This window comes from Marmota monax, unplaced genomic scaffold (assembly GCF_021218885.2).
Source record: "Marmota monax isolate L192 unplaced genomic scaffold, Marmota_monax_Labrador192_F-V1.1 WCK01_AAM20220418_F8-fsc00203, whole genome shotgun sequence".
In the NCBI taxonomy this organism is placed as follows: Eukaryota; Metazoa; Chordata; class Mammalia; order Rodentia; family Sciuridae; genus Marmota; species Marmota monax.
In genome coordinates, this window is record NW_026694787.1 from 2,762,626 (window position 1) to 3,050,983 (window position 288,358).

Consider the following 288,358-nt stretch of genomic DNA (forward strand, 5'->3'; position numbering starts at 1 on the left):
CCTGTTTGTGACATTCCTTCCTTCTGGGAATAGGACAGAACACCTGTCAAATGATGGTGTCTAGTAGAGAAGGTCAGAGAGTGGCCTTCCTAGGTTTTATAGCTTGTTTCAGAGGAGGAGGAGCAAGGGAAATTTTAGTTTCTATGGCCCACTTCAGGGGAGAAAGAAGTGAGGAGAATTTATGTGACTCATTTCAGGAGCAAAGGGGCAGAAGAAGATCAATGGGACCTTCCTGCTTCTGTAGTTTTCTCAATTTCCTTCAGCTTAAATACTCAATCTACCAAGGGACTGTATTTGGGGGTAGCATTTCCTGAGCCCTTTCTGAGCTTTAAACCAGCACTCTCCAATGGAACTTTCTGTGATGATGGAAATGTTCTGCATCTGTGCTGTCCATTACAGTAGCCCATGTGGCTATTAGTCACTTGAAATATGGGTTAGTTCAATTAAGGAATTGAACTTTTAAATTTTTTTTGAATTGTAGACAGACACAATACCTTTATTTTATTTATTTGATGTGGTGCTGAGGATCGAACCCAGTGCCTCACATGTGCTAGGCAAGTGCTCTACCACTGAGCTACAGCTACAGCCCCAGCCCATTAACTTTAATGACTTTTTTTTTTTCCCTATGGGGATTGAACCCAGGGATGCTTTCCCACTGAGCCATCCTTTTAGTTTTTTAAATTTTGAGACAGGGGCTGGGGTTGTGGTTTAGCAGTAGAGCGCTTGCCTAGCATGCGTGAGGCACTGGGTTTGATCCTCAGCACTACATAAAATAAAGATATTGTGTCCACCTATAACTAAAAAATTAAAAAAAAATTTAAGACAGGATCTCACACTAAATTGCTGAGGCTGGCCTCAAACTTGCAATCCTCCTGCTTCAGCCTCCAGAGTCTCTGGGATTACAGGTATGTGCTACCTCACCCTGGCAATTTTGACTACTTTAAATTCCAATGACCACATGGAAATTGTTGCTATTGCACCGGACAGTGAAGCTTTAATCAGTTTATACTAATATACACAAACTCTTTTCCTACTTATTATGTACTCATCCTCTTTATTTGTACTCCAGAGATGATAGTTTATGTCAGTTTTGTGTTAAATTTTGTATGCTTTCACTTTTCCCATATTTATATATAGTATTTACACTTTAATTGTGGTTTGGCATTCCCTATAAATTATAGAAAAACCTACAAAGGAATTTCTAAACAATGTCCCAATCCTAAATAATCTAACTATGACATGGTAAGGGAACTGGGTATCAACTCCTGAGTAGTACATTAGATAGACACCAGGAATGAGGAAGAGGAGGAGGAGGAGGATGAAAAAGTAATAAGAGAAAACCTAACACTGTTACTGTTAAATAGAAAAGGAAAGCAAGATACAACATTATTTATAGAGTAGCTTGTCAAATATGTTTTTTAAATATTTATTTTTTGTAATGGGACACAATACCTTTATTTACTTGTTTTTATGTGGTGCTGAGGATCCAACCCAGGGCCTCACATGTGCTAGGTGAGTGCTCTACCGCTGAGCCACAACCCCAGCCCTCAAATATGTTTAAAAAATACACATGAGGGCTGGGGATATAGCTCAATGGGTAGAGTGCTTGCCTTGCATGCACAAGGCCCTGGGTTCAATCCCCAGCACCACCAAAAAAAAAAAAAAAACACACACACACATGAAAGGGCTGAGGATAGAGCTCAGTGGTAGAGTGCCTGCTTAGCATGCATGAAGCCCTGGGTTCAATCCCCAGCACAGAAGAAAAAAGAAAAATGGGAAAATTTACACTAAACATTGTTGCCTTTGGTGAAGAAAAATATAAATGGTCTCTCCTCCCCTGCTTGGCTACATTAATATATTTTCCAAAATTCCATAATGAACAAAAATAGTAATTAGCATCCTGTTCTGTTTCACTTTACTGTCCCTAGTTTCTCAGCATCTGTGGATGTTTTTCCTGGAAGATAGGTGCTTAGCTTGACTTCTTTCAGAAGGAGCTTTGTTAACTTTCACATGATTATTTTCCTTTTGCTTCTGTGTAATGAATAATATTGTCAAATTGCTTTTTTCTTAATTTCATTTTTCCTGTCTTATTCTTTTGCTCAGCCACACTGGGATTATCATCTACAGAGGTATGTCACAGTTAGAAGGCTGGAATGTACATGGGCACAGCTTTTGAAGCCCCTGCGTCCCATTACTAGAGATTGAACCTAGGAGAACTTACCACTGAGCTGCTACATCCCCAGCCCTTTTTATTTTTTATTTTGAGACATCTCCCTAATTACTGAGGCTGACTTCAAACTTGAGTTCCTCCTGCCTTGGCCTCCCGGGATGCTGGGGTTATAGGCATGTGCCACTGAACCCAGCTTGCTTTTTAAATTTTCTTAGACAAGATTAATATATAGGACTATCACCCCACCCCACCCCTACCCCCATGCTGGGGATTGAACCCAGGGTCATGCTAATGCAAGAGCTCCACCACTGAGCAACACCCCCAGCAAGATTGGTGCTTTAATGAGAGAATAACAGTAAACCAGATCTTAACTCAGAATGCTCAGTTTTGAATCCAGTGCCTTTATGTATTCTAATTGTGGGGCTGGGGGTTGATCCCAGGGTCTCCCACATGCTAAGCAAGCATTGTACCACTGAGCTACATTCCATCCCAAATCCAGTACCTTTAAAAATTGGATCCCTGGATAGGAACCTACAGGACATGTAAAAAAGTCCAACCTTGCATTGGGTTGAAACACAGCCATGCTCATACATTTACATATTGTCTATGGCTGCTTCCAAACTACAATGGCAGAATCGAGTACTTCAGAAAGAGATCATTTGGTCCACAAAAACCACAAACATTTACTGCTTGGTCCTTTGTGGACAAAGTATACGGACCCCTGTCTTAGAGAAAGGCATTCATATTAATCAGAATTAATATATAGGACTATCACCAAGCCCTCAGAGGGTGAACACCGCCCTCTACATGGATATATCTGAGAGATTATTAGCTGGTCACCCATGGCCACAGATATTTGTTTATTTAGAATCAAAGATGAGTGGCAACAGTAGGTGTTCAGGCTGGTAACAATTTTGCCACTGTAACAAAACACTCAGACAATATGTAAGGAAAGAACATGATCTTTGAAAATAAGCTTTCCATAGGCACTGACCACAGTTGCCTTTGCCTGCAAGTTTTCTGACTTCCTGTTCCTCTGGCTGCCTGCAGGATGAGGGCGAGGACCCCTGGTACCAAAAAACATGCAAGTGTGATTGCCAAGGAGGAACAAATGCTCTGTGGAATGCAGGCGCTACCTTAGACTGCATACCAGGTGAGTGTCACTCTTCTTGGTTCACCAGATTGGAACAGTCCTCAAAAACACCCTATTCCTCCTCCTTTCAATCTGGCTGAATTACCTCTGCTCCCAGCAACACTTTGCTCTGCGTTCTCTCCAGAGCTTCACACTGGCTGCTGCTTCCACAGACTGCACTGATGTCATTGTTCAAAAACAGCTTCCTAGATCTCTACCTGGTCTGACTGAAATGGGATCCAACTTTCAATGAAATTGATTAATGGAACTGACTGAAAATAAATGAATGGCAGGCAGCATGGGATTTCGAGAAGAGTACAGGCTTTAGGACTAGAAAGGCCAGAATTGGAATCCTGACCACATCATTTCAGAACTCTGGAACTGCCACTTGGTTCTTTATCTGTCCAATGGAGGGGACAGCAGTGTGTGGATATTCACTGCTCACCAAAACAACCATGTGCCTCTTCCCTCACATTTTCCAGCCTCCTTGCAGTCAGGTGGTACCATCTGATTAGTGGCAGCCAAGGTGAGCAGGCCACTTTCCAAATGAGGCATCACAAAGCTAGCATGCAACTCTCCACCACTAACTACATGCCCACCTCATTGTCCATTTTAGAAATAAACTTTTATTGAAACACAGCCATGTTCATACATTTACATATTATCTATGGCTCTCCCTTTCCCTGCCATGAAAACAACTGTTGACATAGTGGTTTTCTTTCTTTTTTTTTCCCCAGCCTGGTCCCTGGATTACTAAGTAGAGCAGAACCCGCTGCTTACCCACAATAGATGTCACCTAAGTGAAAAATACACCTGTTATGTGAAGCCTCTGAAATTTCCGGGACAATTTGCTCTGCAGCTAATGTAGCTTATCCTGATTAATATGAATGCCTTTCTCTAAGACAGGGTTCCGCATACTTTGTCTACAAAGGACCAAACAGTAAATGTTTGTGGCTTTGTGAACCAAATGGTCTCTTTCTGAAGTACTTGATTCTGCCATTGCAGTTTGAAAGCAGCCATAGACAATATGTAAATGTATGAGCATGGCTGTGTTTCAGTAAAAGTTAATTTGTAAAATAGACAATGAGGTGGGCATGTAGTTCAGTGGTGGAACACTTGCCTGACCTGTGCAAGGCCCTGGGTTCTGTCCCCAGCTCCACAGAAAAACTAAACAGAGATGGTGAACCAGATTTGGTTTAAGGGACATAGTTTGCTGACCCTTGCTTTTTTGTTGTTGTTATAGATGGACACAATACCTTTATTTATTTATTTTTATGTGGTGCTGAGGATTAAACCAGGTGCCTTACACGTGCCAGGCGAGCGCTCTACCGCCCCAGCCCCAGCCCCTGACCCTTGCTCTTAAGGGTTGTTATGAAGAATAAATAAAATAAAATGAGCCATCTTAGTATCCCGTGTTGGACTTGGGAACCTGTGTGTTGGGGGCTGGGACAAGGGGGCTGAATGCAAGGACCTTTGTTCTGTTTTTCTTGGTGCTAGGAACCTGGGGTTTCAGAACCCAGGGGGCTGAACGCAAGGACCTTTCTTATGTTTTTTGGTGCTGGGGATTGAACCCAGGACCTTATGTATGCAAGGCAAACACTCTACCAACTGAGCTATATTCTGACCCCTGAACATAAGGATTTGTGTATGCTAGACAAGTGCTCTACCACTGGGACATATCCCTCCACCAAGCTATAGCCAAAAGAATAGCTAAAAGTCTGGCTTTCCTTTCTCTTTCACCCTCTTACCCCAACTTCTGCCTCCAAGGAAGGGCACTCATGCTCTGGGAAAGAATTGAGCAGACTTTCAGAGGCAGTCCCAGCAAATATGTCCATGGCTGGGGGTCTATTTTGTATGAAACTGGTCTTGCCACCATCCCTGCAGTTAGGACACTGCTCTCCAACCTCATTCACTTTACATAATTGCCTGAGTAGCTGCACGCATTGTCTGTGAGCCTCTTCTCATTATTTCATTAAAATTTGCATTAAAATAGTAAATTGCAGAGCTGGGGGGATAAGGTACAATGGCTTCTATTGCCCCCTTTTTCCTATTTACTTAAAAGGAATAGGAAGTCAATTTGAAACTCAGTTTGTTCCCCAGGAGAACAGTGGGGCCCATGAGGAAAGCAGGAAGGCTATTTTGTTCACAGGCTTTTCTGACAGGAGGTCCCATTGTGCTCCCTGGCAGGAACTACTGCAGCCAGTAAATGTTGGTGTAATTGAAGGGCCCTCCTTAATAATCCATTTATAAATCAATTTAAACCTCTCATCGAGTGCCTATTAGGTGCAAGGCACTATTAGGAAGACAGAAATGAAGGTCTTGACTCCACCTTGGAGAGATTTACTAGTTAGTGGAAATAAATTTTTTCACTAGAGACATGAGACCTCCTGAAATTCCACTTCAAGAAAGTTCTAAGAAGAAACTGGAAAGAGATAATTTATGTGGGTTGGCTGCACTGACTCCATCAACTGTAAAACTGAGAAGGGCCTAGTGTTAGAGGAATATAAAGAGAACCCTGGTCCCTAAGGTATCTCCCCTACACAGTTGACATGAACTTGAAGTTCTAAAATGAGAAACATTTTAGTTTAAGTATTCCCCTCTCCCACTGTTTTTTTTTTCTTTTCTTTTCTTTTCTTTTCTTTCTTTGCCTTGCTGGGGATGGGAGCCAGGGCTTCATGCATGCTAGGCAATTGCCCTACCACTGAGACATCCCCAGCCCTTATTTTTGTTTTTCGAACAACAAAGATATTTTCGGGAAGGAAAAACAAAAACACAATCTCAAGTGTTCAGTGGTTGATCCTTTGTGTTAATTGGTTCCTTCATGAATTAGATGATTCAGGGCATCAGGACTAGCCACAGCTTCCAGAAGTCACTTGCCCATCCATGCCTCAGATTATCATCGGAATGTCAAGAATCCTGTTTGGTCTCTCTGGATCCTGAGATTGAGTGCTTCCACCGCAGATGGCCTTGAGAGAGAAGAACCTAGAAAGCACAGAAGAACAGGGGGTCACTCAGACCTTTGGGGGGGGGCAATGCAGAGGCCACAGGTGCACAAGGGTTGTTGATGCCTGGGGGCCCCACACATGGAGCAGAAGGCCAGGTGCATTATGGCCGCCTAAGCTTCAGCTAAAGCTATTAAAAAGACTAACACTGCCTTTTCCACAATTGAACCAAGATTACCCTGGCCCTCTGAGAGTGGGGTTTAGGGTAGGGAAGGTATTCAAAAGCATAAGAGTTCTAGTGGTTTGCTAACACTTTAATTCTAGATTTTACATTCTATAACATATTCAAGCATATACTCTATTCTATAAATATTCTGTATATTTTATCATTCTATATTCTACTATATTGTCACATATATTCATGTCTAACATCTAGGCACAGTAATATTCACAGCCCTCTAGAATCTCTTCCCAAGAATATCCTTGAACTATGTTTGTTTGTTTTGTTTCCATTTTGTTTTTCTTTTCTGGTACTGGGCATGGAACCCTGGGGTGCTGATTGAACTTGCAATCTTCTTGCCTCAGACTCCAAAGTAGCTGGGATCACAGATGTGTACCACAACCACCTGGCCTCTGCATTTCTTTTCTTTTATTTATTTATTTATTTAGTGTGTGTGTGTGTGTGTATATGTGTATGTGTATATGTATGTATATATATATATATGTATGTATATTAGTTGTAGTTGGACACAATACCTTTATTTTTATTTGTTTTTATTTTTATGTGGTGCTGAGGATCAAACCCAGTGCTTCACACGTGCTAGGTGAGCACTTTACCACTGAGCCACAACCTCAGCCCCCTCTGCAATTCTTTAGGTTAACTCCCATGCCCCGCCCCCATGCCCAGATGCTAAGGATGGAATCCAGGGCCTCCTAATGCTAGGCCACTGCTCTACCACCAAGTACATCCCCAGCCCTAACCTTTCTTTTTTTGGTATGGGGGGATTGAACCCAGGAGTGCTTAACCACTGAGCCACATCCCTAGCCCTTTTAATATTTTATTTAGAGACAAGGTCTCAATGAGTTGCTTAGGGCCTTACTAAGTTGCCAATTCTGGCTTTGAACATTCTGACCCTAAACATTCTTTTTAAGCATGCCTGGCCATCATGCCTACAAACCCAGAAAGCAGTGACTGAATAAAACAGCCCAATACATTAAGTAGACATAGCCTGGATTACCAACACATTACAAATATACATTTTTCATCTAATTATCAAGAGCCACTGGAGCCACAAAAGATGCAGGTTTTTCCTTACGAGTAAAATGAATATAGAAACAGTTTAATAACTGCAACAACAAGGTTCCATTGGGTGAAAAATTTGGCAAGTCACTTTCACTGTGTCTGATAAGGATCTCCTTAATGCCTTTGGCAACATTTATGCTGCTTTCTAGCTTTTACTCAATTTACAGTTGCTTTTTGATTAGGCCAGAGGGAATTCTCAAGGCTGCAATTCATTTCTACTTCCTCCTCGAGTTCTGTGCTTCCTGCATCTGCCATTTCTCTGCTTGTCCCCGGCTGTCACCCAAGATGGGATGACTGTATCTGTTTATCCCTTCATCCATCCATCCAATCAGATTATGTTAAGTGCCTAGTGCATTCAGGCATTCTGCTTGGCTCAGAGGATAGGATGTTGAGAAAGACAGACATGGGGAGCTGACAAAATCACAAGAGGAAGCAATATATGACAGGTATTACAGTTAGGCAGCATCATGGAGCCCCTTACTCAGCTCAGGGTGGGCAGGGGAAGTGGGTGGCGATCTGAAGGAGGTGAAGGCGGCAGGAAGGGGACAGAAAGCCTCAAGGGAAGGTGCCAGACTCCTCAGGCATACCTAAAGGAAGGCAGAGAAGGAAGAAAGGGGGAAAGAGGAATCAGGAAGCACCACAATCATAACTGATGTGCAGTTTATTTCATAGCACACAGATCATGAGAAATGTCACACTTTGTTTTTCCAAGTGAAAAGAAATCCAGTTTCAGTCCTCCCTTGTTATGGCCTGTGAGGAGTCTAAACACAGGTCTTTTACCACTGAGCCACATCCTTAGCCCTTTTTATTTTTTATTTAGAGACAGGGTCTTCCTAATTTGCTAAGGCTGGCTTTGAACTTGTGATCCTCCTGCCTCAGCCTCCCGAGTTGCTGGGATTACAGGCATGTGCCCCTACAGTTAGCTAAAGACAGGTCTTTTGAAGGTCCTTTTTCTTCCCTTTGAACTACTTGAAACCCCACAAGATTGTGAGGGCTTCCTGGGGGCAGGGCATGTGTTCAGGCTGGGTGGCAGGATCCTGGCCTGGCCCTAGGCCCCATTGGGGAGCAGTGGTGGCTCCTTTTCCTCCTGAGCCAAGCTTTCTAAGAAACCCCACATGGTATTCTGAGGCTTCCCGTAGCACAGGGCTCCCAGACCCCCTCCCTGCTCCTGTTTCTCAGGGGAACTACATCCCCACTGAGTCCACCACCATGCCACTGCTACCTTAACTGGGGGCTCTCACCTTCTCCTCTGGGAGGATCAGCTAATTCCTGTTCAGGCCTAGATTGTCCAATTCCATAAGCCTGAGGGATGCTGTCTACAAGGTGGGGGAATGAAGTGGGTCAGTGTAGGGTAGAATGGTGTTGGATTTCCTCCCTTGCCAGAAGGGCCCCCAACTCACGAATGTACCCTATCACACTAATATTACCTGCTACTTGTTTTTGTTCATTTGTTTTGAGTGCTTGGGATTGAACCCGGGGCCTCATGCATGCTAGACAAATACTCTACCATTGGGTCACATTCCTAGCCCCTAATCTGTTACTTTTTGGCCAGGCATGGTACTCTACAAACTCTATAGTCTCTAAACATTATTTCACCTTAATCTTTTCTTTCTTTTTTTTTTTAATGTGGTGCTGAGGATTGAACCCAGTACCTCACACATGCAAGGCAAGTGCTCTACCACTGAGATATGACTCCAGCCCCTCACTTAATCTTTTAGCAGCTTTATAAAGGTGATACTACTACAGTGGCATTTCACAGATGAGCAAACTGAGACCCAGAGGGGATTAAGCACTGTACTCACACTGAGGAAGAGTGGGAACCAATCCTGGTCCTCACTGGCTCTAAACAGACCTTCTTGACCTTGAATGCCTATTACAATCACCTGTAGCTTTGTCCTGATTGCCTCCCCACCTCCAGCTGCTCAGATGATTCCAAGGTGCAGCCCAGGCCAAGCCCCACTGGTCTAGAGTCTTTGCCTTGTACTCTGGAGGTATCAAGGAATGAGACTTGGAGCACCACACAGGAGGTTGGACACTGAAGGGCTGTTTTGGATGTACAACACAACAAACTTCTTTGAGTTGCCCGGATGGAAATAATTCCCTGGAAAATCTTCAGGGATCAGTGGGCTGAGACTTGGGATCTGGCAGTAAGGTATAGATTCACAGAGGCCACCTGCAGCCATGATATAAAACTATCACCTGTTGGGCTGGGGTTGTAGCTCAGCGATAGAGCACTTGTCTTGCAAGCAGAAGGGTTTAATCCTTGGCACCATAAACAAAAATAAAGATATTATGTCCATCTACAACTAAAAACATTTTTTTAAGAAAAAACAATTGTCACATGCCCTGGAGAGTGAGTGCAGGGTCCACAACTGGATAAACAGCTTTTTTTTTTTTTTAACTTTATTTTATTTATTTTTATGTGGTGCTGAGGATCAAACCCTAGGCGTTGCACATGTGAGGCGAGTACTCTATTGCTGAACCATAACCCCGGCCTCGATAAACAGGTTTTTAGATCGAAAAGCTAGAAAAGCCCTTCCCAGGCCTTTAAGGACACTGCCCCACTGAGTCTGGAGTCCACTCCTAATCATTAGATGTGGGAAATATGGCAGACAAAAGAGTTGTAAGGGAGTTGCTGGGTCCATGGCTCAGTGGTAGAGCTCTTGCCTAGCATCTGTGAAGTACTGGGTTTGATCCTCAGCACCACATATAAATAAACAAAATAAAGGTCTTTCAACATCTAAAAAATAAAGAATTGTGAGGGGCAAATAGAGAAAGAGCAAAGTGCCAGGCACAAGGTGGTGATTGGGAGGGGCGGTGACAAGGGGTCTTGTTCTGTTACACCTCCTCTCTCTCAGCTGGTGGCCCTGAGCAAAATAAATAAATAAATAAAAGTTCAGTCATCAAATGCTACAAATGTTAAAGATGAAGGGACCTTAGCGATATCTACAGTTAGAATTTTACAGATTCGAAAGGCTGAGAGCTGAGGTTAAGTAACAGCCAAGAGCCCTACTGAGACCCTGCTCTCTGATGCTTTGGACTCACCCCTCCTTCAGGTGGCTCAAGCCTGTCTTCCAGGCTGGAGGGAAGTTGAGGGAACTAGAAGAGCGTGGGAGCCCAAGGGCACTCAGTCCTCTGAAGCTCCAGCCCACAAAACGCCTTCCCTGGCAGGCTAAGGTTTTTCAAAGTGCACTTTGAAAGTGTGCTTGTTAAAAATGCGAAACTCTGGGGATGGAATCCTAGAAACTGCATTCTTAACAAGCTCCCCTGATGATTCTACCATGCAAGGCATGATTGAGTGACCCATAAAAGCACTGCTCTTCTCTCTCCCAGGAATTGACATTATTTTAATAGACTCCCAAAGTCTTGGAGACTTGATAAACTACAAATACTGTCCCCTCTCCCCCAGCCCCTCTGAGTTGTAGATGCTGGTAGAATTCCAGCCTATTCCTTTGGTGCGTTACGGCAGAAAAGTTGAGGAGGCTAGTGCTGTCCTGTCTTCAGCTGCTGGAGGCAGGACATGACCCTCTTGGCAGGTACTCTGGAGCCTTAGGATGGCACTCAAGCTTTTGCATGCTCCATTCAGTTTTATTGACTGTTGAAAATTATCTAGAAAGACTTCAGTTCTCCATTTTACTATTACAGATGATGATACCCCAGTAAATATGTCAACTTTTTTATTCCCCCAGGTATTAAGGACTGAACCTAGAGATTCTGTACCACTGAGCTACACCCCCATTCCCATTTTACTTTTTATTTTGAGACAGGACCTCACTAAGTTGCTGAAGCTGGCCTCAAACTTGTGATCCTTTTGCCTCAGCCTCCTGAGTCACTGGGATTACACGTGTGCACCACTGCACCTGGCTACCTCTTCAGCTTGAACTCAAATATACACATGTACACATGGAGGAAATAATTTTTTTTCTTTGCCTTATTTGGAGTTTACCATTCACAATCAGAAAATTAGTCAAATGTATTTATATGTTTATACTTTGTTTTCTATAGCAATTCAGTTAAAAATTGGGTTTTGTTAGAGATGTCCAAAAGAGTGGCTATTGAATTAGTTTTTGACTCAGAAGGCAAAAAGACTATGGGATAGAGAGTTGCTTAGCTGGGCATGGTGGTACACGCCTGTAATCCCAGTGGCTTGGGATGCTGAGACAGGAGGATCGTGAGTTCAAAGCCAGCCTCAGCAATGGCAAGGTGCTATGCAACTCAGTGAGATACTGTCTCTAAATAAAATGCAAAATAGGGCTGGGGATGTGGCTCAGTGGTTGAGTGCCCCTGAGTTCGATTCCTGGTACAAAAAAAGAAAAAGAAAAAAGAATATCAGGGCTGAGGGCTCTATAGTTCTTCTTACCCCATGGTACAAGATGGCTACAGTTACACCAGCTATCAGGTCCTTCAATCTAGACAACTGGAAGAAAGAAGGGGCAAGCAAAACTTGACCACAAATCCCTAGCACACATCTTCTTACATCTCACTGGTGAGAAATTATGTCATGTGGTTACTTCTAACTGCAAGAAAGCCTGCAAATGATTGCCTCTTTAGCTGGCCACATTGCTGTCACCAATAAAATTAAGCCTTTTTAGTCTAAGAGAAGGGGGAAATGGTGGTTGGGTTGGCAATTGGCAGTCTCTGATCAGGTAACCCAATACTGTTGTCAATACGAGGAAACAGCATATAGCCCAATTTGGGCTATTTCCATTTGGAAAAAGCAGTGTCTTTCAGCTGATCCGTATTCAATAGTCACTCAGGTATACTTCACCTATTTTTATTTATTTATTTATTTTGCATTAGACTGGTGAGAAAACAGCAATTTACAAGTGGGAAGTCAATATATAATTGCCTTTCTTGCTGGCTCACCATTGTTTTATTCCTATAATTGGCATCATCTGCTGCCCAAGAACAATTAGAGACCCGGATGTCATCATGCAGCATGGCTAAACCTGCTCGCTAATGAGGGAACTGAAGATGTCTGACATTTAAATATGCTATTTTACCGAGTACCTCTTAGTGTTTAGGTCTCAAAGTTGGTGGAGGAGGAGAAGTATTTCTCAAATCCCCCTCCCCCTATGAGGTTGCCATAGAACCATTTCCCTCTGCTTTTCTGAACGTTGAGTCTCTATGGCAATCCCTTCACTTCATCCTTCATGCTCCTTCCGCATGAGCAGTAAATAGTTGAAGGCTTTTGTGAACCTCCTTGCTGACAAGTAAAACATTCTCCATTTCCACAGTGCAAACAAGATAGGGTTGCTTTGTTACTTCAGTCATCTGAGTACTGAGATGTGGTGGTGGAAAGGCTTGTTTTTAATTTTTCTTTTTGAGATGGGAGTCTTGTTCTGTTACCAGTCTGGCCTTGTACTTTTGGCTTACATGCCACTACAGTTTCCAAGCAGCTGGGGCTACAGGTGTGTACTACTGTGCCCGGCTAGAGGTATGGATGTTTGAATTGAATGTGCGTTGTTTTTCCTTTCCAGAATGCCCATATCACAAGCCCCTGGGTTTTGAGTCAGGGGAGGTCACACCAGACCAGATCACCTGCTCCAATCCGGAGCAGTATGTGGGCTGGTATTCCTCATGGACTGCAAACAAGGCTCGGCTCAACAGTCAAGGCTTTGGGTAAGTAGTGCAGTCCCAGGTGGTTTTCTGTTTTGTTTTTCCCATATACTTTAAAAAAATAGGTTTCTCTAATAAACAAATGGCACAGAATGCACTTATTTATTCAATACTGAGTACCTTCCATGTGCCAAGGACTGTGGGTATAGCAGTGGACAGGATGGATAAGGTCCTGGCCTTCAGGAGGTGCACAGTTTAGAGGAACAGACAGACTGTAAGCACATCAGCACACAACCGATTATTCAGTAAGTGTGATGAGCCTTGTGAGGAAAATGAAGAAGGAAATAAGATCTCATCCATTGCAAGTACCAGGGAAGGCTTTTTTTTTTGTATCAGGTACCAGGGCACTTAACCATTGAGCCACATCCCGACATCCCTGGCTCCTTTTTAATTTAGAGACAGGGTCTCACTGAGTTACTTAGGGCCTCACTAAGTTGCTGAGGCCAGCTTTGAACTTGCAATTCTCCTGCCTCAGCCTCCCAAGTTCCTGGGATTACAGGCATGCACCACTGCTCCTGGAACCAGGGAAGGTTTTCTTTGTTTCTTTCTTTTCTCTTGTACTGGGGATTGAATTCAGGAGCACTCAACCACTGAGCCACATCCCCAGCCCTATTTTGTATTTTATTTAGAGACAGGGTCTCACTGAGTTGCTTAGCGCCTCACCGTTGCTGATGCTGGCTTTGAACTCATGACCCTCCTGTCTCAGGTTCCCAAGCCACTTGGATTACAGGGGTGCAACACCGTACCTGGCCCAGGGAAGAGTTTCTAAGCAAAAGATATTTCATCTGAGACTTGAAGATTGTGTTTTAGTCAGCTTTTTCACTGCTGTGACTAAAAGACCCAGCCAGAACAACTGTAAACGATGAAAAGTTAATTTGGAGGCTCACAGTTTCAGAGGTTGTAATCCCTTGGGGCTGAAGGTGAGGCAGAGCAACATGCTGGAAGTATGGTAGAAGGAAGCAGCTCACACGATGATCAGAAAGCAGAGAGAGTCGCCCCTTGCCAAATACAAATATGTTCCCAAAGTCATGCCCATAATGCCCCACCTCCTTCAGCCACACCCCACCTGCCTTCAATTACCATCAGTTAATCTAGTAGGGGATTAATTCACTGATTGGGTAAAGGCTCTCCTAACCCAATCATTTATCCTCTAAACCTTCTTGCATTGTCTCACCCATGAGCTTTTGGGAGCCACCTCACGTCCAAACCATAACAGATGGTCAGGTGAGGGAGGATAAGAAGCATGGGTTACGGCAGGTACAAAGACTTGAACTGGGGGATGGTATCTTCTGGTGCTTGCTGGCTATTTGCAGGCACTCACAGGGGAAGGTTCCTGGTGACTTGATGTGTTTCTGGCAGGTGTGCGTGGCTCTCCAAGTTCCAAGACAGCAGCCAGTGGTTACAAATAGATCTGAAGGAGATCAAGGTGATTTCAGGGATCCTTACCCAGGGGCGCTGTGACATCGACGAGTGGATGACCAAGTATAGTGTGCAGTACAGGAGTGATGAGAGCCTGAACTGGATTTACTATAAGGACCAAACTGGAAACAACCGGGTAAGTGGAGCTTACCCAAAACCCATCTTCGGCACACACCCTCTCTGGGACGCCTCTCTTATCCCTGTGTTGCATTCGTCACCTTCTGTCAGAGCACTAATCCCATGGCAGAGTGGGTCATCTGTGCTTCTTTCCTGCAGTTCAGTTTGATCTTTCCTGGTTGTCGCATTAGTGCCTGGCAGTTTGTGAATGAATGTTGCTCTTTTATGCAAAGAAAATATTTGTCTGATTTCTATCAGTGCATAGTTGCCTAAAGACCCAAGACTGGCCATAGGGAGTATTGCAAACTCACTGGATCATTGAACACACTTTGCTTCATGGGTTTGGCTTGATCCATTACAGACACGGGTAGATAATCATGCATTTGTATAGATATGGCCTCTCCTTACTATTGATCTGAGATTGAATGCTGGAAACCTTTTGACAACCTAGCAAGTTAGCTGCCTAATCACACTAGTGTTTATTAAAAGGATTCCACCAGTGCAAGAACAGACACTTTTGGGCAACCCTATATCCTATTAATCTTTGAAAACTGAGACCAAAGTCATCTTCATCATAAACTAAACACATTAGATTCCTGACTATAAATATTTGAAATGAACAAAAATGAGTTAAAAATTCACTACCTGTTTGGAAATGTTAAGTATTTTTTGCCTAAGAGTAAGGAATTACCCGGGCTCATTTTGACATTTGACTAGGTTAAGCAGACCTGTATGGCTGACAATGAGAAGGCTTTGTGGTCAGTCTGATGACAATCTGCAAAGTATGACATTCATGGATGAGGTTGAGGAGTTCGGACACAATGGGAAAAAACCATCTTGATACTTGGACATCTAAATTCATTTTTGTTCTTATTAGTTGGCTTTTCCAAAAGATATTAGGATTCTGTTTCAAGCCCCGTGCCTTTTTGTTGTTGCTGTTCTTTTTTAGTTATACATGACAGTAGAATGTATTTTATATTGGAATAACTCCAGGACAAACATATTATACATACACGGAGTATAACTTATTCTAATTTTTGTGGTTGTACATGATGTAGAATTACCGTGATCATGTATTCCAATACAAGGCTAGGAAAGTTATATCCAATTAATTCTACTGTCCTTCCTCTTCCCCTCCCATTCCCTTTCCTTCATTCCCCTTTGTCTATAATCCACTGGATTTCTATTCTTGCCCTAGCCACACTCCCTTGTTTTGGGTTAGCATCCACATATTAAAGCCCTGTGCTTCTTGCACAGGTCTTGATAGTCATTGTTCTTTGAAAGAGGCACTCACTTCTGGTATTTGCATAAACTAGTGGAGCCTGTTCCATAGTCCCCTCTATATCTGGTTCCTGATTGGAATAACTCCAGGACAAACAGCTGAGAGAGGATAACATTAGGTGTTACTACTGGGAAGAAAAGCAAGATCATGGCAGACAAGGCCTGTCCTGTTCTTTTTTAGTACATATTAGTTTCGTTATATTATAGTCATACATCAGATAACACATTTTGATCATTTACCCCTTCATTTCTAGCCTTTCTCTCCCCTACCCCAATATCCTTCTTGCTAATGAATAGTCTCCCTTCTCATGTTATCTTTTTTTCTCTTCCTAGATTTCACATGAGAAAACATGTCATTTATTTATTTGTTTGTTTATTGATACCAGGGATTGAACCCAGGGGAGCTTAACCACTGAGCCACATTCCTAGACCTTTTTTGTATTTTATTTAGAGACAGGGTCTCACTAAGTTACTTAGGGCCTAGCTAAATTGCTGAGGCTGGCTTTGAACTTTTGATCCTCCTGCCTCAGCCTCCTGAACTGCTGAGATTACAGGCATGTGCCACCATGCCTGACATCCATTCGTTTATTTATTTATTTTGGTGGTGCTGGGGATGGAACCCAGGGCCTTATGCATATTAGGCAGGCACTTGGCCACAAAGCTATATCTCCAGCCCAATACTTATCTTTTCAAGTACGGCTTATTTTACTCAAAATGATGTCCTCCAGCTCCACCCATTTTCCTGCAAATTACGTAATTTCGTTCTTTATGGATGAATCATACTCCATTGTATATATAGATCACATTTTCTTTATACATTTATCTGTTGATGGGCACCAATACTTGTCTATGGTAAATTGTACCTCAATAAACTTGGGTATGCAGTTACCTCTATAAGTATGCTGACTTCAGTTCTTTCAGATATATCCAGTAGTGCTATAGCTGAATTCTATGGTAGTTCTCTTTTTAGCTTTTGACCTCTATACTGACTCCCTTAGTGGCTGTGCTAATTTAACATCCCCACCAGCAGTGTATGAGGGTTCCTCTTCCCCTGCATCCATACCAGTATTATTATTATTAGGTACTGGGGATTAAACTCAGGAGCACTCAACCACTAAGCCACATCCCCAGACCTATTTTGTATTTTATTTGGAAGCAGGGTCTCACTGAGTTGCTTAGCACCTTGCCATTGCTGAGGTTGGCTTTGAACTTGCAATCCTCCTGTCTCAGCCTCCCGAGCTGCTGGGATTACAGGTGTGTACCACCATGCCTAGCTCAAGCATTTATTATTATTTTTATTTTTGAGGATAGACATTCTGACTGGGGTGAGATGAATTCTCAATGTAGTTTTGATTTGCATTTCTCTGACAAAGATATTCAACATTTTTTTTTCATACAATTGTTGGTCATTTGTCTTCTTTTCAGAAGGGTCTGTCTGTTCAGTTCATTTGCCCATTTATTGATTGGGTTATTTTTTTATTTTTTGGTGTTTTTTGAGTTCTTTATATATTCTGGATATTATTCCTCTGTGGGAAGAGTAGTTGCCAAGGATTTTCTCCCATTCTGTAGGTTGTCTCTTCACTCTGTTGTTTTCTTTACTGTGTAGGAGCTTTTTAATATGATGCAATCCAACTTGTCAATTCTTGCTATTATTTCTTGAGCTATTAGAGCTATTCAGGAAATCTTTGCCTATGCCTATGTCTTGAAGTGTTTCCCTTGTGTTTTCTAGCAGTTGCATAGTCTCTGGTCTAATTCCTAAGTCTTTGATACCATTTTTTTTTTGGTCCTGGGGATTGAACTCAGGGCACTCAACCACTGAGCTACATCCCCAGCCCTATTTTATATTTTATTTAGAGTCAGGGTCTCACTGAATTGCTTATCGCCTCGCCATTGCTGAAGCTGGCTTTGAACTTGTGATCCTCCTGCCTCAGCCTCCCAAACTGCTGAGATTACAGGCATGCGCCACCATGTCCAGCTCTTTGATCCATTTTGAGTTGACTTTTGCACAGGATGGGAGATAGGGATCTAGTTTCAGTCTTTTACATAATGGATATCCAGTTTTCCCAGCACCGTTTGTTAAAAGGCTGTCTTTCCTCCAGTGTATGTTGTTGACACCTTTGTCAATGAGATAAGGCCAGCCTTGGTTAGTGGATGTTTAAGGCCAAATTCAGGAGATTATCTCAGAAGGAAATGAAGTGTTCCCTTGTCGTGGGAGAGAACACTATGACTCTGGGAATAGTGCAAAGAATGATTTCTTTGGAAATACTGTCAAATATCCATTGCATCTTTTTGCATGCTACTTCCTGAAAAACACTATGCATCAAACCCTTTTTTTCTCTATGATACCACCCTCCAGTTTTTATCTGTTTAAAAAAATATTTTTCCAAGTCTAAAAGGTACTTGTCACTAGTATCAAAGTAGGAACACACATTTCAGCTCTGGTTCACAGCTTCAGAGCCAGGCACAAGTTTCTATTTGAGTCCATTTGGGATACCTTTGAAACATGGGAACATTCTTCTTGTAAGTATGATATGGGCTTTTTAAACTGTCTTGTCAAAATGCAGACAACAAAAACACAAAATTGACAGTAAGAGTCAAAAAGCTCTTTTTTTTTTTTTTTGGTACTGGGGATTGAATCCAGGGGTGCTATACCACTGAACTAAATTTCCAGACCTTTTCATTTTCTGAGATAGAGGATAGGGTCTCACTAAGTTGCTGAGGCTGGGCTCAAATTTGTGATCCTTCTGCCTTATCCTCCTAAGTAATTGGGATTACAGATGTGTGCCATCATACCTGGCAAGAGGTATTTTCTATCAGTGCTACCCAATAGGACTTTCTGCAATAATGGAAATATTCATATCTGTGTTGTCCAATGATATACATTGAAAGGTAGCTAATGTGGGCTGGGGGTGCAGCTCAGTGGTAGAGCATTTGCCTAGCATGGATGAGACCCTGGGATTGATCCCTGGTGCTACAAAAAGAAAAAAAAAGAAAAAAAAAAAAGTGACTGAGAAACTGAATTTTCATCTAATGTTAATTCATATAAATTTAAATTTAAATAGATGCTACTGGCTACCACATTGGATGGTGTAGTTCCAAAAGTCTTCATATATTCAGAAATGCCTCAAGTATATAGGTGCTGACAATTATTAAAGGTCAGATTTTACAGGGTACTTATAAATTCTTTGCACTATAACTACTTTCTAGGATTGTCCATGGTTCAAAGTTGGAGTTGACTCCAGATAGTAGTTGGTTGTCTTTTTCTCTCCCCTGATGTAATGGTAACAGGATTTCTTTTCTCTCTTTAGGTCTTCTATGGAAACTCAGATAGAAGTTCCACAGTCCAGAACCTGCTGCGGCCCCCCATCATTTCCCGTTTTATCCGCCTGATCCCACTGGGCTGGCACATCCGCATTGCCATCCGCATGGAGCTGCTGGAGTGCGTCAGCAAGTGTGCCTGATGCCTGCCTCAGTTTGGCCCTGCCACAGGGTGGAGGGGTATGGGAGGGACCTTTTTTTTTTTTTTTGGTACCCGGGATTGAACTCAGGGGCACTCAACCACTGAGCCACATCCCCAGCTCTATTTTGTGTTTTATTTAGAGACAGGGTCTCTGACTTCCCTGAGTTGCTTAGCACCTCACTTTTGCTGAGGCTGGCTTTGAACTTGTGATCTTCCTGTCTCAGCCTCCCAGGGTGCTGGGATTACAGGTGTGGCCCTGCTACAAGCACTTTTAAATGCAGAGCTTGGTAGAGAATATTTCATTTTTTAAAAAGCAATATAGTTTCCAATGAAAGAAAATGAACTTTCCCCCCACTGAGGGCCAAAGAAAATAAGAACAAAGAAAATATCCCCCAAACCAATTTTCTTATGAAAGCTTAAGTAGCAGGGGTAATTTGCTGCACTCCCTCTTGCTTGCTCTCTCTGTCTTGGCCACACTGTGAAAGGTGCAGTCCCAGGGGAATACAATGCAGCCCTGATAATTTGAAAAATCTTTTTTGCTCAACCACATTCAAAACAGGAATGTACAGTTTTGTAAAGCTTTGCTTGAATGCTGAAGGGAAGCAGGCTTGTAGTTACATTTTCATTCAGCCATGGCCTTGAAGACTTGAGAGGTACCTGAAGTTATGGGGGAGACTGGGTGGCAGTACAAATGAGGTAGATGGGAGCCTGTGGCATGCCCCACAATGGTCCTGGTCAACAGATCCTGTACATGACAAAGGACTAAATGTTCAAGGTAGGAAAGCTTCCCTGCTCAGTTTTCACCTTGTGGGGGTGGGGTGGGGTAGAGTATTAGCTTCAAGAACACAGGGAACTTGGCCTGGTGGCACATGCCTGTAATCCCAGCAGTTTGGGAGGTTGACACAGGAGGATTGGGAGTTCAAAGCCAGCCTGAGCAACAGTGAGGAGCTAAGCAACTCAGTGAGACCCTGTCTCTAAATAAAATATAAAATAGGGCTGGGGATGTGGCTCAGTGGTTGAGTGCCCCTGAGTTCAATCCCCAGTACCAAAAATTTAAAAAGAACACAGGGACTGGGGAAGGGTCCAGAGCTCCCATTACATACGGCTCCATTCTGCAACTCATTCAGGCAAACTACTCCAGTCTGTGATGAATGCATGGGGCAGGCTGATCATTTAAGTAGCAGGTCTCCTATGTTTAGGAACCCCAGATAACTCCAACACAACAGAATTTCCTTATCTCAGACTACCTACCAGTTTTTAAGAAACATTTTGACAACAGCTGGCCCAGGAGCTATCACTGGTCACTTGGAGGTGACCTGTTAACTGCATGCTTCATAGGAAGTGGCCAGGGCTCCCAATATAAAAAGAACCATGTAGCTTCTACCCTGGAAGCCTCTCACCCTCCAACCTATGCCTTGTACCATCCAAAAACACCTGCCCCTGACATTTGACACCTCTTTGGAAAGGAGCAGGCCTGAACCTGGCTTTCTCTTGCTGGAGCTCATTTGGCAGACAGTGTAGCTCAGCCTGAGTTCTAGGTCCTTCCCTGGAAGAGGCTAGTAACATGGAGGTCAGGGGTGGGTAGAGCTATATGGAAAGTAAGAGCTGAGAGGGTTTGGAACCCTCCAAAGAGTTTGGGGAAGCAGAGAATGTCCTGGAGCTGTGTAACCCCTGTTAGCAGGTCATTTCTCACTTATTTTTCAATTTCAAACAACAAGGGAAGTGAATGGACTCATTCTAACATGATCCTGGACATCACATTCAGTTCTGTGAACAGGCAGGTTCCTAAAAGCCCCATATCTCTCCCCTGGTGTTCTAGGGCTCAGAATAGCTTTATATTCAAGCCAACATCTTTTTAATCTCCATGCCATATACCTGGAAAAATGCTTTCTCTTGCTAAGTTTTCTCCCAAATATAAACAGACCACTGGTGGAGTAGGGTGGGGTCATTCTTTATTCAGCCATTCTTTTGGACAGAGCGGCTGAATAAAGACCCTTATTATTGGCGGGGGAGGGGGGGGTGGGGGGGGCGGGGGGGAGTTACTTGGCATTGAACCCAGGGGCCCTTTACCATTGAGCTACATCCCAGGCTTTTCGTTTTTTTGAGACAAGTTTTCATTAAGTTGCTTAGGGCCTCACTAAGTTGCTGAGGCTGGCCTCACCTGTGATCCTCCTGCCTCAGTCTCCCAAGCTGCTGGGATTATAGGTGTGTGCCATTGTGCCTGGCAAAAACCATTATTTGAAAAACTGAACTAATGAAGTTATAAGAAAATTATAAACAGATTGTCAAAGAAAATTGCAGTAGCTTAAGAGTTAAGGGCTTCTACAACTGGCATCATCAGACTCATAAGGCAAGCAAGAATATACTTTAGGAAAAAAAATAAAGACCAAAATAGTGTGACAAATGGGTAAACGTTCTTCAAATAATTGCTCATGTTGGAAATTTTTGTTTTGTAATAGTTTTATTGAGATAACATATCATCCAATCCTCACCCATTTAAAGTGTGTAATTCAAAGATTTTTAGTATACTCAGAGTTGTACAACCATCACAAGCAACTTTAGGTAACTACTAACCCATTTTCTGTATCTTTTATTTTTTTTTTCTTTTTCTTTTTGTACCAGGGATTGAACTCAGGGGCACTTAACCACTGAGCCACATCCCCAGCCCCCCTCCCACTTTTTTTGAGATAGAGTCTTGCTAAATTGCTAAGGCTGATCTTGAACTTGCACTCCTGCCTCAGCCTCCCAAGTTGCTGGAATTACAGGTGTGTGCCACTGCACCTGGCCCCATTTTCTATTTCTATATAGATTTCCCTATACTAGATATTTTTCCCTAGAGATGGAATCATATGACATGTGATAGTTTGTGACTGGCTTCTTTCACTTAGCAGTACTTTGAAAGCTCATCCTTGTAGTATGTATCAGTACTTCACTCCTTTTTATTGCAGAATAGCATTCCATTGTATGGATATACTACATTGTTATTTATTCATCATCCCTCAATGGACCTTTGGGTTGTTTCCATTTTTTTGGCTATTCGGAATAATGCTGCTATGAACATATGCATGTGAATTTTTGTGTGGATGTATGCTTTCATTTATCTTGGGTATGAACCTGGGAGTGGAACTGCTGAGTCATAGTCTGCGTTCAACTTTTTGAGGAGCTACTTTCCCAAGTGTCTGCACTGTTTGCGGTTTCCACTAGCAATGTCGGAGGGGTCCAATTTCTCCACATCCTCACAACGCTTATTGTCTGTTTTTCATTATAGCCATCCCAGTATACATGGTGTGTTTTGTTGTAGTTTTGATTTGTTTTTCCCTAGTGATATGATGTTGAGCATCTTTTCACATTTACTGGCCATTTGTACATCTTTGGAGAAATATCTATTCAGATTCTTTGCTCATTTTACAATCATCTTACAATTGAGTTATAAGGACTTCCAACTATTTCTCCCACTCTAGGTTTTTTTCTTCCTCTCTTGATGGAATCCTTGGAAGCACATAAATTTTTAAATTTTAATGAAGTCCAACTTATTTTTTTGCTTGCTGGTTCTTTTGGTGTTATTGAGAAACCATTGCCAAATGCAAGGTTATGAAACAGTACTCCTATAATTCTACCTTTTACATTCAAGTCTCTGATCCATTTTGAGCTAATTTTTGTGCATGGTATCAAGTAGGGGTCTAACTCCATTCTTCTGAATGTAGATATCCAGTTGTTCCAGTCCCATTTGTTGAAAAGACTGTCCTTTCCCCTTTGAATGGTCTTGGCATCCTTGTCAATCAATGGATCTTAAATGGGATGGTTTATTTCACAGTCCTATTACCTCACTGTCTTCATCACTATAGCTTCTGGTAAGTTTTAAAATTGGAACATGTGAGTGAGTCCTCCAAGTTTGTTCTTCTTCAAGATTGTTTTGGCTATTCTGGGTTCTTTGAATTTCAATATGAATTTTAATTTCTGCAAAGAAGCCAGATGGGATTTCACACTGGACACTGCTCAGTACTTCAGAATTTAATAAACAATGAATCACTGAGATCTATAAAACATTTACCTGAAGTTAATTTGCTCCCAACAGCCATACTAATTATTTACTTCATTAAATTAATGACAAAATGTATAAAAAAATAAAACTATTATTGAGAGAAATGTGAAGCTTAACAGAAACTTGTTATTAAACATGTGAAATATGTTTGTAGTATCATTTCTTTTGTGGGGGGAAACTTTCAATTAAAAATACATAATGCAGTAAAAACGCACTCTTACTTTATTTTAACATGTTTATTTTTATTTTTAGAAATGCTAGAGTGTGGTCTACACTTGGGGACTTTTAAAAAATGTGGTAAAATATACACAACATTTTTGCAGATTTTAAATAATTAAATGAAATGTTATGAACAGAGAAGTAGCATTAAGTGTTGCCAATATTAAGAAAAAAAAATCTGAGCTGATTCTAGTACTCGGTGTGGGAGGAGGTTACTTGGACAAAGCAAAGGTATTTCAAGATAGAGGTACTGGTATGAATCTATTCTCAGAGCCAAGAAGACTGCACCCCTAAAAGTGAGCCTTTGAACAAATGCCGACAGAAGCCTGCCTCTGTTCACTGATGTGGTTGCTGAAGCCTGCTGACAACAGCTTACAAGGGCTGCTGCTTTCCCTGTGATCCCAAGAATGGCTCCAAGCTGGCCTTTCTTGGCTACCACCACCTTTGAGGGCTGATAGGAAGATCAAATAAGATACATGTATCGAAAGTGCTTGGCAGCCATCCAGTGACATTCTTTCTCAGTTCACCAACTGGGACACAAATAATAGCAATAATGTTACAATAGCTAGCATTTATTGAAATTCTATAGAGTGCTTTGTAGTATCTCATTAGATGCTCACAACAACCCTCTGAAGTAGGTACCATGATTGTCTCCATTTAAAGGTAAGGAAACCAAAGCATAGGGAAGCTACATTTATCTTGCCTCAAGTCATGGGAAATTTAGTTCATGAAGCCAGGACTCCACTCAGGCAAACTGATTGTAGATCCTGGGCTTTGAACCACTTCAATGAAAAGTTCCATTCCCAAATCAAATCACTTGCGACCTGCTGCAAGACATGGGATGGAAGGTGGTACATAAATTGTTGGGGCTACAGTTAGAGCTCAGTGGCAGAGCGCTTTCCCAGCATATGTGAGGCACTGGGTTCGATCCTCAGCACCCATAAAAATAAATAGTACTGTGTACATCTACAATTAAAAAAAAAAAACATTGTTAAATTGGGTGTGGTGGTACACCCTTATAAGCCCAGAGATTCAGGAGGCTGAGACAGGAAGATGGCAAGTTTGAGGATAGCCTCAACAAGGCTATCCTTAAGGCTAGCCTTAGCAAGGGCCTAAGCAACTTAGAGAAAACCTGTCTCAAAATAAAAAATAAGAGAGAGTTGTGAATGTAGTTCAGTGGTAAAAGGCCCTTGGGTTCAATCCCCAGTACAGGAAAAAAAAAAAAAATTAGACATGAGGATTCATTATTACCTGCTCCAATTAGTATACTTACGTATCAATATAAATAGCTTTTTCTAAATGTGTTAGTCCCCCCCCCCCGCATTTTCATTTTGGGGGTGCTGGGAATTGAACCCAGGGCCTCATACGCACCAGGTAAGTGCTCTACCACTGAGCTACATCCCCAGCTCCCAAATGTGTTACCCTTTTCCTTCATTTAACTAAGTTGTATTTATTTTTGCACCTGAAATTCCTCCAGGCAAATATTTTTACATGATCTATGTTGGAAATTGTTTTTGAAAATCTGGACTTTGGAGTTAATTGAATAAACCAGAATTACTAAAGGGAAAACGATATCTGAATGGGACCACCATTAAACTTGATGTCAGTGCTATACATGGAGATGCAGTGGCTGCACCATTTACTAGTGGTTAAGGGTACAGGCCTTATGGTTAACATATTCAGCCTCAAATCCTAGGCGCGCCACTTCCAAACTGGGTGACCTTGAGCAAGATAACACAAAGTATGAAAACCTACAAAATGGAGATAATAATAGTATCTGCTCCACTGGGTTGTTATTTAAAGCAAATGTAACAATATAACACACGGCACTGTGCTATGAACAAAAAAAAATGCCCAGATACTTGATACAGTGTTAGTATAGCTGAAACCACAGGCCACAGTTTCCATGCCACTTAAGGACACAGAGTAAAGAACTGGTTGACACAGTGCCTTTTTTCGCTTGTTTTGACAGTGCTTTCTAAGAATACAAAGCACTTAGTATTAGCTCCTACTCTTTGTTTACAAAGATAAAACTGGAGAATATTTTATACATAAGTTACCACAAAATTTAAGTTCTTGCTTCTCTGACTGAGCATGACTCAGTAGGTCTTCTTTCCCTAAACCACAAAAGTGTCAATAAACTCTGGCCTGTTTTTTTTTTTTTTTTAAATAAAGTTCTATCTGAACACAGCCATGCTCACTCATTTACATATCCTATAGCTGCTTTTGCACTACAAGGGCAGAGTTGAGTATGAGTAGAGGCAAAACCAAAAGAATGTTCAAGGCCAATATTTACCATCTGGCCCTTAACATTAAAAGTTTGCTGACCCCTGCTCTACCACAAGAAGAAACCTCATGGAGCTGTTCATCTTTGCTTTCTCCACAGCACTGAGCACGAGGTTGGCATCTCTTCCCATCCTCCTCAAACCACCGAGTGAGCTTCTAGCAATGCATTACAAGTGACAACACTCAAGTGTAAAAGAAACCAAAGTTTTCAAAATGCCATAGGGGGAAAGAACTTTATAAATAGAAAAGAAAAAAAAAATCAACATCATTAAATAATAGGATTTGCCTTGCTTTACATTAATTTCTCTCCCTTAAACTGATTACAACTTCAAAGGCCCATTATCCCTCATTTGAATTCAAATGCTTTTTAAAAAACATTTTTTTTATATATATATACAAAGAAGGAACTAAAACCGAGCTGCTCGCTGTTCAAATGCAAGAAGGACCATAGTGCTCAAGATTGGGACGGCCTGGCAGTCACATCAGTCAGTGCAAAATCTGCATTTTATTAAAGACATTTGGGAAGATCCATTCAAAAATACATTGTGCTCAGTAAAAATTAACCATTTCATGCTGATAATGTAGGTTACCACGGAGTAGATATTTGTATAATTATTTACAGCAACAATAGAAATTTTACAGAAGTTTAGAATGGAATACATGCCAGAAAAAACTTGATAAGATGTACCAACACATGATACAAAGAGTTATAGAAACACTTTACAAATGGTTCATAATTAGCTTGTGAGGAATTTAAGTATTCAACACTTTAAATTCAGTTTGGATTCAAAAATTAAAAAGATTTAACAACCACATCACACCCTTGCCACAGTAAAAAGTATGGAATTACAATTTATATAATGAATTATAAAGTCTGTGCAATTAAGAATTTCCACTGATTCTTCATCTACCACAAATTGGATATCACATCCCTCTGGCTTATCCCTATTTTTAAGAATGAACAGGGTCTCAACATCACCCTGCCCTGTGTCTTCCCAGATACTCCCTTCAAACTTACTAGAGATTGAAGAAGCTCTGAATAGTTGTCTAAGTATATACAGAATAACTACCTGAATTCAGAATGGCACAAAGCAATTCTTGGAGATAGGAATCTGGGGCAACTATTTTGTTTGGCTTCATTGTTTCTGTTAATCAATGCAAGTTTACAGTAAGAATTCACTTCTTTCCATCACCCCTCTGGCCTGACTCAATCGGTGACCAAAGAGTAACAAAGGAGAGGGACCGAGACTGGCGACTAGAAACCGATTATTGATCCCTAGGGAAAATGGGTTTTCTGCAAGCTTTGCTTTCCATTTTGGAAAAGCGAAGCTATTATGGAGAACTTACACATTCTCCAGGAGGAAAAGCATCATTTTTCTCATGAAACTGTACAGAATTTAACCAGAGCTTTTGATAACTCTGGCAATAAACACTTTAATCCCCCAACAGGGACAAAAGTCAAGGCATCTACCTTTTCTATTCCTGGGTTTCCTCTGATTAGACCTGAAGCAGAGTATTAGGACAAACTTGTCTACGTCTGAAATGAATCACATCAGCCTTCTGGGAAGTGAAATCCCCAACCAAAGGAAGTCCTGAGGGATTCTCAGCAGTCTGTCAAAACAGAGGGGGGGATGGAGGGACAGATAAGGCCTCTTTCTCCCTGATACTCTGCATGGGAAGAGCAGCGAACAAGGCAACTTCTATTCTGCATACAACACGGAGACCGATTTCAGATTCCCAAGGAGGATCAAATATGACCAAGGATCAAAGGGGGTGTAAAGAGCTTACCCTTGTGGGACATGAAGGGCCTCGGAAGTGACACCAGTTTCACTGCCGCAGTTCTGCTGGCCCTACAAATCTAGCGTGCAGACTGTGACAAATTTTTTCTGGCAATACAAGAGACAACACTCCCTTAAATTTGGGAGTGAACAGTTGAAGAATGAAAATGCAAGGCAGGTCAAGATCATATTTAATAGCCTACAGTAAATACGCAGAAAGGTGGGTCAGTGCCTGGAGAAGAGAAAGGTGGAGTGGGACCAGGCCTAACGCTGATGAATTACCAAAGCACTGTGGGAAATGAAGACTCCTGTAGTAACTGGCTCGCACAAAAGTCTACCATCTTGTATAGTACATTCAATTAAGAAGAAAAAAGAAGAAGAAAAGAAAGAAAGAAAAAAGAATCGCACGGGGCAATAGGCCCAGAGTTTCCTAGACACCTGACTTCTCCCCCATTCTGTGATGCAGACAGATGAGAGACGGTCATTTTCTTTCATGGCTTCTTACTCATGGTTTTCAAGAAGAATTTTTTACTCAGCTGAACCAGACCTCAAGATATTCTATATCTCAGCTGATCATGAGGCAAAAAGAAGAAACCATAACCATTGAAAGGTTTGTTTGTTTGCCTGTTTCTGGTAAGCTGACCTCTTGTTTATTTTTTATTTGAAAAAATTTTTTGAGTGCTAAGGATCAAATCCAGGGCCTCACACATACTAGAAAAGTGCTCTACCACTGAGATACAGCCCAACCCTAAGCTGGCCTTTTAAATCTCTGCAAAGACCTCTTGTGAGATTCTGGTCCTGGTTATTAGTGATAGGACATTTTCAACATTGATACTGTTTTTCTGCAGTCTCTTTCAAAGAAACCAGAATTGTTATTTCTTAAACCATAAATAAGTTTTCTCTGTCTACATACTTTATTAGTGAGGAATTGAAGGAGGCAAGGAAATAGCCCACTGTTTTCTGGCTTGTTAGTTCAACAAAACCACGATCCTGGTTCACACAAGTATGAGCCTGTGGATCTTTGTACCTGCATAGAGTTCAGTATCCCACTTGGGCAGGAGACAATGAACTTCCAGATAGAAAAGCAATGCTCTCCAGCAAACAGGTTGGCGCTTGAGAGATAATGCAGGTTTTTTGAGTCCCAACTGGGCTCCAGTGGTGACTCAGGATGAGCTTCTTATTGCCCTTGCCAAAAAGAGTTCTGTCACCACTGGGATCCAGAGATACAGAAGTGGACAGAGCCTTCTACACACATGAAAAGTAATCCTCTGGCCTTTGAAAAAAAAGTTGTACACTTAATGAGTCATTCTCAATACATGGCTAGAATAAAATAAATGGCTTTTTTCCTTATTTACTCTAAAAACTAGTTTAAGAAGTGAGGATACTATGATATCAACTAAGAGGTGCTGGGAAGGGAAAAATGGGACAGCATTTCCTAGTGTAGTCCACTAATTTTCAGATTAGGAACATGCTAAACTGGCTAACTCTACAACCACAACATACTTTATAATACACAACGTGACTAGAGACTGACCAGCATAGCTCTGAGCTTAGAGTTAAAGTATACAACTGCATATGGTGAGTCTTAAAGCATGTTTTAAAACAGATTCAACCAAAGCATACACAGCACAAATACTTCTATAATAGCCACATCACAACCACCAATAAAGAGTTTTTTTTTGTTTTTTTTTTTTGCTTTTAATCGGTCTGTCATATGCTAATATTTGTAAAGAGCTATTAAATAACTTGATTAAAAAACAAAGACATTTTCTTTCGGTAGACACAGCTAAAAGCCATGGGTGCCTTTGAGCAGTTGGTAAAAATCATGCCAATCTGCCAGGCTGTTGCTTGCTTCTAAATATAAGCCTCATGGCTCTATGAAAGATTTTCTAAGGATGCTAACCTAGAATTTAATTTCTCAAACACATATAAAGTAACTCTGGCTTCCTCCCAAAGTGTGCACCTTTTAGCAGGCCCAAGACAATGGAAACAAACAACAGGATTCCAAGGACTCAAGAATTGTGGTAGAAGATTCATTCCTGCAGTTCTGTAGCCTGGAAAGAACAAGGCCAGAGCCAAGCTCTACAGACAGGGCTGGAATGGTGTTGGGCAGGGTTTCTCAACCTCACCACCAGTGACAGCTGAGGCTGGATTGTTCTTTATTTGGGGGACTGTCCTGTGCACTGCAGGATGGTTACAAGTATTTCTGGCCTCTACTCACTAGATGCCAGTAGTAACCCCCACAGAGGAGTGATACCCAAATGTCTCCAGACATCGCCAAGTGTGCCCTGTGGGGGCAAAATTGCCCCTGGTTGAGAAGCACTTGCTCTGGAGATAGCTCACTTGAGCCCCTTGGCGCGGAGAACTCCCTTTTAGTCTTGGGTTATGGAGAGAGGCTAAACTTCAGTCAAGACTGAACAAGGCTCAGTTCAAGTTCACTTAGAACTTTAGAGAAGAAAAAGAAGAATGGCAGAGAAGTCAAAGTAGAAAAAGAGAAGCTAAGTTTGTTTTTTTTTTTTTTTTCCAAAAGGAGATTAGTGATACTTCCAAAACACAAAAGTAATTCACAAACCTTCATTCAACCTATGTATTCTTTAGGAAGTTAGGGCAGATAACAGAACGTGGATGTCATAAATTCCCCTTCCTAAAGAAAATGCAAATTTTTGTGACTTAAGTCAAGTCCTTCCCACTATGGATGGCAATCTTTGTGAGGTTAGTAATTTCTCATCAACCAGAGGTGAAAGCAACAGTTAGAAGCTGAGAGAGGACCCATTAGATCCAAAAGAAGACTTTACTCCCACCCACCCCCCAAACAGGAAAAGAATGACATGCTAGAAATGCAATGTAGGTTCACTTACAGCTTATTAAGGATCGATGAAAAGTGGGAAAGGACAAAAGCTGAGAAGAGGATAAAAGAGCTACCTCAAAAACACTAGTTGAAAACATTGTAGCTATTTTCTGGCTCAAATCTGGGAATGTACGAAAAAGTACATATTGACTCTTCATCATTTAGGTTTAGTTTGTTCTAGGTAGAAGGCAATTATTCTAGCCCTTCTTTGAAGAACCATCGAGAATATAAATGTTCTGCAAACATCTGAGATCCCAGTGTTAGCAAGGATGACAACATGGGAAACCAGCCCCTAGGTGACGACGAGCCTCGAATGCCATAGTATGGCAACGGGACTGCGCAGTTCCTAAGCGCACAGCACAGTGAGAAGTCTTTCCAGAAGAAAAAACGTAGTTTCTGGTTTGCAAGGGGGGATACAAGGTACAGATCTAGTACGAAAAGAAGTGTTAAATATACACCTTTGTAGAGTCATTGTATCCAGGCATAAACTGCTGAGGGTCTACCCCACATGTATAACCAAGCAGCTGCCTGGGGAAAGCCAGAATTCAGAGCTACCCAACCAGTATTGAACTGGTCATAGAAAGGAGATAGAAAAGGAACTTGAGAACATGCAAAAACTATTTATTTGAATCAAATTGTTTCAATGATAGTACCCAGTTGAGTTTCATTTTAGTGCCTATTACACTTACTACAATTAAATAAAAAGCACCTTAAAATGACCTCTCTCTATATATAATCAATACACATCATTATAATATTTATATAAAAATGCAATATGCACACATTTTAAGCTTCAGAGATTCTAAGACCTTTCTCTTTATAATCTTCATAATCATCAGAGCTAGGATTCTAAAAATCTTGGGGGAGGGTTAACGGGAATTCAGCATATTTCAAAGAGAGCTGACTTGATTCAAGGGCTGACACTCTCATAATCCTGGAGCGAGTAATAAATACTGAGAAGTTACCTCTTTGAGGGGTGGGAGGGACCTCTAAAAGTCTTATTGCTAAGAGACTACTTCCAAAAGTCTACTACTACTGATAGATGATGGTGTTGAGGTGATTTCTGTCAAGGATGGCCTGGAGATACGGGGGATTAACACTTGCTGGCCAAAGGCCTTAATGGTACTTGCGAGTAACTTGGGAATTGAAGTGATCAAATGAGAGCAAGATAGGTCCTGTTCTGATGGAGGGAAGGGTGTATATACAGGTGTGCATGATGACCTTGTTATAAATGGACAGTCCCAGGAAGAAAAAATGGATATAGCATCCATTTATAGAGAGATTTTCTCTACAACTGGAATTGCTTCAGGAGCCTTTTAAATACATCGGGAAAAGCAATAATGAAAAAAGAGGTTAGAAGGAGAAATGCCACACACGCATCTCACACCGCAGCTAGAGCCAAGAGTCTCCAGGAGGGCGGGCGGTATTCAGGAGCATAGAGCTGGTTTGCAAGATCTGCAGACAGGTGCCTCTTACAACCTCACAACAAGGAATGTTTGCTGGCGAATCTTTGGTCTACGCTCTACACTAATGCTTAGTGGAAGAGCACATTCTCTCTACAAAGACCCATGAGCAACACCTCTGTCTGGTTCCCCCCCTTGTGTCCAAGTAACATCCCTGGACACAAATGGGAGCCAAGTGTGTGAGGGCGGAAACGAGGCCTGCTGGAATCTTCACTGGCCTAGCTGACCTTCTTCCCTTGTGGGTCTGGAAAGAGATGCTGCATTATCTGCTACCAAGGATCACATCTAGAGGCTACTGCTGGGGCCGAAAAGTTGAGCAAGGTTCATACTGTTACAGTCACATGTAGCCACAATTCAACTCCCTTTATTAGAAGTATAATACTCACTTCATATCACAAATGTATAAAAATATGGCAGATAGTGTCATAACGATACTTTCTTTAAATGAATATATTTATAAAACAGACAGATATTTACCATATATATATTTATATATATATAGAATAAAATACTCCTGATGCAATATATAAATGTTACTGTTTAGTTTTTATAGAAACTACTGTAGCTGTCCCACTGCTTCACAATGTTCCAAACAGCTCAAAATAACTTTACATTAGAACATAAAAGTATGATAATTATAACAGTACAATATTAATTATAAATAAATGTTACAAATCCTATCAAATATGGAAGCTTAGAAAACAATTTAAGACATACAGTTCATCTTCTAACCCTTCAAAGGGATACTCTTGGATTACAACAAACCCCACATTTAGTCTAGGCAGAAAAAAATACGTGGTAAGGGCATCGGTCAACACGAATTTTTCTATCCCTTGCAGTGCCAGGACATGTCCTGGCTTTCCCAAGTTCAACAGAGATTGCACTAAAGCTGGAATGTAAGGGGGAGACACTGGCAAGAATTTCTTCTTCCTCAATGGCACACTCTATCCATTCTCACACAAGACCTGTGGGGAGTGGCGATCCCTAAGGAACTCCCGTGGCTCTAAGATCCCTGACTAGCATTTGTGGCTGTGAGGAGCCAGATGGCCCTACACATACAATATTGCACACACCTTCATAAAGCTGAAAATACTGGCTTACCACCCTGGCCCAGCCCATTCCCCAGCCCACCCCGCGCCCTCCCTTCCCAACTGGCTCGTCCCCCCTCCCCCCACCCCAGCACAAATTACAAGGCCGTCTCTTTTAAATCGTTCAGATTTGGCATTCGTGAGCGATTTGTTCTGTTATATGGGTGCCCGTTTGGCCCACTCTTGGCACCCAGCTGTTCAGAATAGGAAGGCCCCTCTGTGGCACTCCTGGTCACAGAGGACACGTGCCAACCAGGATCCATCTGACCTGGCAGCTGGAGGGCTGGCCTGCCCTTTGGTGTGGGCTCCTGCCGGATGTTGGTGCTCCCACCAGAGGCCTGGCTCAGGGGGTGAATCCGAATTTCTGAGAAGGAATTTTTGGTTTGTTGAGCTGCTAAGGGCTGGAAGCGGGGATCTGAGGAAGCCGGATGATTTGAGGCTGAAGAGAGATGTAACAGCTTGCGCAGTGATTTTAACGGCTGGCTCTGAAAGAAAGGATGGGAACATATATAGTATTAAATTCTGAGTAGACCAAGGCGCTGGGAGAAAATGGAGCTCAGAGCGGACAAGACTAAAAGAAGCCAGGGAGGGCAAGCTGGAAGGGCTAGCCCAGCTCTAGCTGCCTTCTGAGTTTCTTCAAAGAAGACTATAGTCACTGTCCTTTCATGTGAAAATCTAGAAGACAACTAGGGTGCTGCTCAGAGGCCCAGGCTCCTTCAATCTGGCTGCATCCTGTCTTACTATGGAGTTTCATGCTTCAACCATAAGAAGAAGAAATATAAGAAGGGATGTTTTTCTCCTTTTTGAGAAGACTTCCCAAAAGTTCCACATAATGCTTCCACCTAATATTTCACTGGCTAGAACTCAGGCACACAACCTTATCTAGCTGCAAGAGAAGCTGGAAGAATGCAATGCTTTAGTTCGGCAGCAATGCACTGAGCTAAAACATTGTATAGCCCTTTTTGTTCTCATCTATCTGATTTCCCCTTTTCTTTGATATTGTAAAGTCTAAATGTGCCCTGCTATAGTTACTTTTATGTGAATGTATGGTGGGGGGTGGGGTGTAAGATCTGGGCATAAACAATGCAAAGCACAAAAGCAAAACCCCTACAGAACCTAATTTTTCATTCACAGAAGGCCGTCAACTCCTAACATGGACTCACAGCAGCTCTGCCTGACTGTCCATGACTGAAGGCCCATAAGGGGCTGCACTGTGGAGGAAGAGTGGCATCAAGGCAGAAGGCAGGGTCCTGGACATGTTCTGCCTCAGGCTAGCCAAATACTCTCAGGTAACTCCAGAGCCTCAGGCTCCTCAATGGTCAAAGGCAGCTGACTCCCCTATTCTCCACCTCTATCATGGGGCATGTGAAGGCCACTATCAGAAGAGGCATGGAAAGCCCTTAGACATGCACAGCCAATCACTATTGCTGGACTCTTATCACTCAGACTACAATCCTAGCCTTGGGGCAGCTCTGCCTGCTAATATCTTTACCTTTACTCTGAGTGTCACAGTACAAGCGACATACATTTAGGACTAGCCAAGTTTGAATAAGATGTTGAAAATCTCCAGGAACACCACAGGGTTTGAAGGAACACGATGTTGAAAGCCAAGTTACGGGCTGGGGTTGTAGCTCAGTAGCAGAGCACTTGCCTAGCACGTGTGAGGCACTGGGTTTGATTCTCAGAACTGCATAAAAATAAATAAATAAAATAGCCAGGCATGGTGGTGCAGGCCTGTAATCCCAGCAGCTCAGGAGGCTGAGGCAGGGAGAATCAAAGTTCAAGTTCAAAGCCAGCCTCAACTTAATGAGGTCCTTAGCAACTTAGTGAGACCCTGTCTCAAAATAAAAAATAAAAAGGGCTGGGGATGGAGCTCAGTGGTAAAGCACCCCTGGGTTAAATCCCAGTACCAGAATAAAAAATAAATAAACACATAAATAAAATAAAGCTATTATGTACATCTGCAACTAAAAAATGTTAAAAGAAAGAAAGCCAAGGTAAAAGGCTTGAGAATCAACTCAAGGAGGAACTAACTGCTCCAGGGGAAGTATCCTCCAACACTATTCCAAGATCTTTCTAAGAAAGCCATGGGTCCCCACAGGAGGTGGCATAGTACCTTGCGCACTGTAAGTGCTCAAAGGTGTTTTTGTTTTTTCATTTTTTATTAAATTATTATGGTAACACAATGAGACTCCTGGGGATTTTTTATAGCCCTAATCACATGTAACTATTGAGCAATTACAATAATCCAGAATCAGCTGGAGATGAAAAGTTACTTGAAAAAAGCTTCTTGGCAAAGGAAACAGTTTCACCATGGAGTTTCTAAGCATTGGGCCCTCACTTGGAGCCTGTGTTCCAATATACTTGAATATCTGGTTCTCTATTCCCCCACTGCCCCCAGCCCATATGACATCAGAAGCAGAAAATATAAATGGTTGGATAAAGAGGATAGCCATTTGGGGAACTCCTGTCCCCAGCTCTAAGTAACAGCTTACAGTTAAAGAGAACAAATAGAAAACCTGTAATGAGTAAAGGCCCCACCTCCAAATCACAGAAACCTGTGATTTGATTAAAGAAATCAACAAATTATGTAACTATGCTTATTGTGGGATACTGAAAAGTTACAATATTGAAACTTCTCTAATTGACAAGCTGTTTAAAGGAGATAAACCTCCACTACTTAAAAAATTTACTGACTCAATTTCTGCTTATTGCCCCACTACAGTAGATAAATGTGCCTATATAATACTGTCCAATTTGTAGTTCCTAATGCAATTGTTTGCCTGGTTTTTTTTCATCTGAGATAGCACAGGTTTCAGGAAATGAAATGTTCTTTCATGAAAGATAATCATATCTGTATCTGTATCTGAACCAATTTGGGGGCTGGGGTCATAGTTCAGCAGTACAGCTCTTGCCTAGCATGTGTGAGGCACTGGGTTCAATTCTCAGCACTGCATACTAATAAAATAAAGGTTCATTGACAACTAAAAAAAAATATTAAAAAAAAGACCCAATTTGTATTCTACTACTTTTAAGGAAATTTTAATCTTCCCACCATCTCCATTCATTCTCTCAACATTTTATAGCTGACCTCACTTTTCACCACAATCTTTATGAATCTCTCTCCTGGGCTGTAGAGTATTTGGAGGATAGGACTGTATCTTTTTCATTCCCTTAACCTCTCTGTCCCCTCCCCAGCTAGGTGAAGGCTTAGAGACTCACTTTTCCCCCATGAGGACGTGAGTCATTGAAGTATGATTCATCCAGACTCCCAAGATATACCTGGCTATTAGTGAGGGTCTATTTGAAGGAGGCCCTCAGTGTTGCAGTAACACCGAGAAACTAACTTTTTTCTCCCCTGCCTTCCTCCCTAGGACTTGCTGCAGAGTCAGAGAGTCTAGGAGTAGTGTAGGTTCCACTCACTTGGATCTGTAGATCTGAGAACTTCTCAGGACGCCACTCCTTTGGTCTGCTGCTTGAAGTGCTAGCAGAGTGAATGGCTTTCTGTAATGTCAGAAGGTCGGGGCCGTCAGAATTGGGCACCTAGAGTGAAAGGTGGACAAGGTTTCAACAAGCACACCAATAAATCTATTTAAGATATACAGCCACACCCAAGAGGAGAACAAAACCAGAAAGCAAATTGAACCAAACCAAAACTCAAAGGGGGGGGAGAAAGAAAGAAACCAAAACTCTCCCAATATTCATAATGCAAGTGATGCTAGTTAAATTCTGCTGCCCTCTTAATAATTTTCCCTGCATTAGGAAAAATTGGCAGATGTCATGCAGCTTTGTTGAAACCTCAACCCTTAAAGCATTCCCATGCTGTTAGTTTTAGTCGCTGTAAGAGAGAGCAGTTAAATTGGGCTGTACCAGGAATTGATGTCGTATCCTCATTCCATATTGCAGTTAGGTTATGAACCAGTTCAATAAAACAACAAAAAAAATTTCCCTGCTGGGAAAATGATCCAAACACTACAGTTGGTGGTGCCAAAGAAGTCTAGTAGGTCTTCAAGGATAGTGAAGTGGGAAAGTACAGTTTGAATCATAGTCCCAACGTTACCCAGTAAATTTGGATCTAGAATTATATACTGGAAAAATGCTGGAAATTTGTACCACAAATTCCAGGTGAATGCAATTAGTCTATTCACCAGTTTTGGTGAACAAAGGAGAGTTATGCCACATGCCGAGCAAAATTGTGGCTTTAAATTAAGTGACCAGCAAAAGCTAGAGCCAGGCAAGGAAAGAACAAGTCACCAACTAGTAGAAGCTATTTTTTTCATGGAGCCTGCTAGCTCACTTAATTTGGTCAACTCAAACTTAGTTTCAAAGAAACAAACTGCCAACCAAATGTTAACAAACTTTGTGAGCCAAATGCAAAGACATTTGTTAAGTGTAAATGTTAATCAAATTCTTTACAGGAAATAAGGGACTTCATAAATGTTGTCTGCCAATAACTGGCTAATCAGACAACCCAAACTAGCCTTTCACTGGTTTGTTTAATAGATGTTATGTGTCAACATCCTTAACTGATTCCAAAAAATCCAGAATGACAAAGATTTTATATCCCGGTGAATTTATGGAACTGGCTCAGGTACTTAACTAGCACAAAGAGAATATGACCCCACGAAAATAAGACATGCTTTTGTCATCAGTAAAACAAGTTTACTGGAGCAGTTTTCAGGGCTACCATACATAAAAATGGGTACCATGGGTGGAGTGACTACAGGAAGCTTTTTCAAAGAAGAACTATGCTTTAAATGATTCTTTGAATTAAAAAGAGGAAAGAGGGATTTCTTGATGCTTGGATTCTCCCCGTTGGTGGAATCTGTCTGCAATATAAGATACAAATAAACTAATTGCAAAAAAAAAAAAAGGTGCTTTTATTGAAACTAATAACCCTTGGCAGCCTTCAATTTGTTAAATATTAACAGTCACTGAAAGAATCTCTGTGCTGACCATCTAGAATGGTTCTGTTTCATTTTTCACATGGGTATGAAGAGGTCAATAAGGTAAGTTCAAGGCAAGCATGAACTTCTTCTAAGCCTATAATATGTGGTCATGATCAATACCTATGGTAGGAATGCCTGGAAACCTATACACACTGTTCAGATTAAGCTTATGAAACATTTAAAAATTTATTTATTATCAAAATAAAATTATTATAAAGAATTGTTTAATGAGCTACTGATGAACTTCAATCTTTTCCTAATTGCTAGAGAGAAATTTAGCAACTAAAAAATAACAATATAATTTGCCTATTAATGGGAAAAGAGATACTGTAAATCCTTTATAAATTTGGTCAACTCTTGAGCCAGAATACATCACTTGGAAGAGGACTACCACTGTTCTGGGATGCTAACACTGACCAAGCAGCCTTCTTGTACACTGTTAGAAATATTTACCCAGTGGAAAATATTTGGCACAATTTAGAAAATTGGCTTTTCAAGTGAAGAAACAGAAAGTTCAATCTTTAAATTGAAGCATCATTGCAAGTTGAGATACTAAGTAGAATACAATTACCAAGTTGGCAAAGTCACCATATGCTCTGAGGGCTTATGTAACTCTCTGGATATGTAACTGAAGCCAGATTTCCCAAGGCAGCTTCCAGATTTGCTTGAGTCAAAGCATGCACCTTTACAATACAGAATTAATTTTTGGCACTCCTTTTCTCTCTTTTGGATATCTCAATTGTCGGAGAACTAGAAAGTAATAAAGGTATTCACAGACCATCTTTTATGTGTTTGTGTATGAGGACATTTGGGAAAAATATCCCATGCTCTAATTTCCTAATCTAATGACAAGAACCCAGGGCACAGTTTAAGACCCATTGCTAAAGAGGTCAGAAGAGAGCTCCCTCCTCCCCCCAGGGCCTTTCACAGCAATGGGCCCAGCAGGACTAAGCCTGGCACTGGGATTCACGAGTACCTGGTTTTCGTTGTCCCAACTGACTATGTGTTGGGCAGGTCACAACCTGCCTGGGCTCAGTTCCTGTGCTAATGAAACAAAAGGGTTCAACTAGATTTAAGATCCACCAACTTTTAAAATTTCACACCTCTCTATGTGCACTGGACATCAGAATTTCTTTGAAGCCTATGCAAAAGTTACAATGCCTAAATATTTCAAAGTTTGTTTTAGTTTCCTTTTGTTCAATTCTAGAAAGTGAAAACAAATGAACTTTAAGTACGTTTGCTCATTCAAAAAAGGCCTTAAATAGTTTTTCTTTAGTTAAAAAAATACGGTGGTATTTTAAAAACTTTTGCTTTGGAAGGTGTAAGGCATGATGGCATGAGGAAAGATATTTTGCAGTTAATTTAAATATCTAATAAAAAGTAAGTCAAAGAGATGTTAGAAAATATTAATTTTCCTATTTACCCTATACTATTTAAATATCTAAGTAACTGTATCCTGAATAATAAAGTCAGTCAATATGTATAAACTCTACTTGGCCTCACTGAGTCAGGGGCTTTAGGTTTAATGTCAGTCTAAGGCAGACGGACATTAAAACCTAACTCTAAATACAAAAACAGTTTCAATTCCTTGATTCTTACTATTTTCTGTCATTTAATCACTTAAAATGGCTGCAGATCTGTGGTTAAGAACAAAAACCTTAAAATAAAACTCATAGTGGTCAGGAAGAGGTAGCTAAGTTTCAATGATCATGATGAATATGTTCTGTAGACAATGGTAAATGTTGTATTTATTTTTTTAGCACTTTAAATATTTTAAGCATCCCTAGGCTAACATAGGTCTATTTGTTCATCTACTCTCAGCAACAAATGTAAGTAATATCTGATTGAGTGGCATTTTTTTCTTTTTCTTTTTTTAAATAGTACTGGGGAATATAACGAGGGGCACTATACTACTGAGTTACATCCCCAGTCCTTTTTATTTTTCTTTGTGGTGCTGAGGTTTGAAACCAGGGCCTTGTGCATGCAAGGCAAGCACTCTACCAACTGAACTATATCCCCAGCCATCCCCAGCCCTTTTTATATTCTTATTTTGAGACAAAGTCTCACTAAGTTGTCAAGGCTGGCCTGGAACTTATGATCCCTTTATCTTAGCCTCCTGAAGTCACTGTGATTACTGTGCCCAACTATGGCATTTTGATTTGACTTTTCATTTTAGGTGAGCTTCAGTTAGAGATAAGGGTAGGTTTAATTTTTTTTTTTTTAACTCAAATGAACATTTCAGGAATATTATGCAGGCATTAAATTGAAGACAATAAAGTTTTGTGAAGTAGCATACAATATTGTGTGTACATAGACACAGATAAATATATTGTAAAAAGGCAGAATATAAAATTATACTATAATTATTACTATTATTTAAAACAAACCTAATCTGGGCATGGTGGTGCAAGCCTATAATCCCAACAGCTCGGGAGGATGAGGCAGGAGGATTGCAAGTTCAAAGCTAACCTCAAATGTGAGGTGCTAAGCAACTCAGCAAGATCCTGTCTCTAAATAAAATACAAAATAGGGCTGGGGATGTGGCTCAGTGGTCAAGTGCCAGCCCCTGAGTTCAATCCCTATAGCTCCCCCCAAAAAAACCACCCCTAAAACACCCCCCACCCCCTTTTCTTCCACAAACATTTTACACATTTTTCTCTAATGAGGTCATATTTATTCTATCATGAAATACATAAATTTTATAAGCAAGCAAGTGAAAGAATGGTCTAGAAAGCTAATCTAAGAAAGGTCCTTGTTAACATTTCTAGAACATTTATGAAACAAAAATCCTGATTCTAGGTTATATACTCGCTACTATCACCTATCTCATCTTACCATTGAGTCACAATTCTAGAATTTTCACAATGAAAAGGGCCTCAAAAACACTGAGTCTAATCTATTAATCTTACAGATGAAATCAATGAACAGGCCATTTGGATTAGGCAATTTTCTTCTTCAAATAAATGAGAGCATATCATGCATGAAGTACAGCTGGAATCAAAATCACTTAAAATGGCTAACTCAACCTCATCTAATTTTGAAGGTTTCATGAAGCTAAGGGGGAAGCAGGCCTCAGATGGGCAAAGAACCACCCGTTGCTGTCCTGGAGGCCTGGCTCCCCCACATTTTCTCAAGTCTCTAGCCAATAGAATTCTCACTTGGGTGGCTCAGTGAAGTGATGTACTTAGTACCAGCCTTTTGTTCAGGCTGAGAGCTCCCAGGAGCTAAAGTGCAGCCCAACTCACAGTGATACTACAGGGGAAACATGTTTACCTACTAAAGCAAGCTCTGAAACATCTGATGTGATCATCTCTTTGTGACTATACAGCACAGAAACATACTTGTCAACATGGGAATTCTACAATTAGCCAGGAGGATAAGGAATGATGGTTATTTATGAATTTCAAGATTTAAATGTAAATCAAAACTGTTTTCTAAGTTTTCACATATCTTTATGCCCCCAGAGAGAAACAAATTTTTCATCTCCATAGTTTTTACAGGAATATAAATCTATACGGATAAGAAGTTTATTGAGAGAGGCTTAAAGTGTTCTCTTTCATCCAAATTAAATTTCTTCTATTCTTAAAGATCTGCTGAATCTAGAAAAGACTTTGTGAGAGGACAGTTGTATAGAATTTCAAAAAGAGACATCTACAGTGTATGCATGTCAAGTCTCAGCAAAAAATTAACTTTGATTGCCATGTACAGAGTGTAATATATCCACAGAATAATGCAGAAACCCATGCCATTATACATAGAAATTGGCTATCTACTTACTGTTTGAGATTTCTTCTTTTTCTTTTTCATTGACCTGAAAAAGCCTTGCTTCTCCTTTTCCTTGAGTTGATCAGAATGACTAATATTTTCGGGACTTTTCCTAAATGAGAAGACATTTTTATCATATTGATCTTTCAATCAATCTCTTGCCACTGTGTGACCAGCATAATGAAGACTAAAAATGCACGACACCAGGTGCAAACAGCCATGAAGAATCAAGCACACAGGTAAAGGTCCTCAAAAAAATCACAGGAGGAACTGAATCTAATCAACCATAGTTAATGGGTATTTTTCAGCACAGGCTCACTCACACTAGCAATTTGGGCACTATTACAAATGATCTGTAACTGTGCTGCTGGACCATTTTCATGCTGCTGAAAGCCTTAGAATTAGAGATTCTGAAAAGTGCACAGCTTAGAGGATGCCTTTTCTGTAACCCTCCAAGAAAAGAGCAGAAACATTTTTAATACCTTCATTTTTCTATTTACCTTTTAAAAAACAGTTCAACGAGTTTATTATTAGCAGCTTGCCAAGATAGTGAACATTAAAAAAAATCAATGCTGCTACAGAAACATTACAAATAAAAAAAATGGCCTGACACTGGAAAATTCCTCTCTATTAAACCTTTTATCCATTTATTAAAACTAAATAAAAAATACTTAAAAACATAGATAGGATGAATGTTTTAATACAAAGTGCTCATGGAAAGAAAAAGCTTCTAACTGAAAACACTGACATTAAGCTTAATGCCATGGATAACACCAGGTATTTTAATAAAAATAGAAGGTATTTAAAAGATAGGAAATAATGCCGTGGCCTCAAAAAGATGCCTATACTTGTATGTTGAAAGAGGACTTATATTAATTTAACTTATACTCTTTAAAAAGCAACTTGACTAGTGTTACTCTTGAAGAACTCACATTCCATGGACCCTACTTTTAATTTCAATAACTATATGACTGTGCAGAGCCTTTTTCTCAAATTATTGGATTTCTTTTATAAGCTTTTCTCTAAAATTGAGAGTAAAAGTGACTGCTTAGTGGCACAGTGACCATTTCTTCTTAAGCATTTAGTCTAAAACTTAATGGGAATGGCCAAGAAGTAAAAACTGGTATGGTAGGTCCAAGTGTTCCAGAAACTTACTGGGACTTGCAATTTTAAACATCACTGAGAGTTCCAAGTTGTGAAATAAAAGTTTTGTTTTTCAACAAATCATGACACTTCAACCCGCAACTACAGCCAGAAAACTTCAGGCATAGCCAGGTGCAGTGGCGCATGCCTGCAATCCTAGCAACTTGGGAGGCTAAGGCAGGAGGATTGCAAGTTTGAGGCCAGCCTCAGCAGCTCAGCATGATCCTGTCTCAAAATAAACAAGGCTGGGGATGTGGTTCAGTGGTAGAGTGCCCCTGGAATCTATCCCTAGGTATCCCCGCCCCGCCAAAAAAAAAAAAAAAGTTCAGACATGATGAAATGAGCAAGAATGGGGAAATGGGGTGGTAGAAAGTTAAAGATTCTTTAGATGCAGTGTAGTACTATAAAGGAAAACAATCTCAACATGAATGCAATTTCAGAAGGGGAAGACATTACTCTAAGAATATTAACTCTGGCAGGAGAGGAAAGGAAGGATGAGACACCAGTTCTAGGAAGAGAAGGGTTTTTCCTGGAAAGAGGAGAGTCTGTCCAGGATGAAAAGGAGAATAAGATGAAAGGGAGAGTTGAAGCTGGGAGGGTAATGAAAGAGGAGAAGGGGTGGGGAGGAAACAGCTCAGAGTCTGAAGTTAGGTGTTGCAGAGTTGAGTTGAGGGAAGATGGATCAAAGACCCTCTCTGTAAGGTCTCTTCAAAGGGTGCTGGGTAAACAGTCCAGAAGGGATAGGAGGAATGATGAGGAAAACAGTTTTGAGCTGAAGCTGAGTGGGTGGTGGGGCTCAGATCTAGGCTGTGAAAAATCACAGAGGCCAAAAGAAAAAAGGTAATAAATTACCCCTGAACCAGATGAAAGCTAGGATTGAAACATGCGTATGTTTGCATCACAAAAGACAGACTGAAGACAGTGAGAAAAAACAGATCCAGGTGGAAATTACACAAAACATACATACCTAGATAGTTCACACAGCAACAGAAAAGAGAAAAGCGAGAGAGAGAGAGAGAGAGAGAGAGAGAGAGAGAGAGAGAGAGATCTATATGGAGAGAGAGAAAGAGAGAGAGAGAGAGAGATACAGAGAGCAGAGGCCCAGAATATAGGCACTTGAAAAGCTATATGGTGTACTAAGGATGGAAAAAGAAGCCTCGAACATGGACAGATGGGAGTGAGTCAAACACGCAAGAGTGTGGCTGGCCATTTTCTTCATCTGTGCTCTGTGGTCCCTGTGATTCTACCCAGTACAGACAGCAGTTTCATGCTAAATAAGGCAAAGAAGAGCAGCATTAATCTCAGGATGGACGCTTTGAGAAAGATCACCCCTCCAGGCACCTGGCACATTATTGGGGGCAGCAGCTCCCAAAAGAACAGTGCATATGTGGGGGGAAGGGGGGGCAAATAGTAAACAGGCGACTTCCTTTACAGTCATGTGACTCCAATGTCGTCTAACACAACAGTAATTTCCATAATCAGTCAAGGAGAAAGAGGAAATTCCAAAGGGAGGAATGAAAACCAAAACCTACTTAATCAAAATCAGCCAACATTTACTAAGTACTTTTTATGTGCTAGGCCCTGTGTTAGGTGTCAGAGACATAGAGATAAATCAAAAAGGAGCCTGACCTCATTAAAGCTGCTCCCAGACTCACAGGGAAAGAGGATGGGATGGAGATGCGGCAGCAGGGTCAGCCATAGAGGCTTTAGTAATCCTTCAGGAAGCAGCATGGAAGGCGAGTTGAAGAGGTGAGAGGCATTACTCTGTGATTCTTTCCCTGCCTCCTCCCCTCCCCTGGCAGTGTGACTAGGGTGGTCAGCTAATGTGTGAGAGGAGAGAGCTATAGTGAACGATTCCATAGGAGTAAAAGCTAGGTGACAAGCTATAATGGATACAATATATCTATAACTTTATATGAAAAAAGAGAGTCTGGGATTATGTAAGTAAGTTACAGCAATTCTTCACTTAAATAGTGGGATTTCAAATTAATTTACTGTTTCAAGTGTCATTTAACCCAATTTTGATGGCAGTCTTTCTAAACATTTATACAATTTGTCTTTTTAAATTTTTTTTTATAGTTGTAGATGGACAGCATGCCTTCATTTTATTTATTGTTGTATGTGGTGCTGAGGATGGAACCCAGTGCCTCACCCATGCTAGGCAAGTGCTCTGCCTCTGAGCTACAGCCCCAGCCCCAATTTGTCTTTTTAAACAGAGTAAATATTATCTATTTTATAACATACACTCTAAGTGGATATCTATGATGTGCATAATTTTCTCACTGGGGGCCTAAGACAGAAACACCTGCTTTTTTCTACACCTACTGTTCGTGATGCTGTTTCTTCTGCACATTGCATTGTTACCTGGGACTGTTTCTTGCCCTGACAACCTCAGCGCCAACTGCTAGAATTAGGCATAATAGACAAACAGGCTCCAAGCAAGGGTAGAGGTGTCATCCTATTAGTAAAGATGATGAATCTGGCTGCATGGACTCTCTTTTTCTTGTTCTGAGATATCCTGGCTCATCTCTCAGTTCTTAAGTGGGTTCAAGGCAGCTAAGCTGGCCGGAATAACAACAGCTCTGGGTATTATACCACAATATCTATTTGTTGTTTTAAAAATATGACATAGTAGCTTCATTTTTTTCATTGCAGACAAAGTGTACACTGTACAAATATTCTCTTCCCCAAAGAAGTTTAAAGTACTGTTATACAGGAGACACAGACTGCCCTTAGATTACTGGATCAAATAAGATATGTTATATGAAAGAGATGTGTCATAGCAGCATTATCAGGAGGGGTTGGCAGGGGACAAAAGAAGAGAGCCAATTTACTACTGCAATGCTGGAACCCTCTCAAGCCTCAAATCAGCAATATCAGAACAAGGAATACTCGATGAAGACTTGGCTAAAGTTCAATGTCCCAATTGTGCCTCTGATTCTCATAAAACAACTGATTTCAGGTTTATCCATATATCCATATCTAAAGTTTTACTACTCAAGTGGATTATCAAAAGGACAGAAATGAGGAGCTGGGGGAGCAGCTTAGTGGTAGAGCATGTGCCTAGCATATGCCATGCCCTGGGTTCATTCCAGCACCAAACCAAACCCAAACCACCTTCTAAAAAACAAAAAACAGAAAAAGACATAATAATATTACTGACTATCACACTTTTGGATTTAAAATTTAAAAAAAAATTTTTTTTAGTCATAGATGGACACAATACCTTTATTTTTTATTTTTATGTGGTGCTGAAGATTGAAAGCAATGCCTCACATGTGCTAGTAGGCAAGCACTCTACCACTAAGCTATAACTCCAGCCCCTAGATTTAATTTTGATTCTGACCTAGCTTTCACATGACTATGGTAATCTGTAATTGATTTTCTCTTTTTTCTTTTGGTACCTGGATTGAACCCAGGGGTGCTTTACCACTGAGCTACAGCCTCAGCCATTTTTTTTTTTTTTTTTTTGTGGTGCTGGGGATTGAACCCAAGGCTTTGTGCATGAGACACAAGCACTCTACTAACTGAGCTATATATGCCCAGCCCCCACTTATTGTTTTTTTAAATATATTTTTTAGTATTGATGAACCTTTATTTTATTCATTTATTTATATGTGGTGCTGAGAATTGAACCCAGTGCCTCACACATGTGAGGCAAGCACTCTTCCACTGAGCCACAACCCCAGCCCCAGTTTTTTTTTTAATATTTATTTTTTTGTAGTTATACACAATAACTTTTATTTATTTTTATGTGGTGCTGAGGATCGAACCCAGGGCCTTGCACATGCGAGGTGAGCGCTCTACCGCTGAGCCATAACCCCAGCCCCCCCCAACATTTTTTTTGAGACAGGGTCTTGCTAAGTTGCTTGGGGCCTTCCTAAATTGCTAAGGCTGGCTTTGAACTACGATACTCCTGCTTCAGTCTCCAGAGTTGCTAGGATTACAGGTGATTACAGGTTCTAGGATTACATGGTGGTGACCATGACCAACAACTGATTCTCTTCTAAATTATCACCACTTCATTGACCAAAAAAACTCTATTCATTCCAACCATGTTAATGTATTCTCACACTTTAGACAATATTTTCAGGGCTCATCAAAGCTACTACATCTGAGAATAGTCAACACTGGTACCTGTGCTCTAGGGTTAATGCACAGTAAATCTCTACACCCCAGGGAGCACAAAACAGCCACAAAGAGGCAGAATGCATGAAAGTTTATTGGCAAAGTTAGGTGGAGGGGAAACAACAAGTCAGAGTGAAGCTATATGATACTAAGCATAATAACTGCAGCCACTAACATTAATGAGCCCGTAAGGTGACAGACACTGTTCTGGGTAATTTTTATAAGTTACCTCATTTAATTATCACATGAACTCTATGAGGGAATTGCTATTTTTTTTTTTAACCCTGCAGTGCTGGGAAATCGAACCCAGGGCCTTGTGCATGTTGACACTATGTTTTTCCACTGAACGATATCCTTGGCCTGGGAAGTGCCTCTGCTTAGCGCTATTTTACAGATAAGGAAACTGACGGGCATATAAAGTTACAGGGTTAAAAGTTGACATCAGGGCTGGAGTCATGGCTCAGTGGTAGAGTGCTTGCCTACCACATGTGAGGTCCTGGGTTTGATCCTCAGTGCCACATAAAGATAAATCAATAAAATAAAGGTATTATATCCACCTACAACTACAAATAAATAAATAAATAAGTTGACATCAATCACGATATCTTACTTCCAGTCTAACTTTTAGTCATTAATGTTAGGACTCAGTACTACATGAGATACAAAAAGAAAAAGGATAAGAAAATTTGCCACAACATTTGAACCTTTTTAGGGTAGCATATGAAGACCTGTTCTTACTTCTGACTTTTTACCATGAATGAAAGGCAGGTGGTACAAAGATGAAAACTACAAGCTTTGGAGTCAGAACCCATTTAGGTCTAAATTTGGGCTCCCTCATCCATGTGACTGACTATCCAGCATCAGGAAAGTTCCTTGACTGTTGAGAGCCACAGCCGAAGGGGCCCCAGCAAACTTCCAGCTGCCAGCAAACTTCCAGCTGCCAGCTGATGATTGGCTCACAGCGGCCCCAGCAACATCTAGCTGATTGGCTCCTCTGCGGTGATGCTCATTGGGCTGTTTCCCTGCCCTTTCAGACCACCTAGCTGCTCATTGGGGGACTTTTTTGGCTCCGCCCACGTGACCCAGCCAATCGGCCTCAAGAGCAGGAGGATTGTGGGAGGTGGAGAGAAGCTTGTGTGGGAGAGAGAGGCTTGTGGAAAGCCGGTGGTGGCAGTTGGGCTCTGAGGGTTTTTCCTGAGGAGCTGTTTTGTTTGGCGTGTGTGGTTCTAAAAATAAAGTTAGTTTCTTTTGACAAGTGGCTCCTGATTGTGCCCAGCCAGACTGCGGCATTTGGTGGCTCACACGGGGAGCGACTGAGGGTAAGTGAAACTGCTCGCCCCCGAGGGCAGGGCGAGAGGATGGGTAGCCATTTTAAGATTCCTCTTTTATTTTGCTTCACTTTTGTTTTAAGTTGCCTGTCCCTGGAGATGAGTGAGATGGAAGAAAAACCGCTCACATCTGAGGAAAAACTATTTATGTCTGAGGAACAGATAGGGAGAAAGAACGGATGCACATGTCAGGAGGATAGAAAGGCTATAATGACTTTTTGTTGTTCCCTTTTTATTTCATTCTGTCTCGGTTTTGTTTGGCGTCATCTTGTTGGGTTGTATTATAGTAGAAATACGGGATCAGAAATTAGCAAAAAACAAACTGAAAGAGTGTTAAGTAAATTGTTAGAGGAAGGAGGCATCCCAGTAAAATCAAGAACAGTCAGGGCATACGTTGATACAATACAAAAATGTAGCCCATGGCTTTTTAAGGAGGAGTTGTTAAATATATCACAATGGAACCATCATGGTGAAGATTTAAAAAGAATAGAAAAGAAAAGCCCAGGGACTCTGCCAGTTGGAACATTGCCATTGTGGACGTTCGTATCTTGTTTGCTTAGTCCAAAGCCTTCAGTTCAGACAATGGTAGAGGAAGAAGAAGACATAATGATTCAAGTAAAAGAGAAGGTCTCTCAAGTTAGTCAGACAGAGGAAAAGATTCAAGTAAAAGAGAAGGCCTCTCAAGCTAGTCAGACAGAGAAAGAAAGTGTAAAACAGAAAAAGCCATCAGGGGGAAAGTTACAACAGGAGACTGCTACTAACACCTTTCTATCACCAGAGGGTGTAAGTGTCCAACCAACAGCACCACCTCTACAGGAGACTGCTACTAACACCTTTCTATCACCAGAGGACGTAAGTGTCCAACCAACAGCACCACCTCTACAGGAGACTGCTACTAACACCTTTCTATCACTAGAGGACGTAAGTGTCCAACTAACAAGGCCACCTCCATATGCTGGGAGGTCCCCAACCCCCGCAGTTGATAGTTGGGATCCTGAGACAAGATCTCAAATATTAACATGCCCTGTATTTGAGGCAGGAGGGCAGTGATTTTACCAAGTTTTAAATTTCAAAACAGTGAAGCAGCTAAAAGAGGCTGTAACAACCTATGGTCCTCAAGCACCCTTCACTGTAAGCATGGTCGAATCCATTAACAACTTGAACATGACGCCAGCAGATTGGGCTAATATGTGTAAAGCTGTGCTAAATGGAGGACAATACCTGTTATGGAAGGTTGCCAATGAGGAATTTTGCAAGGAGACGGCTAGGCGAAATGCAACAGCTGGTTATCCTCAGAGAAATCTAGATATGTTGTTAGGAAAGGGACCTTATGAGGATCAGCAGCAAAAAATTGCATATGATCCTGGTGTATATGCACAAATTGCTGTAGATGCAATTAAGGCATGGAAGACTTTACAAGGACATGGAGGTTTACAAGGTCAATTATCTAAGGTAATACAAGGAGCTAATGAACCTTATGCTGAATTTGTAGATAGGCTTATTCAAACAGCTACCAGAGTTTTTGGGAATACAGAACAAGCAATGCCATTACTAAAACACCTGGCTTATGAGCAAGCAAATCGTTGGTGCAGAGATATCATTAGACCATGGAAACATGAAGATTTAAACACATATTAAATTATGTAGAGACATTAATGAACAAGAGCAAGTCGTGGCAGCTGCAGTAAAACAGGCTTTAGATGCCAGAGACATTAATGAACAAGGGCAAATTGTGGCAGCTGCAGTAAAACAGGCTTTAGATGCCAGGCCAAGAACATGCTACAATTGTGAACAAACAGGACATTTTAAAAGGAATTGCCCCATTGGAGGAGGGTTTAACAAAACTAGGTATCAAAGGAGTAGAATACCAGGTATTTGCCCACGATGCCGTAGAGGGAGACATTGGGCTAATGAATGCCGTTCTCAAACCACCATAGAGGGTACTCCATTATCAAAAAACGAACAAGGGCCAGGTGTTTATCCACGATATCGTGGAGAAAGGCATCGGGCTCCATTGCCAAAAAATGGACAGGGGGGCCCAATGCTCCGGGGCCCAAAACCACAAATATACGGAGCACTGGAGGAACCCAGCAACCCCATCAGGGTAGTGCCCAGGACACATTGTCCATCAGATCCCTCATCAGACAAACCAGAGGGAGCGCAGGGTTGGACATCTGCGCCTCCGCCAGAGCAGTACTAACTCCAGAAATGGGAGTTCAAATCATTCCCACAGGGGTGAAAGGACCTCTTCCCAAAGGAACAGTAGGCTTATTATTGGGACGCAGCTCTTCTACTCTAAAAGGACTTATGATAAGTCCTGGGGTAATTGATCCCGATTATGAAGGTGAAATAAAAATTATAGCCAGTTCTCCAAAGGGTATATCAGTAATTTCACCAGGAGATAGAATAGCACAGTTACTAATAATACCCAGCCTACATGATAAATTTTCCAGTCGTACTGTAGAAAGAGGTTCCAAGGGATTAGGCTCCACAGGTGTAGATTGGGCTATGCTTTCTTTAAATTTAGATTCTCGCCCCATGCTAAAACTAAATATTCAAGGACATGAATTTAATGGGATACTGGATACAGGTGCAGACCTTAGCATCATCTCTCGTCAAGAATGGCCAAAACATTGGCCATTACAACAAGCCACTCAAACGCTTCGAGGCCTAGGAGTGGCGACTAATCCTCATAGAAGTGCAATGGTATTAGATTGGAAGGATCCTGAAGGATGTGAAGGAACTATACAACCATATGTATTGGATCATCTTCCCGTAAATTTATGGGGACGAGATGTCCTAGATCAATTAGGTTTGACATTAACAAATAACATCTATCAAAATGCACCCACTATTATGACTAGACAAGGTTTTAGGAAAGGAAAAAGATTAGAAAAACAAGAACAAGGTATAGCAGCACCAATACAAATAGATCAAGGAACAGACAGACATGGGTTGGATTTTCAGAAAGGGCCACTGAGACAATAAAAATTACTTGGAAATCAGAAAGACCAGTATGGGTTCCTCAGTGGCCCCTGACTAAAGAAAAGATACAAGCAGCCCATGACCTGGTCAAACAACAATTAGCGGAAGGACATATACAACCTTCTGTATCTCCCCATAATACTCCCATTTTTGTCATCAAAAAGAAATCTGGTAAATGGAGATTATTGCAAGATTTAAGAGCCATTAATAATGAGATGGTTATTATGGGACCTGCTCAATCAGGGATTCCTCAGTTGTCTGCTTTGCCAAAAACCTGGTATGTTTTAGTTATAGATATTAAAGATTGTTTTTTTTCAATTCCAATTCATCCTGAGGATAGTCCACGTTTTGCATTTACTATCCCTGCACTGAATCATGAAGGTCCTGATCAGAGATATGAATGGAAAGTACTCCCTCAAGGGATGGCTAACAGCCCAACTATGTGTCAAATTTATGTTAACAAAGTAATCCAGCCACTTAGAAATCAAAATCCTGAACTACAAATATTTCACTATATGGATGATGTATTATTAGCACACAAAGATAAAAACACATTGCTAGAATGTTATGCCACACTTACAAACTTATTAAAAAATTATAACCTAGAGATAGCAATAGATAAAGTACAATTAAATTTTCCAATTAATTATTTCGGAGTTCTATTATCCTCAACCATGGTCCGTCCACCAAAAATTCAAATACGAGTAGATCAACTCAAATCACTTAATGACTTTCAAAAGTTATTAGGAGACATAAATTGGATAAGGCCTTATTTAGGTATACCAACAGGAGAGTTGGGACCTTTATTTGATATCCTAAAAGGTCCATCAGATCTAAATTCACCCCGAATGTTAACGCCTGAAGCAAGAAAGGCATTAAAAATCATTGAAACATATATGGAAAATATGCATTTGGATAGAATTGATATAAGTTTGCCTTTATTATTTATCGTACTACCAACAAAAAATATTCCTACAGGAGTATTTTGGCAAGAAGGTCCATTATTGTGGATACATTTATCTTATTCTCCTAACACTATTCTTACTAGGTATCCTGAGGCTGTAGGACAATTAATACTCAAAGGAATAAAAGCAGCAAAGGGAGTGTTTGGAATTTCTCCCAATAAAATTATTACTCCATATACTATGAATCAAATTGATGAGTTAGCTAATGAGTTAAATACTTGGGCAATAATCATGTGCAATTCTAATGTTTCATTTGATAACCACTTACCATCTAATCCTTTATTGTCTTTTTGGTCATTGCATCCTGTAATTTTTCCAAAAATGACAAGAAAAACACCTATCATGAATGCTCCAAATATATTCACTGATGGGTCAAATAATGGTACAGCAGCAGTAGTTACCCCTGATCAAACTTTTACATTTTTAGTACCCAAACAATCAGCTCAAAAGGTAGAGCTTAATGCAGTTTTACAAGCTTTTGTGATGTTTAAAGATTCTGTATTTAATTTATTTTCTGATAGTCAGTATGTAGTTAATGCTATAGTATCTCTTGAAGATGCTGGTAGGATTTCCCCTTCTTCTACTGTTTTCTCTTTGCTTTCCACTATACAAAGTCTAATCTGGGACAGAAAAGATCCATTCTTTATAGGACATATCAGGGCACACACAGGATTGCCTGGAGCCCTTAGTTTGGGCAATGATTTAGCAGATAAAACTACACATGACACACATATTTTCTCTACACTAGAAGAAGCTATAAATTTTCATAAAAAGTTCCATGTCAATGCTAATACTTTACAAAAGCGTTTTAAAATAACTAAGGAACAAGCTAGACAAATAGTAAAACGATGTCAAAATTGTGTGACCTTTTTACCACAAGTTAATCTTGGAGTCAATCCTAGAGGATTGATACCTAACCATATTTGGCAGATGGACGTCACACACTTGCCAGAATTTGGAAAATTAAAATATTTGCATGTTACAGTTGATACTTCTTCTGGATTTTTGATGGGCTCCCTTCATGCCGGAGAAAAAACTAAAGATGTTATAGCTCATTGCTTACAAAATTTTGCCACTGTGGGTGTTCCAAAACAGTTAAAAACAGATAATGCCCCTGGTTATACTTCTACCTCTTTTAAACAATTTTGCTCAACATTTGGCATTACTCATATAACAGGAATCCCATACAATCCACAGGGACAAGGCATAGTTGAAAGAGCTCATCAAACTATTAAAATGTACTTATTAAAGCAAAAAGAAGGAATTGGGAAGGGGTATATATTCCCCAAAGATAAACTTAAAATAACTCTTTTTACTCTAAACTTTTTAAATTTGGATTCATCAGGACTTAGTGCTGCGGAAAGGCATATGTGTCCAAAAAATGTGCATAAGCCCAAGGTACTTTGGAAGGATATTCTAACAGGACAATGGAAAGGTCCTGACCCAGTAATTGTCTGGAGTCGGGGGTCTGTTTGTGTGTTTCCACAGGGAGAACAGCAGCCGATTTGGATTCCAGAGAGATTAACCAAGGTCCTGACCCAGTGATTGTCTGGAGTCGGGGGTCTGTTTATGTGTTTCCACAGGGAGAACAGCAGCCAATTTGGATTCCAGAAAGATTAACTAAAGGGATTTCTACAGACCAAAAAGAAGATGATTTGGCTCAAATCCATAACAACTGATATCCAAAACTCCAGTTTGGCTATTCTTACATCTGCAACAGAACCAGGATGCTTTTTTCAATATCTATTTTATTATTCCCCTTTGCCATATCATGAAGTTCTATTTTGTTTTTTGAGCTCATACAGACCTAGGTTAGTGTTTTGCTGATCAGTTCTATTTTTTGACTATAGAGTTTTTAAACATTGCAATGGAGATTTCACCTGTAAAAAGTTATAAGGCCTTTACTATAATGTTATGTATTGTATGTATTATATTATGTGTGCACACTTGTGTTTTGTGTTATATGTTTGAATGTACGTATGTCCATATATCATATATGATGAGCGCTCATGATAAAATGGATCCAAATATTTTTTTCACGTGATTTATATGGTTTAATTTAAATTGGGTAAACAACTGTAAACAAAAAAGAAGGTTAACAGATCTGTTTGTTTACTTTCACCTTTCCTTTTCATTATATTTAATAATTCTCTTAAAGACAATGTAAATTGTTAAGAAAATTGTTTTCTTTTAGTGCCTTCTGTAATGTTACATAATTTTTTCTTTAGCCATTATTGCCAGAATTCCTATCTTCATCCCAGTGCCGGTGAAGACAATGTAAATTGTTAAGAAAATTGTTTTCTTTTAGTGCCTTCTGGAATGTTACATAATTTTTTCTTTAGCCATTATTGCCAGAATTCCTATCTTCATCCCAGTGCTGGTGAAGTCAAAGATAAAACCAATCTACAGCTTCTACAATAGCCATCACTGAACTGCTTGCAGAACTTGCCTGGACACATTGTGAGCTCTCCTGTATGCATTGTGAACTATCTGTTGGTGCAGTGACTTGTGGTAGTGTTGGGGTATTTTTGCTGATGATGTCATTGGTGGTACAATTTTTCCAAAAGGAGCCGTCAATTGGCTTGGTGTATCTTCCTCCCTTCTGCTTGTCATGATCGTCCAGATAAAATTTGGGGGCCAACAGAGGTGAGGCAAAGAACCTCACCCCCCGCTGGTACAAAGACCTCTCCACAGGTGTGGCTGTATACTGGACCGGTAGTCAGTGACGGGTAAGATCCAATTGCAATGGTACCAACCTAAGGACCATATGTACTATTGGACAACCTAAGGCAGGCACGGTCCCTAAGCCACATGCTTGTTGTTTAAACAGAGAGGGGGAGATGTTGAGAGCCACAGCCGAAGGGGCCCCAGCAAACTTCCAGCTGCTGGCTGATGATTGGCTCACAGCGGCCCCAGCAACATCTAGCTGATTGGCTCCTCTGCGGTGATGCTCATTGGGCTGTTTCCCTGCCCTTTCAGACCACCGAGCTGCTCATTGGGGGACTTTTTTGGCTCCGCCCACGTGACCCAGCCAATCGGCCTCAAGAGCAGGAGGATTGTGGGAGGTGGAGAGAAGCTTGTGTGGGAGAGAGAGGCTTGTGGAAAGCCGGTGGTGGCAGTTGGGCTCTGAGGGTTTTTCCTGAGGAGCTGTTTTGTTTGGCGTGTGTGGTTCTAAAAATAAAGTTAGTTTCTTTTGACAAGTGGCTCCTGATTGTGCCCAGCCAGACTGCGGCACTTGACTTCCAAGCTTCAGTTTCTATAAAATGGGGGTAATCCCTACTCCAAAGGGCAGTTGTGAGAATGGACTGAGACAATGTACAAGTGCAAAGCAAAGTATGGGGTTCAATGTCAATAAAGGGAAGCGACAAATATTATCATTCATATCACAAAGAATACAATGGAAAATTATCAGGTATTTAATGATGTATGAGTTTTTTCTTTTAAATGATATTTAATATAGATGTTTAACTTAAAAAAAAAAGACAAATAATGACAAATTATGTCTTCCTTGTCTAAAAATCTTTCGAGAGAGAAAGGCCAAGCAGGAGAAATAATGCTAACATTTATCCAGAATTTCTTTGCATTCTTGAATCTATAATTTGAAAAAAGAAGATAAAACTAAATCAAAACACTCACCATGGATCAAATGCTGGTTGTCTTTTTGAGTGATTGGTTCCAGAACTGCTTTCAGATGGTAGGGAAGAAACTCTGGTTGACACGTTATTTTCATGGAAAGAATTGTCTGGTCGTGGAGAAGGCACTGAATAAAGAAAAACTCAGTTACTGATGTACAGATGTACTCTTGGTCAAAGCAGTTGTCATGTCATTTTATTGCATTTTCTTGAACATAAAACTAACTAACTAAAGAAATAGATGAGGAAAAATCCTCATCTCCCTTTTGCAAAACTTTCATGTCTTCTGAGGTTGGAGGCTTTCCAGGGAACATTCTCCCTACTTCACTGCTTGCAGCAAGGGTCAGTTAACATAGGGCAACATGTACTTCACAACAGAAACCTAATCTTTCAACTGATATAGGATATTTAAAAGCCCCCACCCCACTGATCTAAGTTCAGGCTTTCTTATCATAGACCCAACCTACTTCTTAGTCAGAAATAATTTTAACATTTGTGCTGAAAAATATAAACTCCAGTTTAAGCCCAAACATTTGGAAGGCAGTGTCACTCATATTTTTTAAGCGAAATTACAAAGAAATTTTGTTAGTGCACAAAAATAGTATCTTTCTCTATATTCTCATTTCAAGAATGAACAGAAAAATAAACTACAATATAGGTAAGTAGATACTTTTCTACTTTTAGGGAGGGGACAGTTACTAATTTTTTTCCATGAATTTCTAAGCTTGGTCATAAATCAAAATATACTGTAAATTTCTTTGTAAAAGTAATATACAGAATGTATATCAAGGTAAGTGATACATTTTACTTGACTCTTTTAATATATATTTTTTTATGTTGGACACAATATCTTTATTTTATTTATTCATTTTGATGTGGTGCTGAGGATTGAACCCAGGGCCTCACACATGCTAGGCGAACACTCTAATGCTGAGCCACAACCCCAGCCCTTCACTTGACTCTGGACCAGTAGGAATGAAAACAAGAAGTATTCTTATGTATGATACAAGTATTTTTTTTTTAAGAGAGAGAGAGAGAGAGAGAGAATTTTTAATATTTATTTTTTAGTTTTCGGTGGACACAACATCTTTGTATGTGGTGCTGAGGATCGAACCCAGTGCCCTGCGCATGCCAGGCGAGCGCGCTACCGCTTGAGCCACATCCCCAGCACCAAGTATTCTTGTGTATGTTTTTATTTTGGAAATAAAAACAACACTGATGGTAGAATGCTTGTTTCGCATGTACAAGGCCATGAGTTCAATTCCCAGCAACAAATAAAAGAAGGCTGTGGTGACTCTTGAAGGATTTGCAAGGCAGAGCCTCCTACCTGTGGGCTTATTGTCCTTTCTCCATCAGGGTGCTAGTTCCCAAGGGTTTTAGTTACCACTCCAAAGGGTTTGTCTTTCTCTATCAATGTCCCCTAAGTTCATATAATCCCAGAGGCACATTTCAGTCAACCGTTAAACATCATATTTTTAAGGCTGTGCAAGTAGAAAATACACTTGAAATTTTCCTTTAATTCAAACAATAAATATTTATGAAACTGTGCCCTGTCAGTGTGCTAATCAAAAGAAGAACAGATGAAGAGAAATCAGATTTTTTTTTTTTCCCCAGTACTAGGGGTTGAATCCAGGCCTTCCATAATCTGGGTGAGTGCTCTTTAAATGAGCTACACCCCCAGTCCAAGAACTCAGCATCTCTGAGAGGCTTACAACCTTCTGAGAGAAATGCAGACAGAGAATGAGCACAATGTGGTCTGCATTGTATAAGAGGCATGGTACTGTGAGTAGGACAGAGGAGGAAATACTTCATCTAGGGTGGGTAGGGAAGATCTCACACGAAGAGGACTGTAAAGAAAAAGACAGGAACAAGCTCTTCAAATGAGGGAAGATTAATGTGTTTCAAGCCATTAAAGGGCATGGCCTGTGCGAATCCCACAGGCTGGGTACCAGTCAGACTTGGCAGCGAGACCACAGACAGTCTGGAATGCCATCTTAGACAATTCAGATTTTGTCCTGATGCCAATGGGAAGCCATCAAGGGCCTTTCAACAGGTGAGAATTAGGGTTTTGGGGGTGGGGTAATGGATTACATTTACTGGCAATCTCTCCTGAGAATGTGAGCTCCATTAGGGTGGAGATCTTTAGCTATCTTGCCCATTGACATATTTGTTCTAAGCTAGACTAGTACCAGGTACACAGGTGACATTCATAAGTATTTTATGACTAAATGGAATGAATGAGTGGTATGGTCAGAATGCAACTTCAGAAGGATTATTTCAGGGACTATTTTGATGAGTACCTTGGAGATGGGGAGGTTAGGAAGCTCAAGCCCAAGGCAGAAGGTAGGAGGGCCTGAACGAAGACAAAGGCAGAGAACTGCTAGAGGTGACAGTGTAGGCAAGAACATTGCAGGTCTGAAGTCAGTCAGGGTGTGGAAAATGTAGTGCAGGGCTTGGGCTAGAGATGCACGCATCAGAGAAAAGAGGAGGACTCTGCTTAATGCTGGGGGTGGCTTACCTCTATAAAAGCTGCCAACTCTTCTGGGGACAGGATCATTGTACAGATGTCTGTTTTCTTTGGGGGCTGTGCCATCGTCAGAATGTGGGTCATGATACGCTCCACCCTAAGGCAGGAAACAAGTTTATAGAAGTTAAACCACAGACTGATGACCGTGTCACCTATGAGGTCAGACCAGAGCCCAATCAATCTATAATTTTGTCCAGGATCTTTGTAAAAGAAAACCCAAGACAATGCCATGAGGAAAATGGCTTCCTTTAGAAGGCAGTCTAACTTATTTGTGGGAGGTTGGGTATGAATAAAGTTTACCAGCTAGGCTGTAATGACGCCGAGTGAACAATCTGTACAGACCATCCTATAGTAAAACATAGCAACTCGGAAGAATTCAGACCTCAGACTTTTGACGAGTGTGGAATGAAGAGGTGCCTTCTCTGGAGGACTCTTTGACAGAAGGTCTCGCCACAGTCATCTCTGGAGGGAGCTGTTCTCCAGGCTGAAAGTCAAATTCAAAAAGATTTATACGAGCATCCTATTCCTACAGATGAAAATCAACATGGTCTTTATTTAGTAAACTGGGGACTAAATCCAGGGGTGCCCTACCCCTAAGCTACATCCTTAGCCCTTTATATTTTGAGAAAGGGTCTTGCTAAATTGCCTAGGTTGGCCTCGAACTTGTAATCCTCCTGCCTCAGCCTCCCAAGTAGATGGGATTACAAGTGTGCGACACTACACCTAGCCTAGTATAACTAGTACCTTAACCGGCTAAAATTAAAAAAATGTTGGCTAAAACATAAATTGTCCCAGGAAAGAGTGAATCATCTGATGAATATAAAATAAGCTGAACAAATTTCAACAGATGGAAAGTGAAATTCTCATTAAAGTTAAGGCAAGCAAGGAATAAATTAATCTGAAAATAGTCCAATTAATTATTAAAAAAAAAAAAACCCTCTTTCTAATATCTAGATGTCATGGTTCTGAGCAGCACTCTGGTTGTCTATTAGTCAATCCAAAAGTCCTCTAGCTGATTTTAGGCTGAGTTCTCTAAAAAGAACTGTCCAGAACCAAAATTATTTTTCAGAAAGAACTCATATAGCCAATTCAAATGAAAATAAATGCTTCTTGAATGAATCAAGGAATAAGTCCTCTTATTAATTTTTGTCTTGAAAGTCCCATAGTCTATGTGCTTTAAATTTTCTTCTTGTCTCCAGGATAACAGCACTTAGGTTCTCTGTATTTCTCAGCCATAATGATGACAGTGCCCCTTTCTGGAGAAGCTATTACTACCTAGCTCTCTCAAAAAAATGAGTCACAGCCTCAACACAGCACTTGATCTACAATGGTACCCAAGGGGGACAATTTTCACATTTTCTACACTTTAGAAAAAACTATTAAGGAATGCATTACCAGCTCATTAGGAGGAGTTAGTTGAATCATATAGGTGTATATTAAGGCACAGAAAGAGTATTAGCTCAAGCCTAGGTGAGATATAAAAAATGTTTTATTTAAAATCTAAAATATGGGGGCTGGGGTTGTGGCTCAGTGGTCAAGTGCTTGCCTAGCATGCATGAGGCACTGGGCTCGATCCTCAGCACCACATAAATGTAAAATAAAGATATTGTGTTCACCTAAAACTAAAAAATAAATATTAATAAAATAAAATCTAAAATATGATTCTGTTTTTCTGCCCCTCACTCTCTGGGGTATTTGGAGGACTCTGGGCAAGAATTTCCACAGTGCTGCCTTTCTTCTTTCTGCTTTGTGACACAATCTTATTTGACTCTTACCACCTATGCTGCTGACAAGGGCCTCTAGAAAAATATTTTAGAAAACAATTTTTTTGTGTCTAACCTAAAGTGGTCACATACTTTGCATGATTCCTATGATTCATTCACAGCTTTCATTACCTTTCAAGCCTTCTGCCACCTTTGCTCCTTTAAATGTGTACTTTGCTGCAGCTTGGTTCTGTACCTCCTGAACTGGACTTCAGTAACAGTTGGATCTGTACTTAGCCCACACTAATTGCTTATAATTAGCTTAGGACAAACACGTTCACAAAAATCTTTTTTTTTTTCCTGAATTCACCAAGAGCCAATCATTTGTCCTTTTCCCAAGCGAAACCATCTTTTTTTTTTTTCCTTACTTCTCTGATACTATGCTTACTGCCAGCACACTTTACCTGGTTTTGACCTCCATCTCATGTCTATGGGCAGGTGGGTCCTAGAGATCTTTCCATGTTCTTGAAGTTCTCTTCTCTCTCTACAGCAACTCCTCAGGGCTCCTCTGACCATTCCTGTGACTCCATTTATGGCCTCTGCAAACTGGTACCTCATGCCCTCCCCTCATCTGGCCTTTCCAGCTTCTTAGAGCATACCTGGGGACCTGAAGACTGTCTCAGAATCCCAGGATCCACCTTGCTCTAGTTGGGTAAACTTGGGCGACTCACCTACCTTCTCTGAGTCTCTGTGAGATGAAGGTAGTGACTTAATGGGCTGCAAAAATCCCCTCTCCCACTGGGAAAAGGAAAGGAACGCCTAGGAAAGAAACCTTCAAGCTTCCATTTCCCTATACTCAACCCTGCAACTTGAAAGACCAGTTGTTTCTACTTCTGAGCAGTTATTAACATCCATACTGTTTTCCCACTGGCATTCACTCAGTCCTGAACACACTCTCTTCATGTGTGCATGACTGCAAAAGCCACTCCAATTCTTGCATTTTCCCCTCCAGGAACATGAAGCCAGTTGCAATCCCTGCAGCACACTATGCTATGTCAGGTCTCTGTCACCCTCTGTCCCCTTGGAATGTTTTTCTTCTTCTTCGCTTCTTTCAAGCCCCTTTCCTGCTGTTGCCCTCACTTTCATCCCCAAATGAAATCCTAACCCTCTTGGAGGACTCTGCTCAGATGCTGCCTCCTTGGGGAGCCTCCCACTGCCCTGCCTGGACTGCCACACTGCTTCCTCTCCCTTTGGAACACATGTGTGTCTCTGGTACAGCAGCTGGAACTCGACCCCACAGCATCAGAGTGACTAATCTGTTGGCAAGTGTGATCCCTGCTAGCCCACAAACTCTAAGAGGACAGCGACCCTGTCATTCTCCTCTTTCTAACTAGGGCCTCTCATGGTGCCTGAGCACATATTCACTCTTCAACCACTCAGCACCTGTCTATATCCTCACCAGAGCAAACCTGCCCCCAAAAGCCATTTCTGACTGCTGCTGCTCACAACGATCTTTCCTTGTTCTCAATCCTACTCCTAGCCAGTGCCATGTGAACGTAGGCCTTAATTATACCTTAATTATTTCATTGTCAGCATGTATAATTTAATCTTTCCTGAGAAAAGCTAGTTTCTCAAGGGCAAGAACTCTATTTGGGACTCTCTGGAGTACCTGGGAACAACCAGCACCAAGACGATGTTCACTATCTGAGTAACAGCTCCCACCATCACAAAGAAGCAGCAGGAATGGCTAAAGTTTGTTAGACACTTGCCCTGTGCCAGGCACTGGGCACAGTGCTTTATACATGAAATCATGAAAATATGATTTAAGAATGTGTTCTATTATAGGAATGTTACTTCTTTAAGCAGGTTAGTCTCAGTTCTAGAGTCTGATGATGAATAAGATGGAAAAGCATTATGCTAAAATTATTGCCTGAAGATTTAGACACAACCCATAAAGTCCGAAAATTAACATTTATCCTGGCCTGAAGTTAAATTTATCTGTAGTTCTGGATAAATTAAAGACTTTTAAATTCAGTAAAGATATTGAAGAAGGTCTTAGAAAAAAGGTTTGATTTAAGCAAATGTGGTTTAGACCGATTACAGAAAATACCCATGAATTCACACTGAATTGAGAAAACTAAAAGCTAACCCATATAGCTGATGAGTTCTGTAATAAATCAAAATAGGATTCTTTCAACAAAATATGCCAGAAGGGAACATTTAAGAAAAGAAACAGATTACTAAAAACAAACTTTTACATTCTTTTGAGTACTCAACAGTTGATATAATTTTTTTTTAACACAACAGTCCAGTATTGCTTCTTTGTATTCACTCTACCAAAGAAAGCATGGCCTCCTACAGTAGGTAAAATCTCAGACTGACCCCGAAAGCATCCCTTGTACCCCCTTTTCCCATGATGAGCCACCAGACTGGGTCAAGGTGCTGAGCTGTACCTGAGGTGATAAGAGTTGTAGGCTGTTGGCTCGGGCCGCCATCCCTTGCCCTATGCTCAAGCTTCCGTCCAAGCCTTTGGCTCTCACTTTGTCCCGGGTCACATACATGGAATGCCTATGAGGACGCTGTTGAGAAGAGAAGGGGCTGGTATAGCCTAGCCCATAAGAGAAGGACTCATGAGGTGCAGACAGCGAATGGGAATGGCTGCTGTCCATGTGTTCGGGCAGCTTCAACTCCTCCATTGTTTTGGAATGCCTAGTTGTGGTTCTGCGTGAGTCCAGAGTGCCCTCATTTCGATTATTTCTCCCTGAAGGGCTGAGTAAAGTTCTCGTGTCACTGTGCCTGGTGGGAGTTGGGCTGGTGGGAGAGTTCAAGTCCAAGCAGCTGGATGGGAAGTACCTACTGGTATTGGTATCTGTGATTTGAGCCCTGGTTTCAGAAAGGTTGCTCACAGATTTGGAGTCACTCAATGCCCCATGGCTTTTGGCCTTGGTCCTGTAGGAGGGACTCCTGGAGGACTGGGGAATGGTGTCAATGTAGCTGTGCCGACTCTGCTTTTCACTAGGCTGCAGTGTCCCGGCTTTGCTCTGAGAGCTTTCCATGAATGAGTGCCGGTTCTGTTGAGATCTGCTGCTGGACTTGAGGTACTTTGTGCCTGGGCCTTCTGAAGGCTTCGGATCAATATTAAAGTCAAACTCTGTTTTGGACTTGGCTTCTTTTGGACTGAGAAGATGTGGTATGTTATTGTTGGTGAGATCTTTGCTGGCAGACCCAGGCTGGGTGCTTGCTTGGTAGGTTTTGGTGTGCATTGGACTAAGAGTAGCTCCAGCAAGGTTTCCATTCAGGAAGCTTTCATTGGCAGGAAGGCCTTCGTCAGCCCGGGGTAGACCCACGCTTAAGTTCTGAATGTCCTTGCTGTTGGATCTATGGTGAGACTGTAAAGCAGCACCTTTGCTGGCTTGGTTTCTATGTTAAAAACAAAAGAGGTACATTGGTTTCCTTCAATAGCTGGCACACACAAAGTATCACATTAAAAAAAGAAAAAAAGAAAGAAAAGAACACATATTTAAAATACCTCAGTGATTAAAAACATTAACTCTCTCAAACATGTGCTTACCAATAACAAGGAACCTATCGATAAGAAGTAAGTCCCTCAGACTAATTCACTCTGCAACAAAGCACTAGTCCTGATGAAGTTATTATGGCATCTGTAACTGCTCAACTAACTTGCTGCCAACACAGTTTCTAACTGATAATCTGGTAAAACATGCTTTCACTCTGTTGGCTGCTATGAGTGTTCATTATAGAATATCTGCTAAGGAGAAGAAAGCTGAGATGTAGACAGACTCCCTATCACTCTTTTATCTGCTTGAATGTCAGAAGGCAACACTTAAGACTTGAAGGTTACTGTGTTCTCTGAACTTGATTTTTGTTTGTAAACATGTAGCTTGCATCAGAAATACATACTCATAGCACACAGACACCAATATCTCTTTAGTCTTTAACTTGCAGAGTTGAAGAATGAGAATTCCAGCAATGTACTCATTAAAAGAAAATGACACTCTAAAAAGAAATGTAAACTGCTCAGTGAGGTTTGTTAGTGTTTATGTTTTGGAGAAGAGGCAATTACTTAGGGCTCTTTGGCTATCTCCTTGTACACAAGACAGGAGTGAGTGAGTCACTAACTGTTCAGATACCTTTGTGTTGGCTAAATAAGAAGCCTATACTGGATCCTAGGAATCTGGAAATGTTAACTGCTTATCAAAGGATACAATTTAGTCTCTTCATTTTACATGTTGTTACTCCAAACTGACTCAAAGCTTCATTTCCTACTTGGCTTAAAATACAAACTATCAATCCAAAGGAAAACCTTGACCTCTATCTAAAACCTGAAAGTAACACCATAACAAGTTTAATTTTATTTATTAAGTAACTGTTTTAAAGGACCTGATAGGGGCTTGGGATAGGTTAGAATGTTTCAAAATGAAAGAATTACACAATTTTCTTTTTACTATGTATTCAGAAAATGTTGTAAATATCACTATTGCTAAAGATAATTTGATTGGGGAAAGTTTTGTTCCCATTACATGCTCACCAGAAGATTCTGGCGAATTTTTTTTTTTTTTTTTTTTTAAATTAATGTAGAATGCTAACCTGTGAAACTGTGCCTTCTAATTTTCCCTGTAAGAATCTGCATGTTCAGGCATTAAATGTAAGGGCCCTTTTCCTATCATATTTTTTAAAATTTATTTTAATTCTTTTAGTTGTAGGTGGACACAATGCCTTTCTTTTTATTATTTTATGTGGTACTGAGGATCAAACCCAGGGCCTCATGGCCTTGCACACACTAGGCGAGCGCTCTACCACTGAACCACAACCTCAGCCCTTTCTGTCATATTTTTCAGATGGTATTCCCCAGCAGAAATCTGAGAGCATTAAAAAGGAAAATCTTATATTAAACAAGCCTATAATCGTGTGAAAAGTTAATCTCCTAAATGCACTCACTAATCTCTCCCAGTAAGGTCACAAGAATTGCAGCATTAAATAAGGACACTTAAATTTGAGTTGACCAAATGGCAAATCTCAGACCTAGAAAGAAATCAGGAAGAGAGGAGAGTTAAGTTTTACTTTCTGTTGAATAATGTCATTAAAATCTAGACACAGATCAATAAAGGAGAGTCCCTGTATCCTAAAGGCATCAGGCTTTAAAACCATTAGAGTTGTCAACTTAATCTTGCTAACTAAAATATCTCAGTGACTTTTCAAAAACCCAAAAATGATAAGACAGTCTTATACATGAATAGATCTAAGTGTGTTGGTTATTTATTATTTATCCAGTTACCAATCTGTTCTTCACTCCTCTGGCTGGTCCTGGGCCCAGACTGTTTCCCTAGGCTTGTAAACTGGCGACCTTCCAATAGGGCTTAGCAGGGGAAAGTATCACAAGACCAGAGGAGAAAGAAGCCAGGGGAGGTCTTCCTTGCTCCTTCCTGGCAGTGATGCCCTGACTCAGATCCTAGTTGTGTCCCTCCCTCAAGGTGACAGCTTCTGCAGGGTAGCTCCTCCTGCCAAGCTCCGGCTGTCACTAGGCCTTGGAACCCTATTTCCTCTCTCTCTCCTTCAGGCCTAGAGAGAGTAATGGCAGAAAGATAAAACATGCAGATATTGGGAAATATCTCAAGCCTAAAAAAGGACCAGAAGGGGACAGAGAACAATAAAGACAGCTGCTAGAGCTTCTGTCAGCTTCTGGAACTGCTAGAATCACTATTATTGATGTTGAGCACAATTCAACATGGGATGTTATACATATTCACAGCAACATAAGATATAATTTCTAACTGAAAAGAAAGGCTATAAAGTTAAGGCAGAAACATTTGTCAAAGTTTTAGGTTTTTCCATGAATGTACAAAGAGTCTAAATTGCTATTCTGATTAATTGGAAGCAATTAATTGTACATAGTATAATTCCTATATAGAAAGGGCATCATATTATCTTCAAATTGGAGCTCTGCCAAAGCATAACAATAAAATACAGCTTTGAAAATTCCATAGATCTCTTTGACATACAACTGTAAAGAATCTGTTTTAAACTGCCAACCACATAAGGAGATTTTATATATAAACTGCTCTTAAATGATTGGCAGAATGGATGGATGGATGGATGGATGGTTGGTTAGTATATTATGTAAAATATGTTTTAAAAGGAAACACAAAGGCACAAAGCTACATTATTAGGGGAACATTGGCAATGCAGAACCAGTGAGAGAGGAGCAAGGACATGCTGAAGCACCATCATGCAATCGGAAGTTTTTCCTCTGATAATGAATTTAAGGAGAGCCCCAAGGAGACAGGCAGGGGACTGGGAAATGCCCGAGTCCATTGCTGCCTATAGAGAAAAGAACTTGGAAGACAGGGTATGTGAGAGTGTATGTGCTTCCAGGGATAGGGCAGCAGAACATGTAAGTAGCAACCAATGGATATAGTGATTGTGAGTGGAAAATACCCTGAGAAGTCCAAAGGAGCCACGGTCTGTGATGAGATCCAAGCTAGAATTAGTGTTCCTGACAAGAACACTACTTATTCCGTGGAGTAAGTATGGTCTACAGACAAGTATGGGAAGAAAGCCCTAAGATGAGGTAGGATTATTAACAGAAACCATTTAGGACTTTTTCTTTAATATATTCAACAGAGTGTCAAGACCTGGAAATAAACTCTTTCAGAAATATCTATGTACTTATTTTCTAATGTCATATACTTCAAAAGAGGATTTGGGAGGATTCCTCAAAGATTCATACAAATCATCTCCTCTGAACCTCCTGCAAACACCTCCTTAAAAGACACTTAAAAAGAATTCCCAAGGACAGCCTCAGCCCCACTGAGGTTAACTCCAAGAACTCTCTCAAGTAAGTCACTACAAGACAAATGACACAGGCCCCTTCCAAATATGGTTACACTACTAATGTCTATGGCACAAATCACAAATTTATCATCAGTCTACTGTACTTTATATAATTAGGAAATTTTCTTTGTAAATGTACACTGTAGACAATTCAGGTATAAAGGAAACAAAAGAACCTGAATTGAGAGTGACCCCAGAGAAGACACAGAAATAATCTGAACCTGCCAAATGTAAAGGAGAAACCAGATGATGACTACTATTCCTTACTTAGTATACTAAAATCTCATGGAAGCAAACAACAAACGAGCTAAGAATGGTCTGTAAGATGCAAGGGGAAACAACTGAAATCAGTCATTTAAAGAAGAGTAAACAGTTCTGAGATACAATCACATGATTGTACTTAAGCAGAGCAAATATAGGACAAATGGTTATCACCAATTGATGAATGTCCTCCCAGACCTTAAAGTACCAAATCTTGAGCCTTCAAATCTCCAGTCTATTAAAAACAAATGCTCAGGCTGGGGATGTGGCTCAAGTGGTAGTGTGCTTGCCTGGCATGCGTGGGGCGCTGGGTTCGATCCTCAACACCACATAAAATAAAAAAAATAAAATAATAATAATAATAATAAAGAGATTGTATCCGCCTAAATAAAACTAAAAAAACATAAATATTTTTAAGAAATGCTCCATGTGGAAGAAAAATTGGGGGGAGGGTTTAATTTTTTTAAAAAAGGCCTCATATTAAGAATTATTGTTTTCTCTTTGCAGTACTGGGGATCAAACCCAGGGCCTTGCACATGCTGGGCATCTGTTTCTAGTAGTTAATAAAAGAAACTATATCTTTCAAAATCTAATAATCCCAGATGCCAAGATCAGCTTCTGGAAGATACACGGAGACTGGCTACTCTCTCTCTCCTCCTGTAAATGCAGCCAGCAGAATTGGGGAATATCAGGTCTAAAAAGACAACCTGACGGATCTAATTCCAGGGGGAGGGGTGAATGTGTGTGTGTGTGTGTGTGTGTGTGTGTTTGAAAAATTGCATTTAAAAAGTACTTTTTTTAAAAAAAAATATTTTTTAGTTGTTGATGGACCTTTATTTTATTTGCTTATTTATATGTGGTGCTAGGAATCGAACCCAGTGCCTCACACATATGAGGCAAGTGCTCTACTGCTGAGCCACAACTCCAACCCTAAAAAGTACCACTTTTAATCGCAGACTTTACTTTTATTTTTGAAGTCATTGGCTTTATTTTTATGAAAAAATAATTTTTCAACAATTAAAAGACAGGAACAAAAATACAAGACCCTTCTAAAGAGTCAGCTTACTTGGTTCAGTTGCAAAGACTGTTCTAGGGTCTGGGCCCACCCACATGTTTGATATCCTCCTTTCCTTCCAGGAATTCCTGGGCCCCCACCCATCCTTCTTCCTCTAGGTATCACCCCAGGGTGCTATTTATACAGAATCTTCTAGGTGGAAACCCCCTGAGTTGCTAACTCAATGCTACCTTTCCCAGAGAATGTATAGATTTCCATAATATACTTGTTAAAGATAAGAAAGACTTTAAGACCCACACAACTCCTTAATTATAGTTCTGAATCATGTAATAAGCATAAGGAAGATATTTTTGAATAGAGAGGGCTTTCCTTCTTTTCTCTAAGTGCATAATTTTAGCAGCCACCTCTTCCACCTACTTGTAAGACCAACACTGCATTTGTATTTCCTTAAAAGGGAATATTTACCTATTAGACAACGTGCTGCTTTCCACATGATAAGGTTTCCTTTTGGCTGACCTTGAAGGGGACCGATCCAAAAGTCTCTGGGTTTGAAATGTAGGGTGATTCAAACACTGTTCTGTCAAGTATCTGTCGGCTGGGTCCAACTTCAGTAAATTCTTAGGAAATAAAGTTCAGAATTGGACATTACAAATTTAAATTACAATAAAAACATTACTTTTTTTTTTTTTTAAAGAAAAGGAAAATACATGAACATTGCAGAATATCTAGTAAAAACAGTTCAGGAAAAACAAGACTATCTAAATCACCATCTCACCATCGTTGTCCTCTGTGTAGACATCCTTCCAGCCTTTTCCTGAATATCATATATATATATTTCCTTTTTAGAAAATCTGGGTCATATTACACACAAAAGTTTTATATCCCACCCTTTTTAACTTACCCATTAAAACCAAAATCTTTTTAATACATAAACATTCACATTCTTCATCTTTTTCCTTTCCCTCAAATATCCAAGTCCTATTTCTGGAGGCAGGTCATCAGTTTCTTGTGCAGCCTTCCATAGTTATATTCTGTACACAATTCTATTTATTTCTTTTATTTTACCCAAGTAGTAGCATACACACAACTGTTTATACTTAGGTTTCTTTTCAATCTTTCCACTTGATGTACAATTTTTTCCCCCTTTTCTTTTCTGTACTGGAAACGGAATCCAGGGGCATTCTACCACAAAGCTTCACCCCCATCCCTTTTTATTTTTTATTTGGAGACAGGATTTTGCTAAGTTGCCAGAGGCTGCTGTAGAACTTGCTATCTTCCTGCCTAAACTGGGATTACAAGCATGTGCTACAACACCCAGCCTTGAGACACAACCATAAGGGTTCATTCATATAGGTAAGGAACATTAACTCTACGGATGTACCTTTTTTGTATTGTTTTCCTTGTTTTGTTATTTTTAGTTTTAGAATTTTTTTTTCTTTCTTTTTATACTTAAGATCAAACCCAGGAGAGATTTATCCCTGGGCAACATGCCTAATCCTTTTTATTTTCAGACAGGGTCTCTTTAAAAATTTCAAGGCTGGCCTTGAATTTGCAATCCTCCTGCCTTAGACTCCTGACTCATTGGGATTATAGGCATTATAGGCCTGAGCCACAGTGCCTGGCCTCCTTGTTTCATTATTATGAACAAAGTGGCAACAAATAATCTTACAATATGTTTGCTTTTTTTTTTGCAGTTCTGGGAATTGAACCACAGGCCTTGTACATGCTAGGCAAGCACTCTACTGCTTAACTGTATCCTCGGCTTTACCACTTTTTTTTTTTTTAAGAGAGAGAGAGAGAGAGAGAGAGAGAGAGAATTTTTTAATATTTATTTTTTAGTTTTCGGTGGACACAACATCTTTATTTTATTTTTATGTGGTGCTGAAGATCGAACCCAGCACCCCGCGCATGCCAGGTGAATGTGCTACGGCTTGAGCCACACATCCCCAGCCCAACACCACATTTTTAATGACTACATAGAAATCTGTGATATTAACATACCATTATTTAGTTACAGCCTACTACTGTTGGGCATTTAGATGATGGTCACTTTTCATTATTATAATTAATTCTGAGACAAACAATTGTAATCTTTCACAGGATGAATTCCTGAAGATAGAACTGTTAAGTATGCAAACTTTTAAATTCTTTTTGGTTTGTTGCCACATTACCTCCTAGGAGGGTGTCTCAAAATTGTAGGCATCTCTGCAATTGTAGGAATCTACCAATTTCTTGGCATCCTCATTAATAGCAGGTATTTCCTTTTTTTTCTTTTTTTTAGTAATTATAAAATATATATTTAAAAGGCAGTATCTCACAGTGGTTTTACTTATTTATTTTATTTTTTTGGTGGGGGAATACCAGAGATTGAAACCAGGGGCACTCAACCACTGAGCCACATCCCCAACCCTATTTTTATTTTATTTAAAGACAGGGTCTCACTGAGTTGCTTAGCGCCTCGCTTTTGCTGGGGCTGGCTTTGAACTAGTGATCCTCCTGCCTCAGCTTCCCAAGCTGCTGGGATTACAGGTGTGTGCCACTGCGCCCAACCTTCTCATAGTGGTTTTAAATTACATCTTTGACTACTATTGAGGCTGAATGCTTTCACATGTTTATTCTTATGTTTTTTTATTTTTCCCTTTCTAAATCTATCCTTCTTTATTTGTAAGTGTTCTTTATTCATTAAGGCACTGGCCCTTTGTTTTATATTGTATATATTAGATTCTTTACAACTAAAAGTTTTTTCCAAATATTGTTTATATTAGTAACTGAACAGGATTTTAAAAGTGAATCACTGAGATTCTTATTTACAAATTAAGCAAATAGCTAAAGAAACATTACCTACATAGCTTAACATAATACAATACAGCACACTAAAATTTGCTCTTTACTTTTCCCTGTCAAAGGAAGGAAGCAGGGTGAATTGTAGCATTCACAAATCCATCTCTAGCTCACTTTTATTGGTTTTGCCCATAGTTAATCTCTTTGTGACCCACTATTAAACAGCAAGAAGAAATTTGCTCCCCAAAAGTCAGACTTCAATTTCAGACAAGCACCTTCAACCTAGCACCATATAAAGTTTGACTTTTGATTCCACCATATACTGAAATGAACACTTTAGGTTGAAATATTCTGTTTATTGAAACACAAACCTCTGATTACATGCAAGTGGATTTACATTCATACTGATTCAGACACAACTCTGAAATCATCTCAATTCTTTCTTTCTTATTATCAAACAAAAACTGTCAGGATATATAAAACAATTTGCTCTCACTCGCAGTTCAACAGTTAACATCAAAATGGCAACAGTTAAGATACTAGCTAAAAAGAAAGGAAAATCAACCCTTAAGTAGTCTTTTAAATTCAAAGTATATATATCTACTAGCATTAGTGTTATTTATTGTTATCAAGTAGAAGTTACTGTACATACAAAAACTACATTTGTATTTATTAATAGAGCTGTTAATTTTCAAATTACTTGAAAGGATGAGGTCTTCATGAGGAAAATATGAAATTTACCCAGTTAATAGTTTCTAAAATTCAGCATTTTGAGGAAAAACATGATCCTCCTCACCATCACCACCATCACCATCATCATCATCATAAAATAGATCCAACATAATTATTATATCTATTCTTAAAATAGTTAAGGGCTTGAATTAATGCTGGTGACTTCTATCCCCATTGAAGTGGTTGAAATGAACAGATGCAGGATGAGATGGCCATTTTAGATACTTCTATTACCTAAGACAAAATTATCCAGACAGCTTTTGGGAATGGCACAGAGAATATTTCTTCATGAAAGGATAATTGGTATTTTTAATTTTTCAAATTCATTTTCAAAAATAGCTAAAAGACAAAGGGAATGGATTCTATTTATGTACCATTCAATAATAATAAGGCAATGTTAATGGTTGGTGATAGAAGGGGGCAGAGCAGGACAGGAGCATGAAGCCTAGGAAGGATCATAAGGAGGGTTCAAGGGTATTAACACATTTCTATATCTCAATCTATGTAAGGTTATAAGAATATGTTAACATTATAAAAATCATCTGAGGTGGAGACATAATATGAACACCTCTGAATGTATATTTCAGTAAAACTATTTACTATTCAAGAAACTTGACAATAAACTCATTTTAAAAAACAGGAATTAGAATGTCTAACTTATGGTTCTACTTCTGTCTGTGGTACCTTTTTTCAGTACTTGCTTTTATTCAGATTCAGGTACCACCCTGATGACTGGTAATTACACTTGACAATGATTTAACAAAAAATTTCAATTATTTTTAACTAAAAAACAGACAAAAGGCAGAAAACATGAAATTATATTTACTTCCATTTTTCTACCTCATTTACATTTTAAAAGTTACCAAATTAAGGCCCTGATCAATAAATATTGACTGTGAAAGATTATATTGACAAAACCCAACTGATATAAGTGATAATTTATACCTAATTAAACTGAAAGAACTTGGAGGTTGTTTTTTTTTTTTTTTAAATAGCATTTCTCAATCTGTATTCAGGACATTAGTGCCTTAGAGTTTTATACAAAAACAGTTTTTAGTGGTTAATTAAATTTGGGAAATGTTGAGTGAAACAACAATGCTTCTTTACATGAGATTTCTGAAACCATTTACAGGTTAATGAACATTGTGAATCTCTAAGAAAGGTTATAAGGTATGTGGCCTTTCCCAAATGCCACACCTCCCTCCTCCACCTCCACCCCCACACCTATTTACACTGTGTTCCCTGGAACACAGATTAACATAGTTTAAAGCACAGTGAAGTTCTAAGAATGCAGCTCAGCAATTTCCAACTGTGCTAAGTCTTTTAAAGGTTCTTTGCACACACAGTGTAGCCTCCACTGATTTTGACAGTTGACTGAATGGGCATAAAATAAAACTCATCTATTAACAAGCATTTTTTGAAGGTCTACTATCATACAACCAATGCTTGTTTATACACTTGTTGGCTGCAGCAGAAGCTGGGGAAATAAGAAAAATAATTTTTGCTCAGAGGGCTAACTGCCTGTCTACTATGGAAGAAAAACCTAGTAGGAGAAATCTGAGGATGTTTTTAGTAGTTCAGAGCAGGAAGTGTTCTGAACAAGGGGCTAGCACAAGGAACATTCACACCACAGTAGTAGCCAGTGTCTAAAGAAGAGCCAGAAAGAGTGAGTTATCTGGGAGAGAAGAAGAGGTTACACGGAGGAGGAGAATTGGGTTCACTGATTATATCTGTACAAACTACGAGAGGCCTTAAATATCATGTAACAGAAATTGTAGAATTTCTTTTCCTTCAATATTCATTTTAACAATTGTTTAAAAACTTATGCCTGATCAGCTCTGAGTGCTGAAGATTTTTATTACTCTGCCTTAGGAAAACGAGTTAGAGATCTCATGCTATTGTCTAAATGAACTACGATAATACCAGAACTTGTTGCAAGTTTAAACAAATTACATGCCTTTTAATGTGAAATAGTCCCCCATTATTCACAATTTACATCTAGTTAACAAAACACTTAATTCATAAAAGCAGGCTATTATCACATGTAGACACAAGAGAATCCATACATCAAAAGACATTTTCATATAGATAGATATCAATTTCTCCTACCTTCATTAGGTCAAGTAAAACACTATTTAAAATTCCAAGATATCTTCTCTCCAATGATTGAGGGTGGTTCACAGCCGGAAACTGTAAGGATAACACAACAGGAATGTCAGCATGTGGGGAAGACATGTGTGCACGTGCTTGTGAGCACAGCAGAAGGGAGCAGTTGAGAAATTATTGCCTAGTACCCATCCAAGCAAATTCATATTTGTATATTACTTTTGGTATCCATGTATTTCAGGTATGAATTAACAGGACTGTATGTTAAACAATGGGAAACTTCACAGTGAAATATGATATATAAATCTAGATAATACTTTTAAGCATGTAAAATTGACTAAGATATAAAATCTGAAACTATTTATACAGTTTATAGAGTATTGTCTCCTTTTATAAGTTCTAAAATACTTTACACAGAATGTCTACTTAATTACTGATGGTAATTGGGGGACTAACAGGAGGGATACAATATGATATGATGTAAGATTTTTATAGCTTTTTCACAAGAACATAGCATTTATTCCTGAAAATAGCTAAGTTTTACAAAGGAGAAAAAGGAAGCAGGAGGCCAGAACCTGAAAGGCCATCAGAATCAGAAACAGTGAATTCAGGCACACACTGTAATTGCTTTAAATGTCTTTTTAAAATGAACTGTTTTCAATTCTCCCTTTTTGTAAGTTGAGGCAGGGGGCAAACATAGGCGCCTAGATTAACAAATGCAATTTTTAATAAAATGAAGGGGAGGGGTCAAGTTTATTTAGATGTTCTACCCTTTCCTGTGCTAACGCGCACTTGGCACTATCTGATTGAATGCTGAAGCACTGGGTAATATGACTGGCAGAGCCCAATGCCATGTACTCCCTCCAAATGTGAAGGCTAGTTTGCTTCTTTATACCAATATAAGAGCATTTCAAGCTACTGAAATCCCTAAACATGTAAAAATAAATGGACAGAAGAACTAATTATGGGTAAAATTCAAACAAGCTATTTAAAGAGTGATTATGACATCATCTGCACGCTCTGCTCAGCAGGGCAGGAGATGCAGAATATGGGTAAGACCTAAACCTTGCATTTGAGGAATCTATTATATGATTGGGAAAACAATCAGTGCTACACTGTGCAAACATAAATTCTAATGGAAGCTCAGAGAAAAGAGATCAAGGTGGTTTGTGGCTATAGAAGCAAGAACCCATAGGTAATATCTGAACTATGTTTTGAAGAATAAAAAAAAGTGAAGACAAGAGAAAAGTAGGACAGCACCTCCCAGATAGAGAAGGAAAGAATAACATGAACTTAACACAGACTCACAGGCAAAAACCTAAAACTGATTTCTGAGGGACGTGATGCTATGCAAGGCATTTTAGGTATTATTATTCTTTCTTTAGAGATGAGGAAAATGATGATCAGAAAGTTCAAATAACTGGTTCAAGGAAAGTTACATAAGTAACAAGCAGCAGAACTAGTATTTGCACCCAGGCCTGTGATCCAAACCTAAACTCTTTTTAAACTGAGTCATCTCTCCTAATGGAGAAGCAGAAGTTCCTTTTGATGTTATTGGAACATTAAATATCAACCCAAAGAGAGAGACGCCTGTCATGCCATGATAAAGACCCTGTACCAGTATATTTTATTGATTGACTGATTGATTGATTATGGTACTGGGAATAAAACCCAGGTGTGCTTTACCCCCGAGATACATGCCTACCCCTGCCTTAATATCGAAACAGGGTCTTGCTAAGTAACTGTGGCTGGCCTTAAAATTGCAATCCTCTTGCCTCAGCCTTTCAAGTCACTGGGATTACAGGCACGTGCCACCTTGCCCGGCACAGTACATTTTGATTAACATTTTACTTCTATATTACATACCAGATACCCTCTCCTTTGCTTTTCTCAGAAAGACCTTTCATTGATAAGAAAATCAATTCTGAAAGTCAAAAGGTGTTAGAACTATTATAATAAAATTACCAAGCAAACTTCTAACTTAAAAAAAAAATTATATGTTTCGAATGAAATCTACCATTCTAACATGAGATGATTCAATAGACAGCTAAAACTTAAGCACAGAAGTTTAAATAATAACCTAATCAGTAGTTTGTTTCCTTTCTTAATCACTTGGTGGATTCAATATAATGAGCATACCTTTTTACTGAGCACTGACTATATGTCAGGCACTGGACTGGGTATTTTATATCCAATAATTCATCTTCATAACAACCCTATCAAATGTTATTCTATTATCACTATTTTACACATGAAGAAACAGAGGCACAGGATGGCGAAATAACTTGTTGAGTTCATTCAAATAATAAATATGGAGTCAGGCTTTGAACACTAGCAGTTTAACACCAGAGTCTAGGAACTAAACTATGAGACAAGAATTGTTTTCCAAATAATGCATACAGTTAGAGCAACATCTTGTGCATTTCCCATTCTCTATGCAAGTGGATCCAATTGCATATCATACGCTGGATTTTAGTTACCGGTATATGGGGCTCACGGCAATTGCAGTTCACAGGCTCTCTGTGCTCAGCTCTCCATTGCAGACATTCTCAAGGGATATCATAAAAGAAAACTTTCCCCTCAAAGGATGTTGTTAAACCTCTAAAGAGACTGAACTAATTTAGTTGAAATACTGCAAACACTTTCAGACTAAAATGTAAACATTTAAGGCTTATAAAAATCAAAGTGCCATGGAAGCAGCAATTTCCCTGAAGAATATTTATAAGCAGCATTGTCAAATGCCGCCTAACACTTTACAGGTAAGACTGTTTAGCAAGGAGGTCTGTGAACAAATAGGACCACAGACAAATGAGGAAAATATACCCTTTGTGTGGTCTCTCTAATCTAAATGCTATTTATTCTTCAATATCTACTTAAAATGTCAAATCCTCCATAAAGTCCTTTCTAATGAATCCTTATCTATGATTTCTAACTTTCTGGAATGTTTGACATGCATCACAGTCTAAATCATAATGAGATATATTAAAAAGCAGTACAATAAAATAATGAGTACAGTTCTGTAATATATATTATACTTTCCTATAAAATGTATTGTTTCATAATTATTTTAGTATGAAATCCTTAATTCTTTAGCGTATTAAGGCTAGGTACCATGTTGTATCCGCTATATATATTATATATTATGTAGACTATTATATAGACTATTCATCCTAGAATAGTCTAGAAGAGGCTTTATGGACAGAGGAGATTTGGTTGGAGTCTAGGCAAGTGTTGGGAACATCAGAAAAATGGAAATGAGCCATTTCAGAACCCACATATCAAGAAAATGGTGGGAGGTTCAAGGTAGTTTAAGAACAAGGGGCAGGGACAGGGTGGAGATGATGCTAGGAGGCTCCTTAATGCTAACCCCTAAAGATTTCAACTTTATCAGCAATTCTACAAAGGTTTTTAAATAAAAGGGAGATAGAAGTAAATGCATAGTTTGAGAAATGCGAAAAGACTTAAGTGAAGAAATTTCAAGAGATTAGTTTGGGAGCCAACTGTCTATAATTCAGGCAAAAATGACAAGGGTGAAAGAAGCATTGGAAATGAAGAGAAATGAAATAAAACTGAGCTTGGGTGCTGATGGCACCGGTTCATTCGATCCATAGATCACTCAGATGTTTAGTGAGGGCCCACCAGACATATTCGTTTCTGTGTTAGATGCTATAACTAACTACAGTGATAACAGATGATGTCCGTCCTTGAGGAACTTATATGCTAGTGGGACAGAACTTGATATTAGTAATTATCAAGAAAACAACAAATGAAATAATACCATAATGTGATAAGTGGTATGACAAAGAAAGAAGGATACTATGGAGGAGAGAGATGAGGTAGGGTACAGAATATTGGGTGGACAGAGAGAGGAGGCATTTGAGAGGTTTGAGAATGATGCATTTAAGAGAAAGAAAGGAAGTGATGAAAGATTATTTTATAGCTTCCACCAACTAACATGTGGGCCCAACAAATGTTTGAAAACTTAAAAAGTTGCTTTTGGGATAGATGGAAGAGAGGGGTAGCCTGTAACTCACTAGCCACTCCAATGAAGTGCCTCTACAAGGTAGGTGTTCCTTATTTGGGGAAAGTTCATACTTTCTAAGATGCTTTTTGGCATATTCTAAGAAAACAAGCTCTGTACAAATTTATCAAGTTTAGAAAAGGCTGCTTAAGACAACACATGGGTTTGTAAAGAATATGTGATATTTCACTGTCAATGGACAAGCAATATTTGCTGGAACAGAAACCTTTAAATCTGCAGGATGCAAGTATTCATGGCCTTCCTCAAATCACTATAAACAAGTTTGCTCAAGTAAGTAGTAAGTATACATACATTTTGTATCTTTCAGGAATACTTAATATTTTGAATAAAGAGTCTAAGATAATTGAGGTTTAGAATATAGTAATGTATATGCTAAAAAAGATCTTGAAAAATTAGAATTTATAAATGAGAAAAAAATATTAGCAGTTCCTACTTTCAAATTCTGATCATTTTTAAAGCATTCACAAATACTATATAAGACCCGGAAATAAAATATGATAGTGGGGATTATAAACATTATAATGGGAAAGGGAACAGTTTTCAAAGGACAGCTTAGCATACCACTGTGCAATGAACAATGAACTAAGTACAGCTGTATTGATTCCATTTGGGGTTTTAGCAAAACCTCTTACCCGGAGCCCGTGGAAGCGAGGATTACTATAGAAGAGCTTCATCTGCTCAGATGGAAGTGGTCCTAGCACCTTCTGAATAGTAAAAAGTTGGTCAATTTCGCTTTCTCCAGGAAATAAGGGCTGTCCGTCACTAAGCTCCCCAAGAATACAGCCCACTGACCACATGTCTACAGACTTCCCATAGGGAGCTCTGAAAAAGCAAAGGGAGACGTTATCTTGACAACTGAGGACATATAATGTTTGAAAACTTTCCAAATTATTTTGAACAGATTCATGACTTAAAGTATATTTGTGTATTTAAGAAATTTTAAAATGCCACTAGAAAAACGTACAACTGAAAATAAGGAATCATGGATATTCAAGTAAAAATCCAGAATACAAGTGAATAAACCTACATTAATAAAGATGTCAGTTTAGTAGCAATTTAATCAGCATACACTAATTTGATATCTGGGTATATCTTGAATATGAATGGCTTAATAAATCCTAATATAGTGCACATGGCTGATGAGAAACACCTCACTTGGGAAATAAAATGCTCCCAAGAAATAGAAATTCTAGGTAATTAAATTATACCTTAGCTCTCTAAATGTCAAAAAGTTATATTTTATCCAGTGTATTAAAATATACTACTGACTTGTGTGTCTTCTTAAACAAATAGTGAATATTATTTAACCTTTGATTACTTAGTGTCACAATATCCAATAGCTGAAATGGTGCTATGTTCTATTGTATTATTTACTTGAATATAATTGTACTCTACATATCCAGGGCTTTCTAATAGCTACCTTCCTAAAAGCATTATTAGTTTATTTAAATGGTTTAAAGCTCTCTTCTAGGATCTGAGTTTACCAGAGTGCTTTAGGAGGAGAGTTGCTATTACAAATAGAAACTATCCATGAAAATCTAAGCATTCCCAAAACAGCTCTATACCTATAACCCAAAATCTATGGCTGTAAGTCAAATTATTTATGGTAGTTTAAGTAAGAAACCATGTATATATTTTAGTTTCAAACACATATAATACAAGTTCTTTGTTGTGTTTGATACTGGGGATTGAACTCAGGGGTGTTTTACCACTGAGCTACATCCCCAGCCTTTTTTTTTTTTTTGATGGACCTATATTTTATTTATTTATTCATATGTGGTGCTGAGAATCGAACCCAGTGCCTCACACACATACTAGGCAAGTGCTCCACCACTAAGCCACAATCCCAGCCCCCCAGACTTTTTTATTTTATTTTGAGACAGGATCTTTTATTAAGTTGCCCAGGCTGGCCTTGAACTTGTGATCCTCTCAAATTGCAGGAATTACAGGTGTGTGCAATCATTCCTGGCAAATAATCCAAGTTTTAAGAATGGAAAACCAAAATAAAATATATGATAAGTGAAATAAAATTCTAGAATGCCACAATGATATTAACAGTTAATATCAAAACTTTTAAACCAAAGCACTGTTAACATTATACAGAACATGTTTCTAGGGTAACAAATCACTGCAACAATAAGGCAACATTTCATTTCTTTCCACAAAAACTTAAGAACTATACGAGGAAACTTCATTTAAATCTTTTAATACTGATTGTTCTTTCATATCTTTTTGAGAGAAAGAAAATATCCTAGGTACAAGATGGAAAAACCTTTAAAAAACCTCTACATACCCTAAATAAGCTATTTTTCCTTCTGTCATCTGATTTGCATAATTTATGCAGCTGGAACTATTTTGAATGTCAAGGACAAAGCCCTGAGAATACGTAAAAATGAAAATTCTTAATGTAAAACTAAATATCAACTGATTTCAATGGAATTTTTACACAAATAATATAGTTCTTCAACTAGTACTTGACAATCACTTGATTAACTAGTCAATTTAGCTCAAATGAGTTGCGTTATCACCATCTACTTTTGGTAGCTATCACGCATCTCTAAACACAACCTCAGTTTTCTGAGAATGATCTACTTCATACTCTTTTTTTCATTGGCAAATAGTGTCCAGTAAATTCAATGAGTCCAGAATGGTACACAGAAGAAACACAGGCAGAATGAAATATCAATCCTAAATCCAAGAATAAAAATTAGCACAGAAATCCAGAACGTCCACACAAATGAGGGGATAATAAAGTGACTAATGATCATTTGATTCTCAGGATGAAGCAAGCTTTTGATTTCAAAAAAATAGTAAAGTTTCCAAAAACTGATGCCAGTAATACTTATAGGTTCTGGGTCAGCAATGAATCCAGAAGTACTACCAGATGGTTGGTAGACACTGGGAAATGAATAGTTAACATTCATACAAACCCCTCAGAAAAAAATTTAAACGTGTAGTCATGCTCTTCAGAAAGAAAATCAGAAATTTATATTGCTATATTGTACATTGTTGGGTGGGACTGCAAACTAGGACAATTACTCTGGAAAGCAGTTTGGAGATTCCTCAAAAAACTAGGGATGGAATCACCATATAATCCATCTATTCCACTCTAGCAACACAGCCTCATCAAAGTTTACAGCAGCACAATTCACAATAGCTAAGTTATGGAATCAACCCAGATGCCTGTCAATAGAAGAATGGATTAAGAGATTGTGATACACACACACACACACACACAAAATGGAGTTCTACTCAGCCACTAAAAAGAATGAAATTATGGCACTTGCTGGTAAGTGGATAGAAATGGAGATATCATGCTAAGTGAAATTAGCCAAACTCAGAAACTCAAATGTCAAATGTTTTCTCTCATATGCAGAAACTAGAGTAAAATAAAGGAAAGGGGGAGGGAAGGCTAAGATTACATAAGGAACCAATCAAATACACAAATTAATAGACAAGTGAAAGGAAAACTAGGAGAGGAAGAAGAAACGGGGAGGGGCAAGAGGGAAAAAGGGAAGGGTGGGGGGGTGGATTATGAACTGAAATCGATTTCCATGCATGTATGAGTTTGTTGGGATGAACCCAACTACTATGTATAATCATAAAGCACTTAAAAAAAAGAATTTCTCATATACCCCAGGACATATATAGCGCGTTAAAGAAAAGAGATAACTGACAATTTGCATATTTGTCATCATTACCACTATGGCAAATTTTACTAGATTATGAATTTTTTTCTTCATTCTTGGGTGGTCTCAAAGAAGGAGATATAATCTAGGAAAAATAAGAAAATACTACAACTAGGGTAAGTAGAAAATTCCTGAAACTATGTAATGGAGATCAGGATCATGGGCTCCCTCTCTTAGGCTCTAAAGTTAAAATGCATTAAAAAGAAAAGGAGAACCATGTCAGAAGATCCTTTTCTGGTTAATAGATGAATGATAGGGCATTGACAAAGGAAGGGTGGGTACAAAGTAGATGAAATGTTAAGAGGTATTGCTGAAAAAAAATCACCAAGGCAGTGATAAAATAGTTACGTATCATCAAACAGGATTTACACTGTTCAGAAGAAAATGGCTACTGGTTCAATATTTACCCCATGTGTCTAGCAATGTGGCTAGATGTAAAAGACACTCAATAAATATTTGTTAAATGAATGAACAGGTAAGCCAGAATGCCAAACTCTACAGACAATTACATTTTAATGTGGAAGATTATTAGCAAAGGTTGCTGTAATAATTTCTTCCATCTGTATATACATGCTGGTTTATAATGTGGCTCTGTCACCTTTTCCATCAAGAGGTGGGATTTATTTCTCCTTACCTTGAATCAGAGGTTGGCCATGAAATGGGCTTTGGCCAAATGAGGCAAAAGTCATGCAAACAGGGTTTTGGAAAGTACCTTTGCTTTGCTTACTTCTTGCTACATGGAATTCTCCTTCTATTCTACTTAGCCTACTGAAAGATGAGTCCCTACAGATTAAAGATGATCAGTCTCAGCTGAGGCTCCACACAATCAGCCTCCAGATAACCTGCCAGCCAATTGTAACTAGATGAGTGATTTAAAGAGAGACCAGCAGGGAACTATGGAGTTGCACTCAAATTATTAACACCCAGAATCCTGAGCAAAGGAAATGGTGCATTTTTGTGGGTTTTGTTTTTTGTTTTGTTTTGTTTTTGTGGTGCTGGGAAGTCAAACCCAGAGCCTCGTGTGACGCTAGGCAAGCACTCTACCACTGAGTTACATCTCTAGCCCTCATTAAAGATCTAAAATCAGCATACTACAGCAACACAGATTCTTTGTTATAATGAATCTATAACTGACAAATATTTAGTTAACTGAAATTCTTATTTTTCATAGGTGATCCCAAAGCCAATGATAAAGGAGCAATACATGCATAGAGACCATTGTATTTGGAGAAGGTAACTCACCCAAGTAACAGTTCTGGGGATCGATACCACCTGGTGGCCACATACTCTGTGTAATTAGCATTGTTGCCCTCTGATAGATTCCGAGCAAAACCTGAAAGAATAAATAACTTTGTGTTGGCAAAATATTTCAGTCCTAGTAATACTTTAAAACAACATCAAAAGAATATAATGACTGATATATTGAATGAGCTGTTTATTAATAAGTGTCCTTGTTATTTTAAAAAGTTAGTAAAGTGTTCATATGTTAATTGAAGTATATGATGTATTTACTATATACTAAAGAAATTCATGTTTTTGAAGTTATCTCATGCTTTATTAAGCATTCAGAGCACACTTTTAAATCAGTCCTCCTAAAAATGCAAATCTTAGGAACAAAATGAAGTCTCCATTAGAGCCATAAGTCAAAGTTAAACTGGGATTATGGTCATTAATTCTGCTATGTGGGACTTAAAGGGATATTTGTATAGTTATTGTATCTGAACAGTTTCAGCCACTATATAAACAACTAACAGTTGGCAATGATGGAAACAAAACGGGCCAAAATTACTGTCATCTCCTAGTGATTGAGAAGCAGGTTAGGAGTATCTCCATTACCTCACAAACTTGACTACTACTTTTGCCCCACATTCTTTCAAGAGGTTTGGGGGCCACAGTATAGCCACAAAATGAGGCAACAAGAGAAACTAATTATCCCACTAACTCACCAAGTATAATATAGGCTCATCATCAACAGTTACAAAAACCAAAGCATTAAAATCAGAGGTAAAAATTTAGGTGTCTGTCAGTTTTGAAAAATGGTGTATGTGTGGCAGTACTGGAAATGGAACCCATGGCTTTGTGCATACTACCAATGAGCTACATCCCCAGCCTCATGCATTTCTATTTTTTTTTTAAATATTTTTTTAGTCGTAAGTGGATACAATACCTTTATTTTTACTTATTTATTTTTATGTGGGGCTGAGAATCGAACCCAGTGCCTCATTCATGCTAGGCAAGCGCTATATCACTGAGCTACAACCCCACCCCTCTTTTGTTTTGTTAATTTGCTTTATGATTTTCAGTAACTTTGGAGCTTAAAGAGATCAGTGGCCCATAGAATCATGTATGCATACTAAATTGCATATGAGGGGCAAAAAGTCCCAGTATCACGTAATAATCACAATTGCAGATAAAAATTCAGACTTAAGTACCATTCCTAAAAATCATGCTGCTAAGGATATGCTAAAAATGCCAAAATCAAAACTTAATCAGATTCAGTATTCAATATTTCTTTTTCATTTTCTTAAGAACTTCTTTAAGAATTGGGGAAAGAGCAAAGTTCTTTGCACTATTTCTTATAAATTATGTTGAAAATTAAAACCTTTTTTCTCAGGCAAGCAGGTTCATAATGCTCAAACTCTTTGAAAGTGTTGAGTAAAAACAGTTACACATGCTTCCAATTGCTACAGTGAACAAAATGGTCATTCTACAAAACTGATTTTTAACATTTTCCATTGCTGCTGGGCGTGGTGGCACATGCCTGTAATCCTAGTGGCCTGGGAGGCTGAGGCAGGAGGATTTCTAGTTAAAAGCCAGCCTCAGCAAAAGCAAGGTGCTAAAGCAACTCAGTGAGACCCTGTCTCTAAATAAAATACAAAATAGGGCTGGGGATGTAGCTCAGTGGTCGAGTGCCCCTGGGTTCAATCCCTGGTACACCCCTCCAAAAAAAAAAAAAAAAAAAAAATCACTATTGCTCATTTGTGTAATCCATTTATGCAATAATGTAATTGAATCTAACTCGATTATGATAAAGAGAGATATTCTTAGCTACATATGGAGGTTATTATATTTGGTTATATTTGAATATGTAAAAAAATTTAAAATCCAACTGTTACGTTTTAACAGAAAGATTAGGTGAAATTTGGGGCTGGGGTTATGGCTCAGCAGTATAGCGCTCCCCTAGCACGTGTGAGACAATGGGTTTGATCCTCAGCACCACATAAAAATAAACAAAATAAAGGTATTGTGTCCAGCTACAACTAAAACAAATTATATATATAAAAGATTAGGTAAATTTTTAACTTCAAATTGACCTGTGGACCTAACACCCTAATTTTTTATTTCAAATTTTTCTAAACTATTTTAAGTGTTTAACAGCACAATACAGAGTTACCTATATGGGACATTTTCCTAGGAGACAGTACAACTAAAAAACTTCCCTATACATTCAAGTAAGAGCTGAAATAGTACGCATCAGTTACTAGTCTTATTCATTGAACATTGAGCAGAAATAAATAGAAGTGTTCTAAAAATGGCTTTGACCATATAGATACATAACCATTATATGGGCACAATGTGAACATACACACATGTATATTTTTTGTGGTTATGATGAAACCTATAACAATTTCTATTTTGGGGGGTTATGATGAAACCTATAACAATTTCTATCATATTTAAATATTTTAGCTTATTCAAACCAGGAATCCACAGTGATAATTCTAAGAAATTTTTTTTCTGGGGCTATTAGTATACACATGCATATATTTGCTTTGAATTCTCATTAACTAAATACTACATACTGAATTTTTTTAAAAAACAGCAGATAATAGTCTATAAAGCAAGGAGAGATTAGTACTCCTCCAGCAATCAAATTTTGAACACAACAGAATGAACAACAGAATATTGCTCTGCTGATTTAAGTAAAAAATAAAGATAAATTTTAATATGCCTTTAAAAGCTACCTACATGTTACACTAAATTAATTCTGTACCAGGACTCAATTTCCTTTTAACTTACCAAAGTCGCATAGTTTCAGAACATCATTGTGGCTGATTAAGAGATTTTCTGGCTTTATATCTAGAATATCAAGATTAAAAAGCAATTAGTAAAAATCTCCTATGTTCTGCTGATTGACACTATTATATCATGGTAACAACATCTAATTAGATATATCTAGAGTAATTTGAATAGAAAACCATGGAAGTGAAAACCAGAGTACCAGAGTAACACATTTCATGCTGGTATTTAAAAGTTTCAATTAATTTCAAGAAACATGCAGACCACAATCCCTTGCTCCTTTTTTTGTATGATGATGTGAAGTCCTGGGGATCAAACCCATGGCCCCAAGCATGCTGGTCAAGTACTCTACCACTAAACCACACCCCCAACCTACCTTAACTCTTAAAGGGATGAACTGAATCTTCAAGGAGTTTAAGAATAACTGAATCTAGACCAACACATTTCAAGAAACTATTTTTACTACATAAAATATTAATGTAAACTTTTGGAGGGAAATAGATCAGAAAATGTTTACATTCACAAGATAACTTAGAAAATACATGAGCACAAGTAGCCAGCATTATATTTACTGGAGGGGTTGGGGGGAAACACAAGAAAGGAATAATTTCTATATTTACATATCTCTTTAGCTTTTCTGTGTGGTTCACAATTACCAATGTCTAATGCTGAAGCAATACTGAATGAGTCAAGGTAAGATTTCTAATTTTTTCCCATAGACTTCCTGTAGATATGATAGGAATTGAGGAGCAGAAATTTGTGGAAAATGCAGTTAAATTCTCCCTTTGGGAGGCATCTCATATAGTATCTGGTATCTGTATCATGGTATGGGTCTAAGTGAAGAAAGGGCAAAACTAATGAAATCTGTAGTTTTCAGAATCATGGTATCTACAGTTAATTCACAGCCACTAGTTAGCTATACACTTAACCAAATCACATTTTCATGATGGAAATGTAGCTAACTCAGTTCCTCATTAATATTCTTTTTTTAAAAAAATATTTTTATTTGTTGTTGACGAACCTTTATTTTATTTATTTATATGTGGTGCTGAGAATTGAACCCAGTGTCTCACACATGCCAGGCAGGCACTCTACCACTGAGCCACAACTCCAGCCCCCTCATTAATATTATAGAACAAAATGTATAGACTGTTATTAGAATCATTACCCTAGACACTAGATGGCATTTCTATCCCATTGACAACCTTGATAGGGTAACTGCTATGAGAGCCAAATGTAAGAAAACAAACTAGAAATAATAGGAATTGACATTCTTCATACAACCTTTAAGCCAGTCTTAAAAGTCAGACTATTTTTAAAGTAATATCCTTGTGCATTTGTATAGGTGAATTAAAATGTAGTATTCATTTATCTAATAATTCAAGGACAAGAATTAAGTATGGCAACATTTTCTGATAAACACACTCATTTAGCCCATTTTTGTATCCATTTGTGTCCCAGTACTATAAAATTATGCAATGTAAGAGAGATTATCATGAGAAGATAAATGGTACAGAGTCAAAGATGATGCTGAGCAAGTAATTTCCCTTTTATTGTATAAACCACCCGTTTGTGGTAGTAAAGGACAAATTAAGACAGTTTATAAAAGTACAATTATGGTCTTTATGCAAGGCTGATCATGCCTACAACCTGCAGACAATGAACACTTTTCACTAATGGATAAGGAAAACCAGGAAGTGAAGATATGTACTGAAGGAAAACCAGGAAGTGAAGATATGTACTGAAGATTGTTGGACTAAGAGTGAATGACAGGGGAGTGCCAATGGGGAGAAGGTCAGTAACTTAGGGGTTATTTAAAGCCAGACTCTAATGGGGTTCACATTACCTGGTCTAAAAGACTGGACATCCTGCCTCTGCTACCTCCACCCCCACTCCCACTCCAAGTTAAGCATTTAATGGATTCTTTTGTATCACCAGTGTTTCTATAGTTCAGAGCAGATCTGGTTATACAAACAGAGCTCTCACCACAATGCCCAAATAAATCTGATTTGTCTTTTACATGGCACAAAGTAGACTTGGAGAATGAATGACTTCTTATATCCTATGCTTTCAAAATGTTATTTCATTTAAATAGAAATATTCTGAAATTTTATTTGATGTTTTCTTTAGTACTTTCCATTTCAAAAATTCCATACTCACCTCTATGGACAATATCGTTCTTATGGCACCAGTGAATAGCTTTGATTAGTTGATAGATATAGCTTTTTACTTTTTCAGGTGGAACCCCATTTGGCATTTCTTCCAGCAACTCAAGCATATTCTATAAATTGGAGAAAGATATTAATCTCCAAAATTAGGTAGGCCCAGAAATTATGTTCTAATAATTTCTGAAAGTATCTTGAATGATAATCCATCCAGTACACAACATGTATTTTTTTGTTTTGCATCTCATCTACAACTTAGCTCATGGTAGATCAGGATACTACATTAAGTCAAGATTTTCTTTTATGAGAAATTCTATTTTTACTTCTCTACACTGCCTTAAATAATAACTGTATATACTTTTTACTAAGACTTTCAAGCATCATTTTAGAATAACGTAAAGGGAAAGACAATACAAGGTAGAGGTATGACATTACAATGTAAAAAGAGAGAACAGTCATTTTAACACAGCAAGCTGTATGTCTTTAATAGAAACTTGCATTGGAATCAACTCTTAAAAATTTCTAGGAAAGACCTGGATAATATCCCCTCCGCCCCAATATTGGGGATTCAACGTAGGGTCTTATGCATGTTAGGTAAGCACTCTAGCACTAAGTTACAACCCTATCCCTTTTTGTTTTTGAGACAGAGTCTTGCTAAGTTCCCAAGACTGGTCTTGAACTACAGATCCTCCTGCCTCAGCTTCATGAGTTGCTGAGACTCCCAGTGTGCGCTACCAAGCCTGGCCTGAACAATATTCTAAAAGGAAAAAAGAGCTAGATGTGGGCACACGCCCATAACCCCAGCTACTTGGGAGACCTGAGGCAGGAGGATCACAAGTTTGAGGTCAGCTTGGGCAATCTGATGAGAACCTGTCTCAAAATGAAAAAAATAAGAAGGACTGGGGATGTGGCTCTATGGTAGAGCACCCCTGGGTTCAATCCCCAGTACTAAGAAAAAAAAAATCCCTAAAATTGAAGTGATCAATATATTTAGTACAAAAATTAAAATAGGCTAGAAAAATACTATAGAAGTAAAAACACACAGACCCAAACAATTCAATCTTCAAAAATCTTAAGACCATTCTAAAATTCATGCAATTTGTTAAGTAGAATCTTCACTTAGCCAGTTTCCACTGAATTTCCAGGTTAACTAAACTCCATTTTTTCTGCAAACCACAATGGAGTTAAGGCCCACAGCACCTTATTGTTTGTAAGCAATCACCTAGGACACACAATTCTCAGAGTGTGTCCTGGCAATCTACAGTAAGACTTCGCAGAGTGCCCATGAAGTCAAACTATATTGATCATAACACTTAGATATGTGCCTTTTTCCTGTGTTGGCATTTACACTAATGGTACAATGAATAATGTGTAAACTGCTAGTACCTTAGCATGAATCAAGGCAAGGGATTTTTTAATGCAATTAACTCTTGCCATTAAATAATAATAATAATAATAATAATAATAATAATAATGAACAAAACAGCAGTTTTAGTTAAGGATATTCTTGATGACATAGTAAAAAATATTACATTTACTAAATTTTGTTTCTTAAGAGTATATATCTAAGTTTTTACAAGAGAAAGAAGAACGCACACAGAGCTCTTCTGCTGCATATGTACCATCTGGACCATAGACCATGACTGTCTTAAGGCAAAGTGCTTGGGTGATTGAGATGAGACGCAAGCTGGTTTATTTATAGTTGGTTTATTTGTGTGTGTGTGTGTAAGACCATATCTTACTTGAAAGAATGACTGACATACACATTTATTTATGTCAAAATTAACAGGTTTATCATTATTTGTTTGTTTTGTTTTATTTTTGTGTGTGTGGTGCTGGAAATTGAACCTGGGGCCTTCCGGATGCTAGGTAACAGCTCTATCACTGAGCCACACCCCCAATCCCATATTGCTCAGTTTTGCCTTCTAATATGAAAAACATAAATAGATAAAACCGACATAAATAAAAAGTACTGAGGGCTCCCAATAATTTTCAGAGTATATAAAGGAGTCCTGAGGATGCCAGGTGTGGTGGCACATGCCAGTAATTCCAGCCACTAGGGAGGCTGAGGCAGGAGAATCACAAGTTCAAGTAAGACCCTGTCTCAAATTTTTAAAAACAGGTTGAGGATGTAGTAGAGTGCTTGCCTAGCATGTGGGAAGCCCTGGGTTCAATCCCTGGCATTGTCCCCCCCCCACCACCACCCCCAAAAGATGGAAAACCACTGCTCTAATACAGCCTCACAATTTTGTTCATATAAGTTGTATACTTATCAGTTTTGTTTATTCTTATACCTACTTATAACAGATTCACTTGCTATTTTAATAAAATGATCAACCAATGAAAATAAAAATTTTTAAAACAGGTCCTTAATGGCAGAGATATTGTCCCCTGATAGCTATTCTTGCCTTACTCCAAAGACATAAAATTTTCAGTTGGAGACCTAGTTGCCCAGAATGAAGAATCCATTTCTTCTCTGCCAAGCAGCCAGTGTGACCATGCAACTACACCCTGGCCAATGGCATATGACAGCTGGAGATCTGTTCTAACCTTAAAGATAAGGGCCATATTCAGGAATGGGCAAAAAGGGCAGAAGCAGCCCACCAGAGTTCCTAAAACTATAGAGCAGAGCTGCCATACCAGTCCTGCACTGCTTACCTTTGAATTTGTTATTTTGTTGAAGATATTATAATCAAGGGTCTCTGCTACCTACACCCCTTAAGAGCATCTTTCTCCTTGCCCTCCTGAGACACACTGTTAACTGTTAGGCATTGACACTAATGAGCAGGTGTGATGGTCACCTTCCACTTAAGAACCATAGGGCAGGGGAAAAGGCCCAGGCCTGAGCATCAGAAGCCTGCAATTCTGGTAGCAGTTTGGACACTTACCAGGAGAGAGCTCTCAAACATGCCAAATTACCCACCCAGGAGGGAAGCAGATACACAGAGGTGATTTCTCAGTTTGTTCTACTATAGTGACATTATCATGAGCAAACACCATGAATAGATCAGAAAAAAATAGTGAAATACTAGATTTGTTGAAATTTTATTATTTGGCAGTGAAAACTGCAAACTGTATGACAACTAAAAAATAAATAGCATCTGATTTTCCCTGGGATCCTAGCATAGCAATCCTTTTCTTATAACTTTTCCTTTTTTTTTTTTTTTTAAATCAACTTCTAGTTTTATTTTTCTGGGAAAGTACCTTAGGGGAATACCTAAATTGACACAGAAAAAGAAACTTCCAACAGATTTTGGAAAAGAAACATAAAAGCCGTGGCTTAAAATGACAAAGAATCTAGTATTTTTGAAGTTTTGCTAGCAAGCAATGAAATTACGACATATATATTGTTTATTTCACAAAATTTTTTGTAATGGCTGAATGAATTCAAAGTTGCACTGCTGGACAGTCATCTTGACAACACTGCTTCCAATTTGATAATGACAATGGCAGTGATGCTCTGTCATGGGATAAGAAGCACCTGGGAATTGACCTAAAGCAAACAACTCCTCCAACTTCAATTTTCATTAGAAAACATCAGGATATCGGCAAGTGCCACCTATTTATTCATCTAGGAAACCTCCAAAAGGCTTCTCTGGCATGTTTCCTCTACTATTGTATTTAAGTTTTGACCATCACCAAGTCCTGAGGGTAAGCTGTTCTCCAAAAATTCCAAGGCACCTAATATACATTACTGTAGTGTATACTGTCTTTAGGTCACAATATTTAAAATGTCACTAATAACTTTCTTCTTTTTTTAAATAGATGGACACAATACCTTTATTTTATTTATTTATTTATTTTTATGTGATACTGAGGATCTGACCCAGTGCCTTACACATGGTAGGCAATTGTTCCACCACTGAGCGACAACCTCAGCCCTCTTTCTTTCTTTTTTTAAGTGCTAAGGCAAGTATACAGACAATTCAAACAACACCTGCCTTTCCTCTTTTTTCCCATGCTTCCAATTCCTCACTCCTGGTTTCATCTACTGCCTCAAGCCTCACCTTAGGCTTCCTGGCAGGCCCCCTTCCCTCACATAAAGCCCAAGCACTGGCAGTTCACAAAAGGCTGCTTTGCACATTTACTACCCCAGGTCTGATTCAAGCTCCCAGTATATCCAGGCGTGGTGGGATCTGACACATACCTCTATCACCGGGACCATCATTTGTTAATTCTCCTGTTTCTCTTTCAGAAACTCTGTTTAGGTTTAATTAAAATAAATCAAGTCTAAAAATAAGTTGTTAGACCATAGATTCTAAGATGTCAGAATACAAACTGGTATATTATTTAAACTTGAGGTTATCTCTGTACTGTTAAATTGTATGAAATCCTTAAATATATTTCAGGACATAATTACGGATAATATTTTCATTTTTCAAGGCTTAGATTATGAGTACATTGACAAGTTATACTAAATAATACTTTCTTCGATAATATCTGAAACGGACAAGCAAATCTGCACACTGGCAATCAATGACTTACTTTTTCAACATATTCAAACACCAGGTATAATTTCCCCCTCCGACGAAAAGCTTCCTTCAGCTCCACAATGTTTTCCTGTTTGAGAGTCCGAAGCATTTTAAGCTCTCGCAAAGTCGTTTCCTTGACTTCTTCATTTTCTAGAATGTACACAATAGTGAGGAGAGAAAAATTAAAGTTTTCAAACTACTTTTCAAAGAATTTTAAGAACACTGAAAACATCCCAATTTCATCTTCTACTTTGGGTACTTCTGCTTAAGATTACAGATGGAATATTAAGTAATATATTTTCTTGTTGGAAAAAAAATTGAGAAGAATTTAAAGAAGAAAAGGCTTGCCTGACCAGCATGGACCTGATTTTCTGCTTTTTCTTATTTTTTTTTCTTCCTTTTTTTTGGTACTGGGGATTGAACCCAAGGGCACTCAACCACTGAGCCACATTCTCCATCCCTTTTTTGTATTTCTTTTTAGAGACAGGATCTCACTGAGTTGCTTAGCACCTTGCTGTTGCTGAGGCTGCTTTGAACTTGCAATTCTCCTGCCTCAGCCTCCCGTGTGGCTAGGATTACAGGCATGTGCCACCACACCCAGCTTTATATTTCTTATTGTAAAGTGTATGTACAGAAACATGGGTTAATAGGAACAACATACAAATTCACTATCATTTAACTCTAACACTCTATACTGGGGAAGAAGGCATTTAAAAGGGCCATAAGAATCAAGTGTATCAGAACATAGAGGTCCTTCTCTGCTGCCAGCGTCAGTAGCAGCTGATGTCCCTAAGGTTGCCCTCAAGCTTTGGCTTTAAAGAGTGTTTTATTCCCCCATCTGCATGTAAGTCACCACACTGAACAGAGGTTGTGTGCCAGGCATCCACAATGAAGCTCGTGGCCAAACTGCAGGGACTTCTTAAGAGTGATCGCCTCTCTGAATAGCAGCTGCTATAGATTCCCGCTGCCTTCCTGTGGCATGTCCATCTGTCCATCCCAGATGGTATAGCTGTTCTGGGATAAGAACTGATGCTGAACCAGTATATGCCCTTGCATACCACCAACTTCACTCATGATAAGCTCCACAGATAGGGAGAAAGAACGGAAGTCACCTTAACTCAGATAGATTAATGGGCAGGGAGTGAAGAGCTAATATTTCATTTTAAATGAATGTTTATAATAGCTCCGGGAAATTCAAAAGTACTGTGTTATTGTATGTATATGTGAGGGTAAAGGTTCATAATCCCTCATCTATAATTTCAAATCCCAAACAATCTAAAAACTGAAATCATTTCTAAGTGTGACAAATTCATTTAGATGCAAAATTGAATTGACATGAGACCATTTACAGTGTTCATATGAATATGAATATTTATATGTTGTGCTACAGAAATACTATTTGACTACAGGGTGCTATATAGCATGCCATATTTCCATTCTAAAATACCAAAGTTATGATTTGGCTCCAAAATTGGGGTAAGGGCCACAATCCTAACTTTGAGAGGTTGGGTCACTCTCAGGTCCAGGCAAATCTTTTTTTTTTTTGTACTGGAGATTGAACTCAGGGGTACTCAACCAGTGAGCCACATTCCTAGTTCTATTTTGTATTTTATTGAGAGGCAGAGTCTCACTGAGTTGCTTAGCGCCTCAAATTTGCTGATGCTGGCTTTGAACTAGAGATCCTCCTGCCTCAGCCTCCCAAACTGCTGGGATTACAAGCATGTGCCACAGTGCCCAGCTCATATCTTCAAATTTGAGGAGGAAGAAAATGGAATTTGGGAATATGGGCATTTCTAGGAAGACATGTTTCTACACAAGTTACACAAGAGGGAAAAGGCTGAAGCAGGGATGGGGGGCACAAAAGGAGAGGGAGATTCTAAGTACAGAGCCCGGAGTGTGTCTCAGCTCATTTTCTATCCCAGCCCCTTCTCTCAAACCCCTTTCAAACCGAGTTCAAAGAAGAGACTGAACTAGAAACAGAGGCTTTGTAGCAGTGGAGCATTTGTAACAAATAGGAACATAAAGTCAACACTCCTTTGTGAACTGGTTACATAAGCAAAGTATTCTACTTCAGTCAGACAACTGTTGGAGAATGCTGGAACACTGACCAGGAAAGGTCAGAGATGCTGCCTGTGGGAAGACAAAAAACAGTGGCAGGGAAGGACAACAGTGGGAGAAGCAGTGAACCAGCCCAACCCACATTGGGGGTAAAAGCACAAGACAGCAGATACCGCCTGGCAGTAAGGGGGAATGAGTGAGATGCAATCAGGGGACTTCTCAAATTGGCTTCAAGGACTATGAGGGCCACAGGGCCATAGGGCCAGCTGTTCTCCAAGGTGGGGCCTAGCCAGAGAAGTGGTATTCTGTGATGGTTAGTGTTACAGCAGCCCCAGATGTTGCAGCCTGGGGGTCCACCAGTCCCAAAAGAAGCCATACCACGAAACCTCACCTTGTGTTCCTCTTTCCCTTCGTCATCTTAGGCTTTCAGTTCCCAAAATAACCCTAAACCTTATTTTTTAGCCATAGGACCTTTCAATTTGTCCCCTGTTCCCAGAATGTTCAGTCTACCACCCTGGCTCTTTATAGGGCTGCTGGCTCCTTCCGGTTTTCTTTTAAATATCACTCCTCAAGAGTCTTTCCCAGACCTTGAGGCAAGATGGCCCCATTCCCACTATACCTTATCACAGAACTCTAGGCTTTTCTTTTGCTATCAAGTCATTTTTTTTTCTTTTAATATAGATAGAGCATCCCTTATCCAAAATGCTTGAGACCAGGAGTGTTTCAGATTTTGGATGTTTTTGGATTTTTGAAATATGTGCTTTTACATAATGAGATATTTATCTTGGGATTGGAAGTCAAGATAAAACACAAAATTCATGTATGTTTGCTATAAACATGGCCTGAAGGTAAATTTATATGATTTTTTAGTGCATTTGTATTTTGACTATGACCTGTCATTCAAGGTCATTTCCAATTGTGGCATTCAGAATGTTTCAGGTTTTGCAATATTTCCAAACTTGGATTTCCAGGTCAGAGATGCTTAACCAGTACATTTGTTGCTTACTGTTTTACCACCTGTGTAGTCACCTCTGCTAAACCCAGAGCTTTAGGAGGATAGGACTAAGTTCTTCCATTCAACAATATACACCCCACCACCCAGCACCGCACCTGCTACAAAGAGGTGAATGATAAATACTTCCTACATAAATGCTTCAGCTAGAGCCATGAGATCTTTGCTCATGTGTTGCTAATTCTTCCTCTTTTCAGAGGTGGGGGAAACAGTGCAGGATAGCAAACAATAGGCACTTTGCCCTCTTTGTTTTGCATATGTGTGTGTGTGTGTCTGTGTGTGTGTGGTTTGTTGTTGTTTTGTTCTGTTTTGTTGCTTGGTGCTGGGGATGGAACTCAGGGCCTTAAGCATGTTACACAGACACTATCACTGAGCATACCCCCAGAGCCCTGCCCTCTCAGTTTTGAGAAGAATGCTTTTAGTCCCATCTCTCTCAAGAACTTTGAATAGACTGCTTATCACATAATAAGACAAACTGAATTGATTTTCCCTAATTCACCTCTGACTGGTTGTTTTTATAACATGTGATTGAAAAAAATGGAGGCTCCAGAAAACTGACAGTACTGAGGTCAAGAACTGTGTGTATGAAATCCTTAAGAGTATCCATAAACTAGCTGGGCATGTTGGTACACATTGGTAATCCCAGCAATTTGGAAGGCTGAGGCAGGAAGATAACAAGTTTGAAGGCAGCCTCGGTCATTAGCGAGGTCCTTAGCAACTTAGTGAGATTGTGTCTCAAAATAAAACATAAAAAGGGTGGGGGATATAGCTCAGTGGTAGAGCACCTGGGGGTTTAATCCCAGTACAAAAAAAAAAAAGGTACCCATAAACTATGCTGGAGCTGTGTAATACCAAGTCAGTAAGTAAATACAGCTGGTATATCTTCCCTAATCAAATGCTTGATGAATTATTGGCACACGTAAAGCAAGTGAAAAGAGGGCACTTTGTATTATCGATCTATGGCAGTTTCACTTTGCTAACGGATAAAGCCACCTCAGAATATCTGAACCAGAATGACTTTAGTAGAAGGAACGCTGGAACAAGACTACGGAAATCTAGATTTTCAATTTAGTATTTTAACTGATTAACAGTGTGACATGTCACTCTGAGCAAGCCACTTAACTTTCCATCAGTAAAGTAAATAAATAAATGTCCTCCCAATTTTAAGGTCTCTTCCAAATCTAATAATTATTTCTTTTCGTTAAAATTTTACTGATTATAAGCCTAAATGACTTTTGGTACTTTGTTATACATCATTCAAATCTATACTGATTTCACTGAACAATGGTTATAAAGAGAAGATAAATGACCCTGCAAAAAGAAGCACACTAAATCAACTAGCATGTAGTGCCAAAACAACCTCATTTTAGCAGCCTATTTTTAGGAAATGAATGCTTTTTTACTTTATGCCAGTCATAGGTAATAAAAGTGGAGGTAAGTGCTTAAGCATTAAAATTGTAATGAATGAGAGCAGGCAGGAAATGGAGTTATTAATTCCTAAAGTGCAGGCAAAATGTGCACTCTTCATTACTGGGAACATCCTATAATTTTGTTTCTCTTAAGTATTTTTAAGGTTCTCAGCCTGTCCTGCACTTTTAAGATAAAAATTGAGGCAGCAAATGATGAGATGATGGGGAAAAGGAATATACGCTCCATGTGCATGGGCTGCTCTCCCCAGAGGAGCAGAAAGCAGCAAAGTGCTTCAGTGGGGCAGTTTTTTAAAGGTGAAAATAGGAGAAAAATCACTGTCTTCTAGTTGAAAGAGTCCTTGTGGGTTCTCTATACAGGCTAGCTCTTCCTGCTCACAAATGAAGAAACCAAGGCTAGAAAGGATAGCTAACTATCTTAGGATGAGTAGGCTGAGGGTCACAGACTAGGTCAAACACAGGGACATAGGTGGCAGTGATGTAACACAATGAGATTTGGAGAATGAGCCAAAACACCCAGCTTTGGGTTGACACTCTGCTACCAGACTTGGGCACTTGACTTGCTGCTAAAGCTAAGTGGCCAAGCTGCAAGTGGAAGAAAAACTCGGTGAAGATTCTGGGTTTGCATTTTCGTCTCAGTTAATCACATACAAACTTGTCAACAATAAATTGCAGCTAGGGTTAAGCTGGATTACTCTCAAGGTCTCATCCATCTCCAAGAGTTAGCACTTCTACACAACACACCTGCTTGTGCGCATACTGGCTGAACTCATCACCAGTTATCACTGAGGGTTTAGTGAAGGCAGGGCTACTCTGACAAAGTTATGTGCAGATAAATACATAACTCCACCGAATGAGAACTAGGTGACATGGTAGAAGAAAGTACATTAGGTAAGAACAAACAAAATCTGACCCACTTTCATAGGGTTACCAGTAAGGCAAGTTACCATATCTAAAAATCAAAAGATTCACTAAAGTAAAAGGTAACTATTTTTTAAGAAGAAAGATCATAAGAGCAAAAGAAATCTCAAAGATAAATAAGTGATGAAAAGAACCTAAAGATGAGCAGAAACTCTATTGTAACTCTATTTTTAAAGAACTGTGGGCTTGGAAAAGAAATCCAGGAATAGCTATAACCTACTTTGTGAAATCACAAACCTGACATTTTTGTATAGCCAAAGAGGCCCCCAACACAGGCCTTTAAACAGATATATTGAAAAAGAAAAGTCAATCCATCCTTGTTTAAAACCACAGGGGCACCATGTTTGATTCTGCTTGTCCTGATTGAAGAAGGGACGTTAGCAGCAGGGCAATTAACGTGGTCAGGAACGTTGGAATGCTGGTGCTACTGTTTCATGTACCAAAAAAGATGAGGACCCTTCAATCTTCAGAGATGAAGATCTGGTAAAAGGACAGTGGAAACTCATGAAATCACAAAAGGCACAAAATGGTCACCAAGTCTTAGAAGAATCCCTGAGATTTGAAAGTGATCCATTTTGGACATGAAAAGGAAATGTGGTGAAACCATGACTAGCCAGGAAACTCAAGCCCAGTTAATCAAATTCTTTGCTTAATCAAGGGTTGGGAAATTTATTTCAAGACCTCTCTTTCAGAGAATAGAGGCTCTTGAATGTAACGACTCAAGATTATGAACTCTTGCTTTGTAACATGATACAAAGTATAGATTTTTCTAGTGTTTGGGTAAAAATAAGAATGAAATAAATTGGAGGAAAGAAAAGATTATCAATTAAACATGTTCTAATAATTAAGAAGAATAAATATGTCCACCCAAGAGAAAAATATTTATAGAATACATAAGCAAGACATGAAACACAAGCAATTTTATTTGATATAAAATTAGAGATACAACCAAAATTCCACATTAAACATGGACTGCTGCACAGCTCCCCAGAGCCAGCCCCCTTACCATGTACCAAGGCCCAGTGACAAGTAGGGAAGATCCTTCCTCATCCCATCATTTGTACATTCCAGGAAAGATAGAAAAGTCCCAAGAATCAAAAGGAATATCCAAACATGAGTCAAAGATAAATTCTAGAGGGCTGGGGCTGTGGCTCAGTGGAAGAGTGCTCACCTAGCATGCAGAGGCACTGAGTTCGATCCTTAGCACCACATAAAATAAATAAATAAATAAATAAAGATATTGTATCCACCTAAAAAACTAAAAAATAAATTCTAGATCACAGGTTCTCCTAAAATAAAGATTTAGCAGATGATATTTTTAATTCTTGCTGGTCCAAAGCCACCTAGTTTAGGGCTGGGATGTAGTTCAGTGACAAAGCGTCTGCCTTACATTCGCAAGGCCCTGGGTTCGACCCCCAGTTCCAAAAAAGACCAAAAAAAAAAAAAAAAAAAGAACCCCACCAAAGCCACCTAATCTAAATCAGTGCTCTTAAATCATTTAATAAGTTTGGGGCAGAAAGCTTTTATACATGCCAATGGGTGAGAATGATGAACCAACAGTGACAGAATATTATCATGTGAACATCACATCTCATCACATAAGACTGGAATTACAGGAAGAGTAGGGTAATTAGGCTAAATTTATAATTATACATAGTCTGAAAAGTACCTTTTACCTAAATAGTATCTATTATCTTTATAGTCTGTGGTCATTTTTTGATCTTCTCAGAAAATCCAAATAACGAGCAAATAATTTGATGAAGACTTATGGTTGGTTTGGTATTCACCGGAATGTTTCTCTGTGGAAACTTAATTGACAAATTTATAATATCATCATTTAAGTACTGCTAAGAATTCACTGACACTTCCAATTTATGAGGACATGTCAAGAGGCAGAAGTCATTGAAATAAGAAAAATCTAACTAACAAAGTGTTCTCAGATTAAAATTTGCCCTCAAACATCCTCCTCCCACACCGTCTCCTCCTTTTTTAGGGGAGTGCTCAGGATTGAACCCGGAGCCTCAAGCATGCTAAGCACAGGCTCCAATCCCAGTCCACATTCCTTCCTTTTAATAAGAGTTTCTGTTCTCACCCCAAGGTATCAAAGTCTTTCAAGGGAGAATTATAGAAAAAGACACTGAGAAAAAATGATCTGATAGAGTTATACCAGCTAACAACTAGAGAATAAAAACCTGAAAAAGATGATGACAGAAAGACAGGAATACAAAAAATGAAGAGAAAACTGACAAAGCTTTTTAAATATTTTTTTGAATATTCTTTTAATGACCCTCTTTTTATTGTGGAAGTCATTCATTAGCCTAGTCTACAATTTTACTGTAAAATTACTCTCCCTCTCAAAAAGTGATTATTTTTGAGAGGAAGAGTAATTTTACAGTATAGTTGCTATTATAACTTCAATTGTATTAAATATAAAATACTTATATTCATTCATAATTTTAGTTCCAATTTTTCAACTGAGAGTTCCAATATAACATTTTATTTACTATGAATTTTCCCCCATTTTAAATAGTAATTGATATCCTTGAATAATAGGGACCTCTTGAACTAAATAGTGGTCTACCTTAACACTGTAGCCCTGAAAATGTTTTCCACAAATTTGTGACAACATATGGATTTAAGAATATTTAAAGATATTATCAGAATCTTTCAAATCTACCAGAAGGTAATATCTACTCTCACAAAATATCCCTTGATATCAATTTGAAAATACTTCATTAGATTGAATGTCAGTCAGACCAATTATAGATCCTGCTTCAGTTTAATGTTGTTTTTATGGAATTATACCATCATCTTTACAAAGATTTTTAAACATTAACTTAGAATAATCACCATTGCAATATCAAAAGGATACTTTCAGAGTAACTAATAAAAGAGATGAATAAGAGCTACATGACAATATTATTATGACACCATACCTTTTATTATAACAGGCTTAACTGAAATTTAAGATAATAAACTGATTCAGATTAAATGGTTTACACAGGAGTTGGACAGCCTCACCTGTATGAAACTATTTATGTTCATTCCACACTCCAAAAGGGTTGTTCACCATACATGTACTCTTTCATTCCATTAAGTAAGACATACACTCTGACAGGAGGAAAAAGATAAAAGACACAGACAATAGTAGTAGATGTCCCAGGGAGAACTGGAAACAGTAGGAAAGTGGGCCTATAACAGGATGGAACTAAAAAGTTTATTAGTAATTGGATATGTCTTCAGATTCTATCAAAGAAATGCTTCGGAAGTATCTCTCTAAAAGTACATGTAGGTGTACATTAACAAAGTGGGATAGGTGATAAGGCTCCATGCCAGTGAGGGGTGATTAATAATGGTCTAGCAGAGATGAGGGCACAGCAAATTAATGACTTGTCGACTCAGAGAAATAAGGACAGATCAAAATTTTTCCGTGTCTAGACTATACTCATACCTTTGGATGCCACAGCTAGACACAATCTCTCTTACGTCAAAATGAATCATGTCTCTACTCAGGCACTGTTTTTTATTCTGTTTTACGATTATTTATTTACAGGTCTTAATTTTACCAATAGGTTATAAGCTTCACATGTGTTATCTTTATTGCCCTTACAGTACCTGGCTCAGTGTGTTATGAATTACTGCAGATACACCACTGATTGTCACTCTGAAGGTATCATAACAGGTAAAAATATATAATATGATGGAGAGGGGAAGAATAGAAATTCAGTGGATTAGACAAAGGGGAATGAAGGGAAGGGAGAGGGGATGGGAATAGAGAACAGACAGTGGAATGAATCTGACATGTTTCCTATGTACATATATGAATATACCACAGTGAATCTCACCATTGTGTATATCCACAAGACTGGGATCTTAATTAGAATAAGATACACTCCACATTTATATAAATATGTCATGTATAACTCAACAAAACAAAAACATATATCATAATTATAGCAAATCACTGTTATGCCACAGGATAGAGATTGTAAAAAAATATGGTATTTAGTTTAAAAAAAAAAGCAATGGTATAAATGGCCTAGATTGCACTCCTTTTTAAAAACCCAATGACAATTATTATTTTGGGTGATATCTGATGCTTGCCGATATGCCCTGTAAGATGAATGCACAGCCAGAAGCCTCTATACGCATACGAAAGTTGTGCTTTCATCTACTGATGCAACCACTCTTTTTAGGAGATCATCGTTTGTCTCTGGGCCACCTGTCGTTAGTTCAAAGTCACTGCTCAAAGAGCTCATTTCCAATAGTCTCACGGTGGGTTGGCCCAGGGCTACTGCTTCCTTTAGACCACAGCACACCCTTTGAAGCATGCCCTCTGCACCCCCACCCCCTGCACCTGTCCCAGCCCAGAAAAAGCTAAAAGCATTTTTCCACTGCCTTCCTTTAAGGCTGCCCTCACAATGGCTGCTAAAGTTCCCAGCTGATATGCATGTGCTCCACATAACCAGAACATCAGAGTTCGATTACATCAAACAGTACTGAATCTATCCTGGGACATTTTTGTTAGCAAGCCCTTTCAGTTGTTTCATGTTTGCCGAGTCTCTGAGGGTGAGGGTGAGGGTAAGGAAAAGCTATTCATAAATGCAGAAGTTGGCATCTTACAGAGCTTAGTAAATGGGATCTGATGAGGGCAGGCTGTGATGGCAATCTTCCTACTTCTGATTAGATACAAAGGTTGATGCTATGCTGGTTCCTCTTACCCCTAGGTCATTGTTTTTCAAATGGCAAGCTGTGGCTCATTAGTAGTAGAATCAATTTATCTGATGCTACAATAGATAGGCATTTATGTGAGTTTATATGAACAAGAGAGAACAGAAAATGGAGTACCTTACATTAGTACAACAAAGTAGTTTGTGATACTTTTGTTTTAGTTACATCTAGTACAGTATGTGTATGGACACTGGGTTAGGATATAAATGTATTTCTACTGGAGTTCTCTGTCTAAAAAAATGTGAAGAAACACTCCCTACAACTCCTTAAAGGCCATGCAGATTTTCATGATCAGCTGGCTATCTTTGGCCAACAGTAGAGATTAAAAACCAGATGAATTACTAAATGCTATATTTTAAACTTTCTTTCCCAGCATAGAGTAATTTCAATATTCTATTTGAAATGGTCTAGATGTGTGATGAAGACGTTCAAAGTATGCTATTTCTTCTCAAAAAGCTTTTATTCTTTAAATGAGTGATTCTAAATATAAAATCCCCCCTTGGTACTGTCTCTCATTATTCTTGTATTTCTAACTCTGACTAGGAGCTGGAGAGCACAGTAACCAGTACAGAAACCTTTCACAAAACACTAGCTATTTGTGTGACTCGGAGAAGCATTTACTTTAAATCAGCCTTTTCATTTTAATTATATTTGAAAACAGTATAGAGGACTTCTATACAGTCTTTGAAGCAAGATTTCCAATGTTGATTGTACTGTAAAACACATGATAAATGTTCTAATATCAGGATACATGAAAAGATTAATATGAAAGGAACTAAATTTTTCAGCCCAAAGCATGTTAATAAATAAGCTATATTCACTTTCTGAGATGATGTCTTTAAAATCTTAGGAAAAGATAGGGTCCAACCAGCTAAACCACATCTTTCCACACTTCCTTTACAAAATCTTAAGAAGGAAAAAAAAATACATATATACCTTCACTGTCCTTGAATTTCTTGATTGCCACAATTTCATGGGTTTCCTGCAAAGGAAAAAGGCAGAAGGAAAGTCATTCTTCAATGGTTTTCCAATTGGGGAACCAATTACCTGGGGGTATATTCTGGGACAGAGTAGCAAGAACACAGAAAGAAAGAAACCAGATCCTCCTCCTTCATAGCCCTCCATTTCTTGGTTCCAAAACTCTCTTTCTTACCACACTGTAGACACGGTCAAGGAAGGTGAAGGAGAAGGGGAAGAGGAAAAGGCACAAAGAGATGAGATGGCAATGGAATATGCATGAATCATAAACTAGAAGTGTTGATGTCTTCAGGCTACTCAAAAGTGGCAGGATATAAAAGGAATAAAAATAGTATAAAGGAGACATCAAAAATATTCATATAACCCTTGCTACGTTTTCGCATATTTTCTTCCATTAAATTTTTCTCAAATTGGAATAGTAATGTAATACATCTTGTATGTTGCCTTTATTTCACTTGATACTGTATAAGCAACATTTTGACCTGTCATTATTTTTAAAACCACCATTTTTAATGGATGATTATTTAACCAGTCTATCAATGAATAACTTCAATACCTGCATCTTTATTTCCATAAGGTACATTCTGTAGCAAGACAACTGGTTCAATTATATATATCAATAATGTTAAAGGGTCCTGGGCTGGGATTGTAGCCCAGTGGTAGAACACTTGCCTAGCAGGCGTGAGGCACTGGGTTCAATTCTCAGCACAGCATATAAATAAGCTAAAATAAAGATCCATTGACAACTAATATATAAATAATGTTAAAGGGTCCTAATACATATTGCCAAACTGACACTGAAAACTGTATCATTTCACAGTTCCCTTCAGCAGTGTATGAGAATATCCAGGCTACAACCAATGCCAAATGACATATAATTATTTAAAGAATCTCTGGAATTCATTGAGATTAGAGAAGTTTTCTTTTTTTTAATCACCTGGTTAGTGCATTGAGGTCTACTGGGGTAAATTTTTTTTCCTAGCTGATTCAAGGATGAAAAGTTGTTACCAAAATTTCCCCAGGTTGACTTGATTATCAAACTATTTAGCGTTTTTGTTGTTGCTGAATATATCTTGTTATTATATAATCAAATTTATTAATATAGGCCTTTGTAACTAGGTTCATTACTCTAATTCCCAAACTCCTTATTTAACTTAAGTGTGGCTGATATTTATCCATATTTGTGCACCTTGGTATTTTAATAATTTAATGTCTTTCCTTAAATCTGTATCTATTTGTAATTTATTTTAATATGACATAATGAGGGAATCTAGATTTAATATCATTTCTAAATATAGAATCAATTGTCCCAATCCCCTTCAGTATGGATTTTTAGTTCTTTCTTATATTTTATATTCTCACATACATATTCTAGATTTGCTTTCAGAGCTTTCTTAGTCATCTCCAGTTTAGTCCTGTGTAGCCTACTATTCTTATGCCAGAACCAGTTGATATTATTGGAACCTTAAACTCCTGAATTAACCTGAAGTTACAAATCCTGATCTTACGTTGCTTTGTTAAATGAATACATTTTTGAGATTAGGTTTTGGTTGTCAAATCTAATTTAAAATTACACACACGAGAGTGATTGAGTTCATCTATATTTATTTACATATTGAATTGGCTTCACTGTTTACCAACAGCCTTTTTCTCCTACAGTTTTCACAAATTTTTGTGAAATATTCACATTAATTTTTTACTCAGCCAGAGTGGATTGCTGAATGGCTTTCTGAGGAAGTATCGTATTTTCCTGAACATCCTCACATGTGCATGGCAAGTTCTCAGAAGGAAGGGGAAGTCTTACATTCTTGAAGAGTCCCTGTAAACTTGTGTGTACTGCAAAGCCCTGGAAGGAACCATTCACATCGCTGACAGGGAAAAATCTATATATGTTTATTAAAGCAACTTAAAGGCTAATAGGAGTGGAGTGTCTTGCAACAAAATCCATATACTATACACTTTTCCAAGAGGAAGAAAATTAACGGTTTGAAAAGAAAGACTGCCATTTTCAAACATAAAGAAATTATAGTAATAGTACATGAGGCTCTAAATGGGGAACAATGTCCTGATGGTCTCCAGTATTTAGTGCTATAGAAAAGTTGTCTGTGGCCAATTTGGCTTTTGTTCTAATGTAGATAACTTATTTTTATTCTCTGCCTTATTACTTTTAGAACTTCTCATTTTCCTTGAAATAAAAATTTGAAATTATCGGAATATATCTAGAGGGGAATGTTTGTATTTTTTGAACTAATATTATCTCAAGATCAATGAAATTAGAATAGTTTTCTTCTAACGAACTTAAATGTTTCTGCTCAGATTTTTCTATTATTTTTCACTATAAACCTCAGGGTTGCTTAATCACTAAGCCACATCCCCAGCCTTTTTTACATTTTATTTTTGAGACAAGGTCTCACTAAGTTGCTGAGGCTGGCTTTGAACTCGTGTTGTTCCTGCCTCAGCCTCCCAAGCCGCTGAGATGACAGGCATACACCACTACGCCAGGGTAAACCTCAGAACTTTTAGGTGGATCTTTTGTAATTGTTCGATATGCTTTGTTCATGACTGCATCATTTGTGCCTAGAACAGCAGGCACAGAGTAGTTATGTTGTTCAATATTTAATGAATGAACAGTTAATGAGAGAATTACTCAAAATGCTGCACCAATTTTGTTCTTTATTGGCTCCATTTTAGGTTTCTTGATCTTCTTTCCTTATCTCAGCAGCCAACTTCTGCAATTTTTGCCTCGTTTCAGTTTGTTCCATCTGTAGAGGTCATATCTTCATAGTGCTCTTTCAGGAAACTAAGCAGATGTCTCAACTTCATCTGCTTCTTACAAAGAAAAAAAAAAAAAAAACATCTTCAGATCTAGGTGCTGCCACTACAGGGCAATGTCTTCTTTGCCATGTCTCTTCACAGGGCCTCCCCTCCATTTTTTCGGCCTCATCATTACTAAGGATGAAAAAAAGAGCCACCAGGACTGGCAGATATCTGGCAGCAAAAAGAGAACGTGGATTCTTCAGCCATCTGAATTTCAAATACAGATTGATGTAGCCTGAGCCTGATTTCAAAACCTGGACTCCTAGCAAAGATTCTTATTGAGCTTGGCTAGTCTGAGGCTGGACTGCCTGGGCACGGTTCTATGAATAAAAAGTTGGAGGAGTACATGCCACTTGCTGTTTCCTGTGTGGGATCTAGAGAGCACATTTCCTAGCACAGCCTGCTCCCACACTTTTCTGCGGATGCTATATGCCTCTTCTACTCCTTCTCTACTTCTTGTTTTACTGTATCTGGGGGCATTTTAGTCTCTGAAATGATCTGGAAATATAGATGCTAATGTGGCATAGTGAGGCACTGAGAACTCCAGCTCCTTGCTGTCTAGCCTCTATGGGCATGGATCCAAGTCTTTTCCTACTCCCTTTGGATATTTTGACCAACTTGGGTTCACAAAGGTGAATAAATAGCATGACATTCAAGACTAGGCTTGTTAAACCATTCCTGCTAATGAAATCAATTATCCTTGCCAATAATCTTTGATGGATTTTTTTTTTTATTTACAGAACTATTATGAGCTCCTGTTTTTCTTTTTAAATATCTTCATGGATATTTAATAGAAAGGCAGGAGGTGATCACATGCCAAGCTTTATTACTTGTTCCACCACCACCCAGAGATGACATACACAACACAGGTGTGGACAAACAAGAAAAATACATGACAAAACACCATGAAGAGGGGCTGAAGCTGTAGCTCAGTGGTAAAGTGCTTGCCTTGCATGTGTGAGGCACTGGGTTCAATCCTCAGCACCACATAAAAATAAATAAAGATACTGTGTGTTCATCTACAACTAAATAAATATTTTAAAAAAACATGAAGAACTTGTGTTTTAAATTCAATTTATTCATGAAAGCATGCCATTGCCCCCACAACGTCTGCAACAGAATGTCACCAGCTGTAGTTAACAAGATAGGCATAATTTGCTATTTGTTTCAGTGCCTTGCTCTGTATAAATAATGAGGTAGTTAAAAGCTGGTATTTTAAGAAACAAATTAAGAATGTGATAAAATATATCAGTAATCCATTAATGATAATCCCATGCTTCATCCTTAATTCTGTATCAAAAATGGAATTTGCAATACAAAAAGAAAGACTAAGTAAATTTTAGATAAAGGTTCCTAAATTACACTAACTTCATGAGAGAAAAAACTATGTTAAGGCATTTAACAGTTCCCAGAATAAATTTTTTCAGCAGAAAGAAAAAAAAAACAGGAAGAAAATGAAAAATGATATTAGTAGTAACTAACACAGAAATATCTGGAGGACCTATAGTTAGTTCTTTCGGTATTAAGATCTCCACCTCAGGGCTGGGGATGCAGCTCAGTGGTAAAGCACTTGCCTAGCATGCACAAGGCCCTGGGTTCCATCCCCAGCACTGCAAAACAAAAACAAAACCCTACCCCATAAAAAACAAGTCTTGATCACCAACCAACGAATGAACCAACCAATCATATTGGACAGAGACCTGGTAACTACTCCTGTTGTTGACTACCTAAAGTTTCTGAGTCACCGTTTTATTCTCAGTATTAATTTTCCCTTACTTAAGATTTTGGCAAAGGAACTAATTTGGTATTAACAGTCATAAAATTTACTAACTTATTTTAGAATGCAGTTATGTAAGAATGCTCTGGAAGAGTGAATTCTTTAAACTGATCATACACTGTGTAAAGAAGCAGCAGGAGTCATAGTATTAAATGTTTTGCTCTCTAGGTTAAAAATCCAACATGCATCATGAAAGAGGACGGACAAAAATATTGATTCTATTTTATTCTACTATTCATGGATTAAGCCATTTCAAAGGTTATACTCTACAATTCATTCTTTAATTACTCTCTGAGGAAGCCCTTCCTTGGGAGAAATGCTTATTTCTTCATCTGAACAGCAAGGAATACAACCTCACAAGTATTTTAAATATGTTTATATGTAAATATCCTAACAGTCTACCTGCTTTCCCATTCTCCTTCAGCAGGAGCAAAACCATACATACATAGATACCATTACTTTGTAGACTGATATGGCATCCAAGAAAGTAAGCTCTATTTTCAATTATTTTTAACGACTTTTGTGCCAGGCCCCATGCTAAGGGCTTCCCCTGGATTATATTATTCAATTCTCAAATCATCACTCTGAGAAAGATTTTATGCATGTTTTAGAGATGAGGATACGGAGTTCAGTGAAGTGTCAAAACTATCCTAAGATCACACAGCTGAGACATAGGAGAGCTGACATTTGAAACTCAGTAACATTGATCTGGGATGCTATTTCTCAACCATGACCATGCATGTAATACTGCCTTCACAAACCATATATGTAAATTATGTTGTGGAAAAGGATAGATTCTAAAACATTCATGCATACAAACATCCTCACAAAAATACACCTTCCAAGGAAGGATCAGTATTTCTCTTCCACATCTCTCTGAAAAAAAAAAAAAAAAAATATATATATATATATATATATATATACACACACACACACACACACATACACACACTAGCACCAATAAAAATTTCCAAATAGTTTTTTTGTTGTTGCTGTTGTTGGTTTTGGTACTGGGGATTGAATTCAGGGGCACTCAACCACTGAGCCACATTCCCAACTCTATTTTTATTTTATTTAGACACCAGGTCTCACTGACTTGCTTAGGGCTTCACTAAGTTGCTGGGGCTGGCTTTGAATTCGTGATCCTCCTGTCTCAGCCTCCCAAATTGCTGGGATTATAGGTGTGTATCACTGCACCCAGCTTCCAAATAATTTTCTAACAATACCTGTTATCATGTACTTACAATTCCACGTAAGTATTTCACTATTTCCATATTTATTATTTTATAGAAACCTAAATTGTGAAAGAGACATCGTTTTTTACACTGAGTAAAAACCATAAAATGAGAGTAACTCAGACTCAGGATACATTCTATATAGCAGGGAGAATACAATAGAGCTAATGTATTTGCCAAGTATCACAGAAATTTAAAATATCGTCCATAATATGCAATGATAAAGCTAGATTTCTTCAAGAAATCCTGTAGCAATTGTGACTTTCTTTTGGTGGGGGGGTGCTGGGGGTTAAACCCAGGGGCACTCTAACACTGAGTTACATCCCCAGCACTTTTTATTTTTTATTTTGGGACAGGAATTATTAAGTTTCTGAGGCTGGCTTTGAACCTGTGATACTCATGGCACAGTCTCCAGAGTCACTGGGATTACAGGTGTGTACCACCACACCTGTCCGTGCCTCGTATTTTTTATTACTTGAAAATTACCATAGTTAGTCAATACTAAAATTTAAGTATTTCAGACCAAATCAGAAAAGAAACAATTTAGTATGGCCATGAAGGGGAGCATCTCAAGCTGTTCAGCTAACAAATGTCTACTGGGCTTCTGCTTTAGGTAAGGTTTTCTGTTGCATCCTGTGTTTGACATGAATAAGGAAATGAAGCTGTCTCAGGTACACAGAAGCTTACAACCTAGTGTGTAATAATGCATGACAGGAATTTAAAAATGCAAGACAAAAGTTGAAAAGTACAGTAAAATGTTGTATAATATGCCATGGGAGTTCAAAAAAGACGAATTATGCAAATATATAGAAAAACTGTACACTTCTTTCAGATTTAGCAGCTGAACAGATCTTGGCTTATTTGCTTCTGATCTCTCTCTTGCCTTTTGAAATGTAAAATGTCATAAATGCCATTCCCATTCCCATTCCCTCTCCTAGAGGTAACTTCTATCCTGAAGTTGGAATTTATCATTCCTATCACACATTTTTGTTTCTACAAATGAATTCAATCAAAAATGACTTCACTATTGTTTCGTACATTAAAAATCATGTAACTTTCATGTTACTGTATATCTTTTTGCAACAGCTTCTTTTTTAAAATATTTTTAGTTCCTGATGGATTTTTATTTTATTCATTTATTTATATGCAGTGCTGAGAATCAAACCCAACGCCTGACATATGTGAGGCAAGTGCTGTACCACTGAGCCCCAGCCCCAGCCCCTTGCAACAGCTTCTTTTTAACATAACAATGTGCATCTGAAATTGAAACCTACATCTAGTTCAGTGGTTCTCAACTAGGGCAACATGACCTCCCTCCAAGAAGTCTGGGGCCACTTTTTGTTGTCAAATAGGAGAAGGGACCTACTGGCATCTAGTGAGAACAGGATCTGCTATACATCCTACAGTGCACAGGACAGTTTCCACAACACAGAATTATCCAGCATCAAATGTTAGTAATGCAGCTATTCATTTTAACTAGTCATTTAAAAATAGTTCATTCATTAAACTATTTTTTCATTTTAACTATGTTGTAATATTCCCTCCAGATATTCCCCTTTTGAGACTGGTCACTTGTTAAGGACTTGTCCACCAACTGATGGGGCTGAAATTATGTGATTTCTGGCAAAACTTTGATGAAAATATTAATATATTGTAAAAATAAACCTTAAACAAAAGAGATGATTAAAAGACCGGTTCTTCAAGAATTATTAAAACTATTAATCCTGATGCTAAAATGTTCAAATTCATCTCATTTTTCATAAAGTAATGATTACTTTTACAATAACTCTGTGACATGGTCCATTAAAATATTATAATGAAATATATCTTCAAAGATATATGAAAACATATTATTTACTTTTTTGTTAAAAATTCATTTGGCCAGGGGCTGGGGATTGTGGCTCAGTGGTAGAGCACTTGCCTAGCACGTGCAAGATGCTGGGTTCAATCCTTAGCACCAAATAAAATAAATAAAATAAAGGTATTGTGTCCAATTACAACTTTAAAAAAAAAAAGACTTAAATTCATTTGGCCAAAAACAAATTAAGCCAAGTCCTGGTAAATCAACATCAATAGCTCAAACAATTGTCACTAAGGTTTACATTATGGGGCTGAGGTTGTGGCTCAGCGGTAGAGTACTCGCCTAGCATTTGCGAGGCACTGGGTTCGATCCTCAGTGCTACATAACAATAAATAAAATAAAGATTAAAAAAAGGTTTACATTATGGAGATATCACAGGACACACTAGTATACACTCTAGACAGTTTACAATTTGAATTTATTTGTATACTAAGAGTATACAAAAACTTACATTTAAAAAAGGAAAGACCAATGTATTTACTTCATGCTGAGTAAGCCTCTAAAAGGAGGCTAGTCTAATGGAAATATTAATACTCTATCAAGAACGTGAGATGGCACACAGACAAAAAAGGCAGGTGTGAGAAATGGGATCTTGTCACAGACTTCCTACAGAAAAGGTCTGACTTCAAGTTAAGTCAATGATAAAATTCCTACATAACAAACTCTACTTTCTCATTTATTTCCATTAAATATAAAATTGCTTCTACCCTAAGATGGATCTGCCCTATTTGAATCTTCCATTAAGATGTAAAGTGTGAAATATTCAGCCAGAATGCCTATTCTCACATCTTCCCCCACTAAACCTGGGCCTGACTTCTGTCCCATATCTCAGTGAACACTAGCCAAAGATTTAGAATCGCTCTTTACTTGTCTCTTGTCTGTTCCTCCAAACCCATCCAGTCTATCACCATGTGGCAGTAAGTTTTTATTTTCTAAATCTGTTTTCCAATTTACCTGAATGCTCCCATCCCTGGTCAAGCCCTTGGTACTCTCACCTGGAGTACTGCCTCGCCTCCTTATCCTTCTGTGTTTGCCCCCAGCAACCAGGCTTTTATTTGAAATTGGATATCTGATTTCATGTCCCACCATTCCTCCTTAAACTCTCCCCAAACTCCACTGACCTAACAACTATAAGCAGCCTCTCCAGGTGGCCTGTAAGGCCCATCAGGGTTCCAACCACTGGACATCCCTCTAGCCCTCTCTCCCCAGATATCCCTTGCTTGCTGAGCCCTAGTCATTCTTGCCATTTTCTCTACTACTACAGGGTCTGTTCCCTTTGCCCTTGCCCCACTCAACACTCAATGATCCCTCAAATCCTGACTCAGTCTGCACTTACTGCAACCATGAGGAGGTCTGAAGCCCATCTGCTCTCTCAGCACAAGCCTCCTCCTTATAACCTGCATCAAAGTTCCACCTTTACAGATGTATATGACCAAGGTCTGACTCTACGTCTTGATCAAGGTCTGACTCTACCACTAGACTGCAAGTTTGTGAGAGAGGAAAATAACTGTATGACTGGGCCAAAAAGTTGCTCAGCAAGAAAGATGAAGAGCTGGTCCTTGCAAATGTCTGACTATACTGCGTCACCAATTCAAAGCACAGATCCTGCTGACCCAGCTCATCTTTCTTGTTGAGCCTCATTTACTAATTCCACCACAGCTTAACGGAGAAACACTTTTTTTCTACCATAATAAAATTCATTACTTTCCTTGGTACACAAGGAAAAACAAGCCACTGAAGAATGCAAGCCACAAATGCACTTGGTTTTTTTGTTTGTTTGTTTTTAAAGGACAGTATATTCCCTAGGAAACACATTAGGATAGATCTATTCTTCTGTGCTTTAGAAAGTTTCAAAAAACAAAGACAACACAGGAGACATAATATAAGACCCAGAAGTCCCTCAGCAGGTAGGAATTGAAATCAGTTCTTAAAAGTTCAGAAAGTATGATACTGTCTTGATTCAAACCTTCTTTTGTTACTTGGCTACTCTGGTCTCCTGCAGATCTTAAAAATGCACTGCAAAATTCCTATTACTTTCTTTGTCAAAAACTTCTTTCACACCAGTACCATAAAATGGTTGTGTTTACTATGTTGCCAATATGTATCAAGTTATAGCAGAGGTTTACTAAATTTAAAAATGAGTATTCTGTGATTTATTTATACACCTGAAACAATAAAATGACTCTCTTTCATTGTCATCTTTATTCCATTCTGTAACAAAACTAGTAAGATTTCTTCTAGCCTGACAAAAAGTAAAATGAAAACAAAGCCATTACATAACTATGAATATGTCGATTTGCACTGTCTGAGACATTCCCAGTGGGAGAACAGTCATGAGATTGGTAACTGGTTAATATTTATGTTGCTGACAGTGCTGTATAGTATCCTGGTCCCCAAATACTCAGACCACTGGACTTCCCACAGTACTTACAATGAAGCCTTGAATTATTTTTATTTACACATTAAAAGTGAAACTATCTAGTAAGGCTGAGACATGGGACCACCTACATACTTGAAATATAAGAATAAAAACACATAAAAGTCTCAGACCATTTCATTGATAAATGCAAACCCACATACCAAGTCAATCTTTTAAAATATTTCTAATATGGCTCAGTATAACTGTTATCAGTGGATTAATACCAACCTGAAGGGACACTGGCTGATAATGTCAAAGGATGAGCTAAGTGGGCTAGTTCACACAAAACTATACACTGAAAATGAGTACATCTTGTTATATATAATTAGGTATACCTTTTTCTGTTCTTTCTTTCTTTTTTTTTTTTTTTGTGGGCTGGCATTGAACCTAGGGCTTTACACATGCTAAGCAAGTGCTCTACCATTGAGCTTTATTTTCCAGCCCTAGTGGGGTGGATATACATTTTTCATGTATATTATACCTCAATTAGGTTAATTTAAGATGAATCACTTATAAATAATTTACCTCACAGATATAGATTAATATGCTTGCTACCCTTATGTTCATATTATAGACTAGGTAGTTAATAAGATGTTCAAAAACTAAAATGCATTTATTAAGATGAAAAAATGAGATACCTAAACCACAATTTTTTTTTTAATTTTTTTATTGGTTGTTCAAAACATTATAAAGCTCTTGACATATCATATTTCATACATTAGATTCAAGTTGGTTATGAACTCCCAATTTTACCCCAAATACAGATTGCAGAATCACATCGGTTACACATCCACATTTTTACATAATGCCCTATTAGTAACTGTTGTATTCTGCTACCTTTCCTATCCTCTACCATCCCCCCTCCCTCCCCTCCCATCTTCTCTCTCTACCCCATCCACTGTAATTCATATCTCTCCTTGTTTATTTTCCCATTCCCCTCACAACCTCTTATATGTAATTTTGTATAACAATGAGGGTCTCCCTCCATTACCATGCAATTTCCCTTTTCTCTCCCTTTCCATCCCACCTCATGTATCTGTTTAATGTTAATCTTTTCTTCCTGCTCTTCCTCCCTGCTCTGTTCTTAGTTGCTCTCATTACATCAAAGAAGACATTTGGTATTTGTTTTTTAGGGATTGGCTAGCTTCACTAAGCATAATCTGCTCTAGTGCCATCCATTTCCCTGCAAATTCTATGATTTTGTCATTTTTTAGTGCTGTGTAATACTCCATGGTGTATAAATGCCACATTTTTTTTATCCATTCATCTATTGAAGGGCATCTGGGTTGGTTCCACAGTCTAGCAATTGTGAATTGTGCTGCTATGAACATCGATGTAGCAGTATCCCTGTAGTACGCTCTTTTAAGGTCTTCAGGGAAAAGTCCAAGAAGGGCAATAGCTGGGTCAAATGGTGCTAAACCACAATTTTTGCTAATCCCTCTGGTAGAGCAAACAGTGACTCTTTTTGTTTCAATTTTATTTTTTAGAAGTAGTTAGACACAATACCTTTATTTTGTTTATTTTTATGTGGTGCTGAGGATTGAACCCAAGGCCCTACACATACTAGACAAGCGCTCTACCACTGAGCCACAATCCCAGCCCCCAGTGACTCTTTTTAATAAAAAGGGATATATAAACTGGGCATAGTGGTGCATGACCATAATTCCCAGCTACTTGAGAGGTTGGGGCAGGAAGATTTTGAGTTGGAGGTCAGCCCGGGCAACATGATGAGACCCCATCAAAAGAAAGAAAGAGAGCAAGAGAAAGGAAGGAAGGAAAGGGAGAGACAGGTAGATTTTCAATACACTCTAGCTCCATATTATCATACAAAATGTGAGATATATTTGATTTTCACATAATCCACACTTTCATGCATTGTGTATAAACGCTCTGAAACTACCTTGTATACACCAAATTCAGACCATGGTATGACAGCAAATGAATGAAAATTTCAAAGACTATGTAGTGATGATGCCTGTCAGACTGCATTTAGTTTGGTGATATTAACCATCACACCTATACAGCAGATATTATACAACTGGGTTACTATTTCATTTTGCCCTTATTTTATAATAATGAAGAAAGAGATGAGAAAATCAAAGTCCTACTTCTAGTGATCAAGTAACTGAGACCAAGATAGCATTAATTAGGTATGCCAAATACAGGCAATCTACAACCTCAATCAGACAATCATTGAACTTAAGCTATATTCAATTGTGAGCAAAGAATACAAAATTTAAATTTAAATGCAGAAAATATATCCTCAAAGATTATCCTGTTATAACAGAACAATAATTTACAGCATGCTAAACCTAAGGTGTACCAAGAAGGTGGGGCTTTTCAATTTTCTGTAACCAATTTAACTTTGCTTTTTAAGCATCCACTTTGACTTCAACTTACATTCTATAGCAGCTAAGTCCTTCCGGTTTATAATCTCTTTCTGGTAAATGCTCAGTTTTTCACACTTTCTTCCTGCTTCTATCAAGATGGCAGCTGGGTGTATGGATATGGGTGGGGCAACAGAACTTCACAGAAGGCAGGGAGGGGCTCTCAGGTCTCCAAGACGAGGTTCCTTCTATTTCAGATACAGACCTGCTGCTGCTGCTGCTGCTGCTGCTGCTGCTTACCACGGGAGCTATAGAGACTCTGGTGTCTCTTGACTTAATGCCTAGAAGTCTGGCCCAGTTGTTTAGGCTCCCTCTCAATTTTATTGGTGCTGAAGATATCCAGACTCTATAGTCTCATTTATACCTGACACATGCCCCTCAACACAGCTTCCCCACTGACTAGTACACTGGCTCTCAACTCAGCTACTTGGGGTGTGCAGTATCTTTGGGATCCTTAGAAGCCACTCACAAGCTAAAGAGGCCGAGGAGTCTTCTCTCAATCTAATCACACCCTGCTTCATTTCCTTCTGCTGTCACTACTGCAGATGTAATAAGGCAACTCTACAGGTGGTTTCTTCTCCAAGTTCCAAGAGGGGAATGGGGCATCAGCTTCTTTTGCTTTTGGCTTTACCCTCAACATCCCCAACCCCACCAACCAAGAATTTCAGGTTTTTTTGAGATGGTTGTGTTGAGGAATGTTGAGACAATTCCTCCTGTCCTCTTGCCTGCTCTAACTCTGCCTCTTCTGCCCACATTGCTTTGATACCTGAAAGGGCTGTCTTTTGTTTCTTCTTTAATTCTCAGCAATTTCCCCTATAAAGTGGCATTCATGCTATACTCTCTCCTGGGGCCATGACAGAAGAAAATGTAAGGAGACAGAAACCAATTTATTGACCAAAAATTTATTAACCAAGTATTCAAAAAATATTATCCCTATTAAATATATAGATTCAAGTATAGTGATAGAAGAAAAAAAAAAGAAAGCCTTAAGCCTTTTCCCATGGTGACAACCTCCCCATAAGAACATGCCTCTTGCAAAGAATCTCTTCATCCCTCTCCAAAAGAGAAGAAGAAACCCAAGAAGCAGCACCTGGTGTTATTCCTATTTCATAGATGTAAAATGCCTAGGGTGCTCTAAAATCACCACCATTTTTAGCCATGCACAAACAATAGTTTGGTGTGTTGGCTGCTCCACTGTCCTCTGCCAGCCTGCAGGAGCTTTAGAAAAGCAAGGCTTATAAAAGGATGCTCCTTCAGGAGGAAGCAACACTAAAAGCAACCTGAATAAAGATGAGTGGGAAAACATCCCAATTAACATATTTTGGATAAAGAAAAGGAGGGCTTAAAATTATGGTCAGAGTGAAAAAATACATAATCCAAATGAAGACAAGAATCTATGGTTCTACTGAACTAGTGATATCAGATAACAGCTCTCTAAAGTATCTTTTTTACCAAAGGGGGGGCCTAACTTCCTCATGATCAATTTTTCCAGTAAGTTATGTGGATATCACTGAAGTCAGCATACTTGCAGATACTTGTGGGAAAACAATATACAGACAGCTAACGATAGTACAGCTAGTATAGAGCAAGTTATTCGCTGCTTCCTAGGAAACCCTAACAGAAACCAGGCCCACGACTATGCATGTGCTCATACCTTCTGCTAAAGATAGAGACAGTGGAGTTAAATGGTTATAAATTAGTTCCTACGAATGTCTGTTTTGCTATTTTTTATTAACATGCTGATAAATCATGCATGCATGTATATAAAATCTATTAAGTCTGGGTTTTGACAAATATCATGCTACACTAATTTTACATTTTCCTATAAAATAAGACAATGTGAATGCTGAAATCTGGCAAACACAGTCAACACGACAAGTTTTAATTTTTTTTTCCAATTCATGAGAAATACAGCTGGTTTTACAATAGAAGCATGTTTAATGAAATTCTGAAGTTCAAAAGAAATGAATTATGTTCTATAATAATATCTTCAGGCTATCTGAGCACAAGGTCCTCAAGTGCACAATCACTATGACGCTCACAAGACAAGAAAGACTGTGAGGTACAGCAAGGGAAACTCAGAAACTCCCTATCCAAACACTGCAGTGAATTTCCTCCAGGGATGCCACCATCACATGTTCTGACAGATATGTTCACACATAAGCCGACAAAGAAACAGAAAAAGTTCCAAGTCAATGCTTTTTACCATAGCTGTATCCACACAGGAAACTGAAAAAAAACACTCAAATAAATAATAAGGATTTTTCTTTTCTTAAAAACTTATTTTCAAAATATCTAGCTAATTTAGTGAAAATATCTTATATCTTATATGCATTGTGGGAAAAATTAGAAAATTCCAGACTTGGTTTCTCTTACCATAGGAAGAAAAAGAATACCACATGTATATCAGCAGACTATAATACTTTTGAAAAGAATTTGGTCAGATTTGTTTTTATGTCCAAGTACCTAGCATTTTGTTGTACATATGTATAAATGATGTATATAAATTGTCTGCTGAATTGAACAGGTCTGGAAGAGGAACTATTTACCAACATCACATAAAGAAGCTTGATGACCTATACATGCCACCTTGAGCACTAAAGCAAAAAAGAGCAGACAAAATTCCCCAAAATGGCAATAGCCTTGAAACAACAGTGACATGTAAGTCTCAAGCAGTTCAATGTTTTAAGAGAATTAGCCAAAGGACACTATAAACTTAAACATTTTTGTGCCTGGTTATTTAATGTCAAGAATATCAGGGTTGGGGATATAGCTCAGTTGATAGAGTGCTTGCCTTGCATGAACAAAGCCCTGGGTACAATCCCTAGCACCACAAAAAATGAAATACAATAAAAAAGAATATCACTGAAAAATAAGGAACTCAGCTCAACAGAAATATAAGTAAGTAAACCAGTAAAAAATGGGCAATAGACCTAAATAAACATTTCTCAAAAGAAGACAAACAAATGGCCAACAGGTATATAAAAAATGCTCAGTGTCACTTTTTATGAGGGAAATACAACAAAACAACAATGAGATATCAGTTCACTCTAGTAAGAATGGCTATTTTCAAAATGATAAAAGATACCGCTGGTGAGGATGTGAAGAAAAGGGAACCCTTGCACACTGTTGGTAGGAATGAAAATTAGTACAGCCATTATGGAAAACAATATGGAGATTCCTCAAAAAATTAAAAATAGAACCACCATAGGATCTAACAATCCCACTACAGGTATATAGATAGCCAAGGGTAATGACATCAGTATGTCAAAGAGTCATCTGCATCCCCATATTTGCTATAGCATTATTCACGTTGGGAAATATGTAACCAAACTAAGTAAGTGTCCATTGACAGATGAATGGGTAAACAAAATGTGGTACAAAGACACAAAGGAATACTGTTCAGTCATAAAAGAAAAAAATCCTGTCATCTGAGACATCATGGAACTAGAGATCACTATATTAAGTGAAATAAGCCAGGCACAGAAAGTACCACATAATCTTGCTAATGTGTGGACTAAAATGGTTGATCTCATAGGGGAAAAAAAAAGAATACCACTGAAGCACAGTATTAAAATTCTCTTTGAACAGTACTATCTAAAGGCCTTAGTGAGATCATCATCTTGCACATAGTAGATATTTAAAATACAGGGCTGGGGATGTGGCTCAAGCGGTAACGCGCTCGCCTGGCATGCGTGGGGCACTGGGTTCTATCCTCAGCACCACATAAAATAAAAGATGTTGTGTTTACCAAAAAATAAAAATATTTAAAAATTCTCTCTCTCTCTCTCTCTCTCTCTCTCAAATAAATAAAAAGTAAAATACACATTACTGTCAATCACAAGAATTCAGGAAAAGAATGATGTATGACACATCATGCAACCTGATGGCTTTCCAAAGCTTTCAAGAGGAAGTTCTAATTCCATGCTTTACCTCCTAACTTTTTAAGGAAAAAGTCCCTTGCTCCTCTCACACCTAATTATTTGCAATTTCTCAGCTGAGCCTTCACCTGCACTTGCTTCTATCTGCTCACACACTGCCTTAAGCATTCATTCATTTCACATTTCCCAAGCTCCTACTATGTGATAGACACTGTGCCAAGCACTGGATATGCATAGGGAGTAGGATCAATAGGGTCTTTGTTCTCATGGAAGTTACATTCTGGAAGGACAAGACATATTAATAAGTAAGCAAGTAAAAGAACAAGACAACTGCTTATACTGGAAAACAAAATGGGCAATCAATAGTGTCTATTTGGGTAGCAAAAGACCCAAAGGACATTTTAGCTCTCCTATTTCTACTTCATTACTAATTCACCTTCAAACCCCTCCTTTGGAAAGCACTTATTTTGTGCACTCCTCTTTTGTGATCTATCCCTAGTACCATATCCACACCTCCAGCAAGCACTTTCTACAGCTTCCCTAGAATCTAGCCTGGACAGACAGTAATGAAGATCTGTAAGAGTAGGTGCCTCATTTAACTCTATGCCCCCAAGATCTAGCAGAAAAGTCCCCAATAGGATGCAATGGATGAATTGGACAGTTTGGCCGTTCTAAGTATCTCTTACACTGATCAAGAAGGAATGAAACAAGGGGTATAATGAGCAAAGAAATGAGATATGAAAATCTTACTGTAACTAAAAACATGGCAGATGGACTGAACTATTAGTTTGCTGAAAGGAACACCTACGATTTGAAATAAATGTCTTATTTCTTTACATTTCTATTCTCTGACAACCTGTGAACTTAAGGGCAGAGAGCACACCCAATCACTGCTGTGACGAGCTTTTTCCTTCTAAATGGTGGACTCTCCATAATTGTTGACCATGTCCTTCTCAGTTCTTTCTCCCAAACACCCATCAAGATTCACTACAGCAAGTGCTTTAACAAATGTCTGCTTAATGAGTTGAAGTTTTAAAACTCACTCCTATGTTTTCTCTTGAGCTAGAACTAACAAAAATATTTTGTGTCAACAAAATGTATTCAAATGGTGTAGCTGATAAATCAGTGTGAATTTAGGGGGAAAAAAATCTGCTCCTGATAAATCGCACAGTCGCTAAGTGCCTGTAGAAATTTAATAGTCAATGATATGAAAAAATGCAAATTAATGGATGACTCTAAGAGAAATTATGCTTAATTCCCTAACAAAACACAGCAGAAAATTTATATTCAACACTCTGTGTTTACATGGAATAGAAACAAAACTGTAAGATTATAGTACCAAGTACATAGAATATGTATGTAAATGGAACTTGACTCCACTTTTCAGATGAATGAAAAATTCAAGCATTTTCACTGAAAAAGCAAGTAAAGGGCAGCACTGCCTACTGGATAGCAGCTACTGGCCCCAGGACTTAAATGGTAACCAGAATGGAACCAAGGTAACCATAAGACTCAAAGCACTATGCCTCTTCCCCATTTGTCTGGTAGCTCAAAACCAAAGGAGGCTTATACTAGCCAACAGGAGGGGAAGAAGCTCTGATAATGCCATAACCCTGATAGAATGGAGCTAGATTTAGTTTCGTGGGGTTTTTTTTTTTTTTTTTCTCCTCTTCTTTTTATTTGGGTTTTTTTTTTTTTTTGGTGTGTGTGTGTGTGCGCGCGCGCGTGTGTGTGTGTGTGTGTGTGTAGTGCTGGGGATTGAACCTAGGGCCTTGTGCATGAGAGGCAAGCACTCTACCAACTAAGCTATATCCCCAGCCCTAGATTTAGTTTTATTTCTAAAATAAAAAACTGTCCTGGGTTCAATCCCCAACATTACAAAAACAGGTGTAAAATACTTGTGTTTTCTGCCAACATCACAAGCAAACTAAGTTTATTTCACAGATCACTGAACTCACAAAACTATAGATTACAAAATAAGGACTATGTCTTAGTCGTATCTTTAGTCCCAAGGGTCAATCACAGTGCCTGATGCATAGTATATTTGAAGAATGAAGTAATATTATCATCACATAAAATGTTATTTGCAGAATAATTTTTAAATGTTCTTATATATTAAACACACACACACATGGAAATTTCTAGTTCTGGTCCAGATGGAGTAGCCCCATTTCTCTCGGGTCCTTCTTCTTAAAACTAAAATTATGGGGCTGGGATTATAGCTCAGTGGTAGAGCGCTTGCATCGCACATGTGAAGTACTGGGTTTGATCCTCAGCACCACATTAAAACAAAAACAAACTAAAAATCTCTGGGCATAATATACAAAACAAGCGCAAGACGACAAGATGGGAAAATGTACAGACTACCTAAAGACTTCAGAGCTTGAGGAACAACATGATGGTGAATTCCATGGGTTTCCTTATTGCCTCCCATACAAAATCCAACAGCAGGCTACCTGGAACTACAAACAGGTGAATAACAAAAAAGCTCTAAGGAAAGTCCATTCTCCCAGCCAAAGGACCAATAACAGAAAATCTTTGGGACGTTATCTACCTTCCCAGGCAAACACCAATGGAAAAACTGCACCAGTCCCAGTGAAGTTTCAGTGGGGCTAAGTAGGAAACACACACACACACACACACACACACACACACACACACACAAAGCGCGCACGAAGCAGGAGGCAATCAACAGGGAGTTGATCTTCCTTCTCCCATCAGGTGGCAACAATTAGGCTCCCCTGCCAGGGTATTGTCTGTAGGACAGAGCAGAGGCAAAAAAGCAGTGAGAATCAGTGGTCCAGTTCCACCAGAAAGATGTTCATGGGGCCATGAGGAGTTAAACATCCACTCCACCTCTCAACACTTTTGCAGAAGTTGTATTGATGGGGCCAAACTAGAAGCCAAACACACACACTGAGCCGGCCCTCATGCTACATCTCAATAGTGTAGCTGTTTGCTTTAAAAAAATTAAATATGATCCAGATTCTCATACTATCTAAAATTAAAAAAAATTTAAAGACTTCAAAAGTCACTCATCATTAACCATGAAAAATCACAACTTGAATGAGGAAAGACAACTGAGAGACAGCAACATTGAGATAAAGCAGATGCTGGAATTATCTGATGAGGATTTTAAAGCAACTCTAATAAAACTACTTCACAAAGTAACCACGAAATGCCCTGGGCACAAACAAAAAAATAGCCCCAGTAAGTTTGCTCTCCTTAGTTAAAAGAACAGGAAAGGAGAAGCCAAGCAAGATTGAAAACTTAAATATTTAATAACCACTCTACTCCAACCAAAAAGAACAGTGAAAGCTGTGGCCCCATCCATGACAGCAATGGGTGAACGCAGAGCTTATCCAAACCTCTGCCAGGATGGCACCAGTGGAGGCCATGTGGGAAGCAGTAATAAGGCACTCCCAGAGCTTCCACCCACAGCAAGCAGTAACACCTCAGTGGGTGTCAATGGAGGTGGAATGAGGAAACTGAACTTCCATCTTTACCTAGTATACCCTCCTTGTCAGAGTGGTGTCAGAGAGAGAGACAGACAAAACAGAAGATTAAATATCCAGAGTCTAATAACATAATATTCAAAATGTCCAGGTTTTGATATAAAACCACTGGTTATACGAAGAGGGAGGAAATCTCAGCATGCAGAAAAGAATATTGAGAAATGTCAACTGTCAGGTGCAGAGGCATATGCCCATAATCCTGGTGATTTGGGAGGCTGAGGCAGGAAGATGGAAAGTTCAAGATAAGCCTCAGCAATTTAGCTAGATGCTATCTCAAAATAAAACATAAAAAGGGTTGGGGATATAGGTCAGTGGTAAAGTGCTCCTGAGTTCAATCCCTAATACCCCTGCGAAGAAAGATATGTCAACAGAGATTATGAAGAAGTCAGAATTATCTGACACATATTTCAAAGCTGCCATCATACAAATGATTCAATAAACAATTACCAACACACTTGAACAACAACAAAAAAAAAAACCTCTCAGTGAAAAGAGATTAAAAAACAAAATAACAACAAAAAAAAAAAAAACACTTCATGCCGGGCACAGTGGCACAGACCTATAATCCCAGCAGCTCAGGAGGCTGAGGCAGGAGGATCACGAGTTCAAAGTCAGCCTCGGCAACTTAGCAAGGCCCTGAGCAACTCAGTGAGATCCTATTTCTAAATAAATATACAAAAAAGGGCTGGGAATATGGCTCAGTGGTCGAGTGCCCCTGGGTTCAATCCCCAGAACCAAAAAACGAAAAAACTTCATGAAATAAAAAATGCAGTATAATAACTAAAATAAAAGACTTAATATGTGGACTCAACAACAGAATGAAGAAGGCAGAGGAAAAAAAAATCAAGGAACTTAAAAGGTAGAATAGAAATGATCTAATCTTAAAAACAAAGAGGAAATAGGGGGAAAATGAACAGAGCCTCAGGGGCTGTGTAGAACTATAACAAAAGACCTAAGTCACTGGATTCCCAGAAAGAGAGGACAAACACAGCAGACCTGAAAAAACATTCAAAGAATTAATGACTGGAAAACTTCCAAATTTGGCAAAAGACAAACCTATAGATTCAAGAAGCTGAGCAAATTCCAAACAGAATAAGCCTAAAGAAATCCTTACCAAAACACATCATATTCATATTAAAATACAAGGACAGCTTCCTACCTGTAGGAGAAAAATAATTTGAATGACAGTGCATTCTCATCGGAATCCACAGAAGCCAAAAGGAAGTGGTACAACAATTTTTTAGTGCTAAAAGAAAAGAACTGTCAACCAAGAATTCTGTATTAGCCAAAGATATCCTTTAGGAAAGAAGGGGAAATAAAGACATTCTCAGAAGAAGAAAAACCAAGAGGAGTTGCTAGCAAACCTACCCTTAAAGAATGATTACAGGAAGCTTTCTAAACAGAAAACAAATGATAACCAAAGAGGCTTGGAACTTAAGAAAAAAAGAACATCACAAACTATACAAAGGCTAGAGGATACAGGACTACGCTTTCTCTCATGAGTTTAATAACCATATTTGACAAATGAAGCAAAAATTATAAATTAATTTAATGTGGTGTTCAATGTATGAAAATAAAATGAAATTTTAAAATGCAGAATCATCACTCTACTCCAGCTAAATCGAACAGTGAAACCTGGCCCCATCCATGCCAGGAATGGCTAAGTAGAGAGCCTGTCCAATCCTCTGCAGGGTGGTACCAGTGGAGGCCATATGGGAAATATTTTATACATATATATATATTTTTTTTCAAGTTGGGAGGGTAAAGGAATCTAAATGAAAGCAAGTTTCCTATACTTTGCCTGAGTGATAAAATTCTTTAATAAAGGGTTGTAATAAGTTCTATATGCCTATTATAATACCTAGCTGGATTATGAAGAATACAATACAAACTAATATACTCCTAAGCAATATAAATTAAGATGGAAAATAAAAAGAAAGAAAAAGGGAAGGAAGGAAAAGAGAGTAAAACTGGAGTTTTTTGTTTGTTTTTTGTGGTACTAGGGATTGAACCCAGGGACTCATGCATGCTAGGCAGGCACAAAATGGTTTGTGAGAAGGAAATCTGACTCAACGTTTGACCAGAAGATAGGAAAACCTATCTAAAGATCTGCCAGAGCAAGGTGCTGTGGATTGCCAGGTTTGAGCTGTCCTTGTGTCCTCTACCAGTTTGGGGGGCGGGGGAACACTACACACATACCACCTTCTGATAAAGAGCAGATAGGTCTGTGATTCTTCTACATTGAAAGATGCGAATACCAAAACTTTCTGTCATGTGCTCACTGCAATTCCATTCCTAAAATTCTTATTCTGGTATATTTTGCTTAAATTAAGATGCACCAAACAAAGAGTTCAAGATTAGGAAAGTTCAGTATAGACAGAAGCTTCTAGAGGTAGCATACATGCAGGTTTCTCTCTAGAAATTTTATTGAATAAAGAACTCTCTAGAACAGGATATGCTAGACTAGGTCTGCACTGCATGCAATGAAGCTGAACGTGACAGTCGTTTAACATCAAATGGTAAGCAAATTAGTATTTCTCATTGTACAAAATAGTGTATGTAGCTGTCGTGCAAGAACAAAGGTATGAAGCTCAGCCATTTTCACCAATCATCTGTGATAAGCTTTAACAAAGGCACTGTAAAAACTTAAGATGTCTTTATACATTTCAAATGAATTAGTCATACAGGTACTGCTCAAACCTCCCTTAACCTCTCTTGCTTTCCAAATAAAATCTTAGTACAAACATCAAAAATGCCAGTCATCCCAAAAGATAGGCTGCCAAACTCCTAGCAGAATACAAGATCTGAATTAATGTGCAATAAGTAGAACAAAGTTAAGAAATATCAGTTACTGCCAAATTCATGTAAGCACATTTAACAGTCCAGCTCTAAGCATTTCTTTTTAAGTTTCTCACATTAATGAGTACTGCTTATAGTACTAAAATTGTATCATTTGAGCATGATTACATTTCAGAAGGAGTATAAGCAATAGGGTCACTGCTATAGTCTACAAAAGAGAAAAAAAGAAAAAAACCCTCTAATAATAAACAACAGAACTAGTATACATAATATGATGTATGGGGGAAATATTTTAGGGGAGGAAAAAAAAGAACTTTTATAGTAATTATGTAATGTAAACATAGTATTGGCCCACATCACAAATTCCAAGAGAAAGGCTTGAATATGAACAGGGGTTGTGTATTATTTTAACGTCTCTGTTGATGAGTTTACACTGTACCTGTTTATACTGATACATGGCAAATCCCTTACATACACTGAACCATTTTAGGGGAATACGGGAGAGAAAAGGCCCTTATTGATATACCACTTAATATGACTTTTATTTGGGATTAAAGTTCTTGAAGTGGATCATTTTATTTATCTTTGTGACAGCGGGGATTGGACCCAGGGCCTCGTGCATGCCCGCTCTACCAACGAGCTACATACCCAAGCCCGCATCAATCACTTCAAATACCTAATCCATGTCTCCCCACTCTATTCTAGACACCCCCAACGCACCCTGTTGATCTAATGTCTTTGTATCTGCTAGGTCTCACAACCTAAGGCTGTGGAGCACCATCTGCACTAGAGCAAAGGTATACTTTCTATTGCACCTGCCTTCTCTTTGGTGATTGAGGAGACATGATCACAAATCTTGATGCCTGGGTCATTAGGATGCTGCTGGCAGGACTGCTGGTTCTACAGGACAGTTGCTGGTCTACAATGAATAATGCCCAGTATCTAGGGCTTTTTTCTATTCTTTTCAATAATTCTATTATCAACAGGGAAAGCAAAGGATATTGAATGCAAGCCACAAGTGACACAAACTGCCTGCTCCCTTTGATCCTGCTATGCACTGTAACTGGCATGGTTTTGCTCACTGCAACTGTGGCAGGAAGAGCTATTTCTCTTTTTAAGCAAACATCTAATCCCAAAGAGAAGGCATGGTGGAAAAAAACAGTTGTTGAGGAAAACAGTTGATGAGGAGCTATTGGAAGAACTCTGCTGACCAGCTGTATCATGGTAAAGATCACTCCCTGATCTTTCCCATGATCCTTAATACTCTTAAATAAAACAGAACTTAATGATGTTTAAAGCAATTGACACCAGGGACACCACCAGCATGAAGAGGATGCCTGATATGGGCAGGAGTCTTGCATGCAAGTGTAAACCACACTCACGCTGAATCCATAGATGTACCAATGGATGAGCATCAGGAAGGCCACCCAAAGAACCTACCGATGGTATAGGATTGCAACAATCTCCCCTTGCATCTTTACCTTCTGGTGTTCTTCAATGCCATACTGAACTTCTTTATTTTAATTTCTTACAAGTGTATCTCTACATCGACATCATCAGTTTGGGCAACCTTGAACTTCAACTCTTGTTTGTTCAACTTCTCTTCTTTTTACATCACAAAGAATACATACACCAGATACAAGAGTGTAGGCACCTACACAGATATGATCTACAGGAACCAGAAGTACAGGTGAGGGATTGAGAAAGACTAGTCATAGAAGGAGCAGGATTCAGAAAATGAAAAGAACTAAGAACCATGACTTCCCTCTCCAGCTGTAAAGTAGGCTTAAACCTTATCTGGGAGATGGCCTAAGGCCCTCCAATCACTCACTGTCATACTTTGGGGTGTGTGTTTTGCCCCCGTTGAGCAGAGCTTAGACTCTCGCTGCTTCCTGATCATCAGGTCCTGAGCTTCTTTCCTTTGCCATACCTTTCCACTGTGGTGTGGCTGCCTCATCTTCAGCAAGATCAGTGGAGTTGGCCATCAATGGACTGAGAACTCTGAAACCACAAGCCCTAAATGAACTCTTTTGCTCCTCTAAAATCATTCTTGGTCTTTTGGTCACAGCAGCAAAAAAAGCTGACTAAAACATGCATGTTGCTTGTTTGCTGTATTCTTTCACTTAAAAAGAAGCGGATGTGTCAAGTGAATGCACTCCTTGGAGGATGAAATAAAACAGAAAAATAAGCTTCTGAGTAAAAACTGTCTAAAGTTTAAAAGTCTGCTACTCTTTGATACCTTCCTCACTGCTTTCCCTAATGAAAGAAAATAGCTGGCACCAGGTAAAAGCATATGTGGATTCATTTTCACACATGGTAAGTACTCCTGCACAAGCATGTACATGTATCTCTAATGGGACACGATACATAAATGGGGGAACAAAACAAATAAACTCAAGGTCTCCTTCAACTCCAGGATAAAACAATGTTCAAAAATAACATCTCAATTATTTAGTATATTAATGAATCACACTCACATATCTCTGATACATCTTCAGAAGAATTAGAACCAACACCTCCCAAATAAATGATGCTATTCATTCAATCATTATATTATTCAGTGCCTACTAGGTGCCAGGTACTGACTATACCAGGCACTGGTTCCTACTGGTGAGTAACACAGAATTCCTATACTTGTAGGGAATTAACTGGGAGAAACAGATAGTTAAAAGTGCAGTACTTTATTACATCTAAGACATAACGGATTGTAGGATAACCCATAATTTTACTTGCCATTCAGAAAGAAACAAAGCATCCAGTGTTAAGATACATCCCAATTTCAGAAATGTGGGCAAGAAACGTGCATCTTAGAACTAAGGAAAAAAGCCAAGTAAGCAAGTGAATATACAGTTGCAAATTTAAATAAATGCCAAGAAGAAAACAACGAGGAAACCCTGATAGAGAAACCCAAACCAGACTGAATAGTAGGCCAAGCACAGCATAGGAAAAGTGCTGCTGCATGTGAAAGCAGCCATGTATGGAAAGACTTTAAGGGAAGAACTCACTGTATTCATAGAACTAAAAGGCAGATGGTGCAACTACCAGGCAGTGGGCAGAGGAAGAGGCAGCATAGTCTGAGACTGTGCCACAGGGGAAACTACCTCAAGCATCCACTTACCAGCAGAGAAGCCCAGGGGCAAAAAGCGAGATTATACAGTGAAGCTGAGGCCATGGGAGAAATTCTAAATGGCTGCTCAGGAGCTCTAGGGAACAGTGGGAAGGTCGGGGGAAAAGTGGATCACAGTGAGAGATGTACAGAGCAGTAAGTACAGGGATGAGTATTCTGTACTAAGGGATGACCACTGAGTTTTGGTGGTGAATAAAAAAATAGAAGATGGGGGCTGGGGTTGTGGCTCAGTGGTACAGCACTCGCCTAGTACATGCAAGGTGCTGGGTTCAATCCTTAGCACCACATAAAAATAAATAAATAAAATATAAATATTTTTTTAAACAGAAAGAAAAAAAATTAGAAGATGATGCCAAGAACAATGGGGCTGGTCCTGACGGTCTCTGGGAAAGGAACAGGCAATCAAATCCTGGCACTACGGTTCTGAATGCTTTAGTGAATGAAGTGTCAATTTCCAAGGGTAGCTGCCAGCCCCAGCACCAATGAAGTGGCAAGATCAGAACAAATGAGGAGCTCCTGCTCCCTCATAATATGGGAATTAGAGGTCAGGTCCCTACCTGACCTCTAATTCCCATATCAATTCAAATATTTATTAATATTTTCTCAATTCAAATATTTATTAAACGTAGACCATTTACCTTCAGTGGAATTCTTAACACATGGAGGTTTTATTTTTCTACTTCTTTTTGGTTTTGTTAAAACTAAACTACTAACACACTGTGTTCATTCTTGTGAGTTTCTTCTAGGATATTGTATGAAGAGCTTTATTAAAAAAAAAAAAAATCAACATTTATAGGAGGAACAACCCTGATACTTACTATCTGCTGATCTACCAAGGGTGAATGGAACCTGACATAATGCATAACACCTAACCAGGTAACTACTCAGGACCTGATGGTTTTCATACATTTCCTCCCTATGCCCCAAATTTCTTTCTAAAAATGATCTCAAAGCAAAAGCAGAGTAAAAGGTTTCTGCCTGTAATTCAGAGCATGTTAGACAAATAGATGTTACCTTAAAATGGGCCACAGATAATTGACTATTACATGGCAAAAAAAAAAAAAATTATTATTATTTTCAACCAAATTGTTTCTAAACAATCATTTTAAAGCAATTTTTATTTAGTATACTAAAATTATATTCATGATATTTTTTTCTCTCTTCAAAAAAATATTTAATTCTAAGATATAGATATATTTGTTTTAAACTGGGAAAATTAAAAGAGAAAAGGATTTCTTAAACATGATAAGACTTTGCCAACTAATGAGCAATTTTAAATATCAAAAGGCTAATTTGTTTCTTGGTTCAATGACTATGCCTCACAGTAGATTCAGTGAGAAAAATAAAATTGGGGGGAAAAAACCCTTTAAAAAGGGCAAGGTTATCAAAATTTACAATGTCTTAATCGCCTGAGGATTGTCAAAACTATTATTTGAGGATAAGAACTAAAGTCTCCCAAAATGCAAAATTTTAGCAAGTAATCAAATTATAAGGCTTTAAAGAACACGCAGTACTTTCTCAGTTGCTTAAATAACACATTTTAGGCAAACTGTCCTCTATTTCACAGATTCTAAAAGTAATCCTATTAAGCTAAAGTCACTAAGATGTATAGTTTATAATTAATACATTCTTTAAGGTTAATTGAAAATAAACCATTGGCAGCACAAGAGTTTCCCATTTATTCTCATTAGGTTTTCAAATTTGAACAGTGCCTACTCTCCAGAGGCTTCAAAATGCCTTAGAAATTTAATTACTCTTCAAAAACAAAATGGGTGAAATAATAAGTGAAGCAAAGAATCCCCAGAACTACTTTAGCATGGTTTATAGCAGGTATCCAGGCAAACAAAACACAAGGTGGTGAGAGAAAAAGAATCAATGGGTAAAACAGTTCCAGTTAATTTAGGGTAATGTTATTAGCAATTTTCAAGAACTACATGAAGTTCTTAAGCTTTTCAAATATTTTGTTCTGAAAAGTTCTTACTAAGCACATAAAAACACAAAGATCTAAGATTCAAAGGGATGAAAATAACGGAAGATGAGTCATCTCAGCTAAGCAAATCGTTCATAGGAAAGTTGAAAATCTCTTACAGAACATTATTTTTAAACTGGACAAGACATTTCCAATTTTAAAATATAAACATAGGACCTCTAGTTTCAGCTCCAACACATACAGTGCTTGGATATTATCATTTCTGTCCTTACAGGAAGAGGGGTGGGGGGGCTAACAAACTGAAAAACAGCAACTTTCCTTAGACCCATCAGAGAATTGAGGTTGCAGGACAAACCAGCCTCCTAATATCTAGAAACGGACAAATACAACGAATTATGTCCAAGATCAGTGAAAATTATACAGTGAAGATTATACAGTGAAGCTGTATAAGTTTACCTGGAGCAGAAGGGACTAGAATAATATAACAATAAGAAAATTTAAACAATAATTTCGACAAAGGCTAAATAAGACAAAACTGCAAAGAAGAACTCCCAAGGACCCAATTTAGGAAAGAAGTCCTCTATACTCTTGTATCTTCTCTTCCAGGAATCTCAACTAGGTTCTGATTATGAAGAGTCAAGGAAAATTTCCTCCCCTTGAGGAAAAGTAACCACTTTGAAATATGCCCAAGGGTAAGATTCAATTTAAACAAACAAAAAAACTTAATTTGGTCAGGGGAGGGGAAAAGTAACCATTTTGAAAAGCAACCATTTTTTTCCTTTGGGAAAAAGTAATGTTTTTTCATTGTTTATTTTTAATTTTTTTAGTACTGGGGATTGAACCTGGGGTGTTTAGCCCCTTAGCCACATCCCCAGCCCTTTTCATTTTTTATTTTGAGATAGGGTCTTACTAAGTTGCTTAGGGACTTGCTAAATTGCTGAGGCTGGCCTTAAATTCATGATCCTCCTGACTTTGCCTCCGAGACTCTGGGATTACAGGCATGAGCCACCACCCCAGCTAAAAGTAATGGTTTTGAAATAAGCTCAGAATGTTCTTCATAAAAAAGAGCAACACTCAAAAAACAAACAAACAAAAAAACACAATTAACATAGCCTGTTATGTCCTGGGAAGAGGAGAAAGCCAACTACAGCCCCTCAAGTCTTCCTGTTTCAACTAACAGGAGGGGGGAAAAATAGGAGGGAGAGTCCTAAGACACTTCTGAAGGGTGTACCCGAGAACTCAGGCATAAGAATGAAATTACAAAACATTTTCCCTTCCTCATACTCTTCCACCATTTCAACAGGATTCCAGTACAGTAACAATGGATGGTCACTGAAAAAGTGATTCTATTTAAAAAAGAATACTGGGTGTGGTACTGGAATCCCAGCCTCTCTCAGAAGGCTGAGGCAGAGGATCACAAGTTCAAAGCCAGCCTCAGCAAGAGCAAGGCACTAAGCAACTCACTGAGACCCTGGGGATGTGGCTCAGTAGTAGAATGCCCCCGAGTTGAATGCTTAGGGAAACCCAAAGACAACAGGGTAGGAAAAAGAAATATAAAACAAAAGAACTAAAGGGAAGTAAAGCCCATGACAAACACTGAAAATGGCTCAGCTCCTGGCTATTTATCAGAAAACTTTACATTAAAGGCCTGTTACACAATGCATCATATCCAGCTTATATGTGCGCGTACACACACACACACACACACACACACACACACAATGAGGCATGCAGAGAGACAAGACAAAGTTAAGCATCTGAATCAAACTCAGATATGGCACAGATTTGGGAATTATCAGATTGAAGATTTAGGGAATTTAATGTTAAGATCTTCAATGAAAAAACAGACACTATGCAAGAACAGTAATGTAAGCGTACAGCACTCTAAGGAGGAATTAAACAAAACTGCTAGAAATCAAAATCACTAACAAAAATGAAGAATGCCTTTAATGGACTCATCAAGTATATTGGACATAACCAAAGAAAGAATCAGAAAACTTAAAGATATATCAATAGAAACTTCCCAAACTAAAATGTAAAGAGAAGAATTTTAAAAAGCAGAACAGAACATCCAAGAATAATGGAAAAATTACAAAAAGTATAACACATGATAAGTGACCTTGAGTTTAGTGATCAGTTTGCAGATACAACACCAAAAGGACAGTCCATGAAGGGGAAAAAAAAATGGTTAAATTGGAATTCATTAAAATTAAAAACTATTGCCGGGCATGGTGATGCACGCAGTTTGGGAGGCTAAGAAAGGAGGATTGCTAATTCAAAGCCAGCCTCAGCAACAGTGAGGCACTAAGCAATTCAGTGAGACCCTGTCTCTAAATAAAATATAAAATAGGGCTGGGGATGTGGCTCAGTGGTTGAGTGTCCCTGAGTTCAATCCCTGGTACTCAAAAAAAAGAAAGAAAAATTAAAAACTACTGTCTGCTAACGAAGTGTTAAAAGAATGAAAAGATATGGCATAGGCTGGGAGAAAAGGCTTGGAAGGCTTGGTGGAAGGAAGCAGTTGCTTGTGATAAGAATTGCCCACCTACCTTTCCCTGCATAGAAGACAACTTCCAACTTCCTCAACCTGATAAAGTAAAGGACTTTTTTGGGTTTTTTTGGTAAAGATGGGATCTCACTATGTTGCCCAGGATAGTTTTGAACTTGTGGGCTCCAGAGATACTCCAGCCTCAAAATCCCAAGTAGCTGGGACTACAGGTATGTACCACCATGCCTGGATAAGGGTATTTTTGAATACTCACAGCTAATATCATGCGCACTAAATGGTAAGACTGAAAGCCTTCTCCAAACACCAGGAACAAGACAAAAATGGCTGCTTTCACCACTTTTATTCAATATTGTGTTTGAAGTTCTAGTCAGAGCAATTAGGCAAGGAAAAGAAAGAAAAGGTGCCAATTTGGAATGAATGAGTAAAACTATCATTTTTCACAGATAATATACATACAAAAAACTATCAGAGATAATAAACAAATTTAGCAGTTACATAATACAAGATCAAAACACAAAAAACAGTATGCTTTAAAAAGTTAATCATCGCCTAGAATATGACCCAGGAATTCTACTAGCTACACATCAAAAAGAACTGAAAACAAGGACTTAAATTCTTGTGTATTAATGTTCGTAGCAGCATTATTCACAACAGCCAAAAAATGGAAACAACCTGGGGCTGGGGCTGTAGCTCAGTGGTAGAGTACTTGCCTAGCATGTGGGGGGCACTGGGTTTGATCCTCAGCACCACATAAAAATAAATAAAAGAATTAGAGAGTTACTGCTTAATTAGTACAGAGTCTCTGGGGTAATGAAAGAATTGAGAAATAGTGACAATTACAATCACTGTAAATACAATTAACATCACTGAACTGTATACTTAGAAACTGTTAAAATGGCAAATTCTATGTAAAATATATATTGTTACAATAAAAATCAAAGATATTGTGTCCATCTACAAAAAAACTAAAAAAAAAAAAAGATGGAAACAATCCAAGTGTCCACCAATAAATGAGTGGATAAACAAAATGTAGTGTACACATGCATACATACACATACACACACATACACATACACACACACACACACAATGGAATTTACTCAGCCATAAAGAAAAGAAATTCTGGGCTGGGTTTATGGCTCAGTGGTGGAGTGCTCGCCTAGCATGTGTGAGGCACTGGGTTTGATCCTCAGCACTATATAAAAAATAAATAAATAAATAAATAAATAAACACATTGTGTCCATCTACAACTAAAAATATTTTTTAAAAAGAATTGATGTTCTGATATGTACTGCAACATGGAATAACCCTGAAAACATAATGCTAAGAGAATGAAACCAGACACAAAAGGACATTGCATTATTCCAGTAATAGGAAAAATCTAGAATAGGCAAAATCATAGAGACAGAAAGTAAACTGGTACTACTTTGGAGTAGAAGGAACAGAAAAATATTAGGTACTGGGGGTAGGGAGAATTGGAGAGTTACTGCTTAATTAGTACAGAGTCTCTGGGGTAATGAAAGAATTTGGAAATAGTGACATTTACACATCACTGCAAATACAATTAACTTCACTGAACTGTATACTTAGAAATTGTTAAAATGGCAAATTCCATGTAACATATATATTGTTACAATAAAAATCATTAGTACTTTTTTACCCTAGCAACAAACAATACAATAAAAAAAATAAAAGAGCAATTTCATTTACAATGGCATCCAAATGAATTAATACCTAGGGATAAATTTAACCAAGGGGGTGAAAGATTAACATTCAGAAAACTAAAAAAATAGAACTCCTAAAAGAAGTTAAAGAAAATTTAGATAAATCAAAAAAATTCCATGTTTGGGGATTAGAAGAATTCAGAGTTAAGATGATGATATTACCCAAAGCAATCTATGAATTCAATACAATCCCTATCAAAATTCCAATGGCTTTTTTTCCCCTCAGAAATGGAAAAGGTGGTCCTCAAATTCATATGGAATTGCAAGGAGCCCTCAGTAGCCAAAACACATTGAAAAAGGAGAAGAAAGTGGGAAGACTCAGTTACTACAAAGCTACAATAATCAAGACAGTGTGGTACTGACATGGAGACAGGCGCATAGTCCAATATAGTAAAAGAGACCACAAAAAACCACACATCTATGACCCGGGGACTTTTCAACAAGGGTGCCAATGCCAGTAAAAGGGGGAATTATCTCCTCAAAAAACAGTGAAAACCACCTTCATGACCTTGAATTTGACAATGTTCTTAAAAACCCAAGCAAGAAAGGAAAAAATTAAGTGGACTTCATCAAAATTAATACATTTAGTGCATTAAGAGATACTGCCAAAAAAGTAAAAAAAGACCACTACAAAATGAGAAAAAAATACCTGCAAATCACACATCTGATGAGAAACTAGTACTCAAGCTACATTTAGGAGTCCTATAACTCAACAAAAAAGACAACCTGATTTAAACATGAACAAAGTATTTGAATAGACATTTTTTCCAAAGAAGATAAACAAATGGCCAACAAGTGCAAAAAACACTCAACATTGTTAATGAGGGAAATGCAAATCAAAACCACAACAAGGAGGGTTGTAGAGCTCTTGCCTAGCATGCATGAGGTTCAATACCCAGCACCACATTAAAAAATAAATAAATAAGTAAATAAAGGTTTCTCGCCATCTACAACTGAAAAAATTAGTTAAAAAAAAAAAATGAAATATCACTTTACATCCACTAGGATGGCTAAAATATAAAAATCAGGAAACAAGTGTTGGTGAAGATGCAGACAGACTGGAACTCTTGTACACTGCTAATAGGAAACTATAGTGGTATGTGGCTGCTATGGAAAAGTTTCACAGTTAATCATAGAACTCCGTAAGAATTAGTATTTCCACGCCTAGTTATATACTCCAAAGAAGTGAAAAGAGAGACTCAAACAACACTTGTACAAGAAGGTTCACAGTAGCACCCATTCACAACAGTCAAAGGATGGAAACAACCCAAATTTCCATCCACTAAAAATGGACAAACGATGCCAGGCACAGTGGTGCTCGCCTGTAATCCCAGCAGCTTAGGAGGCTGAGGCAGGAGGATTGCGGGTTCAAAGTCAGCCTCAGCAAGAGCGAGGCACTAAGCAACTCAGTGAGACCCTGTCTCTAAATAAAATACCAAAAAGGGCTGGCAATGGGGCTCAGTGGTTCAGTGCCCCGAGTTCATTCTCTGGTACCCCCAAAAATAAAAGGATAAACAAAACATTCACACAGTACAACAGAACACAGAACATCATTCAGACATAAAAAGGAATGAGGTACTGATACATGCTCATAACACGGATAAACCTCAAAAATATTATGTTAAGTGAAGTAAACCAAACTCAAAAGGTCACATGTTGTACGATTCTGTTTATATGAAATATACAGAACAGATAGATCCATAGATACAGAAAGCAAATTGGTGGTTTTCAAGGGGGAGGGGGGATAGGTAATGTGTACTTAATGAATACAGGGTTTTTCTCTTGAGGTGATGAAACTGTTTTGGAACTCAAAAGAAGTGGCTGTTGCACAACATTTTTTAATGTAATGTGACATTGAATTGTAGACTTTGAAATGTTTAATTTTATGTTACATAAATTTTGCCTTGATTAAGGAAAAAAAAAAAAAGAGATGAAGGGCCTTAGAATGTGGCTTAATTCCTGGGCTCTCCATTAACTAACTTGTTTGGACTTCAGGAAATTACCAATTTGAGCATCAGCCCCCAGGCAAAAGGGGGATAATTCCTTCTAATTTTTATAGTCATTATGAGGACTTCAGGAGAAATGAAAATAAAGCAGTTAGCACAATGCCTGGAAGACAAGAGGCACTTTAGACAGAAGTTATTGCTATGTCTTCTAAACTTATTTATGTCCACTTGAATCAGATTAAGAAGATAATCTCAAGTTTTTTTCTCCAAAGAATTTTACTTCCCACATTTGTTTGAATGTCCTTCTCTTGAACAGAAGAATTTTTTCACAGTCTTGAAGAGAGCTGTTTTCTTTGTACGTTTGTCCTCGGGTGGAAAGAGAGGTATTGATTTACACCAGTGATGGGACGCAGGGCAAATACACTGTATGTGCCTCTGAATGATCAGCCCCTGGCAAATTCCACTTCTCTGCACTAACAGTTTTTTAATTTCTTTCTTTTTTTTTTTTTTTCCAGAAATGGGGATTGAATCCAGGAACACTTTACCACTGAGCAACATCCCAGCAGTGTGGTGACAATACCTGAGAAAAACAACTTGGAGCCAGCAAGGTGGTACATGCCTGTAATCCCAGCTACTCAGGAGGCTGAGGCAATAGGACCACAAGTCAAGGCCTGCCTCAATAATTTAGCAAGACCCTGTCTAAAATAAAAAGTGCTGGGGATATAGGTTAGTGGTAGAGAGCCCCTAGATTCCATACCTAATGCTCCCTACTCCTCCTAAAAAAAACACACACACCTTAGAAGAGGGAAAATGAAAGCTGCTCAGCTCAAGCAACCTGGAAGCAGAGAGAGAAAGAGAGAAGGGGCAAAGATAGTGGGGTAGGGGAGAAACAGGCCAGAGATAAAATAAATTCCCCAAGGGCACTCCCTCAGTGACTTACTACCTCTAAACATGCCCCACCTGCCTTAAGTTTCTACCATTTCCAGTAGTCTATTCAGCTATCAATGCATTAATCCATTGATGAAATCACAGCCCTTATGATCCAATCATTTCCCAAAAGCCTCACCTCTAGACAATGCTACACTGGGGACCAAGCCTTCAACACATGAGGCTTTGGGGGACATTCAAGATCCAAACCATAATTCTAGTCCTTTTTATTTTTTACTTTGAGATAGTCTTTCCCTAAATTGCCCAGGCTAACTTCAAACTTGTGATCCTTTTACCTCAGCCTCCTGAGTAGCTAGGATTAGAGGCATGTGTCACCATGCTCAGCTGTTGTGACAGGTAACCAATACAAAATTTCCTATCCAAACATTTATAAGATTTACCCAAATCTAGATAAAGGAAAAGTAATTTTCAGTGGCAACCCCGCCCCCCACATTATTAGCTTTAATTCCTTAGACTCCAAGAGTACCAAGGCCAAAGAGAAAATTTGAGATTGTTGGTTCACTGAAGCCCAATGGTATTTCCACCGTATTTTCCTACTTAGGATTTGCTTAACATCAAAAGTCAGCAAACCTTTTCTTTAAAGGCTCTGTGGGTCACAAAGTCTCTTTGGCAACTACTTAATTCTTTCATTGTATTGCAAAAGCATCAATAGAAAATACATAAACAAACAAATGTGGCCACATTCCTGCAAAATTTTATTTATAAAATAGGTGGTGGCCTGATTTGGCTACTCAAAGGTAAAACAAAGATTCTCAACATACCATTTTCATTCCATCAGCCAATTGTGCTACTTCCTAATTCTATTCATATCTTTGTGTGGTTCTGGGAAATGCTCTTTTTTTCCCACCTGCCTTTAGTAATGACAGGAATGTTTCCTAAGAAGGATTCAAAGGAAAACATGGGGGAAAAGAGAGGATTTCACACAATCATTTCAACTACCATCTTCTTTCAGATTTACCTCCCCCAAGCTATATTTTAAGGTTCTTGACAATAGAAAATGAAACTTCCTATTTGTTAGTTTATCCATGCTAGACTAAATTCCTCAAAAGAATTTCCTCTTATTGATTTTTTTCAGAGTGAGTACCTAGCTAAGTGCCTGATATTTTTTCAGCAATCAATAGATTTTTCTTTAACAAATATTTGGTTGAATTCTGTTTATAATGTAATGCTTAGAACATAATACTTTAAGATGTAGTCAAAAAGGGGAAAAATGCTTTAAATATATTAAAGAACCTTTAAATTAAGAAATATCAAAGCTCAAAAGCACTATAGAATATGAACTGTTGTTTCAAATTATACAGTATTTCAGGGCCGGATTATCACTTTTTTGTGTGGTGGTGGTGGTGGTATTGAGGATTTAACTCAGGGATGCTCTACCACTGAGCTACATCCCCAGCCATTCTTATTTTGAGATCCACAGCATCCAAAGTAGCTGGGATCACTGGTGTGTGCCACCACACCTGGATATATTACTTTTTAAGCAGGAATAGATCACTATGCACTTTCCAGTCACCAGTTTCAACAACTGATAAAGGGTTACACTCAAATACTTAATGAGTATATACTATATGGGAATTCGTTAATCAGTTCTTTTCCTTATAACATTAGTGCACACATATTTCAGAACTGTGTAGAAAAATAATCCACACTCATTTTTACCCCTGAAGTTTTGAAGAAAAGCAGCACTGGGGCTGGAGATATAGCTCAGTTGGTAGAGTGTTTGCCTTGCATTCACAACGCCCTGGGTTCAATCCCCAGCACAATCAAAAACAACAACAACAAAAGCAGTACCAGGGAGCTAGTATAAATCTTATAAACACAGTTATCAGAGACTAATGAAATTACTCATTTAAGATGTAGAAAGAATGTTCTCTTCTTTGAACTAATTATATTTTTATGATTTACATAAAAGGGACTTTCAAGTAGAACTATAAGTGTTCAATAAAAATATGGACTTAAATGAGAGAACCGAAAACAAAGGATACAGAAGAGAGCTGTTGCAGAGTAGTAGGGATTAGGTCCCTGAGGAAGGAAAAAAGATGATCTCAAGGATCTGAATGAAGTAAACTGGAAAAGTATCCAGGCCAATTGATCCTCTGGACATGCAGGGGGAAATGATGGTTTAGAAACTGAGTCTCTGTAAAAAGGATGAATGAGGGCTGGGGTTGTGGCTCAGTGGTAGAGCGCTCGCCTAGCATGCTTGAGGCACTGAGTTCAATCCTCAGCACCATATAAATGTAAACTAAAGACATTGTGTCCACTTAAAAGTAAAAAATAAATATTAAAAAAAAAGGATGAATGAGGCAAAGGCCTCTGTGTAGTCAGTTAGTACTGGCTAATTCTAATATGCCCATTTCCTTACTCCATTACGTAAAAAACTAACAAACAGAAAACTAAATCCAGATAAAGATGATGAAGATAAAGGGAACCAGGAGGCATACCAAGGTAAATATCTCCCTAAATAACCTGTTAAATTGATGATTGTTCATTGTTTTTTTTCCCTCAGATATCTTCTTTTTTATAAAATATTTTTTAGTTGCTGATGTACCTTATTTTTTATTTATTTTTATGTGGTGCTGAGGATCGAACCCGTGTCTCACACATGCTAGACAAGTACTCTGCCACTGAGCCCCAGCCCCAGCCCTTCTCAGATATCTTCTTAAAATAGCTTGGGTAAAAGGCAGGGGGGAACAGCTGGAGATGTAGTTCAGCAATACAATGGATTGATGGACTAGCATGCTTAAGGCCCTAATTCAAACCCTGATTCCACTAAAACTAAAACAAAACAAAGAGAAAAGGAAGCAGAGTTGTGGCTCAATGATACAGCGCTGGCCTAAAATGAATGAAGCACTGGGTTTGATCCTCAGCACCACATAAAAATGAATGAATAAACCAGGCACAGTTGCACAAGCCTGTAACCCCAGTGGCTCAGGAGGCTGAGGCAGGCAGGAGGATCAGGAGTTCAAAGCCAGCCTCTGCAAAAGCAAGACACTAAGCAACTCACTGAGACCCTGTCTTTAAATAAAATATAAAATAGGGCTGGAGATGTGGCTCCATGGTTAAGTGTCCCAGAATTCAATCCCCAGTACTCAAAAAAAAGAAAAGAAAAGAAAAAGAATGAATAAAATAAATGTTTGTTAAAGAAGGAAAGTAGAAAGTAGTAGTAACCAGCTGGGTGCCATGGCACACACCTATAATCCCAGCAGCTGGGGAGGCTAAGGCAGGAGGAGTTCAAAACCAGCCTCAGCAACTTAGCAAGGCCCTAAATAACTCAGTGAGACCCTGAGCCCAAAAAGGGCTGGAGATGTGGCTCCGTAGTTAAGTGCCCCTGGGTTCAATTCCTGTACCAAAGAAAAAAAGTAACCAAATCCTCATTCTGTTTTTTTGGCAGAAAAACAAAAGTAATCTAGAAAAAAAGAGAGGAATCGGTAATCCAAAATGTATAATGTGTACTAAAAATGAAGCCTTACAGCAAATGATGAATTGTGACAACTGAGTAATAAACTGCAAAGGGGAAATATAGGTTATTTCTGACTAGTGAATATTTAATCTAGTCTACACTGCCTAGTATTCTCAGTCTCAATTTCTTAACACTCAGAATAGAAAAATGGCACATTCCAGATTTTCTCTAACTTTCTTCTTCTTAACTTGTGATCTGGTATTAAACACATTATTTTACTTAGAGGTCATTAATAAATGGCCTTTTTAAATGAAAAGGAGTTGCTCATCTCTTAATCCTTATCATCATGAAATTTTTTGTGGAAAACAGTGCTGGGGATTGAACCAGGGTACTTTACCACTGAGCTATATCTTAAGCCCTTTTTATTTATTTATTTATTTATTACATTTGAGACAGGGTCTCACTACGTTGCTGAGGCTGGCCTTGAACTTGAGATTTCTCTTGCCTCAGCCTCCCAAGTCCCTGTGCCCAGCTCTCCTAGCTTTTAAAAGGTCTGCTTGCCTCTCTTTTTAGTCTCGCCAATTTATTTTTTTAATATTTATTTTTTAGTTTTTTTTTAAGGTGAACACAATATCTTTATTTTGTTTCAATGTGGGGCTGAGAATCGAACCCAGTGCCTCACACATGCTAGGCAAGCATGCTACCACTTGAGCCACATCCCCAGCCCCTAGTCTCACCAATTTAAATAGCCCCTAATTTCTGCTCTGCACTATCTCTTGGAAGGTTTGTGTCATTTCATAGCTTCATGTTACACTCAAGGCTGCTATTTCTGGAGGCAGACCAAAGCATCGTTCACTTGATCTTTTTTTTTTTTTTTAAGGGAATTTTTTTTTTTTTAATATTGTTTAGTTGTCCATGGACCTTTACTTTTTATTTATTTATATGTGGTGCTGAGACTCGAAACCGGTGCTTCACACATGCTAAACAAGCGCTCTACCACTGAGCCACAGACACAGCCCCTAGCCACTTGATCTTGATCTTGTTATATAGCCCCTCTGTTACTTGGTTACTTCATCTGTGAAACAGGCATAAGGGTAGGATTGTTGTGGGATTGAAACATCTAGTAGAGTGTCTAGCATACGGTAGTATTTAATGTGGTATTTATTAGTATTAGGTTTTTTATTCTGTTGCCATTTTTATTGTTTATTATTAAAGCTAAACTCATTATATCTTCCCCCAAACTTAGACTTTATAAGTTTTCTAGGCAGACAAATAATACCACTGCCTTTCCAGATTAGTACATTCAAATCATTGGAATCACCTTGGATACCTCTGAAGTGACCAAGTCCCTGTTACTCTGCAACAGTTCTCTACTGTATCCTTTATTTTTGGTTCTCTAATTTAAGTCAGTGCTATATATTGCTATTTATTTATTGCACACTTACAAGATATACCCTAATACTGGATTATTCACAGTTTCATATAATTAGCTATCTCAAGAGCATATGCCATCTACACTTCAAAACCAGCAAAAGAAATCCTATGGCCATAGGAAAGGAGTCACACGAAACACTTCCCTATCCTAGGCTGAATGAACATTGCCCTCCAACCTCTCTATATACAAATTCTCTTTGCTCACCATCTAATTGACCCTCCCCTATTCTTTTCTCTCCCCACTCCCTTTTTCAATTTTTTCAAAATTTTCTTGTAGCAGTTTTGGGATGAAACCCAGGGCCTTACACATGCTAAGCAAGTGATCTACCACTGAGTTGCATCCCCACCCCTGAATCTTCAAATTTCCACCTCACTCAATTCTAACTTCCTTATTGTGGGCATGACCTTTTGGGGCATCTACTCAAAAGGCATCCTACAAAACATGCCTCCCCTCTTATAAGCACTTCAAAAAACTCATGCCAATAAAAAGAAAATCAACAATGTGTCTCTGCAGAGTAAAGATCCAAACCAGAATACCTTCCCAATGTGAGTGGTCAAAAGGAGTCACAAATAGATGTTAAGTCATTGCTGTTTTCATATATATGCTAATGTGTGTACATAACAATAAATAAAGCTGTCAAAAAGAGTACAGACTGTATTTTTTTTTCTTTTGTAATTGGACAGCATTTATTTCAGTAAATTAAGAAGTATGGTCTTTGGCCTAGAACAGCCCAACATCATATTGTGTTCACAAAAGACAAGACATACACTTTATAAATTTGACCTCTAAACTCTTACAGCAGTACACAGATTAAAACAGTGATTCTTTTCATACCTCTTCAAATACGCAATATGCTGACTTATTATATACACCCACAGCTAACCTTCTAAAAAAAGATACCCAATCTATGCTTAAAGTAATCAAAGAGAGCCATGCATGAGTAACCACACAGACCCGATTTCTACATTTTTACAAGCATTCCACTAAAATGTTAAAGGTATGCAAAAATATATTGGCATGATTATTGTATATATAACAGGTACAATAGGGAAAATAACATATTTTTAACTATAATATGAATTTTATAACAATCCATTCATATAATCCTACAGTGTAAACCTTACCAGAACCATCAAATTCTCTATTTTTGGATAATGGGGGTATGGATTTGAAGGTCTGATTTTAGCTGGGAAAAGGATATACTATAACAAGTCTAATGACTAAACAGCTGCAGATTCTAAAAAGAATTTTATATTATTCTGAGTTAGGAACTAAATTATGCTTTAAATTTTCCATTCAGTGATATCGTTTTTAGACACATAAAAGGAAAAAGCAATAATACTTAGAAAGCTGGTCTGTGAGTCCCTCATTTAGTGAAGGGCAGCAAAAATGAAATTTGTAGATGCAATTTCATTTACAGCAACTTTACAGGTGTTTGTTTAATATTTTTTTAGTTGTAGATGGACACAATACCTTTACTCATTTTTTTTTATGTGGTATGGAGAATCAAGCCCAGTGCTTCACATGTGTAAGGTACATGTTCTAACACTGAGCCACAACCCCAGCCTCCCGGGGAGGTTGTTTTTTAAACAACTCTACTCTTCTGTTTCTTCAGACAGGCTATAAGCCATATCCATATAAAGGGGGGGGGGAAAAAAACCTATGGTTTGTTCATTTTTGAACCTCCTATAGCCCTAGTAATCAGAGTTCACATTCAGAGTTGGTTTCCCAAAGGCTGAGGATATAACAACCCAGCTGATACAGCACTTGCCTAGCATGTGTGAGGCCTTGGATTCAATCACCACCACCACCACCCACCCACCCACCCAAAAAAATAAACAAAACCCAGAGTTGATTTCCCAAGAGCAGAGATATCCATTCTCATCCACATTCCTTTGGAGCCATCTTGCCAGCATTAACAGTGTGCATCATGAGAAGCAAGTACATGTGATAACCGTATGTTAACAAATAAATGAAAACAATATACTTAACTAATAAATTTTATTTTTATATGAAAGATAGAAGAAGAGCTTAGATAAAGGCAAAAGGAAGTATCTATATATAGGACAAAGTATAACAAAGACTAGAAGAAAAAAAAATAGGCTATATGCATTATATATACCGATATATATGTATATGCACATGTGTGTGTTCATGTATATATAAGACATGCATATATGTCAGAAATCCCTAGAGGTTTCTTTTTTAAATATTTTTTAGTTGGAGATGGACATAATATCTTTCTTTTATTTATTTATTTTTATGTTGTGCTGAGGATCAAACCCAGGGCTTCACACTTCTAGGCAAGCGCTCTACCACTGAGCCACAACCCCAGCCCCAGAAATCCTTAGGTTTAATCCCCAGATTAAGAATGAAAGTTTCATTTGCCATGCTATACAGAGCTATAGTGTAAAAAGAAGTATTACGTTCATGAGTCAAAAGTTGACTCGGAAACTAACAGCCTAAGTAACATACCCACAGGAATTCCACATTTTTTTATAAGCTTCAGAAGTTTATTGTAACTCAAGGCAACTTATCAAAAGAATAGTATTTCATTAGATAGTTTTCCATTTGCTTAATCTCAAACTGCAGTAATACTTACCAAGGTACACAAGGTACTACATTTATTTTGACTACATTTATAATTTTAAATTCTTAATCATCTTTAATCAGGAACCAATAAAATTCAGACAATTTCTGAGCATTTTCTGGCAAAGAGATCTTCAGATAAATACTGTTAATATAAAAATAATCCAAACACCCAATTACAAGAATAGAAAAGTCAATGCATTGATCGAAAACACTAAAATATATTAAATGTCATGAATCCTAAACCCAAAAGGTAGCTTGTATTCTGTACAAAAGAAAAAGCAAATATAGAAATATAACATTTTTATTTATACACATATATTATAAATTACTTTGAGTTTAAATGTGTTAAGTTAAATTGTTAAATTCATCTCAGACATGAATTATGTCATTATTAAAATCAAATTATATCCAAAATAACATGAGATTAAAAATTAATACTTAGACTAGATACATCATAATAGAAAACATGTAACCTAATTGTTACAGTTTTAACACTGGCCATCTTAGTTTCTCAATAAAACACTCACTTAGTAACAGTTATGTAAACTTCAAATAACTTTCCTGAACAATTTGTGATTATTATCACAGTCAAATAATCTATAAGAGAGGCTGGGATTGTGGCTCAGTGGTAAAGCGCTCACCTAGCACATGTGAGGCCCTGGGTTTGATCCTCGGCACCACATAAAAATAAAATAAAGCTTATTGTGTATACTTACAACTAAAACAAATATTTTTTAAAAATCTATAAGATTATTACAAGGCTGCTCAAGGGTCCTCAGCTAGCTGTAACCAGTAATTATAATCATATACTATCATCACAAGCCCCAGCTCATAACCAAATATATATCTACTACCCTTCAAAATTTGGATTCAAATCCATCAAGTAATGTAAGTTACTGAGTCTGCATGAAAAATACTAAATAAAACACCTCCTTGCTCTTAAGTACTTGAATGTGAATTAAATCTGGAACTACCTTGTTTTTTCTGCCTATTCTCCCGCTTCTTTTTTCTTCCCATTAAGCAGTTTTACACCTACATATCAGTTGGCTCAAAAAATAGCATGGGATTACAAAAAGCTAATGATTACTTATGTATGAGGATCAAGCTTTTCCAAAAGTCATCTCTTTTTCTGGTTCACATATCAATTCTACTTCATTAAGCGTCATCATCATATGCAGACAGTTTTAATTATATGCCCATGTATACAGAGTACTGAGTTACTTTCAAACACTTTAAGCATGTACAAATATTTTACTTATAAAACTATGCACTTGCCTTGTGTCTGCATTTAAGTACAACTCCATAGGCTCCTATAATAAAAACAGAAGTAAACAATCAGGGGCATGTATACAAACTAAAGCTCTTTAAGAAATTAAAGTCTACTATATTTATATTGCTGATCAGGATATAACAATAACTAAAATCACAATATTATAGAGTAAAAATATAATAATGAGCTACATATAGATAGAGCATGGATACCTTAGTATATTTTATTTTAAATAAACCTCTCAAATGTTTCTCTTCTTATAGAAAACTTTATTTAAGATATTTTAAAATTTAAGCTTGAACATTTTCAGAGATAAGATTGGATCATAAGAACTCTTGTGAGTAAATGAAAATTAACTTCGAAGGTTCTAGGGAACTTAAAACCTAGAAGCTAATAACTTCCAAGAGTAAGTTCAAGCACAGAGCCTACCCAAACATACTATCTGTCCTAGGAGTCACTGAAACCCTCTTCTATGTTACTGGAATCTCTCCTGACTAGCAAAATAGTACAGGTCAGGGCTGGGGTGCTTGCATGCATAAGCCCTAGGTTCCATCCACAACACTACACACATACTACACAAAAAAAATACTATAGATCTCAGCATTCCAACTAATGACTAGTGGGAGTTGCTACCTTTTTGCCATGAAGTGTCAGCTTAAGGGCATAGGCCACTCCCACTCCCACTTTCTTTCAAGTATTTTGATGAGGTTTTTGGTTTTTGTTTTAAGTTGTAGATGGACACTTTATTTTATTTGTTTATTTTTATGTGGTGCTGAGGATTGAACCCGGTGCCTCACACATGCTAGACAAGCACTGTACCACTGAGCTATAGCCCCAGCCCTTGATAAGGTTTATTTTTGACCTTTCAGTGACTAAACCCATTATCTAGGTAATAAACTTAATTTCTTAAAGGCAGAACAGAGAAAATATTGTGCCAACAAGGTACTCAGGAAACTGACGTTAAAGTTAAAATGTGAAAGATCCAAAGAATCAAAATGTAGCCAGGTGCAGTGGCCCACACCTATAACAGTGGCCCATGAGCAACTCCAAAAACAGAGGCAAGAAGATTCCAAGTTTAGGCCAGCCTTGGCAATTTAGCAAGGCCCTCAGCAACTTAGCAAGACCTTGTCTAAAAATAAAAAATTTAAAAAGGGCTGGAGATGTGACAATGTGGTTAAGTGCCCCTGGTTTTCCCAGTACAAAAAAAAAAAAAAAATCAAGTGTAACAGAGCTTCGAAGAAACATCAAAAACATTGGCATTAGCAAACAGGCAAAACCTGTATGCAACTATGAGAAGGGAACTTCAAATAGAGGCTAGGGGACCTAAAACCTCCCTCATTTTGATGGAGATGGAGGAAACTTATTATCAGAGTTAGGAAACCAGCCAGGAGAACCAAATTAACTCCATATCACCTGGCATCATCCAATCTTCACCATCAGCCCATGCCAGGTATTCTTGTGAGGTGGAAATATGCGCTCTAGGCTACAAAGATGTAGAGTTTTTTTGACAGAGTTTTATAAACTTCAAATATAGATATTTCTTAGGGGAAAAAAAAAACTGAAGTCATTTACAAAGAAAAAATATGTATAGCAACTAAGGTTCTGATTATAACAAGTTAATATTGTAACTGAAACAACAGTCTCACAATTTTGGTTAATCTGAACCAATACCTGGGAAGATTATTACCTATGGGTGTATTGAGAAAAACAAGGTTATGATTCAGAAAAACTTAGGCCCAGAATGTAGAACATCCAATCTTGTTATATCCTATGTGCTGACCTTCTCCAGTCAGAGCCCCATTGCCTAAATCTATAATTGTAATACTTTGAAAAATAAAATTTTAAAAAATAGCTGTCATAAAACAGATGAGATTGAAAATGAATTTTATTTATATGATTAATACCAACATGGGGCTGGGATTGTGGCTCAGTATTAAAGCGCTTGCCTAGCATGAGTGAGGCACTGGGTTCAATTCTCAGCACCACATAAAATAAATAAAGGTCCATTGACAACTAAAAATACTTTTTAAAAAATTATTAATACCAACAAAAAAATGAAAAAGAAGTTAGTGAAGGAAGAAGAACCCATTTTTTTTAATGTTTTCAACCTCAGACCTTGAAACAAGTATCTAATGACTAGATGCTAATTTGTTTCTGTTTATTTGAAAAAGATTTACCAACTTGATATTAAAATCTTGAACAGCTTTGCTTTTCACATAAATTTTTAAAACGTCTTTTGAAATTCGGTTTCTTTGAAAAAATCTAAAACATGAAATTTCTATAACATTTGCTTTAAAGATAAAAATGCTAAGAAACTATAATTATAACCACTTATCTCCTTAGAGCAAAATCATTTATCAAAATTTCCATAAAGTTACCTCTAAGTCAAGAGCAAGAATTACCAAGCAGGAAAAATTGGGGAAGAAATGATGATTTTTCTAGGAGTCAATTTATGAAAAATGAATTATCAAGCTTCATCAAATCAGTAATATCATTGGTTAAAAGCATTATTTTATATACTACTAGAAAAGAAAAAGTATTTCTAATTAAACCATGTGTACTACGGATTATAGAACACATCCTGATTTTAGAGATATTAAAATATGACCAAATACTGCCTGAAAATTTATAAAATGTGGTTTGTCATTCTCAAAGAAATATAAGTTATTTGTTTATTTACCATGTATTGAAGTCCAACATTTACAAAACATTTTAAGTTATTCAAAATAACAGTTGATATAAAAATAAAATGTAACTATAAATATATACATATACACACAAAGGAAACTAATTGCTAATGAAAAGAATGAAATGAAAGTAATCTTAAATTCTTGATTTATTTAAACTTTAAAATGTTTTAAAATGGTATTGACTTTCTTTTTTTTTTTTTTTTCCTTTTTCATCTTTCATTCTTTGGTCCCAGGGATTAAACCCAGGGGCACTCAACCACTGAGCCACATACCCAGCCCTTTTTATTTTTTATTTTGAGACAGGATCTCGCTAACTTGCTTGGGGTCTCAGTAAGTTGCTGAGGCTGGCTTTGAACCAGCAATCCGCCTGCCTCTACATGCTGAGATGCTGGAATTACAGGCATGGGCCACCATGCCCATTGTTATTAACTTTCAATTGAAGAGTAAGACTCAAATTGTTTAAGTGTTAATTGTATTTTTAATATTTTACTCTTAGATTTATATCTGAATTGAGAGAGGTTAAATTAACAGGATCTGAATATGTAAAATTTTTGATGGTAGGCATAATTGTACATTAATCAAAAACTCAAGGAATGCAAAAAATAAAAATCAAGGAATACAAAAATTTCAACTTACCTTCACCTACAACCCCAAGGATCTCAAATTTATTCATCACATTACCAATGTTAGGAATCTTCATGAAGACAAACTCCTCTTTTGATGTAAGCCACAGAACATGGCACCAAAAAAAAAAAATTTCTAAGAAATTTATGCAGTAAGTGGAGGAAACAATATCCAAAGGAAAAAATTCTCAACAGTTGACAGGAATTTTCACATATTTGTTCTAATAATGAAGCATTAAATGAGTTCCTGAAAGAACAAACACAAAGGAAAATCATCAGTTTTATGCTGCAGTACTCTGTCACCTTTATGTACAGTGTTTTTTTAAAAAAAATGTGTTAATGTTTCATAATGCTAAACAAAGAAGAAACAATAAGAAGAGGGAAGAACCCAAAATGGAATGAACCTCAAGATATGTGAATGAGTAACATAACCACACTAAAGGGGACCAGAGACAAGGGAGAAAGAATTAACCCCAGGTAAATTTTGAAAATAGTACCTACTGTCCTCAAACTGAAACACAAAGAAAACCGCACAATTTTGTATTCCACCACTTAAATATCTGTTTTTATTACACAGTGAAATGAAACTTCTTTATCAGTATCCTAGGACTGAGTAAATGAGTAAATACATTGTAGATAATGAGATCTTTGTTTCTTACTCTCATGTAAGGGAGCTATGAATATGAAAAGGGAAAGGCTTGGAGTTGAAGTTAATGATATTAAGCTCACTTTGGATTTTTTTCCCCTGCTTTCTTAAGCTCAATTTTTAATATCTAGAGCTGTAGGAGAATGCTCCAGCAGACTGCCTTCAGTCATCATCTGCAACACAGGCTCTTCCTGGAGGCTTCAGACCTTTAGACTCAAACTGAAACATCCACTCTCATGGGCCATCAACCTGCTGGCCCAGTTTTGGACTTGAACTTGTCAAGCCCCATATAACCGGGTATAAGCCAAATAATGATAATAAATTAATCCCCCACACACATTCTGGAAAGAGATGTATTCTTATATATACATATATATGAATGTATATGTACATATTCATACACTCATATTCAAGTTATGGACCCATATAAGAAAGAATATATTCTATGTATTCTATTTCTCTGGAAAACCCTAATACAGTCAATAACTTTTTTTTCACTAACAAAAAAAAAAAAAAAGAAAGAAAGAAAAGTATCTAGAGCTATAACTGTAAATGCTTATATACTCATATACATATATATTCCTTAGCTGTCCCCTGAGAGGTTCTAGAAGCAAAGACACCCCCAATAACCACAAGCACAGCCAGTGCTCCAATAAAAGGTCCCACAGTTCTTTGGAGAAATAAATGGCTGATTCCAAGGTAAGAGCAAGAAAAGTACGATATGATCCTAAGATATATTTTTGTGGTGCCAGAAAGTAAGGAAATGCTCAAAGAATGATGATGGCATATCAAATGGACACAGGAATCTGATTAAAATGACTCCCACTGGACAAATGGGTAATATTTTTTAAAAAGTATTTATTTTTTAGTTGTAGTTAGACACAATACCTTTATTATTTTTTTACTTATTTTTATGTGGTGCTGAGGATTAAACCCAGGGCCTCACACATGCTAAGTGAGTGCTCTACCTCTGAGCCACAACCTCAGCCCAAATGAGTAAGATTTGAGCAGCAAAATAAAGATATTTACAGATTATAATCCAGAGAATAAAATAAAAATGCATAAATCCTTAGTGACATAAATAAATGGGGAAGGAAGGAAAGTTCTTTTGTGGAGTATAATCCCAAATAATAAAAAGTAGTGATAGAATTAGAAAATCACCATTTGGCAATCACTCTTGTAATAATTATTTCAGGCAACTAGCACCAATATGCACTAAAACTCGTAGTTGAAAGTTTACCAGAAAACAGGGTATTATCTAGTCTCAAAGCATCTCCCTACAAGATGCCTATTAATTACAAAGGGAAAAAATAGTAATTTCATAGTGAAGAATCCTGCCAGACCCAACCTTAAGCAATCAAAGTTATTATCAACAATAAAGGAACAAACAAACATTATATGCCTCCTGATAGGATGCATCACACCACCAGTTCTGTGGTATTTCTATGAGAAATGTAAAATCACAAAATACAACAGACAAGCCTAAGCCAAGAAACATTCTATTAAATAACTATCCAGTATTGTTTAAAAACATTTTCTATCTGTTCTATATCAAAGATTAAAATACACGATAAATACAATGCACAATCCTGGATTAGATTCTAGACAAGAAAAAAACAATTATTTTTGTTATAAAAGCCAACTGACAAAATCTAAATGTCTATACATTAGATTACAATATTGTATCAAAGATAATTTTCTGTGGCTATAGAAAATAATGGTCTTGTTCTTAAGAAATAGCACCAAAGCTTTTAGAAGAAAAATGGAGCATCATATTTGCAACTTAAACCATTCATTAAAAAAAAATACGTAAGTGTGGATGGGATAAAAGAGAAAGAGAAAAAATAATCAGTATAATAAAATAATAAAAATAGAGCAAATACAATAAAATGTTAACATTTGGAGAATGTGTGCTGAAGCTATAAGAAATGAAATTCTTTGTGCTATTCTTACAATTTTTCTCTAAATATGAAATATTTTCATAAATAAATTCAATTCTAAAACTTATTTGTGTGTGTGTGTGTGTGTGTGTGTGCGTGTGTGTGTGGTGCTGGGGATTAAACCCAGGGCCTTGTGCATGCAAGGCAAGCACTCTACCAACTAAGCTATATCCCCAGCCCCCTATCCTATTTTTATAAAAAATAACAGTGTTACCAACACAAAACATTGTTTTAAAAGGCAGAAATAGGGCTGGGGTTGTGGCTCAGTGGTAGAGTGCTTGCCTAGCATGTGCAAGGCACTGATTTGATTCTCAGAACCACATATAAATAAATATATAAAATAAAGATCCATTGACGGCTATAAATAAATAAATAAATGGAGGGCTGGAATAAATCTAAGTAAATAAATTGTCTTTGCTACCTATGAAATTTGAAACTTTTTAGAATTAAGAATACCTCATGTGGTGTGGATAAGCATTGACAAGAAGTATCCTTTCATACAGGTATAGGAGGCATGTGAACTGGGACAAGCTTTCAAAAGAACAATATGGGGCTGGGATTGTGGCTCAGTGGTAGAATGCTTGCCTAGCATGTGTGGGACACTGGGTTTGATCTTCAGCACCATGTAAAAATGAATGAATGAATGAATGAATAGGTTGTGTCCATCTACAACTAAGAAAATATAAAAAAGAAAAATATGGGGCTAGGGTTGTAGCTCAATGGTAGAGAGCTTGCCTAGCATGTGTGAAGCACTGGGTTCGAATCTCAGCATCATATATTAAAAAAAGAAAGATCTATTGACAGTTAATATATATATATATTTAAAAAAACAATATGTCCATGATTTAATGATTTTAAAATGTTCATATCCTGAAAAAGACATCTGACCAAAACCTGCAATAAATACTCTTAAATGTAAAATATTAGTCTCTTCAACTATTAAAAACATGACAAGGACTTCTATTAATATATAATATATTTATTATTAAATATTTTGGTGGGTCTAGCCATCCCAGTAAAGTAAGAAAAAAATAAATAAGTAAAATACAGAGAATTGTAAAAAGGGATACAGAGCAGAATTTGCTGATATTATTGTCTACATGGAAAGTTCAATGGAATTTTTTTTTTTTTTTTTTAAAGAGAGAGTGAGAGAGATAGAGGTAGAGAGAGAGAGAGAATTTTTTAATATTTATTTTTTAGTATTTGGCGGACACAACATCTTTGTTTGTATGTGGTGCTGAGGATCGAACCCGGGCCGCACGCATGCCAGGCGAGCGCGCTACCGCTTGAGCCACATCCCAGCCCCTTTTTTTTTTTTTTTTTTTTTTTTTTTTTAAATATTTATTTTTAGGTGTAGATGGACACAACACAATGCCTTTATTTTTTTATGTGGTGCTGAGGATCGAACCCGGGTCCTGCCCATGGTCCTGCCCATGCTAGGCGAGCGCTCTACCACTCAGCCACCATCCCAGCCCCAGTTCAATGGAATTTATAAATAAATTATAAAAATTATAAACTTTTAGCAAGGTAGCTGAAACATAAGCTTAATAAATATCAATTTGGAAACATCAGTAAAAAGATAAAATGTAGTTTTTAAAATCACAATAATAACGAAAAAGACATTTAAGATTTAATAAGGTAAAGATATTCAAGACATATATTCACATATATATATAGTTTTATTCAAAGGCATTGAAGAAAATCTAAATAAATTCTCTAAATTTTAAGGCTAGGATGATTCAATACTAAAGTTCTTAATTCTTTCCACAGTGATCCATACAGTCAATGAAATTCTAATCAAAACCCCAATAGGTTTTTCTTAGACGTAAAACAAGCTGATTAAAAAACATATACAAAAAAGCAGAGTATACACAACACCTTTTTCCTATAAGGAGAAAAGAGTAAGAAGAAGAAAAAGAAAAGGAAGGGGACTTTGGCAGCTGAAAGTGCTACATAGGGGGAGGCTGGTCACCTGGGAAGCTCCGTGCCTTGAGGGAGTTGATGGTGAGCTGGGCTGTAGCCAGGAGGACGTGTCCACCATTCTGTGGCCCTTCTCCCCCACTCTCCCCGCTGTGGGGAGGTGTTCTCATTCCTCCTCTCAACCCCAGCTCCACTACCCTCTTTTTCTTCAACACTGTCTTAAATGATACCTTTCATTCTCTTTCACCCCAGAAAGCATCTATCAGGCCTTTCCCCAGATGGTTACCTGCTGTTACCAGTGGAGGGGGGCAGGCTGTCCAGCAAGGATGTGAAAGGCTCCCCTCTCCTGGGCTGGTTCCCTATGCAGCCCGGTCCCCCTACCCCTTCAGTTACTGATCTTCTGACACCACTTGATTGAAATACGATGGCTGCTTTAATTCCGGGGCAATCTGTGAGGCATGACATCTGTTCAGCTACCCACAGGCCCTTTTAATATTAAAGGTGGTGTTCACTGATCACTCTTAGGCCATGTATAGATGTTGGTGAAGATAAATGGTAGGATATGGAATCACAGTCAATCTTAAAAATATTCGGTTTCTCTGGACTTCACGGAAATACAAATGTCCCCTGGGGTGTCTCTCATCAGATGGTGGTAAAATAATCCCATTTTAATGCCCTCTCAGGGGGTGCATGTTCTAAGCCCTCTTCACCTCCCCTTAGCCATGGTGGGCACCACTGATGTGTGATAGTGTCTCTCTCTTTCTTTCTTTCTCTCTTGCCGCAGTCTGGCTGGGCACAATCAGGAGCCACTTGTCAAAAGAAACTAACTTTATTTTTAGAACCACACACGACAAACAAAATAGTCTCTCAGGAAAAACCCTCAGAGCCTCAACTGCCACCACCGGCTTTCCACAAGCCTCTCTCTCCCACCTCCCACAATCCTCCTGCTCTTGAGGCCGATTGGCTGGGTCACGTGGGCGGAGCCAAAAAAGTCCCCCAATGAGCAGCTCCGTGGTCTGAAAGGGCAGGGAAACAGTCCAATGAGCATCACCGCAGAGGAGCCAATCAGCTAGATGTTGCTGGGGCCGAGGAGCCAATCAGCTAGATGTTGCTGGGGCTGCTGTGAGCCAATCATCAGCCGGCAGCTGGAAGTTTGCTGGCAGCTGGAAGTTTGCTGGGGCCCCTCAGGCTGTGGCTCTCAACAAGGAAGGTGGCTTGATTTTGACAGTAGGATCTGGAAGGATGAGGCCCTTATATATTCTGTAGAACATATTGAGGGTTATAACAGAGCTATGGAAATTAAGACAGGTGGTTTGGGCACCAAGGCTGACAAATTAGCCAGTTGAACAAATGTGTGAGCCCAGAATGAACCATACTTTAATATCCCTATACAGCTTCTTACAATCTTGAACAGAAGTCACAGTAACTTTCTATGATAAGTGGGATCGTGTTATTTCTCACTCAAAACCTTCTAAAGGTCTCCTATATTATTAAAAGTGAAAGTCGAAGTCCACCTAAGCCACAGGCCTTGCTCTCCCTTTCCCTATTATTTCCTACTAGTCTCTCCCTTGGCTCCCTTCACCCCAACCATGCTGATCTCCTTTCCCACACTTATTTCAGAAAATGTACCTTTAGTTCTGTGGAATCACAAATTTTTTAAAAGATTACTGTGACATTTAGAGAAAATAATCTTACAATTTGAGAAGAACCCAAGTATTTATTCTATTCATTCATTAAATAAAAAATTCCTGACTGTCTTCCATGTTTCAGGAACTTAACATTTTACTCGGGGAGGAAAAAAATATACAAGATTATTAGCAGATATTGATACATATTATAAAGAAAGGGAAAGACTGATTACATGGGGGGGGGGCATCTTCTCTAAAAAGGTGACCTTTGAAACCACAATGACAAGAAGGAGCCCGCCATATGAAGATCCATATCAGAGGCTGGGGTTGGAACTCAGTGGTAGAGCACTAGAGCAATTGCCTAGCACGTGTGAGGTATTATGTCCTTCTACAACTAAAAGAAAAGAAAAGAAAAAAAAAAAAAAAGATGCATATCAGTCATATCCCAGGTTAAAAATGCTCAGGGTGCTTCTGAGGAATCATTCTTTCATTTTCTATGGCTGGCTTAGAAGAACACTCTAAAAACATTTAAATATTCTATTCTCTGCCAATAAGGGTATGACTCATTTCAAAAGAAATGAGATAAAAATTAAATCATTCCCACTAAGACCCAGCACCCAAAAGTTCTGTGTATAAGTGTACATAAAGAACATGTGGTTCATCTAGTCTCTGTGGCAATCAAAACAGAGTAAAAGAAACTGGAAATCAAAATTTTGAATATGTGAGTGAATACATAACACAGGTGTTAAGAACGGTCTTTTAAGTACCAGTATTCATTTTATGCCAAATTGGATTTAGCTGCAATTTTATATGAATAACACTGATTAATCTTTAAAAGAAAAAAAAGAACAGTATAAAAACTGAGACACTTTAGCTTCTGGTAATAGCAAATTATGTAACTTGGATAAAATGTCCCTTTGAGAACAAATACAAATGCTGGAGAAAACACTTCAAAGCTCCAAACACAAGATTGTGAAGATTTACCTGGCTAAATCAAGGCAAAAGAATAGAAGTCAGAAGGAGTAATCCAAATCACCCCAAACTGTTTTGTCCCTTTTGATATTTGAAGATCCAGGAAAAAGAGAGAGAGAAAGAAAGAAAGAAACAGGGCTGCTCTTGAAAACCTTACAGATCCAGGAGCACAAATATCAGAGCCAAGAGTGCTTCAGAAGGAGAAAGTGTGATAAACCACCACACATTTGAAGCCAAAACCCCAAAGAGCTACACTCCCAGAACAGGGGAAAAGAGCAAAATCAGCCCTTGGACAGACTCCAGTTGTACCTTTTAAGTCGTCTGGGTGATTTCTATAAAGCCTTTAAATATACCTTGGATTAAGGTGGTTCCACATTCAGATTAAAAGGGCCACTGATGGTCAGGGTGAAGCAAAGTGGAGGCAATTCTATGAAGGAAGATGACATCAATCTAAGCCTCATAAATATTGCTATAGATAATTTCATTTACAGTATGCAGTACATAGTCAAAGATGGCCAGATACACAAGGTGAGATACCACAAATAAGACCTAATAGAAAACACTGAAACAGGAAGGAAATAACTTAAAGACTTGTAATATTAGAATGATCAAGAAGACTCCATAAAACTAATAGGGTTGAAATAATAAAAATCAAGAGTTGAGTATTTTAACAGAACTGAGAAGTTAAAAAGTGAAAGACAAAATTGGAAAAATAAATTAGAATACTAGAAGAATACAAAAAGAATTCAACAGAAGAGAAAAGTATAAGCATACAGAAAATTTTGAACATGTTTTTTTAAAACGTCACCAAATGTGGGCTGGGGCTATAGCTCAGTGGCAGAGCACTTCCCTAGCATGTGTGAGGCACTGGGTTCGATCCTCAGCACCACATAAAAATAAACAAATAAAATAAAGGCATGCTGTCCATCTACAACTACAAAAAAAATTTTTAAATTAAAAAAAAAAAACTTTACCAAATGAACCATGAACGATAGCAAAGAACTGCAGAATACCTTTTTCCCCCCAAGCACATACATAATGTTTTTAAAAAACTGATCACATACTAGGCCATAATACAATTCAAAACAAATTACAAGGACTGACATCAGAGGATATTCTCTCACCACATCTAAAATTCATAAGAAATCAATCATAAAAGAAATAAATAGAAAATACTCATACATTTGGAAACAAAAGCATCCCCAATGTAATCCATTAGTGAGTCAAAAAAGAAATTATAATAGAAATTTTAAAATAACAAAATGTTAAAGCATTGTTTAGGGAAGAAATTGAGAATCTTATGTGCATATACCAGAAAACATAAAAAAGTGAAAATAAATGAACTATGCATCAATCTTAAGAGGTTAAAAAAGAATCACAAAGTAAACCCAATGAGAAACATAAAAAATATATATATATTTAGAGCAGAAGTTTGTGAAATAGAAAACAAACAATAAAGAGATCAAAAAAGCAGAGTTGGATCTTGAAAATCAACATTGAAACTCATCAAGGAAAAAAGGGAGAAGTAAGCCTACCTGACAGGGTGATATCAGCCTTATTAGTTATCCTGAGCAGGGAACCCAGCTACACCAGGCCATGCTTCTGACCCACAGAACTGTGAGCCAATATATGGCTGACGTTTTAAGTGGCTAAGCTTTTAATAACTTGTTACACAACAGAAAACTAATACAACAACACTGTTTCACTTATATACAGTTTTAAGATAGAAGAAACTTAACTACAAGCATAAGTAGGCATATTTAAGTGGGAAGTCAATAAAAAAGTGATGAAGGAAGTGTTTGTGGTAAAAACAGAATATTAATTATCTCTAGGGGGAGGTTAAGATTGAGAGGAGGGGCTGGGGCTCACTGGTAGCGCACTTGCCTAGCATGTGTTAGGCACTGGGTTCAGCACTGCATGTGGTTCAGCACCGCATATAAATAAATGAATAAAATAAAAGATCCATCAACAACTAAAAAAAATATTTAAAAAAGACAGAAGAAATATATAGAAGGTTTTTCTGGGACACTGATTCTATTTCTTGATTTCTAGTTTAATAAAGATTCACTTATAATTAGTCATTAGTGTGTATGTTTATGTTTAATGAATTTCTACCACAATAAAACAAGTTTTCAAGAAATCACAATAATTCTGATTAATGATATCTTATAATTTCTTAGTTTTATCAAAGATAAAGCATTGCAACATTATGTTTAAAAAAAGTTTAACTGGACTCATTCTGAGACTAAAATCCCACATAATGTACTATGTCTAGTGATGGTTATTATGACAACAAAACCAAAAACTCCCAGTGACAGATAACCTGAACAGTAACTACTATCCTAAAACCACACTAGATGAGGAGCTGGTGAGGGAACTGGGTTTGGCCTAAATGAGAGATGACTGACATCCAAATGTCTGTTTGAAATGTTTGTGAAAAAGAGGGATTAAAACAGGTGATTGATTTCAGGAGGCAGAACCAAGATCAGTGGTACAAGTGAAAATGACACAGATTATAGCTCAGTAGTGAATGGACAATGATGATGATGATGAGCCAGGGACAGTTATTCGCTTATGCCCACATTTGTCCTTATTTGTCAGATGTCTACAATGGGCCAGCGGTGAACAATACAGGCCTAACTCCTACTGAGAGCTAACAAAAAACAAATATGGTAATTTGGGGCAGTCACAAGTATTATAAATAAAATAAAAGTAAGTCTTATGAAATAGAGTTATGGCAGTCGGGTAGGGGCAGATCCTTTTTAGATAGGTGGTCTGGGAATGGCCTGAAGAGGCAGTATTTCAAAGAAATCAATTTCATGTTAAAAAAAAAAAAAAGCAAGCCACCTGCACAGGGCTTTGAGTAAAGTATTAAAGGCAGTACAAAGAGTCTTAAGCTCATGACTTGAGAGAATAGAGAAGGTATACATATCTGGAGCAGACAAGGGAGGAAACCAGCAGGAGGCAGGAAGGGGTGGCTGTAAACAGTTTGTCCCTGATAGAAAAGAGTCTTGTACTGAACTAGATGTCCTCTAGGTACCTTCCAAAGTGAAGATTTTGGATTACTAACCATTAACTTTGTAAGCAAATAACTGAACCCATTTTAAAGTGGATTCGTCTCTCACTAAGAAATACACCTAGGATTAAGCAATCTTGTCTTTGCAATAGCAAGTAAGCCTGTACCTACAAGAACTGACAGAAAGGTAAGGCTTATAATTTATTTTATAAATTATTAGTATTGAATTTAAGAGCTGCCTGGGCCTTGAAAGTTTCCTTTGTTGCTGAAATTATAATCTTCTTCTGAACGGGTCTTTTCTTCTTCCCAAAGAGAGTACAAAATCAGTTGAATCATGAGTTTTGTTTTTGTTCCTGGCATTGTTTTCACACATACAAATGAGAGAACCATTTTGTCGCTGAAAATTGCACAGGAATAAATTTGGTACATGACTAAATTTCTGTTATAATAAGAGTTCAAATGGTTTGAAAGCATCTTTAAACTCAGGACCCATGTAAGGAAGGAAACCATTTCTACAGAAAGCACAGCCTTGTGAAAAACATCCTAATTAATCACACTCTTGCAAAGACTTCTCCACATTGAATACAATCAAGGAGACAAGGCAGCACTACTATTACCTTTTCTTCCCAGATGAGACCATTAATAGAATCTTCATTTTGCTTAATTTTCCCAATAGTGGACAGCAATTTATCAATCCATCCTCTATAATTCAGCCCTTATTATTAAATCAAAGCAGATACTTGATGATCATGAGTTACACACAATTTATAGAACAAAAATTTCAAACTACCAAACATGTATCTTGCCTTGACCTTTAAAATCCTTCTACAAGGAAGGAAATCCAGTGCCAAGTTGATACTCCTCCTGGTACTGCCAATCCTAATAAACTCTAAGACCTTCCTAAGAAAATGAGGACCTTAGGGTTCACATTGAAAACAAATGGAAAAAATAAATTCAGAGTTCATACTAACATGGTTAAAAAGGTTCTGAAGGCACCTCCATAAAAAACGTAAGGATCAACTTTAACATAGTTAATATGGAGTAATATATTCTGAATTCTAAATAACTGATTTTAAAATAAACTTACAAAAGTAGGGGACCACCTAGATTTTGCCTTATTGATGAAAATATGGTCTGTTATTGTCCTCTGCTCCAAGAAATATAACCTTCAGATGATAAAGGATGGAAGGATCTGAAATCCAAGACTGTTGAATACCTACAGGGTTTACATGAATTCAAGACTACCAACCTGGATAAATTTCATGCCTGACATGCTTTAAGACTTTCAAGATGAAATAGCTGAAACTTAGTAGTCTTGGGAAAGTCACAGAAAAAAGATTATAATAAAGACTGACCAAGAGCAAATGCAGTCATATTTTTCAGAAAGGGTAAAAGTAGTATAGTATATAAATTCTACACTGGAAAATTCATAATTATCAAACTGCTCAATAAATATGTCTTGAGAGCTAATCATATGCTATCTTATTTCTATCTATGATAGATTCTAGGGACATAATAGTAAAGGGAAATAGACAAGATGTGTTATCTCATGGAATTTAATCAAAGAACTGCACAATAAATGTAAAATAACAAATACTAGTGCTCTGAAAGAGATATAAGGTGCTAGCAGGGCTTGTGACAGGGTTTTCCACCTAATTAGGAAGGGTTGTCTCTTCCAGAGAAAGCAATGAGTGAGTTGGGATCTGTAGGATAATCAGACATAAACTTACGGAAGAAAATAAATGCTCCAAGAGAGAATAATTTATGCAAAATCCCTGCTTTAGGAGGGAACACAGCAGACAAAGAGAGACTCAAAAGGTGGTGGGGGTAGGGCTATGGAGTGGTAAACAACCTAGCATAAGATGAGGCAGGAGAAATAGCAAGTTGAGCTATTTTAAGTAATAAAATCTTTATCATAGACCATAAGGACCACTGGAGGATTTTGAGCAAGAATGGGAGGGGTAGGTTCAGGGGTAGTATGACAATTAGATGATTCATGTTTTGAAAAGATCATATAAGCTACAGAGTAGAGAATGGCTAAGTGCCTGGAAGGGGTGATGTCACTTTGGGGACAGAATAGCTAGGAAGCAATCCCAGCCACCCAGATATAAGATAAGGGCAGGATAGACTAAATTGGTGGACATGAAGAGAAATGGATGGGTCCAGGAAATTGTGGCGGGGAAGTCAATACCACCAGGGATGGATTGAAGACCAGGAGTGAGGGAAAGAGGAATCGGAGGTAATTCCTTGGTTTTGGGTTTGGGCTATGAGAAGGGATATGAGAGCTGCTGTTTCTTGATGTGAGGAAGACTAGAAAAGCAGCAGATTAAGAGAAGAGAGGAATTCCAGGATTTTATTTTAGCCATGTTCCACTTGAGTTTAGATAGCCACAAAAGGGGGAAAGGGAAAATAGAAATGAAAAACTGAGGAAAAGAATCTGCAACTTACATCACAGAGTTAATATCCTAATAAATAAAAAGCTCCTACTGCTCAATAAGGGGGAGGGGGGTCAAAGACCAATTTTTTTAAATGGCCAAAGTGAAATGAAAAATAATTCACAGAAAAGAAAACACAAATGGCTCCTAAACATAAAAAGCTACTCAACTTTACATATAATAAAAACTGAAGATTAAACCCATACTGAGATATAACTATTCAGATTAGCAAAAAATCAAAAATAGCACACTATATTAGTGAGAACATGAAGGAATTAAGCTTGCTCATACACTGTTTGGTAGGAATGTATATGAAAATTTTGGGAGGTCTATTTGACAGTATTCTCTGCTGGATGATCTCTGAAGTTCTTTCTAGCTTTCAGATCTCAGTGTTTCATTTCTAAACACTGGGAACCTTTCAAATTGAAAATGAGTGTCAAAAGCTTCAATTAATAAATGTTAATTCAGAAAGAACCAATATAAAATATATATGACCAACTCTCTTTTCATTATGGTCCTAAATCATTTACCAAGATATGAGCAATTGAGTACAATCATTTTAGAACAAGGAAGGAATGATTACTTTTCAGATTACTTCAGAAAAATAACAAAATCAGAATAAATGGAATATTGTGGGCCAAACAGCTGGTGGTTAAACTATTCCTGTAAGGGTCACTCATGTTAAAGAGAAAAAACGAACAGCAATAATGACTAGACAGCAGCAACTTTGCAAGGCACAGAGAGGAAGTCTGGGATGCTTTCCAAATGGATTGGGAGGAAGTTATTTTTATTTACAGAGATATTTGTGTCCTATTTAAAATATAGATGAAACTGAAGAAAATCAAGCAAAAAAACTTACACTTCCTCAGCTGACTATGCTAACTTTGGAAGGGTAAAGTCAAATTGCTTTGAACAAAGGATAGTCAAAAATATAAGTGGATTGAATCAAAACCATTACTTGATGACAGCATTCAATTAAATTCAAGAGATCTGAACACCTAATAAAAATTTTAAAAATTAACGTGCTCAAACAAAAGTTAGGTTCTTTCCCTCAAGGAAATTACTTCAAAACAAACAAAAGACGGCTACAAACACTTCTGAGCTCTTCCTCACACACATTTGGAGAGGAGTGGTCTCTTGAAGCTCTGGTTTGTTTCCATTTGTAAACTTGAGATACGCATGCCAACCTGAGGGGTTTCTCCCCCAATAGCAAATAACATGGCATCTTTTCCAATACCAATTCTCTGACACAAGTTAATCCTCAGGTTTAAAGTCCCACAAAACTGCCCCATTTAAGACACCAGTCACAGGTCCCTGGTCCCCAAGCTGCCTGCACTTCTGACTTGACTATGAATTCAGCAGTTTCCACAACCCTCTCCCCTCAGATTCAATAACTGACTAGAATGACTCAAGGATTCAAGGAGATGCATACACTACTTAATATATTTTTCCAGTTTCTTGTAAAGACAACTCAGGAACTGCCAAATGAAAGACATTCACAGGACAAGGAATGTGGGGTTGGGACTACAGAACTTTACTGCCTTCCCAGGGCATGCCACCCTCCCAGAACTTTCTGGGTTCACCACCACAGAAGCTCCTGAACATTGTCATTTTAGGAATACGGGTGTGATTGATGCAATCAATGACCAATGGTGACTCAACTCAAACTCCTTGCCCCCTTTTCCTCCCTGAAGGTCTCTAATTGTTTAGGCTGAGTAGAAAATTTTCCAGTGATGTTATTCAACTCAATAACGTAATAGTGCCTTACAAATAATTTGTCAACAGAACTAGCAAGACTAAAATACTGCTTGCAAAAATGCTAATGGATATTTCACGAATTTATTACTCTTTTGGGTCTTGATATAAATGGTTTCATTTGGGGAATCCCTATAAGCACAGACTCATAATTAAGATGATCAATCCTATTTTTTAGAAGTATTAGTTTTCTTATTTCTGTTGTCTATTATGTTAGTGTTATTTAATTAGTAATAATGATTGTTATTATTTGGCTACTATGCATCAGAGGCTTTATTTATATAACCTGGAATCCTCTCTGTTAGCCTTTGAGTAGATATATAATATAATCAGTTCCTCTTAGTGAATGAGTAAATGAGCTTAAGAGTTAAATGACATGCTCATGGTTGCATAATTAGTGAGAGATGCTGCCCAGATTTATCAGTATTCTCAGAACAGAAAGAGAAAGAGGAGTCCAGACAGAGAAAGGTTTGTGTGCACTGGAACTGACTGTTCATCATCTTAATAGATGTTGGGTTGTTAAAATAATGATTTTTCATCTTCTAAGGAAGACTTATCAAAGTGTAGAAGCTAAAAAGTCACTTGTGATTTTTAAAATTATTAGGATGTATTTAGCCCAACTAATTGAAAATAGCAGATAACACAATATTTAAATTTGGAATGTGCATGGGTTCCTTTAGAGTATTGAATCTTGTGTCTATGATCAGATGAGATGAGAGTTATTTCATGGAAAATAATAACCCCACATTGAGAAGCAGCCTCCATGGTCACCAGGAAGCTATTCAGTGTTCCCCATCTACTCTGTTGTGAAACTCCTTCTCAGAACCTGATTAGGAGACCTAGACATGAGCTCTGTAGTCCTCTTTGTTGTAATGAATGCTTACAGTTTTTTCTAACTTTACAAATTCTGTGATTTTTCTGAATAGGAAGGTGGTGGTTTGTATTTCAAAGAGTTTCACACATTGCATGAAATTAAAAACACAATAAATTAGTTGCAGAACTATACAGTAAAATATACTATGGATAATCTACATACAGGCAGGAATTGACAGTAATATTGTTTACAAGTTCATTCTCTATCAATTACTATTAAAATATGTATTTATAATTCAATTCTTAATTATTTAGGAATTGTTAGAATAATTTATCCCAAGCCCATTTCTTTCATTTCCCTATATCCTTTGGAAATGTGGACTATTATGAATTTCTCCTTCAGTTAACAGAAAAGAGCTGAATGGAAACTAATTTTTTTTTAATACTTCATAAAGAGATTTGATAGGAAGGATAATGAAATGGACATCACTCCCCACCTCCACCCCCAAGAGGATGCTTTTTGAGTTTTTTATTATCTATTTTGTTTTTGGTTTTTTTGTTTTGTTTGTTGTTTGTTTTTGGTTTTGTGGGGTTCTTTGGGGATTTTTGTTGTTGTTGTTGTTGTTGTTTGTACTTGGGATTAAACCCAGAACCTTATGCATGCTAGGGAAAAAAAAAATTTTAAAGTACCTCTTTTATATGCATGGACTAGACCCAGGATATTGTAGAGGTATGGTATCCAGTTTCTAGAAAAATATGATTTACCTAAGGGAAAAAGATACATGTAAAAACATTAAGTGTAGAAACAATAAACGTTTAAAATATATGATGAATGTCAGTGTAAGTGCTGAATGTAAGAATCTATACTCTCTGAATTTTTATCATGGATTAGTCTTAAGAAGCTAAAGAAAAAAAAAAAAAAACACAGTATTTTAAAGAATAACTTCTAACCGGGCAGAACAGAGAAAGTTATAATTTACTTTTATAATTTCATTCATTACTCAATTATTAATGATTTATGAAGTGGGCAGCATCCATTCTGCAAAACAGCAAGGAGCTATAATGAGTTTCTTTAATAAACTGTAGGTGAGTTTTATGGGAATGCTAAAGAAATCTTTTTGGCCTAAGGGATTTGGCCGTCATCTCTCAATTTCTGTGAAAGCCAGATTTTACAAGTAAACTGAGGAAGTCTGAATAAAGTATGGCCTCTATTAATAACACCAATAATTACTCAATATTGGTTTATTAATTTTAATGAATATACTATACTAATGTATGATGGTAATAAATAGGGGAAACTGGTTGTGGGGTATACTGGAAGTTTACTATCTGCAATATTCCTCTAAACTGAAAAGTAGAAGTAGATTAAGAGGCAGAGTGGAGGCATGGGTAGGGAAGGCAATGCAGAAAGAAGTCTAAAAATCATGATATGTGCATACATAAATAAACCACAGGGAATTTCTTCTTTATGCATAAGTAAAAATAATCAAATATAAATAAATAGATAAGCAAAAGGAAGTCTAGTAGAGAAAGGAGAATGGGAGAGGGGAGGGAGGACAAGAGGGAAAAGGGGGTATTCATGAACTGAAATCTAATTCCATGCACATATGAGTTTGCTGAGATGAACCCAAATGCTATGTATAACTATAAAGCTAAAAAAAAAAAAACACTCATTAGGCTCAATAGACTTCAGCTGGCAGAAGAAAGAATCCGAGAACTTGGAGACAGAATAAATTGACAGAGATTATGCAATATGAGGAACAGAGAAAAAAGAATGAAGAAAAATGAGCAGACCTCAGAGAAACATGGGACACCATTAGCATACTGTGATGGTTAATTTTAAGTGTCAACTTGACTGGGTCAAAAAGTCCCCATATAATTTGATTAAACACTATTCTGACACACTATTCTGAGTGTGTGAGGGGGTTTCTAAATGAGATTAACATTTGAATCAGTGTACTGAATTGAATGAGGAAAAGTGCCTTTCCCAACTAGAGCAGGCCTCATCCAATCTGTTGGAGTCCTTAAATAGAATAAAAGTCTGAGTAAGAACTAATTCTCTTTGCCTGATAGTCTGGACTTCAAGCTGGGATATGGGTTTTCTCTGCCTTTGGATTCAGCCTGGAACTTACACCATTGGCTCTTCTGGTTCTCAGGCCTTCATAGCACAAATCTTGCATTTTCTCAGGCTCCATAATCATATGATTCAATTCTTACATAAATTTATAAAATGTAATTTAGAATTGAAAAAAAAAAAATGGGCTGGGATGTAGCTCAGAGGCAGAGCACTTGCCTAGCATGTGCGAGGCCCTGGGTTCAATCCCCAGTGCCGCCAAAAAAAAAAAAAAGTATAAATGCACATGATAACATATCTCAACAAACTCAAAGCAGGATAAATACAAAGAGAACTACACCCAGACACATCATAGTCAAAATGTTGAAGGACAAAGAAAATCTTGAAAGCAGCAAGTGGAAAAACAACTTGTCACATGCAAAGGTTCCTCAATAAGATTAATAGCTAATTTCTAATTCGAAACAATGGAGACCATAAGGTGTTGAGAGCGCAGCCCAAGCGGCCCCAGCAAACTTCCAGCTGATTGGCTCCTCTGTGGTGAGGCTCATTGGGCTGTTTCCCCACCCTTTCAGACCACGGAGCTGCTCATTGGAGGACTCTTTTGGCTCCACCCACATGACCCAGCCAATCTGCCTCAAGAGCGGGAAAATTGAAAATGACCTAAGAGTTCCAGTTGAGGTGCTCGCTGGAAGTGCTGGAGGTGGCGGTTGGGCTCTCAGGTGCCCTGTGGCCTGGGTGCTAAAAATAAAGTTTGTTCCTGCTTGACAAGTGGCTCCTGAATTGTGCCCAGCCAGACAGCGGCAATAAGGCAGTAGTATAATACATCTGAGGTGCTAATAGAAAAAAATTTTTTAAGATTTGGGGTTTTAACATCTATAGATATTATATATACTACTAATAACACAAAAGGAGGAAGGAGAGAATAAAGCTATGTTTGGAATTTGGAATATTTCTATACCTTGCTGGAAGTCAGCATAAATCTGAAATAGATGGGGGGGGGGGGGGGTCCTAGAGCAACCATTAAGATAATAACTCAAAAAATAGTAAAAAAAAAAAAAAAAAAAATCATTAAAGGAATTAAAATATTACACTAGAAAGTATTCTAATAATACAAAGCCCAAAAAAGATGAAAAATATTAAAAAAACTAAAACAATGGATGTAAATCCAACCATATCAATAATTATATTAAATATAAATGTAAATGAATTCAACAATGTAATCAAAAGGGAGAGATCATCAGATTAGATAAAATTTTTAAAAAACACAAGATCCTGCTACATGCTATCTACAGGAAACACATTTTAGATTCAAATACAAACGGTTGAAAGTAGAAAGTATAAAGACAACATACGTAAGTGTTGGAATGGCTATATTAAAATCAGCAAAACACATGTTAAGACAAAAAGTATTCCATAAAAGCTAAGGAAGGGGCTGGGGCTATAGCTCAGTGGTAGAGCACTTACCTAGCATGTGTGAGGCATTGAGTTTGATTCTTAGCACCGCATATAAATAAATAAAATAAAGGTCCATCAACAACTAAAAAGATATTAACAAAAAAAAGCTAAGAAAATCTGAATAAAGTACAGACTTTAATAAAAGATCAATTACTAAAGAAAAAGAGGAACATTTTATAGTGATAAAGAGTCAATCCATCAGGAAGGCATAAAAATTATAAACATATACTCTCCTAAGGAGAGCCCCCAAAGTAAATAAAAACTGAACCGAAGAAATAAGCAGCTTTGGATGAACACAGCAAGAGGTAGACAAATGATCAACTGCAAACACTATATCCTTGTGTTCAAGTATGAATGCTTAACTCACATTTCAAGCTTTGTCTGATCAATATAAAAGTTTTCTGGCCTTGAGTTAAACAAGTTATTAAGGAAGAGTAATGTCACTTACTTGATGAGTATACTACAAAAACAGTCTAAAATTTATTATGTGAATAAACATGATTCTATAACACACTTTTAAAACTCATTGGAAAAAACGAATAACCACAAACATTAAATTATTATTTTTATTGTCTTCTCCAAGTAATGCAAGATTGATTCTGGAACATTAAAATACCACTACCAATTCTAATTTGTATTAATACTAAATTTTAGAAGGCTGAAATGCATTAAAAATGATGTACATAATATTTGAGAGGAAAAAAGTAGAAATGCTATTTTTCTAAAATATTGACAATTACTGTCTAAAATATACAAAAACTCCAACAGTATATCATAGCAAAATTGTATTTCACTATATGAGTATAACATAGTGCCATTTGACTTCTTTTAAAAAGAAGTTTGGTCAACAGGTTCTCCAAATTTCATTCACTATTTTATACTAGTCAATCCCCAAACCCTGAACTGCCTAAATGCCTGAATGCCTTTCCACTACCAATAAGTAAGGTCCCTAAAAGGAGGGATTCCATTTTCAAAATTCTGTATTTCTTTGGTGCAGCAAAACATATTTCTGCTTTTTACCTTCCTCTGCTACTAACTCTGACCTTGGGAAAATTACTTCAACAATTCGATTAATATGGTATAAAAGGGTCTTGATTACTATTCTACAGTATAAGTAGTTTGACCTTTAGGCATTCGTAATTATTGAAAGTTGCTAAAGAAAGCAGTGATATCACTAAATTTATAAAGTAGAAAAGTGTTGTTGGAGATGGGGATATGGTTTGGAAGATGTAGAAATCTGGAGATTAGCAAAACAGAATTTTATTGCAAAAGGCCTGAGGAAAGAGGACATGGACCTTAATTAAGGTAATAGCAGCAGAGATGGAAATGGGATAGTTTTCAGGGAAATAATTAACACATACCATATTGTTGAGAGCCACAGCCGAAGGGGCCCCAGCAAACTTTCAGACTGCCAGCTGATGATTGGCTCACAGCGGCCCCAGCAACTTCTAGCTGCCAACTGACTGGCTCCTCTGCGGTGACGCTCATTGGGGGAATTTTTTTGGCTTCGCCCACACGACCGAGCCAATCGGCCTGAAGAGCAGGAGGAGTGGGGGAGGTGGAGAGGCTTGTGGGAAGCCGGTGGTGGCAGTTGGGCTCTGAGGGTTTTTCCTGAGGAGCTGTGTTGTGTGGTGTGGTGTGTGTGTTCTAAAAATAAAGTTCGTTTCTTTTGACAAGTGGCTCCTGAATTGTGCCCAGCCAGACTGTGGCACCATATCCTCATAATTTTTCAGTTACCCTACTAGACCATGAATGATCACACTGCAAAGGATCTTTCCTGCCTCAAGAGCTTTGGTTTTAGAAGTATATAAGTCACAATAACAACTATCTTATCTATTCTAGTAAAGTCTTCAACTATGTGCCTAGTGTACCATACAAAATAAGTGCTGTATGTAGCTCATATTTTCCCTTTTTTCATGAAAGCCTCTAGAAGCATGTGTTGATTGTTTTGATCTGTATTTAAAGATAATTTTCTTTTTTTTTTTTAAGAGAGAGAGAGAGAATTTTTCAATATTTATTTTTTAGTTTTTGGTGGACAGAACATCTTTATTTTATTTTTATGTGGTGTTGAGGATTGAACCCAGCGCCCTGAGCACGCCAGGCAAGCGTGCTACCGCTTGAGCCACATCCCCAGCCAAAGATAATTTTCTAATAGTGAATAACATTCACTTCCCATAAAATATCATCTACTCATCCAAATAAACATTCATAATTCTAGTCAATATGTATTCTGTAGCCACAGAGATGAAGGCCAAGTTATATTCCAAAATTCAGAAAACAAATTTAGTATGAAGCGATACTTCATTGCCAACTTCATCCAAATTGTTCCAGATTAAATTCTCAAACAAAAGAAAAATATATTATCTAATTAGATAATATAAAAGAAGCAAATTCTTTTATCAGTTTGTATCATCACCTTTTGTTTTGTCAAATAACAGAAACTATATTTTTCAAACAACATGGTACACATCATGATTTATAGATTTACATATTATTGTACAGCCCTAAGTAATGTTAGCATTTTATTTCAGAGCTTACAACCTAGTCTAGTCTAAGAGGACTCCTGCACTATTTCAAATTTTTTACCTTTTCAAATGTTACAAAAATTAAAGAACCACTTGAACAATAAGGGGTAAGTATTAACACATTTCAAAAACTATATGTCTAGACAAAAATGTCCATCATTTCTACCCTACCCACACTTTAAAAAAGAGAAAGAAGGACAAAAAAAAAAAAAAAAAGATTCCACCCATAGTCTCAGATGCTAGTCCTACATAGCATGTGGCCCTGCCCCTTGAACATAACTACTGGACTAAAGAGAAACCCCCAAAGCTGAGCATATGATATTCCCAAATTCAGACTCAAGAGACCAAGACAGTAATTAGCTATAGAGAGTTTATCAGCAGGTCCTGTAGACTCAAGGACTTAGGCTGCTGCATTGTGGCAGCAGTAACACACTACCTGCAACTGGATGAGTGACTCGGAGAGGATCAATTCTCAGAGGTAATCAAAAAAAAGAAACTGCCTGATTATTTTATGCAACTGATTTCAGGCAACATCCTATGTTCTTTTTTCTTTAAGTTATTGATGAATCTTTATTTCATTTATTTATATGTGATGCTGAGACTCGAACACAGTGCCTCACGCATGCTAGGAAAGCACTATCACTGAGCCACATCCTCAGCCCAACATCTTATGATAAAACTTTATTGTGTTTATGTTGTGTTGAGCAAGTTTCTTTTCTTTTTTTTTTTTTTTTTGTACTTATAGATGAACAGAATGTCTTTATTTTATTTATTTTTATGTGGTGCTAAGGATCGAACCCAGTGCCTTACACATGCCAGGCAAGCGCTCTGCCACTAAGCCAGCCCAAGTTTCGATTCTTTAAGACAATGACTAATCATAATAGGGAATACATCACATTAATATAATCCGTTTAGCTTATTAACACAGAGACTCAAAATAATAGTGGCTTACATAATAAGAGTTTATTTCTCTCTCATATAAAAGTTTGGGTAAGTGGTTCCAGAGTTTTCTATCTCATAGTCCTAGAAACTCAGCTCTCACCATTTTATCTGCTTTCTAGCCAGAGAAAGAGAAAAGGTAGGATGCAGGAAGAGCAAAATTCCTTTCCTTTTAAAGGAAAACATAGAAGATGCACCCGTTTCTATTCATATCCTGTTGACCAATACTGTAATACTGTATCCATACCTGGTTGCAAAGAAGACAGGGAAATACAGACTTTACTTAGACAGCAAGTGCCTACTTAAAAAAAAAAAAAAAATCATACTACAAGGGAATAGATACTTAGAAGCCTGCTTAGAATATACCAAAACTATGTCAAGAGGTACATGTAACTCTCCAGAATGTTTTAGTCATTATAAGTGAATGTTCTTAAATGAAATTAAAAGGGATTTTTTAACCCTATGGAGGGAAAAAAATTAGGTGGGAAAGAGATAAATGAACCCCCATTATGGACTACAGGAAAGAGATAAATGAAAACTATTTTCAGTACTTTCTATATTTTATCTTGCCCTTACTCCTCTCCCTGGTCAGATCGTACATTTAAAAGAATAATAAATAAATAAATCATCAGCCATGTATGTTATACTTGTACTACAAAAGACAGAAGGCAGTCCAAGAATAGGAGAACACTTAATTTTGCTAGCTGGTATTTTACTGTAGCTGACAAAATTTTGAGGCTCTGTATTTCAAATAGTCTAGACAGAAGTCCTCAAATTAAAATCTGGCACAAAAGGTCATCTCCTTTCATTCACCACTGCTAAAATAGTCACATTTTAGAAGGACAACACAAAGTCTCAGGACATACTTGGTATTTTTTAGCCCCAAATCCACTGAAGACTATGTAAAGTCACTCATATTTAAATTTTTTTGCCCATTTTCCTCTCCAAAATTGGAATGATATCATCTGTTCTGGAATTTTTTACTGGCCTTATAAAACTTTAACAACAATGAGAAAAACCAGTGAGATATTGACAAATTATATAGTAAAGTACATCAGGAAAACGCCATGGTTGGGACTGGGGATGTGGCTCAGTAGAGTGCTTGCATACCATGTGTGAGGCACTGGGTTCAATTCTCAGCACCATATAAAAATGAATAAATAAAATAAAGATATTATGTAAAAAGGGCCATGGTGTTATCAGTAGAAAGAAAATTTATACAAACTACTGAATTTTAAATTCTCCAGTAATGATAGCATATGAACATTTTCTCAGTAAATACCATAAGGAAATAGAAATCTTTAGGCCCAAAGTATTATATTCCATCATCTACTGAGGAGACCAAAATAGATGCTCAAAATGGGCAACTCAATGTACTGAGCCATTCTATTGAGAGCCTGGCCAAGCTGGGAATTATTTCCTAGAATTCCTTTCTTTGTATGGTATACCAACTTAAAGATGGCCAAACCCTTGGAAGGTCTTCATGGTCAGAAGGGGAGAAAACAAATGTAGAGGTGCCTAGCAATTTCCAGCCCAACTCTCCTCTTTCCCCCTTGTGTCCAGCCTTTCCTCTGACCTGACCAACAGGTGCCCCAGACCCAAGAGATGCCTGGCTTTGGACCCATAGGGACAACAGTTTCCCACAGATCTCTCCACAAAGAGCCTGTTTACATTCTCACTTGATGTACATACTTGGTTTCTTAAAATTTTCCCAGTAGCCAGGTACAGTGGTGCACACTTGTAATCCCAGCTACATGGGAGGTTGAGGCAGGAGGATCAGAAGCTTGAGGCCAGCCTGGGCAACTTAGTGAGACCCTGTCTCAAAATAAAATTGAAGAAAAGGGCTGGGAATGTGGCTCAGTGATAAAGTGTCCCTAGGTTCAATCCACCACTACCCAGTACCACCTCTCCCACTGCTACCCCATCCCCCCCAAAAAAACACAGTAAACTCTGATTTTATCTGTTCCACTGCTTTTGGAGACTCTATCAGTGACTGTTGTTTCTCATCTTTCCTTTTTCTATTCCCATCCCCAGCCCCTCCTACAATTGTGTACAGTCTGATTATGATAATAAATGTCATCCTATAACACTCACAGTGGTTGTATTTCTCTGACTGAATCCTAATGTACTCTAAATTCAGCAATTTATTACTGTGATTTGTAATCTAGTAGTACTGATAGAATGGGTTTAATCTGAAATAGTTTGCGGTTACTACTAAGCTTAATTTTTCCAGAGATAACCAGTTTCTCTGCTTTCTATCAAAGAAGTCCTTAAAAAGTCTACTCCATTAATTTTATCTTAATCATTTCCCTATATAGGGCATGTAAAAATACATTAAATAATCTAACTTACAGTATTTAATCCAAGGTGTTCTAAAAAGAATAGTGTGTTAATCTTTCTGCTTTTAAGTGTCATTGTAACCAATTTGTCATTTGAGGACTTGCTAAAAGACAAATGAACTAAAAATTAATAAATTTAAAGATGTCTTCTCTGAAATAAGCCTATAAATTCTAATTATAAAAAATAAAAATGGCAAAACATATGAAGTGGTCAAGCATGAGAAGTATCTTCCCCAAAAAGAAATGAATATATAGCAAACACTCAAATCCTAAAGTAAGGCTCACTTGATAAAGTGGTTGCCTCACATGCATAAGGCCCTGGGTTCAATCCCCAGCACCACCACCAAAATCTGACTCAGTGGTTTTTTTTCTTTTTTTTTTTTTTTTTAAGTCACCTTTTCCAAAGATTCCTTGGGTCCTATTTCTACTGTAACAACCATAACAACCTAACACACAACTATTTCTTTCATGACTGTGACACTAGATATCCTATAGTTAGCCTGCCACATCAAAGGGCATAAAAACAACTCAAAATTGAAAAGATGTTCTGCTATAGGAAAAAAACATAATTAAATACCAGATTCAGGAACTAATTTCTAAAACACTACATGTGACTGAGAAAATTTATTGCGTATGAAAATTCCACCCTATAAGGATTTAGAATATATATTGGGAGTCAGGAGGAGATTCAGAGCTATTCACGTTAATAAATGAACTCTTCATTTTACAAAATAATTCACTTTATACTTTACTTGGGGGGGGGGGGTGGAGATTCCTAAGGTGTACTGAATTATTTCTAGAAAAACTCTGTGAACAAAACATTTTTACAAGATGGTACTGTTCTACAAAAACACATACAGATTAAAAGCCAGCACCTGTACTTACTAAAGTCCCACCACGGGATACCTACCCACAATAAGGCACAGCATTATATTTGGGGTGGGAAGGATTTCTTCAGCTCTCTGCATTAAGTTCCTAATTCAAGAAAGGGACATATAACTAAGAAAATGATTCAGTAAAATGCTACTGGGAAAATAAATAGCACTTTATCCAATTTCCTATAGAATCCTTTGGTTTACATTTACTATGAAGGAAATTTCTACTTACAATATTGGCGTAGTCTGAAAAAAAATCCAAAACATTCTGAATTAATTAACTTCAGGTCACAATTTTTTTAAACATAAGTCAGTTTCACATCCCATTCATTTACTGATTATAATTACAGCTATAACATTTTTTTTCAAAGTGGAAAATTGCAAATTGAATTCAAATATATCATGTTCTAAAATTAGAATAAGATTTTCTTCTAAACTTGATACTTAAATTTTTTTAATCTGAAGGAATAAAATTATTTAACCAGCTAGGTTGGTTCAAGATACTTTTTTTTAATCTGAGCTCATTTGAGTTATCACTTGCAATAGTTTCTAAAAGTTTTCTAAAGTCTTAATGATGATTCACACATACAAATGATATCAAATGCCTATCATGTGTAAAGTGCTGTGAAACAAATTAGTTTTTGCCCAATCCTTTAACTCCAAAATTTGTGAATATAGAGCCCTTGTTATTGCCTTTGCCTGGTCCATCTCTACAGCTCCAGTATATTATTGTTGAAAGGCTACATCCAGGATGGCCAGAGTCCACCATGGAGATGAACCTACAGTAGTGGGCTTTCCCCTAAGGCAGCTCAACATCTGTTGACTTGACCATGCTTGCCCACAGATTCCTTGAGCATCAGCTGGCAGTCTGAAAGTTTGCTGGGGCTGGGCACAATTCAGGAGCCACTTGTCAAAAGAAACTAACTTTATTTTTAGAACCACACACGCCAAACAAAACAGCTCCTCAGGAAAAACCTTCAGAGCCCAACTGCCACCACAGGCTTCCCACAAGCCTCTCAACCTCCCCCACTCCTCCTGCTCTTGAGGCCTATTGGCTGGGTCGTGTGGGCGGAGCCAAAAAAAGTCCCCCCAATGAGCAGCTCCCTAGTCTGAAAGGGCGGGGGAAACAGCCCAATGAGCATCACCGCAGAGGAGCCAATCACCTAGAAGTTGCTGGGGCCGCTGTGAGCCAATCATCAGCTGGCAGTCTGAAAGTTTGCTGGGGCCCCTTCGGCTGTGGCTCTCAACATTTGAGCTCACAGGAGTATGCATGACATTGTTAGAGGACAATCTATGACAATACTCTCTCATTTCTCAGCTGCAACTCGCCAAATTGCTAGTTGACTTGGAATTTTCCTCTGTACAACACTATCTGACGCTTGCCCACACTAACATTCATATGACACTTCTTTCCCCACGCAGTTTCCAGAGTTCTTCCTGTAGTCTATCTCTACTGGCACCACACAGCATCACCTAAGCAAGCTGATGTCTTCTACAGATGTGAAGAGCTCCCTGGGCTACCTCCTGTGGGAGCCTGTTAAGAATAATGACTAAGAAAGATGAGTACATCAGAGATGCCCGTGGCTTCCATTACCTGGAGAAATTTTTAAACTACGAACAAGCTTTCATCAATGTGTTTTGAGATACACCTTAAAAGTGCTCACCATCAAAATTATATTTAAATATTTTTTTTTAAATATTTATTTTATTTTTTTAGTTTTCAGTGGACACAACATCTTTGTTTGTATGTGGTGCTGAGGATCGAACCCGGGCCGCACGCATGCCAGGCGAGCGTGCTACCGCTTGAGCCACATCCCCAGCCCATATTTAAATATTAAACATTAAAAATAAAGATTTCATAAGATCTGTTTATACAGCTTTTAAGAACATTTATGACCTTACCTCAAAAGATCCTATTAGCTTTCACTGGGCCTCATCACTTTTGAGGTCCCTGGAGATTTGGGTTTAAATTCAAAGATAATTCAAAAATGAAAATGGGATGCAGTTTTAATTTTTCATTCAGAAAGAAACCTCTATATAGAAAGCTATTTATTTTTTAAAGTAGTTTTAAAATTATATGAGCCCGGGGCTGGAGCTGGAGCTTGGTGGTAAAGCACTTGCCTTGCAGGTATGGAGGCCCTGGGTTCGATCCTTAACACCACATAAAAATAAATAAAAAGATATTGTATCTACCTATAACTGAAAAAATATTTTTTTAAAAAATATATGAGTCCTCCTAAAAAGTAAAGGGATATTCCATGTTAACAGTTAACACTATAAAGATGTCAATTACATCCAAGCTCATCTAAAGACTCAATAGGATCCCAATCAATCCTAATGAGTTTTTTTAGTGGAAATTTACAGGCTGATTTTAAAATGTATACAGAAAGGCAAATGGTCAAGGCAAGAAAGACACCCTCAACAAAGAACAGAATCTAGATTATCAGGATATATTTAAAAACTCAGTGACAAGGACAGTACATTAGATAAGCAGATGAAGAGGAAGAATAGAAATCCCAGAAACAGATCATACATGAAATGGATTCTCGTTGTACAATAAAGCAGGCATTACAGATCACATCTTTTCAATAAATAATATTGTCATTTGGATAACCATATGAGAAAACAAAAGTAAATGACTTCCAACTCACACATGTAAATATTAATTTCAGGTGAATTATAGAGCTAAATGGAAAAGTCAGAAAAAATTAAGTTCCTAAAAGATAATACAGAAGAATAGTTTTTTCTTTTTCTTTTTTTTTAGTTGCAGTTGGACACAATATCTTTGTTTATTTATTTTTATGTGGTGCTGCGGAATGAACCCAGGGCCTCGCACATGCTAGGGGAGCACTCTACTGCTGAGCCACAACTCCAGCCCCTACAGAATAGTTTTGTGGTTACAGCAAGCACCAACCATAAAGGAAAAGGTAGATAAACTGAACTATGTTAAAATTAAGAGCTTCTATTTTTCAAGAGGAAAGTGAACAGAAAAGCCAGAGTATTGTAGGCACCATACACACTGACATTTTTTAAATGGCCTACATACGGTGATAATAAAAGGCAAATCAACGTTTAGTCAATTATTTTATTGACTTTAAATTCTCCATAGAAAATGCACTGTTACTACCTAAACCTCACCCATCACCCCCAGCCTTTCATACACCAAAGATTTCTGGGATTTTCCAATGTTTATGTCTTCACTTGGGTCAAGTTACACTAGCATTAGCTTTGTGATAATTCATCAATGTCTTATAGACCTTATAGCTTGTCATGTTTCACTATAAAGGAGTTTAAAAAGTCAGTGAGTGGGGCTGGGGATGTGGCTCAAGTGGTAGTGCGCTCGCTTGGCATGCGTGCGGCCCGGGTTCAATCCTCAGCACCACATACAAACAAAGATGTTGTGTCTGCCGAAAACTAAAAAATAAATTTAAAAAATTCTCTCTCTCTCTCTCTCTCTAAAAAAAAAAAAAAAAAACTCAGTGAGTGAGCTGGGATGTGCTCAGTGGTAGAACCTTGCCTAGCATGCATGAGGCTCTGGTTAAATCCCCTGTACAAGAAAAAGAAATCAATGATAGAGACAGAGAGGCTGAATATCCTTAATATGTTAACATCTTACAAATCAGTATAATTTAAATAACCCAAGAGAAAACAAGAACAGATATATTAACAGGCCTTTCACAAAAGAAATACAATTATCTAAAAAAGATTTATGAAAAGCTGTCCAAGCTCACCAGTAGTCATTTAAATAAAAAATAAGAGCGAACAAGAAATCATTTTTAACCTATTATGTTGGTAAATGATTAAAGTAAATGACAGATATCTAGTGCTCTCTCATGAGCATGGGAAAATGTGAACTTGTATTCACAGTAGGTAGGAATGTTAAGGTTTTGGGAGAGTAATCTGGTACCAGTATCATCATTTTAAATGCATAAACACCATTTAATTAAACAATTCTACTTCTAGAGATTTATCCTAAGGAGATTTATCTGACAAACAGGCAAAGATCAACACTGCAGTGCTGTTCATGACTAATCAACAATAAAAAACAAATATTAGTCAAGGTAGGATTGATAACGTCACATAATATAACATCATGCCACCATTAAAATCACTGAACCATATTTACTGATATAGGACAACAGCCATAATATCTTTTTAAAATATTTTATTAGTTGTTGGATCTTTATTTATTTTTATGTGATTCTGAGAATGGAACCCAGTGCCTCACACATGCCAGACAAGTGCTCTATCACTAAGCCACAACCCCTGCCCCAGCCACAATATCTTAAGAAGAAAAAAATCATGCTATATTTCATCAATGAGCAAAAATCTTTGCCAAAACTAAGAAATGGACAAACTTTTCTACATTTTGCTTTTTGTTTAATAAATCACTATTAGTTAGCTGCCTGTTTAAAAGGTGAACTTCAGACCTTAGTACTGACCTCCACAATGAGAATGTTTTATAACCAAAATTAATTGGTTCTTATAAGACACCAGAATAACCTTGTCATTCTAACGAAAGTCACAAATGTTTCATCGTTTTCTTCTTAAATATAGTTGGAGTTCTTCTCCCCAGACCAACAGTTGGCACACAAGGCATCTTAAGACTGTCTTGTCCCAAATTTCCTCTGTAAAGCTGATACAGGATGTTTCTATGATGGTGCAAAGTGAAACTGCAATCTTTACCAATTATCTGTTTATATAAACATTGTTTCACAAATATAAAATCCACCAATTTTTAAATACACCCTGACCTTCTTTCAAGAGTGGAACACTGACATGTGTTCAAAATCATTTATCTAAGAGTGTTGGTTGCAACATTGTATAATCCCATGTGTTCAAAACAATTTAAACGAATAATTGTATACTCATAAACATTCAAACAGGAAAATGGTTGGCTTATCTCTGAAAAGTAGGATTTGAGGCAATTCTGCTTTCCTCTTCAACTTCCCTTGAGTGTCTGAATTTCCTACACTGAGCTTGTATCATTGGGAGTGGGGGAGGTAGCTATCTTACTTGTAGGAAACATTCTCATACCTCACTCCCTGAACCACAGGGCATCTCCACCTTGGGTCTACACAGCTTCTACAAGCCCCACCATCCTCTCCCCAAAACCTGGGTTCAACACCCCAGCTGCTTCTGAGGCTGCAAGTTGACTCTTTTCTGACACTGGACCAGCAGCCCCAAGGCTGACCCATCCCAGCTGTGCTGCTCCTCAGCAACAGCTTCCTTTCAATTCCCAAAGCTCCTCTGGCCTAGTTTACCTTTATGCTTTCATTATCTCTCACTTTTAACTCACCTTACAAAAGCCTGTCAGATTACTATTCCTAAAGTAAGCACCTGGAAGGTCTCTTTCTTCCCCCTAATGGTTCCCCAACCCCTATATGCTCATAGCCTAGGATTCCATGTCTCTGCAGTAGGCCTCTGCCTTTTTGTTCTCATCACTCCCTTTCTCAATCCTTACTCTCCAACTAAAAGCAATTTACTATTCTCTGACCTAGCAAGTGGAGAGCAACAGTTCTCAAACTTTTGAGCTTATCACAACTACCTAGGAGCTTGTTAAAAAACCTGGATTTCGGGCTGGTATGTGGCTCAAGCAATAGTGTGTTCACCTAGGATGCGCGCGGCGCTGGGTTCCATCCTCAGTACCACATACAAATAAAGATGTTGTGTCCGCCGAAAACTTAAAAAAAAAAAATGAATATTAAAAAAATTCTCTCTCTTTAAAAAAAAAAAAAAAAACCTGGATTTCTGGAATTTCCCAGAGTTTCTCCATTAGTAGGTCTGGAGTAAGACCCAAGAATTTACATTTCAAACAAGTTTCCAGGGGAAGCTGATGCTGCTGCTGGTCTGGTGACCACACTCTGAGAACCACTTGGTATAGACTATACATTTCTGTTTCATGACTCCATCAAGCAGTTTCCTTCACCTGGTATATATAACCATAATCAAAATCCTTTCAGAATTGGCATCTTAGACTATCCCTCTCCCATGAAACCTTACAGTGTTACTGTCCCCTCTCTACAATCCAAATAAGATGTGATATGGAGGTCCCAGAGCACTTTACATACATTCTAGTTGGTCTTATATCAATATGTATTTTCTATTGACATCAAATAAGATTAGGAGACACAATATTATAGGTTTTTAGACACTGAAATGCCTAGGGCACAACCTTGCAAATATCAAGAATTCAGTTTGAACTTGACCATATATTAGTCTGAACCAGGATGAATTAAATTTTCAGAAGGTGCTGGAGATGTACCTCAGAGGTAGAGCATTTAACCTAGCATGCACAAGTCCCTGGGTTTGATCCCCAACATTATAAAAGGGCAGGGGTCTTGTTCTTGTTCTGTTGTATACTTCATATTGTAAGTTCCCCAAATACTTTCTGGTGATGTCAATGACAGATACTAGTTCCCATAGCAGAAAGCAACAGTAACCCAGCATTCAACATAATCAATTCACAAAGGAAGGAACAAGTTTCTTCAAAAACCAGGTGTCTTGAAAGTCAATCAAGATTGTCAATGGAAGGAGAGAGAGAGAAAATACTATTTTTGTACTCTTGTAAGGCCATCTGACTAATGATATTTTGCATTTTGTATTATTCTCAGATTTATTTGTAAGAGATCCCCAAAGTCTGTGACATGCAGTAATTAATGACTTACTTTAACAGGCTTGGGGAAAATAAACAGAGAGTAAAAATGCATAAATGACAAACTTTAAACTTTTGTGGTATCAAAAAGAAAGCAACATAAATTGGTTCAGCTACTTTAGAAAACTGTTTGGCATTATACACATTATGCTATTGCCTAGCAATTTCCTTCTTAGGTATGTTAGCCCAAGAGAAATGAAACCAACTGCCCACCAAAAGACTTTTGTAAAAAAACATTCAGAGTAGTTGTATTTGTATACGCCAAAAATAAGAAACTACCTAGATAATCAACAAGAAAATGGATAGCGTTTTACCATGCAATAAAATTGAAACAAGAAAAAGATTTAGGAAACCTCTGCTCCAATCACTGCAAACCACACTTACCAAATAAGAAATAAATCCAGGGAGTTAATGGTTCATGTAAGTATTTCCATCCATCATGTCCAACTATATCTTCCCTGAAAAATTATGCACAGTACTGAGAATATCTAATTTGGAATTTTCTAACAAAATGGTTCTCCTTTAATCCCGCATGATAAGTGATAAGAATCTAGGCAAAAGTTCTTAAATTTTCCGAGCAAGAAAATTTGTTTTTAAAAAAAATCCAACTGTCGAGGGCTGGGGATATAGATCAATTGGCAGAGTGCTTGCCTTGCATGTACAAAGCCCTGGGTTCAATCCCCAGCACCACAAAAAAAAAAAAAAAAAAAAAAAAATTCTTGGGGCTGGAGTTGTGGCTCAGAGAGAGAGTGCTCACCTAGTATGCATGAGGTACTGGGTTCAATCCTCAGCACCACTTAAAAATAAAATAGAGATATTGTATCTATAACTAAAAAATAAATGTTATAATAAAAAGTCCACTGTCAATAATGACTCAATCACAAAATAAGGCACTTTTGGGATACATACCATAACCCAAAAAAAAAAAAAAAAAATCAATATTCAAGCTTTTAGGTAGTTTTCAGAGCTCAGCAAAAGTTTCTTTTTAGATGATAAAAAGACATATTCATGGCATTAACATAGTGAACAGGGGTATAGTATCTTTTTGCCCCTTAATATCTTCAAAAAAAAAAAAAAAGTCAAAAAGAACACTAGGATACACATTGAATAAGGCTAGTTAAGCTAGCTCCTATTATAAAAATGCAATTTTCCCTCCCTTTTATCCACACTCTTTAAAGTTCCAGTTACTTTTTTATCTGGATACCTACTACTTATTGGACAAGGCCCTGATAAAAACCAAAGATAAATTCCTTGAACTCTCTGAAAGAAGAAATACATATAATAATAATACAAGGAAGTAATTAACTAAAGATTTTTCCAACTCTCCAGGTAAAACTGTGGAGCTACATTTTGAACCAGTGCTTTCTAAAAGAATGTTCTGCAATCATGGTAATATTTTATATCTGAACTGTCCAATAAATACAGTAACCACTAATCCAATGTGACTTTTGGATACATGAATTGTGACTAGTAAAACTAAGGAAGTGAATTTTTTAATTTAAATTCTAGGTAGTTGAAGTTTAAATTTAATATCTAATTAATTTAATTAATTTACATTTAAGTAGCCACATGTGGTTAGAAGCTACTATATTTGACAGTGCAATTCTGTACATAGTTCTATCATGATATTTACCATTGATGTATACTTTAGTTGCCCACTGTAAAGTCCTACATTGTAAACACTATCAATTTAATAGCTCTTGAAGGGGGAATAAAAAACTTCATTAAACATACATGCAAGAGTTTAGACTTTCTGAATTTCAGAAATGCTAAAACATAGGAGGAAAATGCACCTGAGAACAGACAAGAGGAAATCCAGTAGCTGTTTTATAGGCCTCTTCTCCTTAAAGAAGAGAAGCCTGCGGGAAAGGACTAAAATACATCCATGCCTACAAGATAGCACAGAGAAAGTATTCAAGAAGTGTTTGCATAATAGAGGGCCAAAATAAGTGTTTCTCTCCCCCATTAGTATTCTAAGAACAAAGGATTGGATCTGAAAGTTTGTATTTCCAGCACCTACAGAGTACTTAGAACACAATAAATATATCCCCAGTCCTTTTTAGGTTATACTTTGAGACAGGGTCTCGCTAAATTTTCTAAGACTGGCCTCATATTTATAATCCTGCCTCAGCTTCCCAAGTCATTGGGATTATAGGCATGCACACTACACTCGGGCTCTAATATTTGGGCGTGCAATGAGAGTAGAAAGAATGGTGTGGCTTCAAATGCCATTTTGAAGACAGAAGCAGAACCTGGGATTGGACTCTAGTACCATTAACAGAAGAAGGAATTCTTGGAAGAGGAGCCCAGCCCAGGGAAAGAAGATAAATGTAAGAGAACAGTATGTGGTACCTACTACTTAGAAAATGATACACTAGATGCCGGGCGTGGTGGTGCAAGCCTGTAATCCCAGCAGCTCAGGAGGCTGAGGCAGGAGGATCCCAAGTTCAAAGCCAGCCTCAGCAACTTAGTGAGGCACTTAGCAACTCAGTGAGACCCAGCCTCTAAATAAAATACAAAGAAGGGCTGGGGATGTGTCTCAGTGGTTAAGTGCCCCTGAGTTCAATCCTTGCTACAAAAAAAAGAAGAAGAAGAAGAAAAAGGAAAGAAAATGATACATTAGATACTTTCAGTGCACAAAGATGCAACTTGCCCCCAAGAAAGTACAGTCCAGTAAAAGATGTTATATAAGTAGAGTGATGTAAGAGGGACACTGAAGAGGATAGTTCCAGAAGCACAGAGTTAGGGTAGAACACAAAGCATTGCACTAAGGGCAGAAAAAGAGGAAGATGACCAAAGGCAAACTGTTAAAGGAAAAGATATTACAAGGGGTGCTGGGGTTGTGGCTCAGTGGTAGAGCGCTCGCCTAGCACGCGTGGGGCACTGGGTTCGATCCTCAGCACCACATAAAAATGAAATAAAAATATTGTGTCCATCTAGAACTAAAAAAATAAATATTTTTTAAAAACAAAAAAGATATTACAGGAGAAGGAAGCTAGAAATACAAGTAGGAAACTAGGAGTGTGTGATGGAAAAGCAAGGCAAAGCGTCTGGAGGAGATCTAGACTATCAACTGCCATAAATCTGTTACCACTCCCAGCCCAAATCAGGTCCTATTCAGTCTCAAAGCCTCTTGGATTCCTCCAGACTCTAATCTCTCCTCCCCAAATAGTCCCACAGTACTAATAGTATCCATGTCCAGACAAGAACCAATTCAGGACTTTGTAGTCACAGTACAGTACCTTAGACATATGGAATATAACATATTAAATGAGTGTAATTATACTAAAATATTTTCTGAATTTATAGATAATGACAGCTTATTTTTCTGGGGCTCATCAATGAAAACTATATCTCAGCAAGACTGGGTTGTAGGGCTGGGGTTGTGGCTCAGCAGTAGAGCACTCACCTAGCACGTGCGAGGCCCTGAGTTTGATCCTCAGCACCACATAAAAATAAATAAATAAAATAAAGATATTGTGTCCAATGACAACTAAAAAATAAATATTAAAGAAAAAAAAAAGATTGGGTTGTATCCTCTGTTCAAGTCACCAGAACTTTTCTTTCAATTTGAAATTGGTTTAATCCCCAGTATTGCAATAAACAACAAGCAAGAACTAGATGGTTTCATGGGTTATCTAAATTATTGCTTCACTTTCATGAAATTAAAACTAGACCTACTGCACAGACTATGAGTATGGTTCATACGATAGGATGACACAGAGCTTTGGCCTGCTGAGAAAGGTCTTGGACCTACATCACAATATTGCTTAAGAAACATGCTTTTTGGCAAAACAGTTATACATGTACATTCTCTTTTGATTACATACAACTTTACCAATTTTAAAATTAAGTTTCCAATTACTGACCATAACTCATCAGGTAAGGGGGGCTCCCCACAAGAAGCATCCTACATCCTTAACATTTATTGCTTCAAGTCTCTGCACAAGTCTTTCTTCTAAGAAAAGCCCTGAAGTGCTAACTGCTTCTTCAAAATACTCTCAACTGGTAATAGACTGCCACTGGTTTTACTCTCAAACCATTTTTAGAAACCAAATTCCTTATGGGTAGTAAAAATCTATTATCTTCTTCTTTTGATCTTGATTCAGTGGTAAAATGCTTGTCCAGCAAGCACAAGGCCCTGGGTTGGATACTCAGCACCACCAAAAAAATAAAATAAAATAAAATGGTCTTGATAAATCACTGTAAAGATAGATCTTACAATGACAACATACATGTGAAATGCTAGGTTTTTCTAACAGTACCATGAAAAGGTTCAGCAATTTAATTTTATTTACATATGACAGCGGAATGCATTACAATTCATATTACACATATAGAGCACAATTGTTCGTATTTCTGGTTGTATACAAAGTATATTCATACCAATTCGTGTCTTCATACATGTACTTTGGATAATGATGTCCATCTCATTCCACCACCTAGATTTCTAACCCCATGCCCCCTCCCCACCGCTCTGCCCTATCTAGAGTTTGTCTATTCCTCCCTTGTTCCCCCCTCCCTATCCCACTATAAATCAGTCTCTTTATATCAGAACATTCAGCATTTGTTTCTTGGGGATTGGCTAACTTCACTTATCATTATCTTCTCCAACTCCATCCATTTACCTGCAAATGCCATGATTTTATTCTCTTTTTGGGGAAAATAAGTCAAAATATCTGAAAATAAATTTAAAAAGAAAGGAAATATATATGGACCAATCTTAACAAAAATCCAGTTATCACAGACAAATGCTAGACTGTTCTAGAAGGAAAACGACATTTTAAACTCAATTTTAACATTAATGACACATCAACTAATCACTCACTGCCACATTTTATTACATATAAAGAAATCATTCATGAAACCCTGAAGTAAATAACCAGTCTATGTCTTAATGTGTCTTACAATCTAGATGTCAAAACTGGAATATATGAAAACTTTATGCAGAGATTAGGACAATATAGGTGTTTGAAAAGTGGTCTCTGGTTTTATTAAGCATTAAACATCTCAAGATCCTAAGTTATGTAAGACAACAGGCAAGATGAGCCAATTCAGACTCATAATTATCAAATAAGCTATACAAATAAAAATGGTTAGCCAATGTTCAAAGGAAAGAGTGGTGTTTCAGACTGGGGAGGTCATGTTTTACACCAGAGATAGAATTTGAACTAGGTCTGAGAAAATGGGTGGGGTTAAATTGTCTGACTAAACAGAAAAGGGAGCAAAATTTGGTTAAAAACACTTGAGGATTATCATAAATTGTGATGAGAATCACACCTTTTCCAAAAGCTTTCTTGTTTACCATTTCACAGACTAGATACCATGACTGCCCAGTGAGTTCACAGCCCAGAAAATTATACACTTGAGATGAAAGACAGAAAAAGGACATCTGGTCAAAACACCACATTTTAAAAGAAAAAGAAACATGTACCCATGTACAGTAAGATTCCATGAGTTTTTTAATACAAAGCTAAAAAACATGGATTTTAGACTGTAAACTTTGGGATGTTATTTTAACCATTTATTACCTTTTTTTTTTTTTTTTTTGCAGTGCTGGGGATCAAACCCAGGCCTTACATGTGAGAGGCAAGCACTCTACCAACTGAGCTATATCCCTAGCCCTACCATTTTTTTATTGTAAGTTCTATTAACTTTTTTTTTCAGTGACACAATTAAAAAAACCACTGGTTCTACAATATTAGTAAATATAACTCAAGGAAAATGGAACATTCATCATTCAATCATTTATTCCACAAATATTTACTAAAGTAATAAGTGTGTTATGCTTAGTCACTATAGCAGATGTGAGAAATGCTGTAGTGAAGAAAACGGGTCAAATCCTGTCCTCATAGAGCTTAAAATCATAAAAGATTTGAAAAATTCTAGTGGAGCACAATATTTCAAATTTTAAAATGCGGTAGCATACCAGATTTTCAAATGTGATAAAATAACAACAGCTAAAACATGACACTTTTGGCCAAGGACTATTCTATCTTGTTCATATTAATTTATTTAAAGCTGACAAGAACACTTTGTGGTCCCTTACTACCAGAAAGTTCATGTTACCAACAAGGAGACTATAAGAGAGAAATTAAGTAACTTTTCCAAAGCCACAAACCCAGAAAGTGGCGGAACTAGAATTTTAACCCAGGACCTCAGGCTCCAGAATCCCCATACTTAGCCACTGTGCTATATATATCCTTAACAGATAAGCCACATAGCTTAAAACTAGTGCTTATGGAGCACATCCATATGAGAGGCATGATGCTAATACATTACCACATTTAATCCTAAAACTGTTTTAAAAGATAAGAAAATGGTCCCAGAGACATTAACTTTGTCTCTGGTCACACTGCTAGGAAGAAATATCAAGGCCGAATCAAACCAAGATTTTTTCTAAATTCTCCAAGCTGTATTCCATTATTTTATGAGCCAACAGTTGTTTATAAGCCTCAATTAATGTATCCTGAGTAGAAAAATGAACTTGGAAAACCAAAAAGGTAAGAATTCTACCTATTAATCAAATTTATAAAAAGGAATAAATGTAGCAAGCTTAGGACTAAATGTGGTGTGAGATGTGCAGAGTGCAGATGTGCTAACACTACTACTCTCTGAGACAAGTTCATGGATGCCCCACCTCCAAATCTATAATGTATCTGACCATTCTTGCCAAGAGCTCTTCTTATCTTACTATCCAAAATAACCTACTACATGGAAAAGATGGTGGAATGTGATAGGCACCATTATGCTAGATCCATCTATGTTTGCACAAATGGTGTGACTACATGGTGTACAACCAGAGAAATGAAAAGTTGTGCTCCATTTGTGTACAATGAATCGAAATGCATTCTGCTGTCATGTATAACTAATTAAAACAAATAAAATCAAAATTTTTAAAAAAGAACTAAAAAAACTAAACAGAGTAAACTCTGAGATAGTAATCACTTATCTATTAAAGTTTATATATGAGAATATGTGTGTGTGTGTGTGTGTGTGTGTGTGTGTATGTATCACTTAAATCTTCCCTCAAAGCCTTTTTTCATGACTAAAACAATGACAGTATGGGTATTCTCCTGGCAATTTCCAGCATCCTCCCTACCAACCACCAAATTCTAACACTTGTTTTAACCAGAGGTTTAGCAAAACAGTAAGAAGCAGAGATACATTTTAGGAATGGGCTTAACATATCATTCAATAAAAGATTTTTCACTCATTCTACAAATATTTATTCAACACCTACTGAGGTTGGAAATACAATGGTTAGAATGCTTCTACATCCCCATATATCCTGTTTTTATCGAGGCCAAAAGCTGGGCAGATCACCCTTTGGGGGGCCCCCATCTTAAAAAATGGAGCTAATAACTACTCTCCTAGAAATTAAATATGGCAAACCAACCTTTAAAGTGCTCTCTGCTCAAATACAAAAAAACACAGCATGCTAAAAGGGGAAGGGGCTAGAAATGTTCAAAAATGTTAATGTTTATCCCTAGACAGCAAGCAACCTTAAACAGCTCTGTATCCCTCAAGGTATTTGGCAAGGGGCTGGGGATGTGGCTCAAGTGGTAGCGTGCTCGCCTGGCATGCGTGCGGCCCGGGTTCGATCCTCAGCACCACATACAAAACGAAGATGTTGTATCCGCCAAAAACTAAAAAATAAATATTAAAATTCTCTCTCTCTCCTCTCTCACTCTCTCTTTAAAAAAAAAAAAGGTATTTGGCAAACTGCCCTTTTCTCTAAGGTATAAAGTTCTGTAGTTATTTTAATAATCTAACAAAGAAGAATGAACAAAAGGAACTAATATCTACTGCTGCTTATTATTTAGCAAGTACTGAGCTGGGCACTTCACCTATGCTATTTCATTTAATTTTCACAGCCACATTATGAAGTGTGCATTACTAATTTTTTAAAAAAAGGAATGGATTTTCATTTTCCAAGAATCAGATCATAATAAATCTAAACTGAAAAAAATAATCTTACATTTGGCAGCATTTGCTTAGTTCATGTTGAAAGAATTAATGGAACCCAACAAAAGAGTATTAAGAAAAATATTAACATGAAAAGAAAAAATATAAATGGCCAATACATAGTAAATGTGCAATCTTACTAGTGATTTTAAAAATCCAACAATAAAAAAAACGATGGGAAAATATGGCAAGATTGGCCAACACAATACAAACTTAGAATAAGTAACTTTTCCTTTAGGTGAATCAGCAGGGTTTCCTCTGTGCCCTTCACAGGTGTGGCACACTCCCATCCCAATTCCTTACCATCACCGGCACTGATTCTCAAGGGTGTTGTAAGGCCTGTGTTTTAAAAAAACAAAAATATATACACAAATTTACTTTAAAAAACATCCTCTGCCATGTTGTCTACAATGGAGAAAAGGGGGAAATCACATGTGGTCTCGGTCTCTGAGGTTCTACTTAAAAATGGCTAACCAAATGAGGTGGGGCATGGTATTAACTGCAGCTTCCATAAAGAATGGGGAGTCCCACCACTCAGAAAAGTAACCGACACACACTACAGAAAACTACTGCATTCCAGACAAAGGAAAGAGCCAGCATAAAACAAAGACATCCGGGGTTGGGGCTGTAGTTCAGTGGCAGAGCACTTGTCTGGCATATGTGAGGCACTGAGTTTGATCTTTAGCACCACATAAAAATAAACAAATAAAATAAAGGCATGCTGTCCATCTACAACTACAAAAAAATAAAAAACAATTTTTTTTTAAAAAGACATAAATCACACATAATTTTTCTATGTACACATATGAAAATACCTAAGTGAATCCCACCATCATGCCCACCCACAAGAATGGGGTCCTAATTAGAATAAAATACATCCCCTGATTGTATAACTTTTATCAAAATGGTTTCTATCATCATGCATAACTAAGAACCTCCTCCAAAAAAAAAAAAAAATGACATCAAGTTTGAAACAGAATTTTATAGGAAACTGTACATAGGGGAACAGAGTGTTTGAAACAGAAACGGAAGGATAAGAGGCAGGGAGCAGAGAACACATGGAGCAGAGCCTGACAGGCATAGAAGGGAATTCAGTCTTTCTCCTCACTCCCCCGTTAGCAAAATGACACGGGTACAGACTTTCAAGCAGGTCAGTGACATCAAAACCAAATTTTATCACACTGGCAACTGTAGATAATATATTCAAGTTGGACAAGACCTAACTACCTGCCAGGGGTGGATGGTGGAACCATTGACAAAGACTTTTTTTTTTTTTTTTAATAAAAAGGAATAAATTTGAGGAAATGATATACTTCACCTTAGACATTCTGAGTTAAGGTTACCAGCAGAATATTCACGTGCAAATTTCAAGCAGGCTAAGAGTCTAAAAGCGTACAGGAAAAAGTTGGGAAGAATTTGGAAATTTAGAAAAAATATCTGCGTGTAAGTGCAAGTGAATCCCTCAAGTGTAACTGAGGTACTTTATGATGACAATAGCTTATGATAACCCTTGGCCAAGAAGTTAAACACAAGTAACAGCAGTGTATAAGGAATAAAAGATCAGTAAGAGCTCACAGGGGAGGCAGAGAAAGAACTATAAGAGAAGGACATGGAGAACAGAGATACCAATAGGATACACTGTTTCAAGAACAGAGAGATTAACAGTGTCACGTGCAAGAGAAATGTCAAGTAAAATTAGGACCAAATGAATCCACAAGATGCAGCATACAAGAGGTCACAAGTGATCTCAGCAAAAACAATTTAAGTGATGATGGAGGTGGGAAGCCAGAGAGCAACAGCTGAAGTGAATGAGAAATGGATATGCTATGTATAGACCACTCTTTTCAGAAGTTTAGATGTGCTGGATGTGGTGGCACACACCTTTAATCCCAGCGATTAGGGAAGCTGAGGTAGGAGGATTGCAATTTGGAGGCCAGCCTCAGCAACTTAGAGTCTCAGCAACTCAGTAAGACCCTATCATAAAATAAAAGAAAATTAAAAAAGAACTGGGGATGTAGCTCATTGGTAAAGTGCCCCTGGCTTCAATCCCTATTACCAAGAGGGGGAAAAAAAAAAAAAGTTAAAATGAAGAGGGGAGAGAGTTAGCTAGCTAGGAAAGAAGTGGATGGTTCGTTCAGGAAAGGTTTTTTGTTTCTCTTTTTTTGTAGTACTGGAGATTGAACCAGGGGCACTCCACTGCTGAGCTACATCCAAGCCCTTTTTATTTTCTGAGACAGGGTCTTGCTAAAGCTAAATTTTGAGGCAGGTCTTGCTAAATTTTGAGGCTGGCCTTGAACTTGCAATCCTCCTGCCTCAGCTTCATGAGTCACTGGGATTACAGGCCTGTGCCACAGCATCCGGCTCAGGGAAGGTTTTCTAGCATGAGAACCTTAGGGATAATAGAATCAAAAGCGAAATTGTAGGGCTGGGGTTGTGGCTCAGCAGTACAGCACTCACCTAGCACATGCGAGGTGATGGGTTCGATCCTCACCTCCACATAAAAATCAATAAATAAAGCTTTTTTTTTTTTTTAAATGAAATTGTATAAGGATGAGCAAGGTGACTCAACCTCAGCACTGCTAACATTTGGGCCTAGGTCATTTTTTTGTTGTGGATAGTCGTCTTGTATAACACAGGACATCTGCTGGCCTCTACCCGCAAGATGTGCCAATCCTCCTCCCCACTGAGAATCACTAGGAACAGGATGAGAAGAAGGGAAATCACTGATAGAAAAAGACTGTAAAAATAATGGCACTGAAGCTGAGGGCCCCCAGCAAGGCACTGGCCTCCAACAGCACAGAGTATATCAAAAAGTATCTCTGAGATGGGAGAGGGCTACTTTGGGGTGGGAAGAGATGACAAATTTGTAATTGGTGCCTGAAGAAAACCAGCCACAAGGTTCAAAGTTCTCAGCAGTGTGGAAGCAAGATCCTGTGCTAAGTATGAGTGGTGATGATTTAATGGCAGCTTTGAAATAGTGGTGAGAATAGGCAACAACAGGGGGAAACTGTTGCTGGCAGGACACAACAGGGGAGACCAACTGCTACAGTTTGAACGTCCCCTCCAAAACTTATGTTGAAATTCAATTGCCATTGTAACAATTATTAAGAAGCAGGACCTTTAAGAGTTGATTAAATCATGAGGGTTCTACCCTACTAAAGAATGAATGCCATTACTGAGGGAGGGAATGGGTTGCTCATAAAAAAGGATGAGTTTGGCCTGAATTCCTCTCTTGGTATAGCAGATGCTTTCTCGCCCTTCCACCATGGGGTAACATGGCACTACAGTCCTTGTCAGACGCTGGTGCCATGTTCTCAAATATCCCAGCCTCCAGAACCATGAGCCAAATAAACTTCTATGTCTTATAACTTACCCAATCTGCAATATTCTGTTACAGCAGCAGAAAATGGGCTGAAATACTAATAGAGGTTGGAAACCACAATATTCTCTTCTCACTAAGAAAGTTAAAATTCACCTTCCCACAGAAATTGCCTCCTATATGCCAACTAGTCCCAACAAGCTCTCAAGTCTATACAAATTTCAACTGCATAACAGAAAGAAAAGTCTTCTGAGTGTTACCTGGGAAACTAATCCACTTTTTTAATAACATAGTTTCTACTGAATAATGTGAACTGTGTTCTACACAATCAACACCTAAATGAACATTTGATAAATAACCTGTTCAAGGATAGAGGATGCCTGTGGTTGTAACTACTTCCTTGTTCCTAACTGGCTGAACTACTTCCCAGCTAACAGTCAAGAAGAAAACTAGAACAAAAAGGAGTGGGGTAAAGACCAGATGTGTATTAAATGAGATTCTTCACAGGACAAAGACCAGCTCACTTCTGCCCTCTGCACCAAAGACTGCAAACTATAATGTTTATAAAAGCAGGAAACTAGAGAAATTGCCTCAAGTCTGTACTTGGGAAAAAGTTGCAAGTGAACCACCAGCAAAAAGCCAAGTAACAAAGAGCTGTCCTTGGGTGAAAAAGAAAAAAAAAAAAATCTACATACACCAGCCCAGGGCTGTGCCTAGAAAGAATGATCAAAGCAGAAGGGAAAAACCAAATCTTTGCTGTACACACATGTAGAGTCCAAATTCACACTACTCTCAGGGTGCCAGAGACCCATCTGACAATTGGCCAAAAATTCTCTAGTAGAGAAGCAATGAGTCCCATCAGAGATAAATGCAAAACCACAGAAAGGAGCATCCCACAACCCAGGCATTGGCAAACAATACCCAAGATGTCAAATACTCCAAACCACAGAAAGAAACAAGCAAAAAGTCAGAGCAAATGAGGAAAAGATAAGGGGAAGATTTCATTCCTCAAGAGTTAGTTAAGAAAATAATTCAAAGGTTACTTAAATATAAATGTATTTTTAAATGATCAAAGAAAATCCCTTATGAAAAAAGAGATTTAAAAGAAAACAAATTCTTGAATTTGAAAATACAAATGTTTTTAATAAAACCTTCAATAAGTGGATTAACAAATAGATTAGATACAGCTAAAGAGGAAATTAGTGACTTATAAAATACATGTCAAGAAGACGCAAAAATGTAAATATTAAAGAACATTTAAGCAATATGGAGCACACAATGAAACTCCAACATCTAAAGAATGGTTCCAGAAATGGAAAATGAGGAAGAAACAATATTTTCAAAAATAATGGAAGATTTTTCCCCACAAATAAAGACATCAGGAATCCTCAAACAGATAGAATACACCGAATAAAAGCAGGATGAAAATCCATATTTAGAAATACTGCAAAGAAACTGCAGAACAAAAAAATCTCAAAAGCCCAACAGAAAAGATAATAACCTACCTACAAAGAAATTACAACTGAACTATAGGCTTCTCATTGACAAACAAGACCTATCAAAACACAAGAGAGTAATGCCATCAAAGTGCAAAGGGGGAGCCGGTTGTGGTGACACACACCTGTAATTCCAGAGACTCTGAAAACTGAGGTTGGAGGATCTCGAATTCGAGGCAAGTCTGGACAACTTGGCAAGACCCTCTCTCAAAATAAAAAGGATAGGGATGTAGCTCATGGGTTAAGTGCCCCTGGGTTTGATCCCTTGTACCCACCCCCCCAAAAAAATGTGCAGGGGGAAAATAATTATCAATCCAAAATTCTGTACCCAAGTTCAACAATCATTATAGAGTAAAAATGAAGTAAAGACACTTTCAAAAATACCAAATCCAGGGCTAGGGTTGTGGCTCAGCGGTAGAGTACTCTCCTAGAACGTGCGAGGCCCTGGGTTTGATCCTCAACACCACATAAAAATAAATAAATAAAATAAAGGTATTGTGTCCAACTACAACTAAAAAATAAGTTAAAAAAAAAATACCAAATCCAGAGGCTGGAGTTGTGGCTCAGTGGAAGAGCACTTGCCTGGCATGTGTGAGGCCCTGGGTTCGATCCTCAGCACCACATATAAATAAATAAAATAAAATAAAAAATACCAAATCCAAGTTCACTATTAACAGGATCTTACTATAAGAACTACTTAAGAACATTCTTTATAAAGAAGGAAACTGGCTGGGCGTGCTCACACCTGTGATCCCAGCAGCCTGGGCAGCTGAGACAGGAGAATTGCAGTTCAAAGCCAACCTTAGCAACTGCGAGGTGCTCAAGAACTCAGGGAAACCCTGTCCCTAAATAAAATACAAAAATAGGGCTGGAGGGGCTGGAGTTGTGGCTCAGTGGTAGAGTGCTCGCCTAGCATGCATGGGGCACTGGGTTCGATCCTCAGAACCACATAAATATAAAAAATATTATCCACCAAAAAATAAAAAATAATAGGGCTAGGGATGTGGCTCAGTGGTCGAGTGCCCCTGAGTTCAATCCCCAGTACAAAAAAAAAATTAAAAAGAAGGAAACTGAACCAAGAAGAAATAGGGTAAATGAAGTATGGTACAAGTTGGTGAATAACTATTCACTATTTTTATAGGCTTAAGGTGGCTTAAACAAGACAAAACTAATACATAAATAACATAAACACAGAAGAGGAGATACGGGTTAAGCTTAGTCTTATTTAAGAGAACAGGAATAATAATTAAGTTTAGACTTAAGTAAATGAACATGGTAAAACTTTAGGAGTGACCACATTTCTGGCTTATATACCCTGAAATAAAGAGAGTTGGAAGAAGCATAGCTGCCTCCCCTCCCAATGACAAAAGAGCTGGGCTAATTTCAAATTCAGGACTCTCTTTGAACCCAACACAGAACAACCAGTTGGTTCAAAAAGGAGACTGCCTGCCTAGAGACAGGCAACAACTACGTACTTACCTGGAATAGACTGCAACTGGACACCAAAAAGAGGAATTCAGGTAGAACAGTAGGCAAAGTGGTAAAAGCCCAAAGTGTCTTGCTGGAAGGACAGTGTAAAACCACTGGGGGTCGCAGAAATTGGGGAGACCCCAACCCTCTGCAGGATCTTCCTCCACAAGCCCCAGCCCCAGCCCCACCCCCCTCCCCAGACACTCACTGAGAAAACAGCCCTGAGGAGTGACCATTGTGATGCAGTCTTATGATGCAACATAGCAGCCAGGCCTGAGGGCCAAGACTTGCCCAGATCCTTTCCCCTATTTTCACCCAAGAAAACAGCCTTTATCTGTGAAAGGAAAGACAAAGATACCTCTACCCTTAAGACACTGGTTAAAGTTCACAGCTGGGGTGGGGGGGGACAGGATTCCACATTGAGCCTACCTCAAGAGCCAGGGGAGTGGCAGGACTCAGGTCCAAACCCAAGGCTTAAAGGGAACAACAGAGACCACATCCCACTACTCCTTCCCACCTCCAAGCTAACACTTTCAGGAACAATAACAGCAAAACACTATTGGAAGAGAGATGAGAGAAAAACAAAAGTATGTTGAAAAACAACAACTACTAAGGCACAGTTCAAAGGGGAAGATCTGAAATTCAGAATGGAAACCATTCTGATAAACCAACTAACACTGAAATCATAAAGTATTTCTTTATTTTTTAATTTTTTTTAGATGTTGATGAACCTATATTTTATTAGTTTATTTATATGCAGTGCTGAGAATCGAACTCAGTGCCGCACACATGCTAGGCAAACGCTCTACCACTGAGCCCCAGCCCAGTAATCACAAAGTATTTTTAAGAGAATTTGAGGCTGGCAGTACACTGAGGGTAAGTGTAGGAGCAAAATTCAAATGCAGCCCTACTCTTAACTAGACTAACTCAGATCCCAGCACTAAAGGCCCCGCAGGGGGAAAAAAAAAAAATTACCCATATACAGACATAAAAACTATGTACCTCTGTCTCTAGCATTTACACAATGCCAGCCAAGGATGACCAAAAAAAAAAAAAAAAAAAAAAACCACAAGGCATGCCAGGCATAGGATGCAAGCTTATAATCCCAGCAACTCAGGAAGCTGAGGCAGGAGGATCACAAGTTTGAGGCTAGCCTGGGCAACTTAGCAAGGCCCTGTCTCAAAATAAAAAATAAGCTGGGTACAGTGGCACATACCTGTAACCCCAACCACTCTGGAAGCTGAGGCAGGAAAATCACAAGTTTGAGGCTAACTTACTAAGGCCTAAGCAACTTAGCAATAAAAAGGGCTGGGGAGAGCCAGGCGCAGTGGCACATGCCTATAATCCCAGCAGCTTGGGAGGCTGAGGCAGGAGGATCAAGTTCAAAGCCAGCCTCAGCAAAAGCAAGGCGCTAAGCAACTCAGTGAGACCCTGTCTCTAAATAAAAAACAAAATAGGGCTGGGGATGTGGCTCAGTGGTCAAGTGCCCCTGAGTTCAATCCTAGTACCAAAAAAAAAAAAGACTGAGGATATAGCTTAGTGGCGGAGCATTCTTGCGACCAATCCCAATTACCAAAAATAAAAAATAAATCACAAGGCATAAGGAGGCAAAGAAAAACCTCCCAGAAAAGACAAAGAACTAATTAGAATGAGATACAAAGAGGTGTTAGAAATATCTAAAATGAAATTCAAATTATTGTTAAGTAATACGTTGAAAGCTCTAACCCAAAAGGAGAACAACATGTAAAATCAGATGGGTAATTTCAGCAGAGAAATGGAAACTGTGAGAAGAAATAAAATGACACTGTTAAAAATGGAAAACACGGACAAAGAAAGCCTCCAACGGGCTCATCGGTAGGCTCAATTCAGCTGAGGAAAGAATCAGTGAACTTGACGGTGGGCCCATATCAATTATCCCAATCAAAACACAGACAGAAAATAGTGGGGGGAAAGAAACCCAGAACATTCAAAGTCTATGGGACGATATCTTGCGTTCTAATATACTGTAATTAGGATTACAGAATGAATAAAAAGATAGAAGAAATACTTGGAGAGATAATGGCTGAAAATATACTCAAATTATGTGGACCCAGACTGTGGTTGTGGCTCAGTGATAGAATGCTTGTCTAGCATATGTGAGGTGCTGGGTTTGATCCCTGGCACCACATCAAAATAAATGAATAAATAAATAAAATGGAGGTATTGTGTCCATCTACAACTAAAAAACATATATATTAAAAAAATTATGTGGACCCTCTAACCCACAAATCCTAAAAAAAAAAGAAAGAAAGAAAGAAAGAAAGATAAATACCAAAATTTTACGTTTTTTAAAATGTCATTTTCTTTCTTTCTTTTCTTATTTTTGCATTGCCACCATCACTTAGTTAACACTTGGGACTGAATTCCCTTGAATGATCTTACCATTGCCATTTCTTCAAAACCAAATTCCTCTGTCAAAAGGATCACCAGATCATCAATTCGACTACAGTGACTGCTACCTTACAGTACTCTCTTCTGTCTATAACCCTGCTCTAAGATCACAAGCCTGTATGCCAGCTGTGAGAGAGACTGGGGATGCAAGGTTTTGGGGAAAGTGGGATCTATAATGTGAAAACTTATCAAAATGTAGGGAGGAAGGCTGGGGATATAGCTCAGTTGGTAGAGTGCTGGGTTCAATCCCCGGCACCACAAAAAAATAAAAAATAAATAAAAAATATGTAGGGAGGATATTTTAAAACACTGTGCAGCTCAAAATAACAAAAGTCTGCTATCACATGCTAAAAAAAAAAAAAACCCCATCTAAATAACCAGCTAATTATTGTATGACGGATTCTTTGGGGAAATTATTATATCCTGTGAGGGTCTAAAACCACTTTCCCAGTCCAAGGGACATAACTGATCATACAGGGGTGTGTGAAACCACATGGTAAATAAGCAACATATTTGCAGGATGTCGGTTTTGCTTAATGGTAAGTACCATACAATGCAGATACAGACACACACACACACACACACACACACAGAGAGAGAGAGAGAGAGAGAGACTTATTATGGAATAAAACTCAGCATTTCAGTGAACTTGTGCAATAAAATCAAGAAAAAACTCAAAAGAAATATCACTCTGTCAACTTTGGTTTCCCCTTCACCTGCCATATTGTAAATGTTGACAGAAAAGTTTCTGGAGCCCTATAGGGAGCCGTTAGCACCTCCTCATATACCAATGTGCATCCAATTATAATGCAGTTATATCCTAAACAGGTGACTAGATGCAGGACAGGCTGTCTACAGGGTGAGTGAAAAGGTAGGTCCACTAGATAGATACCTGATAGAAGAGAAGCCATTCATCAAGGAAGAAGGTACTAGCAGGAGGAGATGTGTTGGGGTGGGGCAGAAAATAGACACCCTTCACAAGATAAATGTTTCTTTACCATTTCCAAGGTGCCACATGCTGAGGCTATAATAATCAACACTCCATGACACCAGGAAGCTTAGAGCAGAAGACAAATACCATCTGCTTAGCCATTTCTCCTATGATCCACCCCTATTTAAATTTCCTCGTTTTTTTTAGAAGTTATTTCTATTATCTCAGGTGAAAAAAAAAATGGACAGAATAAGAGCCATAAAGAAAGAAAATCAAGATCCTGGGACATAGCTGGAGTACAAGCATCAAAGCAAAGCATGTAATACATAAATCCATGTTATTTCTTGCATTTCTCCCAGCTTTATATGCCCATTCTTAGATTCATGCCCTAAATAAACCCTCTACCTGAAACCGTCTTCCCTCCATCTCACATTCTGAGCCTCTCTTAAGACTCTTCACTCAAAAATCATCACCTTTCCCTCTCTTCTTACATCTGCCTTCTCTGGGCCTAGGATACCAGCGCCTTATTTCCATTTAAACATGCATATCACCTGATATTTAGTCATTGTTTTTGACCTCTTCTACTGGTTTACAAACTCCTTAAAAACAGAACATCACAGTCTTTTCACCCCCAACACCATAATTCTGACATCCTTTCAGTTGCCTGAACAATTAATATAGACACCATGATACCTAAATCATTACCCTAACATAAGGACAGCCAAAGAAAGACAAGGGTAACTTCCTTTACCAACCCTACACATACAGGGACACACTCAAAACCATACCCCTAAACCAAGGGCAGTAGCTCTGGATGTTAGAAAAAAACACTAAAATCTGAAATGAGCCAACTCTTTTATCTTTACATGCCCAGCCCCTCCTCAACCCACTTTTTTTTTTACAGAGGCTTACTAAATTGCCCCGGCTGACCTAGAACTTGTGAGATTCTCCTGCCTCAGCCTTCTGAGTAGCTGGAATTACAGACATGCACCAGGAGGCAACTCTTTCAAAATAAATGTCCCGGGCTGGATAGAAAGTGAAAAAATGTAATGACCCAAACAAACCCATCTGCAAACTCTTCAAGTTAACAGTATCAGAAAAAAAAAAGAATAAGAATAAAAGATTAACCTCAGCTACTCAGGAGGCTGAGGCAGGAGGATCACAAGTTTGAGGCCAACCTGGGCAGCTTAGCAAGACCCTGTTTCAAAATAAAAAAGAAAATTTAAGGGGCTGGCGACACAACCCAATGATACAGCACATCTGGGTTCAATCCCCAGTAGTGCAAAAAATAAAAACAAAAATAAATACTGAACAGTATAAAATAATTACAACAGCCTAAGAGCTATGGCAAATGCATCAAAATGTCAATTTCAAAGTAAATATTTGAAGGAGGTGATGTTGTTGTTCTTCTTTGCATCCATGGAGGGGGAAATGAGCAACAGTGCTCTGTATAGGCACAAAGTAACAACTTTACACCAAAGGAGACCTGAAAGAATGCTCAATCATGGGCTGGGGCTGTAGCTCAGTGGCAGAGTGCTTGCCTAGCATGCATAAAGCACTGGGTTTGATCCTCAGCACCACATAAAAATAAATAAAATAAAGGCATTCTGTCCATCTACAACTACAAAAAAAAAAAAAAAAATCAGAAAAAAAAAAAGACTGATCAATCATGAAGGCAAACAAAAATTTAGCATGGCTGATGCTTTTTTAAAAAGAATTGAATGTATAGGGTCACTTACTATAGGAGAAACAAATCAGGATACACAAAATAATACCTTTACAGCACTTTCCTATATATAAGCTTGCTTGAACATAAAAAGTCTGACAGACTTAATGTAATATACAGTTTAATATAAAAAGACAAAGGTCACAGAATAATGAACCAGATTTGAAAATGGTATTCTTGCAGAAGTTTGATGCTCTTAAACAATATTAACAAAATTATCTAAAAACCTGTAGGTGCTCAAATGTTGTTTCATAAAATATGAAATAGCACAAATGCTAAAAAGGATCAAACTAGATACAAAGCATTGTATGTGGAAAGTTAAAACAACAAAGCAAATTTAATGTTGATATTCAATGAAACATTTCATTAAAACATTAAATATCTTCAGCAGATTAAAGGTGGGGGGACATAAGCAAAGAGTTTTAAGTTTAAATATGGAAGGCAGCTAAAACTGTTTTAAAAAATTTTAAATTCAGTTATAAATAGAAATGACATTCCTATATAAGGTTAACAGAATGGTGAAGGATAAAAGGAATCTTTAGAAAATTAAAGGTAATTTCTATAACAAAAATGAAAAGAGTATCACAGATGACAATCAATCAAGGAAGCAGTTGCAAAATTTTAATGAGATGAGGGAAGAATATTTTACCTTGCAGAGTTATGACCTTTTTGGCAAATTATTAAAATTCCATTGAGCTTTTTGTAGCATTTCAATTCATGTCACATCCTGTTTAAAACCTTCACTAGTTTATCTAAAGACTTGGGGCACGTTTAAAAATCTAGCAGATGGCCTATGAAGCCTTTTCAAGACCTGGTCCCTGCCTACTTCTGCTTCATAGCCTGCTTCCCTACTTACCAGTCATTTTGGACTTCTGGTTCTTTAAAATGTTCTGAGCCAGGCATGGTAGTGCTTGCCTACAATCCCAGCAACTTTACTCAGGAGGCTGAGGCAAGGAGGATCACAAGTTTAAAGCTAGTCTCAGCAGTTTAGTGAGACCTTCAGCAACTTACTGAGACTCTGTCTCAAAATAAAAAATAAAAAGGACTGGGGATGTAGCTCGGTGGTAAAGCACCCCAGGGTTAAATCCTCAGTACGAAAAATAAAAATAATAAAATAAAAAATAAAAAGTTCACAGGCTGGGGTTGTGGCTCAGTGGTACAGCGCTTGCCTAGCACGTGTGAGGCCCTGGGTTTGATCCTCAGCATCACATAAAAATAAATAAAATAAGGTACTGTGTCCAACTACAACTAAAAAAAAATAAATATTAAAATAAATTAAAAAATAAAATGTTCTATTTTTCTAAAGCTTCTATCTCTCACCTTGCCTCAGGGCATTTATACCTCTGTCTGGAAAACATATTTCCCCAACTAGACCAGTCCTTCTTATCCTTCAGGTTATTTAAATGTTAGTTTCTCAGGGGTGGCTTTCTGAACACCTCTGTAAGGATGAATTCTCCACCCTGACCATTAAATACTCACATAGTGCTCTACTTTTCATCTGCCTTCATCTCTCAAGACTACAGTAAATTCTTTGAAGGCAGGGTCTACTCTTTTTTTTAATCATTTGATGCAACCTCTAGCGCAGTCTGACACAGATTAGGTCCTCATTAAGTATTTGTTAAATGAATGAAGGTCGGGCTGGGGATGTGGCTCAAGCGGTAGCGCGCTCGCCTGGCATGCGTGCGGCCCGGGTTCGATCCTCAGCACCACATACAAACAAAGATGTTGTGTCTGCCGAAAACTAAAAAATAAATATTAAAGGGCTGGGGAGATAGCTCAGTCAGTAGAGTGCTGGCCTCACATGCACAAGGCCCTGGGTTCAATCCCCAGCACCACCAGTTGCACTCCATTTGTGTGCGATGAATTGAAATGCATTCTCCTGTCATGTACAACTAAGGAGAACAAGTAATAAATAAAGAATTTTTTAAAAATAAATAAATAAATAAATATTAAAAATTCTCTCTCTCTCTCTCTCTCCCTCTCTCCCTCCCTCCCTCTCTCACTCTATCTTAAAAAAAAAAAAAAATGAATGAAGGTCATATCCTCAGGTTGTAATGCAGGTTATTTTGAAAAGAAGTAATTGATGAAGTATGAAATTACAATTTGCACAAAATTAGCTTTAATGTACCTAACTATTTTCAACAAATGCATTTAAGATTAGACTTTTTTGTCCAAGGCACATTATTCAACTTAAATTTAGTGTTGCTATTAGTAATAATAATTACTAGTAATTGAAGTTACTATGTCCCACAAACGGCCTAACAGACCAGGGTGAGGTGTGTGGATAAACTGTAGGATATGTTACATGGAACCAGCTCTGGTAATCTCTGAAGTGTTCTACTTATTAGGAGACTAGTTTCTACATTTGGACAGTGTCAGGGTCATTGGAAAAATCCAAGTCAGCAAGTTATTCTTTAACTATTACTTATCACCATTTTTTATCTGCCATATCTTCCTCATGAAAGAGAGTTTAGTCTGATTACCATAAAATAATCTCATACGGCTAAGAACTTAATGTTTAGGCATAATACGAAATCTAAAACTAAGATCTAAAATTGCAACCTACCTAAAATAACTTAAGGCAATCTTTAAAAATAAATGTATTTGTCCATACATCTTATTAACTTCCAGAAATTAAAGTTGTTCTTACTATCAAAATCACTATCTCCCTCTAAATTAAAAAAAAAAAAATTGTTAGAAAGCACTTCATGTTACTATTTCATATTAGACTTCCTTCTTACAAAGGATACAAAAATAACAAAAAGAATCATATAGCCATAGCTGTTAAACAGTTAAAAAAAAAAGCCCAGTTATAATTCAATTGACATTAAACTATTAATATCAGGCCAGTCTGGGTGTCTAATCTGTTATTAAAAATCCAGACACAACCTACCACAGAGAGTTATTGATTTATCTGCCTGGCACTTGTAAGGGTCACTTTCCAGAGAGAACTGTTCATCTAAAAGCAATGAAAAAACATTTCCAAAAACACTTCCAACCAAATCTTTGCATTCCTCTATAATGTGTACCCCCAAAAATAACATCCCTAAGCTTTCCTATGAGTAGTGACCATCTGCACAAGCAATGTGCTGTGCAGAGAACACCACCTCAGAAAGTGACAGAGATAAACCTGTGCTGCACAATTGTATCATACTCTACATCCCCAAGTTGGCTTGCTCCCCAACCCACCCTAGAAGGTAACTAAAAAAAAAAAAAACAAAAAACGATGCAAGCAGGAAAGTCAGTTATAAATCCCACCACAACCCAGCCTGAAGCAACGCAGGAAGTAGAGAATGTGTTTGAATACCTGAATCTGATGAAGCCTTCTCTCTAGCATGCACAGCAGACATGGATATGTCAAGGGAGATTGGAGCCCAAATAACAAAATGCACAATGTCAATGACTTAAAAATCTAGAAAACTAATCATTTTGTACAAGGTCTTAAATGGAAAGTGATTTTTTTCTTGCAAAATAATTACATTCAGGGCTGGGGATATGGCTCAAGCGGTAGCGCGCTCGCCTGGCATGCATGTGACCCGGGTTCGATCCTCAGCACCACATACAAACAAAGATGTTGTGTACGCCAAAAACTGAAAAATAAATATTGAAATTCTCTCTCTCTCTCTCTCTCTCTCTCTCTCTCTAAAAAAAAATAAAAATTAAAAAAAAAAAGTTTTAAAAAAAAAATAATTACATTCTTTTACCTTGATTTCTTTTCACTACATTCCCAACACATTGTTAATACTGCTGTTATTTTATTTGCCAATTTTATTTTTTTAAATATTTATTTTTTAGTTGTAGATGGACACAATACCTTTATTTTATTTATTTATTTTTATGTGGTGCTGAGGATCGAACCCAGGGCCTCACATATGCTAGGCGAGCGCTCTACCGCTGAGCCACAACCTCAGCCCCATATTTGCCCATTTTAAAAAAGAATAATCCAAAATACGATTGAAACCATGAGCATAAGGCAATTTATACCATTTATAGAATGGTCCTTTATGTATTATATTTAGGCAAAAACCTGAAAACATTAAAAATTATAATATATAAGAAACTTTATTTTATTTTGGAGGTGCTGGTAATCAAATCCAGGGTTTCTTACACATGCTAAACAAACATTCTACCACTGAGCTACATCCCCAGCCCAAGGAGATGTTTTTTAAAGATACCTTTTAAGATCTGCATCTTTGTTTTATCAGTGTCTGATGATTAAAGGATCTACGTGAAGCAAGTAAGGCTGCAAAAAATTCATGTTAGCAGGAGAGATTGGGGTTGATGGAAATATTCTAAAACTGGATTGTAGTGATGGTTAGTAATAGTTACATAATTCCATAAATTTATTAAATAATTGGCTAGTACATTTATAAAGGGTGAATTTTATGGTATGTAAATTACACCTCAATAAAGCTGTTAAAATGCATACTGGGGGCCAAGTTTTAGCTCAGTGTGGAGCATTTGCCTAGCACGTATGAGGCACTGGGTTCAATCCTCAGCACCATATATAAATAAAAATAATTAAAATAAAGTCCATAAACAACTTAAAAAAAAGTGACAAGTGATTTTCATTACAGAAAATGATGTTAAGTCCTTTTTCCTTCCTAACATGGACCTCTTAAGTATTCTTTTAGGAGAAGCAACTATTCATCTCTCTTAATGATGGTCATATTTAAAAAAAAAAAAATCACAAAGCTTTAAGTAGCACAAAATTCTACTTTTTTTTTTTTTTGAGAGTATTGAGGATTAAACCCAGAGCCTTATACATGCTTCACAAGTGTTCTACCACTGAGCTACACCCCAGCCCCAAAAATTATACTTTCAAATAGAAAATTTTTCATCAGAATCCAACCTCCATGTATTAAGAAACAACAATAAGCAAGATATCTCTGCAGACTTCACCTTTATATTTTGTTTTACTGAAGTCATTATAATTACAGAACAGATGCCCACCTGCGCATTGTAATGGCTGCCATTTTACTTCAAGAGTACACCTAAACCACAAAATTGAATTCAAGGACTAACTTCATAGTCTTTATTAGTGTAACAAATTAAATCAAAGACAGACAAAAGTTGTAATGGAACATGCAGAAACATGAAATATCAAATGGTTAATTAGAAACAGTTACCTCATTTGGAGCATAAATGATTACATACAACCTTCATTTATTAAAAAAAAAAAAAAAAACAGAACCAATCACTCTGTGTTAGGAAAGTCTGCACTTCTAGTTGTCCTATCCCGCAGTCCTGATAGATCTGAGTCCAGCTTCCCAAGTCACTAAAGGTCAAGTAGTCAATGTAGCTCATCAAATCCAGGAACCATGTTTATACCTTAAGTACCTCCCCAGCAATGATGAACTCAAAACATGCTTGGGCAATCAGATTCCTTAAGAGAAGCAGAACACATGGTTTTAAAGAGCACAGCTTCAAGTCAGACTGGTTTGGAAAGCAATTTTGCCCCTTTTGCTGACTAGCTGGCTAATCTGTGCAAATAGTTTCTGTGAGCCCATTTGACATGTATGTGGAAAATAAGAAAAACATCTACTCATAGAGATTCTTTGAGAACAAACATTCATACATTTATGCAAATAAATAATTTGCCACAGTACCTGATATTGAATAAAGCTCAAAAAATATAAGAATTATAGAAGAATCCAAAAGAGACCACACCCAAACTTGACTCTGATTAGAACTATCTCAAACACAAATGTTCTAAGAGCTTAATTCAAAATGTTGACAATTTCAAAGACCAGAATGGGCCACATCCTTTTAATCTAAAAAAATAATTTTCTGTTAATTTCCAAATTTGAAATGTTTAAATGTTATCCACCTCTTTACGTAGAAGGCCCTGACCCTCAGCTTTCACATCCACCAATAGAACTGCCCCCAAGTTCATATCTCAGGATGAAGATGAACAAACTTGAATGAGAAATTAGGACAGATCTTGGAGTAATTCCGTCATCCATGCACTGCTCTATATAGACGAAACATTCTGAAAACTCTATAAAATTAAGTTACAAACACTAAAATCATTTATCACCAACAAAAGATTTCTAATCTTGAGCTTAAGATTGAAAGAAGAATGGAAAAGCCCAGAACAGAAAGTTTAAATAAAGAGAATCTTCCCCCATCCCTATGGGGGAACAAATTCAGGGTCATGTGCTCCACCACTGAACTACATCCCCAATCCTAAATGTAGTCTTTTGATCGCATTATTTTCCTAAGATGAAATATGTGATCCAACTGTCACCATCATCAAATGATAAAGAACTTTTGAGATTTTAGCTCTTCTTCTACTAAGAAATTTGATGTTATCAAAACAAAAACTTTAAAATCTAAAATTAATTTTGAATAAACAGGCTTTTCCACTCAGAAAGCAATTGAATACTTCAAATTTTGCTATTTTTGTATCAAAGTTAAGGGTTATATAAAAGACTTCCCTAACATTTTGGATCCAAGCACATGGATTCATTTATTTTTAAATGCCTCGTGTCATTTGACATCAATTCAATGTATGAAAAAGTCATATCTACACACTAACTACCAAAAATTAAGTTCTATATTAGCACACCTTCTAATACCTAGGAGAAATAAAAAGATAACCACCAAAGTTATCAAAATGGAAGGGGGAAGAAAGGCAAAATTTTAACAAGACGTGCTGAAGAAAACTTATTCTCTGCTCAGTTCTTTACAAACTTCCTACAGTTTCTCAGATATAGATGAATTTTCTATTACAAAGTAAATTGAAACGTAAATCATAATGAAAGGTTAGCTTTCTGCAAGAGAAGCCACTGTCATTCCCAACAATGCAACTATTGTTGAGTCTCTCATAGATTCTGGGTGACAGTGGTGTTACTGGCCTGAGGGATAAAAAGCTACTTAAAGGAATTTCTCCACCTCTGTATTTTGGTTTGTAATGTAAGACTACTGCACCTTCAAAATAGAAATACCATGTAAAATCTGGTTCTCATTAAATGAAGTTGCCTTATCCGCATGCAGCATATTTGGAACAGAATACATCTGATTAGTACAAATACAACCTTCTATTACTTATCTCTATAAGATGGCCCTGCAATTTCTTTCAATGGGAACCTTTCCTTTTAAAACCCCAGGGAACACATTAGATGCCACACTCTAATTCAAATAACTCCAATAACATTACAATGAAAACAATGGCAGGTTTAGTTAGGGAATTTTTTTTTAATTAAAAAAAAAATCCAAGGGAGTAAAAAATCCCTACCACAAGCCCCTAAATCATTAATAAATTTTAAGAGTGAGCAAGGTGGGGAGGAGAGAGTGAGCAGGGGAGAAAGTAATGTTCTCTGGAGAAAAAAAAAGCTTTTTATAATTTTTTTAATATATCAAATTTTGTTTTTTAAAGGAATTAGGCTTAGGAAATATGCTAAATAAACAAAAGTATGACACTACGCTGTTTTTATATATACATATATGTCAAATTAACCGTTGCATTGATTATGTTAAAAAAGGATTTGATACCCTTTATACTTAAGGACGCCTCTCCAACTACTCTGAAATGGCAGATTATTTAACACTCTTGAAATGGTTAACTTTATTTAGTACGTCTCTTTTGGAGTTCCATTATTTAATACAGCCAACCAGAATCTCTCCCCCCCCCCTCCATTAGGTTTCCTTGTACTTGTGAAATGCTCAGCATACACAGTGCTGGCAGCTTTAGTTCTACAGCTTCTCTCTTTTGGCTCCTTCCCCCTTCACCCCCCCCCCCCCCAAAAATTAAAAAAAAAAAAAAGATTTCCTTCCCAAATGTTCTCTTCTCTGCATTTGTCAACAGAAACACCCACTGGTGGTGTCAAACTGGTAATACTGCTGCAGGCTTCCTTACTCCGGTTCCAGTGTCAATGCCAAAAATGCTCAAACCCAAAATAGTACTTTTAATAAAGAAATTAAAAGCTAGATGCTTAAATATCATATTCTCGAAAAGAGGCACACCTTTTAAAAATGTATTACTAAGGAACCCAAATCCGGTTGTTAAATAGATTATACTATCCCCATCCAACACTAAACACGAAGGGACAAGTAAATATAGCCTCTAAACATTTTATGAATATTTGAAAACACTTAAAGGAATTAAAAACAATTTACATCTAAATGTTATTCATGTGTAATTCCGATTAGTCTCAGTAAAGATGTCTTTTTTGATACCCTACAGCAAGAAAGGAATAAACTGGAAACGTTCCAGCAGATGTTACCTAAAATGAGAATCCTATGTTCTATACATATTTATGTCTCTTGTTTCAGTCAAATGCTCTCAAATTAATTTGTGTAAATCTTTTACATTAACTACATAACCAATACATTCAAACAAACCTAATTCAGATGCACGAAAAGAAATTATTCTGTGTCAACAATACTTTCTAAAATCAGCTTAAATTTCAGCCAAATTAAAATAGACTGTTAACAGAATTCTGATCTGTAACTACTTAAATATCGCAGCATCCGTCTAATCTCTCTATAGAGACACTAAGGTCAGGCTTTTCTTATTCAGGCATCTGTGCTCTAACACCCAAGTGAAGCGAAAAACAAAACCCTCAAGGAAGATCTGCCTTTACACTGAAATATGTTCAGGTTATTTTTTACCCCAACGTGGGCACAGAACGTTGTCAATGCGAGAAGGACCTGTTCGTTCGGAGAGACGGTTCCAAACCCCAGGATTCAGTTTCTATGAGGGTCCAAAGGGTATGAAGGTCTGAGAAAGGGCCAATTAGTGCTTTTTCCCCATCAGGCCAGTCTGAACTTCATAGCAACGCCTGAAACTTGTTCGGGGAAGGTTGCGTGAGCCGCAGGTCTGACAGCAGGTCAGTCGCCCACCCTCGCGGGCAACCAAGGTCAGAAGGGCCGGGGCCGCAACTCGCAGCCCCCGGCGGGTCCCGGGCTCCATCGGAACTTGGGTGAGGGACTCTAGCTCTCAGGCCCCAGCTCAGCGCCGACAGAAAGGGGCTTCCCACGACGCAAGCCCCGGGGAGCTCGCGCCGCGGGGGCGGCGGGGCGGGGACGCTGCAGACCCGCAGTCGACGGGAGTCCCACGGGGCGGCCTCGACCCGCCGCCCCTCTTTCACACCTCCCCATACCTCAAATGCAGACCAAGCCCCTCCGGGAAAGCCCTTCCAGAAGCTTGAGGAGAAGCCACTCCAGGTTGGGACACCCTCGCCGCGTCGCCCCATTCTAGAGGGACTGGTGCCGCCGCCCCTTCTCTTGCCTGCCCGAGGGGACCGGGTGGGTCCCTTCTCAAGAAAGAAGCTGGGTGGACACAGAGTCAGTGGTATTGTAAGAAGAACTAACGGGCGGGCGCGATTACTCACCCCGCTGAGTCCCCACCTCCAGCCGGGGACCCCACTGCTCCAGAAGCCGCCGTCGACGCTTTACCTTCCCCAGCGGCAGGGACAACTAATCGAAACCTCCGGCCCCGCCCTCTCGCAGAAGAGAACGCGCAGCCTAATTTGCTAACTACCCCGCCCCGGCCTGCCCACTCGGACCTATAGAGAAGCTCCTCATGTCCCGCCTGGTCCCGCCTGGTCCCGCCTCATCCACGCCCACTTCTGGTAGAAGCCAATGCGGAGAGAACGCTCGTCCTCGAGCTCGGGCTCGTGCGCCCCTCCCGCGCTGCTCGTTCTCGAACCCCCAAAGTCCAAGAAAGCTGGTTCCTTGTACTAGCCGGCCTGCGCGCGCACGCGCGCGTCGCGCCTCCTCGCACACCAGGTTTGGTTGCCCCGCCAGGCCCTAGCAACCTGGGCTGGGAGGCTGGGAGGGGCGGGGCCCGAGCTGCGAGCTGTCGCGGGGGGAGGGGCGGGGGGGGAGATCGTGACTGAGAAAGGGGAGGCTGCGGGGGTGGAGTGGGGGGGCGAGGAGGCCCCGGAATCCGCTTGTCACTGCGGAAAAAAAAGGGGGAATCCTGCCTTCAGCGCAGCTATCCTGGCTTGCCTCCCAAGGGACCCGATCAGCGTGGGGAGGGGGAAGAGACCGGGAAGAGGGGATGAGCACATTTAGAGCGAGAGCCGTAGCACTGCTTTGGAAATAAAGGATGGAAAATGATTTATCTCTGTCGTTGGTTAAAATATCGAAGTATATTGCTGCTGCTGCCTGTTGCAGCTGATCTCTCTCTCTCTCTCTCTCTCTCTCTCTCTCTCTCTCTCTCTCTCTCCCTCCCTCCCTCCTCTCTCTCTCTCTCTCTCTCTCTCTCTCTCACACACACACACACACACACACACACACACACAATCATCCAGCAGACTGCGATCCCCTGGGTGACTAGGAGCAAAGAGCTAGCATCCTGAGGATTTCTTTCACAGCTGCTGGGCACACGCAAACGGCTGCTGCAGTAGCAACAGCAGCAACCCACAGCTCTACTTCGGTCCGATGCTCTTCACACATGATTCCCAACTGGCAAGAAAGCAATGAAGTCATCGCCCCGCCAGTAGAAATGTAAAGATCTTAATACCCACCATGGATCAAATTTCCAATGAGAATGAAGAGGTGGTGAAATGGAAGGAGATATGTTTCTAATGACACTTTTTGAAAATTAAGAAAAAAAATTTAAACATTGCGTGCAAATCTACGTAAAGCAGTATAATGATTTCCACTTTAAAAGGCAAAGAGGGAAAAAATGTTTTCTGATTTTTAGGAAAAGCACAGAGAAGAGGCAGTGTATGAGGTCCTACCAACCACCACATTAGAAATATCCAGTGTTACAATAGGAAATAGATATCTTGGATAAAATCCATTAAATCTATTCCTGTCTTGAATCTGGTAAGGATATGTAGCAATATGAGGGACTTGGCCATTCAATGCCAGACCAATACGGTTTTCTTTTTTATAACATGGTGAATATTTAATAAGGAAATGAAGGTACCTGCTTTCTTTTCAGATTTTCGGGAAGAATATTAGAAAATTTTACAGGTAGGAGCAATGAAATTAGCAGTGAGGGAAAATGGAGTGAGAGGCAACAGCAGAAGGCTTTGCAGAGGTTCCTGCCTCCTCCAGATGCAAAAGTAACAGTGCTGTGACCTCAAGCTTCACCCACGTGGAGCCAGAATTCCAGAGACAATCATTCCATTTTCACCCCTGTCAGTGCCGTTGCACTAGAAATTTCAGCAGCATTACCTTTGGGTCAAATGGAGAATGGTTTATCTGTATAGATTCAGAACAGGATAAGGAAAAAAACACTAACCAAATATCCATTGACATAAATCCAACGTAGTTTTAAGTAGTAACATTAGATGTTTTATAGTGAGCTACCCCATATGTACAAATATGACCTGCCACTTAGGGACATTTCCTTTGAATTGGTTTTGAGTAGTGGTAAAGGGTTTTTTAGAGCCACATTCAGTTCCATTAATTCCTCTTTTGGGCAAAAACTAGCCATTCTAGAAGTTAGTAAGAATTCAAAAAATATCATGCTGCCATTTAACTGAGCTCCTGAGCTCTTTTCTTATGTGGAAAGAGCACTAATCCTTACCACTAAATGAATGCTTCTATGTACTAAGAATTCTACACACATTTAGGGCTGCCAGATAAAATACAGAACACCTTGTTAAATTTGAACTTCAGATAAACAATAAGTTTTAATATTAGCATGTATTTTATCCTGGCTACATGTGGGATAAGGCTCGAAAACTAAGTAAGCCTTTTAATCTTTGTTGAAGAAGAATTTATGTAATGCACTTTTGGGCTTAGACCTCCAGATACAACCAGGATTATAGGAGAAAATTTTAAGAACCTAACCAATGTGTAAATTTGTAGTGTTTGTTGAAAATGTAGTGTTTTTAAAAATCATTTGCTATTTATCTGAAATTCAAATTTAACTAGGCATACTCTATTTGCTAAATCTGAGGACCCTATAATGTTACACACATCATTTCAAGTCCTCACAATTCTCTGTAAGATTCTAAACGTTTTCCAGATGAAGAACCAGTTTCAGAGCCTTCTTCCTTCTAAAAGAACCCCTGCTATGTTCAGGTATCAAGCCCCTTCATGTTTCCAGGGGCTAAGTCCCAGTTAGTCTCAGTCAATCCATGTGTGGCATGATTAGACTGAAGGAAAAATCTTACTATACCATGGTATGAGAAAAAGATTTTTCCATCTCTGCTCTGCTGGAAGAACAAGGAAGCAAGGACCCTGGTTGCCACTGGCAGCCATTTTGTGGCTAAGAGGAAAACCAGAGTTATATCAAAGCCTACACACCAAGTAAGGCAGAGTTGAAAAATAGAAAGAAAGAAGAAAAAAAAAAAAACCTGGGCTCTTGATGACACTGCTGATTTGCCTAATTAAATATATTCTGCCTTTCCCATATGTTTTAGACAGTTTGAGTCAGAGTTTCTATTAGATGCCACAAAAGCATCCTGCTACAGATGTCAGAACCCATGAGTACTACTCATTATGGCTCTCGATAATAAATAAACAAGTGGCAATCAAGATGTAAGACATTTTTATCCTGGGTATATGTGGGACAAGTCTAGAACACTAAATAAGCCTTATTCATTGATTGTCAAAAAGTATTTATGAAATGCCCATCTGGGCCTAAACCTCATAATGTAATCAGGATCTGAAAGAAAAGCTTAAGAAACAAATCAATGTGTAAATCTGTAGTGTTTGGAGGAAAAGGTAGCAATTAGTAATTCCTTGGCCCTGCTCATAACTTAAAGCAGACTGTCAGATCTTACATGTTTTCATTTAAAGCTTGTACCATTTTGGGAAAATGTCATTTTAAAAATTCCAGTCCAGTATCTCATTTTAAACACTCAAAGCCTTTATCCCTGTCCTCCAGGCACTAAGTTTAACCATGAACAGGTGTAAAGTACAGAAATGTTGGTCTCAACACTTAAACTGATTTTCTTTTGCACCTTGAACACATCTTAAATTGCAGTCATATCTTTTTTAAAAAAAACCCAAGATATTATTTCTCTGACCAGTACAATGTCTCTGAGCAGTACAATGACTACCACAATCATAGACAATGAAAATTGGCAAGGGACCAAATCCTAATGTCTTTTAGGAGTTTGGTGGAAGAAAATGAATAAAAACACTTTCATCTCTTCTATGTCAAACATTTTTTTAAAAAAAAGGGAGGGAGGAGGAGAGAGGAAAGAAAGAAGGAAAGAAGGAAGGAGGAGAAAGGAAAGAAGGAAAGAAAATGTCAGCCTCAAAAGACCCAAGAAAGAAAACCACACCAGCATAGAATGCCATATGAAAGTGGTTGGTCACTGTGGCAGTATAGCTTTGTAGCTAAAACCCTGGACTCAGATTGCCAGGATTCAAATGCTAGTTTTAGTTATATCTTTGAATAAATCACTCAACTTATCTGTGCCTCAATTTCTTCCTCTGTAAAATGGTGATGGTTATAATAATAGTGTTTACTTCAGAGGTTTAAGTGAGTGGCTATGAAGTGCCTAGAAAAGAACCTGGCCCATAGTGAGGACTTTATAAGATTAGCTATTACTGAACAGGCTCAATTCCATGGGGTATAAATTTAAAGCAGTTTTTTTTTTCCTTTTATCACTGCTTTGAAACATATTTTATGTTTAGCATATTTTGCCTTTCAAATGCCTTCATTTCTTGGATAATTTTCCTGACTTTCCTGTTAGGTCTTTTTCAGCTATTAAAAATCAAACCAGGGCTGGGGTTGTGGCTCAGCGGTAGAGCACTTGCCTAGAACATGTGGGGCCCTGGGTTCGATCCTCAGCACCACATAAAAATAAATAAAGGTATTGTGTCCAACTACAACTAAAAAATAAATATTAAAAAAAAAAAGTCAAACCAGGCCAGGCACGGTGACACACAACTGTAATCCCTGTGGATCTGGAGGCTGAGGCAGGAGGATTGCAGATTCAAAGCCAGCCTCAGCAACAGCGAGGCGCTAAGCAACTCAGAGAGACCCTGTCTCTAAATAAAAAATACAAAATAGCACTGGGGATATGTCTCATGATGGAATGTCCCTGAGTTTAATCCCCGGTACCAAAAAAAAAAAAAAAAAAAAAACCAAACAAAAAAAAAACATCAAACCAGTTTAAAACCAAAATGCTGTGTTTGATTCAAATCCCCTTCTCCCCATTCCACCATCACTACCTGCCAGGCTTGTTGCACAAGGCAACTGAAGTAAGCAGGGGATGTGATGGGCTCTTTTACTTTTACTCCAGTTCCTTGAAGAGTGTAATGTGTTCATTTCTCTCACCAAGCCGAGGAGACAGAGGGGAGAAGGAATCATGAGCCCCTGGCTTAAAAACTCATGAAAGCCCCTTTGAATGTGGACTACACTTTGTGACTCACTTCTATCAAATAAAATATGACAGTGATGGTCATGGGTGTTCCTGGCCTGAGACTAGGTCATAAATGGTGTTGCAGCTTCCTTCTTGCTCTATTGAATCACTCACTGTGGGAGAAACCAACTATATGTTGTGAGGACACTCTATAGAGAGGTCCATGGGATAAAGAACCTAAGCCTCCTACCGACTGCAATGTGAGTGCACCATGTTGGAAGCAGAGCCTCCAGCCTCAGTTGAGCCCTTCATGACTGCAGCCCCTGCTGACATTCTGATTGCAACCTCATTAGAGACCCTGAGCCCAAACCACCCAGCTAAGCCACTCCTGAATTCTTGACCCACAGAAACTATGAATTAACACGTATTTGTCATTTGATGCCACTAACTTTTGGGGTAATTCTTAGGCAGCAATGGTAACTAATACAAGTGGTTCCTACCTCCATTTTACAGTCAGGTTTTAGTAACCTGCCCCAAGCTAACCCAGACAATAGGCAGTGGATTCAGGACCCAGGTGATTGATTCCAGTAGCCTAAGTAGCCTAACTTTATTTATTTATTTATTTATTTATTTGGTACTAAGTATTGAACCCAGGGCCACTCAACCACTGAGCCACATCCCCAGCCCTTGTATTTTATTTAGAGATAGGGTCTCAATGAATTGCTTTGCGCCTCACCATTGCTGAGGCTGGCTTTGAACTTGGGATCCTCCTGTCTCAGCCTAACTCTTAACAGGTATATACTCTCAGTAGTAGAAACCAATATGGGATGCTACTATGTGCCCGGAACTTTCCTTACATTGCCTCATTTACTTCCACAACATTCCGCAAGGAAGACTTCTTTCTGCCTTTCAAAGCTATCAAAGTAAAGTTACTATCTTATGGGAATCAAGTTATAAATGTGACATGTATGAAGGTATATTCATGAGTTATCACTGTTGTCCATTTCATTTTTGCCCTCTGCTTACTTGCTTAGCCTAAGTGCAAGGTAGCTTGATAAGCATCTTACTAATATCCCTCCCTCAAAGTGTTTTAAAAATTTACAATGACCCCAAACGATGCCTTCCCCCAATTGTATGCAAATAGACTAAGATAAAATGTACAATATATTACCTTATCTCAAGATTTTAATTAAAAATGGAAAAATGTTTTTAAAACACAGCATTTAATTTGTATAAGAAACAAATGAATTCATAGAATGTAAGTTCTAAAAAGTAATAAAATGGCTGTGTCTTTCATTTTCTAGGTTTAATATCAGACTGGATTCAATGCAATTTTACAGGCTTTTTATAAGGCATCATGGAATTCTGGGAAAGTTATATAAAAATATACAGTAGAAAACATATTGATCTTGCTTCTTAAATCTATAAAGCAATTCTTACTCTTTCAAAGTTTTCTAATAATTAATAATTAGCATATAATTATCATAACAACTTAGTCTTCAGTATGCACTCCTAGTTGATATCTACACAAAGTAAAGAAAAGTAGAGGTTGGGGTATAGAACAATCATTACTGTCATGTCATGGGGCTGCAGGTATAGCTCAGTAATAGAGTGCATGCTTGTTTAGCATGTGCAAGGCCCTGGGTTCAATTCTCACCACCAAAAAAAAAAAAAAAAAGGTATTTTTGTTACAAGCATGGAGAAAAAAAATCTTAAAATGAGTATCAATTATCTAGTTTTGTCAGCTTTATTGATCAATATTAACCACTTTGCCTTAAAACTAAGGATTGTGTCTTATTCATTTTTGTTTTCCCAATGCCTAACATGGGGCATGACAATCAATAATCATGTACTGAATTAACTAATTAACTGATCAGTGAGTTTCTGCATAATTTCATGCTATACTGACACACCATAGAGGGAATTAAGAATCCAAACAATTCATTTTGCAACTTAATGATTAAAAATTTTGTTTTTTCTAAATAATCCTCCATATTAAGTGATGTAGGAATTCCTAATCTTGGGTACATGCATCCCTGGGTGAAGCAAAATCAAAAATAGTGGCCCTGGACTGGGGATGTGGCTCAAACGGTAGCACGCTTGCCTGGCATGCGTGGGGCCCGGGTTCGATCCTCAGCACCACATACAAACAAAGATGTTGTGTCCACTGAAAACTAAAAAATAAATATTAAAAATTCTCTCTCTCTCTCTCTCTCTCTCTCTCTCTCTTTAAAATAAAAAAAATAGTGGCCCTTGTCTTATGCTTAGGTGTTTCAAAATACAAATGCAACTGTCAATGTTTTTATAAGCTGAAGCTGTACTACTCAATTGAAATGTGACATTATTATTTTGTTTCTTTCCTGGATGTTTTTACATGTTACATGTTAATTGGATATCAAAGCTCATGTAAAACTCTCTTAGTTCTATTTTGTCCTTAATGAAATGAAAATAAGTGAAATATGAACAAGCAGTTTATTGAGAGGACAACTATCAGAACATGAAGTTTGGATATTGAAGGAGAAATGAAGATATTAATTTTAAAATCTGCAGAAAATCTGGAATAAAACATTTTAGGATGTGCTGTAGTTGCAATTTCAGGATTAGTTTACACTCCCAGAGACAACTGAATAATGATCCTTGATTTAGTTACAAAGCATGTGAAATTCAGAAATATTTTTGGACCTGATTATAACTACTCTGGGGAGTTGAAGATAAAGGAGATACTTATTCTCTAGGGTTCTGCAATGCAATAGCTTCTGAGAGTATACTATATGTTGTAAAACTGGGTTTAATGAGGAACTACTGATCCAGATACATAATATCCAGAATTATCCATATACATAATTAATTCATTGTATATCTATCTATATGTATATATTATATGTATGTTTATATATGTATGTAAATAAATAAAATTGGGCACACACACAAAAAAGTATGAAGACAACTACCTGAAGAATATATATTAAAAAGGAAGAGAGAAGGATGAATACAGAGTGACCAGATAAATTGAAGCTGTCCCATTTGGAGGAGGTAGGTTAGAATAAAAAAAAAAAAATGGAAGTTGTGAAGTGAACCTAATCTACCTGTACAATTGTCTCAAGTGTGATGATTAATTTTATTTGTCAACTTGGCTGGACTAAGGGATGCCCAGATAGCTGGTAAAACATAATATGTGGGTGTGTCTGTGAAGGTGTTTCCAGAAGAAGTTAGCATTTGAATTAGAAAACTGAGTAAAGAAGACCTGCCCTCACCAATGTGGACAGTTACCATCCTGTGTCAGGACAGAACAAAAACACAGAGGAAGGGTGAGTTTGTTCCCTCTCTCCTTGAATTGGGACATTCATCTTCTCTTGCCCTCAGACATTGGATCTGAGGCCTTTGAACTCTAAGACTTACACCAGTGGGCCCTTACTGAAAGATGCCACCAGCCTTCCTGGTTCTCCAGCTTGCAGATGACATATCTCAGGAATTCTCAACTTCCATAATTGTATAAGCCAATTGCCAGAATAAATGTCCTCTTACATATCTCTCTATATATTATTAGTTCTGTTTCTCTGGAGAACCCTGGTTAATACGCTCAGGTCTTGATTTCACTTTCTCTAAGAGAAAGTCTTGACCAACTTTATAGATAAAAACCCAATGTGGCTTTCAAAATGGAAATGAAACAAATTTAAGGAAATGAAAAGGTGTGATGATGCCTATTTTATTCATTAACCAGCCTCTTTACTATCAAAGGGCATAACTATTCCTTTTCAGTTCAAAACATGTAAAAGTTTTTATTACATTCTCAAGCCAAGGCAAAGATATGGTCTGAAGCACATTAAATAAGAATATATACCACAGAGCATTATCTTTAAAGAGCTTATTTTTCCAGCAATGTCTCCACTAAATTCTCATAGATTTCATATATAATGAGAAAATATTTTGTCTATCTGATTTCATATATTTGTCAAATATAAGTTTTATCCAGGCATGGTGGCACACATCTGTAATCCTGGTGAATCAGGAAGCTTAGGCAGGAGGATGGCAAGTTCAAGGTCAGCCTCAGCAATTTAGTGAGACCCTGTCTCAAAATAAAAAATGAAAAATGAGGGGCTGGGTGGTAGAGCACTTGCATATCATGTGGTAGAGCACTTGCATATCATGTGTGGGGCACTGGGTTCAATTCTTAGCACTGAAGCCAGAATTAGATAAGCAGTCAGTGTACATAGGTAAATCGAGTCAGGTTGGGTCAAGGAGACCAATTTTGAGTGAGTCTGGGAAGTTGGAGACTGTCCCCTGAGGAATCTTATCAAGAACCTGCCCCTGCTCCAACCTGTTGCCAAGGTGACCTGTCCCAGGAATTTCCCCTCCCCAAAGGGAGCTATAAGGTCCTTAATTAATGTGTCCTGGGCTGCTCCATCCTGCCCTTCCCCCTTCAGCCCACCTGTTTCCCACCTTTTGGCCACCCCACTGAGCATTCCTGGGCCTAGTCATGTACACAGGAAGGTGAAAGATAAGAGGGAAAGGAGGAGAACACAGGAAGCCTAGGACACATAAAAAGGGCAGAACACCCCGCCTCTTGGGATACCAGGGTACCAACTATGGCCCCCTTCTCCCTCGCGGAGAAGTCTATGTTACCCCTTTCTAAATAAACCCTGTTTCATATGCTTGCCTCTGCGTGCTTCTCTAATGTTCAAACTTCAACATGTGGGGAAGCCGGACTTCTCACCGATAACCAGCAGTATCAGTACCACATAAAAATAAATAAATAAAATAAAGGTATTGTGTCTATCTACAATTTTTAAAAAGTGGGGAGGGGGACAAAAAAGGACTGGGGATGTAACTCAGTGGTAAAGTGCTCTTGGGTTCAAACCCCAATACCAAAAAAAAAGTGGGGGGGGTAATAGAGGAGCACCTTCAGGTTCAATCCCTAGTACTGTAAAATAAGATAGATTGAAATGAGGGACCAGGAAAGTTCACATTTTAAGCCAGGTGCTTTGGCGCACGCCTATAATCCCAGTGGCTTGGGAGGTGAGGCAGGAGGATCATGAGCCAGCCTTAGCAATTTATCAAGGCACTAAACAACTCAGTGAGACCCTGTCTATAAAATATAAAATAGGGGTGGGGATGCGGCTCAGTGGTCAAGTGCCCCTGAGTTCAATCCCCAGTACCCACCCCCAAAAAAGTCCACATTTTAAAGGAGAATTCAAAATACATTGCTTCATGTATTGATGACTTCAAATTACTTTGAAATGTATAAAAAATAAGATGGAGTGATTGATGGATGGGGGGATGGATGAATGAATAGATAAGTGATGAAGCAAAATGAGTATAATATCAATTCTAGAATCTGGGCAGTGGGTATATGGATATTTGGTGCATAGTTCTTTCAACTTCTGGTATTTTGAAAGTTTCGATAATTTGCCATGGTAATCCCAAAATAGAGACTGTTTATTATTCCACATGTCTGTAAGATTTTACTTTGAATCCACCTATATCTATTCATCTATCATCTGTACTATAGAATCTTTCAAAACTTGAGTTAAATGTGCCTCTGGGCAACGTGTGTAAATATAGATTTTTTCTCATTTTATTTATTATATTTAGAGCTATGCTTTTATGTATGATATTCTCTTCTCCAAACCAGATAAAAGTCAGGATTATGAGGAAGGATAAATTTAGAAGGACATACTCTCTTTCCAGAAAGATGTTCAATTGGTACCTTTAGTGCACTGCAAGAACAATCAGCCACAAGAGAAATTATTTTAAAGAATGTTAGTTTCAGGGCTGGGATGTAACTTCGTGATCCCTGGCATTGCATAAATAAATATATGTTATAACTAGCAATTTTTTTAAGAGAGAGTGAGAGAGGGAGAGAGACAGAGAGAATTTTTTTTAATATTTATTTTTTAGTTATCTGCGGACACAACATCTTTGTTTTGTATGTGGTGCTGAGGATTGAACCCAGGCAGCACGCATGCCAGGCGAGCGTGCTACCGCCTGAGCCACATCCCCAGCCCCATAACTAGCAATTTTAAAGTAAGTAGGTAGTTAGTAAAAAATATCATAAAGACAAATAGAAAAAAAATATTTAAGATGAGGAACATGGGGAAAGATTATAAACAATCCCTGTAGCAGACTATTTCCACCCAAAGGGCCAGAACAACACCTTTTATCCCACATGTCCTTCTTACAAGATATCTTTTAACCCTCCTCATCAAAAGGTGAGGTTCTATGTACTTTCTCTTTTTTTGTTTTAATATTTTTAGTTGTAGTTGGACATAATAACTCTATATTATTTTTATTTATTTATTTATTTTTATGTGGTCCTGAGGATTGAACCCAGTGCCTCACACATGCTAGGCAAGCTCTCTACCACTGATCCACAACTCCAGCCCCTCTTTGTACCTTTCTCTTAAATCTAGGTGGGCATGTGAGGATGGTGAGTGACATTGTATGACTTCCAAGGCTAGGTTACAAAAGATGACATAGCTTCCACTTGGTTCTTTTGGGGTGCTCATTATTTTTACCCATCAATTTGTTGTGAAGAAACCTAAGCTACCTTATGGAGAGGAATTAAGAGCCAATCCCATTTACCAGGCATATGAGTGAACCCATTTTCGAAGTATATCCTCCAGGCCTACTCAAGCAACCCTAGCTGATGCTGACTGCAATAGAGATAACCAATATGCACAAAGCTCTGCTCAAATTGCAGGTTCATGACCAAAGTAAATAATTGGAAGCCACTGCATTTTAGGGGTAGTTTGTCAGGCAGCAATAGATAACTGATATAATGCCTATGGAAAACAACAACAACAACAAAACCATGTGAATCTGTACATACTAGCTTCCAAAATCAAGAGAACAACTATATTACTGTTCTAGTAGGAGACAGAGATTTTAAAACCAGTTGACATTCTATCTATAATTCAACTATTTCACCCCAAAACCAAATTCTGTCATATGAATGCTGGGAGCCATTAGCCAAGTAGGTATGACAATTTCCTTGCCAGCGTACCCCATGTTGCTGACATGTTGCAGTGACATTGAATGTACGTGACCTTGCTCAAGGACCAAGGCAGATTAGGGTGTTCCCGGTTTTAAGATAATCTTGTTTAGGGTGTTCCCAGTTTAGGTTCCAGGTTTAAGGTTTAAGATTATTCCTGCTGGGAATAGGGCGTATCCTGCTGCCTGAGTTCCCCTTGAGTTCTCACGGGATTCAGACAGTATATTTTGGAGATAGAAGCCCAGTGGAGGTGAATTTGGGAGAGAAGGTGGATTTGGGCAGAGAACGTGGATTTCCCCAGAACGTGATTGTAGACGGCTGGTGTGAGTTCGGGAATAAAGAGTTGCTGTTTGAATCTACAAGCTGTGTGGTGGCTCGTGATTGTGTGCCCAGCCAGACTGCGGCATTTGTGCCCAGCCAGACTGCGGCATTTGGTGGCCCGTATGGGGAACTTCTGAATCTTAGAGGTAAGTGAAATTTCTCACCCTTGAGGAAGAGAGAAAGAATGGGTGAACATTTCAAAAAACAACGTGTTATTGTTTTGATTTATTTTGTTTTTATTTCAAGTTGCCTGTTCCTAGAACTTTCTCAGGCAAACTGGGGAAAATGGTTGACTCAAGGTTTGAAGTTGTTCGCCTCCGAGCAAGAGAAATTGTTAGAGGAAGGAGGCACCCCAGTAAGACCAAGAACAGTTAAGGCATATGTTGATACAATACAAAAATGTAGCCCATGGCTTTTTAAAGACGAGTTATTAAGTATATCAATGGGACCACCATGGTATCCTGTAGAAGGATTTTTCTTCAAGAAAGAGATGGCTAGTTCTGTTTACTACACTTGTCTAAGATCTTGGTTTTTACAGACATCTAATTAATTTACAAAGCTAAAGTGTTAAAATATCAACCACTAAATATAAGATCAAGTACTCTTTACTTATTAAGTTCCATAAGGTAATATATTTAAACATTATGTGTGTTTTCATAAATTGGTGAATGGAAAAAAGGTTTAATATTGCTTTGGTCTGTGTCTTTGTTAAAACAAGGTTACTAAGTGTTAAGATTCTATCATGTGTAATTTATATACAAAGAGTAAAAAAAATTTCAGTTGGTTTCAATTATAGTATTATAGTATCATAAAAAACATGAAAGTCTTTCATCTTATTAAAGTGGAGTAATTTGTCTAAATCAGAAATTTTATAAGAGTTGTTTCAAATGTGAATTTATAAAAAGGGTTAACGGTTAAAAAAGAGATAGAAAAAGATTCAAGATGTGGAAATATATTTTAATATAAAAGGTTAAAGGAAAAAGAAGTGTTTCTAGATAAGATAATCTGTGTGGTAAAGTAAAAAGTTGTAAAATGCCATTTAAAAAGATTTTGAGGAAACTAGACTTAATTTAAAAGCTTGAGAAAGGAAGAAAGAAGAAAAAGGTATTTGTACATGACAGATTGAGACAAAGCTTCTCAATGGAGTTTAAAAAAAAAGCCTTTGGTTGAAGGGCAGCCATGTAAACTAACATTAAAGCGATTTAAACAGAATCTAAGCCTCGTTTAAAAGAGTGAAGTTGTAGGTGGTGAAAAAGTACATTTAAAAGTACAGTATAGATGATAATTAAAAGGCTTTAAAAGGTTAAATTGAAGGTGGTCGAGATACCTTCATGTCGGAAAAAAGATTGCTTTATTGCATCATTCGAAGCCTAGTTAATCTTAAAGGCATTACTTAAAAAAAATGGGAAGATAATAGGATAAAAGATATTTAGATAAAGGATTAAAAATTTAAAGTGAAAAACTTTAAAGACAGAAGTATAGAAAGTTAAAAAAAAGAAAAAGAAGATGTAGAAAAAAAAATGTAGGAAGACAAGAATTTTAAACCCAAAAAAAAAAAAAAAAAAAAAAAAAAACTAGGAGGAAAATAAGCAACTAAGGGTAAATATACAAACCTTAGAAAAAAAAACTAGAAGATAGAAATAAGATAAAAAATGGTTGAAAATGTCAAGTAAGGTATTTCAGATAGAAAATGCAAAAAGCTAAGACAACTATTAGATACAGACATATACTTATTAAAGCAAAAAGAGGGAATTGGAAGGGGGTATATATCCCCCAAAGATAAACTTAAAATAATGCTTTTTACTCTAAACTTTTTAAATTTGGATTCATCAGGACTTAGTGCTGCGGAAAGGCATATGTATCCAAAAAATGTACATAAGCCTAAAGTACTTTGGAAAGATATTCTAACAGGACAATGGAAAGGTCCTGACCCAGTGATTGTCTGGAGTCGGGGGTCTGTTTGTGTTTTTCCACAGGGAGAACAGCAGCCCATTTGGATTCCAGAGAGATTAACTAAAACAGTTTCTACAGATCGAAAAGAAGATGATTTGACTCAAATCCATAACAGCTGATATCCAGAACTCCAGCTTGGCCATTCTTACATCTGCGACAGTGATTAACCAGGATGCTTTTTTCAATAGCTATTTTATTATTGCATTTTTCCACATCATAAGGTTCTATTTTTATTTTTTGAGCTCATACAAACCTAGGTTAATGTTTTTCTGATCAGTTTTATTTTTTGACTGTGGAGTTTTTAAACATTGCAATAGAGATTTCACCTAGGTAAAGCTACAAGGCCTTTACTATTGTCTTATGTGTTGTACGTTTGTGTGCACTCTTGTGTTTTGTGTTGTATGTCTGTATGTGCGTATGTCCATATTTCTTATATGAGGAGCGCTCATGAAAAAATGGATCCGAATTATTATTTTTTTTTTTATTCACGTGATTTAAATGGTTTAATTTAAATTATGTAAACAGCTGTTAAGGATTGTTTTTAAAGGTGGTTAACAGATCTGTTTGTTTACTAGTTTAAATTAGGTAAAAGGCTGTTAAGGATTGTTTTTAAAGTAGGTTAACAGATCTGTTTGTTTACTTTCACCTTTCCTTTTCATTATATTTAATAATTCTTTTCAGGATAATGTCTCTTTAGCATCATTGCAGAATTCCTATCTCCATCCCAGTGCCGGTGAAGAACTCAACAAGTAATGCTCAATCAAAGAGTCAACTTACTTTGGGAGGAAACGGATTTTGGGAGGAAATGGACATATTGATAGATTCCTCTGCTTTGAACTGCTTGCAGAACTTGCCTGGACTATGTAACTATCGTTTGGTGCAGCGAATTGTGGTATTGCTGGCATATCTTTGCTGATGGTGTCACCAGTGATGCAATTTTTCCCAAGGAGCCGTCAATTGGCTTGGTGTCGTGGCATTTCTGTATCCTCCTCCCTTCTGCTAGTGATGGTCTAAAATTTGGGGGCCAATGGCTTATGCTGGACCGGTAGTCAGTGACGGGTATGATCCAATTGCAGTGGTATCAACCTAAGACAGGAGGCTGACGCCTAAAGGTCAGTTTTCCGATGACGGGTAAGAACCATATGTTGAATTGGACAACCTACCAGGCACGGTCCATAAGCCACATTAACCTCACTCCCCCACTGGCACCAAGGCCAAATTTGGGGGCCAACAGAGGTGAGGCAAAGAACCTCACCCCCCCACTGGTGCATAGACCTATCCACAAGTATGGCTGTATGCTGGACCGGTAGTCAGTGACGGGTATGATTCAATTGCAGTGGTATCAACCTAAGACAGGAGGCTGACGCCTAAAGGTCAGTTTTCCGATGACGGGTAAGAACCATATGTTGAATTGGACAACCTACCAGGCACGGTCCTTAAGCCACATTGCTTGTTGTTTAATTAATCAGAAGGGGGGAGATGCTGGGAGCCATTAGCCAAGTAGGTATGACAATTTCCTTGCCAGCGTACCCCATGTTGCTGACATGTTGCAGTGACATTGAATGTACGTGACCTTGCTCAAGGACCAAGGCAGATTAGGGTGTTCCCGGTTTTAAGATAATCTTGTTTAGGGTGTTCCCAGTTTAGGTTCCAGGTTTAAGGTTTAAGATTATTCCTGCTGGGAATAGGGCGTATCCTGCTGCCTGAGTTCCCCTTGAGTTCTCACGGGATTCAGACAGTATATTTTGGAGATAGAAGCCCAGTGGAGGTGAATTTGGGAGAGAAGGTGGATTTGGGCAGAGAACGTGGATTTCCCCAGAACGTGATTGTAGACGGCTGGTGTGAGTTCGGGAATAAAGAGTTGCTGTTTGAATCTACAAGCTGTGTGGTGGCTCGTGATTGTGTGCCCAGCCAGACTGCGGCATTTGTGCCCAGCCAGACTGCGGCATATGAAAACTTTTTCTTCACAAGAATTGCTAGTAAATGGTCAGGTTGGCTTAAGTTCATCCATCCAACAAAGATTAGTACCTATTATAAAGAAAACACTGTACTTATCACAGTGGAGATACACAAAGGGAGCAGCCAATTATCATAAGCTATATTTTCCTGATTATTTCTCCTCCAAACTGCTCATAAACATAGACATAATCAAAAAGTAATCATGAAAAAAATGAAGGAAAGAAAAGCCTGATACTTTACTGACTCATAAATAGGGCAATCAATCAACTTGTGAAAACATTGCATAGACTAACCAAATGAAAATAAAACTTGTTTATTTTCTCATTAATTAACTGCATTAGTGTAAAATGTGTAACTTCAAGACTTTGTGTAGTGGAGATTTCAATGTTTCATGTTGTCTACTTGCTGGCTTCCAAGCAAAAAAGTATCTAATTAGACATAACCAATTAAATGGTTGCAATATTTGAGACTCCTTTGGATAATTAATGCATTTATATTAAGAAAGGGTTTAGGAAAGGTCTAGGCAATTGTGTTCATTTTAGTGGCCCCAGCCTCTTTTTTTGCTCCTTTCCCAGACTCCATTTCACCCCAGATTTAGTATCCCCCATGATCTCTTATTGTCTATCTTTAAAACTCTTTGAAAAGTAATCTGAGGGCTGGGGATATGGCTTAAGCGGTAGCTCACTCGCCTGGCGTGCGTGCAGCCCGGGTTCGATCCTCAGCACCACATACAAACAAAGATGTTGTGCCCGCCGATAACTAAAAAATAAATATTAAAAGTTAAAAAAAAAAAGTTTAAAAAAAAATACAAACAACTCAAATTTCTACCAACTGATGAATGAATAAACAAAATGTGGTATATCCCTACAATAAAATACTATTTGGCAATACAAAGGAATTAAATCCTTTTTTTTTTTTTCAGTGCTAGGGATGAAACCCAAGATCTCACATATGCTGGGCAAGTGTTCTACAACTGAGCTATATCTCCACCCCAGAAATAAAATCCTGATGCACCCTACAACATGGATCAACATGACAACATTATACAAAATGAAAGAAGCCAGACACAAAAGAGAAAATGCTATATGATTCCATCGATATGAAACTTCCAAAATTAGAAAATCCATAGAGACAGAGAGTAGATTGGTAGTTGCCTGGGGCAGGGGAGAAATGAAGAGTAATTCTGCTGAGGAGGAATCAGTGGAAATGAGAGTATAATGTAAGCAAGTATGCATTTATATTTACTCAATTAATATTTGTCATCCATTTTTATTTAAATTGCCATGGTAGACACCTTGGTGCAGTGCCTTGAGCCCCCTTGTGACGGTTTGAATATGATCATCAGTTGATCAGTTTATGTCCCCCAAAAGCTCAGGAGAATGTAGCAATGAGCGGAGGCAAACATTAGATTATGAGAGTTGTAACCTAATCTGGATAAATTCATTTGATGAGTTTATTTATTCATTTGATAAATTCAAATGAATAAATAAATTCATTTCAAATTAATAAGTTGAAAGGACTACTGTACTGGGTGGCAATTATAGGCAGGTGGATGAGGTTGGAGGACTAGGTCTCCGGGGGTATGCCGTTGGGAATTATATGTTGTCCCCCTGGGTCCTCCCTCTTTCTTTCTGATCTCAGGCCTCCATGAGCTAAGGAGCTTTCCTCCACAACACCCTTCTACCATGATGTTCTGCCTCATCTCAGGCCCATAGCCATGGAGTCAGACAACCATGGACCAAACCTCTGAAACCAAACCTCTGAAACCATTGGCCATAATAAACTTTTCCTCCTCTAAGTTGTATTTGTCAGGTATTTTGGTCACAGCAACAAAAAACAGTCACATACACCCCTTCCATGAAGGGCTTATTACCCCAGCAGTTGAGAGCACTTTCAGGAGATACTTCAGCTGCAGAGAGTCATGTAACCCAGGTGCCCTGCATCTGATGAACAATAGGTGAAAGGTGATTAAGATCTGGCCATCTTGGCCCAATCAGGCCAAAGCTCTAGAACTTCTCAGAGGCTATGGTCAGGGCTGCATGGCAGTTGCCCACTCCTACTTCTCTTGCTTCCTTCCATAGGAGCCAACCCGAAGGTCACCTCCTAATAAACATCTGTGTCCATCTTAGAGCCTGCCGCCTGGGGGAACTATAAGTTCATCTCATTCAATAAGGAAAGGAGGAAACTATTATAGGAGAAAATGAGGAGTGAAGGATGAATGAAAAGGTGTGTTATAACTTAGCTAGATATCCATACAGATAGCTAAGTTTTCCACTAACTCACTTGGAAATTCTGGCTAAGGCCATATCTAAAGTTACTACTCTCACAGGAATCTGCAAATGGAAAAGTCTTCCGTACCTGCACCTTCATTGGAAAATTTAATCTTGGGCTAATACTTTGGGATTAGTGGCCCTTTTTTTGTCCTTCATATCATCATCCTCACTAGAGACATGTTGATCACAGTGATAAACCGGTTTCTCAATGATTTACATTCCCAGTGACCCTTGGCTTTATCCAACTTGTCACCAAAAGGAACTCTTAAAGTTCATAAGGTCAAACACAGGGAAAGTCAAAGTCCCACCATTCTTCTCAAATACAATTAATTTTAACATGTTAAGTACTCACTTCTGAAACAGGAATAGAAAGAATAAACAGTGACCATGTATTGCCCCAGGATGGACCAGGGAAGAAAGTTGTTGGAGGCATTCATGGGCAGTGGTAGGAAAGAAAGCAGTGATCCATCTCTGGGTGAAGCCAGAGAAACAAGAAGTGGTTGGGGAGCATCCCAGGCCCCATAAGATGCCCCATCACAACTCCAACTGTCCTTCAGGGCCCCAGGCCTACTCCTGGCCCATTCCTGTCAACTTACCATATTGAATACCTCTGTGCCTGGTTACATCTGCATCTTAGTGTTAGAGAAGTGATCCTGTTCATTGCCCTGCTGTGGGCAAGGGCAGATAGGATGGTCCAGAGAGGGAGAAATTCCAAGCCAGCACCTCTGACACATTTTCCTGCAGGAGCACTGCTGTCATAAACTGTGTCTGGGCTCTACAATACTACTGTGCTTCCAGGACATCTATTAAAGTTGCTTTTGCAGCCCAACCTGGGCCTTTAGTCAACCTCCATAACCCTGTTTCTAAGAAAAAAATGCCATCAATTTAAACATAAACTTTTGGAACAAAACCTTTCTGTGGATGAAAACCTCTCTTCTCTTTCTTCCTCCTCTTCCTCCTCCCTCTTTTTATCCTCTGCCTTCTCCTCCTCCTGCCCCTCCTCTTCCTCCTACTTATTCTTCTCTCTCTTTCTCTCTCTCTCGATATACATGTGTGTGTGTGTGTGTGTGTGTATATATATATATATATATATATATATACACACACACATACATGTCAGTAATCAAAGATTATAATCTTATATTTTTAAAAAATATGAATTTCAGATAATGTGTATTAAATTTCTTCATTTATTAATTAAATTGTTGCAAATTTCTGTAGAATGTGAGAACATATAATGTGGAAAGCTGTGTGTAGCACTGTCCCTGATGTTTTATATTATTATTTCATGTGCATACCCTCAGCTTTGCCACACACTCTGCTGCTCACTGGGTAACCTTGGACAAGTCACTTCTTTAAGTCTTTGTTTCTTAGATTAGAGTTTGAGAAGTATCAAGTTTTGTTACCATAATGTAACTTCCACTGAAATGGATGCAAACAGGCCTACTGGTTACTCAGTAACCCAGAGGTTTCTCTGCCTATACAGCACATTAAATATGGTTCTAAACGTTTCTCTCAAAATGTCAAATTGGGGAAAGAATTAGTCAGAGTTAAACAATTTGAGGGAACAATGGTGCCAAATTGACACCATCTGGGAAATCCTCGGTCTGTTTTTCATGTTTATTCTTTTTTTTTTTTTTTTTTTTTTGTATTTTGACCTATTGAAAATATCCAGTTGCAGTGGTGATACCTGAGTCATAGTAGTGTGTTAGGCACAGACAGGACCCTGACCACGTACCCTCTTCTCAATTTGGTGCATTTTGCTTCTTTTGTAACCCACAGAAAAATCAGCACCCCACCTAATCCAGTCTACATACTGAGAGTCACACACATAGCAGTTACTGACCTCCAGAAGTAACTACACTAGTGTCCCTGAGAAAGTGTCAAGGCAGGCCCAATTTGCAACTCCACAATACTTTGTAGAGTCCAGTTTTCTCTTATCACTTGTGATAGCTTTCTTACCCTGTAAGTGCCTGAAAGCTCTCAATCTCTCATTTTCTGCTTATTAATTATAAAAATATTCTCTGCAACTAACCTTCCAGATTTTCTCCCTTTTTGACTGTCCCACCTAGTTTGCACTCCTTTTGCAAGTTATCTTACTAAACTAATTGTGCTCCTTGAGCTTCTCCAGTCCTTTCTTTTTATTACTAAGATAGCCCCCAAATTTTTCATAGGAAAAGTGTTACCGATTGAATTATGTTATCCCCAAAATTCATATGTTGAGAGACTTGAATCCTTAATTTAACTATATTTGGAGATTGAGCCTGTAGAGGTAACTAAGATTATATAGTGGAGCTTTAAACCAATATAACTAATGTCCTTATCAAAAGAGGAAGAGACACCAGGGATTTGCATGCAGAGAAAAGGCCATGTGAGGACACAGCAAGAAGGCGGCCATCTGAAAACCAAGGAGAGGGGGGTCTCAAAAGCCATGAAACCTAATGATATTTTGATCTTGATTTCAAGATTCTGAACTGTGAGATGATAAAATTCTGTTGTTTAAAGTCATGTAGCCTATGGTATTTTGTTATTGTGACTCTAGCAGACTAATACAAGGGGTTAAGAGCAACAAGTTGGTCCAGGCAACCTCTCCTAAAGACTGTATGTTTACATGGACACATTGTTTTTTGGGGGGTTTTTTTGTTTGTTTTTAAATAATTTTTAGTTGTAATTGGACACAATATCTTTATTTTATTTATTTTTATATGGTGCTGAGGATCAAACCCAGGGCCTCACACGTGCTAGGCAAGCGCTCTACCACTGAGCCACAATCCCAGCCCGGACACATTGTTTTTATTTAGAGTGTATGTGTATTTAAAATAGCTTGCATGGAAGTGTGGGATGAAGAGATTATTTGTGTATTCAAGTCCCCGGATCCCCAGGCTCCTCTTTCCATGAACTAATCCATCTAAACCCCACCTCATTTACTTTGAGCTATTTGCATCTTCCTTCTGTGACTTCATTTCTTATTATTTCCAAACTCTCAAGGCTGTTCAATCCCAAAATCAAGCAAACCTAACCCTGCACCCTTTGGCTCAGTCAGCTGGCCTTCATGATTATACTTCATGTTACCCCTTACTTACTCTCCATAAAAGAAGTGCTCACACATGAGAGCCATTTCCCTGTAAGAGTTGATATTTGGTGTATGTAGTGACAGCACTGTGCCCAAGTGAGAGTGGGAGATGCACTTCCACTTTATTAATCTTCTTGGGATGCTGTAACAAGGTACCACAAATTGAGCACTTTAAACAACAAAAATTTATTGTCTTGCAGTACTTGAGGCCATTAATCTGGGATCAATGGGAAGTCAGCGTTGGTTTCTCCCATGTACAGCGAGAAAGAATCTGTTCCTTGTCTGTCTTGTAGCTTCTGGTATTTTTCAGACAATTTGACATTTCTTGGCATGTAGATGTATCACTCCAGTCTCTTCCTTCATCTTGCCATAGTATTCTCCCCGAGTCTGTGTCTAAGTCTAAATTTCTCCTGTTTATAAAGACACCAGTCACGTTGGATTAGGACAACCTCTCCTAAAGACTATATGTTTACATGGACACATTGTTTCTGTTTATGCTACCCCATTATAACCTCAGCCTAAGTAGTTACATCTACAATGACCCTATTTCCAAATGAGTTCATATTCTATGGGACTGGGGGTTAGGACTTCCACATATGAATTTCAGGTGACACAATTCAACCTATAACCCCACCTTACACAAATGTACACTTGAAGTTTCCTGGGAAAGCTTCAAGGAAGAGTTGGAATGGATTGGGGTCTTGGAGGCTGGCTAGAATTTGCATGGCATATGTAGAAGTGGGTTAGCACCCTCAATGGCAAAACTGAATCTAGCAAAGCACAGTAAACCCAGAGTTCAGGGCTTCTGAATGGTTAGCAAAGTGTTTGGAGGTCAGCAGACATGGCTCAGGATGGAGAACTGGTTAGAGCAAGACTCTATTAAGCTCAAAACTTGTCCCCACTGGGCTTGTTCTACTCGTGCGAATGTCCACCAAGCAAAGAGCAGCCTCCAAAAGGCCCCAAAAGTTCCATGAGGAGCCTGCATCTTTCTTTGTAGAGTGTGGGCAGTCATAAAGCTTTTCTTAGCTAAGCAGTGACACGATCCAAGCTGTGATTTAGGGAGATTAGCTTTGCAATTCCACACTGATGGACTGAAGGGAAAAGAGAGCTGGAGATGGGAGAAACTGTTCCGAAACCAAAGTCTTTGTTGGAAGATGTGTGGAGGTAAGGGTGTGAAAGAGGACCACAGTTCCAAGAGTGAAAATAAGGGAAGAAATGAAAAACAAAAACAAAACTGTTGGGCTGGGGTTGTAGCTCAGTGGTAGAGCACTTGCCTAGCATGTGTAAGGAAGGCATGGGGTTCAATTCTCAGCACCACATACAAATAAATGAATAAAATAAAGGTTTATTAACATCTAAAAAATATTTTAAAAAACTGTTATGGATGTGTGGTGTCCCCCAAAAGCTCACGTGTGAGACAATGCAAGAAGGTTTGGAGAAGAAATGATTTGGTTGTGAGAGTCTTAATCCAATCAGTGAATTAATTCCTGACAGAAATAGCTGAGTGGTGACTGGGTTGTGGCTGGAGGAAGTGGTTCATTGGGGGCGTGGCTTTGGAGTCTATATTTGTATCTGGAGAGTAGAGTCTCTCCCTGCTTTCTGATCACCCTGTGAGCTGCTTCCCTCTGCCACACTCTTCCACCATGATGTTCTGCCTCACCTCCAGCCCTGAGGAATGGAGCTGGCCTTCTCTGGACTAAGACATCTGAAACAGTGAACCCTCAAATAAACTTTTCCTCCCCTACAATTGTTCTGGTTGGGTCCTCTGAGTCACAGCAGTGAAAAAAGCTGACTAAAACAAAACAAAACAAAAAAACCCAAATGGGAAATCACTGACAGAAACTGGCAACTCTTATATCCGGAAGACTGAGGAGAAATTAAAGAGGGCCCCAGAGTTGGGAGAACAGTGGTGTTCTTAAGCAGCCTTGAGAAAAGCAGGTACATTTTGAGCCTAAAGTGACATCTAAATGGCCAGCCCGTAAGCAGGAGATTTGAAACTAAAGGCTTGGAAGGCAAACTAGAGCTGTTGACTTAGATTTGAATGCTACATGCTTTAGGAGATGTAGATTTTCTCTCTTAATCATTCATCAAAGGCCTTCTCTTGGACAATAAAGAACAAGACAGTAAAAGGAACAGGGAAAAGAAAAAGAGGTAGAATTGCATCAAGGGGGCCATGCTGCCCAGTACAAGAGGACAAGTTTCTATGGGTCTTTGGCAATTGCTTGCCCACCAAGCTAATGGATTCTAGTTTTCTCTTAGCTCTGGCCAGTAGCAATTGCTCAGGATCTGGAAACTTTGCCCATCTTTATTTCTCTCAGGAAATTGCCGTTTTGCCAGTTCTTTCATTTCTTATTTATCTTGAAATGACGCAAATAATTAAGTGTGTCATTTTTTGCAACCCATAGCACATTTCTTTCCTTCTTTTTTTTTTTCCTGGTAATGGGGATTGAACTCAGGGGCACTCAACCACTGAGCCACATCCCCAGCCCTATTTTGTATTTTATTTAGAGACAGGGTCTCACTGAGTTGCTTAGTGCCTCCCTTTTGCTGAGGCTGGCTTTGAACTTTGATCCTCCTGCCTCAGCCTCTAGAGCCCCTGCACCAGGCTAGCACATTTCTTGACCCTCCATTGGCCATCAAATAATTCTGGAAAGGACATGCCATGATTCAGTTTCTATACCAGGGGCTTAGTATAATGACAAGTGTTTATTGAGTTGAATCAGATTTTGCAAACCACTGGCTCTACAGGTTAATTTTACTTTGAGTTGAATCAGAGTTTGCAAACCACTGGCTCTACAGGTTAATTTTACTTTGAGTTGAATCAGAGTTTGCAAATCACTGGCTCTACAGGTTAATTTACTTTGCTTCCATATTTTCAGTTTGTCTGCACCATGATGTTTTTACCAGAAAAACAGGTTATATTGATCATGTGTTCAAGAAGTAAAGCAATGAAGAACAGAAAGAAATGGCATGGTAACCAGCAGAGGCAGCGAAAGACTTTTCCAGGATAATGAAGACCTATGTGGAGCTGAAAAATAAAGGAAATAACTGATATAGGTTCAAATGCTGAAAAGGAAAGGAACATTTTAGGGCTGATAGGAATTGAAAGGGGTGGGAAGGATTTAAAATATGAGTACCAAGGGAATGAGTTTGCCTTTCTTTTATTGAAATACATATATGTATATGCTTTACTTCTTTCAAAGCAATAAAAATCTTCTTAAAGAGAAATTAACAGTAATTAGCTGAGAAAGCCATTATGCCAAACCTATCATTATTTGAACCCATCCTTCACTAAACCCTTGAAATTTTCATGCATGAACTGATAAAAGCATATGCATTGGTATTGTACACATATGCCTAAAAAAGAAATTAACAAATCTATTCAAGTCAAAGTGAGTCAATCCAGTACTTGGATTCAAGAGGAAATTCTGAAAAGTTAAATGAGCTATTGAACTCAACTGGAGTACAATTTTTTTAAGAAAAAAAAAATTTTTTGAGCTGGGCATGGGGTTACACATCTGTAATTCTAGCCACTGGGAGGCTGAGACAGGAGGATCTTAAGTTTCAGGCCAGCCTCAGCAATTTAGCGAGATCCTGTCTCAAAATAAAAACTAAAACATCAGCCAGGGGCAATGGTGCACGCCTGTAATCCCAGCAGCTTGGGAGGCTGAGGCAGGAGGATCAAGAGTTCAAAGTCAGCCTCAGCAAAAGCAAGATGCTAAGCAACTCAGTGAGACCCTATCTCTAAATAAAATACAAAATAGGGCTGGGGATGTGGCTCAGTAGTCAAGTGCCCCTGAGTTCAATCACCAGTACCCCCACCCCAAAAAAGGGGGAGGGAGGGACTGGGGATGTAACTCAGTGGTAGAGTGCCCCTGGGTTTAATCCTAGTACAAAAAAAATTTTTTTTAATATATTTAAATATTATAGAAATGTTACATGAATATTACAGCGAATTTTTGACTTCTTTTCCCCCAGGCTACCCCATTGTTAACATTGTACCCTATGCATTTTATCTCTCTCTTCAAATATTATATATATCCCCCTCTACATCTTTGTATGTTCAGTGCCAAGCAAGCACTAATATATAATTTTTATGGTTTTAATATGAGAAGTCCCCCCAAAACTTCCTGCATTAGTGCAGGAATGTTCAGAGGTGAAACTATTGAATTGTGAGAGTTTACACCCAATCAGCTCATCCTAGTTTCAATGGACTGACTGGGTGCTAACTATAGTCAGGTGGGGCATGACTGGAAAGGGGTGGTCCCTGAGGACATGCCCTAAAAGGGTGCATTTTCCGTGAGGCCCCTCCCCTCCTTTCTCTATTTCTCTGCTTCCTGACCCTGCTATGAGATAAGCAGCTTTCCTCACTGGGCCCCTCCCCCATGATTTTCTGCCTCATTATGGACCCAGAGCAATGGAGTTGGCCATCTATGGACTGAAACCTTTGAAACCGTGAGCCTCAAATACACTTTCCTTCATCTAAATTCTTCTCGTCTGGTATTTTGGCCACAGTAACTAAAAGCTAACTAAAACAGAAAATGGTCTGGGAAATGGAGTTATTGCTGTGTCTGACCTGACCATGTGGTTCAGAAGCCTTTAGAGCTGGTTTGTAGGAGGAATTTTGAAAAATTTAGAGATGAAAGCTGGAAAAAAAAAGCTTTAGAATGTCCTAAGCCGAACTCAATGGGTAATTCTGGTGGGAGCTCATAAGACCAGAATACCAAAAGGAATGTAGACTGTGCTCATGAAGTTTCAGAAGGAAATGAGGGCTCTATTGGGAATTGGACTAGAAGTTGTGAGAAAATGAAGTAACTCCATTTTTGAAAACCCAGCTTCTACCTCAAGGCCTGTCCAGAGGGAGGGGGCGTGACCCTTGTCCTTGGAAAAACCCACATAGCACTCCTAGGCACATAGCCACCCTGCTGAGTTGTTTGTCTGCAAATAACAGGTGTCCCTGACTCGGTTAACCTAGGTGAGGACCCATAGCAACCACCAATCAGCAAGAGACAGGGAAAATACCTGGGATGCCAGATGATCCTCCCCAGTAGTCTTGGTGGTTGATAACATGTAGGAAACCATGTAGTTTAGCACGTACACCCCTCACAGATTAAACCAATCAGTTCAAACTGAATCCCACTCTTGTACTAACCAATCACCCCTACCCAACTTGTTCCCACCAGTGAATGTGCTAATCAATGTTAAGAGTTGTTGTTTGATTTTCCCGCGGTGTGAAAGAATTTGCTGTGTGATGTTGTGATGCATAGAGTATCCCCCAAAACCTACAAAATCTCACTGAACAAAGGACCAGGGCTCACTCCTCGGGACCCCTGCATCAGAAACAGTTGTGAGTCCAGGCTCGAGCTTGCAATAAAGATTCTTGTGTGATTGCATCGGATTCGGCTCCTGGAGGTCTATTGGGGTCCCTCGAATCTGGCATTACAGTTGCTTATGTTATATTCTGATGAAAAACTTAGCTACATTTTTTTCTGTGTCCTGAGGCTTTGTGTGAGGATGAATTTAAAAGTAATGGACTAGGGCTAGGGTTGTAGCTCAGAGTAGGGTGTTTGCCAAGCACTTGCGAAGCCCTGGGTCCAATCTCTGAAACCACATATAAATAGAACTAAAAAATAAATATTAAAATTCTCTCTCTCTTTAAAAAAAATTAAATAAATAAATAGATTAAATAATAAAGGTCCATTGACAACTAAAAATATTTTAAATAAATAAAACAAAGGTATTTTATCCATCTACAACTAAAAAAATTTTTTTTTTTTTAAATAATGGACTAATTAATCTGGTGGAGGAAATTTCAAGGCAGCACAGCATTCAGTCAGTGGCATGGATATTGCTGAAGCTTTTAGCCAGGTTTACTGTGAGAATTGGGTGCAGAAAACAGAGCCAAAGGATTTTAAAAACTTGGGGTTTGGTCAGAAAAGTACCTGTAAAGCTGGAGCTAAGGAAGTCAGGCTTGTTTAAGAGATTACCTCCTAAAGAGATGCTAAGTAGTCTGCACAGAGAGAATAGGAAAGATGCCTTGAGGGATCTCAGGAATTTATAAGACCACAACTATGTAGAAGAGAAAATTATTCTGGGAAGAGAACGTGGGGATTCCCTGCTAGCATAGGGAGACCTAGGAAGTTGTTTCACCAGTGCTGTTACACAGGCATTCAGAGGCCACTGTAGCCCTGAGTCCATGGGGCCCAGGTGTTGTGCAAGCTGGCAGAGACCTTAGGAGCATCCATGTGATGCTGATACTATAGGAATGCAAGATGCTTGACTTTAGGGGTTATGGAGATTTTGAAGGAAAGCCTGGGAGGCCAGGCAAAGTGTAGCAGGGTCAGAGTCCCTTCATCTGTCCCTGATAGGGCAATGCATGAAACCATAAGTATGAAGCCAGAGCTGGAATGGAGACTCCAGGAATTAAGATAGCAGTAATGTAGACTGTCTGCTAAGAAAAGCTGTGAGCTGTGGAGAGAGCCAGGCTAAAAGAGAGGCCATGTGGGCTACAACTGGCAAGGCCAAAGGGGCAGGGCTTCCCAAGTCCTTTGAAAATAATGTCTCACAGCCAACTGTCCTACATGTTGTATGATGAGTTATGAGACCTGTTTGCTTGGTAGGGGGTTAGGTCTTGTTTTGGTCCCATTCTGTCTTTCTTTGTGCCCTATTGCCTGCTTTTCAAATGGGAATGTTTACTCTGTGCCACTGGATTTGGGGTAATGTAACTTGCTTTGATTTTTTTCAGGGGCTCACTGTCAAGAGTTTGCCTTGAGTCACAGATGAGACTTTGGACTTGGACTTTTGGGCAATGCTGAATCTGTTAAGACTATGGGACTCTTGAAGATAAACTAAATGCATTTTGCATTGTGAGATGGACATGAACTTTTGGAGATCAGGGGTGGAATGTTATGGTTTGAATATGAGATGTCCCTGTGAAAAGCTCTTGTATTAATGTGGGAATATTTGAAAGTAAAATGATTAGATTGTGACAGCTGTAACCTAATCAGTCCATCTTAGTTTGAATGGATAGGGTGGTAAATGTTGGCAGGATGGATGTGACTAGAAGAGGTGGGTCACTGGGGACATACTCTGGAAGGGTGCATCTGTCCTATTCCCCCTCCCCCACTTCCTGACCCTGCAACTGATAGAGGACAGACAGATGTGAATGCTGGGAACATGAAATCAAGGGAATATAAAATGTGCCACTGTGCTGACCCCCACATGCTTTCTTTTCCAAGAAGCAATTTACCTGCAGCTCTGCCTGGTTTCAGTGGACGGGTTATATCACATTCCTCAGCAAACTACCTGTTATCTGCAGGAGAAATACAGGCCTGAAACAATGTCGATAAGAGGAACTCAAGTTACCATGAAGGAGGAGACTTTGGTGACCCTTTTCACAGACCATATCCTGAACTCAGGGAGATTAAGGATAATTCCTTCTAACCATAAAATCTGTAGGAATTTATGGTTAAGAATCCAATTAGAACCAGTCAGCATGGGCCAAAGTAACCTAGAGTTGTCATGGCAGTGGGAACTTGAAAGTCTGATGTCATCTTGCTATCAGTCAAGAGTCCAGAGCCAGATGTGGGCAGGTCTCTCTGGAAACTTCTCTGGGATCCTCAATAAAACTGGATTACAGGAGAGGCACACTGTCCCTCTCTTCTCTGAGAGAACCCAATCTCTCCCTTGAGAGTATCCCTTTTCCCTTTCCTATCCCTTCAGTCAACTCATACCTGTTACCCTGAGTGACATGTCTGAAATCTTTTTGACTTGACCATAAGAATTGGAGTTTGAAGGGGAAGTCTTTGTGCTGCCTCAGTTTCCCAAAAGGCTTCAGCCCTGTCACACCATGAGCAAAGTAGCTAGCTTTCCTCTACTGGGCCCTTCTCTCATGATGTGCTGCCTTATGTTGGGCCCAGAGCAACAGAACTCTGAAACCATGAGTCCCCTTGCCCCCACATTTTCCCTCCTCTAACTTGTTCTTGTTGGGTATTTTGTTGCACAGATGAAAAACTAACTAAAATAATCATATTAAAAGTTACATTTTTGTCAGGCATGATGGTGTACACCTGTAGTCCCAGTGACTTGGGAGTCTGAGGCAGGAGGATCACAAGTTCAAGGCCAGCCTCAGCAACTCAGTGAGGCCCTAAGCAACTTAGCAAGGCCTTGTTTCAAAATGAAAACATATGTAGCTCAGTTGTAAAGTGCCCCTGAGTCAATCCTCAGTAACAACAAAAAAAAATTATAATTGACAACTATCTACAAAATAGTTGACATTGTTAAATTTTAAAATATTTCAAATGACATATAGAAAAGTAAAGGCACCAATATAACAGACAACTATGCTACCAATTCTCAGATTTAAGAGATGCTCATCTCTAACCAAATTTGCCTCAGAAATTTTAAAAACAAAAATAAAAACACCAGGGCTGGTGTTGTACTCAGTGATAGAGCACTTGCCTAGCATATGTGAGGCACTGGGTTCTATTCTCAGTACCACATAAAAATAAATAAATAAATTAAATAAAGGTATTGTGTCCATCTATAACTAAAAAAAATTTTTTTTTAAATTAAAAAATAGGGCTGGGGATGTGGCTCAAGCGGTAGCGCGCTCGCCTGGCATGCATGCGGCCCGGGTTCGATCCTCAGCACCACATACAAACAAAGATGTTGTGTCCGCTGAAAAAAAAAAAAAAACTAAAAAATTAATAAATAAATAAATATTTTTTAAAAAATTTAAAAATAAAAACATCATAAAGAATAATTAAAGCCCATCTCCTTGCCCCTGCCCATGTTTATATTTACTCCACCCCTTTTCTCCAGAGGCCCTAGCCCACCTTGGAAGGCTGACCTCTAAAGACTGCAACCTCCAGGTTCCTTTGCCCTTTGCCCCAGATGGGTTCTGACCTTGGGTGGTCCAGTAGAAAACTCAGGGGAGATGAGAGAGTCCTGCTCTGCCCTGCTCCTGCCAGCAGTAGGATTATAGGATAAAATACAGGATAATAGCTAGATTCAATTCAGATCCACACCAAATAATTTTTTTAGCATAAGTTTATTCTAAATACTGCATGGGGACGCTGGCATGTGGCTCGGTGGTAGAAGGCTTTCCTGGCACAAGTGAGGCACTGGGTTCGATCCTCAGCATCACACAAAATATAAACAAATAAAACAAAGATATTATATCCATCTACAACTGAAAAAAATAAAAATAAAAATATCTCATGAGACATATTTAGAATAAAAATTCATTCATCACTTATCTGAAAAATAAATTGAACTGAATGTCTTGCTTTTTTAAAAAAATAAATTTTGAGGGGGCTGGGGTTGTGGCTCAGCAGTAGAGTGCTCGCCTAGCGCATGCAAGGCCCTGGATTCGATCCTCAGCACCACATAAAAATAAATAAATAAAATAAAGATTTTTTAAAATAAATAAATAAATTTTTGTAGTTGTGGATGGACAGAATGCCTTTATTTTATTTGTTTCATTTTTATTTGGTGCTAAGGATTGAACCCAGTGCCTCACACATACCAAGCAAGTGCTCTGCCACTGAGCTACTGTCCCAGCCCTGTTGCTTTTCTGTTTTGTATTTTTTTGTGAAACCTGGGGAGATACCTAGAAAAGGAATTTCTGCATGGGTATCCTTCTTCTCAAAATAATGTCTCTAACATGGTTTGGGTTCTGAAAATTTTATATGATGGTTTGTTTCATGTTCTTAAGATGCCCCTCAATTTAGTTTTCAGTCTATCTGTGACTGTATTGGTTTTTTTCTTTTTGGGGCGTGGGGTACTGGCTATTGAACTCAGGGGCACTTGGCCACTCAGTCACATCCCCAGCCCTATTTTGTATTTTATTTGTAGACAGGGTCTCATTGAGTTACTTAGCACCTTGCAGTTGCTGAGGCTGGCTTTGAACTCCCATCCTCCAGTCTCAGGCTCTCCAGCAGCTGTATTGGGTCTTTAACAGGGCTTGACAGTGGGTGAGGTTCACCTTGTGAATATAGCCCTCAGTTGCTCTGAGGCTTATTTTTAACAGGGACCTGTTTTTCTTTTCCTCTTCTCACTCTCCCCCTCCCTGACCTGGGGGTGGGAAACAAGATCTGTGCTCCACAGGAAAGAGATGTCTGCCAGAGGATCTAGGAAGTGATTATCTCCCAAGTTAATAAGTGAATCCTAACACAGGATCTGGGCCCTGGGACCCTCTGTCAGGGCACACCTGGAATGTAGCCTTTGACTAGCTTCTTTAAAAGTCCTCTATTTTCTCCGATGGGCAGAATCACAGCCTCAGGGGCAGAAGTCCTCTATGTTTCTCCTTTGCTAGCAAAGCAATTAAACTTTTTCCTTTTTTTTTTCTTTTCAAAAAGATGTCCTTATTACTAAATTGGCATGAATTAGCATTGGGGACAAGGACTGAACTTTCAGTTACAAAACTGGTGACCCAGATGGGACCCGAATGCAGTCCCCTCTCCAGCTTTCTTGGGCAGGCAACTGAACTTCCATGCTGAGAATGTAAGTCAATTTTTTTTTTTTTAAGAGAGAGAGAGAATTTTTTAACATTTATTTTTTAGTTTTCGGGGGACACAACATCTTTATTTCACTTTTATGTGGTGCTGAGGATCGAACCCAGCACCCCGCGCATGCCAGGCTTGAGCCACATTCCCAGCCCTAAGTCAAACTGTTTTTGAAAGCCGACTGCTGGAAAGTATGGAGACAGGTGAGTGTGCCTCAGGTGGAACCAGAGGGGCTATCCCTGTGAATAAAGGAGGGAATGAAGGACTCCCAGCAGCTGCCAAAGCCCCTTTTGTTTTGCCTTCTTTCCCTGAACTATATGGATTGCTCCATCTTGGTCTACTTTGAGAAAAAAGAAACTGAATGCAGTAAAGTCAAGACATCTTGGCCATTCGGTGAGATCCTCCTGGGTGCACACCAAGACCTTTGATTCTACGCAACTGCTTCCCCTTCGTGGGGACGTCTGTAGCGCTGCTGGTATAGGAATCATGGTTAAGTTGGAGTTGGGAACTTGGGGAGATTTTCCCCCTATCTGGTTTGTGTGTTTTAAAAGTTCTCGTCTGTTGGCCATGGTTTGGGGATTGTCTCTATTTGTTTTTTTCTTTGTATCTGTTTCTGGCCCTTTAAGACATGGGCAATACTCTGTTGATCCTATAGATTGTTTCTTGGAAGAGATCTTGGCTAAATGGGCTACCTATAGATGTAAACCTGTTTGAGAAAAAGATGTTTTATTGTAACAATCTGGTCTTTGGATGGTTTTCTGAATTATTTGGGAGTTCGTCTGTCAGAGGTAAAATAAATGAAAGATTACAGGCATTTACAGGCATGCATGCAAATGCAAAAAGCTTCTGCCTCTAATGTGTGAGTATAGTAGGACACTGCCGCAGTCTGGCTGGGCACAAAATAACCAAGCCACCAGGAGGCACTTGTAGGTTCAAACAGGAACTCCTTTATTGCCGGAACTCCACCAGCACTCCACGTGCACTCCCCCGGGAACTCTCTCACCCTCCACCGGGCTCCATGCAAACTCAATGGGAACCCGGCGAGAACTCAATGGGAACTCAAGTAGTGGGCGCCCAAGGCAGCAGGAACCGCCCTGTTGCCGGTCAGCAGGGTCCATATACAACTCAATACACAGCCTATTTAATTATCATCATCTTAATGGCTCGCTGACGTCATCTCTCAACCACTCCTTCTGGCAAAATGCCATGCGCCATCCCGACTTGGCTGTGGCTCTCAACAGGACACCAAAGGAGGATTAAAAAAAAAAAAATTTTTTTTTTCCCTTTCAACCCAGTGCTGACAGTCCAGCTGCAGATCATCTTGCTGTGAGTCAGGGACACCAGTCCTGGTGATACTGCTGGTTACCTTGAATGCCGAATTATACCACCAGAGAAGCACAGGAGGCGAGTGTAGAGTGGAAATTAAAAGGCTTTATTAAAGGATAGCAAAGGGGCTGGGGATGTGGCTCAAGCGGTAGCACGCTCGCCCGGCATGCATGCAGCCCGGTTCGATCCTCAGCACCACATGCAAACAAAGATGTTCTGTCTGCCGAGAACTGAAAAATAAATATTAAAAAATTCTCTCTCTCTCTTCCACAGGAGGCCTACACGCCGCCGCTCTGCTGCCGCCATGTCTCTAGTGATTCCTGAAAAGTTCCAGCACATTTTGCGACCAATCAACACAAACATGGATGGGCGGCGGAAAATAGCCTTTGCCATCACTGCCATTAAGGGTGTGGGGCGAAGGTATGCTCATGTGGTGTCCAGGAAAGCAGACATTGACCTCACCAAGAGGGCTGGAGAACTCACTGAAGATGAGGTTGAACGTGTGATCACCATTATGCAGAATCCACGACAGTACAAGATCCCAGACTGGTTCTTGAACAGACAGAAGGATGTAAAGGATGGAAAATACAGCCAGGTTCTGGCCAATGGTCTAGACAATAAACTCCGGGAGGACCTAGAGCGACTGAAGAAGATTAGGGCCCATAGGGGACTGCGCCACTTCTGGGGCCTTCGTGTCTGAGGCCAGCACACTAAGACCACTGGGCGCCGCAGCCGCACCGTGGGTGTATCTAAGAAGAAATGAGTCTGTAGGCCTTTTCTGTTAATAAATAGTTTATATACCAAAAAAAAAAAAAAATTCTCTCTCTCTCTCTCCCTCTCTCTTTAAAAAAAAATAAATAAAAGATAGCAGAGAAGATCCCCCCCCCCCCCCCCCCGTCCCGCGCAAGGGATCGGGATCCGGGATCCGTGGGATAGGGAGGTCTTATCCTTTTTATATCTAAGGTCTTCCTTTGTCTTCCTACATTCCTGTCCTTTATCTTACTTATTTCCCTCTACCCTGCATGTGATGGGGGCGGGATGCAAGAGGGAAGGACAAAAGGTGGAAAATAGGGGGGCTGATGGAGGAGGGGGAGTGATCCCATTTACCTAGCTACATTACCTACCTATCTTTAAATCTGGCTTCACTGGGATAAAAGAAAACAAAAAATCCTAGGAAGCCTGCCTGGTCTGTAGAGAAATGGGCAAAGAGGACCTGGCCTCTGCCCTGCTTTCCAGCCACTCTTTGCCCATGGGAATAAAATTGGAGTTTGAGAACAGGGCTCAGTTCACCACTTCTGGAGACAAATGAAATCTATGTGGGCCATAGACCTCACTGATTTTCTTTCTGGATTCTTGTCTCATGGGTTCAAAGAATGAAATCCATGGATGGTGTCAGAGGACAAAAATAAAAGAAGTAAAGTCAGTTTTGATTGAGAGGAAAAAAGATGGAAATCCCTGTGATGTGAGAAACTGATGGAAATTTTTTCCACTTAAGTATATTAGTCTAGGGATTTAAGGCTTCTGGATAAAGGCATTGATCAGAGTCCATGCTGAACAGACATTAAAAGTATTGGGGCTAATGGGGGCGGGGTGGAAGATGGAAGCTGCCAGTCACAAGGTACAGGGCTTGTGTATGGTTCCAGTACCATTAAATTATAACCTGGGGACAAAATAGTCTCCCATTTTTAAGATCTGACAGGATGCCCTATTTGGCTAGTGGACCCTTCTGGGTGCAGCCCTGCTTGTTGCCCACAGAGCTAAAATACAAGGGCCTCCCTGAGTCTCCATGAATGCAAGTGCCTGAGTCTTGGTCCTGGTGATTTCTGCAGAGAGAGGTTCTTAACAATCTCTGTATGGTCAAGGTGGCCTTCACTGGACAGAGTGCCCTAGATACATAGGTATATAAAGAGAGAGTCTCTGAGTACAATTAATTGACAGTGGGGACCTCACTTAAAGTTAATGGCATTAACTTTCCCGCACTCCTGTCCTTGGTTTCTCATTATCTTGCAGTGACAGAATGCAGGTGGGAAGGCCCAAAAAGTGGGAGATAGGTGGGCTGCAGGAGTAATCTGGGCAGAAAGGGCCTGGGGCGGCTTTTTTTTTAAATATTATTTTTTAGATGTAGTTGGACACAACACCTTTATTTCACTTGTTTATTTTTGTATGTGGTGCTGAGGATTGAACCCAAGGTCTCACAGGAGCGCTCTACTGCTGAGCCACAACCCCAGCCCCCTGGGGCGGCTTTTGATTAGCACTTCCCTGTTTGTTGGGAGCTGTTTCATTAACAGTTCCTTAGGATGGGTTCCGGGCCTTCAGGACATTAACATTTCAATTTCCTCAAGTGCTGCTGTGCTTTCCTGGACTCCATTCTCTACTAATGGCCTCCATTTTCTTTATTTTACTCGATATTAGACCCGATTTACCTAACTACACTAACTACCTATCTTTAAATCTGGCTTCAATTTGACCCATCCAGGCACATGAGGCTTATTACACATCCTTAAGAGTGATCTCTGAGGAATCTCAGCTGACTTGGTAGATAGGAACAAGGTCAGTTTTGATCACCTTGATCTTAAACACTTGGCAAGAGAGTACAACCAAAACACTGTCCTACATGGAAATTTAAAAGAAAAAAACAATGTTTTTTAAATGTAACTTAAGATGTATACTTGTGTTAACCCCACCAAGAGTAAGTAAAGCTGGAGGCTGTAAAGGAAGGGTTCTTGTGGGAGTACCTAATATTTAACTATCTCAAAGGTGCAAAGGTCTAGAGCTTGTCCTGTGTTTCAGAGACTGGCTGAAAGACTAATTGCTTTTGTATTAATTGTTTACAAAAAAGTAATGCTTTGCTGTCTTGTTTATAGCATTGTTCTAGTATAACAGTGGTCACTTCAGCTTTTGAATATAGTTCTGAGGCTTACTTTTAAAAGGGACCTGTTTTTCTTTTCCTCTTCTCACTCTCCCCCTCCCTAATCTGGGGGTGGGAAACAAGATTACCTTGAGTTATCTGTGCTCCACAGGAAGGAGATGTCTGCCAGAGGATCTAAGAAGTGATTATCTCCCAAGTTAACAAGTGAATCCTAACACAGGATCCGGGCCCTGGGACCCCCTGTCAGGGCACACCTGGAAAGTAGCTTTTGACTAGCTTCTTTAAAAGTCCTCTATTTTCCCTGATGGGCAGAATCACAGTCTCAGGGACAGGAATCCCCCGTTTCTCCTTTGCTAGGAAAGCAATAAAACTTCTTTTTTCATTTTTTTTCAGAACGTGTTCTCATTATTAAATTGGCATGAATTGGCATTGGGGACAAGCACCGAGCTTTTGGTTACAGAATGACTATGTAGAAACTAGGGCTCTTTGGGGCTGTGAGCAAGACCAGCCTCTGAGGCATGGTCACAGAGATATCTGGCTGAGGTATATGCTCCTGTCTCAAGCTCAGCACATCTGGACTCAGCCTCCTCTTCATCCTAACACTGATAGAGCCTCTGAATTGGCAGTGGAAGTTTGTCTTTGGACCCAGGTCCCTGCCCTTCTAGAATCTCCCCCCCTTGGAACCCAGTGCCCTGAGCTCCCTGGCAAGTCTTGCCTGCCTGGGGAATTTTCTTTGCTGTCAAGGTATTACAAAGCAAGGTGACGAATTAATACCCATAAAAGCATTAATGGTGGTAAAATGAGTTGCTCCCAGGAGCATTTGTATTTTAAACAGGAATCCAAGGGGCTGGATTTTAGGAGAATATATTAGGGGGTGTTTCTGGTACTTAACACATGTAAATGCAATTTCTTCCTCTCCTTCCAAAGAAAAGGCTTTGTCTTCGTTTTCACTATTTTGTTCACAAGCTTACATTATTTTTCCTCATCCAGAAGAATTCATTGGAGATGAAGATTTTAAGTAGGTTGGGATGAAGCAGATTGCTGTGTTCCCTCACATCTGTTTCCCTGGTTTTCCTCCAAGCTGTGTGAAACCTTGCAGAGTTGTTTTTAGTTGTCCCACAGTGCCATCTGTTGGCTGAATGCAGCAGGCACCCACAAGCTATTTTACTGTGTATTTTACAAGAGCAGCTTTTTTTTTTTCTTAAAGGGAACAAGACCATTTATTGCCTTAGTTAGGTTAAGTCTAATCAGGTTAAGTTAGGCTTGCTTTGCTTCGCTTTATAACACGGAATAACTCTTCTGGTTCTATAAAACTCACTTTTCAAAAGCTTTAGGTTAGCTAAGAAGGTATTGCCTGGGGAATAGATTGTGTCTTAGATCTGGGTCTGAGATTCTGCACTATTAGAAATACCGAGGTATTCATAAGAAATTGAACATGCACCTTATGTGGGTTGGCAAGGCAAACTTCTGCTGAAGGGCATGCTACCAAACCTGGCTAAAAAGCACACTTTGGCGAGCAGTTCACCTGCTTCTATTCCTTTCTAGTTAGTCCACAGTGCCATCTAGTGTCTGAAAAGAGCAGGCACCCAAAAGTGACTACCAGGCATATAGTCTTTTGTAAGCCATTCCTTCTTTTAAAGGGAACAAAGGTCAATTTGGGGGTTTTGTTTTATAATACTAATTAACTTATGAGATTCTATATAACTAAAGCTTTTTAAAAGCTGAAAAATTCTTTAGGAGAATCAAAATGATTTTTAAATTTCTTCGACCACTTGAACAATCTAGAAGTTTTTATTATTTATTTATTTTGTACTGGAGATTGAACTCAGGGGCATTTTACCACTGTGCTACATCCCCAGTTTCTTTTATTTTGAGACAGGGTCTTGCTAAGTTGCTGAGGCTGGCCTCAAACTTGCAATTATCCTGCCTCAGACTCCCAAGTCGCTGGGGTTACAGGTGTACAGTTTTGACTTCTATTATGTCTTCATTTCATGGTATTAAAGTATGTTTTCATTCAGTTAGGATATTACTCCATCAACGTTTTTGGAGTGTTTATTGGGGGCAAAATTTTGTTCTTGGAATTTGCAGGGAAATGCTTCCCAGGAGTAAGGCTAGAGTATTACAAGATCCAGGTGAGGTATGAGGGAGTTCAGAAGTGCTTCTTTGTGCCGTATGTGAAAAGAAACCAAATGGGGGCATCTCCCTCCCACCTGGGTCCACAAAGCAATCAGTTTTCTGGACAATTTTTCCTTTTTTTTTTTTTGCCTGAGGGGGAGGTACTGGGGATTGAACTCAGGGGCACTTGACCACTCAGACACATCCCCAGCCCTATCCCCAGCCCTATTTTGTATTTTATTTAGAGAGTTGCTTAGTGCCTCACTTTTGCTGAGGCTGGCTTTGAACTCGTGATCCTCCTGCCTCAGGCTCCTGAGCCTCTGGGATTATAGGCATGTGCCACCATGCCCGGCTTCTGGGTAATATTTCAATGTCACATCCAGCACCTGGACACTTGGACACCTGGCCATGGCAGGGCTAACAATCAGGCAGCCCCTCACCAGAACCAGTTGTGACTTTGAGCTGGGTTTTGCAAGTTTGCAAAGACTGACTGTTTTCTGCATAAGCATTGAAAGCACTTCTCAAAAGCAGTCTTGTATTTGTGCCCATGGTCACAGAGCACAAATTCAGCACTGCTTTTGCCCCAAAGTCCTAGAATTGACAATGAAATAATTTTCCCACTTAAAAACAATAAAAAACTTCTCCTTTATCCATAGAGCTTATACTCAGTACTAAGGGACCAAGGCTGTGAGATAAATTGGTATAACAAATTCTCTTCTGGGGATTACTCCTCACAGTGTGAAAGCCCTGTCACTGTAGAGTTTGAGTCTCTGTTTCTGTAGGATGAGTTCATTCTTAGGAAACTCAAGCCCTTTGTGAGTGTAGACGCTTATAATGCAAGAGTCAGAAACCTAGGTCAATTGGCTTAAGAAAAGGAAGAGGAGGAGGAGAAAGAGAAAAGAAAAAAAAGGCAATACACTGCCTTGTGTTACTGAGGAATCCAGGGTTGAACTTCAGGTAGGCAAAGATCTAGGGACCCCAAAATCTCAGGACTTTATTTCCAACTCTTAGCTCCTTTCTCTGTTTGGTCTCATTCTCTCTCAGCTTATAAGGGTTTCCTCCATGTGATGGGACTATGATCACTGAAACCTTCAGGCTTATAGAATCATGGCTTGAGATCCAAGGAAAATAAGAGTGGTTCTCACTACCAATATTCACAAATATGATTCTCAGAGATGTACTCTCCCCGGCCTTGCTTGAGTTCATATGCCTATCCCTTGAACAAATCAGGGGTCAAGGGGATGGGGTAGCAGAGCCAAGTGCTATGGTCACTTGCCTTCAAGATAAGTACCAAGACTTAGACATTTGTGTAACATCCTTCCAGATTGTATTAGGCTGGTTTGTGTGACCAACAAAATAAGGCATAAGTGATGATGTACGATTTCTAACACTAGGTCATAAAAGGCACTGCCAATTGCTCTTGGTCTTTCTCTTGGATCACTTCTGGTGGGGGAAGCCAAATGCCATGTCCTAAGGAGAGATCCGCCTGGTAACAAATTTGTTAACAGATTTCTGAATGAGCCTGGTAGCAGATCCTCCAGCCCTAATCAAGCCTTCATCTGATTGCAGTCCTAGCAGACATCTGAACTGTCACCTCATAAGACACCCTGAGTCACAACCACCCAGCTAATCCACTTCCAAATTCTTGATATTTAGAAATTGGATGTTTGCTGTCACAAGCCACTGAATTTCAAGCTAATTTGTGATGAATTGATAACAGTGCATGTGTCAACCTTTAAGCTCAGGGAAACCAGGTGATACAATTGGATGTCCCAGTAGAACCAGAACCAAAATGAATGAGATGGGACCAGTGGCAGTTTCCCAAAGGGAAGTTGGAGTGTTAATACAGGAAAAATGCAGATCTTGTGTACCCTTGAAAGGATGCTAGACAGTCCAAAATAACAGCTGCCTAATGCCATCCTTTACAGAAAGTAGAAGTTTCACCAACTGCCAGTCCTTCAAACTTGCCCAGGTGGGCCTGAAGCTCAGTGATAGACTGGGCCTTGGGGTCCACTTACTACTACTACCACTACTAATAGAAGATTAATTATAAAATGTATTAAGTTATCCCAAGTCCTAATTTTCTGTTATCAAGGGACTGGGGTTTGGGGCTAGCTGTGTGACCATTGGATATGCTACCTCTTTAAGACTCAGTTTCTTCATCTGTAAAATGGAGTAACAGTTGTATCTACCTCTTGGGTGACAGATTTAAATGTAGAGTAGAGCCTACCAGAACCTCCCACTTGATGAATCCCATTTAACTGTTGACTCTTAGATCATGTATATTTGTATTAGGCTAAATAATGCCCTCCAAAAATGTCAGTTTCAACCTCTGGGACTTGGGAATGCAACCTTATATGGCAAAGACTTTGCAGATGTGATTAAATTAAGGAACCTGAGATGAGAAGATTATGATGGATTATCTGGATTCATCCTAAATGCAATCACAAGGGTTCTTGTGATTTAAGAGGGAGGCAGAAGATTATGCCCACACAGAGGAGGAAAAGGCACTGTGGCCACAGAGACAGAGATTGGAGTAATGTTGCCACAAGCTCAGGAATACCAACAGCCACCAAAAGCTGGAAAAGGAAAGGAATAGATGCTCCCATAGGGCCTCCAGATGGAGGAACCTTGATCTCAGCCCAGTGAACTGATTTAAAACTTCTGCCTGTAGGCTGATAAAGAGAATAATTTTCTATTTTAAGCCAACAAATTTGTAGTAGTTACAGTATTTTTAGAAAGCCACTTGCATTTGTCCAGTCTATGATACAAAATATGAAAGATGTAGAAATAGGGATGATTTAGAAATTAGAGCTCTTCAATGTTCTTGATTTTTCCTACCAAATATATAGAAAATCCTACATTATAGAAATGCAGATATTCATTTTTACATTGCAAGCTAGAAAGATAAGAGAACTTGTTAGAAACTTTATCTGAAGGTTCTAAAGAGGGACAATGGGACGTTAAAAATTTTTTTTAAGTGGTATGCATGCTTCCTTACTACCAATGACATAAACTTCCATGGCACCTCCTCTCCTAAAATTCCAACAACTTTAAATTGTATTGACACTTATTTTGAATCTGTTTTTTGACAGCCCTCTTTAGAAAGCTTCTTTACCAACTCATTGTTATTACCTTCAAATTTTATTGCTAGTAAAATTTCTCAATGGAGCAAATATTCATCTAAGCTATCTATTTTTTCCATATTTTTATTGGTACATAATTGTACATAATGGTGGGATTTGTTACATATTCGCACATGCACACAATATAACAATACAGTTGGCCAATATCATTCCCCAGTATTCCTCATTTCCCTCCCATCCTAAGCCAACTATTTTAAAATCCCATTTGTAGCCTTCTATTTCAGAAATGTAATTAAAATCAACTACAGCAGCTTGAATTCTCTCTGGATATAATCTCTGTAGGCCAATAGCTTTTGTGGATTCCATTTAAGTTTTATATTAATTACAAGTTCCATAAGTATAACTTCTACTTTGAGGTCCTTCGCCTACCCTCCATGCCTTGATATTCAAAGATGGTCCTAACAGTGATTGCTCTGCATGTTGATTGTGCTTATGTTTTTCTGAGTACTATCAGGCAGCACCTTTGTGTAGAAAATTAGAATTTATGTGATAAAATTCATCTTGTCTGGAAGACTCTTCCCAGCAAATGTTATTTCCACTGATGGAATGTGCAGCTCACCAGGCCACCCTATTCAGGTGTTGTGGTTTAGATATAAGGTATCTCCTAAAACTCATGTGTAAGACATTGCAAGAAGGTTTAGAGTTGAAATGATTGGGTTACAAGAGCTTTAACCTAATCAGTGCGTTAATCCCCTTATATGGATTGACTGGGTGGTTGGGTAACTGTAGGCAGGTGGAGAGTGGCTGGAGGAGGTGGGTCACTAGGGTGTGACTTAAGGGTTTATATTCGCCCTGGTTAGTGGAGCTCTCCCTGCTTCCTGGTACCATGTCCTGGGTTTTCCTCCTCTACACCCTTCTTCCATGGTGTGCTGCCTCACTTCTAGACCAGAACAATGGAGTTGGCCATCTATGGACTGAGACCTCTGAAATCGTAAGCACCAAATAAAATTTTCCTCCTCTAAAATTGTTGTAAGATCTTCTGGTCACAGCAGTGAAAAGGCTGACTAAAATACCAGGTGCCAGGGTAAAGTCTGTTGGAAGTGCAGGCACAGTTGCCTGCCTTGGTTTTGAACAGACAATAGCCCAGATGGTACACCTGCAAAGATAGCAGCTCCTGCTCCTCATTGAGATCTAATTGTTGTGTTTGGATACCAAAAATGGAAGCAGATTCTACCTTTCCTATTATGGCTTCTCATTAATGACATAATGATGGAGCGAATGTCAAAACTTCTAGAGCTTAAAAATCTGATTTCACAGTAATTGAGCTCCTTTAAAATTGTCAGGACCATGTGACGCAATGAAAAGGAGGTGGATGCAAGAGTACAAGCCTGGCAGAAGCTGCACCAGACAAATGAGAAAGACAGCTATATACCCAATACACAGAGACCACATATGGTAGGTGGATAGGCCAATGTCGGCATGTGTTCAAGAGATTGGAATGTGAGATCTTTTTAAGTATCAAATTATGATTTTCAGTGTTTGAAGTTATTGGGTCTTGTCGCCCTTATCTGATGGATGCTGAAGCTTTAGCATGATTTTTAATCTGTGGCTGAATGCATATCAGGCCAAATGCTATTTTCTTCCATGGCTGTCTTGCTTTTTGGTTTGTGTTCAGTTTGTTCTAAATTGGAAATAAAATTATATTTAAAGATAACTGTTCAAGGTCAGGGTTGGTGGATAGTAGGGGAAGGAGAAGTCCTTGAAGCCAAACAGATTCTTCCACCATGCCACACTGCTTGCCCTAGAAGTGAGACATAGATTCATCGTATAACTCATTACTCAATAGAAAACTCAAGGCAACACAAGGAGGCAGGTTGTTAGTTAAAATGATCTAATAATATTTTCTCCAATGATCACTGTAGTAACCACCATATCTAATAATTACAATTAACTTCATTAATGACTATACCAGTAACACTGACTTTGTGTTTGAGCTGAAGTGTATCTCTGCATTCTCTATAATCAAAAGGTCTGTTAAACTAATGAATAGTGCAAACAAGATTATTGAGTGGAGGCTTCTTTCAATCCCTTTAGAGGCAACTATTTACATATCATGTGTAAACACTTGATATGATAAATATAAGTACTCAGTATGCTGATGACAAAAATTTTTATCTGTTTGCTAAAATTGATTATCAGCCTAATTACAGATGCTATTTATTCTTACAAGCATGAAAACTTCGCTTTAGATCAAAATATTCCTGCTTTTCTATAAACCAAATATGCTATTATTACCTCAATGTAGGTAATAATACATGGGCTATTTCTAGAGTAATACAAGTCTATCCTAACCATCTCATTTTGTGAATGAATAAACTCTGGCTCAAAAGCTTAAGTGAGCTGGGCATGATGGTGCACACCTGTATTCCTAGCTATTCTGGAGGCTGAAGTAGGAGGATCACAAGTGCAAAGCCAGTGAAGGCAATTTAGCAAGACCCTGTCTGAAAATAAAATTTAGAAAATTTAGAAATGTACAGCACTCATGTGTTCATTCCCTGATCTCACACACACACACACACACACACACACACAAGCTTCAATGATGGAACACACATTATATGAAAATTGAGTTATTATCATAGACTTGGACAGTTCATGAGTACAAAGAAGATTCAAAGTCATTGGCACTTTCCTGCTGTTGCTGCTCTTGTACATTATTTCTACCATCTATTCCAACAACACAAGTTTGAATGGGGTAAATTGGCACTTGGTATGCATTTCAACCTCCTTCTCATGGCTATGCCATATCAGGAGTTAGAGAACTAAAAACTACATTCCCTATCATCCTCTGTGATTATAGAGGTTCTGCTACTTGAACTGTGGGGGTAAAGTGGTAGTCATCTTCCTTGTTGCTGGCAAGCACCATCTTGGAGACATGGGATTTTTATGCATTTGAGATCTGAGGTCCAATTAGTTTCATGGATGTCAAGAGATTGTTGTACTAATGAAAACTAGATTTTTAGTTGTTTATCCAATCATTAACAATAGCAATCCCCTGCTCTTCATTTTCTCCTTCATGACACTATACTATCTGGCTTTTTAGGCAAAGATGGTCTCTAGCAATCTTTCTACTGCTTTCAGCTATTCCAGGCTGCTCTAGGATAGCTGGAGGACTTAGAGCTCCATGCCTATCTCAACCCCCTACCCCCATACTCCCAGTGAATGAAAGCTGGTGAGGATCCTTGGGAGATTTAGTTGCAAAAAAAGTCATTTCAAGAGAGAAAACAATCTTCTCCATAATACAAAATTGTATAGAGAGCACAGGAAAAAATTATACTATTCCTTGAAAACTATTGTACTTGATCTGGTAAGAAAAGGGACACAATTGTTTTTAGCATCAAGATAGTGGTGTTTTAGAAAGATAAATCTAGCAAAAATTAGAGAAGAAGTTGGAACCAGGTAAGCCATCTAGGAGGATATTTTGATAGAGCAGTCATTCATTTATTTATTTGACAAATATTATCAAGTTGTTATGACCCCCAGACATTGCACCAGATGCTGAGAATACAACCAAAGCAAGATAGTCCCTACCTGAGAAAAGCTTATAGTAATTAAGTGAGAAATGACACTCCAGTGTAGTAAATGCTAAATAGAGGATACTGTGAAAAGACAACTAGAGAGGCAACACAGAAATTCACAATTGAAGGATGAGTCTTCCCTGCACAGGGAAGAGAACATTCAAAGACTCAAAGATGAGAGATTGAACTTCTTTCTGTTTCTCAAAGTAGTTCAATTATGTCTAGACCCTCTGAGGTGGAGGGCAGGGAAGAGGAGACAAAATGGGGAGAGGTGAGATTGTACAGAAAGAAGCCTTGAAGGGCTTGTCTCAGGAGCAACAGGAAGGCACTTAAGCAGAACAGCGACATGATTTCATTTGCATTGTGGAAGATCCTCCTGCCTGCCATATGGAAAATGGATCGGAGAGGAGGGCCTTCAAGACATTCCTTTGTACCTTTCTTCTAAATAATAACTTTTTCAAATTGAGTAAGTGGAAATGTGGGCTGGATACACCTCTCCACATTGAAGTGGCCTAACCACTAGGTACCTATTCATAGATATTACCACACTCTCAATGACAACTGCTGCAACGAATGGCTTAGAGTCATAGAGAATATAATTAATTCCTATAGGGAAGTCTTAGAAAATCAAATCCATTATGCGATGCCAAAAGTCTACCTCATTTCTTCAATTGAAATCTTAATTTCTAAAAGGCAGGGATTGTGGCTTGAGATGATGTTGAAAAGGAAGGAAGAAGCCAGCTCACAGAGGTCACTCTAAGAACTTTTTTCCTTATCTGAAGAACAATGGGAAGCCATGGAAGGATACTAGGCAAGGAATGCATTTTTCATATTTAAAAGACTCTATTTTTTAAAGAGTTTTTAAAGGGCCTCACAAGGCTAATCACATGTTCTACCTCTGATCTCTATCCCTAGCCCCTAAAACTTTAAAAAAAATTTGCAAAATATTCAAAAGTGTAGATAACAAGTGTAACAAACCATGGTATGCATATTATTCTAATTAACAGCTATTAATATTTAGCACATTTCATTACTGCTTTTATCTTCTTCTCCTTTTTAAACTGAAATAAAATATTTAAAAGTAAATAGACCTGGGGCTGGGATGTGGCTCAAGCGGTAGCGCGCTTGCCTGGCATGCGTGCGGCCCGGGTTCGATCCTCAGCACCACATACAAAGATGTTGTGTCCGCCGATAACTAAAAAATAAATATTAAAATTCTTAAAAAAAAAAGTAAATAGACCTTATAACATTCAACCTATAAAACCTTCAGTGCATCTATTTAACAAATAAGAATGATTTCTCACATAACAACATTATTAGCACATCTGATAAAATTGACAATAATTCCTTAACATCAGTGTGTTAACTTGGCATCGCTGTCATCAAAATACCTGATAATAACAATTTAGAGGAGGGAAAATTTATTTTGGGCTCATGGTTTCAGAGATCCAGTCTATGGTCAGCAGTCTTCAAGGCAGAAGCATCATGGTGGAAGGAAGTGGAGGAAAGCCTCTCAGCTCATAGCAACTGGGAAACAGGGACAAGATACAATCCAAGGGCATACCCCCAGTAACCTACTTCCTCCAGCTACACTTCACCTGCCTACGATTACCACCCATTAGCCCATCAAATGCACTGATGAGGTTACAGCTCTCAAAATGTAATAATTTCACCTCTGAATATTACTGTATTGCCTAACACATGAGCTTTTGGGGTGAGAGTAAAGGTCCAAACCATAACAATCATCTGATACCCAGGCCATATTCAAATTCTCAAAGAGTCTCAAAAATGCCTTAAAAAATTGGTTTGGGGCTGGGGCTTGGGCTGGGGCTGTAGCTCAGTGGTATAGCACCTGCCTCGGACATGTAAGGCACTGGGTTCGACCCTCAGCACCACATAAAAATAAATAAATAAAGATAAAATAAAAACTTAAAAATAATTGGTTTATTTGAGTCAGGAGTCTAAACAAGTTCTACACATCTAAATCTCTTTTGCTTTGCTAAGGTCGTCCCTCCTTTTTGTTTTATGCCATTGACTTGTGGAAGAAACCAGGCTCTTTGTCTTGTGGAATATTCTATCCTCTGAATTAGCCTGGTTGCTTCCTCATCATGGTGTTTAACTTATTATTCTATCCCCTGTGTTTCTTTTAAACTACAAGTTATATCTTGCCTTGATTAGTTTGACACTTTGGAGAATTTTGTATTTCATAGGCAACCCTATGCACTTTCCTTTTGATTCACATCAATAGGCATATAATGTCTGCTATCCCCTTTAATATTGACCAGTAGGTGCAGGTGATGACAGTCTGACCTAAACAGTAAATAATCAGTGGGGTGATACTTTGGCACCTGATAATGTCTAATTCCATGGTGATCTTTCCTATAATGGTTTTAATGTCCCTTGATGATTATTAGTTGCATCAGCTATTTCATTAGGAGTGTCAAATGGTGATTTTATAGTTCTATCATTCCTGTGTACTAGTTGGAATTCTTCTGTAAAGAACTTCATTCCATCAACTAGGACTATTCCACAATCTGAAACAGGATTAGACTATGGTTCTTTTACCAAAGGAGTAAGCTTTTCTCCCCAAAAAGTACTCATTTACATACTAAGAAGATACTCATTTGCATTAGATGTCTCACCAGTTCCCAAACTCCTTTGTCCTTGCAAACTCCACAATACTTTGATATATTTTTCCTTAGCCCTTTATACAGTGGCCTCTATTATCTCTCAATTTTCTCCCTTACAAACTCCAGTTTCTCTTTCAAGATCTAGTTGAAATATTCCCTTCTCTGTCCCCAGGCATAATCCGCCACTGTTTTCACAGTAGATTGTCCTTACCTCTGTATATATTAGTTTAATTGCTTAACCTCCATTTAAAACTCTGAACTCCTCAGAATTGAACGATATTAATATTCCATGATAGATGTGCTCAATAAATAAAATGAATGAAACAATGTTAAAAGTTGAGATTTTTAAAAAATCATTATTCTCTTGGTATTCCAGTCCTTATTCTTATGCATTTTTTCTCAATAATAGTAATATTTTGTATTTCATTGTGTTTTGAATTTTCTTAAGTAGAACAAGAAATGCTGAATAGTAAGATTGCCCAATTAGTGAGGGAATCGGAAATGGATGCGGGGTTTTCCAAAAACTAATATAATTTTTTCCCCCATGAGACAACACTTTTTTTTTAAGTTGTTGATGGACCTTTATTTTATTTATTTGTATGTGGTGCTGAGAATTGAACCCAGTGCCTCATGTATCTAAGCAAGTGCTCTACCACTGAGCCACAACCCCAGCCTTGAGACAACACTTTTTCTGTAATAGCTTCTACTTTTCAGAAGATTAGTTGGGATAAACAAAAAAAGTAGATTTAAAGCAAATAACACCTATTTTTTGTTTGTTTTGATTTTTTGGTAGTGCTAGGGATTGAACCCACGGCCTTGTGCATGTGAGGCAAACACTTTACCAACTGACCTATATCTTTAGCCCCATAAATAACATCTTAATATAATATAAAAACCTTGAAAGCTTTCCTTCAAATAGGGGAAAAAGACAAAAATAACTTTTCTTACCACTGCTAATTCAACATTCCTGAATGTATTAAATGTTAATATTAAATGTTATATAATTAAAAGTTTATTAAAAACATTTTTTTTCTGGTACTGGGGTTTGAACTCAGGGGCACTTGACCACTGAGTCACATCCCCAGCCCTATTTTGTATTTTATTCAGAGACAGGGTCTCATTGAGTTGCTTAGCGTCTTGCCTTTGCTGAGGCTGGCTTTGAACTCATGATTCTCCTGTCTCAGCCTCCCAAGCCTAGGATTTACAAGTGTGTGCAGCCGCACCCAGCATTATTCAAAGCATTTTAAAAAGAAAATCCTCCATTGACATTTTTTAAGTGTCTGTTCTAAATAATATAGTATTTGTTTTAATCTGAAAAAAAAAAACAAATCTTGTTTTTTTTTTTTTTTTAACTGGCACTCTAAAATACACACAAAAATTACAGTAGCAGGCTGGGGTTGTGGCTCAGCAGTAGAGCACTCACCTAGTACCTTTTTAAAAAGGTATTTAAAAAAAATTACAGCAGCATGCTTCATGTGTTTTTTGTTGTTGTTGCTTTTTAAAAAATATGTTTTTAGTTGTAGGTGGACCTTTATTTATTTTTATTTATTTACATGTGGTGCTGAGAGTCAAACCCAGGGCGTTATACATGCTAGGCAAGTACTCTACCACTGAGCTAAAACTCCAGCCTGCTTTATGTGTTTTTAAATGAACATGAAAAGATTTTTAAATTATGTAAAAAGAAAGTATAACAAAATATGTTCTTGATTGTTAGCCAATTCTTGAACTGGTGCAGGCAAATAATGAATGTTCCAAAATTACTTATCTATTGATATGAAACTTGGCATATATTGTTCTATATAACTGCTGTACCCAGAGTTTTCTCCTTGTTCCTCTTCTTCTTCTTCAAATATGTGTTCTCCTTGGGTGAGCCCAGCCTCTCCTATAGCTTTAAGCGTTCCTACCCCAGCACTGGAGATTTCTGCTTCATTAGATTGTTTATTCTCTGTATCTACCTGTCTGCCTCTTCAATTTGGGGAGTGGTAGGCACCAGCTTATGACTGACATTTTAACTCTAGCTGTGATCAAAAACTCTTCAGGAAATATTCTCTGAATCTACTTGGTACCTTTGCTTAAGATCTTAGTCAAATTGAACAGGGACCTGTTTCTTCCACTCTTGGCATCCTGAATTTTCCCTTTCACACCCTCCCCAAATCTTATAGAACTTTCTCTATTCCCAGGTCTTTATCTCTGGCCTGGTTTGTTCCAAGAAATGGCATTATATCTGATATTTTTGTCATCTGACTTCTCTGTCTCTACTCTACCATTCATAGATTCCCTCCTAAAACCAAAGCTGTTCATCTAATTTCCTTGCTTAAAAACCTCTTCCTGGAGGTTTCCAGTGTGGGATGTAAGGAGCTTGGAAGTTGTCACTCTGTCCTAACAAGTAAAATGTTGAATAAACTGAAAAATCAACAACTCTTCTTAGATCCATCAGAGAAATGAGATCACTAGGCAAACTACCACTCCCCAAATTGAAGAGGCAGACAGGTGGATACAGAGAATAAACAATCTAATGAAGCAGAAATCTCCAATGCTGGGGTAGGAACGCTTAAACTGTAACTGAAAAATTGCTAAGGGTTTAGTGCAGGAATTACTTGATGGTCTTCTCTCAGTATGGCAGCCAGGGAGATTTCGGTTTAACCTTGGGAACTATATATGGCTCTCCCACGGAATAGATTGTCCAAGGCACATGACCTTTATCTCCGCTCTACTAGGGAGATCCCTTATAGTAGCTCTGGAAGTGGGCATAACCCGTTGGGAACTGGACAACCCACCTTCAACCTTTTTTGGTGAAGAACATTCTATGGAAGGTCTTTGATGTTTCCCCAATATAAATAAAGTAGGCATGGTCTCTATTTTGCCTTTTAGTCTAGAAGCTCTATCCGTCTGATCAGCTTGAATGAACCTGCCCCTGGTTTTTGTAATTATTTTCTGTGCCCTATGGCTTTTTTTTTAAATATTATTTTTTAGTTGTAGATGTACACAATACCTTTATTTTATTTATTTATTTTATGTGGTGCTGAGGATTAAACCCAGGGCCTCGTACGTGCTAGGTGAGCGCTCTACCACTGAGCCACAAACCCAGCCCTCCTGTGGTTATTTTCATCATTCTTTTATTTCTCAGATAATCCATTCCACCCAGGGGAACCCCATTTCCACCGCCCTTGAGGGACATGGGCAGGAGTTCAGTGTGGACAAGTACAAGAGATAAAAACTATGGAAAGGGGGCTGGGATTGTGGCTTGCGGTAGAGTGCTCGCCTAGCATGCGTGAGGCACTGGGTTCGATCCTTAGCACCACATAAATGTAAAATAAAGATATTGTGTCCACCTAAAACTGAAAAAATAAATATAAAAAAAAAATCTATGGAAGGACCCAGTTATAGAGAGTGTCCATACTTGTGAGTTTCACCTTTAGGAGCTTGACCATATTCTCATAGTAAATATCCAAGAAAAATCTTCTCACACTTCTAGGGAGAGGAGGTAAAAGGGAAACATTTTGAAATGTGTTAGAGCATTCAATTCTTCCTAACAAAATTTTCTCTCAGAAGAAACTATTTTACCAAAGCCTAACCTACTCTTTTGTTTTGTTTTGGTATTAGACATTGAACCCAGGGTTCAATGTAGCTCTACTATTGAACTACATTCCCAGTGCTTTCATTTTTTTATTTTGAGACAGGGTCTTGCTAAGCTGCCCAGGCTGGCTTTTAACTTGTGATCCTCCTGCCCCAGCCTCCTAAGTAGCTGGAATTACAGGCATGTGCCACTGAACCTGTCACTATTGGGGTTTTGGGAAAGGGAAATACTCAACTCCAGGCCACTCTAGCTGGAGAAAACTAGAAAAAGATGGAAACTTCCTCAACTTGATAAAGATAATATACAAAAGTAAATTGTTTTCCTATTTGTCATCAGTGAATAAGTGGAATTTGAAATTATAAATGCAATATTAATATTAGCATCTCAAGAAAGGAAATACTTAGGTATAAATCTAACAAAATATAATGAAAACTATAAAACTCTGATAATTATTTTAGAAAAAGTAGATAAATGGAAAGATGTTCCACATGCATAGATAAGACTCCATATTATCAAGATGTCAATTCTTCCCAACTTTATCTATAGACTTAACACAATCCAAATCAAAATCCCAGAATGTTATTTTATGGACATTGATTCTGAAGTTTATATGTAGAGGCAAAAGACCCATGTTATGTTTAGATATGAGGTGTTCCTCTAAAGGCTCATGTGTTAATGCAGGAATGTTCAGAGGTGAAATGATTAGATAATGACCGTTGCAACCTCATTGGTGGATTAATATACTTGATGGGTTAACAATTTGACTGGATTAACTGGGTGGTAACTGTAAGCAGGTAGAGTGTCTCTGGAGGAAATAGGTCACTGGGGGCATGCTTTGGGGATTATATTTTGTCTCTGGCTGCTGCTGCTGCTGCTGCTCCTCCTCCTCCTTGTCCCCCTCCCTCTTTCCTTCTTGTCTGTATGAGCTGAGCAGCTTTCCTCCACCATGCCCTTCTACCATGCCTCATCTCAGGCTCGGAAATAGACCCACATGTTATAATCAACTTATTTGATGAAGAAGAAATATAAAGGAGCAAAGATAGTTATTTAAAATGGTGCTGAGGGCTGGGGATGTGGCTCAAGTGGTAGCGCGCTCGCCTGGCATGCATGCGGCCCGGGTTCGATCCTCAGCACCACATACAAACAAAGATGTTGTGTCCGCCGAAAACTAAAAAATAAATATTAAAAAATTCTCTCTCTTTAAAATAAAATGGTGCTGAAACAAGTGGACATCCATATTGTATGTGTGTTTGTATATATACATACATATACACACATATATAATCTAGATGGAAACCTTACACCTTTCACAAAAATAATTTAAAGTGGATCATAGACCTAAATAAAAATGCAAACTTATAAATTCTCTAGAATATAATATAAAATATAGATGACCTTGGGTATAGCAATGACTTTTGGAAACAATACCAAATGCATGATCTATGAAAGAAATAATTAATAAGATGGACTTAATTAAAGACTTATGCTCTGCAAAAGACAATGTTAAGGACTGGGATTGTGGTTCAGTGGTAAAGCCACTTGCCTGGAATGTGTGAGGCCCTGGGTTCAATCCTCAGCACCACATATAAATATACAAACAAATAAATAAAATGAAAAGATCCACTGATAACTAAAAAAAATTAAAAAAATGTCAAGAGAATAAGAACACAAGCCACAAGGGGAAAATATTTGCAAAATATATATATGATAAAGTACTGTTATCCTAAATACACCAAGAATTCTTAAAATTCAACAATAAGAAAGTGACAATCCAAATAAAAAATGGACAGAAATTCTGAATGGATTCTTTACTAAATAATATATACAGATTGCAAATGAGCACACGAAAAGATGCTCACTCACCATTATATAGTTAGAGATTTGCAAATTAAAACAACAATGAGATACTACTGCACATCAATAAGGGTGGTCCAAATTCAAAAACTAACAATGCCAAATGCTGGTGAGGATGTAGAGCAATAGAAACTTTCATTCATTGATGGTGGTAATGCAAAATGGTAGAGCCACTTCGGACGGTGGCTTGTCAATTTCTTACAAAATTAAAATTTCTCTTTCCATACAATCCAACAATCACCCTCCTTGGTATTTACCCAAGTGAATTGAAAACATAATAGCTGGGCACAGTGGTGCATGCCTATAGTCCCAGCAGCTCATGAGGCTAAGGCAGGAGGATTGTGAGTTCAAATGAGCACTCTACAGCTGAGCTACAACCGCAGCTCTCAGTAATAATTTTAATTGCCCAAACTGGAAGCAACCAAGGTGCCCTTCAGTAGGTGAGTGCATAAATAAACTATATTACATCCTGAAAAAGGTATAAACTAATAAACTTTCTTTTTTTTTTCAGGTACCAGGGATTGAACTCAGGGGTACTCTAGCACTGAGCCTCATCTCCAGCCCTATTTTGTATTTTATTTAGAGACAGAGTCTCACCGAGTTGCTTAGTGCCTCGCTGTTGCTGAGGTTGTCTTTGAACTTGCTATCCTCCTGTCTCAACCTCCTGAGCTGCTAGGATTACAGGCATGTGCCACTGTGCTGGCTCAAAACTAACAAACTTTCTAAAGAAAATTGATATGGTTCAGTGATAGTAAGCAATGTCAACAGCATTAATGTTTGCATGCCAGGAGGGCACATTGGCATGAAGTGGGAATAGTATCAAAGGAAAGGTTGGTTAGGGTGTCACGGCACCAAAGTGACTGCAGGAAATCTTAAGACATAGCACTAAATATCATTGACTTACTGAGTTACTCCCTTTCAGAACTTTTAGTTCCTCATTAATTCAAGGAACAAGTATCAGCGGTGCTAACCCCTCTGCCACTTTAGCAGCTCTCTAACACTAATCTACCTTTTTATTAATACCTTTATTTGTTCATTTATTTTTATGTGGTGCTGAGGATCAAACTCAAGCTTCACATGTGTAAGGCAAGTGCTTTACCGTTGAGCTACAATCCCAGATCCACTCATCTACCTTTTAATAAAGAGAAAGCATATCTCAGGTCTAAACTCTTACAGATAAGCTTCTGTACTTGAAATTTTTATAGTATTTATTTTTATGGCTGCCTTTTAACAATATACTGCTTTTCCAATTAATGATAAACAGATTTCAAAGCACATGTACATAAAAATGTGAACATATATGAAGAAGAATATTAAGTAAATCATTGCACAGCCTGTCATTAGTTGAGTTCTTGGTTAAGTAGCTTAAACTTTCTTTTTCTTTTTCTTTTTTTTTTTTGTGGTGCTGGGGATTGAACCTAGGGCCTTGTGCATGTGAGGCAGGCATTCTACCAACTGAGCTATATCCCTAGCAAGTTGCTTAAACTTTCTATGTTCCACTTTCTTATTTATAATATGGGGTAATATTGTGCTTATTTCATAGGGCTTTAAGATAATTAATCAAATTATGTATGTAAACTGAAAAAACAAAACAGAAAACAAACCTCTCCTGATTTACTGTAACCTATAGGATAAATTCAAATTCAGTATTTCTGACATTGGAAAGCCCTTCACAATTCAGCCCCATTTAATACTTCAGGTTCATTTTCTGCCATTTCCTCTGTGCTCAATACTCCACCTCTGATTAACTTTTCACTGTTCTCCAACTGTTCCAAGTATTCTCCTTAGTTGGGTTAATGATTAAGTCTGTCTAGAAAGTCCTAGTTGACCCAAATACAAATGATGTGCCAGTTTTTTTCTGTTCTATACGACATCACATTTCCCAGGTTTCTTGAAAGAACAGAAAAATTGCTTTGTCTAGTACTGGGCCAAACACCCACACATCCTCCCATACAATCAATGTCTTCTGCCTCTACCACTATTGATCTTGGTCAATTTCAAATATTTCCACAATAATCAAGGTAAAATATTAAGGAGAAAACTGTCTTGAATTATATTTTATAAGTTTTGCATTATGATCTGAATTTTGTGAAAAGGGTATGAATGTTAAAAGAAAAACAACAGAAAAAAATCTATTAAAATGTTAAGTATCCCCAAGTGGTAAATTATAGAGAATATTTCTTTTATGTGTTTTCCAATGTTTACTTTTTAAAATTATGAAGTATAACATCATACAAAAATGTACATCAGACATTTTAAAGGGAAAATCCCCCAATCTGGTGTAACTGTCACCCATGTCAATAGAATAGAATGTTACAGAAGTTCCCCACATATAACCTCCTTGCTCATGACCCTCAATCTTCTCCCCAGAGGCACTTTCTAACTTGTGATAATCAAGCCCTTGCTTTTCATGTTTTTTTTTAATATTTATTTTTTAGTTTTAGGTGTACACAATATCTTTATTTTATATTTATGTGGTGGTGAGGACCCAACCCAGTGCCTCATTCATGCTAGGCGAGCACTATACCACTGAGCTATAACCCTGGCTCTTGTTTTTGTTTTCTCCCTAGGTATGTGCTACAGTTTGCAAAAGTATCCCCAACAGGTCTGTGTGTTAAAGGATTTGTCCCCAGGGTGGTGCTATTGGGAAGTGGTGAAACCTTTCAGCACCTAGTGAAGGTGCTTAGGCCACTGGGGCATGCCCTGGAAGGGGATTTTGGCATCCTGTTCTTTTCCTCATTCTCTTTGCTTTCTGGCTCCCATCATGATGTACTGCCTTGCCAGGGTCCTAAAGCAATGATCATGGACAGCAATCCCCAGAACCGTGAGCTAAAATTAAGTTTTGCTCTTTGTAAGTTAATTACCTCATGTATTTTGTCATAGTATCCTGAATTTGAGTATTATAGAAAGGAATCTTCATATTATATGGGTTCTCTCTTCCATTTTGCTGAACATCATGTTTTTGAGTTTTCATCCATATCTCGGTGTATAGCTTTGGGGAAACGCTCTGGACAGGAGCTATGTACACACCTTTGAAGTCTTGAATAAAGAGGTACTGAACTGGTATTGCACCCATTGCAATGTGGGTGTCACCTGATAGGGTTGGATTACACCCACTTTTTTTTGTAACCCTACCCCTTGCCTCATTTGAATGACTTCTGAATAAAACCCGGGTTCAAGGCCTGCCTTGCCCCCCTAGTGTGAGCTGTGGCTGAGGAGCGGTCACTGAACCCAAAAAGGTACTTTCTGTGTCTGTGTCTTTATTTAGTCCTGCAAAATTCACTTGGAGTGACCCTGATTGATTTAGTACCCACATGTAGCTATGTATTTTTGTTGTTATATTAATTCCATTGATGGAATATGCCACAATATATTTGCACTTTATAGTAGCTGAACTTGGAATTTTCAGTTTAGTGCTATTATAAACTATGCTGCTCTGAACATTCTTAAAAACTTATCTTGAGTATACCATGTGTACACAGATTTTTCAAGGATAAATACATAGGATAGAATAGCTAGGCCATAGGCTAGGTTTATCTTCAATTTTATTACAAAATATGTAACTGGTTTTCACAGTGGTCATACTAATTTATACTCCTACCAGAGGTGTATCAGAGTTTCTATGCTCCAAATTAATATCAAAACCTGCTATTGTCAGTCTTTTTTTAACACCTTTTAATTGATGTTTATTTATCCTTCTTATTTTGGAGGGGGGTACTGTGGATGAAACTCTGGGGCACTCAACTACTGAGCCATATCACCAGTCCTATTTTGTATTTTATTTAGAGACAGGGTCTCACTGAGTTGCTTAGCACCTCACTTTTGCTAAGGCTGGCTTTGAACTCATGATCCTCTTGTCTCAGCCTCCCCAGCTCCTGGGATTACAGCCGTGCGCTACCTACTGCCCCCAGCTAATTATCATTCTTTTAAAAAACTGCAAATTAGGGGCTGGGGATGTGGCTCAAGCGGTAGCGTGATCCCCTGGCATGGGTGCGGCCCGGGTTCCATCCTCAGCACCACATACAAACAAAGATGTTGTGCCTGCCGAAAACTAAAATGTAAATAAAATATTAAAAAAAAAAGATTACAGATCAGGACTGAGAATATAGCTTAGTCAGTAGAGTGCTTATTAAAAAAAACCCTGCAAATTAGAGTCTGGGGTTGTGGCTCAGTGCTAGAGTGCTTGCCTAGCATGCATGAGGCAGTGGGTTCAATCCCCAGCACCACATAAAAAAAATTAAATAAACAAAATAAAGGTATTGTGTCCATCTAAAAATATTTTTAAAAAACCCTGCAAATTAAACTTTTTTTTGCCAATATGGTGGGTTTGTAGTAGTACCACACTGTGGTTTTAGTTTACATTCTCTTGCTTGCTAATGAGGTTAATCACTAATATATTTAAAAATACGGCTGGGTGCAGTGGCACATGCCTGTAATCCCAGTGGCTTGGGAGGTGGAGGCAGGAGGATCCAGATTTCAAAGCCAGCCTCAGCAAAAGTGAGGTGGTAAGCAACTCAGTGAGACCCTGACCCTAAATAAAATACAAAATAGGACTGGGTATGTGGCTCAGTGGTCAAGTGCTCTCTAGTTCAATCCCCAGTACCATTAAAAAAAAAATCATTAAAATTTAAGTAAGTATGCCATTTACAAGAGCAAAAAAAAAAAAAAAAGTCATACCTTATCCCTTTCCCTGAAAGTGCTTAGATCTTAGAACACTTAACTCCATTTACTATGTTCTGATGTAGATGTAGGTTTGCCCCGTGAAGTTCTGACTTACGCCTATTGTCCCTGTGGAACTACTAATGTCTCCTATTTTTACTCTCAAAACTGTCTTGAACTATCTATAAAATAATATGATCATCTTATTTATGCGTTATCACTTTGAATATTTTTAATCTTTCTCTGTGTCTCTCTCGTAATATCTAACAGTTGCAGACTGAATGTGTATCCCCAAAATTCATATATTGAATCCCTAATCCCTAATAAGATAGTATTAAGAGATGGGGTGTTTGAGAGGTAATTAGGTTTAGATGAGCTCATGAGGGTGGGGACCCCATCATGGGAGTAGTACCCTTATAAGAAGAGGAAGAGACACCATAGCTTACTTTCTATACCATGTGAGAGAAAATGTGGCCACCTACAAGGCCCTCACTAGAACCCAACTATGCTAGTACCCTGATCTTGGATTTCTAGTCACCAGAACTGTGAGAAATATATTTTGGTAGTATAAGCATGTATGTATACACACACACACACACATATATATATATTTCCTCCCCCAAATGTTATTATATTGCATCATATTCATTTAGATTGACCTAACTACTTATTGTTTCATTAGTCTTCAATCCTTGTATCTCTGGCCTTCAAAGTGGGATCATCTGTCATCTATTTGAGGAACTTTAGTATGTACTTCAGTGCAAGTCTTCAAGGGACACATCCTGTCAGTTTTCTTTATGTTCAATCTTAAAGAATATTTTCTTTTTTATTTTTTGGCTACACATAGACACAATATCTGTATTTATTTTCATGTGATGCTGAGGATCGAACCTAGTGCCTCACACGTGCAAGGCAAGCGCTCTACCACTGAACCACAACCCCAGCCACTTAAAGAATATTTTCAATGGGTATAGAAATTATGTAGTTTGATAACACATTGAAAATATCTGGTTTTCAGGATTTTTGCTTGATTTCTTTTATTGACAAGTCATCTATCAATCTAACTATTACTCATTTGAAAATGATCTATCTTTTTTTCTTTGACTACTCTTCAGTATTTGGATTTCTGGAGTTTTTCTATGATGTCATTGGTTTGAGTTTCTTTCTTTCTTTTTTTCTTTTTAAAGAGAGAGAGAGAGAGAGAGAGAGAGAGAGAGAGAGAGAGAGAGAATTTTTTTTTAATATTTATTTTTTAGTTTTCAGCAGACACAACATCTTTGTTTGTATGTGGTGCTGAGGATTGAACCTGGGCCGCACGCATGCCAGGCGAGCGCGCTACCACTTGAGCCACATCCCCAGCCCTGAATTTCTTCTTATTTAGTCTATTTAGGATTTGGTGAGCTTCTAAAATCTGGGTTTTGTTTGTGTGTGTGTGTGTGTGTGTGTTATCTTCTTGTATCCTTTACTTTTTAAAACTTTCTGCCATATTTTATACTTTTTTTGTCTCTTTGTGTTAAATCTGGATAAATTCTTCTGATGTTCTAGCCCAAAGGTCAGCATTTTTTTTTCCTGTAAAGGGTCAACTGACAAAAATTTTAGGTTTTATAAGTCATACAGTGTCACAACTTCTCAACTCTGCCATTTTAGTGTAAAAGCAGTCATAGACTTTAAGTAAATGAATGAGCGTGGCTGTGTTCTGATCAAACTTGATTCATAAAAACAGGTAAGGGGTCATGTTTTATCTTCAGGCTTCAGTTTTCCAACCCCTGTTCTAATTAATAGAACTTTCTTTAAATATGTGCAATCAATGTCTAATCTGAGCTTTCCATTTCAGTTATTATATTTTCTATTTCTTGAACTCTTTGGATCTTTTCATATTAGATATATCTTTTGTATAGTTTACTTTCTTAGAGATAATTTAAAATTTATTTCTTTTTTATTTTTTAGTTGTTGATAGAACTTTATTTTACTTATTTATATGTAGTGCTGAGAATTGAACCCACTGCCTCATACATACTAAGCAGGCGCTCTTCCACTATGCTACAACCCCAAATCCCTATTTGTTGTTTCTTTAAAGAAAGTAGAAACAGTTTTTTGTTTGTTTATAATAACAGATAATCAGATGAGAATACATGGTATTGATTTCTGCAGCTTCTTGTTCATAGTACTTTGATTAATTCTGTTCTTTGAGCTTTGGTAGGTACTCTTGAACATTGTTTGTGTGGGAGGGTTTCCCTGATAGTCTGAGATGAAGGCAATTTTGTCCAGTGAGGATTTGCTTTTATTTTGCCAGGGGCTTAAGTGTACTAGAAGTCTAGTACATGGTGGAAATTATATTCATGGCTTGGAAGTTTTTTAGAATTTGGCCTGTGACACCCCCCCCCCAAAAAAAAAAAAAAAAACTACCATGGGTAAACCTGTGGATTAAAATTTAACAAGTTTCCTACTCTTTTATTTTCCCATTCTCTCCCATTCAAGGCAAGCATTGCTGCAAACTCCTGGAGACAGAAGCAGTGGCAGATTTACTTCTAATTCATTCTCATCCCACTTTGATGTGTTTATCTGGTATTAGACTCTATATTTTTACCACTCAGTTTAGTGGTTTACAAAATGTTTTTAAGACAAAAGGAACAATAGCAACAACAAAACACTCTGCTTTCTTTTCTCTTCTTCCTTCTTGATTTCTTTATATTTTCACCTGATTCTCACAATCTTGTTTTTTTTTTTTTTTTTTTTTTTTGTGTGTGTGTGTTGTTGGGGATTGAACCCAGGGCCTTGTGCATGTGAAGCAAGCACTCTATCAACTAAGCTATATCCCCAGCCCTGATTCCTATAACTTTATCAGGTTTTTGATGTTTTTATGAGGTCTTTAAAAAGCAATATTTCATATAGTATTTGTAGCTGTTTTTTTTTTTTTTTTTTTTTGTGTGTGTGTGTGTGTGTGTGTGTGTGGTACTGGGCATTGAACTCAGGGACACTTTACTACTGAGGTATATCCCTGGTTCTTTTTATTTTGAAATAGGGTCTCCTAAATTGCCTAGGCTGGTCTGGAACTTACAGGCATGTGCCACCAAGACAAGCTGTAGTTATTTTCACGAGGACAATTTTTCTAAGTACTATGGCCTGCCACACCAGAAACTAGAAGTTCCCTTTTCTTTATTTTCCAAATTTTCTCAGGAAGCTAAAATTTATCTTCTAAATTTAGAAACATTATTTTAGAAAAGTTTTTAAACAGGACATACCTACCATGAAGAAATCTCAAGTGCACAGTTTGATTTCTACCTATGTCTACACCTGTGCAGTCACTGTGCACATCAAGAGATGGGCCATTTCTAGCAACCTCAGAAGGCCCTCTCAAGCCTTATCAATATCCCATCCTCCAAGGATAACTACTATTCTGGTGAACTATTAAGAACTATTAAGTTTTCCCTCGGAGGGAAAAATTTTAAAACCCCGAATCTCTTAAGGATCTCCAGTTCTTAGATTTTGATGGGTGGCCAAAGCCTCTTACTTACAATTCCAAGGTTGTCCTATTTTTCTGGCTTCCCTTTCTCTAAGTTTATATGACTACCAGTGTCCTGGCTATTAATTTCTTGATGCTTGGCCCCAAACTCACCCTTCTTTAACCTACTTCATAATACTGGAGAAGAGCTCTGCCAATCATTTTCAACTTCGCCAGTTAGCTTTGTATTAAATCAATAGGCGGTGCTGTGAAACATTTACTTCCGGTTGGCTCATTTCCTTTTCCTGTGCCTCGGGATTGGCTTCGCTTCGTGTGCCGTGGGAGAGCAGACGACGGGAGGCCCAGTTCGAAGCTGGTGGCTTTCTGTTCAAATAGGGTGGATCACACAGTTCTTCGCAGCTGCTTGCAGTGTTTTTTCTCCTCGCCATGGCGGTAAGTGGGAATTTCCTAAAGTTGTTTCCCTTTTTCCTCTGGAGTCTAATCAGTGGTGGTGGGATGGGGAGTTTGTGCCGTCCGGCTTCTAGAAGTTTCTAGCACGTTCGTGTTCGCTTTCCTTTCTTCCCTGGAAATGGTGTCAGCTTTCCGCAGTAGCTATTAGTTACACCTTTGAGTTTGCTATTAGTTATTTACCCTTTGGTTCCCGGTGGTGGGGGCCATAGCGGCGGGCTTCTAGAAGTTTCTAGCACCTTGTACGCTTTCCCCTCAGCCCTGGAAATGGCAGCTGCTTTACGCAGTAGCTATTTATTACGTCTTTGAATTTTCTAACTGTTAGTTATCCACCCTTTGGTTCGATGGCGGGTTTCTAAAAGTTTCTAGTACCTTCTTGTTAGCTTTCCCCTTGGCCCTGGAAATGGTGGCTGCTTTCCACAGTAGCTATTTGTTACCCCAAGTTTGCTAACTAGTATTACCCCCCGCCCTTTGCCTAAAGAATGGTTCTTTTTAAATTAAAAATAAAAATTTAGGGGCTGGGGCTGTGGCTCAGAGGTAGCTCACTTGCCTGGCATGTGTGAGGCACTGGGTTCGATTCTCAGCACCACGTATAAATAAATAAAGGTCTATCAACTAAAAAAATTTTTTTAAAAATTAATTTTGGTACTGGGAGGTGGGCATCAGAATCTGGGTTCAGTCAGGAAACAGGAATCAAACACCAAAGATGTGAATAGTAAAACCTGAATAACTTTTCCTATTCAAATCAGGAAACAAGAATTATACCAAAAATGTGAAAAAGGTTAGACCAAATGTGAGGAATTGTTTTGACGCTGGGGAAAACCAATATGGTGCCTGGCTGTTATCCCCGCAACTCAACACTTGGGAGGCTGAGGCAAGAGGATAGCAAGTTTGAGACTAGCCCCACCTACTTTATGAAATGCTGTTTCAAAATAAAAAAATAAAAATAAAAAGGGCTGGGGTGTAGCTCAACTCCTGGGTTCAATCCCCGCTACCACCACCCTCCCCCCAAATTATTTTTTTTCATTCCTATTTCTTGCCTGGACCTTGATTTCAATTTTCACTCCCCTCTACCTTCCTCTATATCTCATATTTATAAGTCAGTCTGTTTTTTCTTTCTTTCTCTCTCCCTCCGTCCATCCTTGTTGGCTTATTTCCTTTCTTCCCTCCCTATTTTTCTTTCTTTTTTTCCTGTTGGCTTATTTCCTTCCCTTTTCTTTTCCCTCCCTCCTCCCCCCCTATATTTTTGTTTCTTATTCTCTTTTCTACTATTGGCTTATTTCCTTCTTTCCTTCCTCCCTCTCTGTCGTTTTTTCCTGTTGGCTTATTTCCTTCCTTTCTTTCTCTCTTTCTGTGGGCTTCTATCCTTCCTTTCCTCTCCCCCTCTCTCTTTCCTTCCTTTTAAAATGATTATTTCTCTGTTTTTTTCTATTGGCTTATTCCCTCCCTTCCTTTTATTTTTTCCACCCTCTCTCCCTCTCCTTTATTCTTGGGTCTCTTACTGTTGGCTTATTTCCTTCCTGTCTTTCTCTCTTCCTGTTGGCTTATATCCTGTCTTCCCTCTCCCTCTTTCCTTTCCTTCCTTTTTTAATGATTATTTTTCTTTCTCTTCTTTCCTATTAGCTTATTTTCTTCCTTCCCTTCTTTTCTTTTCCCATCCTCTCTTTCTGTCTCCTTGATTTATTTTTTCCTTTATTCTTCGTTTCCTTATTGTTGCCTTATTTCCTTCCTTCCTTCCTTCTGTCCATCAAAAAAAACTTTCTTTCCTTCTTTCCTTTTGAATTATTATTCTTTCTTTTTCTGTCTCTCTATTCCCTTCCTGTCTGTGATTTTCCTGCCTTCTCTTTTTCCTCCCTTCCTTCTTCTCTAGCATATGCAAGTATAGACTACCCCTCCCTTTCTCTATGTCCTTCATTTATAAATCTTGCTCAAAACCATTTGTTTCTTTTTCTTTCTTTCTGTCATTTTGTTTTTCTTTCATGTGTCATTTTTGTCTTCCCTTTTCTCTCTCTTCCTTTTGGCTTATTTTTCTTTCCCTTTCTTTCCTGATGCTGTATTTCCTTCCTTTCTTTTCTCTCTCTTCCTTTACTTCTCTTCTTTTTTCCCTCCCTCCCTTTCTAACTTTTGTAGCATGCCCAAAGCTCTGGGTTTAATCCCTGTACTTAAATTCAATCCCCAGTACAAAAAAAAAAAAAAAAAAAAAAAGAGACAGGGAAAAAAATTCTTGCATTTCATTTTCTGATTGAACCCTGATTCTGATTTTCACTTCCCTCTTCTTGTCTCTATAGTCTTTATTTATAAATTCCCTCAAAGCTTGCTCTTTTTTATTTCTTTCTCTTTCTCTTTCTCCTTTCTTTCTTGAAGGCTTCTTCCTTTCTTTTTTGCTGTTGACTTATTTCCTTCTTTCCTTTTGAATTATTCTTTTTCTCTCTTTATTCCCTTCCTGTCTATGACTTTCCTTCCTTCTCTTTTTTCCCCCTTTCTTCTTCTGTAGCATATGCAAGGCCCTAGATTCAATTGTCAGTGCCTGAGTTCAATCCACAGCACCACAGGGGGAAAAATTCATTCATTTCTGTTTCTTGACTGGATCCTTTTTCATTATAATATTCATTTCTACCTCTCTTTCTCTGCATAGTTCATTTTAAAATCTCCTCCAAAGCCTTTTTTCCTGTCTTCTGTCATTGTCTTCCTTCCTTCCTTCTGTCCTTCTGTCCTTCCTTCCTTCCTTCCTTCCTATTGGCTCATTTCTTTCCTTTTTTCATTTTTCTAAGTCTTTGTCTTTTTCTCTCCTGTTGGCTTCTTTCCTTCTTTACTTCCTTCCCTATCTTCCTTCCTTCCAGCCTTTCTTCTCCAGCATGCACAAGGGCCCTGGTTTCAAACCCAAGCACCTGAATCCAATCCAGTTTTCCCCCAGCATGTACAGGGCGGGTAAAATGGATTCATCTATTTCTGTTTCCTGACGGAAACCTGATTCTGATTTTGAATTCCTCCTCTCTTTCTCTATATCCCACGTTTATAAATCTGCCCCAGATCCCTTCCTTTCTTACTTTCTGGTTTCTGTCATTCATTTTTTTGATTTTCTCTCTTTATTTTCTGTCATTTTATAACTTTCTCTTCCTTTTTCTTTTTCTTTCCTGTTGGCTTATTTCCTTCCTTCATTTCTTTTTCTTTTTCTTCCTCCCTTATTCTTTTTTCCTCTTGGCTAGTTTTCTACCTACCTACCTACTTTTCCTTTCTTTTCTGCCTACTTTCTTTATTTCCTTCTCTAGCATGCACACAGCCCTGGGTTCAATCCCAAACCTGAGTCCAGTCCACGTACCACACACAATAAAGATTCTTTCATTTCTGTTTTCCTGACTGTACCCTGTGTTTTGACTTCCCCTACATTTTTTATATCCTACATTCATAAGTCTCCCTCAAATCCATTTTTTAATCTCTTTCTTTCTGTCCTGTCATTTTTTCTCTTTTTCTTTCTTTCTCTGTCAATTTTTTGTTTTTCTCTTCTTTGTGTTGGCTTATTTCCTTCATTCCCTTCTTTCTTTCCTTTCCGTTTTTCTTTCTCTCTCTTGATTTTTTAAAATCTGGTTGTTTTATTTTCTTCTTTGCTTCCTTTTCGCCTGCCCTCCCTCCCTCCCTCCCTTCCTCCCTTCCTTCCTTCCTTCCTTCCTTCCTTCCTTCTTGTTGGTTTCCTTCTTTCTATTTTTCCTTGCCTACTTTTCTTTCTTTCTCTTCTCCAGGCCCTGGGTTCAATTCCTAGCACTACACACAATAAAATCTTTCATTCCTCTTTCCTGACTGAACTTTAAATCTAATTTTTATTTCCCCTTCCCTTTCTCTGTATTTATTAATCTCCCCCAAAGATCCATCCATCCTTCCTTCTTTCCTTCTTGGCATGCATAAGGCCCTAAATCATTCATTGCTATTTCCTAACTGCATGCTGATTGTGATTTTCACTCTCCCCCTTTCTCTATATCCTGCATTTATAAATTTTCTCCAAAGCTATATTTCTCTCTTTCATTCTTTCTTTCTCTTTTCTCCTCTTGGTTTATTTCCTTCCTTTTTTCCCTCCTTCCTATTTTTTCCTTTTGACTTATTTTCTTCCCCTTTTTTCTTTTCCCTTCCTACCTTTCTTTATTTTATCCTTTCTTTCCTTACTTTTGGTTTATTTTTTCCTTCCTTCTGCCTTCCTTCTCCTTTCCTGTTGGTTGGTTTCCTTCCTTGCCTGCCTGCCTTCCTTCCTTAGCATGTGCAATACCCTGGTTTCCAACATCTCTCTCTCTCTCTCTCTCTCTCTCTCTCTCTCTCTCACACACACACACACACACACACACACACACACACAATTCTTTGTTTCTGTTTCCTGATTGCCCCTTGATGTGATTTTTTTCACTTCTTCCTCCCTTTCTCTATTCTGCATTTATAAATCCTCCCCCAAAGCCCTCCGTTTCTGTCTTTATTTCTCTCTTCCTCTTTCTTATTTCCTTTCTTCCCTCTCCCTTTGTTTTGGTCCATTTTTTTTCTTTGTCTTTATTACTTTCTTCTGTTGGTTTATATACTAATATTTTGTCTTCCCTCCCCCTCCTTTCCTTCCTATTTCTGCCCTTCCCTTCTCTCTCACCTTTGTTCTTTCTTTCCTTACTATTGTCTTTTTTTTTTCTTCTGTTTGCTTGTTTGTTTTTGGTACCAGGGATTGAACTCAGGGGCACTTGACCACTGAGCCACATCCCCAGCCCTATTTTGTATTTTATTTAGAGACAGGGTCTCACTGAGTTGCTAAGCACCTCGCCTCGCTGAGGCTTGCTTTGAACTGAGGTGATCCTCCTGCCTCAGCCTCGCAAGCCGCTGGATTACAGGCCCCGCTACTATTGGCTTCTTTCTTTCCTTTCTTTCTTGTTCTGTCATTCTTTACGGTTGGCTTATTTCCTTCCTTTTTTTCTGCCTTTATTCTTTGTCTTTTTTTTATCCCTAGCTTTCTATTTGTTTTTCTTTGCTGTTGGCTAATTTCCTTCCTATCTTTTCCCCTATTTTCTTCTCTAGTATGTGCAGTGGCCTTCGGTTCAATCCCCAGCTACACACACACAAAACTAGTTCACTCCTGTTTCCTGGTTGCACCCTCATAGTGATTTTTCACTACTTCTTCTTTCTCCATATCCTGCATTTATAAATCTCCCCCAAATCCTTTCCTTCCTTCATTTGTTAATTTCTTTCTTTCTGGTTTTGTCTTCTGTTTTTCTCTCTCTCTTTCTTTCTTTTTTTTGTCATTGTGTCTTTCTTTCTTTCTTGTGGACTTATTTCCTTTCTTCCTTTTCAGTCTTTTTTGCCCCCGCCCTTCTGTCCTTTTGGCTGGCTTACTTGCTTCCTTCTTTCTTCCTTCTTTTCATTGCTCTCTGCCTGCCTTTCTTTTTTTCATTCTCCAGCATGCAAAGGCCCTCAGTTCAGTCCCCAAAACCTGAGTTCAGTCCCAAGTACCACAAACACACAGAAAAGATTCCTTCATTCCTGTTTTGTGACTGCATCCTGTATCTGATTTTGACTTCCCTTGCCTTTTTTAATATCTTATATTTATAAATCTCCCCCAGATCCATTTTAATTTTTTTTCCTGTCATTTTTTTCCCTGGCTGGCTGTCTTTTTTCTTTTTCTCACCTTATTTTCTTCCTTCACTTCTTTCTTTCTTGTTGTCTTTTCTTTTCTATTTTTTCTTTCTTTTGATTTTTTCTATCCTGTTAGCTTATTTTCTTCCTTCCTTTTCTCCTGCCTGCTTTTCCTTCCTTTCTGTTAGTTTCCTTCCCTCCATTCTTGCCTGCCTGCCTGTCTTCCTTTTTTTTGTTTCCTTTGTCTTCTCCAGCATGCATAAGGCCCTGGGTTCAACCCAGCACCACACAAATTCTTTTTAGTCCTCTTTCTAGACTGGACCCTAAATCCAATTTTCACTTCCCCCTCCCTTTCTTTATATCTTTTTTTTTTTTTTTAATATTTATTTTTCAGCTTTGGGCGGACACAACATCTTTGTTTGTATGTGGTGCTGAGGATCGAACCCGGGCCGCACGCATGCCAGGCGAGCGCGCTACCGCTTGAGCCACATCCCCAGCTCCTTTATATCTTGCCTTTATAAATTTCCCACAAATTCATTTGTCTTTTTGTACCAGGGATTGAACTTGGGGTCACTCAACTACTGAGTCACATCCCCAGCCCTATTTTGTATTTCATTTAAAGACAAGGTCTCACTGAGTTGCTTAGCACCTCACTTTTGCTGAAGCTAGCTTTGAACTTTTGATCCTCCTGCCTTAGCCTCCTGAGCTGCTGGGATTACAGGCGTCGGCCATCACGCCCGCCCGTCTGTCTTTATGTCATTCTGTTTCGTCTTTTTTTTTCTTATTTTTCTTTTCTTTCCTGGTGGCTTATTTCCTTCCTTGCTTTGTCTTTCTCTTTCATTCTTCCTTTCCTGTTGGCTTATTTCTTTTATTCTTTCTTTCCTTCCTTCTTTCATCACTAGCATGCATAAGACCCTGGATTCAATCCCTGGCATGTTAGTTGAATCCCAGCACCCCCACCCACAGTTCATTTATAGATATTTCCTGAATGGAACCTGATTCTGGTTTTTACTTCTCCCTCACTTTCCTCTGTAGCCTTCATTTAGAAATCTCTCTCAAAGCCCTTCCTTTCTTCCTTCTTTTGTCTTTGTTTTTGTCATTCTTTCCTCCTTTTCTTTTTGTTTCCTGTTGGCTTGTTTCCTCCCTCCCTTCCTTTCTTTTCTTTTGCATATTTCCTTCTTTCTTCCCTCCTTCCCTCTTCCCTTTCTCCTTCCTCATTTTCTTTCTTTTTCAGTCTTTCCCTCTGTCCCTTTCTTTTTCTTTCTTTCCTGTTTACTTGTTCCCCCCCCTTCCCCCTCTTTTCCACCATGCACAAGGCCCTGTGTTCAGTCCCGAGCACTGCCCCCCATCCATTCATTTCTGTTTCTAAACTGGACCCTGATTCTGATTTTTACTTCCTCTTCCCTTTCTCTGTATCCTGCCTTTATCTCCCCAACGCCAGTTGGCCTGCCTGCCTACTCTCCTTCCCTTCCTTGTCTCCTTTTCTTTCTTTCCTATTGGCCTATTTTCTTCTTTTCTTTTCCCTTTCCCCTCCTTCCCTAGCATGCACAAGTCCCTGGGTTCAATCTCTAGCATATGAGTTCAGTCTCCAGCAAAACACACACACACACACACACACACACACCACACAAATTTGTTCATTCCTATTTCCTGACTAAACCCTGATTCCAGTTTTCATGTCCTTCTCCCTTTTTTCTGTATTTTTTATTTATAAATCTTCCCAAAGCCTGCCCACCCACCATTCCTTCCTTCCTTCCTTCTTTATCTGTCATTCTTTTCTTCCTTTTTGTCTTCATTCATTCTTTTTTGGCTTTTTCCTTCCTTCCTTTCTGTGTTTCCTTTTGGTTTATTTCTTTTCCTTCCCTCCCTTCTTTTTCTCTTTCTTTCCTGTTGACTTATTTCCTTCCTTCTTTCTTTTTCTTTATGGTCTTTTTTTCCTTTGGCCGCCTTTCTTTCTCCTCCTTCCTTTCTTTCTTTCCTGTTGGCTTCCTTCTTTACTCTTCTCTTCTCCCTCTCCCTCTTTCCTTTCTTTTTTCTTCTTTCCTTCTCTTCCTTCCAGTTGACTTATTGTCTTCCTTTCCTTTTCTATCCTTTAACCTTCTGCCCTTCCCACCCTCCCTCCCTCCTCTTCTCTTTCTGTTTTCTTTTCTATTGGCTTCTTTCCTTCATACCACACCTTCCTTTCTCACTCCCTTCCTCCTTTCTTTCATTTTCCTTTCTTCTCCAGCATGCACAAGGTTCTAAGTTCAGTTCCCAGCCAATACAAACACACACACACACACACACACACACACACACACACACTTCATTTGTTTCTGTTTCCAGACTAGACCCAGATTATGATTTTGACTTATTCCTCCCTTTCTCTGTATCCTGCATTTATAAATCTCCCATGAAGCTCCTCCCTTGCTTTCTTTCTCTTTTTGTATTTCACTCGCTTCCTATTTTCTTACCTGTTCTGTTTTTTCTTCCTTTCTTGTTGGTTTATTTTCTTTCTTTCTCTTCCCCTCCCCTCCCCTCTCTTCACTCTTCCTCTTCCTCCTCTCTCCTCTTCTTTTCCTACTCCTTCTCTTTCTCTTCTCCTTCCTCTCTCTCCCTCCTTCCCTCCCCCACTTCCCCTCCCACAGCATGCACAATACCCTGAGTTCATTCTCTAGCAGATTAGTTGAATTCCCATCCCCTTCACGAACAAATTAATTCATTCCTATTTCCTGACTGGACCCTGATTTCAGTTTTTGCTTCCCTCCTCTCTTCTGTCTATGCTTCATTTATAAATCTCCTTCAAACCTCTTCCTTCCTTTCTCATTCTTTCCTGACGGCTTCTTTCCTTCCTTTTGGTCTTTCTCTTTCCTTTTAGCTTATTTCTTTTCTTCCCTTCTTCCTTCCTTATTCAATCTATCCTTCCTTCTTTTCTTTTTTTAAATATTTTTTAATTGTAATTGGACACAATGCCTTTTTTAAAAAAAATATTTATTTTTTTTAGGTGTAGATGGACACAACATAATGCCTTTTATTTTTATGTGGTGCTGAGGATCAAACCTGGGTCCCGCCTGCGCTAGGCAAGCGCTCTACCATTGAGCCACAACCCCAGACCTCCTTCATTTCTTTTCCTGTTTTTTTTCCTGATGGCTTCTTTCCTTCCTTTCTCTCCCAGTTTCTCCCACTTTCCCTCCTTTTTTATTCCTTTCTCCTCTCTTCTCCATCATACACATGGCCCTGAGTTCAATCCCCAGCACACACACACACACTCACACAGAATTTGTTCATTTCTGCTTCCTGAAAGAACCTTGATTTTTGACTCTACCTCCCTTTAACTGTATCCTGGATTTATAAATTTCCCCCCAAAGCCAGCCTACCTTCTCTCCCTTCCTTTTTTTTTTGTCTTCCATTTTCTTTCTTTCTTATTGGCGTATTTTCTTCCTTTCCTTGCTTCTGTCTCTGTCTTTTTCCTAACATGCACAAAGTTGGGTTCAGTCCTGAACACATTGGTTGAATCCACAGAACACTGTGCATATAAATCCATTCATTCCTATTTCCTGACTCAACCCTGATTCTAGTTTTCCCTTCTCTCTCCCTTTCCTCTATATCTTTCATTCATAAATCCCCTTCATGGTCTGGGGTTATAGCTCTGTGATAGAGCTCTTGCCTTGCACATGTGAGGCGCTGGGTTTGACTTCCTCCTTTCTTTTCTTTTTCCTTCATTTATAAATCTCCCACAAAGTCAGCCTGCCTGCCCACCCTTCCCTTCCTTCCTTTTTTCCTCTTTATGTTTCTTTCCCTTCTTTTTTCTTTCTTTCCTCAGCACCAAATAAAAATAAATAATAAAGATATTGTGTCCATCTACAACTAAAAAAAAATTAAAAATAAATTTAAAAAATCCCTTCAAAGCCCACCCTTCCTTCCATTCTGCCTCTTTTTAAAAAAAATATTTTTCAGTTGTAGATGAACATAATACCTTTCTTTTATTTATTTATATGCAGTACTGAAGATTGAGCCCAGTGCCTCACACGTGCTAGGTAAGCACTCTACCACTGAGCCACAACCCCAGCCTTGCCTTTCTTCTCTTTTTAAAAAATTAATTAATTAATTTGTTCTAATTTGTTATACATGACGGCAGAATGTATTTCGATTCATAGTACACAAATGGAGCACAGATTTCCATTTCTCTGGTTATACACCCTTTCTGTCATTCTTTTCTTCCTTCCTTTCTTGTTAGCTTATTTCTTTCCTTCCCCATTCTTCCCTCCCACATTCCTTCTTTACTTACCTTTTCTTTATCTCATTGACTTCTTTCATTCCTTCCTTCTTTCCTCTCCCTTTTCTTTCTCCCTCCCTCCCTTTCATTCTTTCTCTTCTCCTTTCTAGTGTGCACCCCCCCCCCCTTTTCATTTTGGTTTCCAAACTGGACCCTGATTCTGATTTTGACTTCATTCTTTTTTTCCCCTTCATTTGATTCTGATTTTGACTTCCTCCTTTCTTTTCTTTTTTCTTCATTTATAAGTCTCCCATAAAGTCAGCGTGCTTCCCTACCCTTTCCTTCCTTCGTTTTTTCTGTGTTTCTTTTCCTTTTTTTCTTTCCTTTTGGTTTATTTTCTTCCTTTCTTTTATTTTCTCTCCCTGTTCCTTCCCTCCCTCTTCTTTCTTTCTCATTTCCTACCTTGCAGAAGTCCTTGGGTTCAGTTATTTTCTTCCTTTCTCCTCTGCTGTCTCTCCCTCCTTCCTCCTCCCCCCTCCCTCCCCTCCCCTTTCTTTCCTAGTATACACAAGGCCCTGGGTTCAACCTCCCAACACATGAGTTCAGTCTCCAGCACCACACACAAAGAAATCCATTTGTTCCTGTTTCCTGACAGGACCCTCATTCCCATTGTCTTCCCACTCCCTTTCTCTGTATCCTTTATTTATAAATCTTTCCAAATCCCTTTCTTCCTTCCTTCTTTGCTTTCTTTTTTGGGATTGAATTCAGGGGCACTGGACCACTGAGTCACATCCTCAGCCCTATTTTGTATTTTATTTATTTAGAGATAGGGTCTCATTGAGTTGCTTAGGACTTGCTTTGTGTGTGTGTGTGTGTGTGGGGGGTTTGCTGGGAATTGAACCCAGGGCCTTGTTCATGCAAGGCAAGCACTGTACCAACTGAGCTATAACCCCAGCCCCTGCACCTTGCTTTTGCTGAGGCTGGTTTTGAACTCAGGATCCTCCTGTCTCAGCCTCCTGAGCCACTGGTATTATAGGCATGTGCCACCCACTGTGCCCAGGTCACCTTTCTTCTTTTTGTTGGTCTTCCTTTGTTTTCTGTTTCTTTATTTACTATTTTCTTTATCTTTGTATTTCCTGTTGGTTATTTTTCCTTTCTTCCATCCATCCATTCCTTTCCTCTTTCAACACGCATAAGCCCTTGAGTTCAATCACCATTACCCCCACCACACAAATTCATTCCTGTTTGCAGACTGCACCCTGATTCTGATTTTGGCACCCCCCTTCCTCTATATCTTGGATTTATAAATCTCCCCTAAAAGCCTTCCTTCTCCCTTTCTCTCTTTCCCTTTCTTATTTTATTTCTTGTTAATTTCTTTTCTTTTTTTTTTATTTCCCTTTGCCTTTCCCCGACTCCCTCTCTTTCCTAGTGTGCACAAGACCCTAGGTTCAATTTCTGACATGTGAGTTCAGTCCCCAGCATCACACACACAATTTTTCTTCATTCCTGCTTCCTGACTAGACCCTTGATTCTGATTTTGACTTCCCCTCCCTTTATCTATATCCATCATTTATTAATCTCCCTCAAATTGCCTTTTCTTTTCTTTCCTTTTCTTTCTATTGTTCTTAGTTTCTCTTCCTTTTTTTCTTTTTTCCCCTGTGCACTTATTTCCTTTATTCCTTCCTTCCTTTTCCCACCTCCATGCACAAGGCCTTGGTTTCAATCCCCAACACCTGAGATTAATCCCTCATAAAATGCGCACGCGCGCACACACACACACTTCCTTCATTCCTGTTTCCAAACTGGACCTCTATTCTGATTTTGACACCCCCCTTCTTTGTAAACTTGGATTTATAAATTTCCCCCAAACCAACCTGCCTGCCCACCCTCCCTCCCTTTGTTTTTTCTTTCTCTTTTTGTCTTTCCTTTCTTTTTGGCTTATTTTCTTTCCTTTCTTCTCTCCTGCCCCCCCCCCCCCCCAACATGCACAAGACCCTGGGTTCAATCCCTAGCATATTATTTGTATCCCTAGCACCACACATCTCTCTCTCCCCCTACCCCCCCCCCCCCACACAAATCCATTTCCTCCTGTTTGCTCTTTGGAACCTGATTCCAGGTTTCATTTCCTCCTTTCTCACCTCTGTATCCTTAACTTATAAATATTCCCCCAAAGGAGCTCTCCTGCCCATCTGTCTGTCCTTCCTTTGTCCTTCTTTTTGTTTTTCTGTGATTCTTTTATTCCCTTCTGTCTTTCTGTTGGCTTATTTCCTTCTTTCCTTCCCTCCTTCCTGTCTTCTACTGGCTTATTTGCTTCCTTCCTCCCTTGCTCCCTCCTTTTTCCTCACTCTCTTTTTCCTCTGTTCTCCAGCATGTCCAAGTTTAGTCTCCAGCAATCGCCCCACAAATTTGCTCATTGTTGTTTACTGACAAGACCCTCATTCTGATTTTGAATCCCCCCTCCCTTTCTCTATATACTTCATCTGTAAATCTCCCCCAATCCCTTTCTTCCTTTGTTTTTCTTTTAGACGTTCGCCTTGCTCTTCCTTTTGTCTTTTTCTTTCTTTCTTGTTCGTTTATTTCCTTCCTTCTTTTCTTTGTCCAAAATGCACAAGCCATTGACCTCAATCCCCACCAACACCCCACCACACACACAAATTCATTCATTCCTGTTTCCAGACTGCACCCTTATTCTGATTTTCGCTCCCTCTCCCTTTCTCTGTATTCTAGATTTATAAATCTTCCCCAAGGTAACCCATCCTCCCTCCCTCCCTGTCTTCATTTCTTTCTTTTTTTTTTTTAAAGAGAGAGAGAATTTTTAAAAAATATTTATTTTTTTTAGATTTCGGCGGACACAACATCTTTGTTTGTATGTGGTGCTGAGGATCGAACCCCGGCCGCACGCATGCCAGGCGAGCACACTACCGCTTGAGCCACATCCCCAGCCCCCTGTCTTCATTTCTTTCATTCTTTTTTTGTCTCCTTCCTGTCTTTCTCTACAGTTCCTCTGTTTGTCTGTTTCCTTTGCTTCTTTCTTCTTGGCTTATTTCTTCCCTTTTCTTTCATATCCCCCCCCACTTTTTCTAGCACACACAAGACCCTGTGTTCAGTCCCTAGCTCATTGTTGAATCTCCAGCAAAATGCCTCTGACCCTCAAATTCCTTCATTTCTATTTCCTGACTGGACTTAGATTACAGTTTTTATTTTCCCCTTCCTGATATACCATTCATTTATAAATCTCCATACCCACCCTTCCTTCCTTTCTTTGTCATTCTTTCTTCTCTTCCTTTCTTTCTCTTTCCTGTTGGCTTGTTTCCTTCCTTTTCTCTTCCCTTTCCTCCCATCCCCCCTCCCTCCTCCTTCCTTCCTTTCTTTCTCCCATCTTCTCCAGCATGCAAAAGGCCCTGAGTTCAATCCCTAGCAACACACACTGGACCCCAATTCTGATTTTGACTTCCTCTTCCCTTTCTATGTTCCTGCACTTAAGAATTTTCCCACACTTGCCTACCTGTCTTTCCTTCTTTCTCTTTCTCTTTCCCCTCCTTTTTTCTTTGTTTCCTGTGTAATTTTCTTTTCTTTTCACCCCTCCCCCCGTTTTGTTTCCTAGCATGTACAATACCCTGGGTTTAATCAACAGCACCTGAATTCAATGTCCAGCACCACCAAAGACAGAGCAACACAAAACACAAATGTTCCCTCCTGTTTTCTCTCTGGACTCTGATTAGATTTCACTTCTTCTTCCTTTTCTTTGTATCCTTCATTTACAAATGTCTCCCAAAGGCCTTCTTTCCTTTGTTTGGTGTCTTTTTGTCTGTAATTCTTTCTTTTCTTCATTTCTGTCTTTCTTTCTCTTTATTTCCTATTGGCTTATTTCCTTCCTTCTTCCCCTTTCTTTCTCCTCCTTTCTCCAGCATGCACAAGGCTCTGAGTTCAATACCCAGTAGCGCGCACACACACAGACTTCATACATTCCTGTTTCTAGATTGGACCCTGATTCTGATTCGACTTCCCCTTCCCTTTCTCCTGGTTCTATAAATCTTCCCCCAAAGCCAGCCCTCCTGCCCCTCCTCTCTTTCTGTCTTTCTATATTTCTCTTTTCCTTTTTTCCCTGTTGCCTTACTTCCTTTTCTTTTTCCTCCCTCTTTCCCTTTTTTTTTTAAAAACAGATACAACATTTTTTTTATGCCTTAACTTTATTCATTTTTATGGGGTGCTGAGGATCAAACCCAGTGCCTTGCACATGCTAGGCAAGTAGTCTAACACTGTGCCACAACTCAGCCCTCTTTTTCATTTTGTCTGCTTGCTTTCTTAGCATTCACAAGGCTCTGTTTTCAATCCCTAGCACCTGAGTTCAATCCCAGACACCACCCCCCAAAATTAAATAAATAAAAATTTGTTCATTCCTGTTTCCTGATGGGACCTTGATTCCAATTTTGAGTTTCCTCCCTTTTTCTCTATATACACCATTTATAAATCTCCCTTGAATTTCTTTCCCCTTCCTTTCTTCCTTTCTCTGTTTTGTTCTTTTTCTTTTTCTCTCTTTCCCATTCACTTTCCTTCATTTCTTTCTTTCTCCTTGTGTTCGTATGTTTTTGTTTCTTCTCTAGCATGCTTGAGGCCCTGGGTTCAATCCCTAGCACACACCTCTCCCCACCTCCCTCAAACAAATTCACTTATTCCTGTTTCCAAATTGGACTCTGATTCAGGTTTTTTACTTCTCCTTCCCTTTCTCTGCATCCTGGTTTAAAAAATCTCCCCCAAAGCTAGCCCACCTACCCACCCTCCCTCTCTTTATTTCTCTCTTTGGCTTTCTCATTCTCCCTGTCTTTATGGTTCTGTTCCTTTTTTTTCCTTCCTTCTTTTCTTTCTTGTTGGCTTATTTCCTTCCATTCCTTTCCTTTCTCTCTTTTTCTCCTAGCATGCATGAGGCTCTGGGTTCAATCTGCAGCTTTTTAGTTGAATCCTCAGCACCACACACACCCACATCGACCCTCACAAATTCATTTATCCCTATTTCCTGACTGAAGTCTGTACAGTTTTCATGTCCTCCTCCCTTTCCTCTATATCCTTCATGTATATAAATCTCTCCCAAAGTTCTGCCTGCCTTCCTTCATTAATCTTTTTGTCTTTTTCTGTCATTCTTTTCTCCCTGTCATTCTTTCTGTTTGGCTTATTTCCTTCTTTCCTCCCTTCCTCATTTCCCTTCCCTTCCCTCTTCCTTTCTTTCTTTTTCTTTCTCACACTCTCCTCTCCCTCTTTCTTTCCTTCATCCCTTCCTTCTATCTCCCTCCTCCTTCCCTTCCTCTATATCCCTCTCTCTCCTTTCTTTATCCTCTGTTCTCTAGCACACACAAGGCCCTGAGTTCAGCTCCACACTCACATGAAAATATTCTTTAATTTGTGTTTCAAGGTTGGACCCTGCTCCAATTTTTACTTCCTCCTCCCTTTCTCTGTATCCTGCATTTATAAATCTCCCCCAGGCTGTTCACCAGTCCACCCTTTCTTTTTCTTTTGCCTTTCTCTTTCTTTTTCCCTTCCTCCTTTCCTTTCTTTCCTTCTGATTGAACTCAGGGGCACTCAACCACTGAGCCACATCCCCAGCCCTGTTTTGTATTTTATTTAGAGACAGGGTCTCACTGAGTTGCTTAGTGCCTCACTTTTGCTGAGGCTGGCTTTGAATTTTCAATCCTCCTGCCTTAGCCTCCAGAGCCCCTGGGATTACAGGCCCCCTGGAATTGCCCTGCTCCCCCTTTCTTTCTTTCCTAAAGAGATAAGGCTCTGGGTTCAATCTCCAGCAAAACACACACACACACACACACACACACAATCATTCTTTCCTGTTTCCTGACAGGACCCTCATTCTGATTTTGGCTTCCCCCTCCCTTTCTCTATATCCTGTA

At 38.5% G+C, this 288,358-nt stretch overlaps 3 protein-coding genes, 1 non-coding gene and 1 pseudogene across 5 annotated transcripts; 3 read left to right on the forward strand and 2 right to left on the reverse strand.

The window, feature by feature from the left end:
* Nucleotides 1-2,078: 2,078 nt before the first annotated feature.
* Nucleotides 2,079-19,444, forward strand: Rs1 (retinoschisin 1; the record flags this gene model as incomplete). Its single annotated transcript, XM_058573082.1, has 5 exons — nucleotides 2,079-2,129; nucleotides 3,221-3,323; nucleotides 13,028-13,169; nucleotides 14,526-14,721; nucleotides 19,292-19,444. Coding segments are annotated over 5 exons (645 nt in total), but the record flags the coding sequence as incomplete, so codon positions are not given.
* A 5,592-nt stretch (nucleotides 19,445-25,036) lies between these two features.
* Nucleotides 25,037-25,108, reverse strand: Trnat-ggu (transfer RNA threonine (anticodon GGU)). The gene has a single exon. It is a non-coding gene; the product is annotated as a tRNA-Thr (tRNA).
* Nucleotides 25,109-33,255: 8,147 nt separating this feature from the next.
* On the reverse strand, nucleotides 33,256-211,198 carry Cdkl5 (cyclin dependent kinase like 5). 2 transcript variants are annotated; one of them, XM_058573080.1, is made up of 19 exons: nucleotides 211,103-211,198; nucleotides 150,451-150,684; nucleotides 147,130-147,164; nucleotides 103,513-103,558; nucleotides 92,441-92,577; nucleotides 87,951-88,071; nucleotides 85,791-85,850; nucleotides 83,013-83,103; nucleotides 78,714-78,903; nucleotides 74,043-74,123; nucleotides 68,886-69,037; nucleotides 62,746-63,712; nucleotides 58,972-59,073; nucleotides 58,581-58,686; nucleotides 56,067-56,190; nucleotides 41,894-41,993; nucleotides 37,874-37,996; nucleotides 36,591-36,710; nucleotides 33,256-33,652 (listed from the first exon to the last, which is right to left on the reverse strand). In XM_058573080.1, the coding sequence occupies exons 2-19, from the start codon at nucleotides 150,512-150,514 to the stop codon at nucleotides 33,266-33,268; spliced, it is 3,006 nt and encodes a 1,001-aa protein (XP_058429063.1). In that variant the 5' UTR covers nucleotides 150,515-150,684; nucleotides 211,103-211,198; the 3' UTR covers nucleotides 33,256-33,265. The 2 variants fall into 2 exon arrangements, with proteins under 2 accessions (XP_058429063.1, XP_046281791.1); XM_046425835.2 differs by lacking the exon at nucleotides 37,874-37,996.
* LOC124079995 (small ribosomal subunit protein eS27-like) lies at nucleotides 112,588-117,323 on the forward strand (annotated as a pseudogene).
* Nucleotides 211,199-244,685: 33,487 nt separating the features above from the next.
* Nucleotides 244,686-245,111, forward strand: LOC124080004 (small ribosomal subunit protein uS13-like). Its single transcript, XM_046425859.2, has one exon. The coding sequence runs from the start codon at nucleotides 244,701-244,703 to the stop codon at nucleotides 245,094-245,096; it is 396 nt and encodes a 131-aa protein (XP_046281815.1). The 5' UTR covers nucleotides 244,686-244,700; the 3' UTR covers nucleotides 245,097-245,111.
* The last annotated feature ends 43,247 nt before the right edge of the window (nucleotides 245,112-288,358 follow it).

Coding starts and splice junctions, on each gene's coding strand:
- Cdkl5 (XM_058573080.1), bottom strand. CDS start 150,514: ATGAAGATTCCTAACATTGGTAATGTGATGAATAAATTTGAGATCCTT. Junction 74,124..78,713: donor CTCGCTTCCACGGGCTCCGG/GTAAGAGGTTTT, acceptor TTATCCTTACAG/TTTCCGGCTGTGAACCACCC. Junction 33,653..36,590: donor TCTCAGATCTACAGATCCAA/GTGAGTGGAACC, acceptor CCTTTCTTTCAG/AGCCAGCCGTTAAAATCACT.
- LOC124080004 (XM_046425859.2), top strand. CDS start 244,701: ATGTCTCTAGTGATTCCTGAAAAGTTCCAGCACATTTTGCGACCAATC.